Raw genomic sequence first — 286,719 nt, forward strand, 5'->3', positions numbered from 1 at the left:
ACTGAATTCTACCCTCGAAAACAATATCGCACTGTATGTTAACTAACTAGAATTTAAATAAAACTTTGAAAAAAAAAAAGGAATCCACTTAGTTCAACTCTGACCTTCAAGCAAATTGCTAGGCTGGAAATAAAAAGAAGCCAGCCCTAACACCCCCAGAGACTTTTCAGAACCCATCAGGTAGATAACCAATGATGACGGAGATCACCAGCTGAAGTTTTTTCCAGGGAGGCACGTATGTGCTGGTAAACCCATCGCTTCCAGTCTGAGATGCAGATATTTTTAGGGATGAATCTGGGCCTTCCTTCTCTCCCTCCCTCTGATGCTAATGTGGCCATCTGTATCTCCCAGACAACCTTCACCAGCACACATTCTCCGTCCTGACAGAGTGGGCTGAGGAAGAGATTATTATTAAATATAGCATACTGAGCCACGGCACAAGGAGTGTGAGCTTGCCTGCGTGCTAGGAGTGAGGCGGGGGCGTTAGAGACCTGGAACACACTCCCACACTCCGTGACACTCACGAGCACCTTCCCTTCCCTGCAGCTCCGTTTATTTTTCTATTTCTTTAATCTGTTAAGTGAGGGGCTTAGCTGATATTTCCTCTACGGTCAGCTCTAACATTGCATGACCTTCTCTTTGAAGAGCTCAGTTGTATAAACTCCCAGACACACAGTCCAGCAGGATATGCCATGGTTACTGCTCTGTCTAGAGGGGGTGGCATTGTCCTCCTGTCTCTTTTTCTATCCATCCTCTGGGGAGATGGCCAGGAAGGGGTGGCTTGTGTGTGGTGGTGAGGGGCCCTGGCCACTGGCTTGCGAAGTCCCGAGGCTTACCCTCATCCACGCAGTTAGCCCCATCAGCTCCCAGCTTGCCCTAAAAGCTCACCTAGCAAGGGTCTTTCTTACCCGAGCCCCAGAGTAAAGAGATTGGGTGGGAGTAGGGTGGGGGAGAAGAGAGGAAGAAGTCTAGAAAGGCACTGGTAAGTTCAGTTTTTGAGCTAATCAAACTTCTATACTGAACAGTGCTATCTTGCAAAACTTGGTTGGCCCAAAGTGCTCCTGAAGTAGTGTTAAATTTAACTTGGAGAACATTGGCTAGAGATAAGGGTGATTGGAATTAAAAAAAACATAAAGTAATAAAGAATACAGTTCCTATAACACCTTGTACTTATGCTTATGGAGCATGAGTTACATGAATGCAGGAAACACATTCAGCTTCAGCTGGCAATAGCATTTGTGAATTGAATGAATGACTATCTCCAGCTAGATCCCCAACATGGGTGTCTCAGACACAGGCCAGAAGGAAGAGGCCCTGTGTCCACTGAGGCTTTGTGGTGAGGGTGTCTCCTGAAGCTCCTCTCTGTCTAGGGTTTCCTATATAAGTGTGTGAATAAAGCAGGGCCAGGCTGCTCTCATCTCTTGCCCTGACAGTGCCCAGGCCTGAGCTCAATGGAATGTTTGGGCAGGTCAGGCCCCAGAGCAGTTCCTTTAGAGATAGACGTGGCCTGTCCAGTGCTCCAGAGGCACGGGCAGGACTGTAGCGGCCCCAGTGCACTGTGGTTAGGCATGCACATTCTGGAATCAGATAGCTCTGGGCTCAAATTCCAACTCTGTTACCTATTAACCATGTGACCTTGACAAGTTACTTTGCCTCCCTCAGTCTCAGTTTCCACATCTGTTAAAGGGAAGGATAATAAAGATACGTACCTTACAGAGCCCATACTCAGGATTCAATGAGAAAACGTGCCCAGAAAACACCTCCATCAACTGGCCTCACAGGGGGAGATCTTTCTGAGTGGAGAGCTGCCCTCTGGAGCCACTGCTGTTTTACACACAGAGCAGGGGCGACTTTTGCTGAGGCTTATTTGCAGGAAGTTGATGGAACTCGAAAGATGCCAAGAGAACTACCAGGTAGGACAATCCCGGAAAACTCAAAAGGCCTGGAGTAGGATCACCTGGTAAGGAGCAGAGAGAACAAAATAAACCCCGGGTTTGATGGGGGCCAACTGTTCTGTTGGTACTTGCCTGGCAAGGGAACGTGGTGTCTCTAGAGGGTGGTCCGGTGCTGTGGAAACTCCAGCAGCCTGGAGCCACAACACTGTTTTCTCACTGCCCAAGCTTGCCTGTTCTCTCCCGGGTCAGCTCAGTTCCAAGAACCTTTATTGATGCCTACCTGGGGCCAAGCCAGTGATAGGCCCTGGGTCTCAGAGGTGACCAAGACATGGCTCCTGCCCCTGGGATCCCTGTTTCGTGATCCTGCTATACTGAGAAGTCCCTGCACAAGCTATGTGTAGTATTTACCGCTTACGTCGTCGCTTTGCACCCCTCGCTAGGCCCCACGCTGCTTCACACTGTATTTTCTGTGGTGGTGCCCTCTGGAGCTGAGGGGGTCTGGGCAACCCAGGAGCGTGGGCAGAGCAGAGATTAAGGTAGTCATCCGACAGCCAAGAGAACAGGGTGCTTCGGTGATTTTGACGAAGGTAACACAGGTGGTCTGTACTACCCTCCCTCTTCCCACCAGCTGTATTCGAAGCAAGGCCAGTCCAGGTGAAGGGAAGAGCCTATTAGCTAGCAGGGCGTTTGCGGAAGCCCAGGGTAGTCAAGGAGCAAAGCAAGGAGGGAGGTCCACGACCGTTACAGGAAGTGCCATGCTGCTCCCGCACTTTCAAAAGGGGAAGCTGAGGCTTGCTTTCCAGCTGCCCAAGCCAAGGAGCCGAGGCCCCAGCCCCAGCACTCTTCCTTCACACTAAGGTGCTAGCGCCCAGGTTTTCATCTAGCAGCACCATCACGCCTTGCCTTCATTGGCCCTCCGCTGGTCTGGGTGGGAAGCGCCCGGGGCTCCCCGCGCTGGGGGCAGGCTACAGCCCACGTGCGCCCGCGGCATACGCGGTGACAGCTGGCCCATGGGGGCGGAGGGGCGTGGAGCGGGGTGGGCTTCCGCGCCGCACTGCCATTGGCCGCGGGCCTCGGTCGGGGGCGGGCCGCGCCCCCGGCTGCTCTGTCATTGGCCGCGCCGCCGATGGGGGCGGCTACCAGCCGGGTTGGCCGCGCCGAGCAGAACTGCAGGCGCTAGCCCGGCTAAGCCTGCGCGGGGCTGCCTCGGTGGCTCCCAGCTTCGCAGGCCGCCTGCGGGTCCTGTGCGCCGCGTCCGCGGCTCGAGGCGAACGCAGAAGCTAACCCGAGGCTCGGCGGCCGGCGCGGATCTCGGTAAGGGGGGTGGGTTGGGGAACCGGGCTCCAGGGAGGGTGGGCGGGTGGGGGACCGTGGGCAGCCGAGCCTGGACTCTGCGCCCTGGCCGCGCCGGGAGAGTCAGGTGCGGCCGCAGCATCTCTTGCCTCAAACCCACCCCGCGGGAGCCCGGCAAGCAGGTGGCCCTGCCCCAGGGAGGCCGGGGCTGCCCGATAGGTCTCGGAATCGATTAGAACGCAATTAAAACTTGCCACTCTAGCCCGAACTACCTCTTACTCCTCCCCAACAACCAAACCTTGTAATTCTAAGCCTAGAAAATCCCCAAACGTCAACACAGAGGGGCGCCACGCGCCAGTAGTACGCTGCCACCGGGGCAGATCATTCCCAAACTTTGCTTTCCCATAATTTGGGCTCCGCTCTGTTCACGCTCTTTCCCGGCTCTTCCCTGGGCACTCCCCTACCCCAGCCCCGGTTCTCCTCCCATCCTTAACAACAGGAAGTTAAGTTGGGCCAAATGTCAGTGGCCTGCCTGGCCTCCTGCGGGCTGGGTTTGGGACTGAGTCCCGGCGGGTGGTGGAGGTGGCCAGGGGGCCGTGCGCTGTCCTCTCTCTGCCGCATACCCTGCACCCCCCCCCCCCCCCCCCGCCCCTGCAGCCAGGCGCAGCCCAAGCGCACCCAGGTCCGGGAGCACCCACCGGGCATCTGCCGCGCCTGCCTTGCTGTTGCCAGACTGGCTCTGAGGGGAAGTGGGGCCTTGCCCGAAGTCCCTGCCACCATTTACCTGGCGTTCCAGACTGGAGCGGGTAGGTTAACTTTACCTAGCCGGCCTCCCTCCCGGCAGAGCAGGAATCGCCTTGGCTGGATGGGGAAGAGACAGTGTTGAAAACCAGAGTAAACGTGTGTCTCCTTCCACATTGTTAATTCTGTAACCTGGTTCTTAAGGCCAAGAGAGCTTTTCTTTGGAAGCCTCTCAGGCCTTAGGGGGCTTGGGGTGGCAGTGTGTGGACCCTTTTGCTGTCAGTCCCGCTTTCTCACGATAGTCTTCTGTGGTTTCAGTGAAGGGTGAAGTCACTAACCGGCCCCCTTCTGGGCAGGTCCCTCAGGAAGAAAGCCAGTAGACGGCTGGCCCTCTGATGTTTATGTGCCCGGGGGCTCTGGCACCTGGGCCAGCTCTGTTTTTGTCTTCTTGGCAGGGGAGGCAAACCCAGCAAGGGGGCCTCAAGTCTCCAGGGAAGCCCCCGATATTCTGAAGACTCTTTTTGCAGTAGGAAGTTGCCTTCAGGCAGAAGGCAGATTTACGAAGTGCCTACTGACAGGTCCTGTCCTGTGACACTTTTGCAGCAGATTGTGTGGTTGCTCTCCAAAAACTGTTTTTCTGTCCTCATTTTAGTCTCAGGTAGGGTAAGTGCCCAAGGTCCCACAGAAAGTGGCTGAGGTAGGATTTGAACCAGGCTCTGCCAGAACTAAACCCAGTGCTCTTCCTGCTGCCCTGTGGCTGTGGAAACTGAGGTGCTACAGAATCACGCCTCCACTGTGTGCCGATTGGAGCCTCGTGGCCTCTGAAAAGATTCTGTCCAAAGATTCGGGGGCTCCTGCTTTGGCAACGCACTTGAACTGACCCTGCTTAACCCAGGTTGTTCAGCCTGCAGACAGCTTGCTCAGTCTGTCCTCCAGTCAGGGATGAGTGGCTGGTGTTGGTCAGGCTGAGATGGGGAGGGATTAGCGGCTGGTGTTTGGGTGTTATCTGGGGGGTGAAGGGGGAGAGCCTGCCTCTGCCACTGACTTGGTCTCACCCCTGAGAGTTGGCTCCTGGGACTGTCTAGGAGGGCTATTACCTGGAATAACCTCTACCCCAGATCTGATTCTAGTTTTGTTTTATTTGCCGGGGCGGGGCTGGGGGGCAGTTGTTGAGGTTATGGTTGTAAGATGATTGAGATCCTCAGCTTGAGCATACCTTTCTTAAAAAAAATGACATCACTCTTGTCCCTGACTCCTTCCTTCCTTCAGTCCCAGACATCCCAGGCTTTCTGCTCATCTCTCTCCTTAAAAGCAAATCATGATTAGCCAGATACCAACCAGTTGTACTTTAGTAAAAAGCATCTTATGGACTAAGGTTGGTTTTAGCTGTGGTCATCGGAGGCCCATTCCCAGGAGCTGGAAGGAGCAGAGGAACAGCTGGGTAACCCTCCCTCTGCCTATAATTGGGGCATGTCTTCTCTCCATCCAGGTCCCTACCCTCATCTGGGTGTCTCCCAACCACTGACCTGCCCCTTTCACTGCCTGCTACTGAAGGGTAGAGGTCTTGCCTTGTTGGTGGAGAGCCTTGATTCTGGCCGGAAGGGTAGGGTAGGAATGCAAGAAGGTTTGCTAATCCTAGAAGCCCTGCCAGGGATAAAAGTATCTGTTGTTTAAAGAGCCAGGGAAGGGAATACTGGGATCGTCCCCATTTTACAGATGAGGAAACTGAGACTGGGGCAAGTTAGAGCTCCTCCTCCCCCCACGCCCCCCCCCCATCTTTGCTAGTGAGTAACCAAGCTAGGATTCTGGTCTCCGTCTATATGAATGAGTTTATGTGGTGAATTAAATACCGAAAAAAAGCGGAAGCCTGTGGCTGTGCTCTGTACTTGGAGGGCTGGTATGTGCATCTCCCTTTGCTGTACTTCCTATTCCCCGACTTCTGTTGTAATTATTTGTGAGCAAGTCTTCCCACCCCACTAGGACTGGCATTGAACACTCACAAAACTTAACCCACTATTGCCTGGATTCTCCTTTGTTCGTATTGCCTTAGCCTTTGTACCGTTTTTCATAACCTATCCACCATAATGTACTGCAGTCCTCTATTTTAAAATATCCATGAACATTTCCAGACACAAAAGGAGAGAAAATAGTATAATGAGCCCCATCTACTCATTATCTAGCTTCAATCGTCAGCAAGATTATGCCAGGCTGGCTTCATCGCTCTCTTTTCTCCCCTTCTATCCTGAATTAAATTTTTTAATTTATATTTTAAAGTTTATTTATTTATTTTGAGAGAGCAAGAGGGAGAGAGAAAGAGCTTGCACATGTGCAAGCAGGGAAGGGGTAGAGAGAGAGAGGGAGAGAGAGAGAATCCCAAGCAGGCTCCGCACTGTCAGCGAGGGACATCGTGACCTGAGCTGAAATCAGGAGTCGGACGCTTAACCAACTGAGCCACCCAGGTTCCCTTCTTCCTGAAGTATTTGAAAGCCAATCTCTGGTATCCTGTCATTTTGCCCCTATATAATCCAGTATAGATCTATTTTTAAAAGAATGTTTTCTTTCATAACCACACTGCTGCTACTGCATGTAATAAAATTAACAGTACTTTGGTCTTATCTGTCTGTATTTGGATTTCCTTGTCTCAGAAAGGACCTTCACAGTTGGTCTGTTCGAATCAGCATCCAAAGTCTGTATGCTGCATTTGGTTGCTGGTCCTTCTATGCCTATTTTAGTCTGGAGCAGTCTCCCCTCTGCCTTTTACCCAGCCGTTACCCTCCATTTTATGTGCCCACCTCCTCCCCCCGGCCACCAAACCCTCTGAGACTGGGATCCACATCTGTGCCGTGCTGGATGCCCTTGTGGCATCCGGGACGGGGCGGAGCCTTGCTGAGCATCCGTCCAGTGGTGTAGCCACTCAGGAAATGCATTTTGAGTGAATGAACCCCGTCCCGGGCTCGTGTGGCTGCCTGTGACTGTGTTTAGATAAGAGGTTTAAAAAAAATAAAAGGACTTGCTCGCGTGTGGAGGTTTCCCCAGCAATCGTCAGTCTGTAAACCTCGTGAAATAATAGGAGAACTATTTTCTGGGCTCACTGCGCCGCTCTGGTTTGTGGTGGGGAGCCCAGACGGCCGCCTTTGTGCCCTGGTCAGCAGTTGGGCTCCCCGGATCATGTGTGGTGCTGACAGGCTCTGAGGTCATTTCTGCCAGGGCTTGGAATCCCTACTTAGTCAGCCGCAGGCACCACTGCATTCTCACCCGGGCACTTGGTGTTCGGGCTGCACAGAGACCTCTGCCCACCTCTGTCTGCACAGCGCTTCCTCTCTGTGCCTTCGCCAGCTGCCTCACCTGCCCCACACCTGGCCAGCTGTGGAGCCTTCTCAAGTCACTCTTCATCTGCAGCTGGCCGGTTGGGACCACCAAAGACGGACGCTTGGGACCTTTCAGTGTCTTGTCTGAATTTGTACCACCTCTGGCACCTTTGTGGGAATCCTAATGAAGGACACTGGAGGCTCCGGAGGGAAGGAAAGGTGTGCGTCACTCGTGGATTCCTTGTCGAATCTCCAGATGGTCCGATGCACCCATCAGGGGCCCCGTCTGCAAACAGCCCTCAGAATGAGGAGGTTTTTCTTCTTCGTGTTTTGTTGTTTTGTTCATTTTTGTTTCTTTTTCCCCACATAGACAGTCTTTTCTGCTAGGTGGAAATATAACAAAATTAAAAATTTTTAAGTCCTTTTTTTTTTTTTTTTTGATAACCGTGCGAGAGTCGATTTGTTTCCCTTTATCTTTAGTAGTCTTTTTAGCATTTTCTTCAAATTTTTAACACTAAAAATATTTTATTTTTCTAATGGAAAATCCAAATATTTGGGGTTTTTTTTCTTCTTAAAAAAGAGAATTTTCGGGGCACCTGGGTGGTTCAGCTGGTTGAGAGTCTGACTTCAGCTCAGGTCATGATCTCCTGGCTCGTGGGTTCAAGCCCCATGTCAGGCTCTGTGCTGACAGGTCAGAGCCTGGAGCCTGTTTCAGATTCTGTGTCTCCCCTTCTCTGCCCCCACCCTGCATGCGCTCGCTCGCTCTCTCTCTCTCTCTCTCAAGAATAAATAAACATTAAAAAAAGTTAAAAAATTTTCTTCAACGTGGATGGGCGGACAAAGTTATACATGCATTTTGTACAGCTATGTGTGTGGAAAATGTCACAGAGCCATTGGCATTTTGGTATTTGCTTATTTTGTTTTACGACATTATCTTAACATACCTGGGCCGCCTCATTTGGGAATAAAGCTGGGGCTTAGGAGACAGGCAGCCATAGAACCCACGCAGCCTCACCCTCTCCCATTCTACCTCCCCCCCTTTCCTTCCTGAGAATTTCATTCTGGTTTCCCTAAAATGAAATCGTTCTAATGTTAGGCTCTGATTTCGACATTTTTATTCAGGGAGGTTGAGATATCAGAGGAACACAAAATAACATGGTTGTTAAGGTAGGCAGGGCAAAGCTTCTGGCCCCAGTGGCCTGTCTTGTCCTCTGGGGAAAGCGCCTGACAGTCAAACACCCTGCTCCCCTCACTTTGGGAGGGGTGGTGGGTGGGAGTGGGGGGGGGGAGCTGACCACTCCCTCCACCATTTCTGTTTTCCTCCCTGCATTTTCGCCGGAGGTAGAAAACATGGCTGGTGTGCCCTGATAAGTCTCCTCCTTCCTAAAGCGCTGATCATCTGGTCTCACAAACTCAGAGCTGGCAGGGATGATAGGGGACATGGGCCCTCTGATCACAAACAAACTTTCCCTGCAAGGCTGGATCACCATGGAGTCTGACGTTTGAGACCCTTCCCTTCTTTGTCAGCTGTTGAGGAAGTGTCCACCTCTGTGTCCCCTACGAAGAGCCTTTTTGATGGCCAGGTGTGATATCGTTTCTTAAATGCAATTGCTCTGTGCTCTTTACACACCTAGATATTACTGTAGCTCATTCTGGGAAAACCTGGCCTGGCTGTATCTGCATTCCTTCCAAGGCTTGGTCAGATTTCTCTTTGGGGAATACACACGTAAAGGCAGGTCTCAGAATCGGGACTTATTTCCTGCTGGTTTGGGGCTCAGGTTGTTTTCTCCTTTCCGGGCCGTGAGGGATGTGCAGTGCAGACGTCCTTCCTGCTGGCACAAGAGGAGGGTGGCAAAGAGTTGGACAGTGGCTCTTGCTCTCCAACCTGCCACAAGAGAAGGTTTACGGGACGTTTTCGGGCATGAGCTTCTGACACACCCAGTCCAGAAGCCTAGCCACGCCAGAGGCAGGAGTGGGAGTTTAGGAACATCTTGTTCTGGCCTTGCTGCCGAACTATCGATGTGTTAGATACGGAAACTACTTCTTTGCTCTCATGACTTTGAAAGGCTGGCCTTGGCTTCTTATCTGAGTGCAGACGGTGACTGGTAAAGATTTGCAGGATCTCGGGGTTTAACTTGTACCGGGGGCCAGGAGAATGAGGTGTCGGGGGGTGGGGCATGAAAAGGTTCTAGGAAAAAGCCACTTGGACCTTTTGGTCACCAGGAGAGCTGTTGCCTGGAGCAGAGTGGGCCCAGGGCCTGCGGGGGGCTGCCAGAGCTGCTGACCTACCCTGTTGGACAACTGTTCATCCTGGACGAGCAGAAGGGGGTATTGCCGTGTTGTGTGTGGAGTGCGTGGCCGCTGTAAAGTCAGAGCGCTGATGGCTCCATGTGTCAGGACAGCTGGGCTTTCGCACAGCTTGATACGAAGGTCAGGAGGCCCCTGCTTGAAGGAGGTAGGGGTCTGATAGCAGATGATACAGAAGAGAGGAATAGACAGGGGTATTGGGGAGGCCTCTTTCCAGACTTCAGAGAGAGGACTCGGTGTATCACTTCCTCAGGGAGTGTCCTGTGGGGCTTGTGCAACTGGTTGGAGCTGTGGGGGGGAGAGCTCCTCGGCCTTCTGCTGGAGCCGCAGGACATGACTGTTGTGAAGGAAGAGGAGACTCTGGATGAGATCTCCAGCTTCCTCTGGATTCCAGGTTTGTGGCAGTCGGAGGCCCAGGACTCCTGCTCACTCCGGGTTTCCATCTCCATCTTGGGTGTGTCTGTTATCTTGTACCTGACATCACAGACTCTCTTAAAAAAAATGACTCACCCGCCCACACACAGACACACACAGATGCTCAGCACTCGCCCCCACACACATGAGTACATGATGGTCCCATACTCACTCAGGACAAAGGTAATTCAATGAAAAGTCTCTCTCCCTCCTGCCCTCCAGCCCTCAGTCGTCTTCCTCGACGGCATCGGCTGTTGCTAGCCTCCTGTGGACCCCCACAGACAGAATCTAGGCATCTGTTTGTGCCTGTTTCTCCCCTTTGCTCCTCTTTGGACCTGCTGGGAAGCAACCAGGGTATGAAGAGGCAGGGGCCACGGGGCTGCTGAGCCCCAGCGGTTATTTGTATTAGCCGAAGCTTAACCGTTGTCCTTCCCCCTTCCTGTGTCCCCTCTCCCCTTGTGGAATCTCCTTGCGTGTGATTCGTGGGTGTAGAGAGCCTGGACATTGAGAATACACCCCGGGGGCCTGTTCTGGATACAGGTGATACAGGCACAAACAAACCGTCCTGCTAAGACAGATCTGGGTTCGAATCATAGCCATGTGGCCTTGGGCAAGTCCACGAACACTAGTGTATTTGAGTCTATGTAAAGGAGGTCATTATACCCATCTCAAGGGGTAGATGTAGAGATGAAATTGGAATATTTGTGAAGCACCCTGCATAGATAGGTAAGCACTCAAAGGGGTCTTTACTTCCACTTTGAAGGAGCGGCCCATTTTCAGAATGAATGACACCTGCATGGAATCCTCTGGATGGCTTCCTGGAAATCCTCTCTGTGGGCTTCCTGAGCTTTTCTTTCCCTGCAGAAGAGGACTGGCTCTCTATTTTCTATCCAGTTGAGCTCCTCCCCACCACCTCCTCAAGCCCTGGGGAGTCCAGCCTCTCTGCACCACCTCCTTCTGGGCCCCTCCCCACCCCCACCAGTGAGCAGGATGTTGCTGGCTGCCTGGAGAGGGCTCTGGGCTGTTTATGGTTGCTCTCCAGGGTGTTTATGTTGTGATCTCTTCAGAAGCTCCTAGCATATGTCTGGTTATTGCTGAAACTTCATCTTTATCTTCAGCGCAAGAGAAGAGAGAGGCTATTTTTAAAGATGTTTAATTGGCATGGCTGCACAAAGCGGCCTAGATTGCCTCCAAGCTCTTTCCCCATTTTGAAACCTTCCGATCCAGGCGCAGAGACCTTATATGTCCTGATTTTAGAGCAGCACTTAAATTTGGCAAGCAGTTGTAATCTCTTAAAAAGGTAGGTCAGGGAAGCAAAGGCGACCAGCTGTCTTTTTCCAGGCTGGGACGTGAATGAAAGTAGCATTTCTACGTCCATAGAAACCAACACCTGCCCCCAGCTCTGCCCCTTCCCTCCACCCGTGGTGGCGAAACCCCCTGTCCCCACATGCTGCCTGCCTGTTGGCAAGGAGATCTTATCGTTACATTTCCCTTTGGACTCAGGTGGGGCTCAAAGTGAGGAGGGAGTGGAACTAGGGTAGTTTCAAGTGATACCTTCCAGGAGGGAGGGAGAGAAGGAGGGAGGCCGTGAGTCACAGGACCTTGGGATGTCAGACTGGAAGGGCTCTCTGAGGTCATCCCGTTCTCACTCACTCCTGCCACCATGGTTTTTACTTATGGGGAAACTGAGGCTCAGAGGCTTGTTGGTACTGAGCAGAGGCCAGGGAGGGGCAGTTCTTTGCTCAAAGTCACCCAGCCAGGTGGGAGCCAAGTCCGTTCTCTCTCCACCATTTCTGCCAGGCTGTGATCCCTCCTGTGGTTTGTCTTGGGCTGATTTAATCGCAGTTGGCCTTCCCTTTTGAGGACGGGGCCCCACCCCCTTTCTCAGTTCTGGCATGCTTCGAATTCAGGATGCATACTCTTGCAGCGCTGGCTTGCTCAGCTGCTGGGTACAAGATCTTTCCTTATCAAAAATACCTCCCCCAGAGCCTTGGAGCCTAAAATTCCCACCTTTGTTTTCAGCCCTTGTCTCCAAGGACCTTTGTTAAAAAAAAAAAAAAAAAAAAAAAACATACATAATTTAACTGGGAAGGATAGTTGACAGATTAGTCGATCTCTGATTAGCTGTCAGCTGAAGGCTGAACCTAAGGAGATGAGTCAGCTGGGAAGAGGTGGGAGGGGGCAATCAGGACTGTAAATAGGACGCTGCTAGGGCAGGTGTGGAGCACCCCGGCCAGGGCTCTGGAGCACCGTGTGCGGCTGCCGTGCTGGGGATGCCGTGCTGAATGACAGGTGCGGAGCCCTCATCTAATGCACACAGGTGGCCTAGACAAGTGACTGATGCCCAACCGCCAAGGTAGAGTGTGGAATGTGCTTTGGAGAGCCTCACAGTGTGGGGGAACCAGGGAAGGTGGCACTTGGTGGTTGAGATGGGCCTTAGGAAAGAGGATTTCCACAGGCAGAGATAGCCAGCGGTATAACACACAGAAAGGTGGAAGAGTGAGGCCATGTTAGGGGTGCTGTGTGGTGGCAACACGGGAGCTGCCTTGGGGGGCCGTGGAAGGCTGGAGTCAGGCCAGGCCTCAGTGCTGGGGGTGGGGTAGGGGGGTTTGTGCAGGTGTCCAATGCTCGTGGAGCATTGTGGGCCAGCCTCTGAAGTGACCGAGTCTCCCTTGCTTGTAGCCTCACAAGCACCTGAGTATCCCCTTCAGGTGGGTGCCGCCCTGGGTTTCTGGCGCACACTTTGAGGTCACTTTCCCGGTGAAGGAGGAAGCTCGGGCATGCAGGTGTGGCTGGCTTGATGTTTCCAGGCAGCTGGAACAGTGGGAGCTTGGCTGACCCCCCAGCCTCTGGCCAGCTGGCCGTGGGGAAGGGGACAGAGGCTGAGCTTCTTCCAACTCTGGTGTTAACCTGGCAGGTGGGAGACACGGCAGTCTGGTGCACTTAAGGCTTTGGCATTCGAGCAGGGCTGCCGGCACCGTTCTCTGCCATAGACGTCTCAGAAACACCCTGGCTGTATGTGATGGGATGAATTGGTCCTGTGAGCAGCAAATGGCATGAGTTTAGTGCCCATGGGAGCTGTTGATGGGGGTGGCTGGGGGTGGGGGTAGGGAGCACTGAACCAGCTTTCATCTTTCTTTTCTCTAGTATCAGTGCTACCGATATGAGACCACATTGGTTCATTGGCGTGACTGATCAATTAATTGTTCCATTTATTCATTCTGTGACCAAGACTTCTGGAGTTTCCTTCACGTGAAGCATGTTGCCACACTGGTGGTGGTCTTCAGAGGTGTAAAACCTTTGGCAAGCCCCTTACTTTCTCTGAGCCTCAAGTTTCTCTTCTGTAAGAGGGGAGTGATAATATCCACCTGTCAGAGAGGCTGTGAGGATTATATGGGACGATGTGCATGGCACACTTCATGGTGCCCGGCACATGGTGGGCGCATTTGGTGGCTCTCCCTTCCTCGAGCCTATTTCTGAATTGGCCCACAGGAGTCTGAGAGCACAGATGTGGGCGGGGCTCCTCTTGGCTTCTGGCCTCCCATTTGGTACTGATCCCTAAGTGGCTTCTACCTTTAAGTAGTAACTTTTTAAGAGAACGGCTCAAAGCACCTGTGTGTGCAGCAAAGAAAGATGGGGGTGCCTTTCTTTCTCTTTCTGGTGACATCTTAGACCTTGGAACCGCAGGGCTGTTCCTTTGGTGCCTGATTTCTCCACCGTGGTGGTCCAGCCTGGGCCTGCACGTCAGAGCTGACCTTGGCCATCTTTGGATGGCTCCCCCGGTCATGTCCTTGATGGCTCCCTGCAGCTTCCAGCATTTGGTCTCAGGCTTCCTTCTTGAAGCCACAGAGAATGAGTCTCCTCTTTCTTTCCACATGTCAGCTCTGCAGATACGGTTTTTAATCCAATCTGTGATACCACCATTTGGAAGATGTACCACTATTCTGTGTACCTTCAGAAAGAAAAAGTGCTTCCAATTAAATTGTGGAACACTGCTTTGTGACCGTCGGAAACTTTATATTTACTGAAAGAATCCTTTTAGGCCTTAGACATAATTTTATATTCCATAACACTTGCATGTACATAAAAAGGAAACATGGGGCATGTGGGTGGCTCAGTCGGTTAAGTGCCCAGTTTTCCGGCTCAGGTCATGATTTTGCAGTTCATGAGTTCGAGCCCTGCGTCCGGACTCTGTGCTGACAGCTCAGAGCCTGGAGCCTGCTTCGGATTCTGTGTCTCCCTCTCTCTCTGCCCCTCCCCTGCTTGGACTCTCTCTCTCTCAAAAATAAATAAGCATTAAAATATTTTTAAAGGAAAACAAATTAGTTAAGGCATTTCTAAAATATTTTCAGTTTTGGACTCTGACTCTTTCATTTCACTTTTTGACTCCCCCATCTTTGTGGCTCTTTGATACATTGTTATATTTTGGTAAGTAATGATCCATTTCTTAATCTTAATTAGATGTTAAGGGGCTGTAAGATACATTCTGCTTTCAGACATTTATAATTGAAGAATGTGCATCTGAATGCACATCTTCTAATTAGTAAAACATATTTAAAGGCAGCCCTCTTACTTTCTCTGGAATCTTCTTCCATATTAACAATCTGTGGTGTGGTTCAGTTCTTTTACCTTCCCTGTGGTTCTCCTCTGAGCAAACTCCCATTTGGTTCATATTCTTCTAATACACTGAAGGTAGTGCCCACGCCGTATATGGTATTTATGGTGTGGTATGACCACAGCAGAGGAAGGGAACCATCACCTTCTTAGGTTCAGGCCATTCTATTTCTATTAATTGCAGCCCAAGATTGCATGAACTTTTCTAGAAGCTACATCACACCATTGATCACTGACATTACAGCAGACTAGATCTTTTTAACATGTGGTGTTGGTAAGCAGCATCACCTCTGTCCTAAACGTGTGTGGCTTTAGTATTTAAATACAGAGCCTCCTATTTTGTTCCCATCTGATTCAGAACAGCCATTTCTGTTAAATTTCAACTTGTTAATTTCAGGGCAACCATGTTTCTTTGGGCTTTTTCAGGATCCTATTTGAGTATACCTTCTATAGCACATTACCAAAAAAAAAAAAAAAAAAAAAAAAAAAATTAAAAGCCTGGGTGGCTCAGTTGGTTGAGCATCCGATTTCGGTTCAGGTCATGATCTCATGGTTCTTGTGTTCGAGCCCCGTGTCCGGCTCTGTGCTGACAGCTCGGAGCCTGGAGCCTGCTTCAGATTCTGTGTGTGTGTCTCTCTCTCTGCCCCTCCCTTGCTCACACTTTCTCTCTCTCAAAAATGAATAAACATTAAAAAAAATAATGATAAAAAGTGTGCCTTCTATAGCATCACCCACATCCTGATAAATTGCTTATCAGGAGAGAGCCCTCTGGCACACTACTAGAGACCTCTCCCCTCAGACATTAAATCTTTGATCAGCTTGCTTGGGGAACGGCAGTGCGGGCTGCCCCTTTCCTAAGTCTCTTTACTGCTTTTCTGACCTCTGGCCAGATGTCTTCTTGAATCTGGATATGCCACGTCCATTGGCAATTTTCCATCTCCCACCAAGTATCCTATCACAGAAGGAAGTGAACTCTGGTTGACATCACATAGTCTCAGTTCCCAGAGGGCCCCCAGACTGCTTTCCTGTGTCCCCAGGCTGCCCCACAGTGATGCAGTAGGAAGTGCATTCGTCTCATCTGCAAGAGTTTCCAGCAGTCACTGACAGTATCTAAATGTGTGTTTTTTAAAAACCAAGCTCATCCCTGATCTGAGCTCCCTTTCTCATCTCCGTGTTGATCTGTACTTGTCAGTCTAAAGACCCCTCTTTTTGAGAGGGGCCTCTATGCATTTGGAGTGGAAACCAAGGTCAGACTTCCCGGGGCCCCTTTATGTCCCTGGACCTCTTGGTTCAAGATGACCCACCTGCCTTCTTGCCCTCTGCCCTCGGCCGTGTGGCCACAGCTCATCCCAGTCTTGCCTCCTCCGGCTGACACGGGGCCAGGCCTCGCATCACTGTCTCTTAAGGTCTTCTTGGTTATGCATCCTTCATCCAGTGATGGGATGTGGGCCTTTTGACAAGCGGCCTTGTCTAGGCTTCCCTCTGCAACCACATGGCTTCTATTCTGCAACACTTGATATAGTGGTTACCTATGCGCCAAGCTCTGGTATAAGGGCTTTGTAAATATAAACTCATTTAATTCTTGTGCCAACCCCACGAGGTGAATATTGTCATCCTCCCCGCCCCCCACTTACCAGTGAGGAAATTAAGGCGCAGAAGGGTTAATTGACTTGCTCAAGATTTCACAAGGGAAAAGGGGGGAGTTAGAATCTAGCCAGTTTGTTCCCAGAGTCTAGCTCCCATTCTCTGTGGTGAGCTTCCTGCTTCCCCTTCCTAAAAGGCCCTCCTCCTCTCCTCCTCCTCCTGCTTCCTCCCCTTCCCTGCTCCAGACAGCACCCCTCTCCCTCTCCACTCCACTGCAGAACTAGAACTGTAATTCAGAGTCTGAATCATTGACTTCCTCGATCTCAGGTCCTAGAGCCCTTGCATTCTCCCAGCCACGTGAAGTCTGTTTTCTTACAGTCTCAGGCACCAACTTCCCCTTCTTGGTCTCTCTCCAATTTCAGAGGAAATGATTGCTTTTCCTCCACAGTTCCTGTGTCCTCCTGGTCACTAACCCATTCTGCTATTGTTGTGGGGATTAGATTAGTCCTGTTTCTATGGATACTTCCTTTCTCTTCTGGAAGGTGAGGCCAGTCAGAGACTTCAGCCAGTGGGCTTCCACACTTCCCTGTGGTGGTTCCCCTCTCCCCCCCACAAACCACCAGAGCTCATCTCTGGCTGACCTGAGATCCTATCAGCAACTGACTTTTAGGTGCCCATGGGGACCTTCCTGTTATGCCCCAGTTCTTCTCTGAGCACACCTGTATCCTGCAGAATATTTTCCTCTTTGTTTCATGCATCTTTTTTTGTTACATAGAGATTCTCTATCTCCCCATCCCAAATCTGTTCCTTTAAGAGATAAAAGCTGGGCACTGAGAAGTGTGTGTCCTTTGCCATCAGTTACGTAAAGAAAAGAATAAATATTTATATTTGTGTGTATACACGTAAACGTTGTCAGGGATGAGACACAGGCAACTAATAATGGTGGTTCCCTGGTTCAGAGTGGGGACGGGGTAGATGCAGTAGAAGGGACACATTTCCTGTATACTTTTCTGTGTTTAGATTTAAAAAAAATTTTTTTAATGTTTATTTTTGAAAGGGGGGGAGGGGCAGAGAGAGGGGGCAGGGACAGAGGATCCAAAGCAGGTTCCATGCTGTCAGCACAAAGCCCGATGTGGGGCTCAAACCCACAAACTATGACATCATGTCCTGAGCCGAAGTTGGATGCTCAACCGACTGAGCCACCCAGGCACCCCCATGTTTCGATTTTTTTCAATGTATTTACTATCCAAAATTAAAAACCAAAAAACAAAATAAAACAAAAAAAGCCCACAGATAATCTGGGACCCCTGCTCTGCAAACTGTGGAAAGCGTGTGACTCACCTGGTTGAGTCAGTGCTCTGCCTCCCGCTACCACACTGGCCTCCGTTCCTCAGGTGCGCACTGGGCTAGTGACAGCCTGTTCACCTTACGGGGGGGATGGAAGGGGACCCTCTTTTAGAGCCTGGCACATGGAGGGCCTGCAGTAAACAGCCTCCTCCCTGACTCTCTTCTTCAAAGCTCGGAAGTAACTTGAGACTTTGCTGCCTCTCATAATCACAGTTTACTAAGAGCTGGTGCTCAACAGGTGCACCTGGGCCTCAAGTGTTGGTTTTCTTTTTCTTTTTTGTTTAAAATTTTAATTTATTTTTAAGAGAGGGCAGAAGGGCAGAGAGAGAGGGGGACAGAGGATCTGAAGTGGGCTCCGTGATGATGGCAGAGAGCCTGACATAGGGCTTGAACTCAAAAACCGCGAGACCATGACCTGAGCCGAAATCAGACGCTCAACCCACTGAGCCACCCAGGCGCCCCTCAAGTGTTGGTTTTCTGCTGTGACTCACCTAAAAACTCGCACCATGGTGTTTTTTCCCCTCCTGTTGAATTCCAGTATTTGAGGAAATTGAAACACTCTGAATGTCTGGGTTTGTCTCCAAGAACTATGCACGTTCCTTTTCCAGACCTGCAGGACTTTACAGACCATTTCCTTTCCCATCATATTCCTCTGCCCAGCTCAGGGGTGGGGGGTATAATTAGAATGGGTCTAACACCCTGTGAAAACACAAGCCCACGACTGGATTTGCAGATAACCAAAGTCAGAGCAGACCCTGAAGATAAAATGTAAGGCACTGGGAGTAGCCAGTCCAGGCACCTGTAACTGAGGAAATGACCTGATTGGGAAGGTGATTTGTTTACCTTGGGCAGTTAATGGCAAAGCATGCTTTGAGCACCTACTGTGTACCCCAGACCCCGTGCTATGGGGATGGCAATGTGGGTAGGGCCCAGCCTCACCTCCCAAAGCATTCACCACACCCTTGGGAAAACAAGTCCTACATATTCAAAAAAATTAAGTAGGAGATTTTGGTAATGGTTCAGATCATAGAAGGCAAATCACAAGGTAGTTCGTGACTAATTCCATATGACTGGTAGAGATAGCAGTGGGTATGGGGAGTGTTCTCTAGGGGCTGGAGAAGGTCTAGAAAGCTTGGAAAGGAAGGAGGGAGGTTGGGGAGAGGAACAGGCTGCATTGGATCTGGATCTAGAGGGGTCCAGCACTGATGGGTACATGGGAGGAAGAAGAGAGCATTTCTAGTGAATGTAGCAGCTTGGGAAGATGAGAAATGGCTTGGTTTGAAGGTGAGCAGGAGGAGATGAGGCTGGGCAGAGGCATGTGGCCTTTAGGCCTTCAATATGCAGGGATAGAGGGAGTGTGTGTGTGTGTGTGGGTGTGTGTACGCATGTGCTCCAGTCCAAGCTCGGGGATAGGAGGATACGGGCCCAGGGTCTCTTAGGGAACTCTTGTAAATCCTAGGGGGAATGACAAAGAATTGGTTGATGGCTGTACATCTTAATCTTAAGCAGAGGTCTACAGCCTGTGCTCCAGAAATGTCCTCAGGAGCAGAAAAGGAAGTCAGAGGAATGCTAGCCATTCCCCCACCATTGTTCTATTTGAACATTTTTCTTCTTAGGCATGTTAAATGTCTGGCCATTCAGCAGGTATTTATGAGTTCTTATTCTGGGCCAGAAGCTGTTCTAGGTGCTATGGTTACAGAAGGGCAAGAGAAAGGTAAAATCCCTTGCCACATAGAACTTCTGTTCTGGGAGAGGGGGAGGGACCATAAACAATCAGGTTATGTATGGGGCCAGGTGATAAGGTGGAGGTAGAGCCCTAAGCAGGTAAAAAGATAGGATGTGCTGGGGGCAGGTGGAGGGAAGCAGTTGAGGGGAGGGCTGGAATTTTAAATGGGGTGGTCACTGACTTGCCCTGCCCCTGGGACTTAAAAGGCAGCAAAAGAGAGGTGTGGGGCCAAAGGGAAGGAGACCAAGCCAGATCCTGCAGGATCTTGAGTCCCAGTTGATCCTCTTCCACCCACTGGTGGCTTCAGCTCTAGGCAGCAGGGAGCCCTTGAGTGTGCTTGAGCAGAGGAGTGCCATGTATAGTAAGATATCCCTAATGACTTCGTAGAGGATGGGATATAGGGGGCTCCAGCAGAGAGGCTGGGCCGGAGGCTGAGATTCCAGATGACTAGGGCCTAAAAAAGCCCACTAGTTTCACACCTCTGACTTTAGTACAGTGGGGCAGGGCTAGGAAGTAAGAGCCGCGGGGCAGGGGTGAGGGGGATAGCAGGTACTGGCAGAAGGGGGGTGATGGCAGAGTTTAGGTTGGAGGGGGAATGATGAGAAATGCACTGAAGTGTTCTCAGAATTTAGGGCATGGGGTCAGTTCAACATTCTTGCTGTGACTTTTCTTTATTTTAGAATAATACAGCACTTAAGAGTGTGGGCTCTGGGTTTGACTCCTGCCTAAGTGACCTTGAAAAGTTACTTAACCTCTCTGTGCTTCAAGCCCCACACCTGTAAAATGAAGATAAAGAAGTATTTACCCTATAGGTGCATTTTTGACAGTATGAAATCGGCTACTGAATGTAGAATGCTTGGAACATTACCTGGGGTACAGGAAGTACCATGCAGAAGGTGATTTTCCGGTGGAAATCCTTTGTAAAGTCATTTATTCAACCACTGCTTCTGTGTCTACGGTGTGCCAGGTGCTGCACTAGCCATGCTATCTTATTTCATCTTTGCAACAACTGCCCGAGATAAGCATTGTCAACCACATCTTGTAGATGAGCAAGCTGAGGCTCAGAGACACTAAGATCTGCCCAAGGTCACACAGCCAATAAGTAGCAGAGCCAGGATTTGAGAGGTTTCCCTCCCCCCGCCCCCCACCGTCTGACATTAAAGTACCTTTTATAAGAACCGTTATCCCAGGAGTGATCTGTTATGTAAATGTATACTGACATATAGGCTACATCAGTCTCCCTTGGTATGTGGTGCTGACATGGAGCCTTGGGGAATATAGAGGCGTGGCCAACTCCCAGGTCCACCAGGGGCCGCGTCAGAGGTGAGACCCTGGGCCGGAAGTCAGAGTTGCACATGGGTGAGTAAAAGTTAGCACCTTCCCCCAGTGACTCATCCTCACAGGCCTTATCAGAGCTTTTCAGCCACCTGGAGAGTCTGTCTGAGACCTGTCTTGGTTGACTCAGCCCCTGGTGTGCTGGAGGAGCAGGGTCTGATGGGTTTAAATCCCAGCTCCACCACCCCTCAGTCATGTGAGACAGAGATAGGGAATTTCTCTGTGTCTTAGTTATGTTCTCTGCAAACCCTTGTAGGGATTTTGTGAGAGTTAAATTAGGTTGGCCATGCAAAGACTCAGAACTCCCTGGCCCCAGCAAGCCCTAAGAGTTAGCATTATGTGAATTATTATCTTATAATGTTATAAAAGTCTCCTGTGACCTCTGAGGCCAGAATAAAATGTCCCATCCCCTCTGGATGATCCCTCCAGTCACATTTTGTTTTGCCTTGTTATGTAAATGTGAGTGTAGGTCTTTGCCAGACCGTGAGTGCTTGAGACCAGGGAATAGGTCTTCGTGGTTTTTGTTGTTGTTTGTTTGTTTGTTTTTAAATCCCTGGAGACTGTCCCTTGTCCTAGATGATGTTGAAGGAAGTTTGCCAAATGGAAAGGGTTCCTAGTTTTCCACTTCCCTCGCAGCTGCTTACTCTGACCTGCAGACCCCACTTCCCAGGATTATGGACAATGTCTGATATTTCGAAGGGTGCTTTACGGTTGGCCAAGCACATTCACATTCATACTTTATCCAGTCTTCAGCGTTGTTCCCTGTGACCATTGACTCTTATCCCCATTTAATGGGTAAGGAGACCGAGCCTCTGCAGGGTTGGGTAATCTGTCCACAGACTCTCAGGCAGAAGGTAACAGAACAGGTGTCTCCCTGCCCATCCCAGGAAGCCTTGGTCTGGAGGCTCAGATTGACCAAGCCTCTCCATGAATTCCCCTGTGCCCTTCTCCTGAGGAGAGCCGGGAGGAGAACTTTACACAGTTTCCCCCTCCTCCTCCTCCTCCAGGTCCTGTTACTTCCAGAAAAGCACGTAACAGTGGGCCTGAGCTGAGCCAGCGATTGGAGTTGCTTAAATCCCCCCCCACTCCCATTTCCCTTCCCCGTGGGTCTGAGGCTCGGCTGGGGCTCTGGGCTTGCGGAGAGCAGAGACAGTGGGGAGGGCGTTGTAGCTTGAAGCGTTTGGAGCCGTGCCTGGAGCACAGACAGTCCTTGGAGGAACCTGCAGCTGGAGGCGGAGGAGGCTGGCACCTGTGCTTCTCCCAGGAGGAGGAGTGGGGCTAGCTGCAGGGCCCAGAACCGTGTTCAGGGTGCAGGGGAGCCTCCCGGGGGTGTCACAGGAGAGATGCTGGGGGCAGTGGCAGCGGCACTTCCTTTCTGGGAGACAGACAGGCAGATGATCCTTCCAGCAAGGTGGGACGAAGCCCAGGGCTCCGGGACAGACTGTAATCCAGACCTACGAAACTCCAGACCTACTGCTTAAGTGGAAGAATCTTCTGTTCAGTTCAGCCTAATAAGCAGTTATTGAGAAGTATCTATAATGTCCCAGCTGATGTGGGGAATATAGAGTCAGTGAACCAGGGACCCAGCCCTGTGAGGAGCTCAAGTCCTACAGCTCCCTTTTCACCTCTTCTCCCTCCTGGGAGCCTTGAATGTTGGGTAGCAGTGGGGATACTTCCGTGCATGAGGCTGCATTCAGATTCCTGGCGTCCCAGAGCTGAGGCTAGAGTTTGGGCCTGGCCGGTTGGCAGGGCAGCGCGGGCAGGGAGCTGGCAGATCACCTGCTCGTCGAATTGGGTGCCAGGCCTGCTGTGGGGACAGAGAGGTTATTGGGCCTTTACGGTTGGGATCCCTGGTTCCCTCCAGGATTGTCATATGACCAAAGGAGCAGACACAGGAATGTCTCTGGGGTGTAGGTGAGAAAGATTGTAGGTGGAATGACCTCTAAGACCATGGCTCCGGTGGCCCATCCCTCCCTCAGGCCAGTCCCCCTTCCTTTCTTCCTCCAGCCCGGTCAGTCTCTGCTGCTACGCGCGGCCCGCCTGCCTGGTCATCTCTGCCTCCAGCTCCTTGCTTCGGTTTTTCTGGTCTGCGTCTCCGTCTCCTAAGGCCTGGATCAGCCCTGCCTATTCCAGAAAGGCTTTCTAAACTCTCTCAGCCAAAACTCCCCTTCCTTTCTCCATGCGCCTCTCGGGTGGAGAGCCAGCAGCCCCGAGCTGAGCTCCGCATTTACATGTCATGTAATGTGTTCTGAGCACCTACTAGACAGCAGGCAGCACAGCGAGGCCAGGACTTCAGAGTCTGACCGGCCTGGGTGTATGTTCTAGTTGGGTGACTTGGGGCAGGTGCTCTGATTTCGGAGTCTCAGTTTCCTCTTCTGAGCTTGAGGATGTGGTCCCCACCTCACAGGGAAGTTGTAAGGTTATGCCGTGCAAAGTACTTAGCATGCAGCTCTTGGATCGCAGTAAATGGCTCTCACGTGGCAGCCTTTAACAGTCTTTGCCATGTATTGTTTTGTTTAATCCATACTCTGGCTTTAAAAGGTAGATCTCATCCCAGAAAGGGGGACAAATGAGCCTCCGTGATGAAATGAGTCGTCCGGCGTCTCAGGACACATGGGCACTGAGGCTGGCGATGGGGGGGGCCACAGTGTTCTTTCTACTGTCTCTGCTTCCCACGTCCAGCCCCGTTTCCCTCACTTTTGGGTATTCTTCACAGCCTCTGCTAGGGCACTCAGCAAATGTTGATTGAATGGTTGTTTTCCTGGCTGGTTTAAAGAGAACCAGGTTGGGGTGGGGGTGGGGGAGGGGGGAAACGGGACCCTCTCGAGCATTCCAGCCCCTTTCAGATTTCTAGCTGACCCAGCAGAACCCTCCAGTGTACTGCCTGCCCCTCTAACACCAAGCAGAGCTGTGTAGCCTGCACCTAGCCCAGTGCGTGAAACCAAATCATGCCCTGAGGGAAAATCAGCCGGTTCCTTCTGATTTATTTATTTTTAAATAGCAGAGCTATTTATACTGCAAAGCTTTGAAAAGAAAAAGAGAAGTAAGGGAAATACCTGCCTGGATAATCCCCTGTGACTTGGGGCTGCTAGAAAACAAAAAGAATGGCCATTAGCTGGCAGATGGGCTCCAGGCAGAGTGTGGCGTTGTGAAATGTGTGCCTGTGAGGGTCAGTGGGAGAGGCCTCTTGGGAATGGCTTAGCCAACCTCCCCCACGCCCACAGGTGTAGCCCTGCCCTCACCTGGCCAAGGCCACTCTGCTCCACCTTACTGTAGTCAGGGCGACATGTTGGAAGCTACCTTCTCCGGCTGAGTCTCCGTCTGTACCAGCTGGCGTTTGTGTCTCCATAGTCCTCACTCCGCTGGTTGTTTCCTTTTATTGCCTGTGCCGACTTTGGTGTCGGGCTCCGGGGACCTCGCATGCTGGTGTGCGTATTCACCCCACGGCTAACGGCTGCAGGAGACGGGGAGGCGATCAGTGTGTTTTTGTTCTTTGTTTTTGCTCCCAGGCCGGGGTTTTGGTTTTTGTTGTTGTTGTTGTTTTCTGTTTCTCTAAAACTCTTGAAAGCACATGTGGAGATAGAGCTTCCTTTCCTGGAGGGAGTCGAGAGGCTGCTGTTAGGAGGCCTGGGGTACGGGAGACTGTCTTTGGTGATGGCCCAGAAGGCGGTGAGACAACGGGACAGGGTTTAGCACAGGACTGCACCTGTAGCTGCACCTGGTAAGCCAGCATCTCTTGGGAACGGTGAATGAGAAAAAAACAAAAACAAAACCCCAGAGCCCACAGAACTCTCCCCAGGATCTAACAGGTGTGGCCTGGCTAAAACCCCCGGAGACATGCTGTCTCCATAGCATCACACTGCGGCTCTTGGAGATGAAAATAACTAATGTGCAGAGAAGGAAACGTGCCCAGGGACTCACTCCGGATATCCACGATGCTACCTGTCCTGTCAGTGCCTTATGGCAGCCCCTTTCTCTGGGAAGCTGTCTCTGGGCAGGGGTGGAGGGTGGGTGGTAGATGAGGGGGCAGCGGCCCAGGACCATCTTGCTTGGGTGGTCTTAACACAGGGGTGAGAGGCAGCAGAGGGGCCTGTGTGGGGAGGTCTCAGGCTCAGGACCAGAGCGGGCTGAGGTGGCGGCATGGCGGGCGGACCAGGCATCGGGCACGAACACTGTGACCTTGCTGAGTTAAACATCTAGCTTTCTGCGTCTCCGTTTCCCCAACTGGAAAGTGGGTCAGATGAGCATCCAGCTCCTAGGACTGTGCTGAAAGTTCAAGGCGATTGCACCAGGGAAAGAGCCACATGTTGAAGGACTCAGTATGGTTTCCCTTCTCTTACTCCCCTTCCTTCCTCCTCCGAAGAGTTGTTTCAAGCAACTGCCTGGAGTTGTATTTTCCCCTGAACCACAGTGAAGCCCATGAAAATGCTCATGGTGAGGAGGACCCACGTCTGAGCCTGGGTCCCCATCCAGGAATGCCAGGACTGGGCTGTTCACATGTTTGGTTCTGGCATCTTCCTCTGCCAGGAAAGGCATCGGTCCAGGGGCTTGCAGAGGCCTCCTTTGACCTCAGTTTGCAGAGACACCTTGCTGCACATGTTTGCTTTTCCTTGGCTGCCTGGGGCTCCCTGAGAGTGTGCAGCTGGCTTTCCTTCCTGGGTGGGATTTAGCGATGATAAAGCGGCCAGTTGCCGAGTGCTATTGTTAGTTGAGACTCTCAGTTTCAAGTGACAGGAACCCAACTTGAATGAGCTTAAGCAAAAATGGGATACCTTGGAAGGTTCTAGTGGAGATTTAAAGACCCAAAGGAAATGCTGCAGAATCCAGCCCTAGGGAGAGAGCAGGTGACCTCCAGCATCCCTGCTCAGCAGTCCATGGCTGCAGGCAGCTCCCAGCTGACCCTGCACACACTTCCACGCATTCTGAGGACCGGGCCTTTCCCAGGTTTTTCAGATTAGAACCTGGCCCAACTTGGAGCAGGTACACACCCTTTGTACTCAAGATTGTGGCCAAGGAGTAAAGGTTCTCTGATGAACCTGTCTTGAGTCCCATGACGATCTCTGTGGCTGGGGAGTGGGAGGTGGGGTGGAATCTGTATTGGAACAAAGGGAGAAGGATGCTTGTAATATTAGTAATTAAGAATAATGCTAACTTTTCTTGAGTGCTTACTTTGTGCCAGACATTCTTCTAAGGTCTTTACCTATGTAAACTCATTTAATCGTTGCAATCAATCCCGCTTTCTATGCTAGGGAGCTAAGGCACAAAGAGGTTAAGCAATCTGCCCAAGGTCCCATGATGAGCTAGTAGGGAGAGCTGGCATTGCACCCGAGCAGAGGACTCCAGATGTGCTCTTAACCATCCGCTCTAACCCAGATGATACAATGCATAGACGTCACCTCCAAGCACTTTGAACTACACACCTGGGCCGCATTGTTAACAGCAATACCTCACTTGCTCTTCACAACCACCCTGCGGAGTGGGTACCAACAGGAGTCCCATTTTTAGATAGGAAACTGAGGCTCACAGAAATTATGTGACTTGTCCGTGACCATCAGACTCCTTGAAAGTGGCAGAGCTGGGGTAGGAGCCCAGGCTTGCCTGGTTCCAGGATCTGAGCTCCTGGACCACTTCCCTGGGCAGCCTTGGCATTCAGGTGCTTCTCTTGCTCCGGTGACTGTAATGGAGAGCGGACCTGGGTCGGCATCTGAGCCTTCATTCTTTGTCCAGGGGGTGGGGCTGGGGTATGGAGACCTTGGCACACCGCTGAGGGGCCACCTTTGTGGTTCTGGGCCAGCCAGTCTTGGTGCATCTCACACTAACTTACCCCAAGGGGTTCTTGGACAAGCCTTACATGCCTCTGACCTCTGGATTTCTTCATTCCTTCATTCGACAAGTATTGATGGAGTGCCTGGTGGTCCCAAGTGCTTGGGGTCCCTCAGTGAAGACCCTGACGCAATGGAGCTAGAGCAGAGGGAAAGGTCCCCTGAGGTACGCTCATGTCCCTTGAGATCATGAGGCTACTCAAATATGGCAGGACATCTTTGCTGCACCACCCAAGTCAGGTCCGCAAGGGCCTGGAGACTTCGTGCCTCTGCTTGGGACTGGTGAGGTGGCAGGTGTCAGAGGAGACGTTGTTCCCTCGTTCTGTTACAAAGGGACGCTTGTGTCAGGGAGCGCACATGGGCATGGCATCAGGCCAGCTCCCCTGGGAGTCCCAGGCTGCTGTGGCCAGTGCTGATCGCGTCCCCAGGTAAGGCTCTTGCCTGTGCCATGCCTCAGTTTTGCCCTCTGTGATGTGACTGTACTTCCTGCCCCACACGGTGGCTGGGAGGATTGTCTGAGATAGCACGTGCTAACTACCCATCACAATGCCCGGGCGCGGATTAATCCTTTAGATTCGTCTTTTAACAACCGACTAGCTTTGTAGGTGGCTCTAAAAGTCAGGGCCCGTAGAGGGGGCCAGCTAAAGGGTCTTTGGTGAGGAATCACCAATTAGGTCTAGTTTCTCATTCTACAGATGAGGAAACTGAGGCCCCTCGAGGGGAAGGGAGGTGCTTGGCCCTAGTACCTTCTGGTTTAGTGGATTTAAGGGGAGTTCGAAGTGTGTTTAACTGTTGGTCAGACAGAGGGTTTGAGTTGGTCCTCGGGTTGGCTGGATCGCAATGTGCCCAGGCCTGTGTGGGAATCTGACCCTCACAGACTGGTCCAGAAATGCCCGCCTGCATCCCACTGTGTGGACAGTCCAGTGTGCTTCCCTTGAGAAGCAGGTGGCAGATAAGGGGAGCCCTCCGGCCTCTCTGAGCCTACAGCTCAGGCTGATAGAATGTGGGTGAGGCCTGTTTGCCAGCCGCCATGTTCCAGACGGCCCGAGAGGTGTGGCTTGATAACGATGATCACGATGGGCATGGTTGTAGCCTCTGCCCAAGTGGCTGCCCTGGGAGCTCACCACGGCCGTCCTAGGACCCCTCCCACCTCGGTGTGGTGGGAAAGACCACGAGCAGAGGGTCAGCCTGCCCTGGTCTTAAATGCAACTGTGCCACAGAGCCGTGGCAGGGTCCTTCTGCTCTCCAGACCTGTCTTCCTGTCTGTGAGGAGCTACGGAGACAGATCACGTCTAGTCGAACAGCGTGCGTTCAATGCATGGCCAGTGCTCAGTACATAGTAGCTACTTTCCGGTTCACAGTCTGAGAATTCCCGAAAGTGAGCTCAAGTCCCAGGTGCTTAACACAGTTCACTGTGCGTAGAGAGAACACATGTGTGATTATGGGGGCAAGGAGGTCCACAACCCTGTTGAGCGAAGTGTGCCTCTGTCTCTGGAGTATGTGTGTTGCCTCTGGCACATCTCAATCTTCTCATCTTAACTTTTGAGGCTACCTCTCAGGAATTTGGAGTTGTCAAAGTAAATCCTTAGAAATGTTTTCTAACTCTGGGCTCCATTTCCAAACAGGTGTAGAGGTATTTTCTGCAGAAGCAGTAGGATGTGACCAAACCATTTGGGTGGTCATCGGAAGCCAAGATAATTGTTTAGGAAACTCAGCCATGAGCAGATGGTCCACTTTTATAACTTCCTAGTTTATGTAGTGTTTTGGATCCTTTCCACCTTGGGAAATGTGACAGATTTCACGCTGGTGACTTATTACCAAGTTTTTACACCAGCTTGACTTACTTTCAGTGTGTCTTCAGCTTAGAAATTCTGGCACTTTCTGTTTCTACTAAAGTAATCTTTACCATCTTACTTTCTCTGCAAGTCTTCAGGTAGAGATGTGATAAACCCTTAGGGTGCGCAGACAGTGGACACAATGGAATTTGTTTAACCACCTTGCAATTCCTTTATTCATATGCAAAACTTGGAGCACGGAGAGAAATCCTCTGTGCATTTCCTCTAGTTGGGTAGTGTTACTACAGGGCAAAGTACACAACCTGGGGGACCTCTTAGCAGGGAGAAGATATGAGGCTGTAATGTAAGATAATGTAACTGACATTCATTGCCGGGCTCTTGTTTTTAAAGGAACATGGCAACCTGTGCGTGGCTCTTCCTGCAAGATGACTTTAGTCACTGCGATGCCTAAGGATCAAGTAAGTCTCTTTTCTACCATCGGGTTGACCTTGGGGAGCTGGCGTCAGGCTTCAGAAAGGTGTAAGGGCGCCTGCACTCTTTCTTTAAACCCAAGTGAATTGTGATCCGGTTTGGAGAAGCACTGGCTGGTGAAGGCCTCCGTTCCCACACCCCCCCCCCCCCCCCCGCCCTGTCTTTGCCTGACAACCACCCCACCGTTGCAGGGCCCTCCATGCTGTCAGAGGAGGGAGGGAGGCGGGGCTTGAGACTGAGATGTGGCTGGGACCTAAGTCAGTGGTCTTTGGGCAGGGGGACACTCTGCCCCTTCTCCCCTTAGAGCAGCAGCTCAGATGTCCCGACTCCAGTCCCAGTTCTGATGGTGTTTCCGTCTCCTGCTGGCCCAGATGTGTGCCAAGGCAAGAATCTGGCTGGGCAGCTCCTGCAGGGAGTGACTGCACAGCACTCCACCACTTGTCCAAGATTTGAAAATGTGATTGCGGCATCTTCCTCTGCTTGGCTTCCCTTCTTAGGAGAACAGACCTGTTTACCTCTTTCTGTAGATTTGGCAAGTCCACGGAGGCAGGCTTGGGGGCCTGGGAGGCTTGGTGTGGGCAGGAATCAAAATGACTGATTGGCATAGTCACCCTCAGGAACTGTCTTGGGAGCCCCCACTGCTCTCCCCAGCTCTGCTCTGTTCCCCTGCTCTGTCTCTACGCGCTGCCAGAACCTCCCAGAAGACAATCTGAACATCACTGCCCTGGTGGCCTTCAAGGCCCCCTCCTGTTAGACCTCAGCCTCATTTTCTGCCTCTCTCCTTTGCCCTGGCTTCAGTCCCACAACTCCTGGAATAGACGTCCACATCTGGGACATGCCATTCCTTCTAGAAGCTTCCCTCCCTTCTCCAGGCAAAGTTGGCGCCTCCTCCTCTCCACTCCCATAGTGCTTTGTTCAGACTGCAGGTGCATGACCGGCCGAGTTAAGGTTTGCTCACTTGTTTGTCTCACTCCCTAGCTGTGGGAGCCTTGAGAGCAACGACCCATCCTCCAACCTTCCTGTCCGAGCCAGGCAGTGCCATCCTGGAGGCCCAGTATTGGGCACGTGGCAGGGCGTCGGCAGCTGTTTGTTGACTCAAGGAATTCAAACCCCAAGATTTCTTCAGGGCTTTGTGGCTCATGAAGCTCTACCGCAGTGTCTGGTGGGAACCTCACTCCCTGGGAGGAGTGGTCCAATCAGCCTCACTTATTTTATAGACCTGGAGACAGAGGTCTGGGCAGTCAGCTAACTTGCCCCCGCCCCGGCTGCAGCACATAAGAACCAGGACGCTTGTCTCCTATGGCCAGGCTAGTCTGGTTTCTGTAATACTGAATTTTATAATTAGAGAGAACCCAAGAGCTTATTTAGCACAAACACCTCATTACCAGATAGGGACACTGAAGCCTGGCCTGAAGATACTTTCTCAAAGTTACCTACCTAACTGGTGCCAAGTGGAGAATTGGAACGTGGGCCCTGGACTTCCAGTCTGGCATCTTTCCTCTCCTCCCCTTTCCTCCTCAGCCTCCCTTCCTTACGTAGACACCAGAGAACATTTTGGGACCATCATTCTGCAGTTCCAGGATGGTGAAGGACTTCTAGAATGCCCTGAGTTAGAGGGAACATAGGGAAGAATAGAACTGGCCCTGCCTCTAGGGGCTTCCCTGGAGGTGTGAGACTGGGGTGGGTCCTGGTGGAGGGGAGGGGGAGGAGGGGATCAGAGAGCATCATTGCCCAACCCAAGGCTGGAGCAGGGTGGGGGAGGGGCAGTAGGCAGCCAGGTCTGGGCATTTAGAGGCTGGCCTGGGGGGCACTGAGGAGCTATGGGAGGTGACATCCTGAACAACAGACCAGGAAGGGGTTGGCTGGACCTGGGAAAAGCTACTGCAGGAGTTCTGATTCTTAGTGTCCTGGCAAAGAGGTCCTGATAAGACTGTCTGCTGTGGCCTGAGAATTCTGCCTCTTTCCTAGAGAAACAGAATATAGAGTGTGTCCCCAGAGAAGGGTCGGGCAATGGGCAGTGAGTTCCATCGTTGTCTGAAATGTATACGGGGAGGGATGTGTATGCCGACTCATTCCTGTTTTGCCCAGATGAAGTTTTGTTTCTGACTGACCACACTTCCAGGTGGCCTTTCCCCCGCTCTCAGTCATAGGGCTTTCCTGGGTCTTTCGTTTACCCAGGCCAGATACAGGACCAGGCAGGTCCTGGGTCCTCTGTTTATACTCTGCCCCTTCTTGCACCTTCTGGGGCATACCGACCGGAGACTGGGACTGACCACAGACTCCATCTCTGCTTGGTAGATTGAAACATAACCTTTGCCCAAATTACAGGAAATGTGAGGTTTGCCACAGAGGTACCTCGGGTTATTTTCCAAACATGGCCAGGTCAGAAGCTTCTCTAGGGCAGGAAAAGCATGCGGCTTCTCTCATTATTGTTTACACCTCAGGTTTACTTGCACTTTCCATTTTAAAAAGATCAATTTCACCTTCATAATAAGGCAGGAGGATTCATTCCCATTTTGCAGATGAGAAAGTTAACTTAAATTTCTACCCTGCCCAGGGTAGTATAGCCACCTAAGGTCTGAGCTGGGATACTGCCCGGGCCTCCTGTTTACAAATTCCATGATCTTTCGAAGCTGCTAAGCTCCAGCCATATGTAAATCCTTGGAGGGCATAGGACTTCAGAGGAGCCCAGTAACTATTTGTTGAACGAATGAACTTTGGCTCTTTTGGGGAGGCAGGCGGGAGGCACTCTCCACCATAAATGGATCCTCTTGGGCAGCAAAGGGAACACTACCCGGTGAAGTATTTGCATTTCTTGCCATGATAAGGAGCTGGTGAGTTCTCTTCTCACTCAGCCTCACCTCCAGGAACTGGGTCATGCACACTGAATAATTAATTCCTTGAATCTTTTACTCTGAGCTTCCTCCTCCTGACGTTGAGGTGAGCTGTCCAACATGGGTCTTTGAAAGGTCCTTGGCAGAGGCAGATCCTAGCGTTGTAATAAACATTCAGATGATCCATCTAATTGCTCACAATGACTGTTCTTGACCTAATCAGGCCAGGTTTCCAGTGGGTTAATTCCATCTGCCACTTTTCCCCACTGACCTCCTTTAGACCGAGGAAGAGGGAACCTTGTGATCGTCTTAGATATTCAGGTTTCTGTAAGACAGGAGGGCTCACCCCTCCCTTCTCACTGACCTCTAAGCTCCTCAAGATTTTGTGGCAAGGGCTGGAGAAAGAACAATTAAACCGTGTCAGCCTGGGAAGGAATGCACGGGGGGTCAGGGAGACAGTTATCAAAATATCTTCTGGGCCTGCTCTTCCCCTAAGTGGCACTTGGGTCATGTTTCTTAGAGTCTGTAGGGGATCCAACTGGCCTCATTAGAGTACCCTAACTAGGTCTTGAGGTCGACGGAGTAGAGTGGAAAAAAGAGTGGGCTGAGGCCAAGACCCACGTTCTAGTATTGATTGTCCACAGCTTAGCTGCATGGCGTTGGGCCACTCAGAACTTCACCTGTCCCCAGACTTATTAAGGAGATAAGGGAGGCATCGAGGGTTGGGTAGCATCTTAAGGAGCTTCCTGGAATTCTGTGATTTTTCAGTGCTCTCTCTGTCCTTGTGATTAGCTCTGTCACCTTCTCCAGGTCACCTCCTCCTAATGTGGCTGGAGATTGCTTCTGTAGACACTTTTCTCCTGGCCATCATAGCCTCTCCCCTACCCCACCCTGGGACATACCAGAGTACAGATAAGAACAGCCTATTGCTGCCCTAGTCTCTTGCCAAGCACCTTGGGGAAAGTCTAATGTTTTGATAGAGAGTTGGGAACCTAGGAGGTGCAGGTGGTATTAGAAGGGAGTGAGAAAAATCTTTGAGTGGAAAGAAGCCAGCCCAGATGACCAGGGGTTGTTGGGATAGCCAAGCTCTGAATGCCACAAGTTACCTGGAGTTGAGTTGTTTGACCAGAGAGAGCAGATGAGTCCTTAAGAATATGGCCTCAAGCCTCTCCTCTTCTCAGCCAGCCAGGCTCTGTGCTCAGGACTGACCAGACACTCTGGAGCAGTAAAGTTCTAGTGTTGGTAGAAGCCTGCTCAGTGGGAGCTAAGAGATGTCTCAGATGGATAACTAGCACAGAAAGGGGAAGGGCTGAGAAAGGTGGGGTTGCCTCTAAGATTTATGATCTTAGTGTGTTAAAGCTGGGAAGAACCTATAGAACATGGAATCGAATTCTTCTGTTGTATGGGTAAAGAAATTGAGGCCCAGAGAGAGAACTTACCAAGACCCAGAAAGCAAGCTAGTGGGAGAATGGAGATGAAGGCCAGGTCTCCCGATTCCCAACTTTGGGAATCAAAAACATCATATGAGGGGCACCTGGGTGGCTCAGTCGGTTAAGCGTCAGACTGGCTCAGGTCACGATCTCACGGTTGGTGGGTTCGAGCCCCGCGTCAGGCTCTGTGCTAACAGCTGAGAGCCTGGAGCCTGTTTTGGATTCTGTGTCTCCCTCTCTGCCTCTCCCCTGCTTGCTCCCTGTTTCTCTCTCTCCAAAATAAATAAATATTTAAAAAAACAACATCATATGAAGTGGCTTTCCCCCCAGCGCCCTGCTGCCTCCTCACATGGTTCCAGCCACCACACTTTCCACTTCTCTCTTTGACCCTGCGCTTGATTGTCTAAGGTGTGAGCGGGGCCCCACTGCTGCCACCTCATTGTTTATTGGGGGCCTAATAAAACCTGGGTGCAACCGCGCGGGGAGGTGGAGGCTCCTTCTCATGTGCGGGCTGTTTGGCTTATACTTAGTGACTTACCACTGTTGAGCCAGCATTATTCTGTTTTATGGCGTCTCTTGGGGTGAAAGGTTAATTTAAGACCGGAAACGAAGGCTCGAATCTGCCAGTCTCGGCAGGAGTGGCCTCTTGTGGGTTTGCCACTCAGACGCAAATCACCTTTGTTGCTAAGCAGGCCTCGTCCTGAGAATCTGAAGCTAAGGGTGTGGACTGAGTGTGCTGCCTGCCCTGTCTCTTACTCTGAGAGAGGCCACTTTGGGTGGCAGGCTGGCCACCTTATCACCGTGTTAATGGCCCATGAACTGGCGTGGAAGCCATTCACTTTTTTTTGGTTCCTTTTTTTTTTTTTTTTCAACGTTTTATTTATTTTTGGGACAGAGAGAGACAGAGCATGAACGGGGGAGGGGCAGAGAGAGAGGGAGACACAGAATCGGAAACAGGCTCCAGGCTCTGAGCCATCAGCCCAGAGCCTGACGTGGGGCTCGAACTCACGGACCGCGAGATCGTGACCTGGCTGAAGTCGGACGCTTAACTGACTGTGCCACCCAGGCGCCCCCAACCATTCACTTTTTTAAAGTAGGACCCCACTTGGTTTCACGTTTCCTACTGAGCTCCACAACACGAGTGGGCATAACGTTGTGTGTGTTACCTTGTCTGTTCCCCTTGGCAGCCCTCTGAGAGGTGGCCGTACTTACTGGTTGTACTGAGAAGGAAACTGAGGCAGACACAGGCTAATGAACTCACAGGGGCCAGGGCTCAGAGGCTGACCCCGCCACCTGTTCTCGTTCCACATCTCAAGTGGCCTCTCTGTTAGCACCGAGAGGGGAGGGCTGGGGCTAAATGGGCTGGGCGTTGATTGGGGCGACCAACATTTATTATGTGGCTTCTGAATGCCAGGTCCTGGGCTGGGTTGTGGGGACGCAGGGGTGAGTAAGCCCTAGTCCCTTTATTCCCAGGAGCTTGTGCCTTGGCCTGACAGCAGGACAGGTGCATACGAAGTTACAGTCGCCATTCTAACTGTTGTCATAGACACATCAAGTGTTCTTGAAGCACTGAGAAGAGAGCCTCACACAGAGTACCTGCACTGAGCACAAGCTGGGGGACTTGGGAATTGAAGGATGAATAGGAGATTACTAGGTAGATAAGAAAGCAGGCTTCCAAGAAAAAGGTGTGGTGGTATGGAAGGGCTTGATGCAGGACTCACAAGTAAGGAAGAGTTTTCTTCTTCGCTGAGGGTGGAAGGGGTGGGACATTTAACTGAGAGATAAGCTGGGGGAGGAGGGGGCGTGGTTGGCACCAGAAGGTTAAGGGCTTTTGTGAAACACGTGCTAACTCTGTAAGAGTCGTTGAAAGAAACCTCAGTAGGGACCAGCGAAGATTCTCCAGATATGAATTCTCCAGGCACCTGAAGTACCTTTCCCTGTAGACACGTGCATGAGGCTTGTTTTCAGACTGTCTGTGTCCATTTTTTACCTCTTGTGTGTCACGCACCAGTGGAGGTGTTTATTGATAGGGCGAAGGCATCAGAGTGGGACCGGCCACGCTGACAGTTCATGTGTAAAATGTCTCAGATTCCTCTTGCCAAATAAGCTGATAACAAACACCCTTGTGAGTTCATGCGCAGACTGTCTCTCCAGGGACTGCTTTGCATTCCAGACGGGGCCACACAATCTTTCTGCAGGAGCTGGGGCTGGGGTGAGAAGGCTACTTAAAAATAAAGACCAATGAAAATATATCGCTGTTTTTGAAGATGATATTTACAAGGCAAAAGGATCCAGGAAGCAGATGATTTGCCATGAGAGAGAGCAAGAATCTTTAAAAATATCAGCTCTTTAGAGTGGGAGGAGTCACGGAGAGAGAGAGAGAGAGAGAGAGAGAGTGTGAGTCAGTCAGTCCTGCGGGAGCCCTGGTCTCTCCCTTCATGGATGAATCCTTGTGGAGGTCTGTCCCAGGAAATCCGTTTTGGAAACAGAGCTTTGAGCCTCACTTGTCCTTCATGTGAAAAACTGGAGAGCAATGTGGAGTCGAAGGCTTCACGCCTGCATGGGTCTCTTCTGTAGCTCCTGGGTTTTGTGTTTTTTTTGTGTGAAGAAAGAGAAATTCCTTTCTGAGACAGCTGCTGCTTATTTTAGCGAATGTGTTTGTCAGAACATGAGCCCAGACACCAAGAGAGGAGTCCAATATCTTTGTTGAGCCAACCCAGCTTTCTTCTGTTGGGATGGTAGGACACTGTCTCCCTAACCTCCACAGAAAAATCAGCAGCATGGTCCCACCCGTGATGTTCTCCCTGCACTGATGTCTGTTGGGCTGTGGGGCAGTGAGGGACAGGGGTCAGGGTAGTCTCTGGTCCTGGAGCGCTAATCCCAGCATCTCTGAGCTCACAGACCATGGCCTTTGTGTGTTCACTGGGAGAGCTGGGCGTCCGTGTCCTCAGAGCCATGGTGCCCTTCCACACAGGTCCACATTGCTCTCTGTGCCAGCCTCGTGGTCATGTGCCAGTGGTGTGGAATAACCTGTCAAGCCAATAATCTCAGGTGCACCTGAGTGGCTCAGTCACTTAAGCATCTGACTCTTGATTTTGGCTCAGGTCATGATCTCATGGTTGGGGAGTTCAAACCCTGCATCACGCTCTGTGCTGACAGTGTGGAGCCTGCTTGGGATTCTCAGTCTCCTTCTCTCTCTGCCCGTCCCCAGCTGGCATGTGTGCATTCTCTCTCTCTCTCTCTCTCTCTCTCTCTCTCTCTCTCTCTCTCTCTTTCCCTCTCTCTCAAAATAAATAAATAAACATTAAAAAAAATCTCAGAGGTCAGTTCAGCAGTTTAGTGTCTTTTAGGGACTCATTCTGCCCTGTTTTATCAGAGAGACCTTTCTGTATTTACTATCTGGAAACTTCATTGGCTTTATAGAACTTTTGGGAAAATAGTTCCCAGGAGGCCTCAGTTCCTCTGCACAAATGAGGAAATGGACCAAACTCTCTCTCTCTCTCTCTCTCTCTTTTCTTCTCAGACATCTAAACTTCTCTCTGATAACAGTGTATTTGACTTGGACAGAGAACCCCCTTGGGTGGGTCATGCTGGAGTAGAGAGAAACTTTCTCAGAGCTTTCTTGCTCTGCCTCTGGCCCATTCACTCCTCCGAGGTCACATCTGAGAACTTTGCAGTTGTGTTCATTTTCCTGGCATATGGTCATCTGTGTCTGTGGGGAAGGTATGGATAAATAAGTAGGCAGCAAATAAATCCTCCTGCTTTCCAGCAGAAGCGAAAAGGAAGGGAACAGCTCTCAGACTGGGCTGCCAGAGTGCTTTCCATGAAGGAGCATGCCCTTCGGAGAAAACCCCTTTGGTCCTTGGTGCAAAGGGCATCACAGATCTTCCATCCCTAGACTGAACCTAGAGGGAGGGCCAGATGATCTTTAAGCCGCATCCAGAAGTGTCCCCACTCAAGACCAAGTCTTGTTTTTAGGGCGTAGAACAAATAAACAAACAAACCACAATGACAACAGCATTACCACTGGAAATGCTGGCCCCAAGGAAAGCAGTCTGTCCATTCTGCTGGTCACCCCAGCTTGCCCAGCCCACTCCCGCTTGGTGGAATGTCCCGTGCTGGGGCCTCCCAAGAACCTCCTGCTGAGTGTCCCTGTCTGGTCGTGTGGCTTGTCTACAGCACAGGGGATTTCACACTGAAATCACAGATCCTGGCTTCTCAAGTGCGTTGACATGTCCGTAGGCTTTGAACAGCCCATTGGGCTTTTCTGACTCAGGCAGGGCTTACCCAGCCCTGCAGGTGCACACACCTGCTTATAAAGGCTGAATGCAGTTTACAGGCCCCTGTGTGGAGACTGGGGTCAGGGGTGTGGCCGGCTGGTCTGCTAGCTGGGTGGAAGGCTTAATGGGAGGAGTGGGCAATCATGTCCTGTGCCCCTGCCCTGGGCATAGCCACATGGAGGCTGGCCGACTGCCAAGGTCCAGGGAGGTGTTATTTACATTGCTAATAACATTCATGACAGTATTAACAACAAAGCAGTATAATTACATATCAGGAAATTGATTCTGAAATTCAAGGTCTATAATTCAAATGAAAAAAATTTGGGAGCCTTTCAAAAGCTAACTCTAAAGGTGTTATAGCACAAGCTGTTCTGTCCCTCCTGAAACAGATCGTTGACTGCTAGAGGTTCATTTATTCAACAAATGTGTAGTGCCTACCTACCAGGAGTGGGCACCTCACCGGCACCGAAATGACAAAGGTAAAAATGAGTAGACGGCTCGTTAATGGCTGAATATGTCAAATAGGGGCATAATATAAAAAGTCGAATTGTTTGAATCTTTGACACCAATTGAATGCCAGTTGTGTACCCAGAACTGAGCTGGGTACTCTGGGAAATGCAGGGAACCAGACAAAGGACGGTGGCCTTTTCCTTAAGAAGTTTATACATGAGTCACCCAGACAAGATTAATGCACAAAAAATGTGTTGGGGTTCAAGGCTAAATGAAGTGCCAGATAGTCTGGTCTCTGCCCTGTGTACGATCCCTGTGTTATGACTGCTTGTCTCCCCCTGCCCCCACCCCTGCCTGGATGGCAGTTTCTCAGAAGCTGGGGGCGCAGAACTTGCCCACCTGCTCTTCACAGCGCCTGGCGATGCCCCAGCTAAAGCAGGTTCTCAGTGAATGGAACGAGTAGAACTCTATGTGGGTAGTGATTCCCAGACCTGGCTGGGCCACAGAACTCCCTGGGGAGTCAAAAGCATTCCCCTCCTCCCCCCACCTTGGCCATCAGGCTACATAGATTCTGTTTGGGAGTGGGGCCAGGAAGCTGTATTTTGAGACCCTTCCTGGTGAATCGATGGTAGAGCCAGGTTGGGTGGCCTCTGGCGTGGACTCCAGGAGGAAAAGAATGCATAGGAAAGAAAGGTCAGTAAGGGGCCGGGAAGCTTCCATGCCTCTGGTGCCACTTCTCTGAGCTTTTCTTCAGGCCACCCATCACTCCATCCTGTGTGTCCACACCGCTCGGTTATCATGGCAGCCATTACCCATAATTATTATTGAAATGTGATCCCCTGAGTGGACTGTGCAGTTCCTGTGGGAGACAGGACACAGTAAGTCTTCAGTTAGCATCGTGGGGCATGCCCCCACTCTAGAGGATGGGTAAGATTGGAGCAGGGCTGGGAGGAGGAGGGCGGAGGCTGGATGTGGAGCACTTCAGGGGCCCACCTGTCTGACGCAGCCACAGCAGAGCGCTAATACCTTTGGGAATCGAGCCTAACAAGGAAATAGGGGCTGCACCGGAGGCCTGGTGAGCCCATCAAGGGGGTTTACACAGAGGGGTGTAGGGAGCCCTGAGGGCTTTGGGAACAGGGTGGGGGCGGTTCTAGCTGAGAAGTAGAGACTGGGTGGGAGGCCCCTGCGGTAATCCTGGTGGCAGTAAGATAGAGCAGTCACACTTTGAGCCGCCACATAGCCTGGGTTTTGTAGCCACTCTTGCTTGGGTTTTACCCACAAGCAGTGGTCACTGGGCACCTACCATTGCTAGAGGCACAAATCCCAGGCTCGAGAGCTCACAGTCCAATGAGGCAGGCAGACCTGTAAGTGGATCCACGCAATAGGATGTGTGAAATGATCATCGGAACCTCCACAGGGTACGGTGTGGGGAAGGGGGTGAGTGGAGGCCCGAGCAAGACTTCAAAGGAGAACAGTGCAGCCTAGAACGCTGCCTAGCCAGGCATCATTGTGTTTGATCCTCACATAGCCCAGTGGGGTCAAGACTATTATTATCCCCATTTTATGGATGGGGAAACTGAGGTTCAAAGAGGTTTGGTAACTCATCCAGGCACACACAGCTAGTAAATGGTGTGTCGTGTTTCTAATAAGTCTGCCTGACTCCAGGGTCCAAACTGGGACCCCTGGTACTGTGCTAGCTTTGGTGTTTCAGCTCTAGAGCCCCCCAGGTTTTCACCAGATAAAAAAGAATGCGCATTGGCATGTTAGAGACACAGCACAAGCTAAGGCACAGGCAGGGAGTTGTGGAAGAGCCTGGCTTACTAGGGACTGCGGGTGGCTCAGTAAGCCAAGAGTACAGGGAAGGGGAAGCATTGGGGGGCCGGCCAAGGGCAGGCAAGAGGTGAGTCACAAAGGTGGTTTCTGTTTTGCTCTGCTAGGATGTTCAGATTTGGCCCTGAAGATTGTTGGGGGGTGGGGGGCTGCTGCTGAAGGATGAAAGAGGAACAGATCCTGAGCAAATGTGCATTTTGATGTAAAGGTGTCTTTGGTGGCAGCTTGAGAAATAGGCCGATGGGTTGGAGGGGGGTGATCAGGAAGCAGGAACAGCTCGAGGAGGTTTTGAGGGCTCAGGTGAGAGCAGAGAGGAAGGAGGGTGGTAGTGGATGGGGCTGCTGAGGCAGGACTGGGCGATGGGCCGCTCAGGAGGTGAGGGACTGGGGCAAGGAGGGGACTCTGACAGTGTGACTCGGGGGTCTGGATGCAGATGGTGCTGTTCACTGAGGTTGGGGGTGCAGGGGAGTGACAGGAGAGGTCAACTGACCACACGTGAGGTCTCTGTATGGGAGTCATTGAGGAAGTGGGTATTTGGCAGTTGGCTTACGGGCCTGGAGATCCCATGGAGGGATAGCTTGTTGGGTCGTAAGGACATAGATATTGGTTGAACTATAGGAGTGTCTAAGGTCCTTGAGGGCGAGAGGAGAGTGAAGATTAAAATCTTGGGACACAGCAAAATCTCAGGGGCATTGAGAGAGAGAGGAGCCTGCAAAGACTGAAAATGGGAGAGGCAGTGGACAAGTTGGGTCCCAGATGGGATGGTGGAGTTGGTGTGGCAACCTTGGGTGTGAGGCCAGGCCCGGACTGTGTGCATGGGTGGGAAGCAGACTGCAGTGGATGGAAGGGGAGGTGGAGGTGAGGGAGTGGACATGGCCGGGGAAGCCAGGCTGGGTGGGAAGGACGGAGAGTGCCATTTTGTTTTCTCAGGCGAAGGCAGTATAGACCTAACTATGATGGAGTTTGCGCACATTTTTGAGACTGACTTCATGTTGATAAATTCACATAAGAACAAAAAAACCCACAACTTTTGTCAGGCAATGAAGAACAAATTTTTTGCTGGGTGGGGGGGGGGGTGCGTTGACAAATGCATTAACTTGGCACAACTCTTTAAGATCTGGGGCCTTTGGAAGACAGGCTCCGTGAGACACTGCTGGGCTGTGAGCTTCTCAGGGCGGGGACTGCTCTGTGGTCGTCCCAGGCTCCTGGCTGGGGAGCTGTGTGTGGAGCGAACAGGCATTGTTGAGAAATCCTTTTCATGTTCGCTTTGCTATGCCTTCCGTCTCCTCCTCAGCATCCCCCTCTGTCCTCCGGACCAATTACTGGAGTCCAAGTCCCTGAGACCTAATTTCAGCAAGTCAGGAGATGTAATGTGATCCAGATACAAAGGTTCACCACGGGGAGTGACCTTAAGGGCGTGCTAGAAACCAGCTCAGTGGAAAATACACGTTTAGCTCTCCCATCCCAGCCTAAGTTAGATGAACGGGAATGAGCTACCCTTTCCATTTGTGTGAAAATGCACCAATTTCTACCTTAGTTTGGCTTGGGCTGCCTTGAGCTTTGAGGTGGTGGGAGTCGTTCCCCTGCAGGTGCTGGAAATGACACTTAGCACATCCGTGAGAGCTCACTATGAGGCACCTCGTTTACGTTTCACAGAGACTCTCTGTTTATGACTTGTTCGGTGGAGTGCTCAGTGAGCTAGAGTCCATTTGGTTTTCACCATAGCACATCGCTTCTGGGGACTCAGGGCCGGGGACACGGGGGCAGGCACTGAAACCAAGGAAATGACTAGCTTATCTGTCCTGTTCTCCTCTATTATTCTCACGTAGAGAAAGGATGTGGATTTTCAACCCAGAATATATATATGGGACGGGAGTGCTTAAATAGAGAGGTGGGCAGGCGTATTCTGAGGGTCAAGCAACCTTTTTAGGATATTGAGGACCTAGTGGAAGGTAAGATATAAAATGGTGGATCTGGTTGTTTTGGAAGTTGACCACAACGATGGTGGTAGTGAGAGAGATGCTCAGTCATGTGACCAACATTCTTTTTTTTTTTTTTTTAAATGTTTATTCAGTTTTGAAAGACAGAGACAGAGCATTAGCAGGGGTGGGGCGGACAGAGAGAGGGACACAGCATCTGAAGCAGGCTCCAGGCTCTGAGCTGTCAGCACAGGGCCCGACGCGGGGCTTGGACCCACGAACCATGAGATCGTGACCTGAGCCAAAGTCAGATGCTTAGCTGACCGAGCCACCCAGGCGCCCCATGTGACCAGCATTCTTACTGGGAGAGAAAGCTTTCTGACACAGGCCAAACCTGACGTACATACCACACTCTGGTTTACCTCCTATATTACTTAAGGGGACGTTTCCCACCTAACAGATAAACCCTCAGTTCTCAGTGACTTCATATACTTGCAGTTTATTTCTCATGTATGTGAAGGCCAAATGTTCCTCGTCACAGAGGGCTTTCCTCCTAGGGCACCCAGGGAATCTGGCTCTTTCCTTCTCCTGGCTTTGCCATCTCCCACCTGTGGTTTCCAAAGCTGCTGTGCTCTGGCAGAAGTGAAAAGAACGTGGACGGTCACCATGGGAGGTTCTTATGGCGCATGCCCGGAAGTTGTATCTATCACTTCTGCTCATAGTCCGATTACCTAGAGCTGGTTGCGTGGGTTCACAGCTACAAGGAAGGGCTCAGGAGGAAGGAGCAATGCGTGTGGCAATCAGCTAGCCTGTCTCGGCCATACCCACCAAAGCCTGAAAATTACCTCCCAGCTGAGTTTTTATTGGCAGATTAGCCTCTGTCCTCATCTGACAGTGCACCAAGATCTCATTACCCAGATCTTAGCATTTTGGAGTTTGATGGAAGAAAAGGAGTCCCCAGCCTAGACCAGAGACCCTGTCTGCTGTGGTGTGCAGGGCAGCACTTGTATACCTTTGGCTGCGTTCACTTTGTGTGGGAGCAGTATGGGTATAGTGGTTAAGGATATGGGCTCTGAGCTCTGACTATGCGGCTTCATGTTACACGTTCATGACTTGTGGCCATTTACCTCGGGCAACTTGCTAACTTTCCTAATTCTTTACAAAATGGAGATAATGGAGAGTCTAACAATGCCTGGGTTTGTTACAGTGATTAATACATAGGAAGCTTTTAACACCTTGCCCAAGACTTCATAGATGCTCATTTAATGTCAACAGTTCTTACGGTCCCAAGGATTGTATATTCATTCATTCATTTAGCACATACTATGTACAGAGGGTCTTGTGCTAGGAACTGGGCATAGGGAAGTAAAAAATTCACAGAACTTGCTGTAATTGAGGCAAGTAAGGATGCAGTGGGAGGGAGCCAACCCATTTGGGGCTAGGGAGCTAAAATGTCTGGAGGGAAGGGGCCTTGAAGAGTAGGAGTTGGTAGGGCGAGGATTTGCTTACATCCACATGCTTAAGAACACCAAGGATGCTATATGATATATTGGACCTAATGTTTTTTGAAATGGGGAAGCTTTTTTGTCTTACAACAGGATTCTTCAAAAGGCTTCTTACCCAGTGTCCTTGAAGTTGATGTTAGCCAATGAAAAATATGCCCAGCCCTGACTTTGAGGGACAGGAGTGTCATCTCATAATACAGCCGTTATTTCCACTCATTCGAGCCCAATGGCATGTCCACCTGATCTGAGCTGATCTGGACCTGTCACCAGGGAGCTTTTAGGGAATCTATACACTGCTGGGAAGAATGTTCCCTGCTTTCACAGAACTGCAGTCTGCTGGCCTCACTGCTTGGGGATGGTCAGAATGCAGGAGCATTCTCTCTGGGCAATGCATGGTGGGCTCAGGGAGCAAGGACCAGGGAGCCGGGTGTTGAAGGAGATGTTACTGGTGCTGAGCGTACGGGGTCAGGGGTATTGGTGGTGGTTGCCTGGGGGAAGCAGAACAAGAGATAAAATTACAACTTGTCAGGACTGAGCTTCCATAGGCTTTCTGGAGTCCAATAAGATTTGGAAAGAAGAATGAGAGTCTAGATGACCTACCAAAAAAAAAAAAAAAAAAAAAAAGAAGAAGGTGAAAATGATTTCACTGAGCCAAATAAAAACAGCAAGATTCTTTCATTAGCCCAATGATTTCTTTTACGCATTACATTTTAATTCAAAAGTATTTTAGAAAATTGACTTCAGCGTTTAATTAGGTCACAAATTCCATACTCTGGCCTTGGACAGCTCCTACTGTTAGGTGGTGATGGTGGTTTTGTTTTGTGCATTTTATTTTTACGTTTGTTCGGAAAATATATGTGACATAAAACTTACCATTTTAACCATTTTTAAATGTAGAGCTCAGTAGCACTGAATACATTAACACGGTTGTGCAGACATCCGTGCCATCCACCTCCAGAACTTTTTCATCTTGCCAAATTCAAAGTCTGCACCCCTTAAACACTAACTCCCCATTCCTCTCTTCCCCCTGCCCCCTCATCCACTGTTCTCCTTTCTGTCCCTGAATCTGCTTATTCTCAGTACCCCCACTATCAGTTCTGAAATAGGACAGCCTCCTGGAACTCAAAATTGAGAGTTGACAGTTTTCCTGGGCACCAGTATGTCACCAAGATGATTTGGGGCACACGTAGAATGGACTGTTCAGTTTTTGTTGGTAAGATGAGCCCAGTGTGTGTGTTGAGATCCACGTAATTTTGTCACCTCTTGGCCCATAAGCAGGTATGCAGGTTTCCTTCTTGTGGGTTCACAGGCAAGGCATCCTGCAGACCAGGCTGAGATGGGCTCAAAGGCATGGCTTCTTGGGAAGGGGCCTACCATGCTGGACCCAAGGACCTGAGATCCAGAGGGCAGAGCCATGGGGGGGAATACAGCCTTGGGGCCTTGTCCCACCCCTGTCCCTTGCCGGCTGGAATGTAAACCCATTCACCAAGTTAGCCTGGTGCTTCTTGCAGGATGGCCCTTTGTTTTCAGGAAGAAAAGTACACCGCTGGCGTGGTGGAGGCCTGCAGGTACTTGCTGGCCCAAGGAAGGTACGGTCCAGAAGCCCACCTCCTGTGGCTGAGACCAATGGTCTGATCAGGGAAAGAGGCTCCTGGACTTGGAATGTGTGTATAGGAGGGGCTTATACAAGTGGTACATGCTCTTGGTAGAAAATTTGGGAAATGCAGAAAAGTATGAAGCTAAAAATAAAAGTAATGTGAAAGACCGTCTCCCCCCACCCCATGCGTGCACCCCCCCCCACACACACACAACGATGTTCATGTTTAGCTTTTCTTCTTCTATAGATATTGCCTTATGGGGTCGGAATCCTATAGCGTACCTGAAACTGTATCTGGCTGTCCTCACTCTGCAGTAAGGCACAAGCATTTCCCCATGGATTAAATGTCTTCATGAATACTATTTTTAAAGAACTGCTGAATACTTTATTATTTGGTTGCACCGTAACTGATGAAACCACATCCCGTTGTTGACACCTGTGAGATCCTCAGAGGCTCTAGAACTGGATCATTTCCTGTATACGGTGGCTACGGCAAAAGCTGGTCATGTTAGCTCTGTCTATGTGGCCCCTATCGACTGGTGACTAAGAGTGTGGATTTTGAAGTGAGATGGAGTGGGGCTCCTTTCACGGCATCCCTAGTCACTGCCTGTGGGATACTGGGGAGGTTACTCTGTAGTCTGTCTTGTCTTCTGTCCAACAAGGATGGTCAAATGAGATCACAGATGGAGGCATCTGGGACAGGGTCTGGTGCACTGTCAGCAGCTGAGCCACGCTGCTGTTGGTGTCCTCATGAGGCTGGTGTGAGGGGCAGGCCCAGACTCCTCATGCCCAGGCCAGAGTTCTGTCCACTCAAAGGCTTTGCTTCTCCGGAAAGGTCCTTGAAGAGAGGCTTCGTGGTTCAAGCAGAGATGTGGAGCACTGGCTAGAAATCCTTATTGAAAAATGTTTAAAATAGGTATGTGTGTACACATGTAGATATACACACATGCGTATTATACATGAACATATACACACGGGCATATATGTGCATGCATGTATATGCATACACAATGCATACATATACACACACACACCTGCATATACATATATACATGTGTCTTATACACGCACATGTACACACGGGTATATACACACATGCATATATAAGCATACACGAATACACAATGCACATACATATATATATACACCTGCATATATATACACTCATGCGCACATGCATGTATATACACACATGTACACACACAATAGGAAGCACATATGGCAGACTTACACTTGCGTTATAGAAGATCAAGATGGGGGCACCTGGGTGGCTCAGTTGGTTGAGCGTCTGACTTCATTCAGCTCAGGTCATGATGTCACAGTTCGTGGTTTCAAGCCTCACATTGGGCTCTGTGCTGACCACACAGCCTGGAGCCTGTTTCGGATTCTGTGTCTCTGTCTGTCTGTATCTCTCTCTCTCTCTCTCTCTCTCTGCCCCTCCCCCACTTGCACTCTTGTCTCTCTGTCTCTCAAAAATAAATAAACACTAAAAAATAAAAAAATAAAAATTAAGATGGATGAGTTCTGGAATGGCCCCTGGCCCCCAGGGCTCTTGTTACGGAGCAGAAACAGGAAAGAAAGAAAAAGACCACCCCACCCACAGACTTGTTGTGAGGACTCCTTAGGATAATACTGGTGAAAAAGCCTGGCCTGCCATGGGCCTCTGGTCACATAGGTCTCTTCCTGGCATTCTGACTGGTCAGCACACAGCATACTGGTCTCTGGCTCACTGGAACAAGGAGGGAGGTCATCCTGGGATCTGCTTCTGGGATTGCAGGAGGAAGTGGATGGAGGTGAAGACATGGGAGTGTGTGAGGTCACTTGAAGCCAGACCAATGGAGAAAACTCACTGTTGGAAAAGAGTGAGGAGAGGGCTGGGGCTGGAAGGGCAAGAGCCACATGGCCTTGGGCTCTCAGTGAGGGGGCAGCATAGAAGGTAGAGTCTGAGCTCCCCTCCCAGGGCAGTGTAGACAGAGGGCACTATCTAGACCCTTGCGGCAGTCTGGGAACTTGTTTGGGCTTTCATGGTATGTCTCTTGGATGCATTGCCATTGGCCTTTCCTATTAGGGCTTCAGATGGCCTGTGTAAGAAAAGTTGCATGTGTGGGTTTAGCCTGCATGTAAGAAAGGGCTTTGACTTCCTGTGGGTGATCTCTGGGGTTAAAATAAGGAACAGAAAGAAACCTGTGGAGAGACAGGATCCATCTCCCTGGGGAATGACTGAGAAGACTTGATCCCACTGAGGCTCTCTTCTGGTCAGAGGAGGCAAGGGTGCAAGAGGCCGCCCCAGGAGGCAGTGTGATGTCCATCTGGGAAGGTGAGCATGGCAAGGCTGGGACCCCTGGTTGGAAGGACATGGCGAGGACAAGGGGGCCCTTTCAGTCTCTTCCCAACTCTGGGGGATGCCCCTTTTGGTTCTAGATGGTTGTTGTAAGTCCTTGTAAGATGGAAAGCCAGGCCTCCTTGGGCCAGGTGAGAAGATGTGATCACCTGTGAACCTGGGCTCTGCAGAGATGCAGTGTATGTGGGAGACATTCCCCTGGCTTCCTCTCACCTCAGCTCAGGTGTTGGATCCAGGTGGCTGTGACTGAGGGTCTTCTGTGTGTGACACTCGGAGCTGGGGCTCCTTGTCTTCTGACCACCTGTGAGTGCTTGGGGGTGAATGGCTTCCTTTCATTGCCTCTGGAATGGAAACTGGCCCTGCGTGGGGGTCTGTTGGCCAGGTACCTAGGAGATGATAAGTTTGAATGGGGAGCTTGGCAATGTCAATGGTAAGAGGGTTTGGTTTTTAGTTTTGATTTATTTTTTCTATTTATTTAATTGAAACATAAGTTGATATATAATGCATTAGTTTCAGGTGTACAGCATAGGGATTTGACAGCTCTATACATTATGCAAGGTGCATCACGGTAAGTGTAGTTACCATCTGTTGCTGTACAAACTTATTACGGTATTACTGACTATATTCCCTGTGCTGTCTTTTTTTTTTTTTTTATCCCTGTGACTTACTTCATAACTGGAAGTGTGTACCTCTTAATCCCCTTCACCTGTTTATCCACCCCCACCCCACCCCAAGGGTTGGTCTTTACCTTGAAGCATACCTTGTCTGTGAGCCTTGAGGGTGTGGTTCAGGGCTGAGCTTTTCTCCTGGGCCAAACAGCTGCTTTGTTAGAAGGTTCTGTCTGGTGTCTCTCCAGCCCTCAAGTTTTTATAGAACCCTGTCATTTATCCAACACCTGGTCATCCTTTGTGATGCCATTTGGCAGATGATGAGGCCCAGGGAAGACAGAAGGCTGGAGGTCTTAAATATGAGTGTACTAGAGAAACTCTTTGGCCAGAAGGTTTCTTTTTTCATTTGAGAGGTACTTAGGGACTCTGTGTAAACCTTGAACTTGTCCTTTAGATGCCCTGGACTGAGCCCATTACTCATGCTATCACCGGCAATCGGAAGCCCTGAGTTTTTTGGTTTTTGAAATTTTTTTTTTCAACGTTTATTTATTTTTGGGACAGAGAGAGACAGAGCACGAACGGGGGAGGGGCAGAGAGAGAGGGAGACACAGAATCGGAAACAGGCTCCAGGCTCTGAGCCATCAGCCCAGAGCCCGACGCGGGGCTCGAACTCACGGACCGCGAGATCGTGACCTGGCTGAAGTCGGACGCTTAACCGACTGCACCACCCAGGCGCCCCTGGTTTTTGTATTTATTTATTTGTTTGTTTGTTTGCTTGTTTGTTTAGAGAGCACATGCACATGTGCATGAGGGGCAGAGAGAGGGAGAGAAAGGTTCCTAAGCAGGCTTCCTGGTGTCAGTGCAGAGCCTACCTCAGGGCTCAAACTCATGAACCATGAGATCATGACCTGAGCTGAGATCACCAGTCAGACTCTTAACAGATCTGGAGCCCCTGAGTTTTAATTTGTAGCAGCCAGAGACAGGGAAAGGGGGTTGTTTTGTGACTTATGAAGTCACACAGGCAGAACCACAAATAAGGGACTCCAGTTGGCAAAAACCAAATTGCTTCAAGGCTATTCTTGGAAACTAAAGCATCACGTCCTGTTTCTTCCCAGAAAATGCAGAAACCTTTCATATTTCTGGGTAGTTGGTTTTATTTATATTTCGTATCAAACTCTAAAAAGCAACAGCTGGGGAGTGGTTGACAAGGAAAATTTTAACAAGCGCTTTTACCCAGGATCCTCTGATTTAACTAATCCTTGATTTTCTTTTGGGGAAGGAGAAAGGGTATCCACCAAAAGAATTACACACCAGTCTCTGGAAGAAAGGGCTTGGAACACGGACTCAAAGAGTTCTCCTAAGTCAGCCTTTCTAGTTCATTAACAGAACTACCTCGTACCAAGGATGCTTTCAGTTCATTACTGAAACTTCCTTGTTCCCCAATTTATATTTGGGGAAACTTAAATCTCAGAAGTTAAAGTGAGTTGTCCAAGCCTCCATAACTACAAAGTAGATTTGAACCATATATTCTGAATTGAAAGCCCATGGCTTCTAGTTTTATAACGTATATAATTCCTTGACCCAGGAAGCTAGTCCCTTCCTTCTGGTTTGATGACCTTTGCACCGTTTGAAGAATAGTAACGAATGCTGGTTATCATGTAGCTGCTGGGTGCTAAATACATCACATACATGACTGAATTTCTTCCTTGCAAGCCTATGGAGTGGGTGTGATGATCTCCTCTTATAGATGAGAAAACAGGCTGAGAGATATGCTAGATCAGGTGTGCCTAGCAGGTGCGCGAGACGAGGTGCACGCTGCCATCTGCCAGACTCTAACCCCTCTGAGGCTCTTCCTGAGGAAACCTACCCCACGTGGGTGTTAGAGTCATTTTTAAGGTCTTTGACTTCAGTGGGAAAGCTGATTTTACAGGCTGAGACCAGACCCTTCAGACCCAGGGATGCAGGTCTAAGCCTTGTGCGAGCTGCTAAGGTACAGTCCAAGGCAGCTCTGTCTGCCATCCTGCCAGCTCTCTCCACCCCTCTGAACCTCTTTCTAGATATCAGTGCATTCCTAGAGCCCCTACACCCACCCAGTGCCCTCTGTACCACCTTCAGCTCTCCACTGGAGCCCTGAAATGTTCATTTCTCTTTCGGGGGGTGGGGGGAAGGAAGGGAGGCAGCTGGTGTTGGAAGGAGACAGGTTCTTCCAGTTTGTAAATTATTCTCTGGGAGTCAGGTTCAGCATCATTCTAGGCAAGGAGGAGTTGGAAACTTGGAGAATCCATCTTGCAAAAGTATTTTTCAAACCGGTACGTTCCCCAGACACAAATCTGCCCGCCGTGAGGGATGTGGCACATGTCTCTACATCAGCTGAGAGCCGCCCGGGCCAGCTCTGCCTTCACACACATATCTCACCCTCCGCAGCAACCCTGCAAGGTGGAGACTGTCACGTCTCTTACAAAAGAAGAAACTGAGGCTCAGAGCTTACGTGGCTTGTGTGAGGCCACGAGGGCAGCCAGGGGCCAAGCTGAGCTTTGGACTTGGGCTCTGATGGCCTTAAAGACTGTAGTTTTCTCTGCACTGCCTGCCCAGCCCCAGAAAGGACTGCAAGATACTGGCTGAATTCAAGGGGTTTCGTATTTGTCCGTCCGCTGCCACATCCTTCGTTCGGCGCTGGGCAGAAAAGTGGATCCAAGGATAGAGAGAAAGTGTTCACTCGCTCTGAAAAGCAAAGGAGTCTTGCTGTCTGTTTAGCCGTCTTGGTGGCGAGTCTTGTACCTGGGGCAGAGCTGAAGCAGGAGGAGGCCGTGTTTATGTGAGCGGTGCCAAAATTGAGCACTGCAGATGTCACAGGAGCCGAGAGAACATCTGGGAGGGAATCCGTGACTTAGCAGCATCTGGCAAAGCACAGGGCCAGCTCTCCACGTCTGCGGACTTGGTTGGGCTGCGGAGAACAGAGCGGCCAGGTCAGTGCTCGCAGAGGAGAGGGGCCTGGCGAGAAATGGAACTTGGCTAGGCCTGGAGTGGGGAATGTGCCTTCAGCCGAGCACGGTGCCAAGCACGTTGGAGGCTCCTGGGGGCAGAGTGGGGCTGGGGGGTGGGGGTGGGGTCCCATGCTGTTGCCAGTGCCCTCTTGGCCGGCAGTGTCTGGGTGTCTGCCCCCGGCAGGCTGCCCCCTACAGGTGGTGCCCGCCAGGCTGCCTTCGTGCCTGTGCTTCTGTCTCCCGGGGCTCTCCCAGCTGCTTTGGTCCTCGCTGCCTCCCTCTCCTGTGCCTCCCCACCATCTCCTCTTCCCAGAGACTCCTCTCAGCCCGCTGCTCTGTCTTTGCACCTCACAGCCCATGGGAGGAGCAGGCCCCCTCCATGATCTGCCCTGGATGCCCCTACCCCTTGTCACGAGTTCTGAACTCCGGACACCTTGACCTTGCTGTCATTCTGCAGCTGTACTGGCTCTTTCCAAATTCAAGCCTGTATGGTATTTCCTTTGCCTGAGAGCATCTACTCCCTGGTCTTCTAATGAAATTCACCTTGTTCCTAAACTTGTAGCATTTTGGACATTTTGCCCCCATGGCTCCTCTGGCTACCTCTAGGCTCCGTTGGACACCTCCTGATCTGGCTTCCATGCACTGAGTTCGTATTCTAAGACCACTTGCCTTTTGTCTTATAACCAACTCTTTATGCACCTGTCTTCCTCACTAGGCCCCATCTCTGCATCCCCAGCACCTAGGGCAACCCATGGCTTCTGCTTAGGCACCAGTAATTGTTGCTGAATGAATGAGTAAAGGATTAAGGAAGAAGACAAACACCATTCTCTGCTTTTAATATTATAAGGCCAGCCACAATCCACATGCACCCACAATGGCATTTCTGTCTAGAGTGGGAAGCCGCCCAGCCCAAGGGCCTTGTCTGTGTGTTTGCCGACCTCCTCCTGCCAGGCCTCTGTCTGGGGGACCTTGGTATGCTGTATTCTCTTGTTTACAGACCCTCTGGAGCCCTCGTGACAGCTGGGCCGGCCCTAGTTCCTCGACGCTTGTCGTCTTGCACTAGCTTTGGATTCTGGAAAAACAGCTATTGCTTTGGAAAATCAGCCCTAACTTATTTTTGTTCCTTTGAAACTTAAATGACTTTCCAAAGAAATGCCTGAGGTTAGAGTGGTGCACAGGGAAAGGCTGATGGCCAAAACCCCGGCGAGCTATTTTCGTGATGTGAATGAATACCCATCGCGTTTTTCCTTCCATCAGCCTATGCACTTGTTCCAAACAGCTCACAGCTTGGGCTCACAAAGCACAGACTCCTTTTGTCCATCGGGAGGAGACCCACGTGCATCTGTGACTTTCTGTATGTCTGACCCAGGTAGATCCCGTGCTTCCAGCAGGTACTGGCAGTAGAGAGAAATTTTGAGAAGTTGCTGTCTGTCACCTATGTAGGGGAAAGACCTCTGGTGACTAAACGAAGGAAGACTTTAAAGTTTGGTGTCTAAGGACAGGTGGGAAGGTCATGAAATCTAGGGAGGCGTGTGCTTTGAATTTTTTGCTCTGTGCTCTAATGTCATGTGGCTAGATTACACTAATATTAGTCATCTAATTTGCAGCACCACGAATTAGATGTTTTTGGTGGTGCTAGCTAAATCTGTTGTGCTTTTCTGTCCCCCCCCCCCACCTTTTACTAGTTATTATTTCTAGAACTACAGTATCTGGCTCATAGCAAGATCGACCAGGTAATGCTGACATCAGCCAGGGTGTATCTTTGAACAGTTTGTATGTATTTCTTTTTAGCCAGTGAGGGGAGTGGGGTGTTGGTGGGGAGGCAGAGATTGCCAGCAAGACAGCATGGCCGGGTCAGAAGATATGATTGTACGTTTTCTATAGATGATTTATGTTTAGTACTCATTATTACGCTTAGGGTGTTTAACATCTTAAAGGAATTTTATTTTTCCCTCTTGGCACCCATCCCCCCTACCCTGTCCTCATTGCCACGGAGCTCACCTCTGCCTCCACCTACCTTTGCAGGTGTGACATTTCTCTAGGTACTTGATGGTGTTCTCCTGCATCCTCTCCTCACCACTGCTCTACACGGCTCCTAAAACATGGGGGAAAACGAGGACGAGAAGCAAACCCAGGCCGGGCAGATTTTCGAGAACTTTGTCCAGGCTTCCACGTGCAAAGGCACCCTCCAGGCCTTCAACATCCTCACGCGACACCTGGACCTAGACCCTCTGGACCACAGAAACTTTTATTCCAAGCTCAAGTCCAAGGTGACCACCTGGAAGGCCAAAGCCCTGTGGTACAAATTGGACAAGCGTGGATCCCACAAAGAGTATAAGCGAGGGAAGTCTTGTATGAATACCAAGGTAAGGAAACACCCTGGGCGGACATCTCTTACCCGAGTGGGGTGTGTGGGTTGGCTCGTTGGGAGGTCAGGAAGCTGTTGCCGTTTTGCCATCCTGAGGTTCCTGAGAGGCATGGGTGTGTATTCTCAGTTTGCTCGGTTCAAGGTTTCTTTTGTACCTGCACAGCTTATCCTGGGTGGGAGCTCGTGTCTTATCATGGTGGCCTCAGCTTCTCTTCTTGTGCCCTCTCCAAAGCAGACGGAATAAAGGCATGCCTGGCATTATCCTCCTTCTACTATTACCATTTCCACTACTACTTCTAGTAGTTACTATTTATTGAGCAACTTTTTTGTGCCGGGCACTTTATAAACGTGGTCCCAATGAACACTACATGGTCCTTTGGGTCATTTTAGAGCTATGGAAACCAAGAGTCCATTATCTTCCCCAAGATCACACAACAAGAAGGCGACCTTGGTCTGTCTGATTCTAGAGATTGTGTCCTAAATTCCACTCCCCTGGGAGCCAACATTGTAGAAAGATCCCTTGACTTTAATTGGCTAAGAAATAGGTCTTTGGTCCTTACTGCCTTTTCCTCCCTCTCTCTTTCTCTACTGCCTCCCTGCCCTCTTCCCCAGGATGCATTTCTGTGCTCAGGATCTCACGTGCAGTTAACCCTCCACAGCTGGTTACTTCCCCCATTGTTTGGCCATAGGCAACCTCGGTGCACATGGCCTAGGAAGCGCATCACCTCTCTTCTAGCACCGCAGTGCCCATTGCCGAATGGGCAGCCGGAAGTCATGACTTCCCGGCTGGCCCCTGGGGGCTGTCAGCCCCGGGCAGTGGTCCAGGCCGTATGTTTAGGTTAAAAGTGAGCATGCTGAATTTAGACCTCACAGGAGGTGGTTCAGCCAGAGCCCTTGGAATTTTAGTCGGTGCCAATCCCAGACAAGAGGATTGAACTCTCCATGGCGATCAGGACTGTTGTGTTTTTGTTTTGGTGATGAGGAGCTGTTGAGTGTACCGTGGGAGACGGCTGCTTTCTCCTGTCCCTGGGGACACGGCTGCCAGAGCTCCTCCAGGTCTGGGGCGCGCTGACTTTATGGGGCATAAGAAGAGCATTGCACCAGGCCAGCACTTCAGCCCAGAGCTCTCGCCATCCAGGCGGTGTCTGCCCGTAACCCGCCAAGCTTCAGCCCTGTGCAGAGGAGATGAAAGCTTTAAAGAAAAACGAGAGCAAGGGGTGTAACTGGTATCCAAGGCAGCACCCGGGCCTAGCTGCTGTAACTTCATGGCTCTGGGAGGCTCTTTAGACACAGAGAGGGGGGAACTGTTTGTTTTCAAAGCATCACCCTTTTCAGTAGGTACATTTGGCGGCGTTCTTTTAGAAAGGTCCCAGAGAGGCCAGGTGACCGAGCTGCAAGATGTTTGCTCAGGGAGATTTTTAGAGGCCTTATTTTATTAGGAAATGTGGTGGCCTCATGCACTCACGAGTTTCTAGCTGTTGAGGGTACTCTCTTGGAGATCTGAAGACAGACCTTCAGACGGAGTGAACCAGCAGGGGGATGGGATGGAGACTTGACTGCCAGGATGTTGGGCATTTTTCAGAAATCACTGGTTGGTTGCCTAGCCTGTCTGGCCAGCCCCTATTTTACAAGGTTTGATGGGTGGAACGAGAAGAGTCCTTGTGGACTCTTGTGGTTGGCAGGTCACCCCTGGGGCCTGAGGTACAAAGGGAAAGCACTAACATCTGTAGTCAGTGATGCTGGGTGAGAGTGTATCTTGCTCAGAATTTTATACCTTGTGGGGGGAGGAGCACAGACATTTCAGATGTGTGGTAGCCAGATGACCTAGATCCTGAAGTGTGGAAGACACTTTGAAAATGTGCTCTAGGGGCACCTGGGCAGCTCAGTGGGTTGACTGTCCGACGTTGGCTCAGGTCATGATCTCACGGTTTGTGGGTTCGAGCCCTGCATCGGGCTCTGTGCTGACAGCTCAGAGCCTGGAGCCGGCTTCGGATTCTGTGTCTCCCTGTCTCTCTGGCCCTCCGCCACTCGTGCTCTGTCTGTCTGTCTGTCTGTCTCTCAAAAATAAACATTAAAATTTTTTTTTGAATTATAAAAAAAAAAAGAAAATGTGCTCTAAGTATGGCTGTGACTGTGTGAGGTCACTTGAGCTGCACACTTCAGAAACCCAACTCAAACCTAAACAAAAAGGGAAATCATTAACTTGTATAAACAGGGAGGTCCAGACACTCAAAGTCTTTCCCATCCTCTGTCCTTCCATGTATCCCTTGGATGTTTTGCTCTATGTTGGCTCCATTCTTCCCTCCTGCAAACACATTTTCTCCATGTTGGTGGCCTGTAGTTCATATCTTTATAGGTGTGTGACCCAAAGACTAGATTCTCTGTCCTCCTGCCTAATGCTGATTACAATCTCAGGGAAGGATTCTGATTGGCCCATCTCTGGACCAATTATTGTGCCCAAACTGAGGGAAACGGCTACTGTCTTTGGTGGCCCTTTCAAGCATCACATGATTGATATGAGGGAGGCGCAGATTCCCAAGGTCATAGAGGTGTGAGACAGATAAATAACAGGTGTCTTCTGTGGTGACTATTTATTTGCATTCCGGTTATGGTATAGTCTCTCTCTGTACTGGATTCATGTGGATGGGTAATGCCCTGCTCTAAGAGCATAGAGTTTATATCCTCCTTGTTGTGAGTCGAACAAAACACAGAACGTGGCTCCTCCCTCTCCTGACATGAACAGACACTGTCTCGCTCACACACCCCACTTAGGTATCCTTGGGTGTAGTGGTTTATGCTGAGCATCAGCCGGACAAGAAATGCTGGGTGTTAGCATGCACATGGGTGATCATTAATGCTGAGCCATAGAACACAGCTGTGTCAGGTACCAGGCATACAGCCAAGCTCCTGGTCAGGCCACAATTAGAGTAGAAATTCATGAAATTTAGCCAGAAGCCCCACCTTTCCACGGATGTGGACACATCTGAGCACCATCTGGAGTGGATCTGGGCTTCAGCATTTCACAAGCGTGTATCAGCAGCCACCATGTGCTCAGCATTGTGCTGCTGTCTCTATTCCAGCAGTGAGTGGTGTGTGTGTGTGTGTGTGTGTGTGTGTGTGTGTGTGTGTGTGTGTTGGCAGTGGGGGTTGGGAGAGATGGACCAGGATCTGTTTGGAGAAGAAAGTCTCTGGTGGAGTTGCCAGGAGACCGGGAGAAAATCAGACAGAGTTGTTAGAGCAGTGGCTTTAATCTAACTTGCACAATCTCACTTGGGATCATTGTTTATTATTGATGATTAGTTATGAGGGTTTTGTCAGGCACTTAATCATTCTTTCTCTGGGTGTGACTTGTTTGGATAAGGATAGAGTGAACCAAGGATTGAGCCGAATTAACTCTTTTTGGACTATTATTGGCTCTGCATTATGGCAGGACCCAGATCAAATGTCACGTCCACCTATGGAATGTTCCTGGGGAAAATAGCCCAGGAGGGAAAAAAAATACAAAGTTTAGTATGGGAATTGCCATCATTGCAAAATTGTTGAGTCTGGTCTTTTATTTTATATGTACCCAATACCGGAAGGGACTTGAGAGAATGTTGTGTACAATCTCTACATTTGACAGGTGACATACACGGGGACCCAGGACCCTGAAGTTATTTATGTGAAGCTAGCAGGTGGCATTGACAGGATTTGGGTGCTGTTGATTGGTTTTGCTCAAATATTCTTTGGTTCATTCACTTGATCTTGGCCAAAAGGCCGAGAAGCGATTCTTCTTTTGTTCATTCATTCAGCAGGCATTTCGAGTGCCCTGTGTCTTACTAGGCACCTGTCAGGAGAGATGGCTTGAAAGGCAAATAAGAAGTGGCTCTGAGTGGTTCAGGAGATAGAAACATAATTATGTCTATGTTTCTTAACTTACTTAGTCATTCACAAGGTGAATGATGATTGAGTAGCTACTGTGTGCCAGGCACTCATCTAGGTACCAGTCAGCCACTAAATAGCTCTGTGGCCTTGGGAGGGTTACCTAAATCCCCGATCCTCAGCGGTATTCTCTGTAATATGAGGATAAGAGTGGTCCCTCTCTCATGGAGTTGCAGTGAGGATTAAATAAGACAGTCTTTGTGAAGTATTCAGAATGCTGCATAGTACATCATAAGTGATCGGCGAGTGTTGAGCCATTATTTTCAGTGCTTTCCTAAGTGTATGAGACAGGTGTGAACACTGTTCTGCAAGAGTACAAAAAAGCAATGAGTAAGTATGACTGGAGCAGTCTGGGAATGCTTCCTGGAAGAGAAGGTGTGATTTGGAGCTTGACATCGGAGTAGAAGTTTGCCTTGCTGAGCTGAGGGAACACAAGGCAGAGAGCCGTATTCCCGGAAGACTATGTTGCTGTGTAACAGGAACGAAGGGGTGGATGAGGAATGGGGAGAGGGGAGGGGGTGAGGGCCAGAGAAAGCAGAATTGATGGATGCAGGGGCAGGCCAGAAAGAACGGCCTCCTGGGGCCAGGACGTGAGGAGAGGGTCTCGCAGTCAGAGGACCTGGGGGACCATTGAGGATGGGCTCCAGATTCCCAATCCAGGGTTCCTCCTACCACCCTCCCTGGGGTTGCTCAGTAATCACAGATAACCAAGGCAGACCAGAAGGCATTTGTACATCACCGCCATAAAAACATGCTTGCAGGAAATGACTCATGGGCTCTTGTCACCAGCAGGAATGGGGCCAGCCTATAAAATGAAAACTGTTGGGTTATCTGGTGAGAAGGAAATGTCTGTATTTTGGGAACATCCAGCAGGGTCACCCCATACCTTTTGTCCCTCACTGTGACCCTTGTCCATCTCTGCCTCTGCGGTGGCTCCCCAGTGGTGGGTGGCCCGGGCCTGGGTGATGCAACTGGTTCCCAAGCTTCATAAGCAGAGCACGGCAGGAGGCAGGGAGGTAGGGCAGGAAGGGTGAAGCTAGGAGGGAAGGCTGCTATCTCCTGGCCGAGATAAGGCTATCTGACATTCCGGACCTCTGAAATCACCCACCACGGCCCTCGAAGCTGGGCTCTGCTGCACTGGCTGGGGCACGTCAGGTTCCCGTTTGCCTAATATGGACAGCTGCAGGCATAGCCAGCTGACAGAGCAGGGGATGGTCTCTGCGGGGTGAGACTCTGTCGGTGACCTCTGGATTTGTCCTCTTACCTGGAATGGCCTCCTGGCACTGGTTAGACACGTTTTTAAGCCTGGGTTACAATGGGCTTGGGTTAGTTCCTGCGCTTGTCACCTCTGCTCCACACGGAGGTTGCAGGCTCAGCATGAGAGCATGCGCTGGACATTCTATACGAGCTTCAGTGACTCCAATCCCCCAAATATTAAACTGAGATAAAAAGCTCCCTTTTTTGGCTGTCTTCGTGGGAAGTGGTTAATTTGGGTTCACTGTGGTTCATTTTTATAAGTACAGTTATAAAGACTTCTTTGTCTTTTTAAGGGAAAAAGAACGAATTAGTTTTCTTTAAAAAAAAAAAAGAAGTGTGTGCTTATGATTTTAAAAAAATTCAAGCAGGACAAGAACATGTACTAGGTGTATGAAATGTATCTTTTCCCCACGCCCCCAGGTCCCAACCATAGAGGCCACCACCATTTCCACGTGCTCTTGCTGACGGTCTACATGGGTATGCATGGCTGCGTGCATGCATTATGGATGTGTACATCCCCCCACTCCTGACTTTTTATGGAAAAACGTTTTGGTTTTTTGGGTTTTTTTTTGGGGGGGGGTTATTGTTGTTGTTTTTTGCATATTGTGCATCTTGCTTTTTTCACTCAAATCTATCTTGGAGATTGTTTTATATCAGTATGTGGGGCTCTCATCCTTTTATTATTTTCAGGGTTTTTTATGGCTTCCCGTCTCACAATTTATTTTACTGCTTCGCTCGTTCAGAGTCTATTGCCATCCTAAATGGTGGTGCAGTACATTTCCGCACAGACTTTGTATATACATGAGAGCATGTCTGGGATAGTTGTGAGGATTTCTGAGCCCAAGGGTGTGTGCATCGCATTGGAAATATTATAGGCATTGTTGTGTTCTCCCTGGACCTTCTTTTGGGGGACGCTCACCACCAATGGGGCCAAGAAGAGCCCATCTCTGAAAGGGGGCTGCCACAGTAGGATATTGCCTACTTGGATCTCTTAGGCCTTGCTGAGTGGGCATTGGGATGGACACCCCTTGAGTCCTGGAGTCTGGGCGGGGTGGCCTCGAACAGAGCAGTCCAGTAGCAATAAGGCAGGGATGGCTGCCACCTCTGAAGCCATCTCAGTCACAGCCAAAACAACTGAATTGCTATTGTTATCGCCCAACATCTGCATAGTGCTTTACAGTTGCAAATATAGTTGTGTATACATGGTTTCTTTAACAGGTTTGCTTTATCAGTGAAGGTGAGTGCTCTTTAAAAGGGGAACCACTACAAGTGTGTATTTTTCTCTTCGAATTTCATCACATAATGGGAGCTTGTAGAGCCATGGCCCACAGAAGATGTGCATGGCTTGTGCTGAACACGGGCCCCTTCCTGGCCTAGCTAACTTGTTCTCTGTGTGATCCAGTTTAAGCAAGCATCACCTTCTTCAGGGAGCCCTCCCTGAGTTCTTCTCTACTTCCCCTTCTCTTATTCCATCTTCAGTCTGGGTTTTGTGCCCACTGGGGACTCCCAGACTCTGGTCCTACCAGATCTTGCTGATTGGTGTCCCCCGTCCTTGGTTGTTTTTTGTGTCTCTTTCTCGCTGTGGGCTCCTTGGGGACAGAGACATGCCTGGCTCATCCCCAGATCTCAAGCACCCAGTTGGTTTTTAAACCAGGTGTCAGTAGAGTGATGGTGGCTATATTCTCTGATTCTCTAGGCAGGTGTTGTCTAATAGAAATATGATGCAAGCCACATGTAATTTAAAATTTTCTAGTAGCGACATTTAAAAAGCACCCAAAGTGGTGAAATTGATTGTAATAATATGTTTTATTTAATGTATCTACAATATTATTTCAACCTGTAGTCCATATAAAAAAATACTACTGAGATATTTTACATTTGTTTTTTTAATTAAGTCTCTGAAATCCCATATGTATTTTACAGCTCATCTCAGTTCAGACTAGCCACATTTCAAATGTTCAATAGCCACATGTGACTAGTGGCTGTTAGATTGTATATAGCACTCAATGTTCCATCATACTTGTCACCTTGTAGAAGCAACGTGGCTGCTGCAGTTCCAGCCACCACATCTGCTTCCAAGACAGGAGGAAGGTAGAAGGTGCTGCCCTAGCTACAAACATTGCCTTATCATGTGTTTCCAGAAACCTCATTAAATTATGAGATCCATGGGGGCAGGAGTTGTTGTCTACACTTTGCTGATTCTCCAGCACCTAGAATAATCCCTGGCAAATGGTAGGTATTTGTCACAGGTTAGATCTTCAAAACCAGATGCTTAGAAGATGTTTGGAGTATAAGGTGTTCATTAGCAATCAACAGTTGTGAAAGCAATGGGAGAGGAAGTACCATTGGACAGAAGAAGACTGTACAAAGAGAACCAAATGCCTGCAGGTTCAAGCAGTTGGGTCATTTCCTACTTGGCATTTCAGCAGGTGAATTCTTCAAAAGACAAGGTAGGAGGCCACACAGACCTCAGGGTTACAGAGTGGTCAGTTATGAGCTTCCAGTTCTCTCTATAGCATGTTGAACCTATATGAATACAAACAGTATACTATATAACATGTAGTTACAAGAGTGCAGAGTTAAAGACGGTAAGTTGTAAATATAATAACATATACGTGTATTCTTTTATGTATCACATATAAAATTATATTACATAAGAACTCTTCACCTTAAACTTCAATGCAGCTTTTTGGGAAGAAAACCCAGATATGTTCCAACTTCAGAGCCTGCTCAGAGCCTTCAGCTGTATGTAACATATTTTACTTGCCACCTGACGTGCTCCCCACCTCCTCTTATGCATCATAGTCTTAAGAGATATAAATACAGCTTTGCAAGCTGTCACCAAACATTTGTCCATGGGAGTTCAGCAGTGGGAAGATTTTTTATTCTTACATCCTTTCTCTAGGAGAGAGCTGTCTAAATCTGAGGAGCATACATGGGAAAATTCCTTTATGTCCAAATCCACAGAATAAGCCCGGGGAAGTTTCCTTTACCCCTTCACCCAAGGAGCTAGCGTGTCAATGTTCACAGCTGTTTATTGCTTTCTCTAGCTTTAAGAAAGTGATCTCTTCATTTACTTTTCCCCCACCCCATTCCTCATGGCTTTTTTTTAAATTGTGGATATACATGAAATTTGCTATTTTAACCATTTTAAGTGTATAATTCAGTGACATTAATTACTTTCACAGTATTATAGAACCATCACCATTTTCCATTTCCAAAATTTTTCTTCACCCCAAACAGAAACTCTGTACCCGTTAAGTGATAACTCTTTTGTCCCCTCTCCCCCTGGCCCTGGTAACCTCTGACCTACTTTCTGTCTCTATAAAATGTCCTAATCTAGGCATATCAGATAAGTGGAATCATATAATATTTGTTTTTATGTGTCTGGCCCTTATCTCACTTAGCATAATGTTTCAAGGTTCACCCAAGTGGTAGAATCCATTCCTCTTTTTCTCCGACCTTAATAATATATTTTATTTAACCCAATGTATCAAAAATGTTACCATTTCAACATGTAATTACTGTAAAAACCATGAGTAAAATATTTTACACTTTTTAAACTAAGTTTTCAAAATACATTTTACTCTTATACCACATCTCGATTTGGAGGCTTAATTTTAATCACAAATACCTAGTCTGTATTTAGATTCCATAAATTTTAAGTAGAGAAAGGAGACTCACATATCCAAGTTATCCCAGCCATACTTAAAAGATTTCCAGTGGTTGAATCCAGTATGAGAGTTTTTAAAATTTTTATTATGGTGAAATATACATAACACTTACCCTTGTAAGTATTTTTAAGTGAGCAGTTCAGTGGCATTCGTGCATTTACATTGTTATTCAACCATCACACCACCCGTCTCTCAACCCTTTTTTTTTTTTTATTCATCCAACCTGAAACATCCCAGACTGTACTCCGTAAACAGTAATTCCCCACTCTCTCCTCCCCCGTCCCCTAGCAATCACCATTCTGCTTTCTGCCTTTATGAATCTGACTACTCTAGGTGTCTTAATAAGTGGAATCATACAGTATTTGTCCTTCTGTGACTGGCTTATTTTGCTTTGCATAATGTCCTCAAGTTTTATCTACATTGTAACGTGTCAACTTCCTTCCTCCTGAAGGCTGAATAATTCCACATCGTAGGTATATATACCACGTTTTGTTTGTCCATTTGTCCATCCATGGACACTTACTTTGTTTCTACCTTTTGGCTCTTGTGAATGATGCTGTTGTGAACCCTGGTGTATGGGTATCCGTTCAGGTTCCTGTTTGTGGAACATCTGGGACATCTACTGAGGCGCAGAATTGTTGAGCCATGTAGTAATTCTGGGTTCAACTTCTGAGTAACAACCCAACTGTTTCCACCTGCTTGTGTTTATTTTAAATTGCCATCCCTGAGTTAAATTTCCCACAATTATTATTTCATTAAAGAAATCATTTCAAGTGTCTCCTACATACGTGCCAGATACCAGGGATACCTCAGGAAAGAGAACAGAAAAACTTCTCTGCCCTCTTGTACTTTGTGTTCTTCTCAGTAAGAGGCAGAGCATGCGTGCGTGTGCGCGTGGTCAGTGCTAGGATGAAAATAAAGAGAAGAGAAAGCAAGGTGAGGGGGATGTGGGTGTCCAAAGCAGAGGTGGGTTGCTGTTTTATATAAGGACGTGCTGGGAAGGCTTCTGTGTGACAGTAACATTTGAGCCAAGAACTAAAGAAAGCGAGAACATGAGCATATGGCTCCTAGAGGGAAGAGAGTTCTAGACAGCGGGAACAGCAGTAGGCACAGAGGTACCGACAAGTGAAGGTGCTGGGTATTTCTGGAAACAGTGAGAAGACTGATGAGGTTAGATGGCCCCAGGTGGCGTCCAGGAAGTGAGCCCAGACTGTGTGGGCCATGAGGCCTCTGGGAGGGCTTTGCCTTTTATTCTGACTGAGATACAAAGCCATGGAAGGCTTTGGAGTAGAGACCCACAAAACTCCACCATGAAAGGGACTGTGGGATCTGAGTGATGCTGGAAGTGAAGGTAGACCAGTCTTCCAATTGTGCGTAACAGCTGTCTCAGCCATAAGGAATTTATTGCGTCCTGTGCTTGTTTGTCTTAGAGGGAAAGACGCAACAGATTAGGAAAAGGCTAAAACCAGCCTTGCCAGGTTTGGGCAGACCTGGTCATTCTGATTTAAAGTCTTGGAAAGAAAGAATCCTCCGGACTGTCCACAGAATTGAACCCTACCCATGAAGAAGTATTCTCATTAATTTACTCCTTTACTCCCTCATCGAGTGGCTGCTAAGGGCTGACTCTCTATGTTGGGCCCCAGAGAGAAAGATGAAGACACAGAAGGCCCCTACACTTGCGGGGCTTTCTGTCCAGTTAGCAGGGAACAGAAGCACACAAAGATAACTTTATCCTGTCATCCCAAGAAGGACATTGTGCTGTGGGTGTTGTGATAGACCTGGAGAAGGGAGTTGATTCTAGATAGGGTGACAGGGAGGTGGCATTTAAGCTGAAGTCTCTAGGTGAGAAGGAGTCAGGCAAAGAGTTGGTTGTTCAGAGAGGACAGCAAGTCAAAGGCCCTGAGGTGGGAAAGCTCTTGGTCATTTGGAAGAAGCAGCCAGGCAGCCAAGACAGGGCTGGGGTGAGCCAAGGGGATAGTGATACAGGGGAGGTTGGGGTGGTGACTAGGAGGCAGATCATTGAAGGGCCTTCCATGTAGTCTGTTTTGCCAGTGTTTGCCTTTATTATGAGAACTCTCTTTGACTGCTTACTAAGTATTATGATGCTGCCTCTGTTTCTTCTTCTGTGAAGTGGGAATAATAATAGTTATTATCTTACAGGGCTGAGGTGAAGGTTATGTGGGAAATATACCTAAAGCACTTAAAGTACCTGGTAGCGGTTAATTACCTCCTTCTCCTTGAAAGGCTCCTGTTGCATTTGTGACACAACTTTCCTGATCCATCTTTGCAGGTGTCTTCGTGTTCTTTCTTCTTTTCCATAGTGCGTACCCCAAGGGCTTAGGCCTGACTCCTTTGCTTCTGCTGGGGGTGCTCTCTCAGGAGAAGCTTTTGCTACACTCAGCTGTCACTCCCCACAAAGATGACTGTCTATAGTCCCTACCTTCTTGAGCCCCATGGCCCCACATAGGCACTTCTGGATGTCTTTAGGATGCCCCTTGGGCACTTTTAAGCCACATTCACCAACTTCTTTCTGACACCTGCTTCTCTTCCCGTTTCTTCACTTGCTCTCATCGTTTCCTGAGTTGTGCTGTGCCTTCCTTTACAATTCCAATCACGCCTGTCCCTTCTCTCCGTTCCCACTTGGGAATGGCAGCAGTAACCTCCTACCCAGGTGATCCGGTCACCAGTCTCTGAACTCCCCTTTGCCTTTCTCCCTCTCCAGCCCTGCCACCCAGCGCTGTGGAGCCTTCCTTCAGAAATAAGGATCTGACTTCGGTTTGCTCAAATCTGTGGCTCCCCAGTGTCTGTCATACCCTCCCGCCCCCAGCTTGGCCTGGTGCCCTGGCTGATCATCCGGCTCCTGCCTCACCAGCCTGGTGTTCCAGAACAGCCTTCCCGCCTGTCCCATCCTAGCCACACCGCACCCCTTGCTCCCCGCCTTCTCCCCCTTCTGCTCTGGCCAGCGGCCCATGCCCCCCCCCCCCCCCCCCCCCCCCCGCCGAACCCTCTCCTTGGAGGCCCTTCGCCTGAGTGGTTCCAACAGCTGCCACCTGCCACCTCTGCCCCGGCCACCCCTTCCCAGCACCCAGCACTGCTCGGCCTAAACTCCTCTGAAATGTTCCTCTCCAGTCACGACTCAGAGCTGCCACTGCTGTGGCCAGGCTGCCCTCCCCGGACCTGGTGCCGGCCCAGGCCCCTGTCCTCTGCCAGCTCCTCCCTTGCCTCCCCTTGCCTTCATTTCCCTGCCTGTCCTGGAGCCCGTGCTCGTTCCCCGCGGTTGTGTTGGGCAGCTTCTCAGTGCCCTGACTGCAGGCTGACCCTGCCTTGGGAGGTCTGCCCTGAACTCACCCTGGTGGAGAAGGTAGCAGAGTGGACGGGTGGTCTCAGGACCACCCTGTGCTGAGCGTCCTGGTGCAGCCTTGTAAGAAAGCCCAGCCAGTTTTCTAACCCTCTCCCTTCCTCTGGCTCCCTATCCATCCCTCTGCCCCCTTCCTTTAAGCAGCTGTCGCTTCTCATGAGACTGATGGCATCAGATCTGTTTCTTCTCTTCTCAACCGAATTCTCAGGGAAGATGACCTCTGTACCCCTTCCTCCATGGCTTCACCTCCCTCTTGTTCTAGCTTCCTTCCTATCACACCAGTAGAGACGATTTTTTTCAGGGTCACTGGGGGCCCTGCAGACCATGACGACTGGTGTATCCTTGCCTACTCGGCACCTTGCGGACATTGGACGTGGCGGGGTCACCATCTCCTTGAAAGTCTTTTCCCCGGAGAGAGGTGCCTGGGTGAAGTCCGTGAGCCCTGGCCCTTGGGGGAGGGGAGAATGTAGGTGATGCTCCCTTGCAAGGAACTGTAAACCTGATTATCACCAGGTTTAAATTCTTCCAGTGTTTCCATGCTTTCTTGGCAGGAGGGGTTGCCATGAAAAGCACATCACTGGCCTTTGTGCTGCTGCTGCTGAACTCAGCGACAGGTGTGGGTGGTGTGCTGCCGGAGCCTTTTGTATTCTCCCCTCTCAGATTTACTCCAGGGCTCCAGACCGTACTGAATGACTTCTCCTTTATTAGAACTTACTGATGCATCACAATGGCATAAAGCTTTTCTGCTCGTGAAGCAATTTTGCCTCTAGCATCTCACTTGATTCTCGTACCAACTCGGTGAGGTAAAAAGGGCTGGGGTTACCATCCCTACTTTCTAGATGGGGAAACTGAGGCTCAGCCAGATTAAGGGACTTGCCTGGAATTTCATGGGGATAAATGGAAGAATGCAAGAATGTTCAAAACCAGGGGTCCCAGACTGCGGTGCCCAGTTAACTGACCTTTGGGTGAGGACCTCACTGTAGGCAGTGACTGTCAGAAATACGATGTCCATCATACCTCCAACCACACTGTTTCTTCAGCACTTAGTACTGAGTGTCAAAGATAGGGTGGGGAGGGGGGACTCAGACGTCATTCTTACTTTATTTTCAAAAGAAATCCTGTCTGAAATATTTAAGGTGGACAACAGCATTACTTTGTATTTATGAATTCATGATTTTAGAATTTCACATTTGACTGTTGGCTTATTAGATGTTCTCAGCTAATGTCCCGGTACATGAAGCCCTTTAGATGGATGTGGCAGTTTGAGATTTGGGGTTAAAGATGGCATTTTCAGCCTTATATCAGCTTCAGCAAATAATTTATTTCATTTTATTTACACAAATGTAAAAAGGAGGAGTTTCAAGTAAGAGTTTTTAACAGCTCGCGTTGCAATCTCTCTGATGCAATAATTCATTATTTCAAACAGTCGGTTAGGTAGATCTATCTAACTTGTTTTAGGATTCAACTTTGAAACCCAAAGTTTCTGATCTGCAAAATGAAGGTAATATTACCCCCTTTCAAGGAGCTGTTGTAAGTAGAAAATGCATCCACCTAGATGAGAGCCCACAATGTTGTAAGCATTCAGTAAATGGTAACTTCTTATTTTGCCCCACAGGTTTGGGGAAAAGGTTTACAAGTGCCCCCTGTGCTGGGGATTCATGGCAGTGCTGCTCTGGTCTGTGGTTTTTTGGGTTGGGGGGTTGTTTTTTCTTTATTTTTTTTTCAGAGCAGTTTTAGGTTCACGGCAAAATTGAGGGGAAGGTACAGAGATTTCCCATATACTCCCTACCCCTACGCATGCACAGCCTCTCCCATTATCAACATCCTGCCCCAGAGTGGTATATTTATTACAATTAATGAACCCACACTCACACACATCGTCACCCAAAGTCCACATTTACCTTAGGGTTCACTCTTGGTGGTGTTCATTCTAGGGGTTTGAACAAATGTATAGTGTCCTGTGTCTGTCATTATGGTATCAGACAGAGTGTTTTCATGTCCTAAAAATCCTCTGTGCTCTGCCTGTTTATCCCTCTTCCTGAACCTTCCCGGCCACTGGCGACCACGATCTTCTTACAGTCTCCACAGTTGTTTGACCTTCTTTTCCAAAACATCACATAGTTGCGATCACATAGTAGGTAGCATTTTCAGACTGGTTTCTTTCACTCAGCAATATGCATTTACATTTCCTCCATGTCTTTTCATGGCTTGGCAGCTTGTTTCTTTTTAGGGCTGAACAATAATCCATTGTCTGAAGGTAGCACAATTTTATCCATTCACCTAGCGAATGGACATTTTGGTTGCTTCCAAGTTTTGGCAATTATGAATGAGGTCACTATAAACATTGCTGGGCAGGTCTTTGTATGGACATAAGTTTTCAACTTCATTGGGCAAATACCAAGGGGCCGATTGCTGGGTCATATGGTAAGAGTAGGTTTAGTTTTGTAAGAATCTGACAAACTGTCCTCCAAAGTGGCTGTACCAGTTTGCATCCCCACCAGCAACGGATGAGACTTCCTGTTCCTCCACATCCTCACCAGCGCTCGGTGTTGGCGGTGATCAGTTTTGGCCACTCTGATAGCCATGTTGTGGTATCTCATTATTGTTTTTAATTTGCATTTCCTAATGACAAGTGGTGGGGAGCATCTTTTCATATGCTTATTTGCCACCTGTTCTGTTATGAGGTTTTGTTTTGTTTGTTTTCTTTTCAGGAGTCTCTGAACTGGGGTGTCATTTTCTAGGACAGACAGAACGGGACATTCAGAAGCTTAGCGTCCCTGGAGAGACTGTAGACTGGCCCTTTCTCCAGTGTTTATTTTCACCCACCTCTAAACTGAACTGTAGCATCGTCCCCAATCATGAATGTAGGCAGCACACCTGTATTAAGGGTGCCTGTGCCTTTAGCACCAAAATAAATCACAGATGTTTCCAATTGTCCTCATAACTGTCGCAGGTTCCTTAGTCTCTGGTTTACACTTAAGGCCGTTTGGAAATCATGTAAGGTGTTAGACTTGGGGCTAGATCTTATTATTTAATATATTATTAGATATGTTACATGTGTTAACATTTTGCTTTGTGCATTTAAAGATACTATTCTAAAAAGGGGTCTGTAGGTTTCACTGGGTTGCCACAGTGACCCCTGGCGCACACAAGGTTAAGGACCCCTGGTCTGATGACCCTTAGGAACTGGGGATCAGGAGCTGTGTGGGGCTTGCCTGTGCACGGCAGCAGGGCATGCTAGGAAGAGCCTGGGAGCGACTCAGGTCAAATATCAGCTCTTTCACTTACTAGTTCGTGATCCGGGGCCAATCACATCAGTGGCGTGAGTCGCAATTTCCTCTTCTGTAAAACAGCGATGTTAAAACATACCTTACTCGCTTCGGCACGCACATCAAGCACCCTTGCTAGCACAAAGGAAGTCCTCAAAAGTACAATTCCTCTTTCCCTTCCTCCCTGTTCTCTTCTGTGACACGCAAGGTTCTAGCAGATGGCCTCTTCAAGGCCTCTTCTAAATGTGGTATGATCCTGCGTCTTTCTTTTAATTAAGGCCAGACCAGGCGGTCCATTGTTGTTCAAGTCAGAGCTGGTGTCCTCATGCCCCATGGGATTGCCAGCCTCCTTTCCCAGAGCAGCAGTGAGAACCGCGGGCTCTCAGACCTTTTCTGGCCCTTCCTCTGTCCACCTTGGCGTTCTCTGGCTCCCCTCCAGGCTGCCTCATGGGTTGGGAATGCGTGGGACGATCTGCCCGGAGTGCCTGCGATAGGGCCTTTGGCGTAGCATGTTCTGAGATCAGTGCCGATACTTCGTGTCTGGAACAGCTGATAGCAGACCTGGGAAACCCATTAATCAGTGTCCTCGGTGGCTCCCCTCTCCCGGCTTCTCCATCTGCAGCCTCAAGCCAACTGTCCTGAGGTGGAAAAATGTAGCCTATTGTTATTTTGGTGAGAAGGTGCTAAAGTGACAGAATGCTTCATTATACAGGAAGTAGGAGTATGGGGGGGAAACGTGGCCAGATGCCATCATGACTCCACATCCTGCTCCTTTTTTGTTTGACTTCGTTAAGCACTGAATCAAAAAAGGCTTTGTGGTCACTGAGTTCAGATGGCATGTGTTATGGTTTTGTTTTCTGTTGTTTCACTATCCTGGGCCTTGGAACCATACTCTGTTTCAGCCCAGTCTTCAGAGTAGGTGAAAATGTCCGGTGTGCCGGCTTGAACGTGGCACTCTTTGTTAAAATGATTGCTGGAGCCTCGGCCTGATGGGCATCAGCAGGGGAGAATCACTGTCCATACCCTGCATATCCTCCTCCCTACTCCAGCTCAGAGCCCAGAATCTCACCACCTCTGCTCCGTCCAGGCCTACAAGAGAGCGGAGTGTGAGGAAGCAACTTTCTGAAACTGAGCTGAGCCGAAAGGGGTTGGTGTTGTGTCTTCCGTCTTCGGTATCGCCGGTGGGATGCAGGCTGGGACTGTCAGGGCTGTGTGACCTTCAGCATGGTGCTTAGCCTCTCTGTACCTCAGTTTTCTCAACTGTAAAATAGAGAAGGCAGTGGTTACCCAGAGAATCGGGTGAGTAGGAGACCTGAAGAAATTCATACAGTAAAGCACTTAGAGTAGTGTCTGCATAGAGTAAGGTTACTGCCTTGGTCATGATGACCAGTTGCCAGAGCAAAAGAAATCTGAACAGCGGGGCTCTTGAGACCTCGGCTGGCCCTGTGGCCTGTGAGCCACTTCCCTGTCCACCTTCCTCCTAGTGGTGTCCGTGTCCCAGGGGAGGGCCGTACCCACGCACCTGCCCGTGGAGGCTGTGCGTTGGAGCTCAGCTGCCGCTCTGCAGTCCCAGGCCAGGAGAGGTAAACTGGAGAAAGGGCCAGTCTACAGTCTCTCCGTGGGACGCTGAGCTCCTGAATGTCCCATTCTGTCTGTCCCAGAAAATGACACTCGGGTTTCGTGATGAAATCGTCTAGGCTCTCCGAGAGAGGTTCCGGACATTATAGGAAGCCAAGCCCACCCCTAGGCCTTTCCGCATTTTTACTGATGCAAGAGTGAGCTTCAGGGAATGGCTTTAGGGATCCCTCCCTTCAGGCTGTTAGGAGAAGCGGGTTGGGCAGAGCTTAATTTAGGGGGTTAATAGCAGCAGTGGTAACCAGTGCACAGTAGGTCCTATGGTTTTTAATTTCTGTCAAGCCCGGGGGGCTGGTAAAGCTACCTTAAGTGCTCAGCCTCTAGGTGCCCAGAATCTGTCCAGTCAGCTGGGCCTTTTGAATATCTCTGCCTTACATGTTTACAAAGCAAGAGGGGAGGAAGCAAGGTTTCATGTGGCCTGGAAAGTTATAAATAAGGTCATTGGCCAAAGGAGGGATTCCTCACCTGTCTCTCCCAAGATTCCTCCTGTTTCATGAGGTGTTTATAAAGGACCTAGAGCAATAACTAGCTTTTACTCAACACACACACACACACACACACACACGTATACTTAGGGTCATGATGTCAGTGTTCTAGATGCTGGAGAGAAAGCAGTGAGCTCTTAGTAAATGGTTGCTGCTAGAATAAAACCATTATTTGGTGCTGGAGGGAATATTCCAGAAATATTCCACATTTTATCAGTTCTAGAGCACTTTCCCATACAGAAGACCTTCCTTGTCTGCATCCTTTCTTGTTCTAAGCCTCTCATACTTCCAGTCCAAATGACAGAATCTGGCCATCTCTGAGCCGTCCCCTGCTGTGTTGGCTGGGGCTGGAATCTGAGCCTCTTGACAGTTCTGTGATGTGGGTAGATATTTCTGGTACCATTTCATGGATGAGCAGACTGAGGCTAGGGGAGCCCGGGATCCCAAAATGGAAGAGGACTTCAGTTCTTGGTTCAGGTCAGGTTAGTGTTCTTTGACTACACTGCACTGCTCGGCTGTCTCCGGGGAGGTAGGCTGCAAGGATGTCCAGATGTGGAAAAGGAGAAGTTCTGGGCCCTCTAGAGGCCTGGAGGATACCAGGGTGACACCCTGTACCCTGGCATGCTTCCCCTAAAGTGCTTCACAGCGAGCCCCAACCCCCACCTGCAATCATGTTTCCAAACTGTGGCCAGAGACCTTGAAATCCTACATCTTCTTCAGCATGGAGCATATGCCTCCCAGCACATAGTAGGTGCTTCGCAAAGGAGTCCCGGAACTGGAAGGTGGGCTGAGTTGCTTTGACGGGGGGAGGGGGGGGGGGCTTGGTTCCTGGCGCTGGCTGGGGTTTTCTTCCTTACTTGGGGGTTGGAAGCTCTGGAGCCAGCTGCAGGGGGAGGCGATCCCTTATGGGCTTAATTGGAGCCGGCACTTTTGCTGGAAACTGTGGGAAGCAACAGACAGCTCTCCAAGTGCTTAAAAAGTGGGTTTTGAAAAACAAACAAGACCTTGCCCACGCAGGGATGAAGCGGAGGTTAGATACAGCCCTTTTTTTTTTTTTTTTTTTTTGGCTTAGTTGAATAACATACTAGAAGGAACTCTGTAAGCCGGCCCCAGTCCCTTGGAAAGAGGGCCATATGTTTGTCGACAGGATGTTATACTCTCTGTATTAAGAGTCAACTTGATAACTGTTTATAAAACTTTATAACTTATAGAGCCCTTTTCACATGTATTCTGTGTGTGTGTGTGTGTGTAAATACCCTATGTAACCTTCCCCTTTAAGGCTATTATATTAATAATACACATACTCTATAGTGGAAACAACACAGGTTGGTTTTCAGTCTCTGGGCCTCAGCTTTCCCTACTACACATGGGATGACAGGTTCTATTAGGGGACATGGTGCGAGAGAATGTGCCTCTCCCTGGTTCAGGGGTCTGGTGGGAGCGTGGGGAGCAGGAGTGGAGTTAACTCTGAGAGTGGTGAGCAGTTCAGGGGTGCCCAGCACAGCTGGTGGAACCCAGACATCAGCTAAGGGGAGGTGCTCTTCTGGAACTACCTGCTCAGAGGGTGGGATGGGCCTCTTCTTGGAGGCAGGCAGGAGATTTGCAGGCCCCGAGGACCCACGGACAGCCAAACTGCAGGCTACCCTCCAAACCTAGTTCTCAGGGATATGTGACCGGGCCTCTGGCCACCACCATACTTCTTGTCAAGTGGGGCCTCTGAGTGGGAAGGTGTGTTTCTCCCCAGAGAGTACGAGAGAGCAGTGACCCAGTCTCGGCAGAGCTGAGGTAGACAGCATCATCCTGCTCCCCGCTGGAGGCCCGGTGCTGGTCCTCCCTTCTCTATGAGCTCTGGCCCCTCTCTGCTCTCTGCTCTCTTCCCCTGCAGGAATCTGCCTCTCCCCTTGTCCCTTTCTGTTTGTCTTCTCTGTCCTCCCTCTGCCCGCTGGCCTTTCCCGTGCCTTCTTCCTTCTTCAGTACACAGAGCTGTTTTCTTTTTTTTTTTCCCTTTAAAAAATATTTTTTTAATGTTTCTTATTTATTTTTGAGAGAGAGAGAGAGACAGAGTGCAAACAGGGGAGGGGCAGACAGAGAGGGAGACACAGAATCCGAAGCAGGCTCCAGGCTCTGAGCTGTCAGCACAGAGCCCGTCGTGGGGCTCACACTCACAAACCGTGAGATCATGACTGAGCCGAAGTCGGACGCTTAATCAACTGGGCCTCCCAGGTACTCCAGAGCTGCTTTCTTTTTAATTGCAAAAGGCTTTCTGTTTATTGTTCCTTCTATAAAACATCAATTAGTTAATGGATTTCATATGCAAGGGAGGATCACTGCTATGTTTTAACTTGAATTGTGTGCTTCAGTTAAGGTTTTTTTTCCTTAAATAATTAGTGAAGCGTCATGGCCCTTTCCAGCAGTGTGGTCCTCTGTCCCCATCTGCACAGTGGGGCGAGTGAGACTCCTGCCAGGGTAGCAGTGGCCAAATGGGTGAATAAATGAAGTCCAGACAGCGGCAAGCCCCCAGCCCTACCATCTGAGTCATTGCAAGCATGTGTTGATCGTTGCTCAGTGGTCCCAGGCAAGGGCCTCGATTTCTCTGGATCTGGCTCTAGATTGACTAAGACTGTGGTTTTAGGGGCTTTGTTTCAGCGGTTACTTGGACTGGGATCAGCCCTGAGTCAGTGCTGCTGGTGGAGGTGACTCTGGGCGTTTCCCGAGTGTGGATGAGCTGTCTGTATCTGTCTTACTCCTGGACTCTGCCTCGCCTGGTCTGCTTGCTGCCTCCCTGAAAGCCTTCAGTAACTCCCTGTTTTCTGCGTGGGTGGGCTTCCCAGGGCCCCCTCCCATGGATGCTCTCTCTCTCTTTCTTTCTCTCTCGCTCTCCCTTGGGTTTCCCTCCACCCCTCCTTACCAGATACCTTTTTTTCACTCCTCACTTGTCCCACTCCAGCCCACGGGGTAAGTAGGTTGCTGGTAGGGAGAGATACTTCTCAGAGGGGAAAGGAAAAACTTGAACTGTGAACATTCCCAGAAGTTGCCTGTTATACTCTCCGACCATTGATTTCAGCAGCGTCTTGGGCTCTTCTGCCTCCACCCATTCTTAAAAATGGGTAAGCTCCTCCTTTTCTCTTCTAGATCTGTGTTGTTCGTTATGGGAGCCACTAGCCACATGGTTAGGGCACTTGAAGTGTGGCGAGTCCAAATTGAGATGTGCTGTAAGTGTAAGATACATACCAGATTTCAAGGAGTTAGTATGAAAAAAAGATTGTATGATACCTCTTCAGTACTTCTTATATTGACTGCATGTTGAAACGATAGTTTTGATGTGTTAAATAAATGTATTAAAATTAATTTTCTCTCTTTTTTTCCAGTTTTTCCAAAAAAAAAATGTGGCTGCTAGAAAATTAAAAATTACACATGTGGCTCACATTATATTTCTGTTGCAGTGGCTGTTAACTGGTGGCGATTTTGCCCCCCAGGGACATTTGGCAATAGAGATATTTTCTATTGTCATGCTCAGGGCAGAAGGGGGTTGCTATTAGCATCTAGTTGGTAGAGGCCAGGGATGCTATTAAACATCCTGCAGTTCATAGGTTAGCCCCCCGACAACAACAAATGATCCAGCCCCCAATGTCCATAGTGCCAAAGCTGAGAAACCGTGTTCTATTGGACACTCTCACTTTGGGTCATGTGGTCTTATGGGCAATGACTTCAAGATCAGAGGTCCTAGGGCATCGTAGAAATCTCATAATGGCCATCACCGGATAACCTGCAACTATGGGCAGGCAGGTTACTTAACATTTCACAGCCTCCATTTCCTCATCTGCAAAATGGCATGTTTCTAATAGTAAATGAAATCAGCATGCATCATGCATAATACATAGCAGACTTCCACTGAATAGAAGTTACTGTTACTGTTAAAAATCAGAATCTTTTACTCTGTTGGCTCTGTGGATCAACTACAGGGATTTCTACATGCCTTCCAGATTTTTCTGAGTACCTGACACTCACACAACAACTTGGAAACTAAATCTCTTAATCTTTATGGGCTAAGGGTGTCTCTATAACCCTTTCTATTCCCAGCTTCAGGACCTCTTCACCCAGCCTGAGAGTGGCTTCCTTCCAGGTTTCTGCCTCTGCTCTTTCCCAATCCCTCTATGCATGTGCTTGGTGAAGTCCACCCAATTCCAGAAACTTTAGTGTCTTTTTTTTTCTTTCTGTGCTCAAGTGGGAGTAGCTGTGGGCAGAAAATGTGGCCTGTCCATCTGTTTCCCCAGCCCTCAACATGATGCCTAGAAAAAAACTGTGTTGAGTGTTATTTGAATGAATGCATGGGCAAATGAATGATAAATATCCTTTCTTCTTGGCTCCTGGGTAGGACAGCTTAAACCTTGTCCTTGCCTACCTCAGCACTCCCCCTTCCACCCGCACCTGTGTTTGCATTGGGGCCAGCAGTTTGTTTGTTCTATCTGGAGGGTTACAGTAATTCTTCCCGTGCAGGGTCACAGCTATGGTGCAATACGCCTGGATCCCGGAAGTCCTGCCTTGTGTATGTGGACTTCGTCAGCCAGCCTGAGAGGGGATGCCCCCAGCCATTCCAGTGGCCCAGGCATGGCCACTTCCAGAGAGCGGGAGCCCGAGATGCCCAGGCATGCCTCCTTCTTGGTGGCAGAGAGAATTCCCCAGCAGCCCCCAGCAGGCAGTGAGGAGAGGCTTTCCAGAGATGTGCCCTTCAAGATCCTCTGATAAAGAAAGCATAACATGTTCTTTGGCAGGTTGTAATCCTGGGTGGGCAGGATGGTGTAGGGTTGGAGTCTCCCAATGTCTAGACACTGTGATCTACTCCCAGTTTTGAAAACATGTTAATTACAAACCACTTTATAGTGTCAGGTTAACCCACCTGGAAGTTACGGGGAGCTTCTGGGCGAGCTTGCTCATTTCTTTTGTGTCAGCTGCATGTGGAGTCAGAACTGCATTGGGTGAGAATGGCCCAGAAGGCATGTGTCAGATGCTGTTATCTGCTGGTATCTGCAAGCTGTGAGGCCTCTTCACTGGGGAAGGAGTCTCTCTGGAAATAGACCGGGCCGTGTCTTGTGCACATCTGGATTTGGGATTTCCCCATTTAACCTTCAGTGGTTGGGTATGGGATATATAGCCCAATCCTGGGAGGTGGGTCAAGGTATGGGTACCATATGGATTTTCCCTTGGGATGTGTCAGGATTTGCTGTCATTCCTAACTGGCTTTGTGATACCTGAAGTTGTTTCCCCTACCTGACCCTAACCGTTTCTCTGGTGAAAGATGAAAAACCCCATACTTCTTGGCGACCTCGTTTCTTTCCTTCTCCCCCAAACCTGTGCTTTGAAACAAGTTGTTTAATAGGCCACACATTTTAGATAATGTCTTCCCTCCATTGTTTGAAAAGTCCCAAGGCACATCACTGCTTACCAGCATTTCTAATCAGCCACAGATAATCTGTGTTCCCATGAAATTGATAAAACAACAACAACAACACAAAAAAAACCCTGCAAAATTAAGCAAGAGGGTGGTTAGTCACTTGGGGCCAAGTTGGACGGACCTTGGTTTGAAACTTAGCTCTGCCTCTTCCCAGATAAATTTTTCGGCAGTGGGACCTTAATGTCAGTGTATCCCATGAGTTACTTTCCGTCTCATTTGATAAGATAGTATGTGCACAGCCCCCAAGATAGTGTCTCAGTGAATATCGACTATGACACGGGGCGCCTCGCCTCGGTGGCTCAGTCAGTTGAGCGTCCGACCTTGGCTCAGGTCATGATCTCACAGTTCACGGGTTTGAGCCCCGCATCGGGCTCCGTGCTGGCAGCTGAGAGCCTGGAGCCTGCTTCGGATTCTGTCTCTCTGTCTTGCTCTCACTCTTTGCCCCTCCCCCTACTCTATCTTTCACTCAAAAATGAATAAAAACGTTAAAAAAATTAAAAGAATATATTGACTATGATATTTTGGTTAGTGTCTGCAAACATCCTGGTTTGGGGGAAACGTACGATTGGACTTGATTCATTGATTTATTGGGCGATGCAGGTCTTCTGGGTCAGTGGCTCTTCTGGCCTCTGGGGATACAGTGTGACTAAGGGAGACACATTAGTTACCTGCTTTGTTGGAGGTTACACTGCACTGCAGGTGGAGGGAGGCACAGTGAACTAGTTAACAAATAAAAAAGATATTCTGGGTTGTGGTCAGCACCCTGGGAAAACAAGGAAACGTGAGAGTAAATGGGGTGGGGTGGGGAAGATACATCTGAGGAATGGGATGTTTGGGGCGAGACCTGAATGGCGAGAGAAGCCTCTATACGATGTGCAGCAGGGCTTCTGGGCAGCAGGAGCAGCAAGGGAAGTTCATCAGAATTCAGGAGATACTGACAATGGCATCCAGGCTTTCGTGAGTATCTCCTTGGACCCCCTAAGATAAAGGGGACGCCGAGGAAGGAAGCAGCAGACAGGATGATCCAACCCAGCAGTTGGCAAAAAGTCTAAAATATTTACTGCCTGGTCCTCTACAGAAAGAGTGTGCTGACCCCTGAAGACTGGACAGTACGCACACCTATGGCCTTGGGGGACACAGGGCAGCTCGCGGGTATGGGGGCCCGCGGCCTGGCAGCCTTCTGGGCGCCCAGACTCCAGGCAGGGCACATCTACCCTGCTAAAGCACCCTGATAAAGGCCAATACATCTGCCCCCAAGGAATGTGAAACACCCTCAGCCTTCAAACTGGCGGGATCAACGCATCCGTGTCCCTGGGTGAGCTGGCCCGAGAGGTCTTGGAGGCGGAGCCCTGCTGCTTTCACTGAAAGAACTTCTGCTCGGGAGGAGGGGAGCAGGGAGACGAGCTGTCGGTCATTGCTGCCGCGTAGCAAACGCTTACCGCGTGCTCGGCTGAGTTCTGCGGTCTATTGACTCCATCCCCGCAACAACCCTAATTCCTTGTTTATGGTGGAGGAAACGGAGGTCAACCCACTGGAGCCTAATGTGCTGCTGTGCTGGAAGTCACACAGCTGGGAAATGGCCTTCCTGCCTCCCAGCCCGGGCCGCTCCCTCCACGGCCATGTGCATTGTTTCCCTGTGGAGTTCCTTGGAGGGCTGTGGGGGGGAGGGGGCGGGGTTCACCTGTTTGCATGTGTGAATTACGTCCTGCTTAGACCCTAAGCCACATGCACCCAGCCACCTGCCTGTGTGGCCGTAGACCCTATAAAAGAGGAAGATGAAGGAAACCAGCATGTTCTTAACAGCGTGTTCTTGTAGCATATTCTGACCTGCTGTGTCCTCCTTGGGAAACACTCCAGGGCTCTTGGCCGAGTGTTTGCTGGTCCACATATGCCTGTGGAGAGGCAGGGGTGGCCTTGTTCTCCTTGGGCTCTCGGCCCAGCTCTGGGCTGGCTGCAGAAACAGCCGCTGGACTCAGGTAAGTAGTCTCTCCTTTGCTGACCTCAGAGCAATAAGAGTCTGTGAAGGCAGAAGGAACGCCTGGCCTGTTCTCAAGCAGATGCATTACCATGCCCATAGAGGCCTTTCTGTACAGGGCAGCCCAGGACAAGGCTGCTGCCCACTGATAGGGTCAGCCTTGCTTAGCACCGTGCGTGGTCACGGGATGAGGCGGCCCCAGTGAAGGAGTCAGAGTACCCATGATGGAGAAAAAAATGGGCCAGAAAGGGATAATGAACCCAAACATGTGGGAGAGAGGTGTCAGGGAGGGCGATATGAGAAGAAAGAGCCAAGGCACCCAGGTGGCTCCGTCGGCTAAGTGTCCACCTTTGGCTCAGGTCATGATCTTGCAGTTCGTGGGTTCGAGCCCCGCATGGGGCTCTGTGCTGACAGCTCAGAGCCTGGAGCCTGCTTCAGATTCTGTGTCTCCTTCTCTCTCTGCCCCTGTCCCGCTAGTGTGCCCCCCCCCCTCAAAAATAAACATTTTAAAAAATTAAAAAAAAGAAGAAGAGCTTGATGGTAGAGTCACGGGGACCTAGTAGAGACTCCTGGCCCTGTGCTTTGTTAGCTCCGTCATCTCAGGCAGGCGTGACACGATGGACGTGAGTTTGTGCTTTGGAACTGGAAGCCTGGGTCTGAATGTCAGTTCTTCCTTCCTAACGGTGTACAACCTTGGGCACTCCACTTAGCCATTCTGTGCCGTCATTTCCTAATTTGGGGTGGTTGTGAGGTTTGCATGAGTTAACGTGTGAGATGCCCTTGGACCAGTGCTTGACACAGAATTAGAGTTCAGTAAATGCCAGCTCCATTCATTCACGTCACCTGAGGTTCAGTTCCTCAGCTGTACACTGGGCAAAGCAATGCGGCTTTCACAATGGAAATGAGTGCCTGCACCTAACACCGGCTGTAGGTCGGCATGTGGGAGATACGAAGTACGTTCTTCTCCTGACCTCAGGTGGCCCCCAGTCATGGCACCTGTTGAGCGGAAGTGTGTGTCACCAGGAAGACTGATGACTGCTGGGCACGGCCCGGGCTGGGTTCTCTGGGCTGGGAAAGTATAGGTTGGTGGATGCTCAGACTGTGTCCTGCCTTTCTCGTTGGATTGAGTTACCATGATGTTGGCCCCTTCCAGAAGTCCCCAAGTCCTGGCTGGAAGGGGTGTCCTGCCATTGCTGTAGTTTTCCCGCTGGATCCTGCCAGTGCCTGCTGTTCTCCCAGCCACCTCACCAGTTAGGCCCCCAAAGGGTACTGGTCCACCCAGGGCCTGCTATGTATGCTCACCTCTCTTTTTTCTAATCCTCACCGAGCACTAGCCCTGTGCCAGGCTAGTGGCGTGGGACGCAGAGGCAAGCCAGATATGACCCTGCCTTTGAGGAGATCACAAATTAAAATTCACTGAGAACCGGAGCAAGGGAGGGCTGTTGTGGATTCCCAGTCCGCTTTCTCCATGCCCCTGTCACCTGCGGTGGTCTCTGTGGCCCAGTGACCAAAGGCATGGTCTCCGGAGCCGAGTGCCTGGCTTCAAGTCCCGGCTCTGCCTCTTACTAGCTACAGCTGTGACATTGGCAAGACAGGTACAGGTTCCCTGAATGAAGAACGCTGAGTGCTGACTATTGTTGTATAATGTGGGGACCCCTACCTGACTGGACTTACAGGTTCTAAGAGCCTTAGCAAAAAGAGAAAGTGGTAACAGTGACCTAGCGTGTCTATTTCTGGATCCCGGATGGTTTGTGTATCTTAGCCCTACTTTTCCCCCACATGTGGATTATAACCCGCCTGAGATTTCTTAGCTTTGAGTATATCTGGCCTCAGCCCATTGGAGAAGGCTCCTTCCCCTGTTCTTCCTCAAGGAATGTGAGATTCCTCCACACCCTTTTTTGGGGGGGGGGTCGTGGAAGGGCCTGGGACTTCTGTTCTTAGGGAGAAGAGGGAGCCAAGACAGCCGGCTGCTCGGCCCCAGACCCGCACCTTGACTAGAAACTCCTGGCTGCTCACTGCACACACCAAGATGCCGGCAGCAGAGCCGAGGGGACGAAAATGCACGGGGTCAACTAGAAGAAAGACCAGTGAGGGAGAGCAGACTGATAGGCTACAAGGAACAAAAATAGTGTAATTTGTCACATCAAGTTAATATATTTAAGATATGTGCATTTCTTTGTGAATTGTATCTTAAAAAACAAAAAGGGTTTGGGGGCACCTGGGTGGCTCAGTTGGATGAGCATCTGACTTCGGCTCAGGTCATGATCTCACAGTTCGTGGGTTTGAGCCCCACATCGGGCTCTGTGCTGATAGCTCAGAGCCTGGAGCCTGTTTCCGATTCTGTGTATCTCTCTCTCTCTCTCTCTCTCTCTCTCTCTCTCTCTCTCTCTCTCTCGCTGCCCCTCTCTCTCAAAAACAAACATTAAAAAAAAAAAGTGGGGGGGAGCATTGAACACATCTCAAACTCCAATCAGTGATATCCTCAAGTATTTGGAAGGAAATGTACTGATTCTGCAATTTAGTTGGAATGCACCAAAAAAATAAGTTGATGAATGGGTAGAGGGACGGACGGATGAATAAATGTGTGATAAAGAAAGGAGAGCAAAATGTAATTATAGAATCTAGGTGGTTGGTACTTGTTTGTTCACTAAAATTCCTTCAGCTTTTCTGTGTATTTGAAAACCTTTGGGAAAATGTTGTAAAGAAAATACTATAAAGCTATAAGATTACAAACAGGAAAAAAAAAAAGAGCCTACAATAGAACAATATACATGTACATCTGGAAATATTTACCAACATTTAAAATGCTGTTTGACTCAGTGCCTGGGTGGCTCAGTTGGTTAAGCGTCCGACTTCAGCTCAGGTCATGATCTCACAGTTTGTGCATTTGAGCTCTGCGTCAGGCTCTGTGCTGACAATTCAGAGCCCGGAGCCTATTTTGAATTCTCTGTCTCCTCTCTGTGCCCTTCCCTGTTCGCACTCTCTCTCAAAAATAAATGTTAAAAAAATTTTTAAATGCTGTTTGGAAAGTTGGATGTTAATATGAAGAAAAATAAAACTAGGCCTACATATTTTTTGCAATAGATGTCCTTTTTTATATTAGAAAAAAATATATTTTTTACTTTATATGTTTGTGTATCTTATATGTTTTATATATAATTTTTTTTTTAAGGGAAGAATGTTCCAGACAGGAGGCAAAGCAAATGAAAAAGGCCCTGTGTGTACATAGTGAGGCCATTATGGCTGGAGTGCAGAGAAGGAAGGAAGTGTGGTAGGAGCAGAAGACAGGAGAAATTAGAGGACAAGGTCTTACAGGGCCTCAAGGCCATGATAAGGTCTGATTTTGAGCTCTTTGTGCCACGGGAAGACCTCGAGGTTGTGAGCTGGGAGTGAATGATCTGACTTCAGAAGGCCCTTTCCACTCCTTCGGGGGAGGGACTGTAAGGGAACAAGGGTGGAAGCTGGGCTGCCACTCCCTCCAAACCCTCCCATTTTCTGGCCCAAACCTCGGTGTGGCATTTCTCCAGTGTCCACATCCTCGGCCTCGGGTGGCCACTCATGGACCCTCTTCTAGAGGGACTTCTTTTATGAAAGTCACCTGTCTGTCCCTCCAGCAAGTTTCTGCAGTCTTCACAGGTAATCCCCAAACAATGCAGCATTCATGATCTCCGTTTTATTTTTTCTCTGGTCTCAGCCAGCCGGTCTCTGAGGTTTCTCTCGTATCCTCTGCAATCCCACAGGGTGCTCAGCGATCCTTACATGTTTTAGTGGAGGAGGGGACATGTTAACAATAGACCACTGAGCACCTCCTGGAAACCTGGAAGAGGTAATATATAAGCTTATGACTTCAAGCATGGACTCTGGAGTCCCAGGTCAGCTCCTGCTCTAGTTCTGGGACCCTGGTCACGTCCTATAAGCTTCCCAAATTCCAGTTTCCCAGTGCCAGATAGTAATGAATATGCCTAACTCAGGGTTTCGGTAGGAATGAAACGAGACACATTTCTTACAAAGGGCTTAGCACTGTTCCTGCACATTGTAAGCAGGCAGCCAGTGTGGGCTCTGGTTTTGATTGTTCCTGTTGGGAACACTGTGATTACTGTTGATTTTCCCAACACGGGAGGTACAGGCACCAACAAAGGTGGGACAGAGTTGGCACTGTTGATTAGGCACTTGGACATCTGCAGAGGAAGGGTCCTGTGCTGTCCTGCCAGCGGGGGCTGGATGGGGCCCGGCACGCATGCCCTGACTTCAGGGCGCTTGTGCCCAAGCGGGGAAAGACCGTGACGTATGACCAGCACCCAGAGGCAGGCGGCACCGCCTTGAGACCAAAGCCCCAATACAAGTGGACTCACAAGGCCAAGGGGCAGAATGTTTGCAAATGAAACATTTGCAGACCCTGTGGTGGTTGGTCGCAGGTGCACCTCAGACCGCTGGCTCGAACTGGAAAGGAAGGACCGGGAGGAATGGAATGTTTCTCAGAGGCATTTGTATTATTATTATTATTATTATTTTTTTTATTTTTTTCAGAGCAGACAGGGAGAGCAGGATATCTTTTTCCTTTTCCTTTCTGTGAATTTCTGAGGTTAGTGAGTGGTGTTCATTGTTACTCAGGAATAACTGGGTGTGACCCAGATACAGGAGAGCCAGACAGGGGCGGGGCCTGTCAAGTCAGATGAGATTTAGCTCCCTGCCCAGAGTGCCCCTTGAAATCCCCGGCAAGAGCCCCTGTCTGACCACCCAACCCACGGAGACTCGTCCATGGCTAGAAACTGAAGTGGCTACGTCTCTCCACTTAGTGCTGCCCTGCAGAATGGGGGTGTGGGGCCAGGCCCCTGCCGCAAGCCCTCCATATTAGCGTGTGGGTGGCACTTGGGATGGCAAAGTCTCCGTCCTGTGATTCTGAGATGAGCTGTTTTCACCCATGGTGACCCAGTAACAGGGCCTTCCTGCCTGGGTTCAGATAAGCAGCTGGTCCTAAGGGCCAGTGAAGCTGGGAAGCCACGTGAGGAAGTGGGGCGGCATGTCCCTGGAACCAGAGCGCTGCCCCAGAGAACCGGCCCCAGAGAACCGGCCCGCGGGGCCAGGAAGATGGCACCATGCCTCACCTCCCATCGCTCGGCTCTCCACCAGGGTCGCCAGCCCCCCAGATGCACTGGAGAAGGCTTGCATTGTCCGTGGCCAAACCCCTCACTGCCAAGGCACCTGCTAAGGTGGCTTCCTGGACTTGCATGAGCTCAAGGTCCATCCGGCCCGTAAACTCCCACCCTAGGGAAGCATAGGAGGCTCAGCCCAGACCCAGGCCTGTAGGTCTTCTGGGCACCCAGCCTGAACCCCAGCTCCATTCAGCAGGCCGAGGTGTGCCCCACGCAGAGAAATGGTGAAAAGCCACCTTCCTTCATCCTGACTGCACCCCTGAGGTCTGCTTTACTGTCATGTCAGATACGTGGTTCCGAGCACAGGTCTTGGACCCCGTTGCCTCTGTTTGTATCCAAACTTGACCACTTACTCATCCCGTGACCGACCCGAGGGACTTTCTTCCTGTCTTTTGCTCCTGTTTCTTAGCTCAAAAATGGTGATACTAAGGGCACCTGGACCAAGTGACTTCACTTTTTCCATTCCCCAGTTTGCTCATTGACCAAGTGGAGGTGATGAGGACACTGACCTCACAGGGCCGTGGGAACGATGAAATACATAAAGTGATCAGGACAGTGCCTGGCAAGTAGAAAGTCCTGGGCCCATAGAGTTTAGATGCCGTACTCCTCCTTTTCAACAAGGCGCAGAGCGCTGGGGAAACGCAGGCCCCGGCCTTCCTGCCGCCTCCGGGCGCTGGCTTTCCGTGCCCCTCCTCACCGGAACGTCTGCACACAGAGCCCCCAGGGAAACTGGAGGCAGAGTTCAGAAGCGGAAATCAAATCTCCAGACTGCTAACCCCTGGCTTAGCCCCTGGTCCCCTCGGCACTTCCCTTGGGGGACTGAATACCTTTAGCATTCTTGGCATGGTCCCAATACACCCACCCGCTTGTGGATCGGAACATGCATCATGCCATCAAGAAGTGGGTACTGCCTGCTCGGCTCCTCTTGGATCGTGAGAGAGTCTTGTGTGGCTGAGGCTGCCCCAGCCCTGTGCCTGAAGCATGATCAGTGCCTCGACTGTGGGCTAGTCTGCTCGTCCCCCGCTCCCACCCCTTGATAAGTAAGAGCTGATTTTTCCATGTGGTGTTTGTCTCTCCACGAATGCACTGCCAAGCTTATCTATACAATGGATTTCCTGCTGGTGTTGGGTCTGCCCCACTCCCCACTGGGTAATAAATCGATGTCGCCTGAGCACGCAGATCTGCTGACGTCCGTAATGCTGGTGGCCTTGGCAGACCCCAGCTAACCCCCGCCTGGGTGGGAAAGGCAGACATAAACCCTGGCTGACATGAACCACAGATCCCAGTTACTGATAGAGAGCCAGAACTGGGTGGGCGGGGTGGGTGTGAGAAGTTCGTGCGCATCTACCAACTGTTTATCGAGGCCGCCTGTGTGCCAGGCCATGTACTGGGCTCTGAGCATAACAGAAATGCAGGGGACACAGGGAGAGAGTTTGAGGAGCACCCACGCTGGCCTGGGAAACATGCAGATCATTATAACGGCAGAGCCTAGCTCCGGGGTAACATTTAACATGGACCCTGTGGACAGAATGTACCGTGTCACTTGGGGCTCGAGGAAGGCCTCGGGGCTGAGTCCTAATGAAAAGTTTTCTTTCCTTGGCACCCGGTCCTCAGCAGCGAGAGCCCAGACGGGTCTGGGAAATGTGGAGAGTTTTTCACATTGAGTTATCATGAGCCTTTGCGTCTGGGGTCTGTTTGCACTACACCCAACATCCGGAGCTTCCTTCTCTCCTGTCCTCTGCCCAGGCCCGGGGCAGTTGCGCTTTGTGGCCTCTAGTCAGAACTCCCAAGTTCCTATGTTAATCATAACAAGTGTGTTCCGAGAGGAACCGGCCCGGCCCCTGCCGGCAAGCCTTCTCTCCTGTCTTGATAACATCTGCACCAAATTTGCTCCCTTTATATAATTAGGCCCATTGGTATTTGCTTTGACTTTAGATTACAGTATGCCTGGCGTCTCTGAAATTTCAGGCCCAAAGTATGTGCTGGGGCCCAGAGTGGTGGGAAAACTGACCTTTCACCGGTGGGATTTCAGGTTTAGCCAGTACCCTGGCTACTGTTTGCATGAAAAATGCACAGCAGCCCCTGCCCCACCCCCCACCCCACCCCACTGGTGGGAAAGGGATCTCCTGCCTTGCTCTGGGAGTGGTGTTGGGTCAGGCCTGGTGGATAGAAGGGTGCAGGCGGGCTCCCCTCTTCCTCCTCCTCCTGCCCATCTTCCCCCACATCCTCCCACCCCCACACCATCCCTGGCTTTGGAGTGACAGCACTTAGCAAACAGAAGAAGATGCACTAATGGCAAAGAAATGCAGTGAATCCAGGCTTAACCCCAAAGCCAACCTCAGAGTGTCAGGGTTCGGAATCTTACTTTGAAATGCCCGTCATGGTCTGGCCAAGGCAAGCCAGAGGAGCTGTTTGGGGTGTGAGATAAGGAGTGGGGGCGGTGGCTCTCCCCAGTGTGCTCTAACCAGAAAGGAAGCAAATGGATTTGCACGCCCGTTCCCCGACATCTCTGGAGTGAGTCGTATCTCAGTGGTGACTTCATTTCCCCTAATGGGGTTTCTGCAAACTCTCTGGAAGGTTCCAGCTGGTAAGCCACGCTGATTGTGGTGTGGGAGTTTGTGATATGCTTGTTTGCACTTGCCCTTTGAGACCCCAGAGGCCCCAGATGAGTGATAACTGGATGATGGAATATTTGCTAGGGGAAGGGACGTGCATTTTTCAAAGATAAGGTTTGATCCTGAGCAGAAGGGAAGCTTCCAGATGCCTCTGACATGTTGAGCAGTGAGGTGTGGGTGGGTACAGATCTCTTTCCCTGTTGCCTTGCTGGGGTATCCGCCCCAGGTGCACTCTTGCCTCTTGAAGTTGCTTCAGGGACCGCCCAGGGGCAGGGCGGGGTGCTGCCCAGGGGTCTCTGACTCTTTCAGCCAAAACACTGTCGTTTTCCTGTCTAGATGGTTCTGGCACTCCCTCGTGATTTTGTTTAAATGGAAGGGCTTTTGCCCAGTGTAACCAATGAGGTCATTACATGTTGTCCCTTCTCTTGTAACAGGCTGAAGCTTCCTTGGGGAAGGGCCCTTGTCCTGTTCAACACTGCAGTGTCCATTGAAACCTAGTGTGGGACTCGTATAGAATCCCGTCCTGTCACCTCCGCTCACCACAGCCTGCAGGACCAAGGCCATACTCCTTCACTTAGTGTTTCAGACCCTTAGCATCTGGCCCCAGACTGACTCTCATCTCTTCTCCCTCCTTCCTTTCCCTTCCCTCAAAGTACCCTTCTCTACCCACCTTAAAGAACTTCTTTCTCTTTGAAACGGATGGTCCCCTCTGCTGCAACGTTCTTTCTTTTTTTTATTCCTGGTAGAAGTCGTACAGCAGTAGGAGCTCAGCCTGATGGGCTCTGGAGTGAGACCACCTGGGTTTGCATCCTGATTCTGTCCCTTCGGATCTGGGAAGCCAGGAGCCAGTTCCCTCGCTGCGTTGTGCCTCAGTTTTCCCATCTGTGAAATGAGGATGACAATAGTTTCTTCCTCTCGTCTCTGTGGTGAGGAGGAATCACTAACCACAGAGGGCTCTGGTTGCTTACTCCAGAAGTCTGAGTTTGCCACTAGGCTCAGGCTCCCTTGAAGACAGGGACTGGGGCTCAGCGAATAACAGAGTCTACACTAGTGTGTACCAAATTCCATACCATACGCTTTTTCTTCTCATGCAAGCATTTTCTTAAGATATGACTCGCACACCATATCAGTCACCCTTTTAAAGTATGTAATTCAATGGTTTTAATGTAGTCACAAAGCTGTGCAAGCACCACAACTATCGAATTCTCGAATGTCTTACCACCATAAAAAGAAACCGCATGCCCATTATGGGTCATTCCCCACCCCACCCCCGTTCCCAGGCAACCCCTAATCTACTGTCTGCCTCCCTGGATTTGCCTACTCTGGACATTTTACATAAATGGAATCATACGATATGTATCCCTTTGGGTCTGATGTCATTTGTTTGGCATGACGTTTTCAAGGTTCATCCATATATCAGTACTTCGTTCCTTTTTTTTTTTTAATTTTTTTTTCAATTTTTTTTTTTTAATTTATTTTTGGGACAGAGAGAGACAGAGCATGAACGGGGGAGGGGTAGAGAGAGAGGGAGACACAGAATCGGAAACAGGCTCCAGGCTCTGAGCCATCAGCCCAGAGCCTGACGCGGGGCTCGAACTCCCGGACCGCGAGATCGTGACCTGGCTGAAGTCGGACGCTTAACCGACTGCGCCACCCAGGCGCCCCAGTACTTTGTTCCTTTTTATAGTTGAATAAGCCATTGTATCAATAGACCACATTTTGTTTATTCATCAACTGATAGACATTTCGGTTTCTATTTTTTGGCTCTAATGAGTCATGCTGCCGTGAACATTCATGGGCACGTTTTTGTGTGAACATATGTTTTTACTTCTCTTGGGTATAAACATGGGAATAGAATTGCTGGCTCATATGGCAGCTCTATGTTTAACTTTTTGAGGAGCTGCCAGACTGTTCCAAAGCATCTGTACCATCTTGCAAAGCATCTGCCTGCCAGTAACGTATGTGGGTTTCAGTTTCTCCACTTCTTCACCAACACTTGTTTTTGTCTGAACTTTTTGATTATAGTCATCCTAGCGGGTATGAGGTGGTATGTCGTGTGGCTTTGATTTGCATTTCCTTGGTGGATAATGATATTGAGCATCTTTTCACGTGCTTGTTGGCCATTTGTATATCTTCTTTGAGAAAGCGTCTATTCAGATTATCTCCTGTTCCTTAATTGGGTTGTTTGTCTTTTTTTTTTTTTTTATTGGCAAGTTGTAAAATTCTTTATATATTTTGGATACCAGTCCCTCACAAGATAGACGATCTGCAGATATTTTCTCCCATCTGGGGGTTGTCTTTTCACTTTTTTTTATCATGGCCTTTGAAACACAAAATCTTTTAGGAATAAAGTCCAATTTATCTCTTCATTTGTTGCTTGTGCTTTTGGTGTCACATCGAAGAAATCATTGCCTAATCCAAGGTCACAGAGATGCACCATAAGCTTTTTTAATGGAATCTTATTTTCAATAATTCCCCAAGGAAAGAGCAGTAGACCCATTCACAGATGAGGAAGCTAAGGTATCAAATGCCAGAGCTGGGATTTAAGCCCAGTTCGGTCTGACTCGGAACCTCAAGTGTATCTGTGCCCCCCCACGTCCTTTTACTTCTGTGTCCTTTGTAGGGTGTGGCACAGTGCCTGGTTAGGCCCACAGATAATGTACCTCGGGTGGATGAATGGCAGGTCCCAAAAAGGTGCTTGGTTTGTACTTGCTGGTTGATTTGCGTGGACCAGTTAGGTGTTGACTAGGAGTTTGTGTCCACAATGCTAGAGATCACTGAGTGTTTCTCTCTTACCTCTGCAGTGTCTCATTGTTGGGGGAGGACCATGTGGTTTGCGCACTGCCATTGAACTTGCCTACCTAGGGGCCAAAGTGGTTGTGGTGGAGAAGAGGGACACCTTCTCCAGGAACAATGTGCTGCACCTCTGGCCTTTCACCATCCATGACCTACGGGGACTGGGAGCCAAGAAATTCTACGGGAAGTTCTGCGCTGGCTCCATTGACCACATCAGTGAGTAGAGCCAATGGTGGCACCCCATTCAGGGAGGGCTCTGACCCTGGGTGGGACATATCTCTCCACACTAAGGAGTCTCCAGGATGTTCCAGCTTACAAGTCCCTGGGGGATCCATGCATTCAACTGGCAGACATTTCATGAAGGGCCTGCTTTGTGCCTCGTGCTGGCATCTATGCTGGGTATGCCCCACGGAGCAGTAAGCACGTCTTGTTCACCAGAGTATCTCCAGGGTGTAAAAGAGTTCTTGGCACATAGTAGATGTCTGGTAAACTTCTGTTGAATGAATGAAGTGTGGGAAACCGAAACAGAGACAAGTGACATGGTCTGCACTCTCAGAGAGCTCACCGATCTTGTCAACAATAAACTGCACTTTAATAGAGTAGTCAGACTTGCTGGAGGAGTTCAGAAGAGGGAGGCACACAAAACCATTGAGTGGGCCTCTTAGATGTTGTGTTGTGGTGCTGGGGGAAGCCACGGCAGGTTTTAGAAGAGAGGAATGACACAATCGGCAGATCCCGTACCAAGTTTCCTTGAGTTTTAAAAAGAGAGAGGGCATCATGATAGGTGTTCATCCGGACAAGGAGGGGAAGGAGAGAACATGGATTCCAGGCCCTGGGCCAGCCCTGTAAGCTTAGCATGCTCGGGTAGGGCAAGGTGAGCACTGAGGCCCTTTGGCTCTGCATTCCTCAGGCCTGGGTCTCTCCAGGCAAGATCTGTGCAGACCAGCTGTAGGACAGACTTCCCCTAATGCTTAACAGGGAGGAGGTCTTTAGCCACCTTGTATATAAGACTGTGACCCATAAAAGTCAGGGAGATTGATACTATGGGGAGAGTTCAAGGGTTTGAACAGATCTGGGCCCCAAATTGGTCTTGCCCATTTGCTGTGTAACTTGGGTCAAATTCCTTGACCTTCCTCAAGCCCCAAGTTTTGTCTCCCACACATGTGATTAATGCCTGCCTACCAGGACCAGGATTAAGTGAGGTGAAGTTTGTGATGTGCTTCTCACTGTGCCTGGCAAGTAGTAGGTACTTGGGAAGTGCTTTGCATCCGCTGGTGTACAGTGAGCAAGAAGTGGCCGGGGTCCCCAACTTCAGGGTTCAGTCTCTCAACCAGTGGGCGGGAGGAGAACCCTGAGAGCCATGTTCTCATGAGGACAGGAGCCGACGGGAAAGGGCGTGGGGCTCAGAGGAATGACTGGAGACAATGGTCAACCACATAGGGTGTAATTTAGTCACAAGTAAAGAGAACCTATCAGCAGTGGCCCCACACTTTATTCCCACTCTGGGATGAGAAAATTCCAGGAGTCCATTGGAAAGAAATTTGGATTCGCCCATAAGGCCGCAGTGTCAGCTTTCAGGGTATTCCCTACCACCCACAGAAGAATTTTTGTTGGTTACCAACCCAGGATGACAACATTGAGTGCCACTCTCTCATCAAGGCTTCCTGAGAGGCAGAGCTGGGTCCTTGTGAGGGCCCCAGTCTGTTGGGCTGCCTTCCCTGTGGGCCAGGAGCCCCTCTGTGCCCCATTGGTGGGGCTCCAATTTAACCCCTAGTTCTTAGAAAAGTCCCAGTATGCAGAAACACTGGCAGGACTCTGGATCCCAGCTTCTGGCATTCAGGGCGCTCATTGCCAAGAGCAATTCCAGTGCCTGTGAGAAGGGAGGCAGGGAGAATTTTTTGAACACCTAATGTGTGCTGGAACAGGATAGATTAGCAACCTTGAAATGATGAGGAGAGATCTGGCCTGTTTCCAGGCAGGAAGGGGGATTGGGTTCTTTGAGCCCCAGCTGATTGGCTTCTTTCCAGACCAACCGTGGCCTCCAGTCCCAGTGGCGCCCCAGCCCTCAGCACTGCTCAGCAATTCTCCATGGTCCTGTGTCAGCATCCTCCTCCAGTCCCCAGGCGGCTGCTCTGAACCTCCACCACAGCCGCCTCCTTCTGAGCAGATGGCCTTCCTCCTGTGCTCTGGGAGAGAGAAGCCACTGGCGGGTACTCCTCAGTCCCAGCCCCCTCCTTCCTCCTGCACTCGCTTCCACCCCAGTACCCATTCCTTCCTCTTGCCCCATGTAGGAGGCAGAGCTGGCCGCTCAGCTCCCCTCTCTCCCTCCTGGCTTCCTGCTCCCCCAAGCCCTCTGTTATTTCCTTTACCGTTTTCTATTTCAAAACATTTATTCTAGAAAGGGAGGATATAGACTTTGTCTGTGCCTCTCCTGTTCATGCCTCCTTCCTTTGTAATCTGACTTCTCCCCCACCACCCTGCCAAAGAGATTTCCACAGAGATTTCCACCCCCAGGAAGCCTCCTAACTCCCAAGCGCCTCTTTGTAATCCTTAATCTGTCTGTGGAGATCTGGTATTCTCCTGGCTTCTGGGACTGCAGCTCAGGTGCTGTTCTGCTGCTCCCCTGCCCCCAATCACCATGCTCTGACCCTGTCTGTTTACATGTGTTTCCTCCACTAGAGTGAGTTCCATATCTCTTGTGCCTCCCATGGCACCTGGCCCATTGCAGATGCTCAGTAAATGTTAAATGAACAAAGCCCAATAAATACAGAGGGACCCACAGAAAGTTTCTTGCTCTATAGAAAAATATTTGGAGACATCCCTACATGTGCTGAATGGCAGGGCCAAGGGAGAGATAGGAGGTGACACTTACTGGGAAAGTTTAGAAGAGTGGGTGGGAGGTGAATTATCACGAGCCCAGTTCCATAGGGAGAATTCCCCAGCCGCCCCTGACCGTGGGTGGCTAAGAGCTTAGGCTCAGTCTGCCATGAGATGAACCATTTTATCACTGACTTTACTTGTGACCATTTACTCTCTCTGTCTACTCCCCTTTCCATCTCTACCTTGTCAAACTTATAGCCTATCTCAGGAAGGAGGCAGGAAAGAGAGAGCTTCCATTATTATGGCATTATCTAAAAGCTAGAGCACAGTGTAGGAATCAGACAGATCTGGGTCCACATTGTAGTTTTGCTGCTGTGTCACCTTAAGCAAATCACTTCACCTCACTGAGCCTCAATTTCTTATCCATTAAATGGGAATAATTATCCCAAAGGGTCACAATAAGGGTTAAGTGAGAAAACACCGAGTGGCTGGCACATAATTAGTTCTCGGTAGTGATCATGGTTGGTACATGACTATGCGCAGAGATCATCGAGGAGTGATTATATAGTACCCTGTATGTAGGAGACACTCAAGCACTACTGCTGACACGTCTTCTCTTTCCCCTTTCCTTTCTAATAGGTATTCGTCAGTTGCAGCTCATCCTATTCAAGGTGGCCCTGATGCTGGGCGTTGAAATCCACGTGAATGTGGAGTTTGTGAAGGTTCTAGAGCCTCCTGAAGATCAAGAAAATCAAAGTACAGTATACTTTTCCTTTCATATCTAGAAATCAGATATCGCAAAATGGAAATCGCATTTGTAGTTCTCAGAGGATGTTTCTGTAAGAGTTATTCTTGTTGGGGACTGTTTCGTATAATTCTGTCAAGGATATTTTACCTTTTTGGACCAGGGCTACCTACCACTTTAGTTTTTCTCTTCTTCCCCACAGGGGGTTGGTTATGCCATTAAACCTGTAATTTTGTTACCCTGTCACTAGGGGGCAGTAATTTGACAAATGAAGTAATAAGTAATTAGGATAGAAGACCTACATTTGGTTGTTTGATAAAGTTCATTCCTATGCTCTTCCAGCTATGTGGGAAAACACACAGTTACTTGGATATTTTGTACCCATATGATATTTTAAAATCCAGTTAGAAATGTGAAGCTTCTAGAGAAAATATGAAATAAGTGCTCATGATATAATTTGGCATGTAATATTTTTAAGCCTTACTAAAGTATAATTTACAAACCACAAACTTCGCCCATTGTGGGTGTCTTATTATTTAGTAATGCTTCCCTTTCTCCTTTAATATGTTTATGTAAATGCTGATCTCTCACACACCACGGACGGAGACTTTGTTCCTGATGCCTCTGCATCTTATTATCAAAATCTTCTGCTGAGGCAGGACCTTCAGTTTGGGCAACTTCATGTCAGAGACCTCAGAGCTCCATGTGCTCATTCAGTTCTGACTTCTCCTGTCCTCAGCCCAGGATATTTGAAAATTTAGAAGAGGCTTTAGGTGGCTTTGGTAGCCTCTCTCAAACCTCTGGTGGATGTTAAATCCCAGTTATGGGTGACCAGCAAGATTTTACCTGAAAATGTTATCATAGAAGGCTGTGTACTGCCCGACAGAACATTCTGACCATAATGAAGTGGCAATTCAAACTGGTTTCTACACCCTGCACATCCTCCGGGTCTGGTCAGTAATGGGAGGGCAAGGAGGAATATAGGGGAAGATGAAGAGAGCAAGGTAGAAAACGCTGGGAAAAATAAGGTTCAAGTAAGACTAGTTTAAGAGTCACTGAGGATAGTCTCCCAACCTGCACAGAAACCAGTTACATCAAGCATAGGGTTGACGCTGCTGGTTTACCTTGTCCCAGATTGAATGGATATTAAAGCCAGAAGGAGTCCAGATGAGAGTGTGAGTTGGGATGACTCTGGGTCTTTCCTCTGGCAGCTCTGTCTGGGGTGCCTACACATAGGGGCATTATCCATTTTTCCTGGCTGACACCAAGATGCCTCCCACCTTTCTCTGCCAACTCAAATCATTTTTCTGTTCTGGCAGAAATCGGCTGGCGGGCAGAATTTCTCCCTGCGGACCACGCTCTGTCGGACTTTGAGTTTGACGTCATCATTGGCGCTGATGGCCGCAGGAACACGCTAGAAGGTGAAGACTGTTCCTGGAGCTGAGGAAGGGGGTATGGGAGTGAGGCAGGGGGCAGTGCCCAAAAGCGAGATGGCACGTGCTAAAGCTGGGTGGGGCCTTCACAGAAGGGCAGATTGTCCTGCTGTGCCTGAGGCTGAGCATTTCATTGTCTCTGAACCTCACTTTTCCCACCTGGAAGATGTAGATAACAGAATCTTCTCAGAGCATCATTTTGAGGGCTAGGAAAGGACTCACATGTAAAAGTGTTTTATAAAGATAAAGTGCCAGGGAAGTTCAAAGTCAGCATACAATTACTGAGCACGTGTCAATGTGCAATCCATGGCACTAAGAACTTTCATACCTCCTCTAAGACAGCCGTTCTTCTACTATGAGTGTGTTCTTTCACTGTCACGTGTAATGCTCCAGAAGGAGGAGCCCATCTCTTTTTGTAACTTTTCAGCACATTCACTGCTGGGCAGTAAGATCTGTTTTCCCCAGACTGTCAAAGCGCAAAACCATGCTTCCCTGAGTTCTGAAGTTGGAAGCATAACACGTTTTCTTGGAGTAAGGGCTAATCAGGTTGGGAGAGGAGCACCACTGCCAGGAAATGCCTTCAATCACCTCCCCCTCCACCCGCCCCCTGCCGAGATTAATCGGTGCGTAGGTTGTATGGATTTGCACTAACTGTATCCGCATGAGACCACAGATGGTGGACAAAATGGCCTCACATGGCATCTCTTAGACTGGGGACTACATTTGCTCTTCAAGCTTGCCCTGCTTAAAGGCTGCAGGCTGCAGAGGTCTGACCGGGAGGGCATCTCCTCTGAGGACAGAACTCACTCCCTGAAAGACGGTCGATGTTGGAGGCTTCCAGAGGTGTGGTCTGCCTAGCTGGGCCCTACCACTTGCTGGACCATGAGGACCCTTTCCCTGCTCCCGTGCCTCTCTCTTCTCCTCCATCCCTACACGTGCCCCATCCCTGCAATCAATAACCAATACCTGACAAAGACCTTTTAAGTTGCTAACCTGGATATTGTGCCGTTAGCATTTATGGGGATATTTTGGTGGTTTGGTAAAACTGTTAAGTCTGAATATTTGCAAATCCAAAATCCACACCCTGTCTGAGTATAGTTTGGCATTTTGTGGACAGGAAAAGAAAGGTAAGAAGGAGAAGAGCCACTTAGGCAGCCTAGCACCAAATAAGTAGACCTGCAGCCGGGTTTTTCCATATTGACGCCGTTGGCATTTGGAGCCACATCATTTTTTGTCCCGTGCACAGTAGGATGCTTAGCATCCCTGGCCTCTCCCTGCTAGACACCAGTAGCACCCCCAAGCTGCAGCCACCGGAAATGTCTCCACAATTTGCCTAACTAGGGGCCAAGGTCACTCCCGGTTAAGAAATACCAGACTAGACCATCATGGCCATTTCTGATCATTTCGATAAAAGTCTGATGAAAGATGACTTAAAAGAGGAGGTACTGAGATAAAAACCCAAGGTTTCCAGTCCAAGGGATTTTTGACCGAATTTGGGAATGCACATGAGGTTTGCATATACTGTGAGCAAATGTGGGGGCAGTTCTCAGGGGAGGTTGAAGACAGAGGCATGTCCGCCAAGCCTGCTCATGTGATGAGCGCCTTGAGTTAAGCAAAGTGCACGGCATCTGGGACAGAGGGAAAACTGGGGACTGTGGGCTAGCCAGCTGCTAGAAAGAAAGGGGGTTGGCAGAAGAATGAAGTCTAACCAGCTGCTTGGGGTCCTCTCTGTCACTGCCATTAAAAAGCTAAACCATTGACACAAGCACCCTAAGGAATCATTGTACGAATCAATTGCAAGTTAAAATTTTGTCTACTCATTCTATATTTATTGAGTGTGGACCGTGTGCCCGTCACTGGAGACTGGAAATAGAAAATTTGTTAAAATCCCCATCCCACAGGAGCGCCTGGGTGTCTCAGTTAAGCGTCCGACTTCGGCTCAGGTCATGATCTCACAGTGTGTGGGTTCGGGCCCCACATCGGGCTCTGTGCTGACAGCTCGGAGCCTGGAGCCTGCTTCAGATTCTGCGTCTTCCTCTCTTCCCCTCCCCCGCTCACTCGCGCTCTCTCAAAAATAAATAAACATTAAAAACAATTTGTTTTAAGTTTAAAATCCCCATCCCACAGGAATTGAGTCTCATAATCCTTTTCAAAGGGGGGAAAACATGAAGAATACTAACAATATAGTCTTAATCGTCAAGTTCAAAGTGCATGTGTCATGAATGTACCTAGCAACAGCGCCTAACAAATCTTTATCTTTTTCATTAAAAAAAATTTTTTTTAACATTTATTTTTCAGAGACAGAGAGAGAGAGAGAATGAGCAGGGGAGGGGCAGAGGGAGAGGGAGACACAGAATCCAAAGCAGGCTCCAGGCTCTGAGAGTCAGCACAGAGCCTGATGCAGGGCTCGAACCCACGAACCGTGAGATCATGACCTGATCCGAAGTCAGGCACTTAACCAACTGAGCCACCCAGGAGACCCCCTAACAAATCTTTAAAAGGATGAGCTCTCGGATTGCCTTTAGGAAGATCACTTTGGCCTTTTGTTTGTAGAAGCCTAACCAGAATAATTGGTCCTATAGATTTCAGGAAAGGAAAAAGTCCCACTGACTTAGGCCTCTGGTGATGCGTTTCTTCCTCAGGTACAAACCTTGACATTTCCACCTGCCCTTATTCTCTACAGATGCAGAATTCTGGTTTCAGGGGCCCGTGAGGCATCTGAGAATAGCTTCCTCAGTAATCTTTTTCACTTTTCCCACCAATTCCAGAAGAAAGACTCCCTTTTTCTCTTCGCCTCATGCAGGGTTCCGAAGAAAAGAATTCCGTGGGAAGCTGGCTATTGCGATCACCGCCAACTTCATAAACAGAAACAGCACAGCCGAAGCCAAGGTGGAAGAGATTAGCGGGGTGGCTTTCATCTTCAACCAGAAGTTTTTTCAGGACCTTAAAGAAGAAACAGGTGGGACCCTCACCTTTCTCCAAACCAGGCCATGTCCATGCTGGGCTGTCCCAGTTTTGGGGATTGGGAGCCTCACTCTGATAAAGCAGAAGCCCAGACTTCTCCTTAGGAGAGAAATGGGTAGGATTCCTTCAAGGACAAGGGCAATTCTTGAGAAAAAGTTCTGGCTGTTGTACATGAAAATGGCTAGAGATGGATTTACTCAGTCAACGTTTACTCAGTGCACATTACGTGCCAGTATCAGTATCATGGGATACAGAGTTGAGGTTGACATGGTCCCTTCCCCAAGTAGATCCTTGTCCAGTGAGGGACAACCATCCTAATGCAGGGAGGTTGGTCTATGCCCACGTCACCGTGAGCTTCAGAGAGCCCTCTGAGGAGGGAGCCAGTAACCTGAGGTTAGCCCCTGAAGAAGTGTAGGTACTTCTGTGCAGTGTGCCAGCCGCCCTTCCCCACCAGGGACATCCAGGGATGCCCAGGGAGCATGTACTCACCCCAGCGCATCAGTGTCCCCCAGCCGTGGGCCTTGAGGAAAGAAGATCCTCATTCCTTTACTCAACAAATATTTATTGACTGCCTACTGTGTGCCAGCTGTTGTTCAAGGGCCTGAGAAAGAGCGGTGGGCAAAACGAGACCCCTCTCTTGGAGCTTATATTCTGCTGGGGGAGACCGTTAATAAACAGACAACTAGTAAGTCAGGCAGTCAGAAAGATGGTGCAGAGAAATCCAGCCCAGGGAGGGGAAAGAGGGGGGAAACGCTCCTGCCAATTATGTAAATCCCAGATTTTTCTTTTCACCTGATTTTAAAATAGGTATTTCTCCTCGAAAGGCAGTGTAACAACAATGTTGGACAAAATTTTCATACCAGAAGTCAGTCATCCACACTGAGTATCACCTAGCACAGAAAGAGTTCTCATGTTCACATACTTCTTTTCAATAATCGTCTGCCTGTAGCCCCACTTTTCACAGGGCTCTGGCTCTTCTCGGGGTGTCAATACTCTTTGTGAATCTGATTTTCTCCTCCAGCATCACATTTGAAATATTGTCCACACTGCAGCCAGGTCCTCCTGATGGTCAGTTTTGCAGCCACAGAATAGCTCATTAAGTAGATGCACTGTCACCGCCTAAGCATTTAAATTGGAGGCCGGCAAACTATGGGCGGCCACATGTTTGTGTTGCCTTCGAGCTAAGAATGGTTTTAATGTTTTTGAATGGCTGAAGAAAAAGCAAAAGAAGACTATTTTTCAACAAATCGAAAGTTACATGAAATTCCAGTTTCAGTGCCCATAAATGAAAGTTTCTTGGGGCACAGTCACACCCACTTGTTGACATTGCTACCTGTGGCCATGAGTGGTTATGGACCCTGATGGCCCACAAAGCCCCAAATCCTTACTATCTGCCTGTTACAGAAAAATGTCTGCTGGCCTCTGGTATAGACCTTCCAGTTGTGCACTGTTACAGGTCAAACTGCTCCCCGGGAATATTTCAAGTTAGTTTCTAGGAATGGGATTCCTTATTGAGCCAGACTGTACCACTCACTGGCCATTATGATGTGTGCCCGTTGGGCGATCCTCTGAGTTTCACCACAGTGGCATGATTTTATTAGAGCGGGGTTTTTTGGTTTCTTTTCTTTCTTTTCTTTTCTTTTCTTTTCTTTTCTTTTCTTTTCTTTTCTTTTCTTTTCTTTTTCTTTTTTCATTTCTTTTTTCTTTTTTTCTTTTCATTTCTTTTTCTTTTCATTTCTTTTCTTTTTCTTTTTTTTTTTTTTAGGATTTTATGTTTTATTTCTTGTTTTTTTTTTTCCTAAATATAATTTATTGTCAAGTTAGCTAACATATAGTGTATATAGTATACTCCTGGCTTCGGAAATAGATTTCCATGATTCATCACTTACATACAACACCCAATGCTCATCCCAACAAGTGCCTTCCTCAATGCCCATCACCCATCTTCCCCTCCCTGCCCCGGCCCCCATCAGCCCACAGTTCTCTGTAGAATGTTTTCATTCAGCGTATTATGTTCTTCTGAATGATTTAAGAATTGTCCAACCCTCCCTTCCTCTCCAAAACCAAGAAGATAAATACTTCAATAAACCACCAAATATGAATTGTGACAGGACTTTGAGTGTGTTTTTCCAAATGTCTCAGTGAGTTTCCTTTACATTTCGCTGGGACGGTCACCTTTGGCCATTGTTTCACAGTGCCCCTTTCACAGTGACACGGATGAATTTCCTCTGATTCTCAGGGGAACCCTCTGCATTGATGGCTGTTTCCTATTTAACAGTAATAAAGGGGTTCCTCTGGTTACCCAGCACACCTCTATGTCGGCTGCTGTTAAAGTTGTTACGTGTCTGTTCCTTTCTCTCCAAAGAAGCTAAGCCAGTTCTCAAATTTGCACGTGCATCAGAATCCCCTCTCAGGCTTGTCAAAGTGCAGATTGCTGGCCCTACCATCAGAGTTTCTGATTTAGTAGGTCCTACGTGGGGTTCTGATCATGCACACTTCCAAGTTCTCAGGAGATGCTTCGGCCAGGCGCTACGGCTTTGTTTTAAAAGCAGAAACCTAGTCTCTCGAGTGTTTTTGCATTTGCTGGGAAGTACAAAAAGATACAACTCAACCCTCCAACCTGATTTGTTCCTGCCAGGACACCTGGGTTTTCCCACACACAGGAGAACGGGAGAAACATGGCTTAGCACAGCCTTGGGAGAATTGACACCACTCTCTGACTCTGTGGTCACATGGAGGGCACGGTGGCGATTGGGAATCAGACCGGCTGGGGTTCAAATCCCGGGACTACTGTTGCTTTGCTGCTATGCTGTGGACAACTCTTGGCCTTTCTGCAGCGCTTGGCTCTAACTTGGAAGTGCTGGTCCACAGCCCCTAAGGACTTTGAGGTGGTTTTTTTTTTTTTTTTTTAAAGCGCTTTAATCATATCGCAATATATAAATATACCAAATCAATATATCGTACACCTTAAACTTACAACATGTTACATGTCCATTATATCTCAATTGAAAAAGCACGTAGGGTCTTAGTGGGGCTATAAAAGCTAGCTGTGTGGAGTTAGGTAAATTCTAGCACTCCGTTTTCTCTTTCCCAGCCTTGTGTGTTTTAAAAACTTGCCCAACATGAGTATATGCAGGGAAACAACGGCACCTGTAATGCAGCAAAGTAGAGCTCTTGGCATACAGCGAGCGCTGAGGGAATCAAACTGAGTCCACGCATACTTCTCTCTGCAGGGATTGATCTGGAGAACATTGTTTACTACAAGGACTGCACCCACTATTTCGTCATGACTGCCAAGAAGCAGAGCCTGCTCGACAAAGGTGTCATCATTAACGTACGTATCTCTTGGCTGGGGTGTCCTGTCTTTCCCTTTGTGACCCAGCAAGTGTGGGAGCAAGATGCCATCCTGCCAGAAACTGAGCAAAGCGGGAGGCAAGAAAAGGACCAGCATTTTCCTTCTGCGTGGTGTCGTGTGAGTGTTGAGTGAAGGAGCCGATACAGGCAGAGGTGTTTCTGCAGAACGCTGGGGGGTGGCGGTGGAGGCTCAAACCCTCCCCTGCTTGTTGGTGTGAGCCTTTTTCACCAGGAGATGGGCTGAGTCTTCTCCTTCTCCATGTCTCATTCAACCCTGCTCCCTTTCCTGGGAGGTCTCATGTCATTTGGAGGCAGCTGTGGGCTCCTTGTCCGAGTGGAACACGGAGACAACGTTCACTGGTGAATTTCACATGTGGCCCTCTTGTCATAATGTCCGGTGGAACCCTCTCTTCTCACAGGCACAAAGGCTCAACTTGAATCTTGGCTCTGCCACGGATTAACTCAGGACTGTGACTAAACGCTGCTTAACTTTCCTGAACTTTGGTCTTCTTATTTGTAGAACAGGAATAATGGTTTCTGTCCGAAAGGGTTGTTTGCAGGAGTAAATTTTATTTTTTTTTTTATTTATTTTTTTTTTTCAACGTTTATTTATTTTTGGGACAGAGAGAGACAGAGCATGAACGGGGGAGGGGCAGAGAGAGAGGGAGACACAGAATCGGAAACAGGCTCCAGGCTCTGAGCCATCAGCCCAGAGCCTGACGCGGGGCTCAAACTCACGGACGGCGAGATCGTGACCTGGCTGAAGTCGGACGCTTAACCGACTGCGCCACCCAGGTGCCCCCAGGAGTAAATTTTAAAAGGTATACAGAGCAACGGGCCCCGTGCCTGGAGCATATAGGGGAGTTGTAGATTCCCTCTATCATTTCTGTCTGGTTTGGACACCTGCTTTTTGGTCCTGCTGGCTTCCTGGCCTCTGCTTCCTGCCTGTGCATCTTCATGTTTAAACCGAGTACGAGGCTAGAAGAAAGGAGCACACAGAGTGGTGGGCCCTGGGCTGGAAGCTGCTTTGGTCAGGTTTCCAACCTATCCAGAGCCTCTGTTCCTGCTGCCCCTGCTGTAGCCTCAAGATAACGATCATGCAGTCAGCCTGCTCTCCGGGTGGCGGCCTGCAGCTCAGGCGGCATGGTGACTATTCAGTGTCGCTTGTCGAAGAAGAATGTGCCTGTCCTCTGACCACTTTGTGCTGGCAGCTGGCCGGGTGGCATTAGTAACCCAGCCCTCCCCTGGGCCTCCTCTGCGTGGCTCAGGGCTTGCTGAGAGCCTGAGCTGCAGACAGGAGGCTGTGAATGGGGTGGATGGGAGTTGAAAGGAACCGACTGAACACAGCCAGCAGATGTGTGAGCAGTGGGTTTTGGCATCTGGTGCCCCACGGCTGACCCGGTCTAGGGGAGGTGGGGTGGTGTCCCCTTCTTTCCTTTATTCCACGGGCATCCCTCCCAAAGTTGCTTCCTCCATCGAGAGGCCAATGGCAGGTAGTGAAGGACTATTTGGGGTCTGGGGCTTCAGGAACAGTGGAAACCTTTGCAAAGGAGGGGCTGAGGAGGCTTTTGTCAGCACCCACCTCTCACCATGGGAAGTCGGGCAGAATTTGACAGGGGTTTCTTATTTCACTGGCTGAGTACTCCAGCCTGTGGGACACTAAGGTTCCCTCAGGGCATCCCAGGGCATTTGTCCAGGCCACGACATGTTGCTCATGGTGATTCAACTCTTTGGCAGTTGTTAAAGCCCCTCCATACCCCCACGTCCCTGTCATCACACAGGTGGGCAAGCGTGACTCACTCTAACCCCATAATGACGGTGGAAGATCTGGGAGCAGATCCCAGGCTCGTGGGTGTCCTCACTGGGGCTTTCTTTCCCCTCAGAGAGTCCAGGGGCATCTTCTGAGCTGGTGCTGAGGGGCTTTTAAGATAAGACAGGAACTCTCCTCTAGAAGTTCTAGCCCACAGGCTGGACGTGAGAGGGCTGGAAAGTTCTTTGGTTCAGGAGCTCTGGCCAGGAGTCTCCATGTGCCCGGCCAAGCTCTGTAGCATTTGCATAGCTGGGAGCTGGTCCATCTACCCCGAGCCACTCAAATTAACATTCTTGTCATGCTCCCAGAGGAATGGCAAGTCCTCTCTCGTTTCCTCTCCCTGCATGGGTCAGCATCTTTCTGGAGGCACACAGAGGTGCTGAGTGAATGTGTGTTGAATGACTGACTGACCTGCTTCCCCACCTATTCCTACTGACCTCTGGTCTTCCATGGCTACTGAAGGGAGAGTGAAGTTCCTCCTCAGGAAACGATGGCTTTGGGCTCCCAACTCTGCCCATCTTGCTCTCCCTCACAAGGAGGGTGGCCTGTCATCCTGGCGCCCTCTCCGGGCTGGCCCACATTCATATAGGCTAAGGCTCCTGGATATAGCAGGCTTGGTCTCGCCATGGGGGGAGGGAGCCTTGTTTCCAGGTGGGTGAGGCCAGCGTACATCATAGCTGGTCTCCCAGTGCTGAGCCCAACCTCATTCGAAACCATTGCCTGACCTCTTCTGATCTCCAGCCTTCCTTTCAGCTCAGCACGGGGGGTAGGGGTGACTGCTCTTCCCATCAGGTTCCCTGCCCTGTACTATTCTTGCCGCGTCTCTCACTGTCCCTCCTCTCTGCTGAGGACACAGCCTGTCTTCAGTACCTATGCGTGTGGCAAACGGGGCCCACCTTCATCCTCCTGCATCTGTCTTAATTTAAAACTACTTCTCCAGGCCTGCCCACTTCGCTTAGGGTCCCTTCCCACCTTTCTCTCCATTGTCCTTGTTTTCACCCCCTCCCTGCTGCTCCCTGTCCTGCTTCTGTACCGTCCCCTCTCCTGGGACCTCCTGCTATACGAGGTCCCGTGGCTCCTTCCAGCAGCCCTGGGCCGGGTGAGCTGTTACCCCAGCCCAGCCCTGCAGGTCCCCACACCCCTGTTTGGGACACCAGCACCAGGCGTGACCACATTCCCCCATCACCCAGCCCACCTCACGGGCACTTGTGGGCATGCTTTGAAGAGGGAGTATTTTCAAGACCTCTCCATTCACCCTTCCCCATCTCATCCCCACGCTTGTAAGGGAGGAAATTGGTCATGTGACTGGTGGAGCAGGTAGGAGAAAGGAAAGGCGAATGACAGGAGCTCCAGCCTGAACGCCGTGACCCGGCAAAGCACCCTTGGGCCACTGCTGGGTGCAAACTGGGTGATGCACTATGGTGTGAACGTATGAGAATTTCTGCGATGAGGTATTTGAAATCACGGCTATGAGGAAAATGGACACAGTAGGTCGCTCTGTTTGTAGATGTGGCTGTGCCTTCCAAGACCTTTATAAATACTCTTGTTGGTGCCTCGGGGTGGGGAGGGGAGGTCCAGGGACGCGCTTCCCCGCATGCCGTGTTTGTGCCATCGTGAATTATAGGGAATGGAAATTCCCATTCACTTTGCTCTTCTCACATGCCAGGCGTCAGGCTGGGGATTTTTATGTCTGCCATTTCCCTCGGTCCTCACTGTATGAGGTGGATTTTGTCATTCCTGTTTTACAAACAAGAAAACGGAAACTCAGAAGACTTTGATAACTTGCCCAAATTTACTCACTGCGTAGCAGGGGTGGACTGTGACCTGATGCTCTGGATGGCCCCACCAGTTCCCGCCCACACCCCACCCACCTGAGGATCTGCACTTCTCTGCCACCTTTCAAGAAAGATAGTCTTCTGGTTCCTTAACCACACGAGGAGCAGATTAGACTCTGGGGGACATGCTATGGGGCACTGCCGGAGTCCCTCCAGGATGGGTATCCTGGTGCTGGAGGCCAGCGCCCTCCAGGGCTGTAACAGTTAACACTGTGAGAGCAGAACAGGGCCCTGAACAACCCTCAGCCTGGCCAGAGAAGAGATAACTGATTCTGCAGAGAAAGTTCAAGAGTTATGCCAGTTACCCATTTCTTTTCTGGTCCTGTTTGCCCACTAAACACAGTATGTCCATATTATTAGCTCAGCTTAGTCGGCTATAAAATCACTATTACTTACTCGCTCTTTTGTCTTTTCATTTTTGCTGAAAGTTATCGCAAGAACCGGCCATATGAATTTTACTTCCGTGTTTACCACAAGACCATTACTGAGTAAACTGTTCATTGCAACACTGTGTTCTCTGTCAAAATTCCTACGTGAGACAGTTCTTTTAGAATTTAGTGCCAGGAAAAAATTGCCTCCCCTAGGAATTTCTATGCTTCCTTCTTTCTGATAAGGAAAGCCTTGCCATACATCACATTTCCCTTTTGCCTCGGATGCCAGGAAGCTCAAAGTCAAGTGCGATGCTTAATCACAGCTCTGTTGGCCCGTACAGAGGGCTGATTTGGTTCCTCTTGATTCCTTTGGCCCTGATTTTCTGTTTTGATCAGCCTCGCTGTCCAAACCCATTCCAAGTCTTTTTGCAAAGATATGGGTATGAACACTTGCCCTTTCCAGGGGCAGATTGCAACATTTTGCTCCTGTTCTCCCCCCAGGACTACATCGACACGGAGATGCTGCTGTGTGCGGAGAATGTGAACCAGGACAACCTGCTTTCCTACGCCCGTGAGGCTGCAGATTTCGCCACCAATTACCAGCTGCCATCATTAGACTATGCTATGAACCATTATGGGCAGCCCGACGTGGCCATGTTCGACTTCACCTCCATGTACGCCTCCGAGAACGCGGCCTTGGTGCGCGAGCGCCAGTCACACCAGCTACTCGTGGCCCTGGTGGGCGACAGTCTGCTTGAGGTAGCGCCCCCCATTCCCGGTAAAAGACCGATCCCTGCATTTATGGTGTGGCCAGCAGCCTGTGCTGTCGTTCAGCCAGGGGACAGACAGGTGCCCTGCCAGTGTGCCGGACTCTGCCAAGTCCGTGCTGGTCTCCAGTTTGCACCTGCCCTTTGACCAAATACAGAGAAGCTCATTCTATCTTCCTCTCCTACCTCTGGGCTCTTTGGGCCGACCTCTTTGTCAAAGTACAAAATCGGTCAGCCCCGCTCTGGACTTCCCAGGCTGGCCTCCTGAGAACATGCACGCGCTCAGCTGGACCATAACTTCTTCCTCGCGTGGGGAGCTCTCTCTGGGGCCTTGCAACATGAATATCCTAGAGGGTACAAGAAGGCATAAGGGGCCCCAAGTCCAGTTTCTGTCCATGGCCTCCCTGCTCAAAGTGCTTCCCAGAGAATCAGCAAATGCAAGGATGCTTAGATACAATGTTTTCAGAAGGATTACATTTTTATCTTTAAAGTCAGCACTAACCAAAAAAAAAAATGTGTGTTTATTCCAAGTAAGAGTCAAATTCCAGACTATGCTTTGGGTGCCCATGGGACAGTTCAGTTAGAACTTTGTTCGGTCAGGGGCGCCTGGGTGGCTCAGTCAGTTAAGTGTCTGACTTTGGCTCAGGTCATGATCTTAGGGTTCATGGGTTCGAGCCCAGCGTTAGGCTCTGTGCTGACAGCTCAGAGCCTGGAGCCTGCTTTGGATTCTGTGTCTCCCTCTCTCTCTGTCCTTCCCCCACTTGCGCCCTGTTTCTCTCTCTCTCTCTCTTAAAAATGTTTAAAAAATTAAAAAGAAAAAAACTTTATTTGGTGAACCAGCCCTTGCTCCCCGTGGTGTGTGGGCTGTGACCTGCCCCCTCCGCCCCCGTCTCCCTTATCAGCATTCTCTCTTGCTACCCTCCTCTGCTCCTCTACCGGGCACCATCATTTTCCAGCCACCATGCCTTTGCCCATGCTATTCCTGAACGGATCAAGATGAGAATCCTACCCATTCTTTAAAATCCTCACAAATGCAACTCTTTTGCGAAGTATTCCCTCATTTCCATCGCCTTCCCCAGGGTGGGGATTTGCCTGTGCCTTTTGTAAGCCCCAAAGCAGTTTTGCTGTTCCTGTGATACAGCACCCTTTACACGGGACTTTGTGCTATAGCTAATTGTGTTTGCAGTGAATCCCAGGGTCTGTCCTGTCACCCCTCACCCCTTCCAGTGCGTCGCAAGGGCCTGGCAAGCCCCAAGTGCTGGATAGAATGGGAAGGCAAAGTGGGGGCCTTTAGAATTAATGGGAATGTTCCACACTTTCTTCTCCAGCCATTTTGGCCCATGGGCACAGGCTGTGCCCGAGGCTTCCTGGCAGCCTTTGACACGGCATGGATGGTGAAAAGCTGGGACCAGGGCACCCCTCCCCTGGAGCTGCTGGCCGAAAGGTGAGTATCGGCGGCAGGGTTTCTGGCTGGGGGCAGGGCTGGTTCCAAAATCAGACAGGAAAGAGCAAGGCTGGCCCTTAGGCGACTCCCGGATGAACCTGGGATGAACCTTTCATTTGCCTTCCCACACGGGCCCTGATTTGATCATCAGCATCCCCAGGAAAACTTTCTCTGTCATGCTCTGCCCCCGTCAGTGACTTCTTTCTTGGGGCCAGGACCTTACGACCCGAATGCAACAGGGAAATCTTGACCTGGAGCGGCCCTGAAGTTGGGGTTCCCAGCACTGCCCGGTCACTGCAGAGCCAGAAGAGGTTTAGGGGGAAGCCTTCACTGCAGCGCTGAGTGTCCTCCCGTGGGGGCTGGATTTCTGACCTCCCAGGCCTCTTCTGCTGCTGAGATCCTCTGGGGCTCCCGCCCAGACTCCTGCTGCTGGCCACGTGGCTGTAACAGCTGGTGGACCGGGGGAAATCAGGGCTGGTGAATGGGACAGGCCTCTGCTGGTCTTGGGTGTGGAGGCCAGTGGTCATGGGGGGCAGGCCATAGGACGCAGCTTGGCTGAGTGGTGGTTATAGCAAAACCACAGGTCCCTCTGCTGCCAGCTGTGTGTCCCTGCCCTCTTCTTGGGGGAAGAAGGCCAGTGTCACTGCCTGTGGACCCCCTCCTACCTTTTCTCCAGTCCTTCGAATCTTCCCCACTTTGTGGATCCATGAGGAACCATGAGGGCCAGGCTTTGAGGGGAGGAGTATACAGACATATCCAAGGAGCCTTTAAGAGCAGAGCAGGGGGGGGGGCGGGGGGAGGCGCAGACAAGGGCCTGAGGCTGCGCTAGCAACCCCTGACTCCTGGGCTTTGCCTCATCCTAGAGAAAGTCTCTATCGGCTGTTACCTCAGACTACCCCAGAGAACATCAACAAGAACTTTGAGCAGTACACGTTGGACCCAGGGACACGGTACCCAAATCTCAACTCTAACTGTGTCAGGCCCCATCAGGTAAGTCCTTCCCTGGGCCCTATCGGGGCCACCCGTCACTGAGCAGTGGGTAGGGGTCATGTAAAACCTTGCCACATTCCAGATGAATCACTGGAATCTACTCTTGAGATCGTTGTGACACTGTATGCTAACTAACTTGGATATAAATTTAAAAATAAATACATTAATTAATTTAAAAAGAAAAAAAACAACAAGAAACTTTGCCACATCCCTGGGACTGAGGCCACCAATGCCTCTTGGCTTGGGTGTGGGACCACTTCCTGTCTCCAGGAGAGCTGTAGGAGAAAACTAGAGTCAGCGTGTGTCTAGCCCACAGAAAGAACTAGAACATGTGTGGTGTCCACATCTGCACATGTGCTTACGTGTTTATTGTCACCGCGCATATGTGTGGCTGAGCATGCCTCCCTCAAATAGTCTCCTCAGCCAGCCATCAAGTCCTTTCAGTTCGCAGTCCAACAGTCCCTTTTGCTCCCATTGACTCAGAAACACACAACTGCCAACTTCTTCAGGCAATGGTACGAAGAATGGTGTGATGTTCTTAAAGTTAGCCAATTACATTTTCTCACGCCTGAGTCCCCCCACATTTGGGTGGACAACTGGGTGGGACCCGTTGCTCTGTGTCTCAGGTTCCCTGGTTCTCTTGCTGAAGGCCATGCCCTCCAGGGAGAGAGGAAAAGATAGATCGTGGACACTGGGTAGAGGCTGGGTCAACCCTGAGACTGGCTTTGGGGGAAATACTGGTGGGCAGCTATGTGGTCTCTTTGAAGTCAGCACTAACCAAAGTGCTTGCTTGCAGGTGAAGCATTTATACATCACTAAGGAGCTGGACCAGTGGCCTCTCGAGAGGCTGGGCTCAGTGAGGAGATCCGTGGGCCTCTCCAGGAGGGGTAAGCAGCCGACCCGGGTCCTCGGCCAGGCTGCTGGCGTGGGGGTGGGGTGGCCGTGGGGGCACAGACCCTGCAGTCCACTAGGCTATTCTGCTATGAGCTGTGTGACCTTGGCCAGGGACTTCTCCTCTGTCCTGCAGCGTCCTCTTCTCTAAAACCAGGACAGCAACAACGCCAACTGTAGATGGGTTGGAGAGGAGTTAATATGCATGAAGAACTTAGGACATGAAAGTGAACTGGGGAACTACTTTATTGGGGCCTTGCTTTTCTTTCCCTGTTGTTTCTAGTGTGGGGATCTTGTCTCCCCAGCTAGATAACAAGCTCCACATGCTACCCTCTTTTCCCGGTGGAGGGAAGGGATAGTTACATGATCCATTGGCCTCGCTCAGGTCCCCGTCCTGCTGAAAGAGCTCTCTGGCTTCTGTTGCCTGCCTGGACCCCGCATCCTCCCAATCTCTGGGCGCACACAGCCTTACTGGCCACCCCTCCTTCCCTTCATGCCCCACGCCCCACTGCTGCCACCCTTGTAACAAGCTGTTGCACGTAGCCTGGCCGGCCTTTCTAGATCCTTGCCATGGCACAGCCCTCTTCTGTCTTCCCAGAATGCCTTCTTTTGTCTGATGAATCCCTAGACACTCCTCAAGCAGCAGGTACACCTGCTCCATGACTCTCGCTTTGGCGAGTTCCACTGCCCTGGCAGACGAGGAGCAGACCTGCTCGCGTGCCCCCTGTACCCACATCTCTGCCATCACAGCACGGTGTCATCGTCACCTGCTGCCATGTCTGCCTGCCCTACCAGATGAGATGTTGGCAGGGTCCACACAGTGCTCCCCACTGTGTTCGTATGTAGCCTCTGACTGGCGCCTGGCCACAGGGGGTCTCAGGGATTCTGCTGCAGGAGAACATGTGTCCTGTCCCAGTATCCTGCCCTCCCTCCCACCACGCTGTTGACAGGGTGCCTCGGGGCTGCACCCATGCTCTTGGCCCTTGCCTTGGTGCTGTTCTTCCTGGTCCCCAGGGAGGCTGCTGAGACTTCCCCAGAGCCCGTCACCACTGTGTGTCTCCCCTGGCTGCAGAGTCCGACATCCGGCCCAGCAAGCTCTTAACCTGGTGTCAGCAGCAAACCGAGGGCTACCAGCACGTCAATGTCACCGACCTGACCACATCCTGGCGCAGCGGCCTGGCCCTGTGTGCCATCATCCACCGCTTCCGGCCTGAGCTGATGTGAGTCGGGGGCTCCGGTTGAACCTGCCAAGCCCTTCATGGCCCAAGGGGACCTGGGGACAAGGGGGATGAGAGCTGTTCTGCGAGATGCAGAATCTTGGCTCAAAACGTATCTTCTATTGGAGGTTTTCTTAAGTTCTTTTCCATTCGCACTGATTACTTTGTAAGCAGCTTGCATGACCTGAGTTCCTAATCTGTGAGGAGGAAGAGCAGCTCAGGCCGCATGCGTGCGCCTGTCCCCGCATGTCCTCTCTGTCACTGGGGAAATCGAGCCTCTGCCCTTGGGCGTTCTTGTCCCCACGTCCCCTCTGTCACTGGGGAAATGGAGCCTCTGCCCCTGGGCACTCTACCCACAAGAGAAGAATTCCGGGCAAGACCTCATTCTGGGAACCAGTTTGAGTTTTACAGCTGAAAGAATTCGAACTGAGATGTAGACCAATCAGCTGTGTGGCACTAGGCAGGTCACTTGCCTTCTCTGAGTTTGTTTCTTCGTCCACCTATTGGCAATAATGGCAGCATCATTAGGAACGCTGGACACACTTTGTGATGTTGAAGGCCTAATAATACATCTATTGATGTTGGATTCAAATCAACTGCAGAGTAACTGCAGGCCCACGAGTACATTCATCCAAAAGGAGGAAAGGAAACCCACCAAAGGGTTAGCAGTCGATACCTTTAGGAAGTGAGGTTGCCTCAAAAAGGGGATGGGACGCTCACTTGTCACTTTATATGTCGTATACACCTTGATTCTTTTTCTTATGAGACATTCATATTACTTTTAGAATTAAAAGCACAAGAACATAAAGGAACTACTTAAAAATAAAGTAGCAAACAGGTGTAAATTATCTTCCCATTGTTCCAGCCCAGGAAGCAATTCCTAAATCTGATTTGGTCCCACCCTGAGTGAGAAGGAGCTTCCCTGGAGAAGCAGCGGGTGTGTGTGTGGGGGGGGGGGGCGGGGGGGCGTTGGTGCTGGTGAGGGCAACAGGAAGGGGATGATGAGGGCAGGGGCTGGGGCCACACCTCCCTCCCCACACCCCTGCCACTGAGACCCGGCAGAGTGTCACTCATAATGCTCCTTGTGGGTAAGTTTGTTCAGCCCATTGTTCACACCCATGTCTCCTGTCCTTGAACTTCACTTTGTTTTGATTCTCCAGCAACTTTGACTCTCTGAATGAAGACGATGCCGTGGAGAACAACCAGCTGGCATTTGACGTGGCTGAGCGTGAGTTTGGTATCCCCCCAGTGACCACAGGCAAGGAGATGGCGTCAGCCCAGGAGCCTGACAAGCTCAGCATGGTCATATACCTCTCCAAGTTCTACGAGCTCTTCCGGGGCACCCCGCTGAGGCCTGTGGGTAAGGCCCTGCTTTGGGGCAAGACTTTGCTGCACCCTTGGGCCATCTCTGCCCCATGCCCATGTCTGACTGCTCTGCTCTCTGGTGTCATCTGTTCTGGGGCTGGCCCCTGCCTTTCCTCTCACTTTGAGGCCAAATGGGAGTGGACCCCACCCACCCAGACCTGTGTGTGTAAGTGGGTGTGTGTGGCAGGTGCCGCGAAAGGTTGAAGGTCTGCCCCTGTGGCTGGGAGGTCACAGATGGAGCTACACAGCCCCTACCCAGCTCACTTGTATCTTTCGTTGCGGGTAAGGGAGTTATTTGGAGGGACCTTGTAGCAATGACCCCCTCCCCCACTGCCCCGAGTCCTGGAGTCGCGGTGGTGGGGTCTAACCTCCGTCATATTTTTATTTATGAATAGATTCTTGGGGCAAAAACTATGGAGAAAATGCTGACCTCAGCTTGGCCAAATCCTTCATTTCTCACAACTATCTCAACCTCACGTTTCCGAGGAAGAGGACCCCGCGAGTAAGTGTCGACCTGCTTCTGTTTGGTGTGTCTTTGCTCATGGATGGGGCAAGGGGAGGGCAATGTCCTGCTCTCCGTCTGTTAATGCTGATGAATTACACAGATAAGGTACTCACGGAAGACACGAGCAAAGCTCAGTTTAGTGACTGACCGCTTTTGGAAGTCGCCCCAGCACCGTGTAGCTGGCTTCAGTGACCTGAAAGTGGTTCTAGGAAGGGCGTGGCAGAGAGCTGAGAGTTCACGCGGCTGGAGCGTTTTTTAAAGTAAATCAATATTACGCTATATGTTAACTAACTAGAATGTAAATAAAAATTTGAAAAAAAATAATAAAGTAAATCAGATTAGCCCTGGCTGCTAAGGGGGGAAGGAGGAGACGATTTCTCCCTTGTGAAACAGTTTAGATCAGGATCACAATGGCCGTTAGTGGCCGAGGTGTGTGGGAATACTACACTGACATAGTCTGTTCCGTTAATTTCACTTCCTTCTTTCCTCCCTCCCTTCCGCAAATGTTTATTGCGCCCTACTGTTTGCCAACGTTAGGGCTGAATTCTTTTTGACAAGTAGCAAGTATACAGAGGTGAAGAAGTATGCCTTTGAGGAGCTCAGAGCCTAAAGAGCTTCCCAAACTTTCCTGACTTACAGCACCATCGGTCCCTCAGTAATTTTTATCACAGTGGCCCTGGCTCAAAAGAAACCCCTATAAGTTCTGTTTGCTAAGTAGGTGTATGTCCAAGTAACTTGGTAGGGGTATTTTGCCAGGTGTATAACAGACCTCACCGTGTTTCCCTAGAAAATTTAAAGTATCCTATGACTCCTCTACAAGTACACTATGGAGCCATGGGCTGCCCTGGTACACCGTTTGGGAATTAGGAGCCTAATGAGAAATTGTCATTTTATTTGAATGATGGCATCACCATGCCAGACAGGATATAAGTTATCTTGCTCAACGTGCTTATTTTACAGATCAAAAAAATTAGAGGCCCAGAGATATCAGGTGGCAAGTACTCACACAAATTTCGCCTCCCTCCACAGAGCGGCAGGACAGCCCAGAGTGCTGCGGGCCTTTGCGTGTGTCTCAGTCTCTGTAGGTTGCCGACAGTCTCCTACTCGTGGTCAGTCGTGCCCAGTCCTGCCAGCCCTCCACCCAGGGTGGGGCTGGGGCCACGTAGCCTCCTTTCTTTCCCTCAGTTGTGTGAGCAGTGGTCAGTTTTTCCACTGAGGTCTAGGCTCCCAGCAACGTCGTAGCCTTTGAGCTAACTCCAGGAGTGGGCACATAATGTTCTGCCACACCCTGTCTACGGGACAGAACGGGCCAGCAAGGCGAGGGCTGGAGCAGGAAGGTGTGTGGGTCGGCACACCACAGCTAAGGGGCCACGCCTCACCCATGCACAGGCTCTGTGCGAAGGCACCGTGGCCTACCGCACGTCCCACTGAGTGCAAGCCACCTGCTGGAGCCCAGTCATAGGCTTATTTCACCCCAGCCCAGCTAGCTTTCCTCCAAGGATCCCCACTTTGGGCTTCCCCATTCCAAGCAAGCCAATGCAGCCTTTCTGGAAACAGAGGCAAATATTTAACCCCTTTATCCATTCACCGACTTTCTCCCACCACTCAGCCCACAACTGGGAACAGCAGGGGGAACTGGAAAGAAGTGTTTACACCTATCACTCACCCCGCCTCTGTTTACAGAGTGACAGAATTGAACCAGCCTGGCCAGCTCTGGGTCACGTGGTAGGAATGGTCAGCAAGGCCAGCCAGGCCCTCCAAGGGCTGCTAGGTCCTCACCCTACTTCTCGCTGGCTTTGCTAGAAAATGCAGGGGGAGTGGGTGGGCTCTGCCTGGCCCCGCCCCGGCTAAGTTTGAACCATGTCCAGTCACCCCCAAAGTGTGCTAAATGGACTGCCCATCCTGAGAGGGGTCCGGTCCCTCCCCCTGCCCCATTTATGTCTAGGATTTGCCATGCTGTTTGGATAGGTAGAAAGAGTAGGTCATTGAAGTAAGTGCTTGGCATGGGCATTATCTGTCCTCTTGCACCTCAGATTGATCGAATGCTTCCTCTGGGTGGGCTGGTGAGTTAGGCCCCTAGATCACATTCTGCCTTAGTCATCACTGACTAAGAGACGGTCCACCGCTCGGTGCCAGTGCAGTAATCAGACCACACACAAGGTACCCCCTCCCCATCTGACCATGTGTCTTCTTGTACCCGCACACTATTTGGTTTGGGGAACCTACCTGCAATCCTCTTTGGCCTTGGCATTTCCCACAAGCAGGGTACTCAGTATGCTCCAGCTTTCCCGCAGAATGGGCACGGAGGACGTCTGCACAGGAGACTCTGAAAACGGCACACACCCAGAGGCTCCACCATGGTCACACCCAGAAGGTGTCGGTGCAGTTAGACACACAGTCCTCAGCGCCCCAGCTCAGGCGCCCCTGTGGACCAGCCGGGTAGGCTAGACCTTGCCCGCATGACTATGCCACACAGCCACACAGCACACAGCCAGGATCTGTACACATAGGGGCATCTGTATTCAACGTCACCCCCTTTCCCCATCCCTCCCTGGCCCTGCCGATGCCCTCACTAACTTCCCAGAGGAGCATCTTGATATGGGGATCGAGGAGCCCATATTTGTTCACAATCCAGCATCTTAATCTGGAGAGGGTCCGGTTTTCTCTGTGGAGCCAGTCTTAAAAATTTCTCTCCCTCTCTCCTGGTTTTCACTGCTGGCGTTAAATTGTTGTCTCATCCCTAACCCTGATAGCATCCAAATCCCAACCAAGCTGATCAACTCCAGGCAAAATAAAAGACTTTTCACCTCCAAGGACCTTGTTTGCTTTTAGAGAATGTAACTTTCCCCTCAGTCCGCCAGGAGGATCGTCCCTCTGGTGAGTGGTAAACGACTGAGGTTGACCGATCACCTCTGGAGACTGAATGGCCATGCCTGGGGAAAGAAGAAGAGCTTGGGGATTATATTTTCCTCTTTAAAAGCTCTCAGTCTGCTTCTGAAGATCTGCCTCTGGTCCTGTGGCATAGGAAAATTCCCGGGGACTCCAGAGCTCCTGTCACCATGTACCACAAGTGACGTCTGAACACACATACGTGGTCCCTGTCCTCCTGGGTATGTGCTCCTAGACCTACTGCTTGTGGGTAATGCCTGCATTTATGGCCACTCCAGTCACTGCATACAGTATGTTACGACACACTCGGGGCACCTGATCTTTCTTTCCCCATTCAGAGCCCACTCCTTGGAGGACAACACAACACAGAGGTGTCCCTTATTCATGACAAGCCCATCCCAGGAGCCACGTTGGCAGCCCCAGGGTATTCATCCTGCTCAGCTGGCTGACTGTGACCCAGGCAGCGGGCGTTCTCTGTCAGCACTGATCCCGGGAGAGTGGAGTTCACAGAGCATGGCTCGCGTGGGTGTCTGGTCTCAGCAGTGAGGGTGCCCGCCCAGCTCTCCTCTCCTCACTCCTCCCACACAAACACTTTCCAAAGAGCCAGGGGCATTAGGTAAGGAAGTCTTTCTTCCATCCATATTTACTGAGCGTCTATATTATGTGCGGTTCTCCTGTCGGCGCTGAGGGTAGAGCAGAGAACAAGACAGGCAAGGAGGCTGCCCGAGGATGCTGACCTTCCAGGGGCACCGTCTGAATTCCTCTCCCCTTCCCCAGCTGCTCTCACAGAACCTCCACCCAGCAGCCAGGGCTCCCCACCAGCTTTCTAGTACTTCTCAATTCAGAGATGTGAAGAAAGCCCAGGAGGGTCGAGAGCACCGGGTGCAGATGCTGCCCAGCCGAGCAAGCACCAGGCCTTCAAGCTGCCGCTGTGGCACCTGCGGTTTGAAGGCTGATCTCTCTCCTGTTCTCTGTGCAACACAGCCGGGGATTCTGAGCTAACCTACAGAATGGGAATACGTTTGAAGCCAGGCAAACAAAACCATATTTAGGCCTGCTGGGGATTTGGCACACGTTTGAACCTCCCTTTGCTTGTCTGCAAAATGATGGCACCAACCTCAACACGGCACTGCTCCAGTGCAAAGACAGTACGAACCAATGCAGGTGCGAGCCCCTGCTCTGCCTGCCGTGTGAGAAGGGCTCCACAAATGGTAGCTCCTGTCCCTGAGGAGTTGTGAGTAAACGGAGATGCCTGTTTTCTGAGATGAGGCAAACTAGTTGGATTGAACGCTTGGTTCTGCATCGCAGCCGTGATCGATGCCGCACCTTACAGCGTACGAAGCAGTTTCATGCGTATCTCGTTTGCTCCTTGTGTTACCTTTTGAGGAAGGTGGGGCATGTCTTCTCCTCCCAGCTTTAGAGAAGGACAGTCTTGCATGTGGGGGGATTAAACTGCGATGTCCCATAGTGGTAGTGAAAGTCAAGGTCAGAACTAGAATTCAGATTTTCTAAGTCTCTTAACTAGCACGATCCTAATTAACAGTGTGCCACACTTCCATAGCCAACCTGATAAGTGTTGTGTGTACATGACTTCATTAATCCTTACAACAACTTATGAGCTAGATAGTACATCTAGGTGAGGAAATAAGAGATGAAGAAGCTGATGTCAGAGACGTTAGGTGATTTTCCTAAGGTCACACAGCTGGGAAGTAAGTCATGACTCTGTTACTGAAGAAGAGAAGAGCTCCCTTGCCAGTGTCACTGGCCATCTTTCTAAATATCATGGCTGCCTCTACACATCCGGGCATTGCCTGCAATGGCTAGTCTCTCTTCTTGTGCCCCAGATCTAAATCTCTCCAGGGTTAGCCTACACTAGCTAGCTAAATATAAAGGCGGTTTCCTTTGAACTAACATCACGTGAAGTTGGGCTTTATGGGAACATGATTATCTTGCACTGATCAAATAATCAGTTTAGCAGGTATATGTCTGATTATTTGTTTAAATGGAGACACCAATTAGTTTAATAAATGCCCCATAGTATATGGACTTTTTCAAATCTTTGGGAAATCATCATAAGAAATGTGTTCTTGGGGCGCCTGGGTGGCTCAGTCGGTTAAGCGTCCGACTTCAGCTCAGGTCATGATCTCGTGGTCCGTGAGTTCGAGCCCCGCGTCAGGCTCTGGGCTGATGGCTCAGAGCCTGGAGCCTGCTTCCAATTCTGTGTCTCCCTCTCTCTCTGCCCCTCCCCTGTTCATGCTCTGTCTCTCTCTGTCCCAAAAATAAATAAACGTTAAAAAAATTTTTTTAAAAAGAAATGTGTTCTTGGGGGAAAGGCAAAAAAAAGCGAAAGAAAGTGAACTATTCGTGTATTCTCACGCTGTCTCTCACTGGGCACAATAAATACTTTTTTTCCCTTCTTGTACTCCATTCTTCGTAGAGCAAAATAGAGTCCAAGGAGATGGGGTAGTAATGCAACGCTGGCTTCCAGATAGAGATAAAGAGATAAGAAAAAATTAGGTAAATCCCTAAGTTTGAGTTTTTTTCTGCCTTTCTGTCTTAACCTAGCTCTTTAGTTGAGAATCAGTGCTTCCAAGATCAATTCATAAATAAGAGTAGAGACCGTTCGGGTATGTATGTAGGTAACCTTTCCATATAGACCGAATGTTATTGTCCCATAGCTCAGGCTGAATCAGAGGAGTGGAGGTTACCCCATCCACTTCCTTTATTTCCCCCAAAGGATTTGCGGTCGTCTTAGGTGGTGCTACTGGGCACATTCCGTCCTAGAAGTGCTTTTTGTGAGCCTGTGGCTAACATACTGGGTTTGGATCTCTACAGGCTCTGATGTTGGAACAGTCAAGCCCTAAGCTGTCAAACGAGAGTAAGATGTGTTGCTCTTTGAGAGAAAAGCCAAGTCTTTATTTAAGGTGGAAACAACACAAAACAAAACAAAAAAACGCAACAGAAAACCCTAAGATTATGCATGGAGAGTCCTTCTTGGATAGGACATCCTGTACTTTCTTGCGCTCCGGTCTCCCCCAGCAAACCATTCATAGGCACTAGAGCCGGGGGCCCAGACAGCCTGCGCCTCTAAGACCCAACATTGTTGCGAATAAGGTCATCTGTTTCTCTTGGTGTTTGCCCAAGCGTTTGGGTTGAAATCATTTCCATTCACAGAATAATGATTTATTAAAAGCTGAAGGAAATGTTGAAGGGAAGGCAGGGCCCTCAGATCTGCTCTTTTGTGCTGTCTGAACAAGGGAAGCGTCAGATTTCTGAACAAATATCAATGACTAAACAGTGGTTGATCTTATCTTTCAAAATATTAAAGGTGCTGGTGAATGTGGAAAGGGAGCAGAGGAGACAGGAGTATAAAAGCAGGGGAAGCAGGTGCTTCTGCTGGGAGCAAGTGGGTACACAGCAGTGTGTGTACTGGGGGCTCCAGGAGTTCCTGGTGCAGCACAAGCATGGGGTGAAGGGGCTGTATTCCTGGGTTTGAGGGAGAGAGTGGCCAGCAGCCCTCCCACTGCATCCCAAGTGGAAGAAAGCCTGGGATTTCAGCTGGCATGCTATTGAAAGCCTGTCTGAGGGTGGAGGCTTCCCAGGGAAGGGAACATCCATGGCCCTCGGGGGCCCGGCCATTTGGAGAAGGCCCCAGCTAGAGACTGATGGCAGGATTCCAGGTAGTCTCACCATAAGCGTCAAGAGGCAATTTTACTCTAAAAGAGAAAAGCACAATAAATAAAAGATGGGCATTCATTGAAAAGGACATAATGAAACATGAAAAACAAATAACCAAATTCAAAAGACTTTATTGTGAAATACAAAACGTTTGGATACGTTCAGAGTATGTAGCTAGCATGGCATGGATTCATCGCGACCTTGTGCAAATAACTGGTTTCATTTTGTGGACTGGACTTAAACACTGGTCTTCAGTCTTTGGTTCATCCTGTTACATATTTTTTGCTTACTGATTGGTCTCCTTGTTGGACATGGCATGTTTTCTTTTTTCGCTAAACGTTCTTCCTTTAGTGAGAGAGGTATCCATTTCCAAATCCTAGGAAACCTACTCGCTTTATGTTGCTTTGCAAGCACCCTGCTATTTACTCTTGGCATATTGTCACATGTCCATTGATAGACATCCCAAAGCTCTGTGGGAAATGTGGGTTCAAAACTGCACGGCTGCAGAGACCATTGCCAGGGCTAAGATTTGTAGAATGTGAAAATGGGAGCACTGTGCCCATGGAGAAATGAAACCAAGCTGTCGATCAGTTGGTGAAACCAAACTGTCCCCCGGTTATTTATGTAAATCTGTTACAGCAACATTGCTTTATATCCAATTAGTTGCATGGTAAAAATGCTCGTGGCAAAAGTGCTTGAAGCAAGGACGTCTGCTGCAAAGATGCTTATGGCTAACATGCTGGGCATGGGGAGGGAGAGCGGTGTAACCCCAGGGTCAGGATAGACTTAGCTGGCAGGGTGCAGTGAAGGCACCCAATCCAGCCCAACCCCCAGACTCAGCTCCATCGGTGCAGTCCCGCCCATTCCCTCGAGGTCAGGAGGCTGACCGTGAGTGTGGCCTTTGGTGGCCCTTGCAGGGTTACTGCAATGGGCGTGTATAGAGGGAGGTTCCCAGATTTAAATGTTCAGGTTCAGGCAGCAGAAAGGAGGCTGTCAGGGCTTATTGGTAGGGCAGCCATGTGATTTACTGTCTAACCAGGGTACTTTTGAGAGGGAAAGGGAACACTGCATAATTCGGCTGGGGAAAACGATACATTGAAACTGTCCTGGACAAATAGGGCTGTATGGTCACCACAGTTTTCAGACCATACCTGATGCTATTTTGAAGTTGATAGAATACCATTTATTGGTATTTGCAGTGGCAACTGAACGGCGGATTAATTTGCCATCAAATCCCTGGATGGCTGATCGGAGCCCTGGGAATCCCCACCTGTGAGGTGGGCAGTACCACTGCTTGTGGGAGGTGGTCTCCATGTTGGAACATGTGGACGGACATTTGCAGACCTGGCTGGGACTGCTCTGAGCCCAGGGTCACTCTGACAACAGAGACAGTCCCCGCCTTGCCTCCAGAACAGAGATTCTTTGTGTTTTGGGAGGTTTCAGGATGATCTTTTGCCATGTGATTCCCACCCCTGCCGACAGAGCCCCCTCTAGGTTCAGGAAGGCTCCCTCCCGTGTGTCTGAAGGGAACTCTGTGATAGTGTGTGTTACAGCGCAGGGTAATTTATGTCCATTTGTCTCCTGGGCTGGCGACTGTTCGTGGGCAACAGCTCAGGGCCAGCTCCGTGGCGTTGGGGCTGTTAGTGGAACAGCGCAGACTTCGATGGCCTTGAACTCACCATGCTTTCTTGGCCGCTGCAGGTGGACGTCCAAACTGAAGAGAGCGACATGAACAAACGGAGGCGGAGAGGCTTCAACAACCTGGATGAGGTTCGTGTGTCAGTTTAAGCAAAGGCTGGTTGCCTGACGGCCAGTGGCCATAGCGCTGGCCCTTCCTTCTTTCCTCTCTCGTGAACCACTTGGTTCCAAGCTTGGCTTGATGGAAAAACCATCGGGTTCTGGTCCTCCCTCCACTACTTACGAGGTGTGTAACCTGGAGAAACAGAGCCTCTCCGGCTGTGGTTCACGTCTGTGAAATGCAGGCGATAGATTTGAAATGTATGGAACTTTTGCAGGATTTTTAAAGATTAAATAAGAGGGTGTATATAATATGCCGAGCATGATATCTGGCACCTGTGTTAATCAATATATCATCGCTATTAACAGCAAGTAGGAACAGGGCACCAGCAGCCCCTCTGGTCTCCCAGTCATTGTTTCTACCTTTTGTTTTACACATTTCTAGTCCTTAAGGCAGATGTCCCAGGGCCCACAAGTGCCACCTTCTGGTCAAAGTGGAAAATTACAAGCTACTTTGTCCAAACCAAGCACCAGTCTGCCTCCTGCTGAAAAATCGATCTGGCCAAAAAGAGAGTATCCGTTCCTGCTTCCCCAGGAAGCTCTTTAAAGAGACCGGAGGTACTCATACCATCTGAAAAAGCTGTCCTAACCCCACAAAAACAAGCATAGATGTTGTCAGTGAACTGTAGGATGCCGGCTTTAGCTAGCGTACCGGCAGGTGTCATAATTAGGCCCCAAAGGCATGCGGGACAGTTTGTATAATACATTTATACCTGAGTTACAGGACTTAGAAAAGACTTTACCTTATGTGGATGAAGGTGAATTATTGCTGTATATTTTTAGGACACTGTTGTTCATGTCTGTGACTTGCTTCATGTGGAAGCCTCGACCGGGATCCAGACACTGGTTCTCAAAACAGTGACCTTTATAACAAATAGAGCTACAAGGCCCAACCTGGGGGGATGGGGGAATTGCCTATTGTTCATTGCATTTTCTGGAAGGGGCAAAGATGAGCTCTGTTCAAGGAAGCCTGGAGTTCAGCTCATGTCTTAAAATGTGTACAAATACATTTTATCCAAAGAGTTCACATCACCCTTTTCCAAACCGTTTCTAGAACTTCTTTGATCCCTTCAAGAGAGTTTGTTTCTCTGTCTCTTGGCTCTTGCGTGCGCAAGAAGCCAGTGAACAGGGAGGTGGTTGAGCAGAGGAAGCAGAGGCTGAAGAACAGGGTAGGAGAGACCGCCCACTTTCCCCAGTATGGGGTGTTGGCTCTCACTTACAGTGCCTGTGATCTGCCCCTCCCTCCTCCCTGGAGGCTTGCCTGGGAAGCCTGTCTCACGTGGAAGTCTGCTCCTGCCTTTCATCCGCGGCTCATTTGAGGGAGTGTTTGTGCTCTTTCTGTCGATGGCAACACAGGAGTCAGAGTGTGGGAAGAAATCTGGTTACTCCTGCCCCATCTGAGATGTTGCTGGACTGTGATCGGAGCCAGCCATTTTGCTAAAGTCAGATTTAACTAAGGAATAATTCTTTCCAAATACTCGCTGCTCAAAATGTAGGCCAGGAGCCAACAGCAGCAGGATCACCTAGCAGCTGGTTAGGAATGCAGTGTCCCTTCCCCCAGACACCCCCCCCCCATCTGAATCTGCATCTGAAAGAGAGCCGCCCGGTGATTCGTATGCGCATTAACCTCTGAGAAGCGCCAGTCTGTGACCCAGTGTCTTGGCCCACTTTGGCCTTGTGCAAACAGTGACCACTCCAGTAAACCTACCCTCTTCTTCTCAAGCCTGTATTGATATGCACAGTTACATTCCGTACTTTGAAGTCGGAGTGACTCTGTGTTTGTCTAACACTTCAGAGTGGTTATATGCATACAAGGTTTCCCCTGGGGCTTTTAGGGACTCTTCAGAAGAAAAAAAAAATCATTAGACCTTAGCTTGCTTCTTCCCATGACTTTCTGCTAAATGAACATTTCTTAGTCGTCTTGAGAACATCTGTTCCTTTGAAGGAGGTTCATTGCCCCCTTGGGAAAGCAGACTGCCCACCAGATATGATGGTATTTACTTCTGAGGCCTATGGGAGCAGATCTTGTGGTAAGGAGACAAGACTTTCCATGAACACCAGTTATTTTCCAGGTTCTAGTGTTTAGCGGATGAGCCGAAGAAGTCTTACATGGAATACCTTTTGATAAAACAGCATAACCAAGTAATGGTCACACTGATAGCACCTACCCTGATATAAAGCAAGGAGAAGGACACTTCTGAACTTTGTGGCATCTTCTCCAAAACCCACAACCTTACTCTGATCATGAGGAGACATGCAGACCAACCCAGCTTGAGGGACCCTGTACAAAATAGCTGATCGGTCTCCTTCAAGACTGTCAAGGTCATGAAAGACAAAGAAAGATGGAGAAACTCTTACAGATGAGGGTGATTGAGGATACGTGATAAACCACATGCCATATGGGACCTTGACTGGTACCCTAGAACCTCACGGACATTGGTGGCAAACTAGAGTAGTCTGAATCAAGTCTCTAGCTTACCTAATAGAATTGTGCCGGGTTAATTTCTAAGTTTTGGGATTGGTAGTATGCTTATTCCAGATGCTAACATTAGAAGCATCTGGGTGAGGGTATATAGGAACTACCTGTGCTATCTTTGTAGCTTTTCTGTAAATCTAAAATTATTCTAGGGGCGCCTAGGTGGCTCAGTCAGTTATGTGTCTGACCCTTGGTTTCGGCTCTCAGGCCATGATCTCAGCATTCATGGGATCGAGGCCCACATTGGGTTCCGTGAGGTCAGTGCAGAGCCTGCTTGGGATTTTCTTTCTCCTCTCCACCACTCCCCTGCTCTCTCTCTCTCTCAAAATAAGTAAATAAACTTAAAAAAATAAAATTACTTCCAGATTAAAAGGTATTTTTTTAAAGATAGCAACAACAGAGAAGGGCTGGTTGAAGTTGGGATTGGGGTGCAGAGGAGAGAGGAGAAAGAAGCCCAAGGCCCGTGCCTTGCCTGACTGATACTGCCTCTTGCTTCCTCACCCCCACTCCCCCGACCCTTCGCCTCTGATGCCACATGGTGTGTTTGGAAAACTGTTCTGCTTGTCACTTCATTATTGTATTGGAGTTTTCCAACAACCAGAGGAAGTGGGTTATGCTCCCATTTTACAGATGAGGACACTTCAGAGAAGTTAAGTAAATTGCCAAGGTCATGGGGCTAGGAAGTGAGTCCATTTTCAAACCCTGTCTGGCTCCCAGGTGGGTGTGCCTGTCCTTTGGGAAGATATGAGCATTGTCTCAATGGGCATCACCTCCTGCTTCTGCTTCATTTCCTCGGACCATGGTGTCCTTCTTCAGGAAACTAGTCCCCCGTCTTGAGTCCCCAGGCCCCTTCCTGATATCTGGGTGCCAGGATCCAACAACCAATGTACTCAATTTGGCCTTTGCAGCCTTCAACCTTTTCCAGCCGGAGCCTGCGCTCCAGTCAAGAGTGCGGCAGCAATAAAGAAGGTGGAAATCAGAACAAAGTCAAGTCCATGGCAAGTCAGCTGCTGGCCAAGTTTGAGGAGAACTCTCGGAACCCCTCGCTCGTGAAGCAGGTGAGTCCTGTCAGATGCTCGCTGGACCTACCTTCCTGGTGACCAGAACCTGCTGAGAAGCCAGCAGAAACCAGAAGCAGAAGCCAGTTGAGGCTAGTGGTGGATTTTCAGGTAGGCCAGCCAGGCCTGGCTCGGGTGAGACTGGCACTCCTTCTAGATCAGAAGTTGGCACACTTTTCCAAGAAGAACCAGATAGCAAGTTTAGGCTCTAGCAAATATTTTAGGCTTCGGGAACCATGCTATCTCTCTCACAACGGTTCATTTCTGTCCTTGTAGCATGACAGCAGCCAGGGGCAATACCTAATCAAATGTGCGTGGCTGTGTGCAAACAAACCTGAATTTACAAAAACGGGCGGCAGGCCAGATTTGGCCCGGGGCCCATAGTTTGCTGATGCCTCTTCTGCACTGGAGGAGAAATCCAGAATTTGGTTCCACCTTGTAACCATGACTTGGTCTGCAGCCATCTTTGAGATGCCAGCTGCCGAGGAGCCTAAGGCCAGAGTGAGAAGACATGTGCAAACCAGGGGAAACTGAGTCACGGGTCTAAGCTCCAGGGGACCAGCCCTCCCCAAGGGTTCTCTGGCATCCCCTCTCCCGTGTTCACTGAGGTCAGGCTAGCAGGGCCATTGTGTCTGAGCAGGGGTGGCTGTGAGGCCGAAAGAGGCAGAATGCCGTGGGCCAGGCTGCACACTGCGCTGACTGCTCTCCAGACTCTGACTCCAGGGTCTGAGCTTCATGAGGTTCATTTTGCTCCCCTGAACTCCTTTGGGATGGAGCCGTCAAATTACAAGAGCTTGGGATGAGGGGGTTGGTTCTCTTTTAGAGAACACCTGGTTGATTGGGTTTACAGGCAATCATAAATATCTGTCTGGCCTTGATGGTGGACCACGCCCCCTCCGGGACAAACTGACCTTCCCCAGGGAGGGAGCCAAGTTTTATTGCTATAAGGGGGCCGTTTTCCCGAGACTTACAATTCTCTGAATTTTTTTTTTTTCTCTCAATTGCCCCTTCTGGAGGCTTTGCCCCTAGAAGTCCCCAAGTGTCATTGAGGGTTCTCTTCCATCAGAAGGAATATAGCATCTAGTGTTCCGGGAGCTTTGCCAGTTCCAGGAGGACTCGAGGGCTGGCCACCCTGGCTTGGCATGGCCTGGCGGCACAGGCCCAGTGCCCCAGGTCTAAGCCAAGAGCAAGGCCTCCCTGGGATTTACACGTTGTCCAAGAGAAGGGGACTCCAGGACTTGTTGTTCACATGGACAGAGAGCCAGGGTTCAGGTTTCCCAGCAAGGCCCAGCTTGCAGGGGTGCTGTCTCTGCCCACCTTTCTTCTCCTCCCTCCAAGTTCTCAGTCTGACTCATCTTCTCCTTCATGTTTCCCGTGGCTGCTTTTTTGGACTTCCCTTCCTTCTCCCAGGAATGCCGCATCTCAGGGATAGGTAAGCCTGTCCTGCGCTCTTCCTCTGACCCACCTGTTAACTCTCGCTGCCCCCGGCCGGAGGAGCCCACACCCGGCCCATCACCTCCTCTGAAAAGGCAGGTAGGGCTCCTTCCAGTGGACGCTGTCGTGCTGAAGTCAGAGGGGACTTTCACCCCGAGGGGCGGGGTCAGTGGCTGGCTGTGCAGCCCATGTAGGGCTGACTGTAGAATCTCTGGGAAGGCAGACACAACTTGGGGTGACCGCCCTTATAGGTAAGACTAACCAGGCGTGCAGCATCTGGAAATACCTGCCAGTCAGGAGTAACATCTGCCCAACGACTACGCCCTCGATGCTGCATCTGCTCGGGCGAGAACAGGCTGTACCGCGTGGGGGATTTTGTGCGAAGCTCCGGGATACGTAGCTTTATTTGCAGACCACTTGAATAGGCAGATTTCGAAATGGATGGATAAGCGGCAGTGGTGTTGGGCCGAGCTCAGGTGACCAGTTGGCTGCGCACCATTGGAGGGGTGAGGCTGGGATGTGGCGAAGGCCTCCCCCAGTGCCCGAGCAGACCAGGACCGGCTGGGGCCGGGGAGGCGACTGGCAGCCGCGGGCTGAGGCTTTTTCCAGCTAGCATCTCTGGGTTTGGAATTGGAACAGAAACACTGTTGTGACCACAGTACTCAGAAGCGGCTCGTCAGCACCAGGAGTTTTGTGTCGCTCCAGGTGGTGGAGGCCGAGCGAGGCCCGTGTGGGTGTATTCCAGCGGCTTTCTGTCTGTGAGCATCACAATCACCTAGAGAGCTTTCTTTTTGGTAATTTAGTGTTTACCAATTTTTGAGAGAGAGCGAGCAGGGGAGGATCAGACAGAGAGGGAGACACAGAATCCAAAGCAGGCTCCAGGCTCCGAGCTGTTGGCACAGAGCCCGACGCGGGGCTCGAACTTAAGGACCGTGACATCATGACCTGAGCCGAAGTCGGACGCTCAACCGACTGAGCCACCCAGGCGCCCCTAGAGAGTTTTTCAGAAATATCTGGAACCCACCCCAGACCAATTAAACCAGACCCCCGGGGGGTGGGGCCAAACTTGGGTTACTTTTTCTAAGTGCCCGAGGTGACCTCAGGGTGCAGCTGGGACTGAGACCAGCCTCGTACAGGTCTTGATCCGGTGAGTTTGGGGGGAGGCCCGAGACTGTGTATCGTTACTGAGGATGTCGTACGGTGGAGAGTCGGGACCCCGGGTTAGCGGGGAATCTGACTGACGGCGGCACCTGCCGTGCCCTCTGCCCCTGGTCAGCTTGGGGATGGCTTATGGTGGGGTGGGTGTGAATGGGCCACAGTCGGGAAGGAAGCTTGATTTTCCTTCTCTCCCAGTTCCCCTCGGTGGTTGTGACGGGGCACGTGCTCCGAGAGCTAAAGCAAGTGTCTGCTGATTGCGAGTGCCCGAGCAGACCCTGGAGAGCCAGAGCCAAGTCTGACCTGCAGCTGGGTGGGCCAGGAAGCTCTCCTGCTCTGCCCCCTGCCTGCCAGGGAGCGCTGGCCCTTTCCGGGGTGCTGCGGCGGCTGCAGCAAGTGGAGGACAGGATTCTCCAGGTGAAAGCCTTGCTCCGTGCCCCTCCTCTGCCTGTGTTTGGGGGTGCCTTCCTTCCCTCCCCTCCTCCCTCTGCCCACAGTGGGTTCCTCCTCTTCCTCTTCACTCCCTGTCCCCTCCGTCCCGCCGAGACAAGCCTGCCCCTTCCCCCCAAACCCCCAACCTCTCTCCTGACCCTCACGGTCTCTGTCACTGTCTCTTTTTCCTTCCTCTTTCTCACCTGGCCTGCAGAAGAGGGCTCAGAACTTGGCCAACAGAGAATTTCACAAAAAGAACATTAAGGAGAAGGCGGCTCACCTCGCCTCCATGTTTGGACATGGGGATTTCCCACAGGTAAACAAGGGGCTTTCAGAGCCCCCTCCCCCGCCCAGGGATCCACATGTTGGGCATCTAGCAAAGTGACCACGACTCAGTCTGTGCAGCTTCAGACCCTCCCCCTCCTCCTTCCACGGCATGAGGAGCTATTGACTTTGCAAGAACTTGGACCGGCGTCTAAAAAAGACCCACATGAGAAGATGCAAAAATATGTAGATAACTCATGACAAAGGGAAAAGTGAGGTAGTAAAGTGGGCTCAGGTCAAAGGAAGCAGAACCGAATGCTTTTAGATCCTAGAGGGGTCCGAGTAGGCTCTGAGCGTCCTGAGAGTCAACACGGAGAAGGAGAGCTGGACTGTCAGGAATCACATCACAGTGACTTGACCGTGAAGGACAAGTTGCTCGTGACGTTGAGAGGCATGATGGGGGAATCTCCCCGTGGCCCCGACCGGGGAGATCCTGAGTGATGGGGCCAAGCACAGGCTGTAACCTGTGCTCTGCTTTCCCAAAAGGCGGCATCAGCCAAGAAGAATGGCTTTGCCTGAGAATGGGAAGCGCAGCCCCCTTGCAGGCCAGGTACTCCTTTCGAAACTCAACTGAAGAGAAGAGCAAGGGCTGGCAAGGAGCTGGAAGAGCTGATAGTGAGGTCCTCACAGTGGATGTGTGCGAAAGGCACCCCCCCCCGCCCCCCGCTCGCAGGCAGCCTGGTCCCTAGGACATAACCCCTCTGCTGCTTTCGCTCCATCTCCTCCAGACCTGTGTCCTCTGCTTCTTGGCAGAGTCACTGACAGCGGAGGGATGCTTTGCATCTAGTTCACTTCTGGGGCCCAGGGGCCATCCTCCACAGTAGCCCAGGGTTCTCCTTTCCTAAGTTTGCAGCTGCTACGTGACCCCAAACTCCAGAGTGAGAGCGTCAGGTGTTAGCGCTGGTATCTGCGGCAGACGGACGCAGGACTAGGATGGAGCAGCTGCAGCTCTTTTGGTGTGACGAGGGAGCTGGAATAGTTGTAGCAGAATGCCGTGTACCCGGGAGCCAAGCAGTCCTGCTGGGCTCCGAAGACCGAGGCTTCTTTTTTGTCCTGAGACCCAGGCCTGGATTTCTTTTCCCATCCTTGAATGCGTAGGCATGGGGCTGCACTGTGGAGGCAAGCATCATGGTGCACGCCCCAGGGATAATCACAGCTTCCTCTGTTTCTGTTCTGTGCAGAATAAACTACTTTCTAAAGATCTGTCTCCCGAGCACACTCCAGCTTCTCCCTCCTGCCTTCCATCTCCTGATCCTGCTGCTACTTCCTCTCCATCGACTGTTGACTCTGTTTCTCCTGCCAGAAAGGTAGTCATCCCGTACCATTAGCTTCCCCCACCCTCTGCATGTTCTGAGATCTTCTCCTCTGCCCACCCTGTGCAGACAAATGCCAGGAGCTTGCTTTGGAAGCGATGAGGGTTTGTAAGATGCTTTACAGCAGTCCCAGATTCATTTGTTTTTGTGTTGAAGCAAGCCCCAAAGCAGAACAGGCAGCACACAAAAACTGGCCGAACAGTGCTGTGCATCTTGGCACCCACCATATGCCACTGCGTGCCGGATGCCGAAACAGGGGGAGGGCGGCACGGTCCTTTTACTCCAGTTTTGATGATGAACAGCACAGCAGCATAGAAATGAGTAACATTTTACATAGGAGGTGGCCAGTATTTGGTTGTTTTTGACCTAGCAAAATGGCAGCTTCACATGGCGAACCTACTACTTGTCAACACTATCCATGAATTCCGAGGCACAGAAAGGGCAAGTTTATAGGAACCCAGGGAGGGGGAGAAGTCTGGAAAGGATTCACAGAGTAGGCAATATGGGAAACAAGTGTCGAAGGTTACACAGAAAGGGAAGGGCATTTCAGAAAGGTCTAGCATGTGCAGAGGAAGGCAGGCAGGGCTTGCGTGAATGGAAAGAGAATTCTGGTGTAACTTGCTTTGGGAATAAAAGTATTTATGGGAGTGTGGAGGATGAGGGTGAGAGTCAGTCTACTCTTGGTATTAAGGGGTTTCATTCTGTCCTCTCATAGCCACAGAAGCCACTGCTCTGTGTTCTAGAAGGCTGACTCAGGTAGTGGTGCAGAGGTCGGCTTGGAGCGGGGGTAGGGAGCGAACTTTAGGTAGATAATGAAATGCGCCCTTGAACAATTTTTAGATTGTGGTTGTGGAGGAATTTCTGGTTTCCCTCTTGTCCTCCTGTCACTGAGTATGCTGAGAACACTGCCAGGTGGGGGTGGGAGAGGGCTGGTCTCTGGGAAGCTTGGCCCCTAGAGTGGATGAGCCTGAAAATGGATGTGAAGCCCACTTTGTCTAGCTGTTGCTCATGAGGAGGCTTGGTCCCTTCCTTGCAAACTGTGCTCCTCTGAACACATCTGGTCCATCTAGCTCCCCAGGCTTGTCTGGGCGTGCAAGGCTGAATGTCCCCCATCACAGTTACTGCTCTTTTGCTCCCATGCTTTAGGCTAAAGCTCAAACACCTGATGTTACCTGAGTGTACAAGAGGAGCTGTCTCTTGGTTTGTAGTTGGGAGTCCCACCCCCAGTGACTTCCCACTGCTGTGGGGAGAAGAGTACAGGGAACGTCACTAAGAAAGGAGCAAGGAATATTGTCAGCCCCCCACTCCTCCACAGTCCCAGTCGTGGGTGTGAATGACCCCCTGGAAGGGCAGCAAGAGGTGACATGGAGAAACACAAACACCTCCAGCTCCATGGAAGATAGCCATAGCCAAGATGCCTAGCGTCTTGCTCCAGGTCAGCCATTGGTCGGCTGTTTGACCTTAAGTCTCCTGACCTATCTGGGCTTCCGTATTTTCTCATCAACAAGAGAGTGGTTCCTGGCTCATGTGATAGTGAGCTCTCTGGGTGGAGACTGGCAGTTTTGTCATCACCATCACCAAGGCTGCGGAGCAGCCATTTTGCCCAGCTCGGGAGAGGAGCCTCCCCCGGTGGGGATGGTACTTGCTGCTGTGACAGCCATGACAGGACGAGAAGGGGCGAGGTTGCCTGGGCACAAGCAGGCAGTGGCTGGTGCTCCTGGCTGGGCAGCCAGGCCCACACCGTGCTTCTCTCCTGCTCAGCCCCTCTTCAGTTAGCCCTGGTCAAGGTCCCTTCTTGTCTCTGCTTTTCTTTCATGCTCATGGTGGCCTGGCCTGAGGGCAGAGCTGGGACAAGAAAAGCTACCACCCTTCCCAAGTTCCCTGACTTGATTTCTAGTAGGTGTTTGATCTCTAAGTGCTGGTGAGGCCACCAGGGTCTGACACAGGCACTTCTGTCACGTCTGTCAACATCAATAGGCACGTTCCCCGTCACATCTTCATCATGCTCCACTGGAGCCCTCGGCTGCTTCTCCATTGCTCTTCAAGGAGCTTTAAACCAATGTCACCCATGAAGCAAGGCAGTTAGTGAACATTCAGCCATTCAACAAACATCTATTAAACAACAGACAGCTCAGTGTTAGGCACTTCAGGCTCTTGGGATAGGTATCAATGCAGTTACATTCCTTCCCCGGTGAGACTTATATCCTTATAGGTGGAAATAAATGGTCAATGATAATATAATATGTGAATAAACTGTACAGTACATCAGAAGACAAGACAGTACATCCTATGGAAAAATTATAGCAGGTAGCAGGGACCTGGCAGGCTGGGGTTGGGTAGGAATTTAAAATGGAGTGGTAGGAGGGCTCTTCCTGGGAAAGAGAACTGAGCGAGAGTAGAGCCACAGATAGGAAAACAAAGGTGCAGAGAGGCGACTGGTACCCAGCCCTCCTGACCCCAGCCCAGTGTGAATGGAGTCCTTGTCAGAGGCACCAGCCCGGAGGCTGTGACCGCATAGAGCTCAACATGGAGCATGGAGAACTGCAAGTAGAGTGGGCTTTGGGATGGCCAATCTCAGGCCCTCTGCTCCCCCTACAGCTCTGTTCCTTGTTTCTACCAGGTTGTGGTAGAAGAGTCACCCCTATTTCTTATTCTTATTCCATTTCTCTAGCCAGCCTTGGCCATCAGGCGATAGTATAATTGAGCTTATTAATTACAGGCTGATGTGCCTGTCATAGGGTGGCTGGCAGTGAGTGGAGAGCTCTTAGAAAGGCCACCCTGGGACATTAGGCAAGCCACTCACCTTCTTTGTGCCTTGGTTTCTCCATTTGTAAAAAGGACCCAATTTGGACTCAACATTCACAATACCCTTCAGATCTCACTCTGAAGCCCTTGTAGGCAGTTAGGAATGAGTGGTGAATTCCAAGTTTCAAGTATTCTTGGAGAGGATACGGCCAGTGGCCCTGCACTCCCCCCTCCACACACCACCAATATCCCTCCCTCTCCTGGGCCCACCCTACCACTGATTCAACACTGGACTTTGTGCATGTACAGAATCTGGCAGGGTGATGGCCTCCTCTGAAGAGAGGGTTGGCTGCCCCTTAAAGTAAGTGGCAGCCTGGTGACAAACCACTTCATTCAGTCCTGAAGGAGCTCCGGGAGCCTCTCCCCTGGAGAGAGCCTGAGACCTCAGTGCTTCTTTCCAGCAGATTATGGGCTGTTCTCACTGCCCAGGGCCACAAGCTGGCCTCCATTCAGGGAAGCCAGAGGAAGGAAAATGCACTTAGAGACTGATGTTTGGTCCCTGGCAAACTTCAGGCAGGCACCGTGTCTCTATTCCTGCCCTAGAGCCCTACACTCCAATTCTGAGGATCCAGGGATAGCCACCTCCACCTGGGAGCAAACCTAGCCAAACTCGTATGAGGACCACGTGTTCCTCACAGGGATACAAACTTGGATCACCAGTCCCGACAGATGTGGCCAGGGCTCTGCCTTCAGATTCCACTTGCCTGCCTTCTCAGGTGGATATTTTGCTCTAAGATTCAGTGATGCCACTGGGAGTTTGGCCTGAATGGTGTCACATGGCTTCCTTAGGTCCTCTCATTTAGGATCTAGATCTTTACCAGAGTCTTGTCTTCCAAGGACTGGACTAGGGATCATGTCCACTCGTATGTTCCCAGCACCATTCGACTCATCCATCCCATCAGACCGGCCCTCCTGTGGTGGTACTGGCCCCCAATCAACCATTAGTTAACCTCTCTTTTCAAGCAGGGGGGCATGACTGCCAGTCCTTTGCCAAGGCTGGTGAGCTCTTGTGAGAACAAGATGGCGGCTGAGTGTTTGTGCAGCGGGGCAAGAGGGGACTGTGGGTCAGTCTTCCTGGGTCAGAAGAGCAATGCGCATCACAAAAGGAGCTTTCTCTACATGGGGCTATTTGTTCCAAAACTCGATTTGCAGGGTTTGCTGCAGAGATTTGTACATTGGAGCAAAGCTAGGTGAGTCTTTGCTGGTTGCTATGTCTTTGTTTCATTTGAGACAAGCCTAGATCTCAAGGCCTCCCTCAACCTCATCATTTTTCTCTTTTTTCCTGGGATAAGAGTGCCTTTGGAAGTATACTATGTGTATCCCAACATGGGGAATTTTAGTTAGCAGAGTGCTGGTGTGTCTCAGGGAGGCAGGGCGCTGCAGGGAGAAGAATATGAGCTTAGGGTCGCACTTGGGTTCAGAACACCAAGTACTCACTGTGTGACCTTGGATGAGTTGGTGGGCCTCTCAGCGCCTCAGTTTCCCAACCTATAGAATGGAGATGACGACAGCTAGCCCTGAGGGTGACAGGAATAATGCCATAAATTGACCAATGTAACATGCCTGAAGGATCCAGTAAACATACTCTTTCCCCAGTGGAGGAGAATTCCGGAAGAAAGCTCATTTACCTGAAATGCATGTTGATTCCTCTCTTTCTAAAGGCAAAGAAGTCACCTTCAGGTTTCCATTTCCATCCCAGCCACTTAAGAACAGTGCGGCCTCAGGTGAGTTAGAGCCTCCCTGAACCTCAGCTCTCCCATCTGCGAAGGGGGATTATGAGACCCACCTCGCAAGGCCGTGAGCATTGCACACGGATGGGCACAGCACGGTGCCTGGCACCAGTGGACACAGGTGCAGATGTGGGTGCCCACTGGGAGGTCACGGCCACAAAGGCCTGCCTGAGTCTCAACTCCGAGGGTGTAATTTCTGGACCTCCTCAAAACAAGGTGTTTTCGAACCTTGCCCTCTCTCCCCCATGCCCTGAGCATATCCCTGGGCATGTAGGCCCACCGCCTGTCCTGTGACGTTCCTCACGCAGGGACTCCTCAGAGAGGAGTGTCAGCCCAAATATGCCCAGGAGACCTTCTCTGGCCCTGCCTGTCAAAACTTCCTCTTCCAGTGAGCCCTCAGCTTGGAGGCCCTGGAAACACCTCCTCACCCTGCCTGAGCCGTGTGGGCCTCATGATGTTCACAGCAGGCCAGGTGGTCATGGGGGCCCAGCTCTGTGGAGAAGCCCAGCCCAGACACCTGGTATTCTTGGCTGAGTTCCAGGCCTGAGGTGGTGGGGGGGCGGAGGGGGACATTAGCATTGTTTGGCCACAGATGGGCCCAGGAACCTGTTTCCTCCTTCCTTCAGAGCACATGCCCTGTGCCCGGAGTGTAGACATGAGTAAAACACAGTGATGACATTAGCGAGTGCAAACCAGAAGGGAGTGGAGAGCAGGGTGAGAAAGGCTTGTCCTGTTCTGAGCTCAGGCTGCCAGGGTTGCCTCCTTTGTGGGGGGGGGGGGGGTGTCCAGCCATCTGCTGCAGCCTCTGGGATCAGTGCTGGTGACAACAGTCCTGTCACCATGTTTGACTCATCAAAGAGAAGCTGGTGCGCTCACCCTGGCTGGGCTGTATTGGTCTTACTCATACAGAGGAGGGAACCCAAGCAACCTAGAGATTTTCAGAGTGAAGGCCATCTAAGAAAGGAGAGAAGAAGTTCCAGAACATGGAAGTGAAAAGCCACCCCAACGGCAGTGCTTTGAACTATCTGCCAAGTGCTTCTTGGGAGCCCAGTGCCATGTGAGGTGTGGCCCAGGTTCTATGGGGACCCTTTTTTGCAGTCCTGTAAGGATGGAGGTGGTCTCTCCATTTTATAGATGGGGCAGCTGAGGCTCAGGGAAATGGTGTATGTGAGATTATTCTAATGGAATGTGAGATGTTGGCCTGCTAGAAGTGTCCAGCCATTCCAGCTTATTCTAGTCAATTAACCAAAAAATAATTAGAATTCAAAAGAGGAAAGAGGGTAGTAAGAAATACTCCGATTCTTCAAAATTACAAGAATATTGAAAGATACATAAAGGTTTGCAAAAGCAGCCCCACAGCCCTCCGAAATGACCAGTTCTTTAAAAACTAGTGACTGGGATGGGATCATTTTTGGCTAAATCTTTTTATTTGGCCAAACTCTCCTGAGTTGTCAGCTGTCCTCATGACTAGTCCTCCGGAGGTCTTTCAGTGGGTGAATCTCCTTGTTGAGAACCCCTGGATCTCGCTCTGAGGTCAATACCAGGATGAGTTTTCTGGAAGTTTCTCTACAAATTGATCTCTCTATTTCTCAGCATCCCAAGAGCCTAGTAATTCCTTGGTTGGCTGGGGCAGTGCTACTCCAAGTGTGGTCCCTGGGCAGGCACTGGTCTGTGACCCAGTGAGCATGGCAAGTGAAAGTGAGCATTAGACACCTGTAGAGCAGTGTGGCATTGCCATACAACCAAGTGCACAATCATATCTCTAGCAATTCCCTTGTGTTGTGTCCAGAAATACCAGGTCACAATAGATTAGAGATTTTTTTTTTTTTTAAAGTAAAACCTGGTCATTTACCACTGATTGTTTGAGGAACAGTGAGCTAGCACATGTCTGTCTGGTCATGTCCTCAATCTTCTAGAGCCGATGAGGTATCCTGTTAACAAGAAACATAGAGAAGAGAACCCATAATCCCCAAGGAAATGTTTGCCTCCACACTGGTCATCAAGGGTAGGCTTCTGGGCCCCCCCCCCCACCTCTTGAGATTAGCTCCCCATCTCCTAGTCTCCTTGTGACCTCTCCAGAAAGTCCAGTCCACTTCTTGGTATTGGCCAGTGGTGACCCTGGGATGGTTTCTATCAGGTTGGGAGGGGCAAATGGAGACCCAATGCTGCTTTCTTAAGGGTGCTTTCCTTATTCTTGGCAAAGCCTCTGAAATGGGGTGGGGTCTGTGATTGCAACTGGGAGAAAGGAGCCTTTATGGCCCATACTGAAAGACCAGTTTTGTCTTTATCCTGGATTCCCTGGCCAGGTGACACTGGATGGTGCCCTGTCCTGGTAGAAGAACCACGCAGGCCCATGACGACACAGATGTGTTTGGCGACACCCACCAGCAACCTTACAGCCCTCGGCAGGCTTCTGTAATTGCTCCTTAAGTCAGGATTGCACAAAAGCTCAGCAGCACAAAGTGCCTATTAGCTAAGTGGTTAATAAGGTCCCATTAGGGGCTTGTATTTAAAGCCTTGGAAAGTACAGTCTCAGTCTCTGCTAACTCAAGGGAGGCAATAATTGCGCGTGGGTATCATGGCATCGCCGTGGAGTCTTTCTGGGAGAGTGCCTCACAGCTAGTTCACACGCTGGGCTATTGGAGAGAGCCCCACAAGGGCAGTGTGGGCAGCCGGGTAAATCTCACCTCCGCTGTCTTCCCTCCCCTCTTTGTCTTGATATAACCCCAAGAAGTAGTTGGTATTCTACAGCCTTTGTCTGAGGGACCCGTGTTGGGGGTTCCCGGTGGGGGGGTGCAACAACAGACGAACAAAGGCTTGTTGTCCTGCGCCCGCGCACCTGAACCCTTCTCGGAAACTGGAGCCAAGTTCCTTGGCATTGGCAAAATCCTGCAAATGGCAGAAAGTGTGCCTGGAAGCAGAATCCTAACCTCTCCCAGGCTGGGCCAGCTTGGAGGGTGAAATGGGTATGGGGTAAGTGGCCTGGCAGCTGCTGCTACTGGGAAGGAGCAGGCTTTGTAAAGCCTGGAGGGGCCCCGTCTGTCTGAGGCGTGAGGTCAGACACCCTACGTCACAGGCCCACGGCCGTATTCCCTACAACCCCAAGACCCACACGTGGTCGGCGCAACTGTTCCAGAGCGGCTGTCAGTGTTAGGGCTTCCTTGATGAGAAAGGGAGCAGGAGCCTCGGGGAGAGAGCCTCACTCTCCCCCACCTGCTTGGCATCCTTCCCTCTTCTTCCTCATATAGTGGCTGTGCTCTTGCAGGAATCCCATGAGTTGGCCAAGGCTCTGAGTATGGGCCCTGCTATCAGGAGGTGGAGAATTGCTGCCATTTGCCCATTGGCTTTGCCGTTCCCGGAACTTCCTGCCTTATATCTGAGCCTCTTGTAGCAGATTAGATGTGGCCTCCCAGGAGCAGTCCTGGGTTTAGATTGAGGGCATTCCTTCAACCTCACACATCACAGTTGCTCGTTGTTGCAACGGCCGTCTGCCTGTGCCACTCCCAGAAGCTGGATACAGAGGCCGCAGAGGGTCTGGAGCCTGCTTCCTTCTGGAATCCTGGGATGCGAAACAGTGTTTCCAGAATCCCTTACTGTGGTGTGTGCCTCTCTGAAGAGGAGACTACAGTGTTCCCAGGGTGGCCTTTCGTAGCTGGTGGGAAAGGGGGAGCAGGTTGGGATTTACCGGAGGGTGTCTTATGATTATGCCCTATCTGCTTGGGCTCCAGCAGCTGCCCCAGCTCCAAGGCACATTGATGGGGACCCAGACAGGTGGGCATGGCCATCATGCCTTCCAAAGCACAGGTACCCGAGACCAGGCCGTGATGCCCAGGGCCCACATGGAGCTATCTTGCCAATACCAGCCTGGGGCCTCTGGGCACCGCCGTCTGGAGCCCACAGTCGAGTACGCTCTTGTTGCCTCCTCACTCCTGTTTCAGTCACCACTCTGTAGGCCCAGGGCGACTCAGGTCAGACACCACCCTTGCTCCCTAGGGGTGTGGAGGCTGCAAGGCAGGCTGGGACCTGCTGAACTCAGGAAGCAGGGAGGGAGGAGTCTAGCTCATCTAGCTCATCCTGGCTCCGCCCTCAAAGCACCAGGCACTTGGATATACATTCTCTCCCTCAGTTCTTACCCCACATCTGTGAGACAGACACGATTTTCCCCGTTTTACTGAACAAAAGAAACTGAGCTCAGAAGTTGAGAGTTTTGTGCTCAGTCTCAGAACTGGTTCATGGTGGAGTTGGGGACTTAACCCTTCCCCCCCAGTGTGGTCTGGAGCAGGGAAAGCCCACTGCTCGTGAAGCAGCAGCTCACAGCCCTCCAAAGAGGGGCGGTCTCTGGGGAAGGGCGGCTGCCATCCAGCTGTCTGTCCGTGAGGTCGTGGTTCCTTAGTGCGTGAGGGCACCGGGCTGGCGGTCAGAAGACCTGGGAAGTATTCCGAATCTTGCATGTATGTGCTCCGTGGCCTCGGATAGATCCCTCCCTGTCTCCGGGATTCATTTACCCCATCTGTGAACCAAGGAACTTAATGAATCCTGGAGGCCTTGCACCTCCCCATGGTGGTAGTTTTCCAGGTCACCTGGCTCACCCGGGCCACGGGGTTCCATTTCTGTGCTTCTCTCCACCTCCAGAGTGCCCGCTGCCCGCTCCAGGCTGGTTTTGCCTCTCCCGGGATGTTGGGTGCTATTTGCATGTGGGTGTGGAGCCCTCTCCCACATCCAGCCTGTTCGTGCTTTCCTGCTTGGTGCTAACTGGCCTCTACCTTTGTCTCTGTCTCCTCTGCCTCTGCTCTTGGGTAGCTGACGGTAGGGAAAGTGTCCAGCGGAATAGGGGCCGCGGCTGAAGTCCTGATCAATCTGTACATGAATGATCACAGACCTAAGACCCAGGCCACCTCTCCAGACCTGGTAAGGATGCGCACCCCTCAGCCTTCACCCGCAGACACCAGCTCTGACCTCCCAGAGAGGATGGCCAGGCCCACCCAAGGCCCTCTTTTCGTGGACGGGAGGCCTGAGAAGGGGCTGGACCAGAGCCGGGGTTTGAGGAGGCTGCATTTTCTGACAGACGAACCTTACTCGGCTCCCCAAGGGGTCATTTCACAAGGCAGGGTCTCTCTCCTGCTGTCCAGATTTCTGGAGAGCTCCGTGAAAAGGCCGGGCAGGCCAGCCGTGTAGCCAGGCACCCCTTACCATCAGTGTTGGGCATCCAGTCTGAGTAGCCCTTTTGCACTGGACTGAGAATCCAGTAATGGAGAAACCCTTCTCCCTTCTCCAAACAAGGCTGCCTGCTGCCAATGGCAGCCATCGGACCATACAGTTCTGGTTTCCTTTGAGCGCGTCCCCCCTGGAATCCAGAACCCCCCAGGTGCACCGCTGCCTGGCCCTCCTCCTCCTCCTGCCCCCTTGCATTTAGGGATTTGACTGGCAGTCTGGGGGCTAGAGGACACAGCCTCTCCCTTCCCTGCAGTTCTCTGGAACAGTTCTGATGCCACAGGCTTTCCTCACCTGACCTGAGTCACTGCAGGAGGACAAATGTGGAAAACATTCTTTCAGGGACCTCTCTCTAGACCCGGGCAGCCCTTAACCCCCAGGACAGATTCCTGGAGACCGCATCGCCTGGCAGGCATGTTTGTGAGGGCTGCCCGCTCCTGCCCCCAAACCAGAGCAGCCGGCCTTGGGAAGAGACCCTCCCGGGCCTCCCTTGCTGCCGGCTGGCCAGCATGGGAGCAAAATGGACCGCAGTCCCTGGAGGGTTGGGGTCTATGTTGGGAGCATTTCCTCCCCCACCTCACCCTTTGCTGCAGAGACATGAGCAGCAGACGGGAGCCCGCGAGGTCCCCGCGATTGAGGTCGGCATTTCCAAGAGCGTCAGCCTCACATTGCAAGACACGGTGTCCGTCCTAACGCACAGTGCTTCTCTCCCGCTGCCCTGTGCTCCTAGGAGTCTATGCGGAAGGTGTTTCCCCTGAACCTGGGCGGCAGCGACACCTGCCACTTCTGTAAGAAGCGCGTGTATGTAATGGAGAGGCTGAGCGCAGAGGGCCACTTCTTCCACCGCGAGTGTTTCCGCTGCAGTGTCTGTGCCTCCACCTTGCGCCTGGCCGCCTACGCCTTCGACAGCGACGAAGGTAACCCCCGGGGGCCCGGGACGGCACTGCTCTGCGGCCTGGGCTTCTGTGCTCTGGAGGCTCCGGGACGCCCAACACTTGCCAAGGAATGCGGCGTCCTCAGGAGAGCTGGTCAGAGAGCCGGGGGATCCTGCTAGAGAGACAGGTCCCCTGTGGGCGGCCTGGGGACACTCGGGAGCCGTCCTGCACCATGCGGCACCTGCTGGGTGCCGAGTGCTTTACATATGCGTTCTCAGCCAGTCTCACCACCTTCCATCCCCCCCTCCCCGCCCCATCCCGTGTGGTTGGGGAATCAAACCTGGAAACCTAGTCACTTGCTCGGCACTGCACCTGGCTTGTGGCAAGGGTCCAACAAATGATGGCATATCAATGCTGTGATTTATAAAGTGTGTATTATGGAAGTAATCATAATAGCAACCTCCCCGCTGAGAAGCAGCCTGCCAGAATGTACCATTTACTAGCCGTATAAGCCTGGATTTAGGAATCTGGTTACCTCTGGGCCCCTCAGTCACTTCATCTGTAAAATGAGGGTAATAATAGTTCTTAGGTCAAAAGTTTGTTGCAAGGTGGTTCACACGAGTTCATTCATGGGAAGCATTCAGAATAGTGTCTGGTGTATTGTGAGTCCTGGAGAAGTTTTCCTTGTTGTTACCATCATTAACTGTCCCTATTATTACTCTTGTAATGAATGGTGAACGAAGCAGGCTTTTCTGGCAAGTGCCCAATGGTCCTGGGCTGTGGCCAGGGACCCAGTGTGTGTCTCACCTGGGTCTTTTCCTCCCCATCACTGCTGCCATCTGCTCCGAGCCTTTCCCACTCCCAGGGGGCCCCAGGAAGGACCAGGAACTGGAAACAGTACTGATACTCAAAGCTGTCCGTTTTGCAGTCTTGCAACCAGCCTTGGGAAGGGACTTGGCCTCAGTTTGGTTTGGGGAGTGTTTGAGGGTTTCAGCCCCATCCCCAGCATCCCTGCACCCCTCCCCCCACCTTGCTACAGCCTGCCTCTGAGGCAGCAAAGGGTTCTCATCTCAGTGCTGCTGCTTTAAGACAAGTGATAGAAACTGCTTCCCAAGTTTAAGGTTTCCTAGGCTTGCTCCCATTATTGGTATTTTCTGACCTTGGCTTGTGTCTGCTGCAGCTCTCATTTACAGGAGAAAACCTGTGTGTGCCTGTGTGTGTTTCTTTTACAGGCAAGTTTTTCTGCAAGTCTCATTTCATTCACTGTAAAGTCAACAGTCAGCAGAGGAAGAGACGGGCAGAGTTGAAGCAACAAAGAGAGGTATGTTTTGTCTTGAAAGCGCTGGTGAAACAGGGCAGGCCCCTGGACAGGAGCTCATTTGCGAGGGTTCTTCCAAGTTAGGCCAACGTTTCTGGCTTTGGAGGAACTGAGACCCACAGGTAAACACGAGAGTCTGCTGTGCAGTGTGGAGGGTCCCTCTTCCTTAGCCTGCTCAGCAGGCCTCTGGGCTTACCCCATTCTAGAGGCCAGCTCCCAGGTGAGCGGCGGTGCCAGCTTCTCCCGAGGAGCTTGGAAGAGCCTTCCCAGGTACTGGGCTGAGGCTATATACCCAGCCATGTGAAGACTACAGGGTCCCCCTCCCCCCACCCCTGGCCTGGGTCCCTCGGGACCTCAGAGTGTTCTATGCAGGGATGCCTTCTGTGGAGACTACCTTTCCCTAAGTTTTCCCCCCAGGCTCTCGGATGTCCACGAAGTGACAGCCTGCTACATATTTGGACAGTTTGTGATAGCGCCCCCTTTGGCAGCTCTTAGCAAATACCTTCTCTACCGCCTGATTGGCCACCCACCTCCAGCAAGGACCCACAACTTACAGCCCTGTTCTGATTACACAAGTACTGTAGGCTCAGTTTAGAAAAATGGGGAAATAAATGAACGTATGCAGACAAGGAAAATTAAATCATTCATCACCACCCTGTCCTGAGAAACCCATAACTAACATTTTGTGACATTTCCTTCCAGACTTTTCCCTCTGTGAATGTATTTTAACCTAGCTGGAATCGTATCACTATGCTTTTATATCCTTCTTTTTATATATTCGCAGTATATCAAGAGCCATTCCCCAAACATTAAAAATTCTTCTGAAGCCTCATTCTGGATGCCTGTGAAAGATGGTTGATAATTTATTTAATGAGGTTTATCCTGTGTTATGTTTTTACCTTATAATTATTTTTACAACAGGCATCTTTGTATGCATGTCTTTGTCCCTATTTCAAATTATTTACTTAGAATAGATCATGACAAATAGGATTTCTGAGTCAAAGGACATGTGTACATTGTTTTTTTTTTTAATGTTTATTTTTGAGAGAGAGACAGAGTACGAGTGGAGAGGGGGACAGAGAGAGAGGCAGACACAGAATCCAAAGCAGGCTCCAGGCTCCGAGCTGTCAGCACGGAGCCCAATGCGGGACTTGAACTCACGAACTGTGAAATCATGACCTGAGCGGACGTCAGACGCTTAACTGACTGGAGCCACCCAGGCACCCAACAGTTGTTTTTTGTTTTTTGTTTTTGTTTTTTCAAAGGACACGTGTGTTTTAAGGCACCCAGGTGGCTCAGTCAGTTAAGCGACTGACTCTTGATTTCAGCTCAGGTCAGGTCATGATTTCATGGTTCGTGAGATCAAGCCCCAAGTCGGGGTCTGTGCTGACAGTGCGGAGCCTGCTTGGGATTTTCTCTCTCCTTCTCTTTCTGCCCCTCCTCTGCTCGCTCCCTCGCTCTCTCTCAAATAAATAAACTTTTTTTTAAAAAGTAAAGGACATGTGTGTTTTGAAGGACTGTGAACCCCTTGGTCACCTCGGCCCCAGGAAAGTGATGCCCATATTTAGCCCCCCTTCAGCCATGCCTGGGGGCTGAGGTTATTGGCGGGGGAGAGTGGGCTGGTTGCAAAATGCAGGGTCTGCCATCGTCAGTTTGTGTTGGCTCTCTTCATCTGCTTCATGGGAGGGGTCCTTGGTGAGAATCATGGCCTAAATGCCCTCCCTTTGCTCCCTCTCAGGAGGAGGGAACGTGGAGAGAGCAAGAGGCCCCTCGGCGGGACACTCCTGTGGAAAGTTCTTGCGCGGCCGCCGCCATTGGCACGCCTGAAGGCAGCCCTCCAGGTATCACCAATTCCTTCTTTAGGAAGGCGCTAAGCTGGCCTCTCAGGCTGCCATGGGGCCTGCTTCACATTCCCCAGAGCCTGCTTAACTGGATTCGGGGACTCCTGCGTGCAGCCGGCCTTCATTTCAGGGACAATGCTTACAACTACTGCTACACTTACGAGCTCCTGAGCGTCGGGCTCCCGCTCCTCTGGGTGTTCTCCGAGGTCCTGGCTTCCATGTACCGGGAGTCTGAGGAGTCCCTCGAGACCATCCGCAACTGGGTGCTCAGATGCTTCCCGGTCAAGCTCCACTGAAATGCCAGCCACCCCCGAAGTGCCCTAACATTTCCACCTTAGACGGCAGTGTGTTTGCAGTTAGCAAGGCCCTGGCCAGGAAGCCTAGCATTCTTTAATAACCAGTTCGCTCAAAGCCAAAGAGTTTCCCGCTGGCCACCTGCGCCTGACTTTGTCAGGGCGAGCATCTGCTCCTGGTGCTGGGGCCAGCACGACATGAAGGATGTTTTTTATAGCTTTGTCCTCCTTTTATACCAAAGCGAGCCACATTTCTAGGTTTACATTTCAATTTTTAACTTTTAATAAGCCAAGAGAAAGCTTTTTTTTTTTTTTTTTTTTGCTATGAGTGTCAATTTTTCTAAACACGGTTTGAAGTTTTTAACTGATATTACAAACCCTTTCTACCTTGCAGTCAGCTGCCGTAGTCACTGCCTGCAACATTAACGATTTGGGCTTTTATAGAAGCAGAAGTGAGTATGCTGCCTCCTGACCAGTGCTTTTAGATGTACGTCCCCTAATGCCACTTGTCAACAGGGGACAGTGTTTTGCAACACGAAAGCATGATCAGTTTAGAAGCAAGGAGTAGATCAGAGTGGAATTGAGCCTACGGCCTGCAAAAGCACGTGGCAGTGTGTCGTTGGCTGTTATCTGTCCTCCCGGAGGGACGGAAAGTGTTTTTGCTGCCTTATTTTGATGTACGATAGGAGCTGAAGGGTTTTTCCCCTCCTACCAAATCACAGCCAAATGCCTTAGAGCCATGGGGTTTCAAGCAGATTGCGACAAACCTCCATCATCCCTTCCCACTAACGAGCACTGCGCGGGAAGCCCCTTGGCCCCTGACCATGCAGAGCTCCATCAAGCTGATGCAATGTCGAAGAGGAGCTATGTCAGTTGGTGGCATTGATGCCTGGGGTCATGACCCCTGGGACTCCCTATCAGGTCCTCAGCCCAGGCTGCAGACTGAGCCAAGGCCACTCAGGGTCTATAATGGTCAGGCTGAGGAAGGAATCTGCCCTCTCCTATCACGTCCTTTGGGACTGAGGGCGTTTGTTAGCACCTCAGGGTATTATTTCTGGGACGCGAGATCTGCCCCATGAGCACTACTTACAGACATCCTGGCTGCTTAGCCGCTCGGCTGCCGTGCATATTTGGTCAAAACAGCCCGAAACCATTTGTTTCCACACTGTCCTAGCAAAGGAATGTGTCTGACCTCCTGTGTCTTGACTAGCAGGGGAGGCTGGGGGTGAAAGCTGTTTGTTGACTGATACAAAGGAAATATGCCCTATTAAGGGCAAACACAGGCATGGGGCCTACCTGTGGTCTTCACTCTGGGCTTCCGGAGGAGGCCTCTGCCCCCCCCCCCCCCCCCCCAACTCTGCTTGGACATGACCACTGCTGGGTCTAGTGGAACAATGGAGAGGCTGCTGGGAGAGGCCCACCAGCGTGCTCAGGATGTGTACATTTGCCAGGCCAGAGCTGGCTCTGTGCCTTGTTACACTAGAGGTCTCCTCTCGATGAAGTAAGGACGGAACCTATCGTGGGTTAGGAGCCAGGGCTCGTGAGTGCTTTGCGATGATAGGTTTCTATACAGCAGGAGGAAGGGGAGAGGCATTTCTACAAACACTTCCCTGAAGTTCTTGGATAACACAGGGGCACGGCTGTGACCAAGTCCACAGGCACTGGCACCTCTGTCCTTGTTGGAACTGTTCTCAGTCTGATGACTCGTGTTGTGTTTTTCCAAATTTTTGCTGGGGTTTTACTGTTCCGCGTGGTGGGAGGAACTTTTGCTTCATTCTTTGTTTGATTCCGAAAGGAAATTCTTGAGGTCGTGATGTGAACACATGCGCAGCCGTGTCATTGCTATTGTCTTCGGCTCAGGGTGGGCCGAGACGCTTTGCGGAATGCTCCACGAAGCCCGAGTGAGCATCTCTCAGAGTGTCCTTTACGGCCGTGAAGAGACTGGTTTGAATTACTCTGGTGATACAGGGTGTGCCTGTCAGAAACCTGAGATGTTTGTACGTTCTGAGGCTTTGAACCTTCCTGGTGGGCAGCACCGAGACCCATGGTGGATCCCAGGAGGCACATGCCTCTCGGCCTCCCCAGCATATTTGAGAATGAGACACTGGAGTAAAATTGGGGCCAAGAGATGGGGGGGGGGGGGTGGTTCCTGAGGATGCGCATAGCCCTGAGTGGAGAGCAGAGGGGCACGGATCCTCTCTTGCACAGAAAGAGGCGGTGACTACCAGAAAGGTTCACCTGACCAAAGCAAGCAACGATTTGTTCGGGGACGTCCCCCTTTTATTAATGGTTGCCTCATCTTCAATTCCTGTGCCTTTCGTGTTATCAGCCTTTTTCCTTTGTCCCCCAGACTAAATTCTCCTTTCTGTCTCTCTCTTTCCAACCTTACACTGTGGCCATCAGTTCGTTTCAGCCTTCCAGTGCTACACCCACTTCTTGGCTGACACACTTCTGCTCTGAGGTGACTGGTTTTCTTGCCGATTTTCAGAGAGTGGTACTAATGCCTAACCCGCTTTCCGCGCCCCGTCCTCCCCGCCGTGGTACTTACTGGTTGTGCTGTGAACGTCTCGCATACTAATGGACTCCTTCCATGGCATGGTGGGTTAACAGCGTGGGGTGGTGCTCCGCTCGGAAGCCATTCTTCATTCTTTTCACCTCTGAGCCGGCTGCCCGGTCTACACCTGGGACATACCCCGCCTCCCTCCGGCTCCCTGTACGGCCTGCATGCGTGCCTTTCCCATTGCGAAGCCACTTACCTCCCTGGGACAGTGACCCCAACTGTGACATCACACAGCAGAGAGGGCTCTTCACCTTTGAAAAGAACTCTTTTATCTAGCAGCCTCTGAAAAAGTACATGCGTACAAGTGTCCTAAATTGATTCTAGTATAAAGATTATTGATCAAAACCATGGGTGACCCTTTCTGGAAGGATGTAAAAAAAAAAAAAGAAAAGAAAAAGAAGGAGAGAAAAAAAAAAAAAAAAAAAAGCTCCCAGGCTTCATCGCAAGCCTGACCCATGCTCTGTGTTTCGAACACACAATCACAATTTTCCTAGCAAACCCCTTCCCTGCAGCCTGAGCTTCAGACACCAGGGCTTTGCTGTGGCTCCTCTTATTGTCCTTGGCTCAGAAAGCCCCAGATGATGCAGAAGCTTCACTTAGAGCAATCATTGTCACAGGCCAGGGGTGGCTTTGAGAAATGACTCCATTCAGCCCAAGCCTGAAGCAGCCCGTGTCCACGCCCCCGGGGCTCTGCTCAAAACACATTTCCCACCCCTCCCCCACCCCTGCCGCCTCATTGCCTGCAGCAGCAGGACATTCGAAGTGCTTTTAAAGAGAAACACCGTGCCAAGTACGGTGGAGCTGTTGTGGGCCAGGCCTCAGGGGCTCAGGCTGCAGGTGGTGTCTGTCCTGCATGCAGCCCCGAGCCATGCTGACCTCTCGGCCCGTCTGCACAGCCCCGCATGCTGCGCTGCTCACCGCATCGGTGCAGATTCCAGCCAGTACGAAGTCATTGCTCTTGTCTTGTCTTCTCTTGCAGAGTCTCCCTCCCTTTATAAAATGTCAACCAGAGGGGGCCCTTCTTCCCTCTCGGCCTTCTCTTTAGCTAGCCACCCCACCCCCACCCCCACCCCCCCATCTCATCGCAGCGCATGTTTGTGACCTTTGGTAGTCATTTACAGTGCCACACGGAACCCTGTATTTTGCACACGGCAAACATTGTTTAGCTTTATTTATGGTATTTGATGCTGTAAATGAAAAATAAATATGGTTCTTTATAAAGCTCATTGTTTCCTCTCTTCTTTGCCGTGGAAGCTGCTCCAACCCCAAACACGGGGCTGGTTTAGGGGGATCCGTCTTCCCTAAACCGCTGGCGGGACCTGCATCTGTGGTGACACGGGACTCTCTGGGGCTGCGCTGGGCACTCTCAAAGGAAATATTACCCAGGGGTAATATTTGGAAAATGTCACCAATGCTCCTGGCCAGGCTTTGGGGTCTCTTTCTTGAAAGCTCATGGTACTTTTCTGTGCAGATGCTGGGCACAGCTGGGTGAGGGTCGGTGTCACGTCAGCCGTTGGAAACAGACTGTCTTAACAGCTCTTCGCGCCCCTGTCCCCCCATCCAAACCATGGACCAGTAGGAGAGCTTTCCTTAGGAAACTTTCTCTAAGTGAGGCTCCTATGTGACAAAGGTCACTCTTGCAAGTCTTATGCTGGCCCAGCTGAGTGAGAGGTGAGAGGTAAGGAGGAAGAAGCAGACACTGGTTTCAGAACAGCAGCGAACATGGCAAGTGTGCTTATCCAGATGGAGAGCCGTTTTGTGATCCCAAGAGACCTCCCCTGTCCCCAGAGGCTCAGGTCCCTCAGTGTCTTAGGCCGCAAAGCTCTGCCTGCAGATCCATTCCGAGGACAGAACCCGTGGCAGGCTCTGACCCAATTCCAGGCTGGCCTCCCTGTACGGGAAGGATTCAGAGTCTCACTTGGCTAGTCTGGACCACGCCAGGGAAGTCTGGTCCTCAACCTCCCGAGGTTAGGATGCCAGCCGTCACCAGGCTGGATGTAGGTGGGCTTCTGACGCTGGTATGAGCCTCCGCCGAAGGGGCATTTCTGGGGCTCTGGGCCTCTGAGCTCAGCTGCTGGCTCCCGGAACTGCCTTCTGAGCTGCCCAGGGTCATGTACTCTTACCCAGGTGAGATATTCTTTCTCTTCCATGGAAGAAAGGGTGTCAGGGACTCAGGTCAGGAGCTAGGGTGGGCAAGTGACTCATTCCTTTATGTATTCATCCATTCAAGTATTTGTTGAACGCGCATCATACCCTAGACATATTCTAGGTCCTAGGGAGGCGACAGTGAGCCACACAAAGTCCCTGCCCCTCCCTGTATCGTGGATTATATGTATCTCGGTCTCGTGCACTAGATTTGATTTGTTTTATTTGTACATACACTCACTTGTTTACTTAACTAACATTTACTGAGTATCTACGGTGTGCTGGAAATATCACAAGGGGTGAGGTAGACAAAAGTCCTCATTCTCATGGAACTTTACAGTTTTGACTTTTTTTTTTTTTTTAACTTAAAGTGGGGTTAAAGCAACATTTTCCAAAGTGTGTCAAGGGAACACTAGTTCCAAGAGGGGCTTTGTGAATCAGGAGCTCCACAGTCACACAGTTTGAGAAATGGTTTATAGCAGTCATGCTGGTCCTCCCAAACCTTGGAGATCCATGAGACTTACTAACACGGTAAAGTGTCTGAGGGGTCCTCCAGTAAAGAAGCTTAATTAACTTTGTTGAAGTGGGCTTTCCCATACCTATTTGAAATGAGTTTCTGTTGGTCTGGGATGGGTTTTTTGTTTTGCATGATACATTCTACACACATGTCGGGTAGAATATTCTTAATCCAGAAACACTGGATTAAAGACTTAAAATTTAAAAAAGGTAAAATAATAGAATTAAATGTTAGAATCAAGAATTGATTAGATCGTGGAGTGATAACTTTCTAAGCCTTATTTTGTTTTTTTTTTAATTTTTAATATTTATTTATGAGAGAGGGAGAGAGAGACAGATTGTGAGCGGGGGAGGAACAGAGAGAGGGAGACACAGAACCCGAAGCAGGCTCCAGGCTCTGAGCTGTCAGCACAGAGCCTGACATGGGGCTCGAACTCAACACCGCGAGATCATGACCTGAGCCAAAGTCAGACGCCCAACTGACTGAGCCACCCAGGTACCCCTTAAATTTTAGTTTGGTTTTTTTCTTTTTAATTTTTTTAATGGTGACTTTCTAAGCTTTAGAACCTTGAGAAACACGACACAAATTTGACCGTAAACATTTTAAAAACTTAACAGTAAAAATGAAAATATTCAATAGGCAGTCAGACTGAGGAAAAATGTGAATTAGGTGTATAATGAAGGAGTTCATTGCTGTGGCATTTAAAAAGGTGATGCAAAGGAGGTGTTCCCAAGTACCTTGCACAGTGTAGGTGATCAGTTAGTATTTGTTGATAAAAGACCAATGATAAATGTGCAAAGGCCATGAATAGATAATTCTCACTCCAGGAAACTTAAAAGGTAAATGCTAAAAAAGAAAGAGCAAGCATTTATAAAAATTACAAAGGAATGTAAATTATCTCGTTCCCACTGAATTACTAAAGAAGAAAGTGGTGTAGATTGTAAGCAAAAAAAAATAGTCTTGGGTAAAAAGTAAACGAGGACCGTCTTTTCTAGAAAGCAATATGGCAACAATTATTAAGATCCATAAAAGAACTCTGACCTTTTGGCGCAGTAATCCTACCCCAGGGAATTTATCCTAAAGAAATGATCCAGCCAAAGAAACCAATCTTCCCGTAACCTGAATATTAAGTAGAGCAAGTGGGTCAGGCAGAGTGGGTGGGCTGTTCTCCTTTATTTCTGTGAACTCATTCACTTTTATAGCTTTTTCTTTAATCCCTTAAATAAGTAAAAGAAGTGACTGCTGCTTTTACTGCTCCAGGGCCAGCTGTTATTGATTGAGCATTTCCTCCCTGCTGGGCTTGGGGCCAAGCAGCTCATGGGCAGTCCCTCATTAGCTCTTCACCTCCTTGTGGCCACCTTGAAGGTAACCTTGACGTTAAAGGAGCTCTCTGATGCTAGGCAGGTGAGCTAGAGCAACATCTTCAACTGTGAAGGAACAGAAAGTCACCAGGCCCCGGCCAGGAATTAGATGCTGCTCTCAGGGGAGCCTTGGCCCTTGGGGAGGTCCTGGAGCTGGCCAAAGACCCAGCCTTGACTCCAGCGCTTTGTATGGACTAGTGGTATCGGGCAAGCCCCTCCTGTGAACCGATGCCCCTGGCTTAGGGTTTTGTGGCGGTAGAATCGGTGAACATGCCCAACAGGGCTCTCAGGGCAGCAAGAACTCTCTGGCTGAGTTCTAGATAAACACCTTCCTGATTTTGCGCAGCAGGGAAGGCCCGAGAGAGACTTTCTTGAGCATTCTGTATCAGCTGGAGCTCAGAGTGTGCCGGACGGGGCATCTTTAGGTTGGAGATTCAACAGAGGTCTCCATTCACCCTGGGCAGCACCCTCTATTTTTCTCCAGTGTTCTGATCTCCCAGCCTTCTTGAAGGCAACTGGTCACCTCCCTTCAGACAACCCAGCCTCTGCTCTGGAGCCCCCTTCTTTCCCCTGCCACCTGCCAGCAAGACTGTGGTTTGGCTTAGTGAATTCCTGAGTCTCCGCAAAAAGGGAGCTGGGCTCTAGCCTGGCTCTGGCTGCCTACTTGACATCTCTACTTAGATTCTACCAAGAGTCTCCAACCTAAATATCTACCTCCCGCTCATAATCTTCCCCTGAACAGACTTTACCCTTGGCCTTCAGTCTCTGGGCACAGCAATTCCATCTTTCCCTTTCCTTAGCTCAAAGGCTTGGAATCATTCTTGATGGCTCTTTCACTTGGCCTCACATCCAGCCAGAATCTGTCCCCTTGTCGACATCCCCATGCTACCTCCCCAGCCTCAGCCACTGTTCTCTCTTCTGGAGTTACTGCAGTGGCCTCCAACACGGCCTCCTGGGTTCTGCTCAACCTATTTTCAACACAATCCTAGAGTAATCCTTCCAGAGCTTAGATCTGTCCTCTGCTCAGAACTTTCCAGCGGCTTCCCAGCTCACTCAGAGCAAAAACCAGTACATGTAATGGACTCAGATGGCTCTGGATGGTCTGGCCCCTGTTTTCTGACCTACTCTCCTCCTGCTCTCTCTCGTATACTGTGTCCCAGCCACACTGGCCTCCTTGAACACCAGGCACGTTCTGTTCTTAGAGCATTTGCACTGGCTGTTCCCTCTGCCCAGCACACCCTTCTTTAGTATCTGTACAGCTGACCCCACCCTTCATTTAGTTCTTTGTTCCCTTGTCTCCCTCCCAGGGAGGTCTCCCGTTAATACTGCAATCCATACCCCCAGCTGTTCTGATCCCCCCCCCACCCCACTTACTGGTCAGGTGTTCATAGAAATGATCACCCCTGACCATATCATGTAATTCACTTACTGATTATGGTTATTGCTTATATATCCTTCCTTGCCAGAACATAAGCTCCTGGAGGGCAGAGATCTCTGTCTCTTTCGGATACTCCTATAATTCCCACTGGTAGAATAGTGCTTGACGCATACTGGACCCTTGATAAGTTTTTGCAGAACAGATAAAAGCCCTACCTTCTGGGCTGGACCTCAGACCGCAGAGTCTGCTGCTGTCTTGGGCTTGAGAAGGTCTTGCTGGCATCGATTCATGGCTCAGAATGACATGTGACATTGTGTGTCCTGCTGTGTCCACAGAGCCCTTTGATTGGGAGAGGGGAGGTTCGACTTGCATTCTTGCCTTTCGGCGGGGCCGGGGGGGCGGTGATCTTCACACAGCATCTCTCGCAGAACTGGGTGACCGGTGGGAGCCAGTGTGAGTTTGGCAGCAGAAAGCGGCTCCAGCGAGATCCCCTTGGGTGTCAAGGCCCAGGCCACGGAGCCACACACATCGTCTCCCTCTCCTGGCATTCTGATACAGGAATCCAGGCGGCAGGTCTGAGACAAGAGGTGGGGTGGGGAAGGCTCGGCCCCCGCGCCTGGCATATGGTTTGCTCAACGTGCCTTTGACCTCCTGAGTCGAGTCATCCTGCAAGTGTCTGTCATTGAGACCACAAGAGGGCAGGCAGCAGGGGGACCAAGGAAGAGGGGTAACCCCCCCTCACACACACCTCACCCAGACAAAGAAGCCAACTTCTCAACCTTGGGGGACCTAGCAGTGCCAGAAGATCAGTTCTCTCTTCCCATTGCCACCCGCATGAGGCCCAGCCAGGCCTGGCACGTCCCTGGGGCTGTGAGGACTTCATCCGGGCCTGGCAGCCATGCCTGCCATTCCCATCTGCCCTGAGGTGAGCTGTGGCGCACTGGGATGGCCTGCCACCCGGCCATGGGGTGTGTGCAGGATGGAAGGCCTGTGGGCCCCAAGGCTGTTTCCCTTCCTGCTTCGCTGGGTTGCTGTTAGGGTTCCTACCCAGAAACTTAGAGTTCTCCACCCCCAACGTCATTCAGAGAAACTTGCATATAGGGTACTGGCTGTGCCCAAAGTTGGAGGCGCAGAGCTGGCCTGACACGGCACCCATTGTGGCGTGAGGAGGAGGAAGAAGAGGATGGAAGTCTGAGGACTAAGGCCCTAAATCTGCTGCTATTAGCAAAAGAAAAGGAGAAAAAGCTGGCTGTGGGGGGGCCCGCTGATCTGCTGGGAAGTTACCACGGGCCCCCTCCCCTCCTGGTCCTGATGGAGGAGACCCCGCTGCTCACACCAGGTTCCGGGTCTGTCCGTAGGCGGCACTCCCCTGCTGTCTGACCTCGTGTGCAGGCAAGAGGGCCCCACCGCAGGAGCAGGTCGGCTCTGTTGAGCCGTGAGGATGGAACCCACAGCTGGGGAGTCCTGAGCCCTCCCCCTAGCTGGCTTTTAGTTTACTCGGGCTGGTCTCTGCACAGAGGCTGCTCCCAAGGCCAGGCGGGGCCCTTTGAGTAGTGCTCCCCACCCTGGTTGAGGGCAGCAGAGCGTGGGCCTGTGAGTACACACGTCTGCGCACAAACAGGCTTAGACACTTGGCCTGGGGATGCCTGGCCAGAGTACGGGAGGGCGGGACAGCCACGCCCGAGGCCTAGGGCTCACCATCGGTTTTGCCATTCCCTAAAGACCCTTGGGAACTGGCATTCCTGGGAGTCTACCCTGAGGTGTCACTCTCAGAAGCCTGGATGGCAGCTGTACCATCTTTAGGCACCTGTGCCTTTATCCTTTAAGGGTACATGCACTGTGAGGGACCCTGGTACTGTCATAGACAACTGTGCCATCCCCTGGCAGTGAGTGGAGGGAAAGCCTGACACAAGCCCCTTCCCAAGCCCCTCCCCCCATCCTGCTGGGGGCTTGTCAGTATCCCCTCAGTCGTCGCTGTCCACCTTACGAGATGGTGGGGAGACCGCTCTATGGTTAGTGTCCTGGACATTTGCTGTTTGCTCTGAGACTTCCTCCCCGCCCTTCCCCTGCTCTGCTCTGTAGTGAACAGGTGTAATCCCTGCAAACTACATTTCCCAGGCTCCCTGGCAACTGGCTTCCTGTTAGGCCTGACCATTGGGTGCACTAGTGGGAAGGTGGAGGGCGGGATGAAGGGAGAGGCCAGGGTATTTCTCCAATTCTCTGCATCCCGGGCAGTGACTGTGTCTTCCCCGTGGTGCTTACTCCTGCCTGGCAGCCCTGGCCTTTGGACTCACCGTCTCCTCCCACCGCCCCGTCAGCAGGTGGCTTCCTGCTATTGCTCGTCTCTGGGTTGTCTCCCGATCTGCACTTGGTTTTCCGGCTCATCCGACACCATCGTCATTAGTTTCCTGTAGTAACTTTCCTCTGTTGAACTTTCTGGCTTGAGTTCTATTTTCCTGACTGGATCCTGATAAACTTAGTTTCGTTGCTCTTTTTAAACTTGGTTCTTCAGAGAGAACAGTGCGCAAGACAGCAGAGGGAGTCTTGCCAAGCCCCGAGCCAGAAGTAGCTCTGGCAGTTAGGAGCTGTGTGACTTTGGACAAAGAAGATAATGCCTGTGAGCCTCAGTTTCCTAATCTGTAAAATGGACTTAATAACAATACACAGGAGAACATGTTGCTTTGCTGTCTCTCTGGGTTCTGGGGGAGCGTGGAAGTGTCTCCAGTCTTGGGGAGAAAACAGGAACAATTTCAGCAGCAGAACCAAGGGTCCTCACCCTGACACTGTAGCTGGGGTCTGGCCAGATAAAGGCCTTGGGACTTGGCTGCTGGGGGTGGTGTGTGAGGACAGACACAGCTTGGCTCTGCTGCTGGAGTGTCCTCTATCACCAGGCAGCAGGTGTCTGGCTGGAGCGCTGGGAGGAGACTGAAATGCTCGGCTCTGAGCAGAGCTGCTTTCCTCCCAGAGGCCAGGGGCAGTTGCTCTGGGAGCTGCTGGATCATTCTCACCCCCCACCCTGTGCACCTCCTTCCTTGGCAGCCCCCAGCCCCACCGGAGTCCTGGATTCTCCCTATGGAAATACATAACTTCAGGCAAAACGTATGACAAGTTGCAGACAGGCCTGGGGGAGGCAGCAGGTGGGCACAGCTGGACCCTCACCTGGGGCTGGCCACTGACACAGCCGTTGCGTGTCCCTGTGGCGACTGATCCAGCTGACTCACTGGGGGGCCCTGGCTGAGTTCTTTTCTGGGTGCCACGTTCTTGCACTCATGCAGTGAAGGTGACAGCACCATCCTTGCAAGTCGTCAGGATGTTAGAGATGATGGATGTTGATAATGGCACTCAATATAAGTTGGTGTTACTTTCGTTGTTGCCTTCCATTGCTGATGACTTCCATTGCTGGTACCAGGACGGCTCGAGCTAGGACTACTGGTATGTGCATGCAGATGGGTGTTGTCAGGGAATGAGAGAGGGGTCTAGAAGTAGAAGCTTGAGTGAAGCAGTCTCCTCCTGGGCATAGCACTGAACCCCAGAGACCCAGCTGGAGCCTTTGGCCCAGGCCTTGGAGGGCAGAAGGAGGGGAAGAGTATGTCCACCTTTGGGGCTTTTTACCTGGATAAGGTGGTAATCAGAGGAAGCTCCAGCTTCCTTTTTTCAAAATCCTCACCTCCCAGTGCTCCCAGCCCCTCCACTGTTATCTGGACTCTGTGGTGAAAGATGCTAGCCCTGCTGTCCTGAGGGCTCATCAGTCAGCCATGTCCCCAGCCCTCTAGAAGCTCAGGGAGCTAGCCTAAGGCCTTACGCCGTTCCACCCCTCAGCCCTGCTGGCTAGGCCAAAACTCTCTAGAAGGAGGAAGGAGAAAAGCAGACCCCCAGAACGTTCCTTGTAGGTCTGGGCTGGTCCCCAAGGTGATGCTGCCACAGGCTGGCACAGCTTGCCTCCACTGCCTGCAGCTACCTGATCCCCCCCCCAGGCTGCTCTCAGCAACCTCACTCCCCTCTTTTCTGGCTGCGCATGCTCAGCCTTTCGTTCTCCCCCAGGTTATCATAGCCCCTTTCCTAGTCTCCCTCTCCCCTCCTGTTGGGTCCTCCAGTCCACCTTCCACTCAGTAATTAGAGCGATCTTTCTCTGAGGCCAGTCTGGTGATACCAGTCAGCTTCCGACCCTTCAATGGTTGCTCTTGGAGTGAAATCTACTCTTCACTTTGCCATTCAGGGCCCTTTCTGGTTCAGTGTCCATGCAGTCATTCCCACTGGCTTCTTTTATATACTCTCCTGCCCTCTAGCCAAACAGAGTTATTTCCTGTTCCCACACAAATGGCAATGCTTTCCCACATCGCTTTTGTTCACAGACGTCCATCCCATGGAGCACCACCTCTCTCTTCTCTGATCAGAACCCACTTGTCCTTAACTCAGCAACATGGTGCCTTAAACCCAGTGTTTATTGTATGGAAGTCCGATCTCCCTCCCCTTCCACCTCGTCCCGCCTTGCTCTCAGACCGTCTACCTGGTAATGCAACTATGTATGAATATGCCTTATCTCCCCTGTGGAACAGGAAAAGAACCTTGAAGGCAGAGAGAGCATGGCTGATTGGTTTCCAAACCCCAAGCACAGGTCTGGATCAGAGGTGGCCAAGTAGCACCCGTTGACTATGTATAGTCAACCACAATATTTGTGGTTCTGGCTCTGGCACACGCACCTATACTCAGGTAGAAACCAGGTAGACAGGTCTCTGCTACGGTAATTCTGCGTAACAAGACTTCCAAATCCCAAGGGCTTGTAGCATCTATTTTTCCTGCTCACAGGTCTGTGGGTTGGCTGAGTGGCTCTGCTTCAGGCTGCAGGTTTAAGGGTGGCCTGAGCTCCCATGGGATTGGTCGGGCCAGGCTCCAGGCTCGTTCCATGTGCCCACAGCCAGGGACCTAAGCCGAAGGGGCAGCGGCCATCTGGGACAAACTCTTCTCATGGCAAACTAGCAAGAATGTGAGTGGGCTAGCCAAACAGCAAGGCCATTTGAAGCCACTGCTCACGTCACATCTGCTCATTTGCACTGGCCAAAGCAAGTGTCCCAGCCAAGCCTCATGTCAGTTGGGCAGGGAAGCACACCTACCTGCCCTAGTAGGAAGGGCTGCAAAATCACAGGACAAAGCATGGCTCTGTTGTGGGGAAGGGGAAAAAAACTGGGAACATACTCCAGCCCAAACTCCCAGAATAAAGGTCACGCGCATTGGCGTCCATGGTTCTGTTCTGCTCACAGCCATGCAGACTAGTCCCTGTCCTCTGATGAAATACATGACCATGTGCCGGTGTCTTAACCTCTCTGTGCACCTGCTTTTTTTTTCAGCAGCAAAATGGGGATAATAATACTTGTCTTAGAGGGCTCTGTGAAGTTTAATAGACTTGATACATGTTAAACACTTAAATAGTTCTCCATAAAAGTGCTCAGTAAAAGTAAGCCGCCTCTATTATTACTGCTGCTACTACGATACAGCCAAGCCTCCAATTTCACCCCTACTCCCCCCCGTGCCTCCCATCCACGGCCACACCTGTGCAGAGGTGTGCCCATGTGTGTGCACAGGCAAGCGTGTCCATATGCAAGGAGTGGCCAACTGACAACCCACTGACCGCATCTGCCTGCACACGTGTTTTTGATTGGCCTATATAATATTTCAAAACATAAAAATAAAAAATGTGTTGAGTTAGCTTCACAGATGGTAAACACAGTTATGGAGTAGCTAACCTCTCCCAGGTGGAGGCATGAAGAACCTAGCACTTAGGGGTTGGATGCAGCCAGGGAGGCAGTGAGAGAACGTGTCCCCAGAGCAGGGAGGGGTGAGGGCGGCAGCGGCTGCAGGAGGACCCCAAAGCCTTGTGAATTGGACTTAGCACTAAGGAGGGCATGGGGGGACTTTGAAGCAGTTTGGGAAGTGGCAGAGGCATGGGCAGGATTACAGGGATTGAGAAGCTGGGTGATAGTAGGTGAACGAGTGGAGAAGCGAGTGTAGCCAATTCTCCCAAGATTGGCTGGAAAGGGAGAAGAGGAAGAAGAGTTGGCAAGGGGGGGCGGGCATGGGAATTGGGTTAAAAATAGTTTTCTTAAAATGGGAGAGGCTCCAGCACATGCAAATACTGATGGAAAAGGTCCAATCGAGACAGAAGTCTGGGACACAGGGAAGAGAAGGTAATGACCGCTGGAGGGGGTGGGCGGGGAGGAAGCCAAGTGCAAGTGCGGTGTCGGCCTTAGAAAGGAGAAAGCACATCTGCCCCACTGAGACCAGAGAAGGGGTTGCCCAGCTAGTTCATGGCCAAGATGGAGCTGGGCCTCAGGCTGCCTGTTTTGGTCATTGGTTCACTGATCATTCAACAGGTATTCATCGAGCATCTACTCCTTACCAGCTACAACTCTAGCAAGAAACCAAACAGACAAAGATCACTGCCTATATTCTAGTCATGAGAGAGAGATAATAAAGCAAAATGAATGAGAAAGTTGTAGAGATCATTAGAAGGTGAGACGTGTTGCGAATAAAAATAAAGAGGAATGGAGAACGCTCAGGGCATGTTTGCAGTCAAAATAGGATGACAGGGTAGGCCTCATGGAGAAGGTGCCATCTGACCAAAGACTTGAAGCAGTGAGTGAGCGAGCCTTGCAGGAAGCTGTCCAGGGACAGCATCTCCTGGGAAGAGGCAAGATCGGTGCAAGGGGCCAAGATGGGGGGACGTGGTCAGAGCAGAGACAGTGGGGCAGTAGTGGGAGGTGAGGTCACAGGGTCCACTGGAGGGTATTGAACAGGGGAGCATGATCTTATATTTAACAGTGAGTTGGGTGGCTGTTTTAAGAAAACTGAAGGGGGTGCATGGTGAGAGGGAAAGTGGGGAGACCTGCAGAGGCTCTTTCTATAATCCAGGCAAAAGATAATGGTGGCTAGGGCCAGGGTGGTAGCAGAGGAGGTGGTGATGGATGACTGGATTCCTGACATATTTTGAAGGTAGAGCCAACCGGATTCACTGATAGTTTGAGTGAAGAATGAAAGAACAAGAGACGTCAAGGATGCCACGAAAACATTTGACTTGAGCAGCTGGAAGGCCAAGGTTGCCATCTACCGAGATGGGGAGGGCTGTGGGGGAAAGCAGGACTGGGGAGCAGTGGGGATGAAGAGCTCCACTTGGACATGAGCTTGATGTGTCTGCTAGACATCTACGTGGAGGTGCCAAGTAAGCAGTGGGATATTTAAGTCTAGATTCAGGGGAAATGACTAGGCTGGAAATATAAATGGAGGTATGAGTCATTGTTATCTGGGGTTATTTGAACCCAGGAGGCCAGATGAGATTATCACTGGCATGAGTGTAGGTAAAAGAAGAGATTCAAAAACAGCCCTGGAGCCTTCCAGGATCCCCCAGGTCAGGGGGAAAAGGTGGAACGAGCACAGAAACAAGGAGAGAAGGAGACAGCCAGTGAGGGGAAGGGAACGAGGCTGTGCTATCCTGGAAGCTGAAAGGAGAGCTGCTTCTAGAAGGAGGGAAAGATTTGCTGGGTCAAATGCTGCTGATATGTCAAGACAAGAATTAAGAAGTTGCCACTGGGATCAGCAGCATGTTGGACACTGTGATTTTGACAAAAGCGGTCCAGAGGCTGGTGGGCCTGAGGTGGGCCCTTCAAACATTTCAGGACCCTCCTGTGGGATTAAGCGAGATAGATATGTGCATTCATGCCCTATACACAAAGGTGTGCTCTAAATGCCGGGGCACCTCCTGGGCTAAGTGGTGGGAATCCCACGATGGTACAGAGGACAAGAAGGTCAGTCTTGGAGTGTCCAAGCAGACGTAAGTCCGGCTGCCCTGCCTACCCCCTGCCCCCAGCAGGGTTCCCAAGCTTCTGGATGGGGGAGCAGGTACCCTGCAGGGCCTGTTTATTCACGCCATCTCTCTAGACCCTCTTCTCCTCCCAGCAGATGAGCCAACCTCCCCCAAGAAGCCCAAGAGTGTTCTGGAGCCAGAGCCCAGTGATGTGGAAGGTGGAGCCATCTCTCTCCTGCCTTCTGAGTGGACCTCAGTGAGGATCAGCCCTGGGGAGGACGTAGTTGGACAAGACATGATGGCCGTGTGTGTGCTGGTCAACAGTGATGACAGCAGGTATGCTCAGGCTGCTGCAGGCTGGGGACAGAAGAGGGACTGGACAAGGAGGACAGCATTTAGAGGCTGGCCTTCTCTCCATTCACTGGCAGTGTGGCCTCTCTATACCTCTATGTGCTCATCCCTAAAATGGGGACAATTATAACACCTGTCTCATGGACAGTTGTAAGAATCTAACAATTAATATATGGAAAGTGTATGGAACAATGCCTGGCACATCATAAACACTGTTAAGTGTTAGCAGTTGCTATTTTCTCAGAGAAGGGACAGGCTCTGGCCCCACTGTCTTCTCTCCAAAAGGCAATTGTCATGATGGCTGCATCACGGGGTGCCAAGTGGGTGTCACTGTCACAGTAAAATGTAAGATGGCAATGCATGGTGATGGGGAGGCTAGGCTGGGGACTGGAAGAGGCATGAGAAGTGAATCTCTGCTGCCCTGGAGGCGTATTTCTCAGAATGCCATCCTTCCCACCAATACCAGAACCACGCAGAGTGGTCGTTAGGAGTGCAGACTCCAGGCCTCCCCGGGATGCTGAATTCATTCAGGAGGTCAACCAGCAATATGTACTGATTGTTCATTATGTTCTAGACTCTGAGGGCATAGCAGTCACCAACATAAGACAAAGGCCTTCCTCTCACAGGGCTTTCTTTCAAATTGGGTAGACAGCCAGCAAACAAGCAAATAGTTAACAGGAAAAATATCTCCTATGTTCCTGCTAGAAGGATAAAATAAGAGTGTATGATAGAAAGTGACTTGTCAGCTACTTTAGAATAGGTGGCCAGAAAAGGTCTCTTCTATCAGTTATCTATTCTCACAATCATGCTGAGTAACGAAACACTCCAAAGGTTGGGGCGTCAAACAACCACTGTTTATTACACTTAAGATTTTGTGGGCTAGCAGGCTCAGCCCTGCAGTTCTTCTGGTCTCAGTGAGCTCCCTTGTGAATTTGGGCCAGCAGGGTCCCACTTGCTTCTGGAGCCTGGCTAACTGTCAGCTGGGGCTCCAGGGGGCTGTTGGCCATGGGTCTTTCCTCCTCCAACAGGCAGCCCAAGCTTATTCACATTGTCCCATGAGAAAGCAGAATGTGCAGAGTCTCTTGAGGTCTTGGCTACCCCTATCACATTAGAATGGCCACAGCAAGTCACAAGGCCAGCCAGGATTCAAGGGGTAGGGAAATTGGCTCCACCATTATGGGAGGAGCTACAAAGGTCCATTGAAAAAAGGTGTGGATCCAGGAGGGGGATGATTGCAACTGTTTTTTGCCAACAATCTACCACAGCCTCCATGAGGAGGTGACATTCAAGCTGAGAATTGTTGACAAGAAGGGACCACCATGTGAAGATTGAGAGAAGTGGCATCCAAGCAGTGGGACGCTAGCACATAGGCCTCTGGGTGAGTGTGGCCCAGTGTCTTCTGATGTGGCTGGCATACAATGAGGGGAAGGAGAGTACGATACCCGAAAGTAAGGCAGGAGTAAGGTTTAGTAAGACAGGGCACGGAGTTCAAATTTTATTCTAGGTCTAATTGAAAGCCATTAGGTAACTCTTAAGTCAGAAAGAGACATCTTATTTCCAATATCCAAAGATCAGCAGGCCTTGGTATGGAAAACGCATGGAGCAGAGATAGGTAGGAGCAGATGTAGGGAGGCCAGGTGGGAGCCTGTGGCTCCAGTAAGAGATGAGAAACTTGGGCCACAGTCAGGAGCAGAGGAGAAGATATGCTGATGGACTGAATGTGAAGGTAAGAGAGAGTTGAAGGGTGGCTCCCAGACTTTGATCTGAGGGACTGGATGAAAGGTGCCATTGTTTCTAGAGTAGCCTTGAGGAGGAGAAGATATCAGGGAAGATGCAGGTTTGTGGAGAAAAGAGTTCTGTTTTGGACCTGGTCAGGGAGTGGGGGGGTTGAGATGTCTATCAGAAGTCTTCATGCAGATGTCAAGCAAGCAGGAGAACAGAGAAGTGTCTGGGAGGCAGGGCTGAAGACCGTGATTTCGGGGCCAGTGGCATATGGAGCCTATGAAACCAAGGATGCCGATGAGTTACCTGTGGAGTAAGAATATCTTCTCACAGATAAAGAAGAGCTGAGCCTGGAGGAGAGCCCCAGGACATTTGAACAATCACTGGGCAAGCAGAGAAGGGGCTGGCAAAACCCACAGGAAGGAGAGAAACTAACGGAGGCTGCGTTGTGGAAGCTGAGAGGAGAAAGGAGAAGTTTCGAGAAGGAGGGTGTGGCTCACTGTTTTGGATGAGAATGGAGAATTGACCTCTGGATTTTCCAACAAGAGGATCAGAAACCTGATTGGAGTAGATGTGGGAGGGATGTGAGGAGAGAAAATGGATACTGCAGTGTAGATAACTATTCATGAGGTCTGGTGTCTTCTGACTCTTGAAAGGGGGCCTAGGAAGATACATTTTTAGTAAGTCCCACAGGTGATTGTGACACATGTCTGCATGAGAGCCACTGCCTTGGAGTGCCCTTGGTGATCACTGAGGTGAGAAGGAAGGTCCTGCCCCAGTTCTCACAGCCTTCTGGGCCTCAATTAGACTGGACCATGTCCATCATAAGAGGCAGAAACCCAACTCAACCCAGCCTAATTAACAAAGCAAATACTTCGGTTCCTTTAACTGGGAAGTCCAAAGGTAGTTCTCTCTCCAGGCAAGGTTGGAACCAGAAACTCAAACAACCACTCTCCACTGCTGCCCCTCTTACAGCGGATTTACAACCATCCCCAGAGAGGCTGTATCCGCATGTGGAACTCTCAGCTGCTGAGGGCCTCAGCCCACATCCATCAGTCCATGCCCATGTACCAAGATCTCAAGGTAGACCTCCAATGGGTACGGTTCACTTTGCATTGCACCTCTGGGACTAATCAGTGAAGAGCACTGAGCTGCCATGACCGGCATGCTTGGGCACCAGGATGGATGGAGAGTCCACCAGGGCACACAGATAGGGAAGGAGCAGTGCCCCAAGGGACACACACAGGCTGGACTTATATACATAAATACAAGTGGTCATTAAATTCACAGCCCTACAGGTTTGCGCTTCCCCCAAGCCCCGGGCGGGGGCGGGGATGGGGGGGGAGGGACTGTGTTTTTGCTATCCCTGCTGCCTAAGGATACACTGCTTCTACTTTTCTGCCTCTTGAATTCCTGCCAGTCATTCAAGACCCAGAAAAATACTCTCCCTCCAACCCACTAGTCCTCTCTTTCCCCCATCAATTCCCACAGGACACAAGCAGCATTGAAATGCCTGAAGGTTTAGGCCCAGGTCCTAAATGATGAGCTCATCTTACCCGGAGAGCCAAGGAATCCTGCTCAAGGATCCTGAACGTAGGAGGACCCACCTTCGTGCAAGCACATCGGCATATATTTGCTGGGCTTCGTCCCGCTTGGGTCCATGCTTATATTTGTTAGCTAGGGCCCCAGAAAGTACCACAGCCAGGGCGGCTTAAACAACAGAGATGTACTCTCTCGTAGTTCTGGACGCCGGAGGTCCAAGATCAACGCGTTGGCAGGCTTGTTGGTTCCTTCTGAGAGCCGTGAGGGGGAATGGTCTGTTCCAGGGCCCTCTCCTCAGTTTGAGGACGGCTGGCTTCATGTGCACATGGTGTTTCCCATCTATGCCTGTCTGTGTCCAAATCTCTTCTTGAAGGACATCAGTCATAGTGGATGAGGGTCCACCCTAATGACCTCATTTGAACTCAATTGCCTCTTTATAGACCCTATATCTACATGCAGTCACATTCTGAGGCATGAGGGGTTAGGACTTCATATGAAGGTGGGAGGAGGGGGCGATAACCACGCCTGAGGTAACTACACCACTGTCTTCCCCCAGAGCCCCGTGGTCTGTTGGCCACACTGATGGGCAGGACACGCTGTGGGCCTGGGGGGTGAACTATTAGGCCCTCCGCTTACCCACTGTCTCCCCTTGTTCCTCCAGCTCTGAGGCAGAGCCAGACTGCAGCGGCAGCGAGGCCTCCAGTGCAGAGCCCCGTGAGGAAAGGCCCCGGCGGCCAGAGCCCCCACCCCTACCGCAGTCCCTCACCAGGCACAGCTCCCTGAGGGAGGCCCCGACCAGAGAAGCCTCTCCACACTGCCCTGAGGAGCCCCAAGCTGTGCAAGGTGAGCAGACCGCCCGCCTGGGTGGGAGCCAGGCTTGCTTGATCCTGGGGCACAGGGAAGGAGCGGAGACCCCCCCTGGCCACTGTTTCCTCACGGAGAATGAGGGGCCAGTAGGCCCAGCCCTCAGGCTCAGAGGCAGTGAGGCCAGGGTATTTGTGGGGGTGAGGGGACTGGACCCAGGCCCAGCCTCTTGCTCCATAAGAAGCTTTGGAATCTCAAGTGGGGTGTATGGCAGAGGGGCCTGACTGACTGGCTGCGGTGTGTCCCGGGCTGGCAGAGATAAGGGGGGCCCCGGCACCCTCTCGCCTGGAGCAGTCTCCTCTTTGATATCTCTTTAGGGCATTCCATAGCCCCACTAGAGAAAGATGTGGCTCCGTGCATGGACCACAGCCATCTGGGTGGCACAGCTTCCCTGGGGCCCCCTGGGGACAGCACAGGGCCATCAGCCGTGCTTGGGACACGTGGCATGCACTAAAACTTGACCTGCACAGGAATAAATATACTCTAAGTACCTGTTTGGTTTTCCCAAACATGGCCCCATGGCATCCTCAGGACGACCCCGCTGGGGTCAGTAAGCTCACCATTTTACCTGTGAGCAAACACACTGTGTTTTCCCTAGGTCTCACGGCTGGTAATCGGTGTGGCTCCGTGCTGGGGCCCTCCGCACCCTAAAAAGTCATTGCCTTTAGCAGCCCAGCTTGTGTTAATAAAGGTGGACTTGAATTGAATGTTTTGATTCAGTCAACAGTAACTTGTGACCTCGGGGCTGGGAAGAAGCAGGCTCACAGAAACTTCCCACCTGAGGCACCAACAGCTTCACTGCCCTGGGGGAGCGGGTACTCAGCTTGTCCTGCACACCCCTCTGGTGGCCGAGAGCAGAACTTCCGCTTGAACCGAGAAACAATCTCCCAAGGCTTGGTTTCATAGGAAAACCCGAGCTGCGGCCGGCCTCCTGGAAGTTCTGGATTTACCCTCCCCTGTGAGCCTTTTTAAAAAAGGGCACATTGGGGCGCCTGGGTGGCTCAGTGGGTTAAGTGTCCAACTTCAGCTCAGGTCGTGATCTCGCAGTTTGTGAGTTCAAGCCCTGCGTCCGACTCCGGGCTGACAGCTCAGAACCTGGAGCCTGCTTCAGATTCTGTGTCTCCTTCTCTCTCTCTGCCCCTGCCCCACTTATGCTCGGTCTCTCTCTCTCTCTCTCTCTCTCTCTCTCTCTCTCCCCCACCCCCAAAATAAACATTTAAAAAAAACTTAAAAGTTTTTTTTTAAATAAAATAAGACAAATTGTCATCAGGACATATTTGTTAAAAACCACTGTGGTGCCATCCAAAAGGCTAAGCATATGCAGGGGACAGAGTGCTAGCTGTGCTGTGCCCAGCTGAGTGCAGACTGCCTCTGTCTGGTTATGTGTGGCCTCTGTCTCCTCTCCCTGGGCTCTGGCCTCCTCCTTTATAGACATGAAGCCTGCCTGCCTTTCATCCCCTCCCTCCATTTTCTCCTCTCTCCTCAGTTGCCAGGGGATTTTAGGCAAGTTATAAAAAAGACATAATACAAAATTACATGTCACTCTCTATAAAAGATAAATCCCCAAGGTCAAGGTTAACAAAACCAGTTTAGGAGTTAGAGACTCCAGCGAGGCAGGCTGTAGTCCTAAACGGTTGCTCTAGTGGGTTCATGAATTTGATTCTGAGTTTTCTGGCAGCCAGAGTTTGAAAGGAAACACAATTATTATTCATAATAATATTCATAATTCAAAACAATGTATTGGCTTGTAGCACGTTTCAGATCTGGTACCACTTTTCCTAGTGCTTCACTCTGTAGAAATTGTCCAGCTCATGTTATTTTTTTATTTTTTTTTCAACGTTTATTTATTTTTGGGACAGAGAGAGACAGAGCATGAACGGGGGAGGGGCAGACAGAGAGGGAGACACAGAATCGGAAACAGGCTCCAGGCTCCGAGCCATCAGCCCAGAGCCCGACGCGGGGCTCGAACTCACGGACCGCGAGATCGTGACCTGGCTGAAGTTGGACGCTTAACCGACTGTGCCACCCAGGCACCCCCAGCTCATGTTAAATAGATGGCACCGAGGGATTCAGGAGTCCCTGTCTTGAGCGAGGCTGTCTCGTGCAACAGCCTGGGTGACAGGTGAGGGCATGGTGGCAAAACATGGCTCAGCAGGAACACTTCTTCCAAGGGGACAGGGCTGCATCAAGTCAACAAGGCAGTGTGGCCAACACATTTTGTTCCTGACAGTCTAGTTTGATTCCAGAATGAAATACAGAGTAGACAGAGAAGTGGATAGACGGCATGACGTCCAGGCAATCTTTTATTGATTTCGCCTCCATGCATCATGTTTTTGATCGTTGCTAGGCAGACCACATTGTAAGGTTAAGATCTCTGGTACCATCGAAGTGTGGTGTTTTGTGTTGCTAGTTATGGTGAGTCTGTTATTTTGCGAGATAATGTAGGGTTGTTATGTTGTGCATGTTAATGGAGCTTCATGAATCACAATGTTCCCTTGGATAAATGGCTCAGAGCTGAGCTGAGGGAATGCCAAACAAAGCCGAGATACTGCTTTAAGAAGACTCCTGGTTTGCACACCTATGCCCATCCGGCATTATTTACAATTGCCAAAGGGGGAAATGCCCCCAATTCAACAACAGGTGACCAGATAAACAAAGTGTGTGATATTCATATAATGGAATGTTATTCAGTGTTAAAAAGGAATGAAATTCTGACACGCTGCCACATGGATGAACCTAAGCCAGACTCAAAAGGACAAACATTGTATGATTCCACTTCTACGAGGTCCCTAGAATAGCCGGATTCATAGAGAGAGAAAGCAGAATGGTGATGACTGAAGGGGGTGGGGCGGATAGGAGTGTGGGGAGTGACAGCTTAATGAGTGTCAGTTTGGGATGTAGAAAAAGTTCTGGAGATGGATGATGACGATGGTTACACACTGTGAATGTCCCTAAGGCCCCTGAGCTGTATACTTTAAAATGGTTAAAATGGTAACTTTTATGTTACATATATTTTACCACAATTTAGAGAAAGACTTCTGGGACTACCTTGGCTCATCAAGGAACCTATTGTATCTTCAAAGTTCTTCAGCATAGAGCCTGACCAAGATGATGGCCTGATATAGAATTTAAGCCTGGGTGGCTCAGTCGGTTAAGCATCTGACTTCAGCTCAGGTCATGATCTTGCGGTTCGTGAGTTCGAGCGCCGCGTCGGGCTCTGTGCTGATAGCTCAGAGCCTGGAGCCTGCTTCAGATTCTGTGTGTGTGTGTGTCTCTCTCTGCCCCTCCCTGTTCATGCTCTGCCTCTCTCTCTCAAAAATAAATAATAAAACATTAAAAAAAATTTAAGCCCTGTGTTATCGAGGTTCAGTGGAAAATGTGCAGTAACGCTCCCCTAAGACACCTAGTTCAGTGGTTCTTAAAAATCTTGTTTGAAAGGCAGATACCTAGGTCACCACCTTCAAGAGACTCAGATTCAGTGGATCTCAGTGAATCAACAGATTCAGATTCAGTGGAGTAGAGCCAAGTGTCTGCATTTTATGTAAGTGCCCCAGCTGCTTCCATGCAGGAGGGCCACGACCTACACGTTGGGGAATCACAGAGGAGCAGCTCGAGAGAGCCTGTCTGCATAAGTGTGTTGTAAAATGCACACCTAGACAATTAAATGAATCAATCAAGTGTATTAGGTTTTGGGCATGAGCTAATTGGAACTGGGGCGGGGGGGGGGGGGCAGACTGCCCCAAATTATTCTGGCTTAGAAAAGTTGTATTTATCCACTTTTTTTCTGACAATAATTTGACGATAGGATGGCCCAGTGACCTATGGAAGATACTACTCATTTGTAACAATAAAATGATATCATTCACACCATATGACAAAATACTTACCCTAATTCCTTTTGTAGCAACTCAGGCACTAAGATCTCCAAAAGTGCTCCCTTAAAATAAATATAAATAAAATATAAACTGGGGGCGCCTGGGTGGCTCAGTTGGTTAAGCATCTGACTCTGCCTCTGGTCATGATCTCAACGTTTGTGAGTTCGAGCCCCGAATCAGCCTCTGCTGTCAGCGAAGAGCCTGCTTCCGATCCTGTCTCCCTCTCTCTCTGCTTCTCTCTCTCCCTCTCTCCCTCCCTCTCAAAAATAAAATAAAACATTAAAAAAATAATAAAAAATAAAATATAAGCTGAAAAGAAGGAAACCAGGCTTGCTTTGTGCTGCTCAAAACGACTGGATCAAATCATTGCCACCCGCCCTGCTGTTCCTGCTGTGGCAAAATAGGTGTGCATGTGGTAGAGAAACCAGAGCTGCTCTCACCGAAGCCTGGAAGCTGCAGAAAGTTCTACCTCTTCTCCCCCTTCCCTCCCAGAGCCTCCCAAACCCTTTGGGAGTGTGTGCACGCGTGTCCTGTAAACACCAGGGATGGAAAAATCGCTTGTGAATTGTAGCTACTTCTAGTACGTTCCATTCCACAAAGAGAAAAGCCGAGGAGAAGCAACAAGAGCTTTAAGCAGTCTTCTGCATTTCTTGAGAAATTTCGCCACTCGGTGATTGAAAGAACAGCGCAGGTCAGCGGGACGCGGCTGCCCTGGAGTCCTGCTCGCCCCTGACGCGCACTGTCCGGCCTGGCCAACCCCGACCTGCGCCTGCGGGAGGAGCGGGCCAGATCCGTAGGATGTGAGATACGGAGGCCGCACACTGCACCTGTCCACACGGCAGGGCTTGATATGACAGCAGGCCTGTGGGACAGGGAAGCCACCGGAGAGAACGGGCTCAAATTGTCTCCAGGTGGAGTCAGGGAAGGAGGGGAGCCAGGGGTCTAAGGAGCTGGAGGATCTCGTCCCCAGGAAAAGAAGCCCCGGAAGTGGCTGCCGCCCGCACCTCGCAGCCCGGCTGACGAGCACCGACGCCCAGCTCTGAGCCCTGGCAGGACGTGGGACTTGGGCCTTCCTCCCGAGATGGGGGCAGGGCAGAGGGAGAGAGAGAGCTGGGCGTTGGCTCCAAACCTTCCCTACACCATTCTCCCACACCTACATCACTCTCGGAGCGTCCTCTCCTTCCGTGCCACCCAGTCCCACCAGGGTGTGCATTCGGGTGTACGTGTGGCACCCCATTCTACATCTCCAGTATGAAGGTCCCACCACAGGGACCCGGAGCCTGAGGCCAAATCTGAGGGCCCAGTGTAGGAAGGGGGTACATCTGCATTTCTCACACCCTAAATGGCCAAGACCATGGGATGTCTTGGGATGTTCGTATTGCTCAGCTAATTCTCAAGACCCAGCTGGGTGGAGGGTCTTGAGTACACAGTCCACAGAATCCTGGTTCCCAAAGGGTCTGGAAGGCTCTGGAAGGGAAGGGGGAGAGGAGGTAGAACACTCCACAGCTTCCAGGCAGGCTTCAATGAGCGCAACTCCGGTTTCTCTACTACATAAATGGGACATTGATGTGAGACTCCAGCTTTGAAGAACTGCTCTGTTAACAAGCAAGCGTGTGCGCAAATGCATGTATGTACACGGGCATGCATGTGTGCACACAAACAGGTACACACGTATGTTAATTATGGGTGACTTAGAATGATGGCTCATAATCTGAGGCATTTTCTGAATGATGGCAGTACCTGTCGCATAGCAGGGTCTCAATACATATTCGATGAATGACTGAATGAAAAGCTGGAGGTGTGCGTCGTAGGGACAGGGAGATGTGGTCTGAGAAAGGTAGGTTATAATTATTGGTCTACAAAATGTGCCACAAGAGAAAAACCCTGTGGTTATTCTGCGAGTTTAACAGACTCTCCCTCCCTCCCCATCTCCCCTGCCCCTTTCTTTTTTCCACCACAGCTCTGCTCCGGGCCAATAGCTTCCAGTCTGTAACTCCCAACAAATACCAGAGCTGCAGAAGAAAATTCCAGTCCAGTGAGTCATGAGCTCTCTGGGAGTGGGTGGGGAGGGACAGGGGCAGTGTCCTCTGGTTCATTCTCAGGGGCAGCTGTTCTCATTCCATGCGTGTCCTCTCTGACCTGGGCTCCTGGATGCGAGCAGCAAGGAAAGAAATAGTAGTTTGGCTTTGTTTCCACTGCTGACTCGGGGAAGCATTTTCCAAGGATTTGGGACCTTCCCTGCCTCTTCAGCTCCTCAGTCTGGAATCATGGAGCCTTACAGCTTTACGGTTGCACCTGGAAGGGGTCTTAGCAATCACTGGCTCCAAGATATTTGAAACACAGGTGGGGAAACTGAGGCCCAGAGCCTCTATGTGTTTTCATTCCAGGCACTGGAGTTCGACTGGGGGCATCAGCCGAATGATCTCATGCAGTCATGGGCAAAGCAGTGAAGGAAGCCACACCCACACCCACTCACATACCCGCCCGCCCAGGCACACACACCTGCTGCTTCATCTGAGCAGGCTTTGACCCCAGCGTCCCAGAGAAGAGCAGGGCTGGGTGAGGGCCAAGGGCTGCCGCGGATGCATTAGACTCCCACTAGGGGGCGCACTAACCACACGCACGGTTGCACAGCATCCTGGGGCTGGCCACTCTCTGTGCTGCTCTGCAGCCCTTAAGGAGCAGGCATGCATTCCCTCCCCGGTCCTGAGAGAGGGACAGGGACTCTCAGTCCATTTCCAAGTCCACCTTTGGCCTCCCCCTGCTCCCACACTCCCTCCTGGGCCTTGCTCTGGAAGAGGTGGACCCAGGAAAACCTTGGGTTAGACAGGGGTTTCTAAAAAGAACCATTGTTGAAGTTGGAACAGAGCACTAGTTAGTTGGCTCCTTCCTTGTGAGTCAGTCCTGACTCCTGGCCCATGAGTCATTCTCCCAGCAGCCCTCAGACTCGAAGCCCCCCCCCCCACCTTCCTTGGGTCAGGCTGGGATAATGGGTGCCTCTGGAGCTGGACCACAGCTGCACACCTGCAAGCCATTTCACCTGGGGGCACCCTGAAATGGCTCTTGAATCATCTTGCAGTCCCAGGCAGTGAGGGCCATGAGAATAGGGAATGTTTACTGAAGGCCTGGGTCACTTCATTTCCTCAGCCTCCTAGCCCCTCCCCAAATCACAAGAATTCTGCTTCCACCGGTGGGTCCATTTGGGTAGGTGCCATCCAGTGCTTCCAGCTGACTTTAAGGAGTGCCACGAGCACAAGGGGCTCTGCCCTGCTTTTAAGAAGTTCTCGGTCTGGGCTGTGAGCAGCGAGTCTGGGGGCCCCTCCCCCAGCAGGTTAGAGGGTGCTGGAGAAGGCGCGGGAGAGAGAGGACTGCTAACCAGAAGCATGGTTTCTGGGATGGACCTGACAACCTCCATGTGTCTTTAGTTTTCCTAGGTGTTACTTCTCGGGCCTCTGAGGGCTGGCCTTGAGTTGGGATCGTATCTGTGGGCCTGGCCCAGAGGAGGCACTCAGTCCTAGCTTGCTGAAAGAGAAAATGAGTGAACAAACATATGAACCAAGGAACAAGCCTCCTGCCCCTAGAGGGCGCTCTGAGACCTCAGGAGATTTGAGCATTGCCTAAACACCAAATTCTGGGAAGCTGCACCCTGGAATCCCAGTCTTTGTAAAAATCCTCACGGCCATCTTTTTCGTCCTCTTCATTTTGCCCAAGAGGAAACCCCAGTGGGCAACACTGGTCCTGTAGTAGTGAGCAGAACCTGGGGCACCATCTCCTCGGTCCACTCACTGCCCTGTCGAGGCTGGTTCTGGCCCCAGCCCCAGGTGGGAGGACAGAGGGAGCTGTCACCCTCCCCCAGCTGACCATAGTCACCAGAATGGCCTCTAGAATCGAAGGGAAAGGTCACTGCCGGAGGGCCCAGAGAAGAGACAGCTGAGCCAGAGGAGGCTTGGGGGGCTGTAATCTGGGCCCTGGTCTGCTTATCAACCCCTTTGCATGATGGGACCAGAAGGGCCAGCACCACCCAGGACTGAGGCCCTGGCAGAGGGCACAGCAGCCTGGCTGGACCATGCCAAGCCTTCAAGGAAAACAAGAAAGAACCCGCAGAGAAGGATCTGAGGTGGTGAGTGAGGAATCCCTGGGCTTACAAGTTAGAGAACTCTTGGCCATAGTTGGGGTCCATAGCCCCCTCTGGAACAGGTCAGCAGTTCAGCAGTGTCTTTATTGGGCACAACTCATGTACGTGGGCAGAAGAGAAGGATTAGAGTTAATATTTAGCTCGCGTGCAGCATTTACTTGGCATCCTACACCGGGCACCACTTTTTACCCCATTTTATCCCCTCAGCCTCCCCATGAAGCAACGCTAGACTTCCCGTCTTTCACATGAGGAAAGTGAGAGTCTAAGTAACTTGCTCAGTGTCAGGCAGCTGGTGTGGGTGTGAAGGAGGCGGGCTTCCAGGCTCCCCCTTTGCCATCCTCTGAGGGAACCCCAAAACCTCAGCCACCTCAGGCAGGTGAGATTTCCTGTCACCTCTCAGCTTACCTCTGGTCTTCCCCTCCCAGGTGGCAGCTTGACGGGCAGGCATCCCTTCAAGCCCTGCCCAAGTTGTCCTGAAGTGGGTACGTGAGGAACATGAGTGCAAAGAGGCCTCACTGGCAGGGGTGGGGGCAGGGGTTAAAGAAAGGAGAGAGGGAGCAGCCTCTGGGTCACGACCTTGCGAACCCCAAGGCTTTCCTGTCAAGTTTGGTTCCCTAGGTGTCCCTGGCACTGTGTCAGAAGGTTCCAGAGAACTCCTCAGGGGAACAAAGAGTCAGTCTGTTGAGCTGAGGGGACTTTGAGACAAGCTCAGGAGTTTGATTTGGGAGGTAGCTGAGGGAAGAGAATGAGGGGGCAAGGGAGAGGAGGAGAAGGAATTTGGCAGGAATTTGGCAAGCCGAGGACAGGAAGCAAGGCAACAACTGACTCACAGCGTTTGCCTTTTTAGGCTCGAAACATCTCATTGTGGGCCGCAACGGGGGCTGAGGGTTTGGGTGACAAGCTGGCCAGCCGCCTCCCCCGCATCGGCTCCTGGCAGCCCGGGCCTTCTCCCAGCAGCTCCTTCCTTCCGCCCTCGGATCTGTTCCCCTGAGTTCTCCTCTCCCTCAGAAGCATTCTGGAGGGCTTCGCTTTGGAAGCCTGCTGAAGTTGTGTGTGTAGTGACTGTCGTGTCAGAGCCCAGGACTGGGATACGCACTCTGACACACGTTTGTGTACAAGGAAAGCAGGACAGAATCCTGAAGAACCCACCCCCCCCGCCCCGTGTGGTTCCCCCATGCAGATGGGTCTGGAAAGAACTCTTCTGGGGGTGGGGCTTGGGTTTGGTCTGGCCTGTGTGGGCTCCAGAGCAGGAGTGTCTCACCCAATGCTATGGGGAAACTGAGGCCAGGGGGTTGTATTGAGTTAGGAAGTGAGCTAACATCTGAAGGCTGGACACCTCGGAGGGAAATAGGAAGGGGTCAGCTGAGCAGCCAGAAGCAGGGAATCTGACAGGAGTGGTTGAGAGACGTTGGTCCTGGGAGGTCTCTGGGGGATAGACTCTATGTGCTGGAAGGGTTCACAGGAGAGCTGGCTGGGCTGAAGGGTCAGACACAGAGTGGACAAATATGAAAAGGAGCATGGCATTTTCTGAATCCCTCTCAGGACATATTATTGGAATGGTCCCATGTGGAAGCAAAGCCCTCGAGATTTTAGATTTAAGGTTACCAGAGGGCATATTTGTGCACACGTACACACGTGTGTGCACTCGGGAGAGGGAGAGATGGATCTTATAGGCTACAACTGTCACAATTCTGCCGTTACCAGACTCATTGACTCATTGATCCCCAGGGTCCTGGCCACACTCCTTTCTCATGTTGGTCTGAGCACATACACTGCATCTCGTTTGTTCCCTGACCAACAGGAACTTGGCATGAACCCCACTCCATATGCTTCAAATTATTTGATACTCATTATAACCTCCCTCCCTAGTGTTCTCTCAAAATCTCAAGCTAACCATCCTGAGAGCCCCTTGGTGCCCATGTGAGAAGGAAGAGCCCGATTCATTAGCAGTGACTACCTACCCTGTCCGTGCCCACAGCTAATGGCCAGGCATCTTGTGGGAAGAGGCCTCAGATGGTTTATTGACCAAGTGAGTTAACACAGTCCAGATGCCAACCACAATGGCTTTGGGGGAAACTTCAGAGGTAGCCGTCCATTTCCAAGAAACGCCCTGGAGATATCTCAGGAACGTTCTCATGGGAGTGAGAAGTGCAATGGTTCTTAGACTTTTCGTCCTAGGACCTCCTCTCCCCCACAGGCTGTCATTCCTGCACCCATTCCTCCAAGGTCAAATTCTGGGCACTGGAGTCTCGGAATCAGTCTCCAGCACCTTCCACCCTCTGGCTGTGTTTATCGAGTTGGAGCTTCTCTTCAAACCTCCACCTTTTCATGATAAAATAACGTAAAAAACAGCTCTGTAATGGAGAGTGTGTTCTTTCCTTGGCAGGTTCGACACCAGTGAACAACAGAAGAACCATGTCACCTTCAGAGGAAGCTGCCCCTCTTTCTTCTTCCTCATTGTTTTCTTCTTCATCTTCTCCTCCATCTTTGTCTTCAGGCGGTGTCCCAGGGAATGTCCTGGATGGCTTCTCCCCACCTCAGGTAAATGCCCCTTGGGGCCCTGCCCCGGTGTTAGGAAGGTGAGCTGCCTGTGCCCCTCCTACCCCCGCCCTTAACTCTGGATTCTTAGCAGTCTGAGGTCCCCCAAGTGCAAAGCCAGGGCCAAGAAATGCCCACCCAGGCCTTTTTCACTTGTGCCCTTCATGAAAGCTCATCCATCCTGCTCCTTCTCAACCAGCCCCAGGGCACAGCCACTCACTCAGCAGACTCTGTGGGGCATGGACTCTGGGCAGGACTGTGGCATGCAGAGATGCTAGGACATCTGCTCTGCCCTTGAGGGCCTGGCAGAGAACGTTGAGGAGCTCACAGCTGACGGATGGCAGACACAGAACTGAGGCTGCCTTTGAGAGCAGCTGAGCCTCTTGGAGGTCCATCCCTCTTGAACAGAAAAGGACATCACTGAGATACTCAAGTTTGAACTGTATCCTTCAGTATGAGTTTATCAAGCCTCTGTTACCTGCCAGACCCTGGTCTGGGCTCTGGGAAGTAGAGTGCACAAGACAAATCAAGGTACGTGCTCTTGTCAAGCCCCTGTCGCATGACCTGCCCTTAGGCACCAGAGCTTTTAGCAGGGCACAGCCACTTCTAGAATGTCCCTATGTTCTTCCTTTGCCAAGGGGCCAAGTCCCTGCTCGCTACAAATGGCTACTTTCTCAGTGGTGCAAGGCATGAGTCAGTTCTAGAAGGGTCAGTGGAAAGTCCCAACGGCCATCTTTCTGCCACCACAGCTCCAGCCCAGAAGGGTAACTGTCTCTCCTTCACTTAATAGTCTCCAAGGAAGAAGCCTTGGCCTCTCGGTTGTTGGAGGAACACACCTATCTACGGGTGGAATGTTCCCTTAGTAGGAACCGTGGCTAAGTTCACCTTGGGGCATCTGGTCTGGCCACACATAGAGGCCAGGCCAGCTCTACCTGGCTGGCTGGCTGGCCCAGGAGCTGGTCAGTGCAGTCACCTTCCATTCTGGCTTCCGGCCCACCTAATCCAGCACCCAGCAAAGCCTTTGATCACTGCTGATACAGGGCTCCGGGCAGATCCCAGCAGGTCCCAAGGCAGCCACTTAGATAGAATAAAGAGTGGCCCTTTGAAATCATCCTAGGCAGAATTCTTTTTTACTTTGGGGTTTGGAGATCTGAAGCGAGGCAGGGAGGGGGACATGGGCGGAGAAATGCCTCCCCATATAAATAAATGCTGGGAATCCCTAAATACCCATTGATTTTGCCCATCTCCTCTAGGTGATAGATTACAACCTACCCTCGCAGGTCTCAAGAGGTCACTTCAGCCCTTCTACCCCAATCTTTCTGAGGCGCGCCAGAGCCCAGGCAGCACCCAAGGACATGCACCTGTATCTGCCTCATGACCAAGTGCTGGAGCGGGCGGAGTACTGCATGGTGAGGCCCCAGACACCCAGCCCTGCAGAGACGGCTTCTGATGGGTGTCAGGAAACAGAGTCCCTTCTTGGGGATGCCAGAAGCATCCACGGAGGCCCACACCCCACTGGAGGGAAGGACAGGTGCTTGCCAGACCAAGAGCTATCCCCCGGGGCTGGAGAGGACCCAGGAGAAAGGAAAACAGAATCTGGAAGGAGAGAGGAGGGTGGGTCACAGCTGACAGAGGGGAAGAGACTGGGCTTGAAGAAGTTAGTCCTCACCCCGGAGCAGAAGACAAAGCTGCTGGACTGGAATGACTCCCTCCCTGAGAGTGTGAGCCTGGAAGCTGGGGCACAACCTGCCCAGAAAAGTGCTGACAGTGGTCGACGAGGCCATGTGCTGAAACCAGTCAGCCCCTTGCTGCTCCCCTGGACAGCACGAGAGACCCCACCAGCCCAGGGAAAGGCTCAGGAGAAGACGGGGACCCCAGCTGAACGGGCTCCAGGGGAGCCAAGCGTCCCTCCACCCAAGTCCCCACTTCGGCTCATAGCAAATGCCATCCGAAGGTCCCTGGAGCCCCTCCTCCCCAGCTCCACCAAGCCAGAATCAAAGCCCTTGCCCACCACCCAGCCACACTCCTGCACTCGCTCGTTCAGCCTTCGAAAAACCAGCTCCGGTAAAGACTGCAGCCAGCAGTCCCCAGGGAGAGACATGGCACGCAGGACCTCAGCCTTCTTCTCCTGGGGCTCCCCACCCGCCAGGGCTGCCCAGCCTCCGCACCCTCGCCTTCCTGACCCTGCCCTCCGTACCCACAGTTTGCCCAACCGGCCATCCAAGGTGTTTCCTGCATTAGTGTCCCCATCCTGCCACAAGATGGAAGATGTCCCCACACTCCTTGAGAAAGTGAGTTTGCAGGAGACCTTCCCAGATGCTTCCAGGGTTCCAAAGAGGAAGATCTCACTCTTCTCCTCACTCAGACTCAAAGACAAATCTTTTGAGAGTTCCTTCCAAGAATCCAAACAAAGAAAGGACCTCCAGGACCTCTTTAGCATCGGCAGGGGCAAAGGGGAGCCCGTGGACAGTGCCCAGCCCCTGGAGAAGCTGGCACAGCCTTTCACTAGCACCTGCCTGGAGCAGAGAGTCCATCCTTCTCCAGACAAAGATGCAAGTAAGTGGCTCTTTCCTAACAAAAGTCTGCAGTTCGTGCTGGGCACTTAACCATTCTTACTGGACTAACAACGGGCATCTTTCCCTTTCTTTTGCTTCCCAAATTAAATTCTGACAAAAGTAGGAAAACTTGAATTTGAAAAACATGAAAAATTGGGGGAAAAATTGAATTTGAAATTACATTACAGAAAGTTTTGAAAGAGACAAAGAATCAACCATAATCTCACCACTTTCTCACTCATTATCCATGTATGGCAACGTTTACTAAGTTTTACCCCCAAAATTGTATTTTTCATTTTTTTAAGTTTATTTATTCATTTTGAGAGAGAGAGAGAGAGAGAGAGAGAGATTGAGAGAGAGAGAATGTACGCATGAGCAGGGGAGAGGGGCAGAGGGAGAGAATCTTAAACAGGCTCCATGCTCAGCACAGCCCAATGCGGGGCCCAATCCCATGAACTGTGAGATCATGACCCGAGCCTAAATCAAGAGTCAGATGCCCAGGTGCCACCCAGGTGCCCCCAAATTGTATTTTTTTAATCAACAATATAGCATAACTATTATGACAGTCACACATAGGCTACATAAATGCGATTTAATGGCAGTAGAATGTTATTAACATTAGTGGATATGTTACTTCATTAAATTATTTTTATCTAGAAAATAATAAAACTATTTTTTAAATTTTTTAAATTTTTAGATGTTTATTTATTTTTGAGAGGGAGAGAGAGACAGAGTGTGAGCAGGGGAAGGGCAGAGAGAGGGAAACACAGAATCTGAAGCAGGCTCTGGGCTCTGAGCTGTCAGCACAGAGCCCGACGCGGGGCTCGAACTCCTGAACCATGCGATCGTGACCTGAGCTGAAGTCAGACCCTTAACCAACTGAGCCCTATAGGTGTCCCCAAACTGTTTATTGTTTAAATTATGCCTATGAATATATTTATATTTTATATATGTGGTGTTGAACGAACATTTTTTATGCATATAGGTTTTCTTTCCTTTGAATTATTTTTTTAGGATAGGTTCCAAGAAATGAGATTACTGGATTAAAGATGCAAATTTTTTTTTCTTAACTTACACTAACATTGTTTCTTAACGTATGGATAAAGGATGCATGGGGCCTCTCTGTGTTATTTCTTACAACTGCATGTTGTCAGTTTCAATTAAACCGAGAGAAAGGTAGCAGTTTATATTCCACCACTAATGTATGAAGTACCTTTTCTGCCATACCGTCATCTGTATTGAGTCTCATATTTTAAAAATATTGCTGTTTTACTAGTCAAAATATGGTGCCTCTTTTAAACTTAGGTTTTTTATTACTATTTAAAAACAGTTATATATGTGGTTAACAATGGAAACCTAGGCTTTTTATATTTAAATCTGATTATAATTTTTAAATGATTGAATTAATTAATAAATTGGAAGAATCTGACAATGTGAAAATATATTTTTTAGAAAGTAACATATATTCTCTGTCCCGCTCCTCCTTGCCAAAGTTTTGGTATGTATCTTTAGAGACCGTTTAAACACATGATTTATTTTTTTTTAATTGTTGATATTTGGTTGATGGCTTTAAATAAACTGTGATTCTCCTGTCCCTATTCTTGAGCAACTTTGTTTTTATTTATTTATTTTTAACTTTTTTCTTTTTTTAACTTTTATTTTGGAACTTTAGTTTTCAAGCAAAAAATTAATTTCCTTCTTTGGTGCCTTAATCAGAAAGCTGTACAGATTAACAAGAGACTTTATTTTCAGCCAAGCTCAGGATAGGCACAAACAGGCTGGAGTTTAATTACACCCTGTATATCACATCGTAAACTTTAATGTGTTGTGCATTTTTTGATAGATAGTACATTCGTGTAGTTTAAAATAAAAGGGTATAAAATGCACAAAATAAATAGTCCTATCTCCCTTCCCTGTCCCTGAGCCATCCAGGTCCTATCCTTGATGACAGATGTTATCATCAACCTCTTAGGCATTCTTGCAGACAGAATTCATGCATATAAGAGTAATTTTATAAATAACAATATTTGTTTCTTTTTTTACGTTAAGGTAGTATGCTAGCGTATCGTACACACTTTGTATTATGCTTTTAATTTTATTTTAGAGATCATTGCATGTGGGCACATAAAGACCTTTCTCCTTTGTTTTATAGCTGCACAGGATCTCTGCACAGGTGTAGATGTGGATTTAGGTAGCCAGGCCCCCAGGATGGAAAGTCAATTGCAGATCTTTTGCTACTGCAAACAGTGCTGTTGTAATTAACAGAGAACTTAGGCCATTTGGCATATGTGGAGTAGTAGAGGTAGAAATACTGGAACGAAGGATATGTGAATCAGGGATTTTAATCGAGATTGCCAAATCCGCCATCAAAATGGTGCCAGTTCAGCAAAATATGAACGTGGTGTTTCGACACTTGCACTAACCAATGGGCTATCCGATTTTTTTTTAATCTTTACCAATGTGATAGGTGACTGAGTACCTTTTCAATTTAAAAAGTCATTTGTATTTCCTTTTCTATGACCTATTATCTCTTCTATCCAGTTTTCTGTTGTACTGTTGGTATTTTTCTTAATGATGTGAAGGGACTCTATTAAAAGAGAAATTTAGCCCTTTTGTTGTGACAGGAATTACAAATATTTTTTCCAGCCTCTTGCTTGTTTATGGTGGATTTTGTCACATAAAAGTTTTATTTTTATATCGTTGTTATAAGCAGTTTTTCATTTTATGGCTCCTAGCCTTTATATAATAGTTCAGAAAGCACTTCTTCCAAGTTTTAGAAAAGAATTTTCTTACAGTATCTTTTAGGTTTTCTTGTTTGTTTTTAATTTTTTACATTTAAATATTTATATCAAGAAACAGTCCTAATATAAAATGTGAGGTGTGGATCCAGCCCTGTTTTGGTTTTGTTTTGTCTTAAGCTGTCTCCCTGGTTATTCTAAAATAATTTAGTGACTAATCCATCTTTTCTCTTATGTGAAATGATGTATTTGTCATGTATCAAATTCCTGTACTTGGATGGATTTCCCTATGTGTCAGTACCACACTGTTTTAATTATTTTACTTTATATATTTATACCCTTTTAAATTTATGTATGTACTGTCAGATAGGAACAGTATTCCATGATTGATCCTCTCTTTCAAAATTTCCTGGCTCTTCTTCCTTGTTTGATATTCTATCTGAACTTAGCCTCAGCTTGTGTATGTACAAAAAAAGATCCTATGAGTATTTTCATGGCATTAAGTTTACAAACTAAGTTGTCAAGAATTCACAACCTTATGATATAAATTGCCTTTCCATTTGCTCTCTGTTTTATGACACCGCCCCCAGAATATTTTAAACCTTACATCATACAGGTCTTGCATATTTATTAAGTTTATTATAATGTATTCGTTTTTATTATTGCTAGTGTAAATAAGATCTTTTGATATATCTTTCTACTATTGTTTGTATATCTGAAATGTATTGACTTCCTTATAAATACTTTTTGCCCATCCATTGTGCTGCCTTCTACTTGCTTGTGAAAGCTTTCCAGTGGCTTCTCCTGGGTCCTCCCTGAATATGCAATCCCAACATCTGTAAATAATGATAATTTTACCTCTTGTTTACAAGACGTATACCTCTAATTTATTTTGTTTCCTTAGTTTCTTTGGTTTCTAGAATCTCCAGAACAGTATTAACTAAAAGTGGTGATAATGGTTTCCTTATGACATTCCTAACCTTAATGAGAATGCACCTCATTAAGGAGAATGTTTTCCCATCTAAGCATGATGCTTGCTTCTGGGTTGACTGGGATATATTTAAACACTTCAAGGAAATTGCCATCTAACCCTACTTTACTGAAAGTATCTTAAATCGTGAATGGTTGTTGAATTTTATCAAATGATGCTCAGCACCCTTCAAGATAATTGTATGATTTTATTTTCTCCATAGTTTGATTAATACTATGAATTATGTAATAGATTCACTGATATTGAACCATCCTTATATTGCTAAAATGAATACCACTTGGTCATGACATCTTATTATTTTAATATAACTGTTCTGTTTGTTAGTATTTTATTTAAGATTTTTGTGTTAAATTCATTCAGAAGATTGGTCTTTACTTCATTTATTTCACATTTAGATGACTTTTGTATATGCTGATTACAATAAGTGGGGGCCAGTGTGTTTTCCTGATTTATTTATCACGGAGAGCTCTTTCATTTACATTCACTGAGAAATGGTATGACTTCCTTGGCTTGGAACAGAATGAGAAGGTAGAGAATGGAATTAGGTTAAGGCTGACCAGCCTTAGAAATAGTGCCTGGGCCCGTCTTATGGAAGAGTTTGTCTTTCTCTCAGGTGTTCTCAGGTCAATATCCTAAGAATGCAAAGATTTTCCCTACCCTATGAGATTAGGCTCAGATTAGTTTCCTTTTACTACTTTTTAAATTTATTTATTTCTTAATAAAGGAATTTATTATTCCTTTCATTTCCCTGTCCAACCCACCAATCACACACATACACACTGACATTGCTCTCTCCACAGTTAACCTGTGGGTACGCTCCCATGCAATGGAGAAAAAGAACCGTATCATAACTGAAAATGAGAAACTTTCAAAACGTATTCAAATGGACATACCTCAAACTTACGATCACTTGAATAAATCGGCTGAAATTTAATTTTTCTCTTTTCCACAAAACTTTCTGGGTTCATTGATAATATACATAAACTTCTCAGGGTCCTTGAATTACTTAGGGGCATAAACTGATTTCAAGCACTTCCCGGTGCCAATTTTATACAAACAATTTTGAATGCGAGTTATCATTCTCGTATATAATTAAAGCACCCCGAGAACCTCCTTTTTCTTTTTGCATTAAATCTTTATTGTAGGATAAAATATACACATTAAAGTACACAACTAACGAATTTTTGCAAAGTGCACATTTGCTTAAATACGCCTGAGATTAAGATCTAGAAAATCACCAGCACTCAGAAGCCTCAGTCATGCTTCTTCCCACATACATGTGACACCCAACAAAAGTGCTTACCATCTGACTTCGATCATCTCGGATTGCTTCTGCAGTTTTTTGACTTTATAAACGTTGAATCATTCAGTATTGTGGTAGGCAGGACTCTCAGAGGGCCCATGCTTTCTGCCCTGCAGATCTCATCTTCCTGAGTATGGTGGGAACGTGAACATGATGGATCTCACTCCTGTGATTAGGTTACCAGAGTTTGTGAATGTAATTAAGTTCTAAACCAATTGACTTTGGGTTAATCAAAAGGGAGATTATCCTGGGTAGCCCTAACCTAATTGGAGGAGCCCTTAATAAGGAGGGGGCCCTTCCTGAAACTCACTGGGTGAGAAAGATAGGATCCTGCTGGCCTGGAAAAAGTCAACTGTCATACTATGGGAGGCCCTACGGACAGCGGGCCTCTGAGAGTGAAGATGGGCCTCCAGCAGACAGCCAGCGAGAAAACGGGCCCCATCTCCTATGACCACCAGGAACTGGATGCTTCCAACAACCTGAATGAGCTGGGAGAGAACTCTGAGCTGCAGATGAGACCCCCGCGTGGCAGACACATCAATCGCGACTTTGTGAGACACCCAACAAGAGCATCCAGTTGAGCCGTGCCTGCCTCCACTTTTGGACTATACGACTGTGACATAATAAATGGGTATCATCATAGGTGCCGAATCTGAGTTCATTGCTTCCACAACAACAGAAAATACAAGTATGTATTGTGCCTGGCTTCTTCCGTTAAACATTATTGGCGGGGGCGGGGCGGGGGGGGGGATGTGGGCAGGGTTCAATATTGTTGTAGGCAGCAGTGGTTCATTCTTTACATTGTTACCTTTTATTCCCTTGTGTGAATATGCCAGGATCGTGCATTCTGAAGCTGGGCATTTAGGTGTTCTCAGTTGCTTTTATTGTGAATAATGCTGCTTTGAGCATTCTTATACCTATCACTTGTGTTGGCTATTGTCAAAGATGAACAAAGCCAGATGCCATGAAAGGTGTTAAGGACAGATTTTAACTGATAATACACTATTGCAGCAGAAGAGAGAGTCCAACATGAAGTGAACTCACCTTTGAACTTTACATAGGTGGCTGGGTGTTCTACAGGGTGATTGAGGGAATAGGGAGGGGCTGAGCAAAGGCTCAGTAGAGTCAAGGAAGTGAAGAATTATAAAGGTTTGGTCGGCATAAATGCTGAATAGGCTAGTTGTGTGTGTTAGCTGGCAATTATTGAAGTTAGGATTCTATCTTCCCATAGAGACTGGGAGACAGAGGTCCTATCCTTCCTGATGATTACCTTTCAAAGGACTGGCTTTCAGGTTCTTGAGAAAGACATTCTTGAGTGGTAGGAGATTCATATACATCTCAAGGGGACCAAGGACTGTAAGGAAGGGCAGTCAGAGCCCTATCAGCAGGTGCTGACTAGAACAAACACTAAATTGCTTTGTCAGTCAGCCTTGAGTTTTCTCAGGTAGGTACTTTAAGGAGGGCTAGGGTTATCTTAGGGATGTGACCTTGAGTTGTTAGAAACTGTTAGTGTTCAAGTCTTTTCGCATAGGAAGAAGTGGGTGGGCTAAATAATTTATGTTGAGAGTCTATATTTTTTATAGACTATAAAAAGTTGAGGCCTAGCCAAGAAGAAGCTTGCCCAGAGTTTGTTCAAAGAGAGAAGCTTTATCAGGGAACGCCTGGGAGTGGATTTGATGCGTGGTAGGGTAGGCATGTAGGTGGTTTGCGTTAGAAGATACCGTCAGACAGTTTTCCAAAGTGGTTGTACGAGTGTTTATACATTCCAGTAGGAAATGAGAGCTACCCTTGACCTACATCCTTGCCAACACTTGACAGTCTCAGTTTTGTTTTATGTTTTGCTCTCACCATGTTTATGAAAGGTATCTCATTGTTTTAATTTGCATTTACCTGATAATGTTGCACTACTTTTGACATTTTCTCTCTCTCTTTTTTAAAGTTCACTTATTTACTTTGAGAGAGAGCAAGAAAGAGCACATGAGCAGGGGAGGAGCAGAGAGAGAGAGGGAGAGAGAGAATCCCAAGCAGGCTCTGTGCTGAAACTGACATGGGGCTCGATCTCACAAACTGTGGGATCATGACCTGAGCAGAAATCAAGAGTCAGGCGCTTAACCAACTGAGCTACCCAGGCATCCCTTATTCAGATATTCTCTTGTATGAAATCTCTATTCAGACCTTTTTGCCCAGACCTCTTGCATAGATGGTCCTTTCCTTATTAAGTTGTAATCTGTGTAGATTCTGGATACAAGTCCTCTGTCAGATACATGTGTTATGAGTATCTTCTCTCCCTCTTAGGCTCACTTTTTCACTCTTTAAAAAAAAAAAAAAAAACGGAGGAGGGTCAGAGAGAGAGAGGGAGACACAGAATCTGAAACAGGCTCCAGGCTCTGAGCTGTCAGCACAGAGCCGGACGCGGGGCTCGAACTCACGGACCGTGAGATCATGACCTGAGCCGAAATCGGACGCTCAACCGACTGAGCCACTCAGGCACCCCTCACTTTTTCACTCTTAAAGGTATCTATTAATAAACAGAAGTATTTATTCTAATGAAGCCAAATTTATCAATAGTTTCCTTTATTGTTGGTTTCTGCATCTTGTTGATGAAATCTTTCCCTATTCTGAAGTCATAAAGATGCTCTATTTTACTTTCTAGAACTGTGCCGTCCAATATGGCAGCCACTACTGCACACTTCAGATATGGTTATTATGAGTGAGGACTGCATTTTTTATTTTATTTCATGTTAATAAATTTAAATTTAAAAACTGAAACAATGCAAAATATTCTTCTAGTAAACACAACGTTTTGCTTTTTGAATTACATTTTACTTTAACCATTAAAATTTTATCACCTAAACAGGAATGTTCTTTTTTTACAGAAAAATTTTTTTAATGTTTGTTTATTTTTGAGAGAGAGAGACAGAGTGCAAGCAGGGGAGGCACAGAGAGAGAGGGAGACAGAGAATCTAAAGCAGGCTCCAGGCTCTGAGCTGTCAGCACAGAGCCCAATGTGGGGCTTGAACTCACGAACCATGAGATCATGACCTGAGCCAAAGTCAGGCCCTTAACCAACTGAGCCACACAGGCACCCCTAGCCAGGAATGTTCTGTAAGTATAAAACATGTGCCAGATTCTGAAGACTTAGTATGAATGCAATAATGTAAAATATCTCAGTAATTTCTATATTGACCACATGTTGAAATGATAATATTTTTGATATTTGGGGCTACATAAAATACATGATTAAGACTAATTGCATCTGTTTCTTTTCATTTTTTAATGTGGCTAATGGAAAATTTTAAGCTACATGTACAGCTCATATATTTCTTTTGGACAACAGTTATAAAAGTTTTATTCTTCTACCTTTTGCAATTTAGTCTAGTACCAAAGCAGGATAGATATTTGTGTATTCTGTGAGGTAGAGTGAAGGTTTGTTGGTTGTTTTTTTTCTTCTTGTTTTTCTTGATTCAGCAGCATTTATTTTAATTTTTTTTTTTCAACGTTTATTTATTTTTGGGACAGAGAGACAGAGCATGAACGGGGGAGGGGCAGAGAGAGAGGGAGACACAGAATCGGAAACAGGCTCCAGGCTCCGAGCCATCAGCCCAGAGCCTGACGCGGGGCTCGAACTCCCGGACCGCGAGATCGTGACCTGGCTGAAGTCAGACGCTTAACCCACTGCGCCACCCAGGCGCCCCTAGCAGCATTTATTTTAAAAGGCCATCCTTCTCCTCCATTTCATTGCTGTGACTTCTGTCATAAATTAGGCAGGTCTGTTTTGGGCCTTCTATCCTGTTCCACTGGTTGATTTGTCCTTGCACCTCAGTCAGGAAGTGGTTTTATAATAAGTCTTCATAGCCTGGAATAGACCCTCCACTTTGTTCTTCTTCAAGACTGTCTTGGCTATTCTTGGCGTTTTGTATTTCCATGTGACTTACTGAATCAATCAATCATTTTCCACAAAAATATTTTCTGAACATTCGACTGGGATCACATTGAATCTATAGATCAATTTGGAGACAATTAACATCTTTGCATGTTGAGTCTTCAAAGCCACGGACATGACATATCCTTGAGGTGTTCTTCAATTTCTTCCCGTGTTTTGTGATTGTAGAGATCTTGCACAATTTTCATTAGATATATTCCCTAGTATTAGATTTTTTGGTGCAGTTATAAATGATACAGTCTTGGGGCGCCTGGGTGGCGCAGTCGGTTAAGCGTCCGACTTCAGCCAGGTCACGATCTCGCGGTCCGGGAGTTCGAGCCCCGCGTCGGGCTCTGGGCTGACGGCTCAGAGCCTGGAGCCTGTTTCCGATTCTGTGTCTCCCTCTCTCTCTGCCCCTCCCCCGTTCATGCTCTGTCTCTCTCTGTCCCAAAAATAAATAAACGTTGAAAAAAAAAATTCTTTAAAAAAAAATAATAAAATAAATGATACAGTCTTTAATTGATTAATTTACAGATATTTGGTAACTTTAGAATATTGAGTCTTCTGATCTAAGAATATACAATAGTCCTCTATTTAGCCAGAGTTCCTAAAATTCTAGATATAAATCCTTCATCAGATATGTGTTTGCAAATATTTTCTCCTAGTTGATGGATTATCTTTTTATTATCATCACAGCATCTTCCAAAGAATGGAAGTTTTTAGTTTGATGAAGTCACCTTTATTAATTCTTTTATAATTTGAGTATTATTTAAGAAATCTCTGCTACATCTAAAGTCACTGAGAATTTCTCCTGGGTTTTCTCCCAGAAGCTTTACAGTTTTTAGCTTTCAGGCTTGGATCTACAATCCAATTCTAATTAATTTTTTATAGTGAATTGAAGTCAAGTTTTTTGGCCTGTAGATATCCAATTGTCAGCACCCCTTGTTAAAAAGACTATTCTTTCTCTCATCGAGTTATTCTGGCACCTCTACAGATAACCTGTTGACTATATATGTGTAGGTATCACTCTGTCCTCTTTAATCTGTCCGTTGATCTACATGTTTAGCCTTACACTAATAACATGTGCTCTTGGTAACTGTGGCTTCACCTGAAAACAGGTAGTGGGAGTCCTGCAGTTTTGTTCTTAAATATTATTTTGGCCCCTCTAGGTCTTTTGTGTTTCCATATAAACTTTAGAATGAGCTTGTCAGTTTCTACCAAATAAGCCCATTAGAATTTGGATTGATATTGTTTTTCGTTTATAAATCAGTTTGGGAAGAATTGACAACTGAGTTTCTGTCTGTGACAATGGGATCTCTCTCAATTTATCTAGGTTTTCCTTAATTTCTCCTAGAAAAGGCCATTAGTGTGCAGTGTGTAGTTCTGCATATTTTTTATTGAATGTGTCCCTTCAGTGTTTCATTTTTTTGTTGTTGCTATTATAAATGGAATGGCTTTCTTAATTTTTATTTTCTGTTGGTCATTGTTGATATATAGAAACACAATGGACTTTTTATATTGTCCTTGCTAAACTCACTTATTATTCGAGGAGCTTTTTAATGGGATTTTCTATATAGATAATCATGTTGTCTATAAATACAGTTTGACATCTTCCTTTCCAGTTTTTATACCTTTTATTTAAATTTCTTGCCTTGTTTTTCTGCCTGGGACTGCCTATGCAATTGTTAAGAATGTACATCATTGTCTCTCCCCACCCCCCCCCCCATAACGGAAGGATTATATTTCACTGCTGAATATATTGTTTGCTGTAGATTTTTAAGGCAGGTACTTTATATTAAAGAAAATTCCATCTTTCCTTAGCTTACTATGACTTTTTATCATGAATAATGGATAAATGTAATCAAATGCTTTTTTACATCAATGGAGATAATTTTTTTTTTTACTTTAATGAATAATGTGCTGAATTACATTGACTGATTTTTTTTAATGTTTCTTTATTTTGAGGGGGGGGCATGGAGAGAGAGAGAGAATCCCAGAAAGGTTCTGCACTGTCAGCACAGAGCCTGGCTCCGTGCTAGATCTCATGAACCTGTGAGATCATGACCTGAACCAAAATCAAAAGTCAAACACTTAACTGACTAAACCACCCAGGTGTCCCGTTGATTGACTTTGTTATAGAGATTTGAAAATGTCACACCATTATTGTGTTCTTGGAGTAAACTCAACTTGGTCATAATGTATTGTGTATTTTTATGTATCACTGTATTGGATTTGCTAACTATTTTTAGTAGTTTTGCAGCCATGCTCATGAGAGTTATTGGTCTGAAGTTTCCCTTTCTTGCAATATCCTTGTCAGGTTTTGGATTTTATCCTAGCCTTGTAACACAAGTTGGGAAGTGTTCCATCTTTTTCTGTTCTCTGGAAGAGGGTTTGTATTTTTTTTTCAACACTGGTGTTATTTTCTCTTTAAATATTTGAGCACAAATGAAGTCATCTAGCCTAGCACTTTCTCTGTAGGGTGGTTTTTAACTGTGGAGTTAGTTTCTTTAATAGATATGTAAGTATTCAGATTTTCTATTTCTTCTTATGTCAGTTCTGGTAAGTCATGTTTTTCTTTTTTTTATTTTTATTTTTATTTATTTATTTTTTTTCAATATATGAAATTTATTGTCAAATTGGTTTCCATACAACACCCAGTGCTCATCCCAAAAGGTGCCCTCCTCAATACCCATCACCCACCTCCCCTCCCTCCCACCCCCCATCAACCCTCAGTTTGTTCTCAGTTTTTAAGAGTCTCTTATGCTTTTGCTCTCTCCCACTCTAACCTCTTTTTTTTTTCCTTCCTCTTCCCCATGGGTTTCTGTTAAGTTTCTCAGGATCCACATAAGAGTGAAAACATATGGTATCTGTCTTTCTGTGTATGGCTTATTTCACTTGGCATCACACTCTCCAGTTCCATCCACATTGCTACAAAGGGCCATATTTCATTCTTTCTCATTGCCATGTAGTACTCCATTGTGTATATAAACCACAATTTCTTTATCCATTCATCAGTTGATGGACATTTAGGCTCTTTCCATAATTTGGCTATTGTTGAGAGTGCTGCTATAAACATTGGGGTACAAGTGCCCCTATGCATCAGCACTCCTGTATCCCTTGGGTAAATTCCTAGCAGTGCTATTGCTGGGTAAGTCATGTTTTTCAATGATTTTTCCATTTTATCTAAATTTTCAAACTTATTGTCATATGATCATTTGTATAATGGCTTCCTTGAATACTCTGTAGGGCTTTTCATCCTCAATATTGGCTATTTGTGTTTTCTGTCTCTTTTTTGTTAATCATTCTTCTTAGAAATCATCAATGTTATGTCTTTTAAAACAACCAAATTTTTGCTTCATTTATTTTCTATTTTATTTCTGCTTCATTTTTATTGTCTCTCGTAATCTATTCTTATCTTGATTATTTTCTTCCTTTTAGTTTCTTTAGGTTCAGTCAGTGGTTCTTTTTCTAACTTCTTGAAATAGATCATAGGGCATTAACTCTCAACTTTTCTTTTGCACAGTGTGTGCATTTAAAGCTCTAAATTTCCCTCAAATCACTACTTTAGCTACATCCTAGTTTATGTTGTTATGCCATATTCTTATCCCATCAGCTTAAATTTATGTTTATTTCTTCTTTGGTCTGAATGTTCTCAGAAAAGTTCTAATCATGTTGAGATTTTATAGTTATATTTTATATTATTGATTTTTAGCTTAATCTCACTATGTCAGAAGACATACTTTGATGACCTTAGTCCTTTGAAATTTGTTGATACTTTCTATGTTCACCAACCCAGGAGCCCCTGGATCCTGTACTTTAGAGATTTTTATGGAGGCTTTTTCACATAGGCATGATTGATTATTAATTTATTTTCCAGTCCCTTCCCTGTCTCTGGAGGATCAGGGGTAGAACTGTAAGTTCCAAGCTCTGGTCACAGCTTGGTCTCTCTAATGACCAGCCATCCTCCAGGAGCTCACCAAGAGTCACCTCATTAGAACAAAAGGTGCTCCTATCACCAGAAGTTTCAAGGGACTTAGAAACTACTCAGGAATGACAACAGTTTCGGGATCTCTGTGTCAGGAACGGGAGTCAAAGACCAGATATGGGTGGGAATGGGGGACAGAGACCAAATTATGTATTTCTTCTTAGCTCACAGTATCCTATATTAAATAGCCAATTATCTTTTAAAGAAATTAAATTTACCATTCCAGAAATGGCTCTTCATAGAGACATTCTAAGCCATTCATGGGTCTTCATTCCATGTGCTATATTCCTTCTGCTACAGAACTTCTTTTAACATTTTTTAATTGTATATCTTCTAACAACAAATTATCCTAGCTTTTCTTTTTCTGGAAAAAAAAAAAAGCCTTTATTTTTTTCTTCATTTTGAATGGATCATTTCACTGGATATAAAATTACAAATTGACAGACTTTTCTTTCAACATTTTAGTGATCTTTCATTGTCTCTTGTCTATTTAGATTCCAATGAGATGCCCATGGACATTCTTAACTTAGTTTCTCTGTGGGTAATATATCAGTTTTCTTTGTCTGCTTTTAAGATTTTATCTGCATCTCTGGTTTTCAGCAATTTTATTAGCATGAGCCTTGCTATGATTTTCTTTATGTTGACCTTGCTTATGGTTTACTGAGCTTCTTGGAACTGTGGATTTACAACTTGCATTAAATTTGTGTGGTTTTCAACAATATTACATCAATGACTTTTTCCATTTCTATCTCCCGCTATCTCCTTCTGGCACTCCATCCATATGTATTTTAGACCCCTTAATATTATCTCACAGATCACTGAGGTTCAGTTTTTCAGTCTGTTTTTTTCTCTGTGTTTCATGTTGGATGGTTTCTACTGCTGTAATTTAATTTCACCATTTTCCTCTGCAATATTTAACCTACTATTAAGCTAATCCAGTGAAAGTTTCATTTTAGATTTTATATTTTTCATCTTTTTAAAAACAGTTTATTTTGAGAGAGAACACAAGTGGGGGAGGGGCAGAAAGAGAGGGGGACAGAGGATCTGAACCAGGCTCTGTGCTGACAGCAGAGAGCCCAACGTGGGGCTCAAACTCACAAACCATGAGATCGTGACCTCAGCCAAGGTCAGACACTTAACCAACTGAGCCACCCGGGCACCCCTGTATTTTTCATCGTTGTAGGTTCCATTTGGTTCGTTTTTCTATATTTTTTACTTCCTCATTCTACTCATGCTGTCTTTTTAAATTCTTGAGCGCATTTATAATAGCTGTTTTTAAATCCTTGTCTGCTAATTCCATTTATTTCTGAGTCTGCTTTTGTTAACTAATTTTTCTCTTGATGATCAGCTTATTGTCCTGCTCTTTTACATATACTTCCTGGCTGCTAGATATTGTGACTATTACATTGTAGAGTGTCTAGACTTTGTTTCTTCACTTAAAGAATGTTAAATAGGCAGTAAAAATATTTGGTAGGCGGTAGTGTAACTTGAAGATCAAGTTGTTTCTTTCAAGGTTGTTTTTTGTAAGCTTGTTTGGGTGAGTTTATAATAACCTTTACTCTAGGGCTAATTTATCCCTGTTACTAAAGTATGACTCTTCTGTGGCCTCTACTCTAATGCCACTAAAGTTTTTTCTACCCTCACTGGGTGGAACTTGAGTATTTCCCAATCCTGTAAAAAGCTTTAGAGATTATTTAGCCTATAATTCCCAGCAGTTATTGGCCCAGCCTCATGCAGCTTCTCTCTATGGATCTAAAGTTTATTATTAAGCAATAGACTCAAGGAGACTTCTGTGCTTGTTCCTGAAGTGCCTTTTCTGCATAGCTCTCTATGGTTGTCTCCCCCACACATTCCAGCTGCCTCGACTCACTCAAACTCTGGTCTCTGTCTTTTCAACTCAGTGAACCTGCTGTGCGCTGTTTAGGCTCTTCCTACCTGCACTGTGGTCTGGAAAGTGCCTCTAGGCAGGGAGGTACTGTGATTGTACGGCTTCATTTGCTTCTGTTCTTACCTTTATCACAGTCCTGCGCTGTCTGTTGTCCAATGTCTGGAAATAGCTGCTTCATGTATCTTGACCCGACTTTCAGTGCTTTGCAGTTGGAGATCAATCCCAGAATCAGCCCCTCCATTATAGAGTGAGCAATGCTGCCAGGTTTTGTTAACTTTGCCCTGGAAAAGTTAACTCCTGGAGTCAATGGTTCTGTGGTAGAAGCGGGGAAAGGGGAAGAGATTTAGAGGCAACTATATAACTTTTTTTTAAATGTTTGTTTATTTTGAGAGAGAGAGAGAGAGGGAGAGAGTGAGACCCACATTCTTGACAGTCATTATGAGCATGTAAATCCCTGGAGAGGAAGGAGCCCATGTCTTTAGTCTTGGTATTTCCAGCAGTGTAGCTTAGCGCTGTTCCTGCATAGTACCATGTTTATAGGTTTTGTCAAGCTCAGCTATTGAGTTGAATGTCATGGATAACGTGTGGCTTACTCCTCCTCACGTAATAAACATATATTGGGCACCTATTATGACCCAGATCCTATGGTAGGAATAGAGTCGTCCAGAGGATTGAGTCCCAGTTCCTGGCTTTGGGAGCTCAGCCGAGTGGAGTCAGTGAAGCAGACAGGCATTTGCAGTACTGGATGATGAATGCTTTGATAGGCATATGTCCAGAGGACTCTGACGGCACACAAGGAGGAACCTAGCCCTGTGTGGAGGGTTGTGCAAAGTTTGGAGGTAGCAGAGGTGACCATAGAACTTTACATAACATTTGCCAGAAGTTTAAGAAATGCGTTACATTGAGAAATATTTTCCTCTCAATTTCAAAAGAAAATCCAATGGCCCTATAACATTTAGTTTTGAAAGTTTCTACTTCAGGCTACAGTAGTTCTATAAAATGAAGGCTAATCAGGCAGTTTTGTTAATATTGCAGTATTGTTGATTTGGATCGACGATCATGATGAGGCAGAGTTGCTGCCACTGCTGACGATGACGACAAGATTTATTTAGGCACCGCTAATGAACCAGGCACTGGGTCAGGCTCTTTTCATTGATTACCTTTACTCATCCACTACAGTGCTGCAGGTTAGAAGTTGTGAGTTCCAGAAGCTCAGGGAGGTGAAGTTAGGTCCTCAGGCTCCCACACTCAGAAGTGAATACTCCGTGACTACTTTACTCAGTGGTAATTGAGTGGCTGGAACTCGAGGACAATCTGAGCTCACCGCTAAGGGTGCCTCCTTCTGTTACTGTGACGTCCTCTGAAGCTCTCTTTACCTGAGCTCTCGCATCTGGCAAACTGAAATGGAAAACAGTGAACTCCTTCCCCAGAGAGTCTGTGCTGTTATATAGATGGTTTGCATTATTTTGCTTTGAATAACAGCATATGTAAATGTGCTCCTGGTGGTTAAAATTACCCTTGTTTTTTTGTTTGTTTGTTTGTTTGTTTGTTTTTTTGTTTTTTTAAATGTGGCCTCTTCCACTGGGGTAAATAGTTGAAAATTATGGGGAGGAAAGGACAGGCTGGAGAGAATGCTAGTCACATGGAATTGCTCCTCCTTCCCCCCTCCCCACCCAACACATACTTCTATTCAGATAGAAGCTGCCACGGCAGAGTAAAGATTCCTACATTTCCCTGCACGGAGTCCTCGCTGGTTCTGAGAGTCAGTGTCCAGAGTGGGTGCATGCAGACAGACATGACTATCAACTCTGCATCAGGATGTGCAAGGGCAGATGTTCTCGCTGAGAAGAATAAAAGCCTCCTGTGGCACCTGGAAGACTTCACCACACACGGTCCCCAGCCAGATCACAAAGAGATTAGTGAACACGGGGCCCTTTGCCGCCTCTCACCATCCACCTCTTGTTCGGAGATTCGCATATCTCCTCGCCTTCAGCTCTCCCGTGGGCCCTGCATTGTTGCGCCCTCCCTATCTTACAGTGCCTTTCCTGGCATTTGAATCATCACTTCGATGATGTGATAATATCTGCAAGTTGGGAAAATAAAAGTGGCATTTGTTTAGCCATAATTAATGAAATATTTATGTTGCATGAGACTATGTGATAAAACCTTAGGCTTAGAGTCCTTTTGCTTCTGATTACATTTGGGATTTTTTTTTTCTATGACCAGACATTCTGACGCCAGCTCTTTTACACTGAGCAGATGTCATGTAGTAAAAATGGGTGCCAGATGCTGTGAGCCACAGAAGGGCGATTTGTTTAAGAGCTGGCTCCGACTTTTTTGCATTCAATTACTCTGCAGAACGAACCTTACACGAGCATTTAGGTAACTCAGCTAACTTCAGACAAGGATTTTAATAATAGATTTCATCTCTGAATGCATTCTAAGCAACACACCATATAAATGGTGTTTAAGGAATTAATTGATTTCTGCATAATACCTTCTTTTTTTTTTTTAATATGAAAGAGCTGCAAAGCTCTTGGCAGGGACCCAGAAATGTAATTAACGTGGAGGGCCAAATTTCCAGTTGCCCTTAGGTACTGCCTCCTCCTGCTCATGGCAGGTGCAGTGAGGGAAGGGCAGGGAGGAAGGGGGTGAGGGGAAGAAGGGAGGAGGGAGAAGCAGCTTTGGGTTGGGAAGCAGCAAAGAAGCTGAGAGTTCAGTGAGTTCTTCTGTTCCCATTTCAGGTCCCAAACACACCCCTATCCGAGTGCAGGTGACAGGGGCCGCCTCTTCTACCTCTCCCACCGGCTCCTCCTCTGGAGACGAAGAGTTTCATCCCCAGCCTTCGTTGCAGTCAAAGGTAACAAAACTTGGCAAACTAAGAAGGGCCTTTGGCTTATGGGGGCCACTCACCATCTCGATTCCAGACCCAATGTGGTCTCCAGCTGCAGTGGTTTCGTTAGAGGATCGCGTTTCCTTGCATCTGACAGCAACCGCTTTTTACCTGGAACACCCCAAGAATTATCTTTTCTTTTTTTAATTTTAACTTTTAGGAGCTTGCCTTTCTTAGAGACTCCAGCTGGCAGAAAAAAAAAAAAACAGACATATTTACTTAAAATCATTTGGTGACTGCAGCTCTTAAAGTGGGTTTAATATGTGGTCCAACAAGCAAACCATCGAAAAAATTACAACAAGCAGATGCATATTTCCCTGGGGGAAACACAGCTTCATTTAAGAAGCACTAGAGGCAGATTGCATGGAAAATGTTATGTTGATTCTAATCAGAAATATGAAATGGACCATGCAGTTGCATGTAGACATGGATCTCCAAGGGTCCCTGCTGTGGAAGGGGCTAGCTGCGTGCTGGCTGGGGACATGGCCGTCCTTCTCTTTGCTTAATGAACAGATTTCTGTTTAACAATTCCCATACTCATAGATTTAGAAGTACAAACATGGCTATAGGTCCTTAAATGTGTCTGTATGTCACATACGTGAAGACACATCCCACGACCAAATCTCACTGTTCTTTGCTTTATCCACTGGGGCTGGCGCCTTCTCCCTGGGGCTGGCGCATGAATGGTTGGACTTAAGATGCTTTCCAGGAGAACAGAGAAGCAGTTCACTGTACTAACAGTGTTTATTTTTTGGAGCAGTGGGGATCTGAGGAGAAAGGGAGAGAACCACATTTATTTACTTAGACTCAACTTTTCCATATCTGGCATTAGGAGCTTTGGCATCATCTGAAGTCACTCAGGGGTTCCAGCCCCTCCATGGCCCAGCTTAGAGCAAGTCAGGAGGGGAGCCAGGACAGGGCATGAGTGGGGTGAGGGGAAGAGAGGGAGAGACAGAGGGGAAGAAGGTGAGAGGGAGTGGGGAGGGAATGCAAAGGAGAGAGAATATGTAGGGCTTTCTCCTTTCTAACTCGGGGCATCTCTGATTAGTTCAGTACTCAACACAAATGAATTTGGTGTTATGTTGATTCCTGCGGTTTCTTTACTGTCCCTCTCTCATCCCTTTAAGCGGCCCTGAGTTAAGTCTGTATTCAAGTGAATACAGACATTCATCAGCCGTTCTAACAGACATTGCAGCACTCACGGAGAACAGAAGAATGGAATGGTCCAAACACATCGAATAGCAAGACCATGAGATCCCGGGCAAGCCTTGCAAGTAGCTCCTTGTCCTCCTGCTGGCCCAGAACAGAGCCTGTCAGCACTTAAGCCTGCACTGTGGAAAAGCTTGCCTGCTTCACCTGGCTTCTGACCACTCTTACAGGGAGGGAAGGCGGCCAAAAGGTTCTTTACTACTTCCCAAGGGCTCACTCTGAAGGAACAAGGGTTTCCCCCTCCGTTCTGGTTTCTTTATCTCTTCTCTCCCACACAGGTGTGTCCCTGGCCACTTGGCACAGAGCCCACGTCAGCTCAAATGAAACTTTGCACAGGAAACTGGACACGGGATGTGCACACTCCACCCCTTCTCTTTCCTTCGGCCCTCCCCTCCCCCTGTCCTCCCAGACCCATGCCTGGACCTGGGAGAGTGGGGCAGGCAGCCGGTCCTTGGTCCTGCCAGACCTCTCCCTTTCTCTGTCCTTTGTCTTTTCCTTCCTCGCCTTTTTAGAAAATATTTTTAAAGTTTATTTATTTTGAGAGAGAGAACAGGGGAGGAGCGAAAGAGAGAATCCCAACCAGACCCCACACCGTCAGCACAGAGCCCAGTGCGGGGCTCGATCCCACAAACCCGCAAGACCATGACCTGAGCTGAAATCAAGAGTCAGACACTCAACCGACCGAGTCACCCAAGCACCCTGCCCCAAGCTTCTTTTTCCTTTTCTCTCTGTGCTGTCATTGCCACTATTGAGGATATAAGGACTGTGCCTGGCACATCAGATGGCTATATGAGCATTTGTTAATAAATCATCCTTCTTTTCTATGTCAACACCTTTTAATAAAAGGTGGTAATGACTTTCTTTCCTTCTCCAGGTTCTGTTTTGCTAACTCTTGATAAAGCAGTAAGGGTTTGGCTCCGCTGCTTGGAAAAATGTTAAGAAGCTGTCAAGGCATCCCCCCCCCCACCCTGAAATTATATTAAATGATCTTAATTTGGGGGGGGGGAGTTTTGACATTTCTCTAAGGCAGGGGTCTTCGATGTCCCTACACATTATTGGGCACAGGAAAAGCAGTATAGACCAGATGAAAATGTGGATATTGGATTCAGGCTCCCTGGGCTTAACTCCTGGCTCTACCAATTACTAATTGTGCCATCTTGGGCAAGTTACTTAACTCCAAGATTTGATTGCCTTATCCATAATGTAAGTGTAATTTGAGGAATAAGAGATATGTGAAGTAATTAGTATAATACCTGCCACATAGCGCTTAGGACGTGCTGGGATTTATTATGTAAATTAATATAATGGAAGCTCCAGAGATACTTGTGAGTGTTTGTATAGGTCGAGTTAGACAATCTCTGGATAACACCTACCAGTGATCTCTACCTTGCCCCTCCACCCTACCCTTTCCAGAAAGGTCCTGGCTGCTTAATGGTGAGGTTCCCCCATCCCAGTGGCCCAGACCCTCTGTGCAGACTGATGGACAGTAAATCTGGAAGCTCTCTCGTAGAAATAGAGATGATCTGATATGGAATAAGTTTGAGTTCTGAGAGCTAAAATTTCCTTCCAAGGATGAAGAGGAAGATCCTAAGGAGATTCTAGAAAAGGATTCTAGATCCTAAGGAGAATTCTAGAAAAAGGAAATTTCATCATAAATGTTTTCACTGATGATCTGTAGGCACTCTGAAGCCTCAAAGCTGGCTGTCCTGAGGAGTGTGATGTTCCATGTCCATAGAATGGGTGACTGAATAACCAGGATCCACGTGGCCCTGGAAGCACACACGCTTTTTAGGCATAATCCCTGACCTCTGTCGTGGAACTGGATTCCCCTGGCAGTTTCTGGGGCCTGTTAGGTCTATTCTTCCCTTGAGGATTTATAATCCCTTTCAGGGGCAAACATTCAGTTCAACCTGAATGCCCAGGCACCAGGCTAGCTGTAATAAATTTTTAATTCCATATTTGTTTCTGCCAGCATTAAAAAGAAATCGTTAGCATGCTCTAACCTTTATCCTAATATGTAGAAAGTAGATGAGTATGCTCAGAGAAGACGAACTCATAGTGAAACTAGCCCAGTTTAAACATTTACTTTGTGTGTATAGGATATGTATGTATATCCATATACATATATATGTGTGTGTTATGTATACAGGCACACATGTATGAAAAATGCATTGATTTTAGCAAATTATAATCATGCTAATTTATAAGATGATAATCTAATAGCCATGCCACTTAATAATAAAAATCATGGTTGGGATGAGCACTGGGTGTTGTATGGAAACCAATTTGACAATAAATTACGTACAAAATAAATTAATAAAATAAAATAAAACAAAATAAAAATCATGGTATTTACTGAGTACTTATCCCATATCTTTTTAAAGACATCCTCTCAATTAATTCTTTTTTGTTTGTTCATTTATTTTTGAAGAGGGCGTGAGTCGGGGAGGGGCAGAGAGAGAGAGAGGGAGAGAGCAGGCTCCATTCCATCATCACAGAGCCTAACGCAGGGCTCGAGCCCATGAACTGTGAGATCATGACCTGAACCGAAGTCAAGAGTCAGATACTCAACCGACTGAGCCAGCCAGGCACCTCCCTCCATTAATTCTTATAACGTCCCCGCCAGGTGGGCACTAAATCATTTCCTTCGCTCTGAAGAGGGCACTGAAGTTCAGAAAGTTGTGTGCCATGCTGAAACTTACACAGCTCAGCTGGGATTTGATGCCAGCTTTGTAGGGTGCCTGGGCCCAGCGCTCAGCCAGCATTCGCTGTTTCCCAACCGAAAGTGTCTCCTCTGCTTTCCAGTACGTGGAGCTGGCCACACCATTACTTCTCCTTCTGCTGGTGTTTAAAACCTAAGAGTGACACCATCAAAATCCAGACATCTATTTTCCGTACATGGATTTTGAGTGCTCTTGATTTTACAAGCCTAGGCACACACAAAACCCAGTGACGTTAATGACATATTTGCACAAGCAAAGTGAAGTGGGGAAGGGAAGCAATCTTATGCCTGCCTCAATCCAAGAAACACTCGCATTTGGATTATTTAGATACCTTCCTCTATTCCTAGGCTCAATTGGGCAATGTAGACCCAACCTAAGGACTGTTTAAAATTATTAAATGCTTTTCATGGTGTGTGTGTGTGTGTGTGTGTGTGTGTGTGTGTGTGTGTGTTTCCCTCTCAGGCTCATCCTTCTTGGGCCTGTGGTAGCACCTGTATAGAGTATAATTTTTCTGTTATTCTTTTCCTCAAGGGAGCCAAGTCAATTCTCTATAAAGCCACTCGCACCTACATATGTACATATACACCCCCTCCAACACACACACACACACACACACACACACACACACACACACCAGTTTCCCAATGTGGCACCTCCTAGCCTTTAATAATTTTAAAATTATTAAAATGAAGTGAAATTTAAAATTCAGCTTCTTATTCATGCTAGCCTCATTTCAGATATCCAATAGTCACATGTGGCTAGTGGCTTCCATATTTTAGACAGCACAGACAGATAGTCCATCATTGCTGGAAATTCTATCAGAACATCGTTGTTCTAGAAGCTAAGCAGGGGTCTGTTGGAAAAAGTAGAAGCCTGTGTCATTATTTTGAAAATTTCAACCCCATTTTTCTTGAATATATTTTTTCTTCTCTATTTTGTTTTTTCAGGAGAGGGAGACACTTAGAAGAAGGAAGCTGGAGAACGCAATAAAACAAATGGTGAAGCAAGAAGAATTGAAAAGACTTCATAAAGCTCAGGTCAGAATACAAACTTAACATGAGTGATTGAGCCTGGGGACTGGGACCTGGTAATTGGATTGGGAAGCCCTTTGGGAGTCTGTATTGTATTGGGGGAGATGGGCTGGGGAAAAGGTCAGTCTCTCTTCTCTGAATGACCAGATTTGTGGCCGTTCTAAAAATCCTAACTCAATGCTTGGTTGGACTCTGAGGCCTGGAGAGCCCAGGAGTTGAGCTGGCCCCTCCCAGCTGCCTTTCTATCTGCAAACATGTGTCCTGCAAAGTGAGCCTGGAATGACAGGCGACCCATGGCCTTGGGAACCATCCCAAGCCCTGACTACCACATTGCAGGGACTTAGTTTTGTCCCCTGGGAGGATACAACCTTCCCCTGACTTCCTGACTGTGTCCCTGCTGAACTGACCACTATTAGGAGCTGTCTTTACTCCAAGGTTCGTCAAAAACATGAGCATCCAACATTCCAATATAGATTCCTCATTTGATTGTTAGTTCTAAACATTCCTGCCCAAATTGGTCTGCCCACTTCTGTCACAGACAGCCAAAGGAAGCAGGAAGTCAAGCATTCTCCATCTCCCTGAGGACCCCAGACTTAGCCTTGAAGAACAGTGGGGTTTTAGGACAGAAGGACTTAGAATGACCACTCGTATTCATGCAGTGTACCCTTATATTCCTTTCTGCAGTTATTCCCTCTGGCCATATAGTTCTGTCGAGGAAGGAAGTCACATTCCTTCACCCTTCAGAGTGACTGACAAGGGAGCCACTCCTGTCACCTAGTGGACAGGGAAGTCCCTACAAAGTCTCTGTCCACTCCCAACTTCTGAAACAGGTTTCCTTGAAACATTGTAACTTTCCCTTGTGAAAACAAGGTAAGTCTCTATGATATGGATTGGCCGACCCAGCAACCCCCTCCTTGTGTTCTCCCTCCAGACGGTAGGTGGTGATAAGAACCATGACGCCTCTGGAGTCCCCATCTGTTAGCGCTCACAGCAGCCCTTGTTAGTCTCCAAGATTTTCACCCTTGGTTTCCAAACAACAACCGCTGCTGTAGTCCGTTCAGGCGGCCATAACATCACACAAAATACGTGGCCTAAAAAACAGGAATTTATTACTCCTAGTTCTGAAGGCCAGAAGCCCAAGATGGTGGGCCTTCAGGATTGGTTTTTTGTTTGTTTGTTTTGTTTTGTTTTGTTTTGTTTTGTTTTATCGTAGCCTCTCTTCCTGGCCCGGAGACAGCTGCCTTCCTTCTGTGCCCAGGCAGAGAGGGAGATGTCTCTGGTGTCACTGCCTGTTCGCAGAAGGTCACCAGTGCCAACGGCATTAGGGGTCTTATGATCTCATTTAACCTTAATTCCTTCTTTAAAGGAATACAGTCGCATTGGGGTTAGGGCTTCAGGACATGAATGTGGGAGGACACAATTCAGACTGTAACAACCACAAAGCCAGAAGTGCACTAGAGTCAGTCATAAAGTCATTGAAATGCTTCCCTTCCATTAGCGATTCTACGCCATGCCATTGAGAGACGGATTTATAAAAATATAATTGTCTTTAAAAGAGTGGCAGAGGGCACAAAATCACAGGAGTATTACAGAGAGTTCCCGTCTATTTTAGATTTTAGGTTACACCCCGGGACTTAAACACTCTTAGTCCCCGGCAAGAGGAACCAGGTGGGTACTCAGGCCTGACCCCTGCTCACACCTCTTCACAGGCTCGGAGGCCCTTCAGCGATTGTAGTCTGAATGCAGGGGAGACTGAGAAAATGTGGAGCTCAGGAGGAGTGGGGGTGAGACAGAGCTGCAGTGGTGTGGAGGAAGAGGGACACACACTTTCTGCCTGCCCAGACAGCTGCCAGTTCCTTTCATTTACCTGTTCTGCCAGATGCGAAGTCAGTTCTGCCAAGGACTGTGCCGTCTCGACAGCATGCTGCTGGAAAGCAGAGAAAATTGATGGGGGGAAAAATGTATGTGGGAAGAGGCTTTCCCTTGATTTTCCTTCCTAATACAGACAGGAGAGAAATAGCTGGTGGGGAAAATAAATGGGTAAAAGCAAACCCAGCCGTGACTCCAGACATTAACTAGGGAGGATGTGAGGTTGTCCCCTAGTGGGATAAACATCTTGGGTCTTGTCTTAATCAGCTGCTAGTAACAGCCTCCCTACGCTCCCACGGTAAGAGACCCCCGGGTGTCAGCCCTGTGGTGCGGTGAAAGAAGGAGTACAATCGATAGCCGAGGACAGGAGTTGGACAAACCGAGCTCGGTGTCTCCTGCTCCAGACAGGCTTCTTGGGAGGTTTCTGCTGGTTCTTGAGAGCATGGAAAGCGACCGTGCCCTCCATTTGCTCCCAGAGCCTCGTCCTACTCTGAGTAGTAGCTGCCGCTCTGTGTATGCCACGACCATAGTCAGAGTTCAAGGCTCGGAGAGTCTGGGATGCGTGAGAACCGCCCACCTACCCCAGTGTCCTCTGCCTGAGAGCACATCTGTGTGGTTGGCCTGAAGAGGACTGTTCTAATGTCTACTCGGGGGCAGATTGAGCTTACGTCCGGCCTCCTTGCTTTATGTGTTCACTCTAAACGAGGGAAACATCAAGATCTAGCGATTTGGGAATTCAGAGGTCATTACCCAAAGAGGGACATTGCAAGGGATAGGGCCTCTTCTGCTTGAAAACTAAGCGGTAGAGTCAGCCCCCTCATGCGACTCTGCACCTCAAGAGTCCCCATGTGACGTGCAATCCTGACATTGCAGGCCATCCAGAGGCAGCTGGAGGAGCTGGAGGAGCGGCAGAGGGCTTCTGAGATCCAAGGCGTGAGGCTGGAGAAGGCGCTGAGGGGGGAAGCAGGTAGGTGGCCCCGCAGATCGGAGAGGTGGGCCTGGGCCGAGAATGGTGCCGGTCTAACCGAGCCGGCCTAACACTGAGACCTCGTTGCTGTTAACGGCACTGTTAACGTGGGCAGGCGGCGCTGAGGTCACAGCTGCTCCACACTTCCAAAAACAAACTCGTGGTCCGATTTGAAATTCCTAGGGCACTGGTCAGCTCATGGGCCTTGTCCCTGGGTTTCTGGCCCGTCTGGCCTCCCTTATGCAAGTGTGAATGTTCTTTGCAACCCGGGGGTTATGAGAAACTATTCTGAGATAGTCATGAGAGCTATTTGGGTGTTCAAGCAAAGCGGGGAGCGATTCAAAGCCCGGGCTTGGACTCAAAGTCCTCATCCCTCCCTTTTCTAGCTGTGTACCTTGGGCTGGTCACGTTCTAAACTTTTATGAACTTTCGTTTTCTCCTCTAGAATAGGGATATTTGCGGTTTCCTTTAGAACTGATATAAGGATTAAAGAAGAAATTATATACAAAAAAAATATACGTGAAGAGGGGCACCTGGGTGGCTCAGTCAGTTAAGCGTTGTACTTTAATTTTGGTTCAGGTCATGATCTCACGGTTTGTGAGATGGAGCCCCACATCAGGCTCCAGGCTGACCGTATAGAGCCTGCTTGGGATTCTCTCTCTCCCCCTTCTCTCTCTGTCCATCCCCTGCTTGCATTTTCTCTCTCTCTCTCTCAAAAAAAAAAGAGTTTAAAAAATTATATATATGAAGATGATAAACTAACATGTTGCCTGGTACAAGAAATGGTAACTCTCCCACCAAAAGCTTCAGGCCCTTAGATTCAAACAGAATTCATCTGGTGAAGACCTACCCTGGGGGAGACATGAAGACAGTGGGTCTATAACGATGAGTATAGCACAGTTTCTGCCTTTGAGAAGTTCATGGTCCATTGAAGGATGCAGACATGTAAATAAATAAACAGCAATACAGGAGGAGAAGTCCTGTGATAGGAACAAGCGTTCGGGGAGGGGGGCATGGGGACACGATCACAGGCTTCCTAACTGATCTTGGGGAGAAGGGCATTCAGGCTAATCACCTGGATGGGGCATTCCATTACGATGAGACCCAGAGGAGGAATAAGAGTTAACCAATGAGGTGAGGAGATTGTTCTAGAAGAGGGACATTGCTCCAGGAGACGTGAAGTGCCTCAATGAATAAGGAGACAGCGAAGGAGTCCAAGGTGAGGGATGACTTAAAGACCCCTACATTTTTTGGAAGCCACCCCAGCACCAGTTTTCAGCTAGTGAATTGGAGAGGCCCTTAGAGTTAGTGGGTGGGGGGTGATATTGTCTCCTTCGTTTGGGGGTATGATGTCTTTAGCCTTCTGCATTTCGGGTATAGCCAGACACTGAAAACATATCTCTGCGTGCTGTCGTGTAAACAACATCTTACTTGTTAAACAACATGGCGGAAGTTTAGGCTTTCAGTTCTCTTAAAATTTCAGCTGTTTGAGAGCGATGATATCAGCAGGGGCAGACACAGATTTTGTGAGGCCTGAAGTTTGTGCACAGTCACGCAGGCAAAATTATGAGGGCTGCTCCCACAGCTTTGCAAGGGCTCAGCCAAGTGAGGGTCCCTGCAGTGCAAGCGTTAGCACTTGCGTGCGTGGTTAGCTTGTTTCTGAGTCACAGGGAAACGCTGGAGTCTGACTTTATCCCTCTGAGCCCGGTTTATGAAGTGGGAGTGATCATCAGACCTGTTTCTTGGATTTGTGGCAAGGATGGGCTAAAACAGTTTATGAGGAAATCCTAGCACAGGACAGATGATCAGTAAGTATTTGTTCCTTTTCTTTCTAAAACACACTGTGCACTTCCTTGCAATGCACACATCCACCCATCAGGAATAGACTTCATGGCACAAATAATAACTGTTTCTTGCTTGCAGTGAGAGACACTGCCTGTCTCTACGGCTGTTTTGGGGACTTGGAGTAAAATGAATTGCCCTTGTTTGACATACCGCCACATTCCCCGTCAAGAAGGCTCTGCGCCGCTCTTTGGGAATCCACAGATTTCAGCAAGAGCCTTAGAAATGAAAAGGATAAACCAAGAAAGCTAGAGCATGTTTCAGTTTGCTAGGGAGGCAGGGTGGCATGGTGGGGAAAAGAGAATTATAGGCATCAAAAAGCCCGTGTTCAAATTCTGCTCTGTTGCATTTATGCTGTGTGGCCTTGGGAGAATCACTTAACCTTTCATGCTGCAGATTCCTTATGCCAAAAATGGAGCTAATAATCCTCACACTCCCAGGTCATTCAGGGCATTGGTGGGCAAATTGCCTCTGAGAGTTTCTACTATACTGCAGGCATTCAACGGATGCAACCCGATGTCATTTTTACAAAGTATTCTTAAGTATCCATCTACACACATATACTGTTACAGAATTGACTTGCTCGGGGCACCTGAGTGGCTCAATCTGGTTAAGCATCCGACTTCAGCTCAGGTCATAATCTCATGGTGGTCTGTGAGTTCAAGCCCCACGTCAAGCTCTGTGCTGACAGCTCAGAGCCTGGAGCCTGCTTCAGATTCTGTGTCTCCCTCTGTCCCTGCCCCTCCCCCACTCACACTCTGTCTCTCTGTCTCTGAAAAATGAATAAACATTAAAAAATTTTTTTTAATTATTAAAACAACAACAAAAAAGAATTGACTCATCTTTACTGCTTGAGATTTAAATTCTAGAAACCAAATTTTCATGGCTTCTGAAAATCTCCCTCTCCCTCAAGCTTAAAGAGAGGCTATTTTGAACTATCAGCTGAAGAAAGTCAACTTGTGGTGTTTTCAAAGGTGTGTCAGCCCAGCCAGAAGATAGATTCCCTTCATTCCCTTTACATCCTTAGTAATTGAATTCCCTTGTTCAGTTTATGGGCCTTTTCCCCCTTGATTGTCCTTGTGTGGGTGACAGATAGAGATCAACTCGGGGCTGGAGGCTGGAAGAGTTAAGTCGAGGAGAGTGGCCCCGAAGGAAACCAAACGGAAGATGTGCAAACCAGGCATCGAAATTAATACACTCTAACTTGTAATAACATTTGTGTAGTAATAATATTCCTTTGCAGTTTAATATTCTATTCAGCCCCTTTAAGAGATTGCCCTGGTGCTTAATGAATGACCAATGCTTATTAGGTTAAGTTGTATTTGAGCTGGCCTGTGCTGCTCTGGTTCAAGTGATTTAATGGGAATTATTTAATAGGTATTATTAGGATAATTAGAAAATGATCACAGTTAGGCAATAATATTGAGCTATGAAGGTTGTGAATAACCAAATTTAGAGACAGGCCTGAAAACATGAGTAGTCTGTGACAGTAATGCAAGGCTCCTCTAATAATTACGTGCGCCAGCCTGAAAGGCTCTTTTGTTCCTAGGAGTTATTCATTAGGCGGGCATTGAATTAGAGGAACATGCGGGGGTGCAGGATGGAGGGCAATGATGGCTGATGAGCAAAATGAAGCTTTGATGAGCTCCTAATTGTCGTGACAACAATTCCTTCTTTCTTTCTTCCCAACAGTCAGAAATAAGCTCCCCCACCCGCGGGAAGGGTTGTTCCCCATTTTGTTTTTAAGGAAGGGGAACCAAAGAAAAACGAAAATCCAACAATCCACCCTAGATGACAAGTCATGATGTCCTGTAGGGTGTGTGTTGGGAGGTGGGGAGAAGTGTTATGGATGGATGTCCTTGAGGCATGGATTCCTCTGGTGGTCCTAGGTGCCCAGAGTAAAGGACCAGGATATGCAGGGGCCTGATTGCCCTGGGCTCCACCCCCATGAGGAAAACAAGCCAAGCATTGCCAGCCCCTTAGATTCTTCTTGGTCAAGGCACCGTTAACCTACTGATTTGTTATCAATGAGGTGGTCCATGTTAAGTGCTAAGGCTATGGAATTTCCCAATTATGCAGGAGACCACCATTCAGATTTAGATGGTGTGGATAACAGAATCTGTGCTTTCTTTCAACGCCTGGAGGCAGGTGAAATCTGATGAAAACTTGAGAGCAGCTTGGAGGGAGAAAAGATTTGTCCCTAGGGGAGGTATATGGGAATTAACTTTGCCCTCACAGTGTTACCAACTTTTGGGGAAGGTTTACCAGCTGGTTGTCTTCATGGAGCTTCTTGCTTTTTTTTTTTTTTTTTTTTTTTTTTTTTTTTTTATGGCTTCCCTTCACAAAGATGGAGTTTACAAAGAAATAGCCGGATGTGTGAGGCTGCCAGTAGGTGGCAGCAGGAGCACATGTTATGACAAGAGAAATTGCAATGAAAACCTAGCCAGGAAGAGGGAAGTAGTTTGGCTTGCACTCTGTGGTTTTTATCTTGGCTGCTGCTGAGGAACAGAAGGAATAATACTTTCCTTGAAAATATAACAATGAGGTGTCCTTAAAAGAACACAGACACTGGAATCAGACACTTGTGAGTTTGAAGCCCGATGCCATTCATAGAAAATGGCCAAGAGTTAACAAGAGTCCAAAGCCGACGGCTAAGCAAGCAAGGAATTTGGATGGGTTTGCCACAAGTCTATGTGCCGCAAGTGAACAGTGAAATCCAGTCCATCAGAGCACGGGAGTGTTTTGCTCGCAGCCCAGCAAACAGCAGGAAGGCAGCATGGTACAAGTTGCCCCGGACCCAAGTGTCACAGAGTGACCTGCTAGGCCTAGATGGTAGCTGTGTACCCAGTGGACTGTGCCACGGCTCAGGAGCTCAGGGCAAGGTACATGGCAGCCTTTACAGAATGCACTGAGCACACCAGCCCCTTTCCCTGGAAGCAAGAAGTTGTGTAGCAGTCATGCTGTGGTATCCTGACCTACTTCTCAGAATCGCCTACTTGGCTGGTTCCAGGAATGTCTCAGGGCTGGAGGATGGTTAGGCCCTGTAGTATGGCACTCCCAGCAAAGACATGCCGGGATGCTCGGGGTCGATTGCATATTGCCTTACTCAGCAAATAAAAATCATCCGCTTATTATGGTGTTCATCTCTGCTTCTGGCCTCCGTGGCCACCCTGTAGAAAGTGAGTGGCCTTACAACAAAGATGGGCCCACTGAGGGTGAGACTGAGATTCTCTTCCTGAAGAAGCCTTGGGTCCACTGCATGGATTCCAGGGGCATGGAGGTCTCAGAGTTATGTGCCCTAGAGCATTGCCTTACACACAAAAATTACCATGAGAGCAGCAAGAAATGCATTTTATATCACAAATTAGTACATGTAAATATATAACTGAAAAATTCATCAGGAAATAATACTGAATTTTGCTATATATAAAAGACTAGTACTTTCCATTCTATCTTACTTTTAGTGCTTATTCTGACCCATAAAGTTAATTTTGCAACCCTCAGATTTAAAAAAAATCACGGTCATAATGATTTTACCTGGAAAAACATTTGAAACTAGATTACCAAATGGCCGACTCGGCCAGATGCAGAATGCAGTTCCCAAGAAGCACGGAGCAGCAGAACTGTGGACTAGATACTACAAAAGCCCCTTCACTACAACAAGTATACTTTCAAAAACATTGCTAGGCTCTCTCAAGTAAGTGAGGTAAACCTCTCCGGGCCAAGAAGGACAAGGATGAGAAGAAGAAAAGTATGCTGAAACTTCCATGTGCCAGGAAGGGAGGAAGCATCAAAAAGAAATCCAGGGTTGCCTTGAGGATAAATATCAGTGGTTTTAATGGCTAAGCCTTGGGACTAAAGAAAAGTAGGGAAGCTAACCTCAAAGTATCCTGCATTGTGCCAGTTCTTTTAACTCCCTGGAAAACAAGGATAGATGCTCTGTGAAAGAAACCATGCTTCAGTTTATGCTCTCAGGCTTCAGACAAATTAAGTTCAACAAATCATTAAATGATAATAATAAGTAATCGTCCCAAACACAAGGAAGTAAGCCACTAAGAATGGCAAAAACAAGTTTCAATGGCCGAGAACTTCCACTATAGTAATTATTATATACAGAATATACTATGTCTATATGTCAAACATTTACAGAAATAGATTGCACATAAAAATGAGCAAGCAAAAACAAAAAACACTACCAAAGTGAACAGACAACACCACCTCCAGCTTGACCAACCGTAAGCGCAGTCACTTAACATCATAAGCTTCCTGCTGTGATGTACCGAGAAAGACGCATCATCACTTATGCAGCAGAAATGCTCAACCTGAATTTAATAATAAGAATAAAATCTGACAATTGCAGAGTAAGAGACAATCTGCAAAATAACTGGCAAATGTCAATGCCATAAAAAAGGGGAGGGGTGGAATCTAGGAACTGTTCTAGATAAAAGGAGACTAAAGGAGCATAACAACTAAATATAATGCTTAATCCTTTAGGTTTAATTTTTGTCAAATAAAAAGTTGAGGGGAAAATGGCTAGGCTTTTTTTTTTAAATAATGAAATGAAGAGCCTGGAAATGAAAAATGCATTCATTGAAATTAAAAACTCGATGAATGTACTAAATAGCAGTTTGGACACAGCAGTAGAGAGAATTAGTGAATTGGACAATATATCTGAGGAAATGAACCAGAATGCAGCACAGAGAGAGAAAGAGATGGAAAATATAAAGGCGTAGTTTGTAGCCATAGAAAATAAAATGAGAAGATCTGGTATATGTTCAATTGGAGTCCTGGAAGGAGAGAACAGAGAAAATTGAAGTTGTGTATCATTTGGAGAGGTAATGGATGAGACATGATAGCAAAGCATTTAGAAAGGGTCTGGGGCCCAATGAGTGGTTTATAAGTGTTAGCTTTCTTTTTTCCCAAATGAGTGAAAGACGTGAATCTACAGAGATTCCAGGATACAGAAATCAGGATAAATTTGAAATATGTCCACCCTTACTTGGCACAATGAGTGAAAATGTAGAACATTGAGGACAGAGATGATCTTAAAGTGGACAAAGAGTAAAGATAAGTCACCTTAAAAGGGAACAAAATTTTTACTAACAGCCCTGTTCTCAAAAGCAGTAATGGATGTTACAAAACAGGGAAGTAATAGTGTCAAACAGCTGAAAAAAATAACTCTCAAGCTAGAATAGTGTACAGAGAAAAAAAGGTATTTCAAGAATAAGTGCACAATAAAGACGTATTAATTTTTTCTCGAATAGAGTTAACTATGTATAAACAAATTCCTATAGGGGGGAAAAGATACACAGAAGGACAATCTATAATATGAAAGAAGAAATGGTGAATAAAAAAATAATAAACATGCAAGTAAATCATTGTCAATATAAAATAATATGGATTTTTATTTTCATGTATTTATTTTTAAAGTTTATTTATTTTGAGAGAGAGAGCACAAGTAGGGGAGGGAAAGAGAGACAAATAGAATCCCAAGCAGGCCCTGTATTGTCAGCATGGAGCCTGAAGCAAAGGCTCGAATTCACGAACCGCAAGATCATGACCTGAGTGGAAACTGAGTGGGATGTGTAACCGACTGAGCCACGCAGGCACCCCCATATGGATTTTTAATATGGATTTTTAAAACATAGAACTGAAGCACTGTACTAAAATAGAGGTTAAGTTTGGAGTTGAATGATTGGAAGTCAAGAGTTCCAGGGCCCTTATGTTGCTTAAAAGAAGGCTAAGATACTAAGTTTAGGCTGTTAAGGTATTAAAAATACCTATTTATGTTTTAAATGTAGTCACCCAAAACAATAGAAGTAAAATGTATAACATCCAAATCTGTGGAGGAAACAAATAATATTAATATTAATATTATTTATATTAATTACATATAGTATAATTATATATATGTATATTAATATTATTTATAATAAATAATAATCAGCCAAACAAAAATCCCAACTCAATTCTAAATAAAAATAAAAGAGTATTCTAAAAAGATAAAAAGCACAAAGTAAGACATAGACACAAGTCAAATATGTCAGTAATCATCATGAAAGTTAATGAACAAGACAGTGACATGCTGTTTAGCAAATCTGCATAAAACATTAATACACAAAAAGTTTTAAAGTAAAAGGATGGCAAAATATATGCTAATTAAATGAAGCTGGAGGTAATGCATTGTGTTTAAAATCCTCCATAAAAAAAAAACTTAAGAAATGAGAAAAAAACTGGAGGTAATTATATTAAAAGCAGGTAAAATAGCCTTTAATACCACAATGATGATTAGGAATAAACAGGGTTGCAGCATAATTTTTAAATGATCAACTTACTAAGAAGATATCACAGTTTTAAATGTGTATGTGTTGACTCTAGCAGGCTCAAAATATATAAAACAAAAAATTATAAACTACAGGGAGTAATTTCTGCTACCGTGGCAGGAGATTTTAGTATATCTTTTAATGATTGTCAAGCAGACAAAATATTAGTACAAATGTGAACAATGTAACTAATAACCTTAATTTAAAAGACATTTATAAAACCCTGTACCTCCATATTAGAGAATAGTATATTCTTCTCAAGCTCACATGTGATTTATAAAAATTAACTCTATTAGTTGGTAAATCTCAGAGAACCTAAATTATACAGACCTCTTTCTTTTTTAAAAAATTTTTTTTTAATGTTTATTTTTGAGAGAGAGATTGCAAGTGGGGAAGAGATAAATGGAAAGGAGACACAGAATCCCAGGCAGGCTTCAGGCTCTGAGCTGTCAGTACAGAGCCCGACGCAGGGCTCTAACTCATGAACCCCGAGATCATGACCTGAGCTGAAGTCGAACTCCCAACCAACTAAGCCACCCAGATGCCCCTATACAGACCACATTCTAAAGTACAATGTACTTAATTTATAAGTCAATAGCCAACAAATATTTTTTTTAAACCATGCATCTAGGAAGGTAAAAGATAAATTTCTCATGGATCAAAGAAAAAAATCAAATGGACACTTCTGAAAATACATGGAAATTTAAAATGTACTAAATATGAAAAAGAAAACCAGTAGATCAAAATTCAGAGGTGCAGTGAAAGTGGTGTTGAGAGATATTGCCCTAAATACTCCTTTTAGAAAAGAAGAAAGGCTGAAAATTAATGAGTTAAGTGTCCAACTTAATTTAAAAAAAGAAAAGGAAGCCTAATAAAGAAGATAATAAGCAGAAGTAAATGAAATAGAGAGTCATAACAACATGGAGAGGATCAAGCAAGCCAAATGTTGGTTCTTTGAAAAGACTAATGGAAAACTAGAAGCAATGATATTAAATTGATTTTTAAAAATAAAATAGGGGTGCCTGGCAGGCTCAGTCCGTTGAGCATCCAACTCTTGATTTCAGCTCAGGTCATGATCCCAGGGTGGTGACATCAAGCCCCACACTGGGCTCCGTGCTGACAACGCAGAGCCTGCTTGGGCTTCTCCTTCTCCCTCTGCCCCTCCCCCCCCCCCTGCTTGCTCTTGAAAACATAAAATAAAACAGAAGATAGAAATAAATAAATTAGGAATGAGAAGGGCAAACAGAACCACAGATATAGCAGATTCCCAAAAAAATAAAAGAATATAATGAATATTTAATGCAATGCAATTAATTTTAAAATTTGGCAATCTAAGGGTGATTTAACAATCACCACATTAAGAAATGAAAGAGGGAAACCATATGGTCTTTTCAGTATAAGAAGAAAATATCATTTGACAAAATTCAACACTCGGGACAAAAACTTTCAACAAAAAAGGATTAGAACAGGATAGAATGTTCTTAGTTTGAAGAATATCTTCCAAGATGCTGCTGCAAATACCACTGTTGGATGATAAAATATTAGTAGCATTTCTTTAAAAATCAGAAATAACAGAAGAAGGCCTACCATTAACTCTTCTATTCAACATTGTACAGGGAACCCTAGCCAGTGCAGTAAGACAAGGAAAAAATGGCGTAAGGTTTGGAAAGGAAGAAACAAATTTGTGTTGTTTCTCGATGATAGAATCATCCATGTGAAAAGCACCCCAAATTGCACAAATAAATTATTAAAAATAAGAAGAGCCTATATGACAGTGATTGGGTATAAGCTTAAAATAGAAAAAACAATTGCATTCCTAGATCTCAGCATAAAGTAATTAAAAAATGAAAGAAAAAAGATGCCCTTACATTAGCATAAAAACATATGGCACCTAGGAGTAAATCAAACAAAAAATGTATACAACCTTTATGAAGCCAATTTTAATCCTTCACTGAAAACCACCAAGAGACTCAAACATAATTTCACATATACAAAAACCTGATTTAAGCCTACAGTAGCATGCAGATATATAGGAAATAAGTGATTCTCAGACAAGTGATTTTCAACAGAGGAAAAAAATTAAATTGAGCCTTACATCATCCAAACAAACCAATTTCATAAAGATTAAAGTTTTTAAAATTAATTTTAGTTAATTTTTTAATGTTTATTTTAGAGAGAGAGAGAGAGAGAGAGAGCACGCGCGCGCGCGTGCGCGCGAGCAAGTGGGGGAGGGGCAGAGAGAGAGGGAGACATAGAATCTGAAGCAGGCTCCAGGCTCTGAGCTGTCAGCACAGAGCCTGACACAGGGCTCGAACCCACAAACTGTGAGATAGTGACCTGAGCCGACTGAGCCACCCAGGTGCCCCCAAAGATTTTAATATGAAAAATGAAACTTCAAAAGTTAAGAAGAATCTTTTTGACCTCAAGCTGGTAGTCTGTAGATACTATAAGGGAAAAGATAAGCCACTAATTCAGAAAATACATTTGCAACAAATATAACCAAAAAAGAATCAGTATTCCAGAATATGTGAAGAACCCTTAAAAATCAATAAGAAATAGGCGAGCAAATGTTTGCCTTTATAAAAATAGGCAAATAATAAAAACATATCATGCTCATTAGTAATCAGGAAAATGCAAATACAATGAGAAACTCTTTCAAACTATTAAATTACCAAAATTTATAAAACTTGATAATACTAAGTATGTGGCAAGGTTAAGAAACAAGGGGTACTTTTTATTCAATGTTAGTGGGAGTATAAACAGTCATAGCTCTTTGGAAAATGCTTTGGCTTTCTGTTTTCTGTGAAACTGACCATTTGCATACCATACTAAGGAATTTTATTCGTCAGTGTGTATTCCAGAGCAAAACATGGAGAGGGACTTAGACAGCAATCATCAGGAAAATGGGTCAATTATGGTATGTTCAAAGATCCCCCAAAGTGATTTTGACTCTTGAGGAAAGGCAGATTCTAAAAAAAATTGTTGTAAATTGTTCCATTGAAAGAAAGGAAATTGAATGGAATGATTCCATTCAACTCATGTTTATTGAGTGTTGTGCCAATAGAAGTCAGTGTGGCTGCACAGGTTACTCATGGACCACATTTCAGAAGGACACATAAGAGAGATTAGAAAGGGGGCATGTAATATAGGATTAAAGTGGGTATCATGCAGCAAAGAGGCTCACTCTGAAAAAAAAAAAAAAAGAATACTCTAAAGACAGCAAAATAGTGCCTTTAAAGCTGTTTCTTTTGGATTGAGAACAAGGAAAGGAGAGACCCAGGCAGATGGTGTAATGTTACAGGATGAAAAAAGACAACTCATTTCCAACTCTCAGCATTTATGTTTTCTTTATCAAGGAAAATAGTCCTCCATCTAGAAATGTTAAACACATCTAGAAGAGGGAGTTGAATCTGAAAGAGAAATCTAGGTGAGAAAAATGAGAGAGTAATGAATTTAGGTTTCTTTCATGGAGAACGATGGCACGTATACTGGTCTTGTTGGGTGTGGCGTTCCTCAACCAGAATTTGTTGAATGAACCAAATTAACCAGTTATTTCAACATGGCTAGATACAACCTCGGTCTTTGAAAACTCATGGTGAATTCCAGAACCAAAGACTAAAGGCCAGTCTATTTTCTGTGTTTCACTTCACATAGGAAAGAAAGAGGAATTCTGATCCTTGTCAAGATTCTAGGAAGGATTATTAAAGAAACTGTGAATATTTAGAAAGAAACTTAGCGATTATGAGAAGCCACTGGTGTTTACTGAGAAGCTGTGAACAACAAATGTCATTTCCTTTTCTGGGTGGAGCTGTGAGGTTTGTAGTGCCAGTGGACACGGCAGACGTTGTGAAGCTTGATTTCAGGAAATTATTTTACCGAGGCTTCCTGTAACAGCCTCATGGACAAAATATAGAAATGTGTGCTGGGTGATAGAGCGCATTTAGAGTCTGTAGAACAGCCTCACCCAAAGCCTGAGCAGGGTCCCTAATGATGGGCCAGATGGCTCTGTTCTTGGTCCAGTCCCATCTGACATTTTGGTTTTCAATATTGCATAAAGGTCCAGGATGCCCATTTATCAATACTGCAGAAACCCCAAAGCTAGAACTGTGTCAGCTGGAGGAAATATTCGAAAGATTTCCCCATGATGGAACAAAATAAACAAGATGATAGTTAACAAGATACATATACAGTCTTGCATTAGGTTAAGGAAAAGCAGAGTTGCACAAACGGAGCATGAAGTCGTCAGACTTCACCAGCACTCGTGTGGAAAGGCCACACTCGTTTGCAAGGTAGGAAGAGCCCAGTGCAGACACAGCTGCCAACAGACCTCAGCAACCCCAGGGCTCAGACAAAGGTGCAAGAAGATCTCTCCCCTCTGAACTGTTGGTATTTTGTTTGATTCTGGACTGTCTTCAGGTTGCATCCTGGAACACCAGAGGGCAAGTGGAGGTGGGCAGCCCTCTTGTGACACAATGACAAATGACCTAGGGGTGTTGACTCTGACAAAAGAGCACTCTGAATGCCTTCTGAGTGTTAAGTGTTCTCTGTTTTCCCATGGAGGCAAAACTGGGCTTGGCAGCTGGCGGCCAGCCCATCAAAGGCCAGTGGAAAGAAGTTTTCTATACTTGGAGTACAGAGCCCCGCAGGGATTTCCACCATCACATGGAGAGTTATCACAGAGGCTGGAGAGGGAAGGAGGTAGAGGGAATCCCCGGAACAGATTACCCATGAAGGTTCTTTCATCGCTTATGTCATATGATTTGAATGATGACCATTACCATTTATTGAGCTTAAACTGCGTGCCAGGGCTGGGTTAAGGTCTTTGTGTACACAGTCAATCCCACTGTATCTTCATAACAGATGAGGAGACTGAGGCTCAGGGAGGCTACAGTATGTGTTCTTAGCCCACATGGTAGGAGGTGCAAGAGTGGAAGTTTGATCCCAAGTGTAAAGTAACTTTTACGCTATAGATGATCTCTGGTCTATATACCTTATTCTTTCATTTCTGTCTGTGTGGCCATAGCAAGGGGCACATTATCTTCTATTTGGCTGTGCGGCGTTGGTGTTCCCCACTGAACTGCAAGTTCCCAGTTGCCTGTCATCCAAGACACCTAAGGAAGAATAACATTTGGCTATTTCTCTCCCCACCCCTCTTTTAATCCTTCCTGATTAAAACTTCACTTAGATCATGCTTCTCAACCACCTTTAGTGTCCTTTTGTGTTCTACAGCATAAAGTACAAGAGTCTCAGCATGACGTTCAGGGACCTCTAGGATGAGATGCTCATACACTCCCAGACCTCGCCCTCTGCCCCGCCATGCCCCCTTAGTCCTGCCTGATCTCTGTCTCTACCACTTTCTGTTCCATCCCCTTGTCTTTGCTGACATTGCGTCTTCTTGGAAATGTCCTCTCCCATCCTCATTAGTTCCTCTCCAAGTGTTATCCATTCTTCAACACCCCGGTTCAAGCACCACACTTCTTGGAAAGCCAACCTCACATCCTGACTGGGAAAACCCTCCCCTCTCTATACTCCCAGAGTGCTTTTATGCTGCTTAGTTGTGGTTAAGAGTTTTCTAATGTTCTATTTTATTCTAGCTCTTTAAATCCATCTGCTCCAGAAGATTCTCTAGAAAAAATAATAAAGAGAGATGGCCAGCCTTATGCTTTACTATCTCCAAATTTCTCATCACATGTAGCATTATCTGTCACCGTATCCCCATTACCCAAAGCGGTACCCAATACCTATTCAATAAGTAGGTGTTATTGGATGAGCGAATGAATTTATGCATGAAGGGACAAATAGATGCATTCATCAGAAGTCCAGATCTGCCTTGTGGTACCAATTTCCCCTAAATTGTATAATTTGGTGCATTACACATGAATCTCTCCGGACCCAAATGTCCATATCAACAAAAAGGTGGTTAAGAAGACAGGGAGGAAAGGGAACTCATTTTTATGAATGACTTGTTACGAGCAGGGCAACATGTCAGGCGTGTTACTTGCCCTACAAGCCTATGAGAAGGAGGGAAGGAGTGAGGGGGAGTGGGGAGTGATACAAAGAAGTGAAAAGCTCAGGATAAAGCTCACTAGGGTTCAAGCCCTGGTTCTGCCACTTAATAACTGTGAGCTTGGGAAAATTGAGCTTTTAGACCTCTGTTTTCTCCAGCTATCAAGTGGTGATTATAAAAGAATCTACTGGTGAGTTTCATATGAGGTTTAAATGAGATGTCCCATATATTGAGGTTCCTGGGTGGCTCAGTCGGTTGGGTACCTGGCTTCAGCTCAGGTCGTGATCTCGCGGTTTGTGGGTTTGAGCCCCACATTGGGCGCCATGTTGACAGCTCAGAGCCTGGAGCCTGCTTTGGATTCTGTGTCTCCTCTCTCTCTCTCTCTCTCTCTCTCTCTGCCCCTCCTCTGCTACCTTTCTGTCTCTCTCTCAAAAATAAATTAAAAAACATTAAAAAAATAAAAAAATAAATGAGATGTCCCATATAATGCACAGAGCCCACTGACTGGCATGTAATCACCAGTCATAATATGGCATAATAAATAGTAGCTTCTCACTACTCTATTATTTGTGTGTCTTTTTAAAATATTTTTTTAAATGTTTATTCTTGAGAGAGAGAGGGAGAGAGAGAGAGAGAGACAGTGGAAGAGGGGCAGAGAGAGAGAGAGACACAGAATCCGAAGCAGGCTCCAGGCTCTGAGCAGTCAGCACAGAGCCTGACACAGGGCTCGAGCCCACAAATCGGGAGATCATGACTTGAGCCAAAGTTGGACGCTGAACCGATTGAGCCACCCAGGCGCCCCTCCTTGTGTGTCTTATTGTTCATTTTAACCAATTAAGAAGCAAAGGCTCAAAGTCACATGTATGTTTTGTCTGCACTATTTTCCCCTCTGCCTATGGGATACTCCAGTATAAATCCTTCTAGAATGGCCATGAGCCACAATACAGCCTGTGTTCTCATTTCAGGGTGAAATACTAAAAAGCCATCTCCATGTTCCTGCTTCTCAAATATGCTTAGATTTTTAACATTTTATTATGTAAACATTTGACATCTAACATTGTGCATCCAAAAGCAGCATCAGTTTTTCTCATGGTTATTCTTATGTTTAATAAAGGTCATAATCTAGGGGTGCCTGGGTGGCTCAGTTGGTTAAGCAACCGACTTTGGCTCAGGTCATGATCTCGCGGTTCGTGGGTTCGAGTGCTGCCTTGGGCTCTGTGCTGACAGCTCAGAGCCTGGATCCTGCTTCAGATTTCTGTTTCTCCTTCCTCTCTGCCCCTCCCCTACTCATTCTCTCTCCCTCCCTCCCTCTCTCTCTCTCTCCCTCTCTCTCTAAAATCGACATTAAAAAAAATAAAATAAAGGTCATAACCTAAGTTATAAGAAGATATGAATAGAACTTTCCCAGTGAGACTCAAAACTAGTAACTTTTTTCCCCATCATTTGGCTTTTCTTTGTGTAAAAAATTAAGATGCCAGTCACCACTCCTCTATAATTAAATGTGGTATGAGCTTCTCTGCCCCATGAAGGGAGCCACACCTCACCTGAGCACCCAGTAATCATTGGATTTGGGGAAGGAGAAGGAGGAGGAGATAGTAACCAGCAGAGTTACTAGGGTTTTCTTTGGTGGAGATTTTGATGCATCAACATACAGAAGTTTGGGGCACCTGGGTGGCTTAGTCGGTTAAGCGTCCAACTTCAGCTCAGGTCATGATCTTGCAGTCTGTGAGTTTGAGCCCTGCGTCAGGCCCTGTGCTGACAGCTCAGAGCCTGGAGCCTGCTTCAGATTCTGGGTCCTCTCTCTCTTTGCCCCTCCCCTGCTCAAAAAGAAATAAATATTAAAACAATTTTTGTTAAAACATACAGAAGTTTTACCAGTAGACAGGAGAAGTTTCATTTATGGCAGGACATTATCGAGATTATATGAACCTTGGAGCTGAAGTATTCATGCCCTAAATGTCCAGGAGGACGGCCCCCAGAGCATGCACAGGTGGGTTTTATTTTTCACGCCTGCAACCTGAGGCATCAACAGGCCATCAGGGGGGCTGCCGCCTGTTGAGACTTTTTCTGCTACAAACATGGCCCACCAAAGTAGCTCCTAAGCAGGTTGATCATGGGGAGAAAAATGCCAATCTAACCCATTTGCCGCTGATTTCTTAAGCAGATTCAGGCACACAAGATGAAGCACAGCTTTTGCAGGAATGGTTTAAGCTGGTTCTGGAGAAGAATAAATTAATGCGATATGAGTCGGAGCTACTGATCATGTAAGTAAGGCAACACAGATAACAGCGAGTCCTAAAAGCAAAGAGGGTGGGAGTGGGGTGGCTCACCCTCCCGGGTTGAAGTCCCAGGAATTTTTCTCCTTGTGCATACAGAATTGTGATTGAGGCAAATTGATATTTGGTGCCTTGCATATCATGCTGGCATTAGTGCAGAGAATCTTCAGTTGTCTGTTCCCTCTGTGGAGTCCTATGGCTAAAACAGACCTCAAGTGATGGGTCTGGAGCTAGAGGGCATTTGGATAAGGTATTTTCAATCCATCCTTGTCCCTGAGACCAGTGGGGGAGGGGGGGCCACCTGCAGTCACACACCTGCAATAGGGAAGCTTATGTCTGGGAAGAGGCTGGAGAGATCTGCCTGGCCACTTCCTTGTGGCTTTAACATACAAGGACTGAGACCTCTCTGGCTGTCCTCTCTGAATAAGAGAGCAGCCTGGTGGGAGAACCAGAAAGTAGAGGTGGATGTCATCATACTCTGAAAGAGTTGAAGGTCACTCAGCATGTGGACATATCTTTTAGGGGTAACCATTCAACCCACTGCACTAACCAGACCCCAGAATTAGACATACTCATCTATGTAGTTACAGAAAGTAATGGACCCACTTGCTTCTTGGGGGCAAGACTTTTACCCTAGACCAATGTATCTCAACTGAGGGCAATTTTGCCCCCCCCCACCACCACCGGAGGATATTCAACAATGTCTGGAGGCATTTTTGGTTGTCATACCTAGGAGGTGCTACCTGTGTCTAGTGAGTAGAGGCCAAGAGTGGTACTTAACATCCCACAATGCACAGGATGCCCTGTCTCCCCCCACCAACTATTGAAGTAAAATGCCCATAGCATCAAGATTGAGAAATCTTGCCATAGACCTATGGCAAGGCTCAGAGTAATCAAGAACACAGGTCTGCTGTAGGCAGGCTAGTCCCAGGAGAAAAAGGGTGTGAGCTAAGTTCACCTAGTCTCTTCCCAGATTTACCTCTCCCAGGTTGAGAGTGAGTAGGAGTGGAGACTGGGGAAGGAGACTAAGAGTTCTACTCATTGAGCTTCAGGGACATGGAAGGAAAGTCCGGGAAGAAAGCATCCTCCTTAGTAACTATTTTTTCTGTCACTATTTTTTAAGTTGATACACATGCTGAGACTCAGAGCAACACTTACCCATGCCCGCCTGACTGCAAAGCCTTTTTTCCCCAACCATACCATCTGCCTGTGGACCAGATCTGAAGTACAAAGTTCATTCAACAAAAATGTATCCAACACATTCTGTGTGCCAGGAACTGCTGGGTAGTATGGAAATAAAAATGAGTGAGGCCACAGTCCCTATTTTCGAGGATCTCATAATTTTAGGGGAGAAAGACATGCTAACACATAGCATGCTAGCAATAAGAAAACATGCCAAAATCTCCATGGAAGTTTGTAGAAGGAGCATTCGGTGCATGGGCTCTACCTGTGAGAGTCTGAAAGTCAATGACTGCTGCTGTTACTGCTTAGTGACCAGCTTCCCTAGTTAGTCTGCTGCCAGGGGGAACCTTCAGCTCCAAAAGAGGCCAGAGGGAAGCTCAGGCAGGTGAGCTAGACAAAAGCAGGAATGGTTTAAGCTGTTAAAGGATAGGTTTTAGTTTAGAGAAAAGACCTGGTTGAACAGAACCATCTTGGATAACCGACTTGGGTGCTTTGGGAAAGCAGATACCAAGACAAGATTGGAAGTCCAAGAAATGTACTGGGATAAAGGGAAATAGGAGGGGGAGTAAGAGGCAAGTCTACAGACCCTCTTTGGTCCTGACACCTGTGAAAGGAGAAGGGGAGGAAAGGGAATTGAACAGAGGAGCCTGAGATGGCCCTGTAGCCCTGAGAACATCTTAGCCAGGCCAGAGGGAGAACCAGAAGAGAGATGCCATCAGAGGAGTCCAACTCCAGTACTACCGCTGTGCTCTGACATTGGCTGGGAGCTGCCTGGGGACAGTGTGGCCACAACACGACACTGAGTGGATTCTGCCTCAGCAGTCAGCTTGCTGTACTCTGCCCAGAAAGTTCTCTCTTAAAGGAAGGCTTGAGTGGTACACTTCCATTGGCTATCAGAGCGGGCCAAGAGAAGTTCAGGGTCAATAACAAAAGGCAGAATATTGAACACGGCAGGGACCTTGACCCAAGTAGTAGTAAAAATAAGGGCAGCAACGACAGGGCATAGCAAAGTGTAGCAGATACCCATGCACGCCGTGGGTAGGGTGCAAGTGAAGGCCCCATGATGTCAAACCCAGGGACCTATTCTCAGCCCTCACCCTCTTCAATGTCTCTGTAGCAATGAATCCCCTCGACCTCTCTCTTCTCTCTCAAAACTTTCTCCTCCTGGTTTCTGTGATGCTGAATTTCTTGTTTTAATTGCTTCTCAAAGTTTTGATTGCTTCCTTCCTGGTGACATCTGTTTTGTTTGACTTCCAAATGTGGGCATTTCCAACCTCGTTGTCTTCAAATTTTTCTTTCTCTGTAGTCTTCCTCTGAGGGATCACATGACTTCACCCACCCTCTCTGATCCCTGTGACCTCTGTTTGTGGTCCTCATTCTCCTGAGAACTCCAGAGTTGGGTTCCCAAAGCTCTGGGGAACCTCCACATTACAGATGGCCTAGCATGTGGGCGCCTTGCACACACGAGGGATACACATGGAATAGTCCCAGGCATTGAAAGGTTGAGAAGTTCCAAACTGACCTTTACCAAGAACTAACTTCTCTTCTTGACTTTGCTGCTCCTATTGGTGGAAACACAGAGACCCCAAGCGTCCCTGATCCCTCTTTCCACATCTCCTACAACCAGATGGACAGCGTCTGAATTTTATTGCCTCCACATGGACACAATGGCTCTCTCCTGCCTCCTCTTCCTTGTTTTGCTCTTTATCACAATCAGGGATTTGGGAGTTGTTAGAGGTGATACTTGAAGTCCCTTTGCCCCTAAAAGAGAAAAGATTTTCAGATTGTCATTGCTTCTCTCCTGGATTATACTAGTCGTTTCTTGATGATGCATCCCCAAAGGGCGGCCTGAGTGGCCTTCCAAACACCCACTGAGATCGCATCACAACCTTCAGCGGCTCCATGGTCTTTCCAGTTCGGCATATCCCAACAGTCCTTCTGGGCTCCTTCAGCGACCTCAGCAGTAGCAGAACTTTCCGTTTAGAGATATTCCAAGACCTCGGTTTTAATGAGAAAAAAAAAAAAAAAGAAGGCAGTAGCTGTAGTCAGTGAGCTTCTATTTCTAGGCAGATCGTCAGTTTTTACAAGGTCTGAACATTTTCTCATCTCCAGGGCCCAAGAATTAGAACTGGAAGATCATCAAAGCAGACTGGAACAGACATTAAGAGAAAAAATGCTCAAGGAGGGTGAGTACGATGACATGTTTGGGGCCCCTTGTTAAAGACATTTTTCCCCCGAGAGGCACTTGCACAGAGCACCCTGCAAATCCCAGAGTGGGACGCTCTTCCTGTCTTGTGCAAGCAGCCTGGAGGCAGAACGGGAGGCTGGATGGGTGGAAACTCACCACCTGCCCAGCAAGTCGCTTCTGGCTTTGTTCACCTGGGCTATGAGGGCAGCAGTTTACTCCATCCCATGAGCTAACAGAGCAAAATCATTCATTCGCTTTCCCATTTATTCAGTTAAGGAGTATTTGCTGAGAGTCTAAGGGGGCCCTGGCAATAGGAGAAGAGCACCCCTGCCTCGTGGTCTCACCGGGGAGGCCAACATGCAAACTGGTGTTTGTAGTACAATGAGACGAAGGCCAGGACACAGATGCTTTGGGAACACCAAGGAAGGCGGGCCTAGTTCTGCCAGGCACCATAGATGACACAGGAAACACCCTTCCCAGCACAGGCCGGACCAGGTCAACACAAATGAGAAAATAATTTCCACCACAAAGGAGGGAAAGCTGACATAAATTCAATTCACATGCTATACTGATTTATGCATTCATTGGTTCCAGCCCAGTAAGACACCGTTTTGTGGCTGTGTGTTCATGGGACCAGATCCACGCATGGCTTTCCTACACTTAGGCCTAGGTCTAAAAGGACAAGTTCAACAATTTCTTTACACCTCATGGACCAAACATACTTACCTATGGGGTTGCCTGGTACAGGGCAAGCACCTGACAAATATTAGACGTCATCTTTGATTGTTTTTTACTTAGGCATTTTATCCCCATTTTACAGTTTAGAAAACTGAGTCTCGGAACTTAAAAAGTATGTTCAAGGTAAGTAGTGAGAGGACTAAGATTCAGGCACAGACTACCAAAGAGGGTCTCCTATTCCTTCCCACGTAGTAATGATTTGTGGACTTTCTTTATAGCAACAAAAAATTCTATTTCTAGCAAAATCTTTATAGGGCTGCACTGTATAGAACAGATAAAAGTGTTATACATCATTTTTATTTGTCAGAGGGCTTGCATGAGTCCATTGATGACAAGCTAACATTGAGGGAGGAATGTTTTATTTTTCTGTGTTGATTATCAAATAAGGAGCAACGACACTGGAATATACCCAGATTAACAAGATCATAGAAGGAGTAGGAGTAAGATGGGTGAGAAGTCAGGGTACTCTGGGTTTTCTTCCTCCCTCAAACACAGCTATGTTGAGGTCAGATGATTTGGAACAACCAGGAAATTGATCTATGGAGTGTCAGAAGGATCTCCATGATTGGAGGGAGACAGTGTGCCAGGTACAAGGTGCATGGACATGAACTTGGGGAGAGAGAAACAGCAGTGCCACAGAAGAGAGGGAACCCTTTCCATGGAGAGACAAAGGGAAAGAAAGAGAGAGGGGTTGAGAGAGTGTGGCATCAGGTTTGCACAAGAGGAAAACCGCTCTGGACCAGGGACTGGGGAACAAGAAGTACTAAGTATAGCAGGGTTGTTTTTTTTTTAATTTTATTTAAATACAAGTTAGTTAACATATAGTGTAAAAGTAGTTCAGGAGTAGAATGTAGTGATTCGTCACTTACATATAATACCCAGTGCTCATCCCAGCAAGTGCCCTCCTTAATGCCCATCACCCATCTAGCCCAACAACGTGGATGGAACTGGAGTGTATTATTTATGCTAAGCAAAATAGGTCAGTCAGAGAAAGACAGAAATCATACGATTTCACTAATATGTGGAATTTAAGAAACACAACAGATGAACATAGGGGAAGGGAAGGCAAAATAAGATAAAAACAGATAAAAACCATAAGAGACTCTTAAATACAGAGAACAAACTGAGAGTTGCTGGAGGGGAGGTCGGGGGGATGGGCTAAATGGGTGATGGGCATTAAGGAGAGCATCTGTTGAGATGAGCACTGGGTATTATATGTAAGTGACGAATCACTACATTCTACTTCTGAAACCAATACTACACTAACCTGGATTTAAATAAGTTCATTAAAAAATAAATTAACTAAAAAGAAAAAACCATAGAGCATAATATCTGATTTATACATCAAATAAAAATTTCAGTTTGCTCTGTTTCTGGATGGTAAAATAAAAACCACCAACAGTCCCCATTAGCCATCTTTGAACCTTTTTTTTTTTTTTTTTAACTTTTACTAAGGAATGAGGATCATACATTTCTTCATTCCCCTTAGCCGATCTTCCATAAAAGCTCTAGCCCACTAGTTAGCAAGAGAGGAAAAAAAAAGAAAAAAGAACTTTATTTATCCCTCTCTAGTAGACTCGGTCTGATGCAATAAGTTTAACAATCCCTGTAGCAATGCTTAGTCTCTTTGGGATGAAAATGTTCAGCCTTGGAGATGGCCAGCTTTTCCTTCTGCTTTCCTCCCTAAGGACGGGTAGTAGGGAGAGGCAGGTTTTGTGACTTCGCAGCAGTAGGTATCTGGGTTGGTTGCTCTGATTCACTGAGTCCCCACCCAGCTGTGTCCCATCATCCGGCTGCCACTCTCTCTGCTGGCATTTGCAAGCTGAGGTGTATGGCTGGCATCATCCATAGCCTGGCCACTCCTCAGCATGCCTGGAGCCTGGTGGCAGTCCCTGGCTTACTCAGGCTCACCTCAGCACATCGTCCATTCAGCTTGTCCAGACAGTCTCCACCGTGGGACCACGTCACTCCTCATCGCGGGGGAGCCCTCTGGGAGGCTCACTGGCCAGCTACCTTTGGTAGCTCTAGGACTGGTGGGCACTCTTAAGCCCCATGGCTGCCACACACAGCAGATTGGGATCCGGGGAGCCACACTCAGACCCTTCTCTGCCCAACCACCACATACTGCCCTATGTTTATGCAGAAGGCACCCTTCCAGCTGGCTTCTTCCCAGAATTCCAAACAAGGGGCTGGGTAAGAATCCTTGAGCCCCCAGTGTTCCCATCAAATGGTATGACGTTTCCTGGCCCAGAACAGAGAGGCTAGAGCTAACCCTCTGCTTCTAATCGTCTCTTGCCCATAAAACACGAAGTACCGAGGGAATGGTGTTTCTCTATTTCCCTTTTGTCATATATGCCTTCTTCCTGACCCCATCCTCTGAACTAAGACTCATGTGAGAAACAGTGGCCCTTCTTTGCTCCAGGATCAGGCTCACCACCTAGTCCCTGGCATGTTAAAGGGAACGGGCTCAGGTATTTATAAAGTCGTCTCCCAAGGCAACAATCTGGTTGACAAGACTTAAATCTGCCTTAAAATCTATTTTGATTGTCAGAAAATCATTACTACCTGTTTCTTATCCCTTCCCTTCCTTTTGTAGCAATCTTATGTCCCCCGGGGCAATGGGATGTGTCAGGCCAATTAGGAAGAAGTTCTTGTACTCTTAAGACAAAAGAGAAAACATGTTCACAGTCTGGAGACACCGTCCCATTGGCCAACCAGAGCCTTATTTTGCTTCTGCCTGGTCTCTCCTCAAAGGGCTGCAATTTGTCATTAACTACAAAAAAAAAAAAAAAAAAAAAAAAAAAAGAAAAGAAAAAAAGGATCGTCAACTTTGAAGTCCTAGCCCCTGATGCAGATGGTTTGTTTAGAAACTTTTCTCATAGATTCCTTTGTTGTAGTTCAGACATGTTTAGGGAAAACAGCCTTCTTGTTGTTCCGTTGGTTTCTTTTTTTTCTTGCAGGGGAGGGGAGGCTGGAGAACTCTGTGGGGCCTGGCTGATATTCTTTTCCTTACAAAGGGATTTCCCCCTGTTTGCTTTGTATATACTCTCAGATGAAAACTGAGCTGACTGCAGCACAAAGCACCCTCCTTGCTAATCTGTGGCTGCGAGAGAGTTCCCTGGTGTTAAATTCATTTCCTTGTTTTCTCCATGGAAATTAGAAGACAGAACAAGTCCGAAACAATCAAGAATGCCCGTGCCAAGATCTCTCCCTCGGCCTGAATGTTACCTGAGGCCCAATGCTTGCCGTTTTTTTGTTTTTTAGAGAGCCAGAAAGATGAGAGCGATCTGAACGAGGAGCAAGAAATACTCAGCGAGATGATGCAAGTAATTGAACAAAGGGACAGACTCGTGGACTCCTTAGAGGAACAGCGCATAAAAGAAAAGGCTGAAGACCAGCACTTTGAAAGCTTCATATTCTCCAGGGGCTGTCAGCTGAGTAGGACGTGAGCAGCCCAAGGCGCTGGCCCTGGATGCTGGCTGAGGATCAGGCCGGGCACACCTCACTCACTCACGGTTCCTTGGCAGGATTTGCCATACGTGGAACTTAAGTGACGCCCTATTGCAATTTCTTCTTAAAATTCTCCCATATGGAGTACAGCTGCCCAAGACCCTTCCAGAGATTATAATGACGAATAGACAAAGATGGTTAGGGAATTGGCAGTCACTTTGGCACGTCTCACATTGGAAGTGACCTTGGCAGATGACCAGCATTGTTTTCCCTGGAAAGTGACACAGGGATCGACTTTCCTGCTGTTTTTATCATTTATCTCCCCAATTCATTGAGTTACACATCTTAAGATTTTTACAAAGCTGCCTTTTCATTAATATATCCATATTTGCCCTTTTTTTTTTTTTTGCATGGATGACCGGTTTCCAAATGTCAGAAAGAAGCAGCCACAGTTTAAAGATTAGGTTAATATTTAAAAATTGTGTTTCCAGAGAAAGAGGAGAAACCTTGAGATTACTGATTACATAAAGCAAATAACTCATATAGCAGGTGTTAATTCAATCCAGGGTGAATTTAATTTACCAGTTGTATTTATAAGCCTTAATATAATATACATAAGAAATGAGAGTTTAATACAACATTTGAGCCTTAATTTCATTTTAAAAAAAAAGAGAGAAGGAAATCAAACTTTAACTTCATACTGGCAAGACTATCAGTGTTCACCAAATACTGCAGGCTTAGAAAAGCTTTTGTTCTCAGAGTCCTCTCCTTACTGGCCCTGGAACACAGTGAAAAGTGTTTCTCGAAAATGAATCATTTTCCAGTGCATTTTTATAACTGCTGGTAATGGCACTGAAAACACACACACTCGTGATCCAAGGCGAAGAAGGCTTCCCGGTGACAGCCTTCTCAGGTCCAAAGAGAAGTGTCTCCAGCGCTCTCTCCAGGGACTCCCTGGGAACTCCACAGGACAAGGACAAAACCACTTCTGACTTCACCCTAGAGCTGAGTGCAGCGACCCCATTTACCAAAGGCAGTGATCAAATCCCAAACTGGGTCATGGATTTTTTTTTTTTTTAAGTGACATTTTCAATGTGAAAAGAAAGCCAGGAGATGGAATTTGTGCACTGACAGGAGATTCCTGGGTCATTTTGATGGTTCATATGGGAACCAAAGAAAAGATTTTAAATAGTGATCTGTTGTCATAAAGTATTGGATTGTTTACAGTCAATGGGATTCTTTGAAGAGTCAGCCTGTTGCTGACAAGAGACAGACTGAGGAACTCTTTGTTATATGTTTGGCCTCTCTCATTTCTGCAAGTGTGTAAATGTGTCATTGAACAAAAGGTGCTTTGCAACAGTTGGCTCTTGAGACCTAACTCTCCTCAGTTCATGTTGACCATGAACCACTGCTGTGTGAGGTGCTGTCTATGTGCACCAGTCTGGCCAGCTGATAAGCCAGAAATCAGAAATGTAACTGGATTTCTCAAGTGCACCAATGTTTTGGGTGGTATTAAAATGCAACCTTTCCATGGCAGACCAAATTCCGAAGGTTGTAATTCTTTTTTCCTTCCTTCTTCTTCCTTTCCCCTTTTTTAAAAAAGAGTCAAATCTTCTAGTGCCTGAATTCTATTGGGGAATATGTGCAGGCATCTATCTAGCTGTCAAAACTATGCCATTTATGGCTATTTACCTCTTCTTATTTATTTATATATTTGGTGGAAATTGCTAATACAGTTTCCTCACAATTCTGATTTTCCTGTATTATAACTTGGAGAAGATCTATTGGCACTAGGGGGTATCGGTATATAAGCTATTTAACATACAAGTAACCCAGATGTTTGGGGCAGTGAGCTAGTTGTATAGTATTAAAGATTTATGGAGATAGTTAAAATAATATTTTTGGCCTTCAGGCATTTAAAATAAGACTCTGGATACTCAGGAATTTTAATTCATTTAAAGAAAAAGATCTAGAACTTCTGTTTTTATTCTAGAATATTTAGAAGTATTCAAACCCAGTGTTTTCTGTCAGTTCTATGAAAGCATGCTGCTTGCGACTTGCATATGTTTAATGTGATGCTTACCTGTGTGGTGTCTGGATTGTTTTGATACAAAAGAATTTACTGCTACTTATTTTTGATTTGTTCTATTTTCATCTAAAAGAAAGATCCTCCTGAGGGGGGCCAAGAAACACCTTCTTTCTGTTAATAGATGAGAAAGGCAATTTGTTCATTTTCTCTTTCAAAGACCGTGTTCTGGAGTTGAAGGCTGAGTCTTACGTGGCCAGGTTGAAACACACGCTCATACCTAAGAGCCTTTTACTTACGCCGGCTTTTTACCAGCACGTAAAACCATTTCAATGGACATTTCCAAAATGACACAAATATTGTAGCTGTTGAATTATTTTGAACAATTCCATTCCTATTCACAATAAAGAATGTTCTAAGACCGTCAAAGTGTAAAATACTGTACATTTGAAAGACAGTTTCTTTATGCAGTATGGGTAGGATTATGGCGAAAACAGCTTCTTCTGTCCCATAAAAGTATACTTGTGATCAAAGCTGGACAAGTTAGGACTCTGAACGAGACATAAAGCCCCAGCTCCGGGTCGTATTTTATAGCCAGTCTCACACAGCTTCTGAGTTAAACTAAAGGGCTCATGTTAGTTGCTAGTTTAGGATTTTACATAAGTTGAATCAAGAGGACATGTCTGAAGCTTGCTCTCGCAAAGCATTCATTTGTTGATCTATTTGTGTAACAAACATTCTCTGAATGCCTGTGGGGTTGTGCAGCTTCCATTAGGGGAGAATATCAGTCCTCCACTCTGCCCCCAAATAACTGCAAAAATAAACAAGTACCACTCGCAAATAAATACAAAGGTAAAGAACTATTTCATTATAAGCATCAGTCTATTCTACTCACATTTATCTCAAGTCTAAAGACATTTATCCCCAACTCTTGTAGTGCTTCTTTGGCAATGAAAATAAGTTCGTTTCTAAAACTGTGAAAAATACTATCAGGTTGTACTGTTTCATTTAGACCTTGACTTTGGCAGTGTGAGGCTGCTTGGACTCAATCAATGCTGAGATGCAGCATGTTAATTGCGACTGAGAAAGGAAGTGGCAGGTGTTTCCAACTCTGATGAGCTGCAATGAAATTGATGTTTTCTGCATTCTGGAGGCAAATGGCAATTCAGCAGTGTCTGTCTTCCCAGGAAGCAGACTTACAGGCTTTTCCTTCCAAACTGAAAATGGCAGCATGTCCCAGCCAGGTGGCTGATCAGAGAACTACCTCAGCAGGGCAGAGGTGGCAGGGGGCAGCTGGGGCTGCCACACGAACAGAGAGAGTCGCAGTCATTGGATGTGGTGAGCTCAAATGTAATTTATTGTAATAGGAAGGTTCACGTACAGGGAAGCGTGTACTGTTTCGCCTACTGTTTATCTTCTAACCTCACTGCTGAGTAGCTTGTAAAAGATTAATTTGCTCTGACAATTGGGAACTATTCATGTGGGCTGAAATGCGTTACATGGGCACTGCTATAAATACTGAAATGAACCAAAAATAAATGGTTTCCTGTTGAAGGAATCAAAACATTTTCATGTGGGCTTGGTCTGGCACCTCCAAGGGCAGTGTCCATTTCATGTCTTCCTTTCCAGTGAAAGGAGCGGGGCAAAGCTTTGATTTCGTGTGGGAGTCTGTGAATTAACAGTTGGATGCTTTATTCCCACCGGGGCACCTGGAAGGACTTACCTGACTAGCACATTGGACTTGATTGGGAAGAGGAGTGAAGAAGTTTTGCCTAGGGTGTATTCTTTCAACAAAGAAAGTTACCCTGAGGGATGGGGAGGCAGAAAGGTGGAGCCAGTCCTGGTTTACCTCCTCATTCCTCTCACCTTCTTACCTGGCATGGCCTGGTTTTATATTTCAGTTCCTCTGCAGAAATGCTCCCATCTGCCCTGAACTGGCCTCTTTCGTCAATGCACACTTTGAGGACCGGGCTTATTTGTTTCTGTTCTTAATCCCAGTGCATGCAAGCGTTCCTGATACGTGAGAGCATAATGCCTCAGAATTGCCACATCAGGTTAACCAAGTGGTCAGTCCCCAGCATTTCACACGGAGTTCCCCCTTTGTTTGAAAGCTTTTGTCTGCTGTTGGAATATTTGCAACGATCCATTTGTTCCCATCTAAAATCAACAAAAAGTAAACATAACTGCAAATAAGAGCCCCTGTTTTGCAAGCGCTAACATTGTGGCAGCAGGGAAAGCCCCAAGGAAGGCCAGCCACTTTTGATGGCACTTTGCAAGTTTTCTTTGTGCCCATGCTGGGGCTCATCTGCCCTCCTCTGGCTCTCAGAGTCACGGACTCTCAGCCATTAGCTGGCCTATTAGCTGCAACTCACCATCCCTTAGCCTTTGGGGCATGTGTGGTAGTTTCACACTCACTCCCTCTCGCAGCTTGTTTCTGCAAAAACAACAAGCACAACCAATGTTGTCAGGGATTCCCCTGAGGAGCCCCTCCGACTCTGATCAGGGTACTGGATACTGTGAATTCAGCTCGTGTCACCTGCCAGGTGCCGTAATAAGCTCTATAAATGTATTGTTTCATTTGATCTTGAAAGCAAAATCCTTATACCCCATTTTTAAGATAAGACTGAGACACAGAGGCTCAGCTTACCTGCTATTCCAGGTACAAAGTAGTGGAACTGGGGCTAGATCCAGATGTCAGCCTCCGGAACCTGGGCCCTCGACCGCCAGGCTATACAGCCTTACCCTGTGTCCCCACCCAGACCTGTGTCTTCTGTTTACCTGTTCCTTCCCTTGCTTTCCTAAATCAGTTCCCGTTGCCATAGTCCCCCAGCACCTCACTGCCCTGCCCTGATCAGGGGAAATAAGGGAACGGAAGCCAAAGCTGTCCCTTTAAAGTGCCTTGTGTTTCCTTCTGTACTGCATCTATATATACTCTAACATGAAAACAATGATCTAGAGTGGTTATCTAACCTCCACCACCCCTCACAAAAATCTTTGAGTAAACATGACACTCTAGGAAGATGCATCTTGTTTACACTGGGAGGTCAAGTACCTGGGACACACTGCCATGGACCTGCAGGGCACTTTTGTGCCCCAAATTGAGAAGCATGGCACTACCTAATCAAATCTCAGCTCCCAAGGGTAGGGAAGCAAGAGCACAGGGATGGAGGGATGGGAGAAGGCGTGCATGGAGGGAGTGTCTTGGAGACCAACTGGGAGTAAGCTGGTTTTTGCAGACCCTTGGAGAGACCATGCAGAGGTGGTGGGGAGCAAGAAAAGTCTCAAATACACAGCCACACTTTCTACCTAAAAGAGATAGAAAAGGAACGGCAACTAAAGCCTGGAGCCAGAAGAAGGGAAGTAATAAAGATGAGAGCAGGAATAAATTACATAGAAGGAAATAGAACAGTAGGACAGATCAATGAAACCAGAAGCTGGTTCTCTGAATTAACAGAATTGATAACCCCCTAGCCAGACTTATCAAAAAGGAAAGAGAAAGGACCCAAATAAATAGAATCACAAATGTAGGAGGAGAGATCACAACCAATACCGCGGAAGTACAATTAGAATATTATGAAAAATTATATGCCAAGAAACTGGGCAATCTGGAGGAAATGGACGCATTCCTAGAAACGTACAACTACCAAAACTGAAACAGGAAGAAATAGAAAAAAAAATTTTTTTTAACGCAGGGATTTTTAAGTTTATTTATTTTGAGAGAGACAGAAAAAGAGTGCAAGTGGGGGGGTGGGCAGAGTCAGAGGGGGGCAGAGGATCCAAAGCAGGCTCTGTGCTGATAGGAGACAGCCTGACATAGGGCTCAAGCTCAGGAACTGTGAGATCATGACCTAAGCCGAAGTCAGACGCTTAACTGATTGAACCACCCAGGGGCCTCAAGAAATAGAAAATTTGAACAGGCCCATAACCAGCAAAGAAATTGAATCAGTAATCAAAAATCTCCCAGCAAAGTCCAGGGCCACATGGCTTCCCAGGGCAATTCTACCAGACATTTAAAGAAGAGTTGATACCCATTCTTCCCAAACTATTCCAAAAAATAGAAATGGAAGGAAAGTTTCCAAACTTGTTCTACGAGGCCAACATTACCTTGATTCCAAAACCAGAAAAAGACTCCACTGAAAAGGAGAATTACAGTCCAATATCCCTGAACATGGATGCAAAAATCCTCAACAAGATACTAGCAAATTGAATCCAACAGTACATTAGAATTATTCACCGCCATCAAGTGAGATTTACTCTTGGGCTTGAGGGGTTCGATATTCACAAATCAATGTGATACACCACATTAATAGAAGACAGGATAAGAACCATATGATCCTCTTGATAGATGCAGAAAAAGCAATTGACAAAATACAGCATCCATTCTTAATAAAAACCCTCAAGAGAGGATAGATGGAGCATACCTCAACATCATAAAGGCCATCTATGAAAAACCCACAGCCAATATCATCCTTAATGGGGAAAAACTGAGAGCTTTTCCTCTATGATCAGAATAAGACAAGGATGTCCACTTTCACCATTGTTATTTCACCTAGCAGTGGAAGTCCTAGCTTCAGTGATCAAATAAAGAGAAACAAAAGCATCCAAATCAGCAGGAAAGAGGTCAATCTTTCGCTGTTTGCAGATGGCATGATACTCTATGTAGAAAACCCAAAAAGACTCCACCAGAAAATTACTAGGACTGATACATGAATTGAGAAAAGTTTCAGGGTACAAAATCAATGTACAGAAAAATCTGTCTCATGTCTATGTACCAATAATGAAGCAGCAGGAAGAGAAATTGAGGAATCGATCCCATTTACAATTGCACCAAAAACCATAAGATACCCATGAATAAAACTAACCAAAGAGGTAAAATATCTGTACTTTGAAAACTATAGAACACTTATGAAAGAAATTGAAGAAGACACACACACAAATGCAAAAACATTTCGTGCTCATGGATTAGAAGAGCAAATATTGTTAAATGTCTATACTACCCAAAGCAATGTACACATTCAGTGCAATCCCTATCAAAACACTACCAGCAGTTTTTCACAGAGCTAGAACAAACAATTCTAAAAGTGTTAGGGAACCGCAAAAGCCCCAAATAGCCAAAACAATCTTGAAAAAGCAAAGCAAAGCTGGAGGCATCACAATTCTGGACTTCAAGGTATAACAAACCTGTGGTCATCAAGACAGTATGGTACTGGCACAAAAACAGACACATAGATCAATAGAACAGAATAGAGAACCCAGAAATGGACCCACAAACGTATGGCCAAATAATCTTCGACAAAGCAGGAAAGAATATCCAATGGAAAAAAGACAGTCTCTTCAACAGATAGTGCTGGGAACACTGGACAGCAACATGCAGAAGAATGAAACTAGATCACTTTCTTACACCACACACAAAAATAAATTTATAAATTTAAAAGATCTAAATGTGAGACAGGAAGCCATCAAAATCCTAGAGGCAAATACTGGCAGCAATCTCTTTGACCTTGGCCACAGCAACTTCTCACTAGACACATCTCTGGAGGAAAGGGCAACAAAAGCAAGAATGAACTATTGAGACCTCATTGAGATTAAAACAAAACAAAACAAAACAACTGCTACACAGCAAAAGAAACAATCAACAAAACTAAAAGGCGTCATGTGGAATGGGAGAAGATATTTGCAAATGATACGTTTGCTAAAGGGTTAATATCCAAAATCTGTAAAGAACTTCTCAAACTCAACACCTGACAACTAATCCAGTAAAAAAAAAAAAAAAAATGACCAGAAGACACAAATAGACATTTTTCCAAAGAAGACATCCAGAGGGCTAATAGACACATGAAAAGATGCTGAACGTCACTCATCATCAAGGAAACGCAAACCAGAACCACACTGAGATACCACCTCACGCCAGGTGGAGTGGCCAAAATGAACAAATCAGGAGACTAGAGGATGTGGAGAAACGGGAACCCTCTTGCACTGTTGGTGGAATGCAAACTGGTGCAGCCGCTCTGGAAAACGGTATGGAGGTTTCTCAAAAAGTTAAAAATAGAACTACCCTGTGACCCAGCAGTTGCACTACTAGGTACTTATCCAAAGGATACAAAAATGCTGACTCAAAGGGGTGCATGCACCCCAATGTTTATAGCAGCGCTATCAACAGTAGCCAAATTATGGAAAGAGCCTAAACGTCCATCAACTGATGAATGGATAAAGATGTTATATACATACATACAATGAAATATTACTCAGCCATCAAAAACTATGAAATCTTCCCATTTGCAACAATGTGAATGGAGCTAGAGTATATATTATGCTAAGTGAAATAAGTCAGAGAAAGACAAATAGCATATGAATTCGCTTCTCTGTGGAATTTGAGAAACAAAACAGATGAACATAGGAGAAGGGGGAAAAAAGAGAGAGAGAGGGAAGCAAACCATAAGAGACCCTTAGTGATAGAGAACAAACTGAGGGGTGATGGAGGGAGGTGGGTGAGGGATGGGCTAAATAGTTGATGGGTATTAATTAAGGAGGGCACTTGTCATGAGCATTGGGTGTTGCATATGTGATGAGCCACTAAATTCTACACCTGAAACCAATGTTGCCATATATGTTAACTAACTGGAACTTAAATATCAACTTGGAACAAAACAGGGTATGCCAAAAAAAAAAAAAAAAACCCACCAAAAACAAAAGAATGTGGGGGAAATGCCTGTGTGTTTGTGTGTAGCAGCCTCAACACCGTAAGTGTGGGATTTGAAAACAGATCAATAGCTCAGGAAAAACCCCAACAAGTATGATCATTCTAAACACAGTAATCTGAGTTAAAAGTCACTAATTCAGGGCCCAATTTCTAGTTCCACCACTGCTCACTGGACAGTTTGATTGTGCCTCGGTGTCTTCATCTGTGAAATGGAGCTGACCCTCCTTCCCTTCCTCCCTTCCTCCCTCCCTCCCAGGTTCCTTGCAAGAGTCAGTCTGCTCTGCCTAGGTACCAATTTTAAAACGGGAATGGCCAGACTATGACTTTGTAATTGGAATGGCCATGGTGAATCTTGAACCGTTCTAATCCCAACAGCAGAGACAGAAAATGATACCTCAAATCTCAGCAGAACAGGTAAGAATGGGCAGTTCCCAGGAGAGGAGATAGAAGCTCTGGACCAGGCCAGGGACGGCACTTCTCAGAGCATTGCCACCTCCCTTTTGGGACTCTGTCTCTGAGCTGGCCTCTGCTGATGAATTTGGCCAAGGTTCTCAAAGTACGCCCTGAAGACACCATCTGGCCATGGTGACTGGGTTCCAGCTCATGGTTAGATGTAATATTGCTTACCTTCCTCCCTAAAAGGAAACATTAACATATAAGTAGCCTTAATAGCTTCCCTAGTAAAGATGGACGTGCAGACTCTCGTTCCTCCAGGCCACAGAATCAGGAGGCAGGTGTGGGAGGCAGGTGGATTATAACCGTGACAAAGAAGACCTCGCTCCTCCAATGACACTGGCCTGGGAAAGGGTAGGGGAGACCATGGGAGTAATATCGTGGCCTGTGACACAGGCACAGATTCTATTACACAAATAGAATCACTGGGATGCCAGGTATTCTTGCCTGACTGGGTCTGAAGTGTCTGATGACTGCTTCTCGCTATCCTTAAAAGCTTTGCCCCTGCTCTTCTTCTTCCGGAGTGTTCTCCGTTCCTTTGTTAGACCACTCAGATAAGAGCCACGAATTTTAGAGTTCCCTCTGTACATGTAGTTGGCACTGAGCTGTCATGCTGAGGCGAGGGATCCCCCTTAAATGTCTACAGTTCGTTATTAGACTCTTAAAGGGTAGGTAAGCGGGCTGCCCGCCTCAAAGATCTTGGGACACGTTCCACCACGGCTGGGTCAGAGGCCATCTGAACGGCATCGTCCTGTGTGATCCTCGACAACACCCCACCCTCAGTCCCCCATGTCGCAAACCAAGGCTGAGGTCTTCCAGCTTTCCCTGCCCTGACGCTTTTTCCTCATGCCCCACCCCCACCCTATCATCTGCTGCCTTACTCCAGGCAGGCAGGACTCTTGAAGGACTTGCTCGCTCTCGGCAGCCTGGCCTTCAAAGGCCACTGCTAATACCCCAGGGTTCCCAAGAGGGACTCTCACTTAAGAGGTCTCACTTAACAGTCCCACTCCAGAGCCATTTTATCTCACACATTCTTTTCATCCCAAGAGCACACTTTGCTTTCAGTGATCAAAGAAGTCCCCAGGAAGCTCTGGCTGGCTTCTCTTTACCCAGAGCAACCCCCACCCTCGCCCCACCCAGCCCACAATGCTTTGATGTGGTCAAACAACCTCTGATGATTGATTAAGATCCAGACCCTTTGTAGAACCCTCTTCATGATCTGCAGGGCCTCCCATTTTGTCCCTCGGATGGTATATTAATTTTGTAGGCCATCCACAACGGACCACGAGCTGGATGGCTGAAAACAACAGAAATGTGTTCTCTCACAGTTGTGGAGGGTACAAGTCCCAAATGAAGGCGTGCCCCTGCAATGCTTCCTCCTAAGCCTCCCCAAGCACCCCGTGGCTTACGGCAGCATAATTCCAGTGCTGTCTCTCTCCTGTGTGTCTTCAAGCCATCTTTCCTCTGTGCACGTCGGTGCTCAAACCTTCCTCTTTTAAGGACACTGGTTTTACTCGATTGGGAGCCTATCCTAGTCCAATTTGCCTGACATCCTATTTTAACGTAACTAAGTCCATCTGCGATGACTCTATTGCCAAGTAAGGTCACATTTTGAGGTTCTGGGGATAGGATTTCAATATATATTTAGGGGACACTGTTCAACCCATAACAGATGGTATTCACATTTGGGAAATGTAAAAGTTTCCCCAGTGAAAACTTCCTCCAGTTTGACTTTTACCTTAATTTGAGACGCTTGGTTTTCCCCTACGTCCTGGGGTTTTTAACCTATACAACAAAAAAAGTAACACAACAAAATAAAAAGAAAACAGAATGCAAAAGACAAGTTGCTTTGGGGCGCCTGGGTGGCTCAGTCAGTTGAGCATCCGACTTCAGCTCAGGTCATGATCTCACGGTTTGTGGGTTTGAGCCCTGTGTAGGGCTCTGTGCTGACAGCTCAGAGCCTGGAGCCTGCTTTGGATTCTGTGTCTCCCTGTCTCTGTCCCTCCCCTGCTCACACTCTCCCTCCCTCCCTCTCTCTCTCTCAAAAAAAAAAAAAAAGACAAGTTGCTTAAATATGACATATAAATTATAAACACAATTTATGAGATCTTTCTGAATGGCACACACAGACTGCAATTTTCTCTCCATTATCTTACTAGTTATAGTTACTGTTTTACTATTCTTTAATGGTTACCCTAGAGGCTACAACATGATTCCTTGATTTATCAAAGTCCAATGTAAATGGTTACCTTTACTTCTTCCCAGAGGGTGCCTGGACCTTAGAACAATAACTCCATTTACTCACTACCCAATTGAAATCCTTTGGCTTTTGTGTATTTTAATTTGATTTCTATATTCTTAAACCCTATAAGACAACATGATTGTTATTTTATTTAGTTAATATCCTTTTGAATTTACCCATGTGTTTACCATTTTATTTGTTCTTTCTGCCTCCCTGTGTCACCAAGTTTCCAACTAGAATGATTGTCTTTCTGTCATGCACGTTAGTTCTGTTTGGATCTGCTGTTAACCATTTTTCCCAGTTGTGCTTTTTAGTTTAAATGTCTTTGTTTTCTCTTTGTTTACTAGAAGGCAGTCTTTTAGCAAGGTGGGATGGGAAGGTTCCTGGGGGCCCCTGGCTTGGGGGCCCCTGAACATCTGTCTGCTTATCCTCGTGAGGTTTGGCACCTGCCCTGCTCAACCTCCTAGCTTCTCAGCTGCTTCTTCTGAAATTGGCAGGTGCCCTGGGGGAAAGCAGTCCCAGGTGATGGGCTCACCTCTTGGGGTTCCTTTTTTTCTGAGATTGTGGCCCTGTGAGTTTTGTTAGCTTTCCAACACTCTCAAGATTTATTTCTCACTTCGTTTAACTTTTCCAGTTGTTCTCAGCGGGAGGCGTGGCCTGTTATGTAGTCTGATGATATGAGAAACTGAATACTCTTGTCCCATCTCTTTGTTAGGAGGATTCCTGGAAGGTGTTACACAACATGTTTGGTTACATCCCATTGGGTAAAGTTTAGTCATGTGAATGCACCTAGCTAAATATATAATCTTTATTCCGAGGGAACATATCTTAGCTGAAAATTGTGTGTAGATATTTGGGAGAACAGATTCTAAGGGCTATAGTATCTGTCTCTCAGTTGTTGGCTATATGATCTGAAGGAAGTTATTTAAACTCTCCGAGTTTCAAGTTATTCACCCGTAAAATAGAGATAATGATACCATTTATGAATTTACAATGAGATAATAAACCTGAGACACAGAGAAGTTAAATTACTTGCACAAGATGGCACAGATACTTGCCTGCGGAATGGCGATCGGAACCCCAAGCCTTCCCCACTACCTGCTCCTGCCTTGTAAATTACAAGGCCCTGCCTGTTGGAATTGCTGAGGGAAGATGTAGGGGCCAGGACAAGAACAATCCTGGGGGGCTGAGGGTAGAACATGCTTAGCTACAAAAATGATCTCCTAAGGAAAGGTCTGGAGACAGAAGTGACCTAGTTTGAGTCCTATGGATTTGTGAGCGATGTGGGTTACCCAGGGAATTGGAGAAGGAGACCATGGAGATAAAAGGGACCCTAAAGGGGATGCAGTCCTATGGCTTCATTTTATGTTGAAGTACCATATACATACAGAAAATTGTTGAAATTATTAAGTGTACACACCGTGAGTTTTCGAAGTGAGCACACTCATGTAACCAGTACCTAGATCATGAAAAAGAACATTACCAGTCCAGTAGCCTCCGTCACGCCTTCCCACCCACCCTGCCCGGTTCTAGTCACAACCCCTCTTAAGGCTCATCATTATCCTGACTTCTAACATCAGAGATTAGTTTTGCCTATTTTTGAACTTTCTATGAATAGACTGGTAGAGTATATTCTCTACTTGCGTCTAATTTTTTCCCCTCAATATTGTGAGCTACGTTTCTGTTGTTCCTTGTAAATTGTTCATTCTCCTTGTTGTGTAATATTCCACTGTGTGACTCTCACAATTCAGTTATGGATTCAACTCTTAATGGGCATTTGAAGGGTACTGCCATGAACTTTCTAGAAGATGTATCAGAGTGCACCAATGTACTCATTCCTCTTGGGTATAATCTAGATTAGAATTAGAATATAGAATATAGAATAGATTAGAATTGCTGATCATCATCAGGTATGTGGGATGTTCAGCTTTAGTAGGTACTGCCTTCACTTTCCTGACGCTGGAAATGGAAGGACAGAAAGGGTGGCAATTGGTCCAGGGTCACCCAAATACTGAGCCAGGGCGGGAATACGGGTCTGTTCTCTCCTAGGGCGGTATGTCTAGGTCCAGATTTCAAGGAGAGACTGACCTAGAGAATCAGCAGAGTCTCACAGCAACACACATTTCATTTATGAGCTGTCCTTATCATCAACCCTTGGGTAAGATGAGACCAGTGACGAAGCATGAGAGGGGCAGCTCCTCAGTGGGGCCATGATTATAGATACCGATTTGCTTCGGAGGGAGCTGGTACAGGTTCTTCTATGTGTCCTATCAAAGAACAGCATGAGATGCGTGTCCTTGATTAAGCAGGATTTAAATTCAGTCTACTTCAGTGCCAGACCTTGTGTGCGATGCTTTTCCGTGCATTAACTCATTTAATCTTCCGAGCGAAAACTAGATCAATTCATATCCATAAGGACCACAGAGGCAAAATATTAAAAGAGAGCATATGAACTCTAAAAATGGAGCGTTTAGAACAGTGCTTTCCAAAGGATCTGTGGTGAAGGACCAATCCACCCTAGACCAGTTTGTTTGGCAAATGCAATAAAAAAGAAATACCAGAAAAGTACAATGAAAAGGTAGTTCAAATACAAGCTTCCAGTTTTTATTATTATATTAAACTGATATAAAATTGCATTGCTAAAATTCTATAAAAATGTCTAAACGCTTTCAATTTCTGTATTTATGTCATTGGGACTCAATAGCAGTTTGTGGATTAGTACTGGTTTTCAGAATACACTTTGAAGAGCACTGATTTATTTATTTGTTTATTTATTTAGCTAGTTAGTTATTTTTTAAAGTCTGGACTTTTTTATTTTTTATGATTATTTTTTAATATAATTTATTGGCAAATTGGCTAACATGCAGTGTGTACAGTATTACCTTGGTTTGGGGAGTGGATTCCCATGGTTCATACAACACCCAGCGCTCATCCCAACAAGGAGGGGCACTGATATGATTCACTCTTAATTTCCCAATGGGAATCGCTCTTAAAAGAGAGATTGATAATTTTCTTAGAGGCAGATACGTTTGAAAACAACATCGGCAAAATATTGAGACCCTGGAAACCATTCACACCCATACAGGTTACTGTTTATATTAATGGGACTTCACCATTTCACTGTCTTTATCAACATAACTATTCCAAAAATATATTTCATAGAAAGATACTAGTTACAAATAACTTTATTGTGCTTTTTAAGAACTTTTCCCAAAACCTTACTGAACTGAATGTAAAACCCTTAAGCTTTTCAATAGCATTGAAAAGACTATTAACTCTCCAAGACTCTTTTTTTTAAAAGTGTATTTATTATTTGAGAGAGACAGAGAGAGAAAAGGAGGGGCAGAGAGAGAGGGAGAGAGAGAATCCCAAGCAGGCTATGCACTGTCAGCTTGGAGCCCAACGTGGGGGGCTTGATGAAGGGCTGGACTTCACAAACTGCGAGATATTGACCTGAGCCAAAATCAAGAGTAGGTCGCTTAACTGACTGAGCCACCCAGGTGCCCCACTCCAAGACTCTTTAGAAGACTTGCCTTTTATCCACCACTCTGAAACTAGTATAATCCCTAGCCAAAATTAAACAAGCACCATCTCATTGAAAGACTTGTCTTAAACCAGATTCCCAAACCTTATAAATATCCCCCACTTTGTCCTCCCCAGTCCAAGATGCTACAAGACTCTGCCACGGCAGGCCTCTCCTTACCGTGGTGTACAATAAATTCAATCTTTGTCTTCTATACAGCTTGTTTTGCTGGTATTTTCTGGGAGCCAGCTTTCAACAATCAAGACTTTGTTCTTCTTTTTAGTCTTGCTCAAGCTGCTTTCAAAGTTGGTATGCAAAAAAAGGCCAGAAAGACTCGTGTATTCAAAAGCATGCATGAGCAAAATTTAAGAGGTTTCTGTGTATAATTTTGATCATGCCATAGGACCTGAGCCCAGTGCTTGGTGAGGAAAAGAGAACCGCAGGATGTGAGGGCTGGAAGGGGTTCTAGGTACCCAAATATCAGTGCACAGATCAGTCCCATCAAGTCACCTGATGTAATCCCTACTTAAAATACCTATTCCTTAGGGTGCCTGGGTGGCTCTGTTGGTCAAGCATCCGACTCTTGGTTTCTGTTCAGGTCATGATCCCACAGTTTATGGATGTGCTGCAGCATGGAGCCTACGGGGGATTCTCTCTCTCCCTCTCTCTCTGCCCCTCCCCTGCTCATGCTTCTGCTCTCTCTCTTTCTCTCAAAATAAATAAATAAACTCTAAAAAAAGATCTATTCCTTGGTTTCCCCTCAGATGTACTGAATCAGAAATTCTAGAGATGGGGCTAGTCAGTGTTTATTACAAACTCCCCAAAGGATTATGTTGCACAATCAGCTTTGGGAACCACAATTCTGTTCTACCATTTCTTTTTGTAGATGAAGAAATGGAGACTCAGATAAGGGAGTAAAGTTGCCCACAATCACATAGCTATTGAGCTGTGTGTCTCATGATTCCCTAACAAGAGTTCCCAGGGCTGGAGATCAGATTGGAGATGTTTTTATCCACCCAATATCCTGAACAAGAATTAGTAATGATGTGAAACTGAATCTACTTTTGTCTTCTCCACATCTTAAGATTGATCAGGGTGGTGGTTGGCATTGGGAGGGTGTTGTAATCTTTCCTTGTTCCCGGGTGAAAATTTTAGCAGTCATCATGACTTCTCTGCATTTTGTTAGGTAAGAGGCATCAGCAAAAGTATAGTTTTCCAAGAGGTAACATTTTGGCTCTTACACAGAGATAAAATGAACACATAACTCTGCTGAGAATCTATTGGCCATCTTGTTTGTTAAATTTCTGTTCCCAGGAATGATTGCTTATCAGTTTGCTGATTAGCTCATGTGAAGGCGGATATGTTATTTAAAGCTTTAGGAACATGTCCTAGGGAGGAAGCATGGGCTGGCCCTCTGGGGAACTACAGGGGGCACTGGGAAGAGATTCAAGGTCCAGGTAACTGCTCCCCATGGGTTTTCATTAGGCCACATTAGACTTCTTGAAACCACTTCTTTGCTGTCTTGGCTTTTTCTCTACTGATCCACCAGCATGTGGCTAAAAATGGACACGTTTTTAGTATGGTGTCTTCATGATCATCTCTAAGTGCTCAACTTCTGACAACAGTCTCTAGCTTAGTTCAGATCCTTAACTGAGACTATCTGATTGGCTGCTCTCCAAACATTTGCGCTCTTTGGGTCAGGTGATCAGCCAGGGTCAACCAGCTGCAGCTACTTGGAGAAACACAGTTACCAACGGACTGTGTGAGGGGGGCCGTGAGAGACAGCCAGGAGAGTCCCACTGAAAACCTCAGGTGGGTGAGCACAATAAAATGTGTCTTTTCATCATTTCCAGCAAGAGTCCTTGAAACACTGAGGCTTGTGCCACTCCCATGTTATCCCAAAGGAGTCTGGTTGCCATCCTGTTGCATTCATTTAAGGCAGGAAAAGTTTGGGGGAGGGGGCTGTTTCACAGGAGCCCATGGTCGGACCTTCCCATTCGTGTTTCCACCAACGTTTGGGATCCTCCTTTGTACAAGCCTTTGAGCTGCTTAGATGCGGGTGTCTGGTAAAAAATAAGAAGCCTCAGCCCTGCTGCGCTCATGAACTTGGAACTTTTCCGTCTCGAGAGGAGGTTGACAGCCATAGATCAGGGCAGGAACATAGATATACCTAAACACATTTTGGTTCACTCTCTCTTCCCGGAGCTGACTCACTCTTTCGTGGACACAAGACATGGGCCTAATAACCGTACAGGTAGAAATTCAGGGGGAGTGGAAGCTCCTCACCCAACAGCCCAGCGAAGACACTGGGGGGACAGAGTAACCGGTAGCCTTGCGTTACAAATCACTGAGCCCCCGATTCGTACCAGGATCTGTAAGGGGTGCAAAGGCCAGGGGCAATGTGTCCTCTAGGTTCGAGCGCTCCCAGGCTGGAAGGACACACACACACACACACACACACACACACACACAGAGACAAGGCCAGCCGTCCCGCAAGGGGCAGATTTGGGGCGCCCTCCCTTCTCTGGGCAGCCAAGGGGCGCGGACACAGGCCCAAACGGCAAGGGCCCGAGCGCGCAGCTCCTTCCAGGGCGGAGGGCGGCGCGAGGGAGGGAGAGAGGGAAGGGAAAGGCGAGCGTGAGCTGCCTCAAATGCTTGGAATAATTCCGCTTCCGTTTGGAAAGCCGCAGCCTCAGTCCCGCCGCGCCCGCCCAGCGCCAGCTCCGCGTCCCGGCCGGCCCGCGCGCGGCTGCCCGCTCCGCCGCCATGGCTACGTCCCCGCAGAAGTCGCCCTCCGTCCCCAAGTCCCCCACTCCCAAGTCGCCCCCGTCCCGGAAGAAAGATGACTCCTTCTTGGGGAAACTCGGAGGGACGCTGGCCCGGAGGAAGAAAGCCAAGGAGGGTGAGTGCGGCCGGGCCTGGCGCGCTGCAGGGCCCGGGCCGAGGGGCCGGGACTCCGGGGCCTGGCGGGAGCGCGCCGCGGGTGCCCGGCGCGGTGGGGGCGCGCGGCGGCGCGGGAGCGCGCTGCCCGAAATGCGGGCCGGGGCCGAGCGCGCCCCGCGGGTCGTCGCCGCTGTCCCGCTCCGGGTGTCTAGGGCCCGGTGGTGCCCGGGTAGGGCGTCCCCGGGACCCGGCGACGCCCGCGCTGGGCCGGGGGCGGGCGCCGCGTGGCCCGAGGGGGCGGCCGGGCCCCCAGCCGGAGGCGGCGTCCTCCCGCAGGCCCGCGCCCGTCGTTCCCCAAGTTCCTGCGGAAACTTTCCTGGGCGCCGCGCTCGCGCTCGTTGCCCTCGTTGGCCTTTCAAAGCAGCTGGGTTCCTGGACCCACGGAACTCTAGAAGCAGCATCGACCCCCGGAGCCTGTGTCCGCCCCCAGGGACCGGCAGGGCGCTCTTAGTGATCGGCATCCTATGTTTGTGGAATGAATGAGTGGAAAAGCTGGCTTTCCTAGCGGTCGGGCCCTGTAATAAATGAGGAACTCGCAGTCAAGGAGAAAACTCGGATTAGACACACTTAGCATCACGCGCTGTGACCCTTCTGTGAACTCAGGAGTTGAGGACTCTTGTAAAAAAACATTTTCTTTTTCCCCACCAGCATGGATTGAGGTGATCTTCCCCCACCCAGGACAATTTGCATGTAAAATATTTTGTGTCATTGGCAGATTTCACCTCTCGGATTTTGGTCTGAAAGATGAGGTGACAGTTCTGAAGAAGTTCTGGTGATAGATGTGTCGATAGAAGTTGCTTGTTGAAAGTTTTTATTGGACTGCTTAGCGGTTTGGGAAATAATCCTTTTGAGGGCTGTGATGCTGAGATGTAAAATAAGGTCTGTGTTTCTGAGGTGTCTGAAAGGGTAAAAAAAAAAGAACGTCAGTGCTGAGAATTATCACACTTAACTAAGCTGCTGTTTTCTACATTGGAGTGAGCAAACATGGTTTTCCCCCAATTTGGTTATTTTGGTAAACGACGGTCTGAGTAGTATATAGCCGGTAGCAAATCATGACATCTTGGCTTGGAAAGCCCTAAACTACCCTTCTAGGCTTTTCCTACTGTATTCCTGGTATGGGCTGCTTTGCCAAGACTAAACAACTCGGAATTTCTGAAGCCTGTGGCCTACTGAGAGTGCTCACCCCACCTTTGCCCACTCTTCAGAAAAGTTTATGGTAAAAATACAGAGTTGGTCTCTCTGTATCTAGTACTGTTCATGGAGCCAGGAGAATGAGTCTGATAGTAGCCCTTCACTTCTTTCAAGTGGATTAGCCTGTTTTCTGGATGTGCTGACAAACATCCTCTGTTCCTCTAGTTGGTCCTCCTAGGCACGATTTTTTTTTTTTTTTTTTTTTGGCCTGCTCGCCTCCTACCCCTTCAGTTTCATTTGGGAGCCCTGCTGGAAACAGAAGGTCAACTCAATCGGGATTTTGAAAATACTGTAGTGAAGGGACTACTTTCGCAGGTGAGGGCAGGGGTAAGGGAACCCAGAAAGGACGATAAGGAATTTGGGAGCTAGCAACCGACAGGTGGAAGCTGTTACCACCTCTAGACCTGAAGGGACAGGGGGAGCAAGCCGGAACCCACAGAGAGCTGGAACTGCAGAAGGGGGTGCCGTCTGACACTGGACAGAATCACAGCTACTGTCAGGAATGTGGAGACGGAGCAGGGAGACGTTGGCACAAGAGATACTCTGTGCGTTCTCTCTTCTTGCCCCTGACTCCCTTGCTGGTGCTCCTGATTGGCTGCACCCGGTGGGACGTCACCAGGCAAGGAATCTGGACAATGCAACATGTAGGGGTCAGCTTCCTCAGGGCACAGAGCAGTGCAGAGATCATAGTGGGGAGTAGGGAAAATGAAAATCACTAGCAGACCCTCTCAAAGTGAGCTGCCCAGAAGTCCATGTAGTAGTGTGGTAGTCTGGTCCAGGTTAGAACAGGGCTGTCCCCTCCTTTGTTATGGTACAGACGCCAGGTTCCAGCAGTGCAGCCAAGGCTGTTCTTCCTTATTCTCTCAGCTACATCACACTGTTCTCTCTCACTGAGTTTCCTATCGGCTTACTCAAAGACTTTTTTTTTTAATGTGTCTTATTATTTATTTTCGAGAGCGAGAGAGTAAGCGGGGGAGGGGCAGAGAGAGAGAGGGAGACACAGAATCCGAAGCAGGCTCCAGGCTCCGAGCTGTCAGCGCAGAGCCCGATGCGGGGCTCAAACTCATGAGCCTTGAGATCATAACCTGGGGCTCAGACTCATGAACCTTGAGATCATAACCTGAGCGGAAGTTGGACGCTCAACCGACTGAACCACTTAGGCGCACCCTTACTCAAAGACATTGTTACGTTTCTTGCTCCTGAACCACCCCCTTTCTTATCTCAGATAGCCTCAATTGGGTTTTTGAAACCAGGTGCAAGATCTTATTTGTGTCTTTGGCTATACTTAACTGTTAAGTCCTGGTTTTGTGATTCAGCCTATTAACTAATCCAGGGGATGTAAATGGTGAGTTGAAGAGCACACACTTCTTGTTAAGGGGCCCACCACCCAGCCCCAGCTGCTTGCCACCACAGGTGGTAGTTCTGTGAGCTCAAAGAAGGCAGTGGGGTTGGTCTGAAATGACCTGCTCTTGGTGTGTGCGTGCTGGGTCTCAGTGATCATTGCTGTACCTGTTAAGGGCCCGCTAACCCTCACTTCGATACTGCTAAGGTTAGATCTTGCTCTGGATCTTGCATAAACCTTCAGCTCTGTGCTTTGCAGAAACCGCTTTCTTCTATTTCCACCCTCCCAATTTTCTACAATATGATTCCTCAAGTTCACTGATATCAGTCTATCTACATATTATCTCGGTGCTTGAGCACTGAATTCTCCTGGGCCCAAGGACTGCCATTCATTCACTTGACACCTGTTGTCCCACTGTAGGACACAAAGATTGGAAAGACATAATACATGTTAGATTGCTGAGTCAATAAGTTCATATGAAAATATGCTTTCCTAAGAACCCCTACTGCATACATCAAAGAATGACTGTAAATCTCAGAAGAATACATTAAAACTAGTCATCACTCCTGTGTCTTCAGTAAGAAAAAAATAACATCAGAAAGAGAAAATAGAGGTTAAAACCATGATTTTTGGGACCAGACACCTTTGGGTTTGATTTCTGGCCCAGCCTCTTATTTATTGCTATGACTTAGGACAACTTCCTTATCTCTCCAAGTGTCTGTTTTTCTTTACAAAATGGAGATATAGTATGTAACATGCATAGCATGGTATGAATAATGAATGACAGCTATTAAAATCAATAATTCAATTTGACATAGTCTTTAATTTGAGATAGTCTTTTCGTTATGGACTGCAGAACATTCTATGGGTTTTGCAGATGGCCAAGGAGCTCATGACACTATGAAGCCCTTATAATCCTGCTTTGGTCCCTTTGGAAATTAGGGATCTTTCCTTGCACGTCCACTATTCTCGATTCCAAAATGTCACATTTCAGCATTTTAGAATATCTGGGCCCATTTTCATGAGTTGTAGTTAACTGGCTTTGTTTTTCACTGTGGATCTTCTCTTTTGAGGTTCTGGTCCTCATTTATGCTATACACAGACCTCTGGTGTAGGTCCTTAGACTAGCCTTTCAGAGTCCTTTGCCAAAGGGCCCCTTTTTTCCTCCAGATCTGTCCTCAAGACTTGCTCTTTCCAGGGACACCATCTTAAATCGTATTGGCCAGCTGAAGGTGCCCTGAACTGGGTCAGCAGCAATGATTATTCCTATCATTTACCCATTTTTTTTATTATCCCTTAGAGCTTAGCATTTTGTCCAGTGCCCAAAGTGTCCAATAAGGGCTTTAATCTGATAACTTTATAATAATTCTAGGGCTTACACCTTTGGTTATCATTGGCCTTCCAGTGTAACTGGGGAAAATCCCAAAAGTCTGCAACAGCTTTATGGAATGGGGGGGGGGGGGGACCCCCAGCCCTGCTGAGCAGTCCTCTTCTTCTCCCCTAAGCAGCATGCATTCTTATTTTCTAAAGTGCCTCCTCAAACCCTCACCACTCAAGCTTGAACTCAGACCTTGAGATAGAAAACTGTGTACCAGGTATGAACTTGTTCAATTTCCCTTCTTTGCCCCAGATCTACACCTCCTTTCATGCTCCTTTCCTGCCCCAGTCCCTTCAGAGAGATCCCTTGTCCCCTTGTTTGTGAGGACCATCCATTTCTGCTTCCCCCAGACTTGGCATAGCTAAATACCCTTGCCCTTGTATCTTCAATCTCTTCCATAGCTACTCTACCCCTTAACGTGCTGTAAATATGCTTGAGCCTTTCCCATTTAAAGAAAGTCTCCTGATGATGATTTCCTCTTAAGCTACTCAACCAGAGGTCTTGAAAGACTTGCCTGTACTGACTTTCTCTTTCTTACTTCCTAGTCACTTCCTGACCCACTATCCTCACTCTTTCAGTAATCATTTACTGAGTGCATACCGTGTGCTAGGCACTATGCTAGGCGCTGGGGTGTCGTGGGGGGAGAAAGACAAAAATCCCTGCCTTCATGGAGCTTACATTCTAGCATTGGAGACTGATAATAAACAAGATAAATTGGTAAATTATGTATATTGTATTAGAGTAGTTATAGGGGCTTTAGAGCAAAATAAAGCAGGAAACAGAACATAGGGCATTGAGGGATGAGAGATGATGGTTGACGGTGTTAAATAGGATGGCTAAAACCTCCCTGAGAAGGGTTTTGCTTTTTTTTTTTTAATTTCAGAAGTGGGAGAGAGAGTACAAACTGGGGAGAAGGGCAAAGGGAGGGAGGGAGGGAGAGAGAGAGAGAGAGAGAGAGAGAGAGAATATATCCTAAGCAGGCTCCACACTCAGCACAAAGCCCGATGGGGATCTCAGTCCCATGACCCTAGGATCATGACCTGAGCCGAAATAGAGTTGGACGTTCAACCGACTGAGCCACCCAGTCGCCCCGAACAGAGTATTCTGATAAAGATTTGCGGGAAGTGAGGGAGAGAGTCATATGTGTATCTCGGAAAAGAGCGGTGCAGGCAGAGGGAATGGCGAATTCAAAGGCTCTGAGGCAGGAGTGGACGTGATGTGTTGAGAACCCGCACGGAGGTCACTGTGACTGGAGGAGAGAGCAAGCACTGTTGTGGAAGGTAGTGAGGTCTCAGGGATTAGATTGAGGGTGGGGGCAGGTTGTGCAGGACCCTGGAGGCGATTGTATGACTGGGCCTTTACTCAGAATGAGATAGGAAGGTATGGGGGGGGGGGTGGTGTTGCATAGAGAATAACACGACTGCACTTCTGTTTCAGCGGGATCATTGGTGCTAAGTGACTGAGGGGGTCAAAGCAGGGACACGAGCTAGGAGGCTGCTCTGATGACCCGGGAGGGTGGTGGTGGCGCCCGGAGTGGAGGGGTGGACACCGAACCCTGGATGTAGTTTGAAGATGTGGTGGGTAGGGTTTCCTGCAAGGTTGGAGGGAAAACGAGCAGATAATTGAGAGCACTCCAGGGACTTGGGTTTGAACAACTGGAGAGACAAGACTGATTTTAACTGAGCTGGAGAAGTCCACCAGAAGAGCTGGTTTGGGGAGAAAGCACGTGGTGCCTGGTCAGTAGAGGTGCCCGCTGGACGTCGCAGCGGCCATGTTGGTTCTGAGAGCCCAGTTCAGGGGCGAGGTGTCTGGGCTAGGGAGTAGAAGAGGTCCAGGGCCTGAGCCCCAAGGCTTTTGAACACTGAGGACCTGTGGAGAGAGACTGAGTGGGAGTGGCTAGTGGGACGGAGGAAGGCAGTTATGCGTGGAGTCCTGGAAGCCGTCGGGTCTTCACCTGTCCCCACTGTTCAGCTTCCCTGGCTGACGGCTCCAGGACCCACGGTCTCCTCTTCTGTCCTGATTGCACTTGGGCTCTTGACATTTCTTTTTTAGCTCTCTTTTCCTTAAAACATCTTCTCCCTTGCCCTCCTTCACACTGAAATTGCTCGCTGTGTCTCTGCCTTGTCTTTCTCAGATTCCTTCTCGGACTTTTCTTGTCTGTGTATCCCCTCAGTAGCATTTCCTGGGTTTCTGACTTCGCCGGCTTTGCTCTCTGTTTTGGGGTGTGTTTATGTTTTTCTCTCCCATGGATTATCTCACTTCCATGGCTTCAATGACCATCTGCCCATTGATGATGCCCGAATCCACATTTAAGTCCAGATCTTTCACCTGTAGTCCAGGCACATCTTTCCACTGTCTCTTGGGTATGCCACAGGTTCCTCCAATTCAGCATTGCCCTCAAGGGAATTACTACACTGCCCACTTGCCTCAATCTGCTTTTCTTCTCCCACCATCCCACCAGTTGCTTAAGGCCATGGTCATCCTATATTTCAGAAGTCAGCAACCTTTTCTTAAAGGGCAATTAGTGGGGCGCCTGGGTGGCTCAGTCAGTTGAGCGACCGACTTTGGCTCAGGTCATGATCTCACGGTCTGTGAGTTCGAGCCCCGCGTCGGGCTCTGCGCTGACAGCTCAGAGCCTGCAGCCTGCTTCAGCTTCTGTGTCTCTTGCTCTCTCTGCCCCTCCCCTGCTCATGATCTCTCTAAGAAAGAAATAGACATTTAAAAATTTTTTTAAAAAAAGGGCAAACAGCTATTCAAGACTTTGCTGGCCCCCCACCTGTCCTCAGCTCTGCCCTTGTTACTGTAGATAATAGGTGAGTGAACACATGTGGCCATGTTCCAATAAAACTGAGTTATGGACCCTGAAATTTGAATTTCATGTAATTTTCATGTGTCGCAAAATATTCTTGTTTGTTTTCAGTCATTTAAAAATGTGAAAGTAGGGGCGCCTGGGTGGCGCAGTCGGTTAAGCGTCCGACTTCAGCCAGGTCACGATCTCACGGTCCGTGAGTTCGAGCCCCGCGTCGGGCTCTGGGCTGATGGCTCAGAGCCTGGAGCCAGTTTCCGATTCTGTGTCTCCCTCTCTCTCTGCCCCTCCCCCGTTCATGCTCTGTCTCTCTCTGTCCCAAAAAAAAAAAAAATAAATAAACGTTGAAAAAAAAAATAAAATAAAAATGTGAAAGCCGTTCTTAGCAGTTGGGCTGAACAGAAATAGATGCAGGCTAGCTACAGCCCATGGGCAGAGGTGGGCCCAGCCCTGCTCCATTTGTCTCCACACACAGCCGTCTCTGAGGGAGACCTGCCAATTCGACCTTCCCTCCCCGCCTCGGGTCAGGCCTCACAAGTGCTCTTTGTCTCCTTTGAGATTGTTTCATTTTATAAAATTTTACTGTTTTTATTTTCCAGCTGACATGTTGTACATCCACCCTGCTAGTCCTCTGGTACTTTTTTATTCAACCCCCCCTTCATCCTTTTGCCAATATACCGTTTTATTTAAGCGCAAGGATAATATCCCCTCCGGGCAAACTTCTTAGCCTGGCGTTCAGGACCTTCTCAATTGCTCCTTGGTCTCCCCTTCTGGTCTTGCCTTCAATTCCCTTTCAGGAAGCCTCCATTTTAGCCACACCAAACCACCCTTTATTCCCCAGACACATCACGTTCTTGCGCGTTTTAACCTCTCTACATGCTGTTCCAAATTTCTGGAATGACCTTTTTCCTTTCTCTATACAACAAACTTCTATTTAGTCATTAAAACCCAATTCAGAGCTCCCCTTCAGCTTGATGCCTTCCTTATCTCCCCCAGGGAGCGAGGTGCTTCCTTCTCTGTGGTCCCACCCCACCTTGTCCGTGGCTCTGTTGTAGCACTGGCCGCATTGCACTGCGACCATCTGTGGGTGAGCCTGTCGCCCCACGTGGCAAGAGCCCCCTTCCTGTAGCCCTCCTGCCTCGCATAATATTTAACGCCTAACGATATTGGAGTTTCCGTGCAGTGAATTTCCCCGTATTTACCTTGGTGAAAATAGTCCCCTGCTAACTGGTTGTGTAATCTCAGGCTTCTTCCTCTTGGCCCATTTCTAACATCGGCAGGTTAGACTACATAACCTCCGAGAGCCCTTGCAGTTCTGGCATTCTGTGATTTCTGAGCTCTCATTTCACCAGGCTTCTCTCAAATTCAGTTTTATTGTCTGTGTAGGGTGGTCTGGGAATGACATCATCACAAAGACCTCTTTCTTTCCTCCACTAATGAAGGCACCTCTGTGTCGGGAGGAGGAGATGGGAACCAGGATAAGTGGGCCCCAGCCCAAGGACACCTCCATATTAGGAATCGTGTCTCATGGAATATCTCTGTCTGGTTAACAAGCACAGTTCATAATTATGTTTTAGCCATTAGCGCAGAAGAGATGAAATCCTCATGTAAATGTTTGTAAGCATCTAAAATCCTACTCTCATGGAAAAAAGAACACATTTGGGGAAAGCTCTACAACAATTCCGATTATAACAAAGCTGAAAAGAAATAAAATACTTGAAAAAAGGAATAAGCATTCTGTTAAGTTTTCAGTATGTTCTGCGGCCTGAAATCAGTTAAGAAAATCCGTATGATGGTTTTGTCTGAGGACTAGAGCCCTCAGGACAAGAAGGCCTCATCATCTAGCTTAGGCCCTGACCTCATCCCTTCTCTTCTTTTCCCTGTGAGCTCTGGGAGGGCAGGAGTCATGTCTGGTCTGCTCACATTTGCACCCCACATGCCTTGCCCGGCACCAGGTACTAAACAGGTTCTCTGCAAAATGGCTAACTAACCGCCTAAATCATCAGTGGGCATCTGATTCCTACTGAGGGTGTCCCCAGGTTACTTCAAACTTGCCGAACCTTGGATGGCAATTCTGGTCCTCTGATTTCATCCAGGCCTCGACTGCTGGGTGGGTGTGTGGGTGTGTGTGTGTGCGTGCGTGTGTGCACGCATGTTATAAAACTACCTCCTCCTACCAGGAATCTCTTTACCCTTTGTGGAAGGACTTTATCACTTATCCCTGTTCTTTGACAAACACACAAGGCCCCCCGGACCAGAGGTTTGGGTCCTAGGATCTGGGGGTAGTGACGATGCAGTGGAGGCTGGGAGCCTGCAAGGAGGTCCGCTGGCCAAGGGCGGTGACCAGTCCGAGTGTAGAGGCCAGAGTTCTTCGTTTTCATCCAGAAAAGCTTGCCCTGTGGAAATGGTGTTGTGGGTATGCAGGACAGTGCGTGAATGATGGAGGACTGAGTGAAATAGCCTCTTGGCAAGGTTTGGGGGAGACCAAAGGCCCAAACTCTGCAAGAGAGATTCTGAATTCCTGTAATTCCCCAAAGTCCGAAGTCTCCCTGTTCGTTCCCCTGCCCTGCTCATCCCTTCCTGAGCTTCTCAGCTTCCTTTACTCACCAGGTGCCCAGGCAGGGAAATCTGCAAAACAGCCAGAGCAGGGCCACTGTCCTTGCTGCTTAATGAGAGAGCTCAATCACTACAAGACTCCCTACTCCCACCCGCCAACAGATAGAACCTACTAAAAGGGCAGACTGGCTCGCTGCACAATCTGTGAATTGTAGATGCTGTGTCCTTGCTGTGGCCCGGGACGCACATTTGCATGGAGTGAGGATCTCTGTAGGACTCACCGAAAATCTGGTTCTACTAGTACGTGCTAAGTGATCATTCTGTTGCCGTGAACACGCCAGCCTCCTAAAGCCTGAGAAAAACCATCTTTGTGGCTAGCGTCCTGGTGTTTCTTTCACACGGGCCTTAGGGAGAAGGTGGGCCATGGATGGAAGAAGCCCTCAACTTAGTTGAAACAGAAATATTCTTTTCTTTTTAATTTTTTTTGACATTTATTCATTTTTGAGAGAGAGAGAGAGAAACAACATGAGTGGGGGAGGGGCAGAGAGAGAGGGAGACAGAATCTGAAGCAGGCTCCAGGCTCTGCACTGTCAGCACAGAGCCTGATGCAGGGCTCAAGTTCACGAAGCGTGACTTCATCACCTGAGCTGAATTCGGAGGCTTAATCGACTGAGCCACCCAGGTGCCCCAAAACAGAAATATTCTTTACTATTGCACACTTTCTCAGGGGAACAAAGAATGAACCAAATTGCTTAGCATCTAATTTTTTAACAAAAGTGTTTCTTTTTCCCATTATAAAGTTAACCCATGATTTTGGGATTTATGGGAAGATAGAAAACAGCTGTGCAAATTCCACCTCTCAAAGGCAATCACTATTATAATTTTGGTTTACTTCTGTCTGTTCTTTTTCTTCATGATAACTTTTTATAATCATAAGTATGCCATGTATATTATACAGATAAAAATCCTATAACTGTATTTTTGGTTTATTATTATATAAATATAATTTGTGTTACAAATATTACTAAACATATTTTTATAGGCGCATAATATTCATTGAGTGAATGTTCTCTTGCTCACCCATTTCTTTCGGTCCTCTCCCGCTCTTTTTTGTTTTGTTTTGTTTTTTCCCCTAGAAATAATGCTGCCTAAAGCTTTTTTAAAAATTAAGAACAATTTTCCTCGGATAGAGCCCCGGAAGTACAGTTATAGGGTCAAAGGGTGCCAGTTGGCTTGTGTAACACTGATAGTTTATCATTGATGACCAAAGAGAAATTTCTGCTTTGGGGTCTGGGTGGTCTTCCCAGGAGGCTGTTGGAAAGTAAAACCAACATTGTCAGGCCAGAAGTTTCTGTTTGCTTCCAGCTAGCAGGACCAGGGCACCTAAGTTGTGGGGTGTGGGGTAGGGTTATGGGTCAGGGGAGTGCAATTTCCCTCCTGGCCAGTAACATGTTCACAGTAAGCTGTAGTACAGGCAGGTCTTTATTTCAGAACATTCTCTTGGGCCCATCCTTCCATCCGTACGTGGCCTGGTATATCAACCCAAGTTGCCTGCTCTTCTAACAGGGCCCACGGTGCCTTTGGAATGGTTTTCCTTAAAGTTCCCCTGGGAGTCACAGCCACCCCCTGCCCTGCTGAGTTCTCCCCCGTTCATGTGAGAGCCAGTGAAGGTTTGATCAACAAGTCCCTCCTTGTCTCGGTCTCTTCCTCCGCACCTCCCGACTTCGGAATTCTTGGACTTGCCCCACACTCAATCACCACAAACAGGAGGTCATGACAAGACGGTGGGGAGTGCTATGGTGGACAAATTTGGGTTGCCAGCGTTGAGGACCCCTTAGGAGACATGGTGTTTGCGAGCAGGGTCTTGAAGCCGGAGGAAGAAACCCCTCCCCACCCCAGGCTGACAGAAGAGAAGGGATAGGATTCAGGAGCCTTCTGAGTTTCCGAGGGATCTTGACTGAGTGGGCTGGGCTGATGCCTCCAGGGCTCAGTTTCCTCAACCTGCATCAGGAGTCGGCAGTCAGGTGTCTCATCTCCTCTGCTAAGAGTGGATCTGAGCCAGATGGAGCATGGAATTATCACACCCAGCACCCCAGGGAGTGTTTCTGGGGAGTCGTTTATGGAGGCCGACTCCCTCACAGGGAGTGGTGTGTCAGGGCATTTATTTCATCCTTGAATCATGCTGCGTTCCCTTCACGCATTTCCTTATCTCTTTTAAAATCCAGAAGCCCCTCCCCTCTTCCGTGCTGGGCAATGAGGAGCCATGAATGACGCTCTTCATGAAAACGCAGCACGTCTCCTGGGGATCATGATGGTGATGATGTGGGACGGCCCGGAGGTGAGGCCACTAGACTGTTTCTGCTCCCTCAGTGACATCAACCCAGGTCACGGGGCTCCCCGAAACACCAAGGTGCTCCATGGAGCAGGATCCGCGCTTACTCCTTTCTGGGATGTATTCATCAGTACAACCAGTAATCTGCCAACTGCAGTATTTACATTGACTCTTCAATGCAAAACAATTCCTAGCCAACGTGGCTTTGGCCGTAGCCCCTGTGGAGAGGCAAAATTAGGGAGGGGTTCAGGAACAGGGTCTGCAAACTTAGGGGACAGGGCATTCCAGCTTCGTTGGGGCAGGCATTGAAGTGGCAGGGTGCAGAGGTTCGTGGCATCTGTTGGGTGCCTGCGTTCTGAATCAGAGAGGCTTATCCGAGTCCAGGATGGGGTCTCAGATTCAGGGGCTTGGGGCAGACACTGGTGGAACTTAGCAGGCAAGTCAGGACCCCGGCTGAGCAGGTGAGGGGCAGGAGCAGTTTATAGTCTCAGTGTGGACTTGGGAGTCACTGGCCCCACAAGCAGAGGTAAGTGAGGAGGCTCCTAATGTTTACACAGGAACCCTGGGTCTTGCCTCACTCATCCACCCCCCCCCCCCCCCCCCCCCGCTCCACGCCAGGCGTGGAAACAAACTTTCAGTGGAGAGGGGTTTTCCTTTTTGCCAGGGCTGAGCTATCGCTGGCTTCCAGCCCTGGTGAGGTGACCTGTGGATGACAGGTAGTTCATAGTGACAGCCGGGAGAAGCAGGGGCAGCAGGAGCCAACAGTTTTTGATGCTGTTTGCAAAAACGCAAAAGGAGGGTGACACAATTCCATTGTAAAGCAACCCAGGACACGGGGAAGTGCCGAGACAACCCTTTGCAAGGAGTAGCAATTGCTTCTTGGCTGACAGTTGCAAGGCCTCTCTTGGTGGGCTCAGTAGCCCCTCCAGCACATGTCCCAAGTGCCTGGAGCACAGAACGATCCCTTTGCCTGCTTTTCCTCTGTGCCTGTCATTATGGTAAATTACAAGGCTCCCATGATAACTATGGAGAGGCAGATTGATTCGTTCCTTGTGATTGTCGCCGTGCCGGGGTGATGGGCACCCAGATTTCACACCTTGTAATGGCCCTGCCAGGGGTGGATGTTAGCACAAGTGGGACCTGACACTTCAATAAATCTGAGACATTCTGTAGTGGAGATCAAAGTTCAGAATTGCTTAAATTGGTGTTGGAGCAGGTGGGAAACAGGAGCCCAGGGCCAGGAATTGGATAGATGGCAATTGTCGTTCCATTTGTAGGGCCCGAATGTCAGCTTTTCAAACGATATGACATTAATTTAAGTGATTTGGGCTCCCAGCTACCTCGCCTATTTAGTATTACTGGTTCTGGGAAGTGTGATTCGTGGTCTAGCGGATGCTCTAAAAAGGGGGACCTTGGGGAACCAACCCTGCTTGTATATCTGGGGTCAGAGACTTGCGTTTGTGGAGGGTTGGTAACATGGGGTTATTACTATTCATGGGAGCGTGGATGAGCGTTTCGTCTCCTACCTGGATGTGTTGGTAACCTCCCAACTTACACTTCCAGCCATGACCTCTCTCCTGAGCTTTAGACTCATTAGGACGTATATGTCATGGCATTGTCATTTGCACACAGAGGTGATCCTGGATTTTAACACAGGGCATGTAGTTCTCAAAGGCTTCGGATGAGGTGAGAATGTGCTCTGGCTTCTTCTTCTTCTTCTTCTTCTTTTTTTTAATATAATTTATTGTCAAGTTGGCTGACATACAGTGTATACAGTGAGCCCTTGATTTTGGGGGTAGATTCCTGTGATTCATCGCTTCCATACAACACCTAGTGCTCATCCCAACAAGTGCCCTCTTCAGTGCCCGTCACCCGTTTTCCCCCTCTCCCCCACCCCATCCCATCCCATCAACCCTTAGTACGTTCTCTGTATTTAAGAGTCTCTTATGGTTTACCTCCCTCCCTCCCTCTTTGATAATAACCATTTTGTCCCCCTTTCCTTCCCCCGTGGTCTTCTGTTAAGTTTCTCAGGTTCCACAGGAGCGAAAATGTATAATATCTGTCCTTCTCTGACTGACTGACTCGCTTACCATAATACCCTCCAGTTCCATCCATGTTGCAGCAAATGGCAGGATTTCATTCTTTCTCATTGCCAAGTAGTATTCCAGTGTATCTCACTGTGGTTCTCATTTGCGTTGCCCTGAAAGGTCATCTTTTCTTGTGCCGTTTGGACATTCGTAGATCTTCTTGGGTGCACAGGCTTTTAAGGTCCAAGGAGGTCAGTGCACCTCCCCTCAGTCCTGAGCATGAAGAGAGCTCTGGCCGCTAACCCAGAAAGGTACACGCCGGGAAAATCTCATCCTCCCATTTTTTTTTTTTTTTTTTAAGTTGGCTGGGAGTGCCAGAGACTTGCTGCATCCTGTACGAGGTGCAACTCATCTCAACAGAATGACTGTATTCCTGAAATATTTCCTGCTGAGCAAATTGTCTTAATCCTGTTATACCACCGGCTTTCATTATTGAACTGGAAATTGACTGGAATAAAATTTTGGCCCCAAATTGTAAATGTGGAAATTCTTGATGGTATACCATTACTTTTCAAATAATGATACTAAAGACAATGATAATAACACAAATGCATCAGGGGCAAGTACTTTTGCAGAACTAAATGGGCCAGGCAATGTAGTAGATGCTTTAGATATATTAACTTATTTGATCTTCCTAACTGCCCCGTGAAATAGGTATTATTAGCAGCTTTGCCCCTTTACAAATGAGGAAAGTGAAGGGCAGGGAGGCCAGGTAACTTGCCCAAAGTCAAGGTTAATGTACTAGTTAAGGTAGCACTAGCTGCTATAATAGATAAGCCCCAGGTTCTCAGAAGGTTAACATAATAAAAGTTTATTTCTCATAGCAAAACCCCATGGCGTCATTCTTTTTTTTTTTTTTTTTTTTTAAGTGATCTTTACAACCTACATGAGGCTTGAACTCACAACCCCAAGATCAGGAGTCCCATGCTTCACCCACTGAGTCAGCCAGACCTCCCTCACCCCCCTTGATTGGATTGCCTCCCACGTGGTCATTCAGGGATCCAAGTACCTTGCATCTTACTGCTCTTCATTTTTCTAGGTTCTTTGAGTCCTCACCGATCAACCAAGGGGGGCTGGTGAGAAAGAGAGCAAGACTTCAGTGGGAGGCTTTTACCTGCCAGGCGTAGACTTGATGCATATTGCTTCTGCCCGCTTGCCACTGGCCAGAAGTCAGTCAGTTATGTGGCCACACCTAAGTGCAAGAGAGGCAAAGAAACACAGTTGTCTGCCCAGAGGGAAAGGAAATGAATTTTGACAAATAATACGCGTCGTTTTGCCATTGCTGGCGAGTGGAAGCCATAGGATTTGAACCTGGGTAGTCTGGCTCCAGAGACTCAACTCTTGACTCGAACATTCTACCATCTCTCTGGGAACAATGGCTCAAAGTCTGAGAAAAATGTGGCAGGTTGCACCACTTTTTACTCCATTTCCCTCCCATCTGTAACTGTGTTTGGTTGCCTAGATGCTGTGCTTGGGAATTGTCTTTGTCTTTCCGTGAGAGGCTCTGTTCTATGCATTTAATCGCCACAATCACCCCCATGAGATAGACAGTCATTATCGTTCCCGTTTTCCAGGTGAGGAGGCTAAAGCAGGGAGCTTGGTTATGTGTCCAAGGCATAAGTAAGTGGTGTCTCTGGGCTTCCGGAACCCTCACACCAAGCCACGGAGCAGGGTGGGGGCTGAAGGGAAGATGAGAGAAGGTGAGAAGGCCAAAGCCACCAAACCCCACCCAGCCAGAACCTCGTTTGGATTCTCCTTCTGTAAGTTTTTTATGGGACAGGCAGGGAAGTGTAAGCTCTCACTGGATATTTGATGACCCTAAGGAATCGCTGTTAACTTGTAGGGCGTGAGAAGGGTATCGTGGTCATGTTACAAAAGAAAGTCCTTATCTTTTCCAGGTACTTACTGAAACGTGTAGCGGGTGGCATGATGAAATGTCTAGGACTTGGCGGGGCACCAGGGTGTCTCAGTTGGTGACGCCTCCGACTCTTGGTCCTCAGCTCGGGTCATGACCTCGTGGTCTTGTGAGTTCAAGCCCCGAGTCGGGCTCTGCGCAGACAGCGCGGAACTTGGGATTCTCTCTCTCCTTGTCTCTCTTCCCCTCCCCTGCATGCTCGAGCACGCTCTCTCTCTCAAAATAAATAAACATTTTCTTTCCACGTCTAGGAGTTGCCTCAGATAATGCAGTGGAGGGATTGAGGTATAGATGGACAGAAGGGGGCCACAAACAGCTCCTTCGTGCAGAATGGTGATGGGTACATGGTGGATTGTCATTCTAGTCTCTCACTTTGGGGCGTATTTCAAATTTTCTGTAATAATGATAATAAAAAAGAAGACTGTAACGAGTGGACTCTCTGTAGCCCCCTAGACTGTAAATGAAGTGATGGGGACAGAACATGTTTGTTGAGGAACAGCTGAGCGGCCTGGAATGTTTTCTAAAGCAGGTCCTCAGGGAGGACCTGTTTGGGAGCTATTGGCCCGTGTGTGAATTCTGATTCTGAGATTCTCCCAGAGGCGGCCTTTAGTGCCTGGAGAACTGAGCTCGGGAAGATGAGCCTGGGGCCTCCGAAAGGCAGAAAGCACAGACTCCCGGGGTGAGAGGGATCCAGGCAAAGTCTGGGCTTTGCCCCGGCCCAGTGGCCTCAGCCCTGGCTAGCTGTGCAGCCCTCGACAAATATCTCGCTGAAAGGTACAGCACGGCCCCAGGCCTCAGCTGCACTTTAATTAAACACTGAAAATCCATCAAAGACTCGGCCTTCTCAGCCGGCCAGTTTCCGGAGTCCCAGGTGAAGCCAGCTCTGGGCTGGCTGCGGGCCAGGAGGAAGGTGCGCCGCGGGCCCTCCCAAGTCCCTGGCTAAAATCAACAGCCAGGGCTCCGCAGCCCAGCTTCTGACCTGATGCAAATTAAGCTTGGCATTTGGAGATGGTATTAAATTGTCCTAAATCAATATTCTAGTGGCAGGATCAGAACAATTAAAAACCCTGATTTCCTCCTCAGATTGTTGGAGTACATGTGACTATGAATTGTCAGTTCACTTTTAAAACTCAGCAGGTTGAGAAAGGCGGAGGTCTGCTTGGTGATGCGCCGGGCATAGTTTATTCCAACCTCAGCATCTCTTCCTGTTTTTACATGTGTGCGACATATGTCAAGCGCACAGGGCCGTTCATATATGATGTAACATCTAATCCCTGCAGCAACCCCAGGAGGCTCTGTCATCCCCCCTTTACAGAGGAGGAAACTGAGGCTCAGAGAGGTGAGGTCACTCGCCCAAGGTCTCAGCTACTAAGTGGTAGGGTGAGAATTTGAATTAATTTCTCCAAGCTCAAGGCCAATGCTTTGCCCTCTGTAACACAGCTGGCTTTTCCCAATATAGTGTTTATTTTTCATTCATCATGATAATTAATAGCGAGGAATGAATGGCAACAATAGTGACTGTTTAATAATTTTGTTTCTCTGGTCTTAAAAGTTGGTGGCAATTTTTCTAGTTTGTCCACTTGTTCAACAAACGTTTATTGAGAAGCAGCCTGGTAGGGAGGTTTCTGGGCTCGGGAGTCCGCCAGACTGGTCCCACCCACCACGTCTGGGCTGTGTGACCTGGTACAAGTTTATCATCGTCTCTGAGCCCCAGCTTCCTCATCTGTAAAATGGGATGTTACTAGTACTCACGCCCCAGGGTTGTCATTAAAATAAAAGGAGTTGGTACTCGCAAAGTGTTTAAAGTAAGGCCTGGCTCTCAGTGGGCATTCTATCAACCTGAGCCCCTGGCGGACGCTGTCAGGGCCCTGGAGGAAGAGCTGTGTCTATGTGCTCTCAGAACTCCCCTCTTCTGTTTAGTCAGTTAATATTATTGCTTCTATTTTTATTAAACCAGCTAAACATGTTTAGGTTTATGGTAAAGAATTCAAAGAGTTGGGGCGCCTGGGTGGCTCAGTCAGTTGAGCATCTGACTTCGGCTCAGGTCACGATCTCACGGCTTGTGAGTTTGAGCCCCTCATCAGGCTCTGTGCTGACAGCTCAGAGCCTGGAGCCCGCTTTGGATTCTGTGTCTCCCTCTCTCTGTGTCCCTCCCCTGCTTGCACTCTGTCTCTCTGTCTCTTTCTCTCTCTCTCAAAAATAAATAAAGATTAAAAAAAAAACTTTTTTAAAAATTCAAAGAAGCCAGAAAGAAAAACTGAAAAGTAAGGGCTCCTTTCTACTTTCCTATAGTTAGGACTTAGATAGAGTAGTGTAACCTGTGATAATAATAATGATGATGATGATGATGATGATAGTATATGATAATGTAATAATAGTGTGTCAGAAATGCTCTGTTGTACAAGCATACACACTTGTCTTGTTTTTATACAACTGGAATACCACGGTAAAGGGTGTTCAGCAGTCCATACTTTTCCACTTACCCACTTACCTGTCTTAGGTACAGACATACCTCATTTTACTACACTTTGCTTTATTGCGTGTCGTGAATATTGCTTTCTTTTTTTTTTTTTATAAATTGAAGGTTTGTGACAACCCTGTGTCAGACAGGCCTGCCGGTGCCATTTCTCCAAGAACATTTGCTCACTTCATGTCTCTCGCAATATTTCAGTATTTCAAACTTCATCATTGTTTGTTACATCCATCTGCGGTCAGTGATTATGCCTTGCTGAAACTTGAGATGATGGCTAGCATTTTCTAGCGAAAAATATTTTAAATGTTTTTTAAAAGAGGTCTAAACATTTTTAAGACATAATGTTACTGCACACTTCGTGGATTATACTACGGTGTAAACATAATTTTTATATACACCAGGAAACCAAAAAGTTCATTTGATTCACTTTATTGTGGTATCTGCTTTATTGCGGTAGTCTGGAACCGAACCTACAATATCTCCAAGATATACCTGTGTCTTTCACATATGGATGTACCTAATTTTTAAGCAACTTTATGCATTGTCTGGATGTGCCATAGTTAAATTTAACCATCTCCCTATTGTTTTTACTAGGGTTTTGCTACTCCAAACAGTGCTGCATTAAACATGCTTGCAAACAAATAAAAGCATTCTGTGTCTGTTTATCTGTATAATATAATAAACTCTTAGAGATGGAATTGCAGAGTCAAAAATGTGTTAGGTCTGAATTCTGTTGGATATTACCAAATTGCTTTCGAGAAGGAAATACTAGGGGGGAAAATGCTACCCACACTTTAAAATTCATATTTCTTAGTGTTACAGCTCTTTTAGAATTTGTCTAGCAGGTTTTCCGGTTTTTACCGGAAGACCCCCTCCACAAAAAAATAAAAAAAAATAAAAAAAAAAATAAAATAAAATTCATATTTCTTGTTAATCAGTTTTGAAAGAGAGGGTGGAAATGAGCAGTTAGCCTGATCTCTCATTTTATTGGAAATGCTTCTCCTTGGCCACAAATTTTTAGACATTACATTCTCTGGCTCCCCTCCTCAGTTCTTGATACAGAGAGAATGTTCTGGATTTCGAGGCAAAATCCCATGTGTGCTTCATTCTCTCTGCACTCCCAGGCCCCCTGCCCCCCATTCTCTGAGGGAAGGACTTCTGTTCTCTAAGTTTCAGGATAAATGGGGCTCACAGAGGCCCAGATTTCTCATGGGAGGAGAGAGTCACACAGGAACATCTTCAAGTGGGTATCTGAAGCCAGTGTCTGGCTAAGCGTCGGCCAGCCTGGCCCAGGCCTTTCTGCCTCCTCGAATTCCTCCAGGCCCACAAACAGCTGGGTGCCGCCAGTGTCCTTCCTTCTGCGTCCGACAGGCTGATTTCCTTTTAGGGATGACTGCCTCCACCCACCCCCAGCCAACCAGGAGCAGAAAACCCCATGACGAAGATAATAAATTGCATCCAGGGCCACGGAGGAGGGGAGAGAAATGACTCACAAGCCCCTACATCCTCCTGCCACATTCCAAGAGCTGCCTTCCTTGGGGCTTAAATCACTCCCTGGGAGCAACACCCTGAGCGGATGGTGGAGGAAGGCCAGCTGTTGTTGCTGGCTGGATGAGGCGGGTGGGGTGAGGGCCCTGGCTGGAAACAAGTCCTGGAATTTTTCTTTAGAATGGGCTGGTGATCCTGGCTCCCCCTGGGAACAAGGCACGGGGCATTTCTGCCCTCAAGGGGCTTGTGCTGTAGCCTCTAGAGCCCCCTGTCCTCTTGCCCAGTGCCCTGGAGGGAGACAGACCTAACAGTCTGGTGACCCTGGGCAAGTCACTTCATTTCCCTGAGCCTCAGTTCCCCCCCCCCCCAACCCCTACAAAATGGGAAAGAAGAATTCAGTACCAGTCTCCAGGGTTATTAATAATTAATGAGCTAATTCATGTCAAGTGCTTAGCATGGAGGCTGGCTCACCTTAAACACTTAGTATTACTTGCTATTATTGCTACTGCTACTGCTCCTCTCGACAATTCTGCAAATAAAAAAATTAGGAAATGTGGTCTGGCCGTGGCTCTCACCCCTGCCCGTGATTTATAATAATGATTGTGAACATTTATGTAGAGCTTACTGTGTTTTAGAGCTTTATGTATGTTGACTCATTTAATCCTGCGAACCCCATGAGTAGCTATGCTGTAGGTTCTGTTACTATCCCCATGTGTGAATATACCAAGGCACAGAGAGTTGAACCTCTAGCCCAGTTAGGAAATAGTGGAGCCAGGATTCAGACCCAGGTTGTCAGCTCTAGAAGTTACTTTCTTTAAATTTGATTCTTTTTAATGTTTGTTTATTTTTGAGAGAGAGCAGGGGAAGGGCAGAGAGAGAGGGAGACACAGAATCAGAAGCAGGCTCCAGGCTCTAAGCTGTGAGCATAGAGCCCTACGCGGGGCTCAAACTCACGGACCACGAGATCATGACCTGAGCCGAAGTCGGACACTTAACTGGCTGAGCCACCCAGTTGTACGTAAAAGGTACTTTCTTAACCACTATGTCATCCTGCCTCTCAATATGTGTTTGTATATTTCTATAGGACAGTTTTCTAAAGATACAGCAGTCAAGTGATGTTTATTTTTTTTTTTTCTTTTTGCTTGCATTAAAAGAAAATGTTGGTTTTAGAGGCTCCTGGGTGGCTTAGTAGGTTGAGTCTCCCGACTTCGGCTCAGGTCATGGTCTCGTGGTTCATGAGTTCGAGTCCTGCATCAGGCTCTGTGCTGACAGCTCAGAGCCTGGAGCCTGCTTCAGTTTCTGTGTCTCCCTCTCTCTGCCCCTCCCTGGCTTGTACTCTGTCTCTGTGTCTCTCTCAAAAATAAATAAACATTAAAATATTTTAAAAAATAATAAAAAAATAAAAGTAATGTGCCAATATATGCTTCCCACAGTAGTCTATGAGAGTGCCTGCTTACATCCTTTTCTGCATTCACTATTATAATTTGATTAAGGGAACAATCTTAATTGTTTTGAGTTGCTTTGATTGTTGATGAGGTTGAATGTTTTCTGCGTGCGTAGCCATTTATATTTATCTTTTGCTTTGTACTCAGTTGGGCGCTAGAATCAAATGTTACTATCTTGCACAGATTTCACCCTACTTTAGATCAGAAGCCGAGTAAATCCATACATAAAGTCTGTACATATTGATGTATGGTATCTCCATTATTTAGATCCTTCCCTTTTTTCTGCTGCCAGAACTGGGGGACGCTTTTATGTGATCTTGATGGTGGTTTTTGTCTTTGCACCAATAATGTAGTAAGTATATGGTCTGAATATTTGTGAATATGTTGTGAACATGTTATTTCATACGTTGAAATCCTAAACCCCCAAGTGATGGTGTTAGTCTCTGGAGCCTTTGAGGGATAATTTGCTGGGGTGGGGGGTGGGGATTAGTGCCTTTATAAAAGAGACTCTAGAGAGAGCCCTTCCCCCATCCGCCATGGGAGGACACAGCAATGGGGGTGCCAGCTATGAATCAGGAAGCAGGTTCTCGCCAAATGCCAAATACAACCATTCTGGTGCCTCGATCTTGAACTTCCCAGCCTCCAGAACTGTGAGAAACAAACATATTTCTGTTGTTTTTAAGCTACCCAGACTGTTGTACTTTGTTAGAGCAGTACATGTGGACTAACACAGGGATTTTTCTTGAGTATTTCTGATATTTCCTCAACTATGTTTTCTCTATTTTTTTTTCTTTTCCTTTCTCTCTCTCTCTCTCTTTTTTTTTTCCTCCTTTTCTTTTTGGTATGATTTGGACCTATTTAGTAAGTATTGCATGCCAGCTTGAATTAATCAATTTTGAAACTACTGATCTGTTTGAATTCCAGACATACTTTTGTTAATTATGGGAAAAGTAGGAAAAAACTTCTGAAATCTGGATGATTTTAGGAAATACTAGATGCCCGAACTTAAACATTTCACCATATTCCTGTGTATAATAGCTGTATGGGCAGAGTGAAATACTGAGGAGTGACAAGGGCAGTTTGGGCCTGTATTTCTCTCAAAGGGACTTGTTGAGGGCTTGTTTGCTTTTTAATAACATAGGAGATATTTGTCAATAAGACAGGGATGTCTCCCTGTGCCCCAAAGTGCTCCCTTTCAAAGTGTATGGTTAGAGCCACATGTAGTGGTAATGGTGGGGGCAAAGTATTCCACTGCACTCGAGTCCCCCCTTAACAAGCCTCAGGTCCCCTCCCTGTGTCGGTAGATAGTTTTAAGCAATGCAAAAGACCATAATTGGAATCTATAGTGACCTTATAGGCAAATAATTACAAGTAGCTAAAGTATGGGTATTAACAATTTAGAATGAAAGTTTAGCTAAGTTTCTATTTAGGAAAGCTATTAGTAAGTGTCCACAAAAAAAGTACACCGTGTTCAAATTAGTTCAGAAAAGCTAGGTTAAAAGAGCTTCTTTTCCTCCTATTAAAGCTTGGTACATTCTCTGAATTTCCAAAGCAGCGACAAAGTAAGATATAGTTTTTGCAAAACTTCTTTTGCCTACGGGGTCCTATTTTTCAAGAGCTCCGTCCTCCTAACCCCTTGGCAAATAGTGTCTTGCAGCACACAACAGATCATGGAAAATTCTGGAAGCAGGCCAGCTTCTGTGGCACTGATGTTCACACTGGCTATGAATCTTGGGGATTGTTGTACTGACGTGCAGAATCATTTGCGAACGGGGAGTGATGGCTCATACCTTCTAAGGGTTGGTTTTTGAATTGTCGTTCTTTGCCACCTTTATGTCCAATGGTAGATCAATAACCTTTGGGGAGCAATAGGATTGGGAAACCATGATCACAGGTCAAGTCTTGAATGGCACTGAAAATGTTTCTTTTTGTTACTAAAATAGACCACAGTCAAGACAGCCCGGTACGTGGAGACACTTAATGCATTTTGAGTTAGAGGACAATATTGCACGGTCATTAAAGAGAATCCAGGCACGGGAGTACAACTCTCTGTGCCTAATCCAAAACCTTCCCATTGAATGAGCTGTGTGGTTCTGGGCACTTAGTGAACCCGTCATAATCCTCAGGTTCCCCAGCTCTAGAAGGATAATTTCACCCACCAGGATTGATGTAGGGAATCAAAATGCACATTACAGTGCTCACGACCTCAGGTATCCATTGAGGTCCTGGTGGGAACAGTTGGTGCTCTTACAAAGTTGTAGGTTGAAGGGAAGCAGCGAGGGTCACACACCCCAGGGCTGACAATAGTGGAGAACACTTACTACCCCTAGGCCTTCAGGAACAAGGGAATGGGGTGCTGGCCAGCTGCTGGGGACAAATCTGTGGCAGTAGGAGAAGAGTTGAACGGTCACTGCCAGCTCATGGCCCAGCAGGGAGGGGCCGGGGAATCAACATTCTGCCTCATCCACTGGCCGAACCCAACTGTGGCAGAGATGGCGTGTGGAGTAGCTAACAGATAGCTCCGATAGGAAGAGCTCAGTACATGTTAACTAATTTTGATGGGTACTGCACAATTAATTTCCATTTTTTGCCTTGGTTACTTGCTTACTACCTGTGTAACTCTTGGAAAATTGAAAATTACTTGACCTCATCGTGCTTCCCACTCTGTCTGCAATGGACATACTGCCTTTCCCGTGACGTAAGATCGTGAATAAACTCTCCATTAATGTGAAGTGTAGAGCTCTTTCCCTTCCTCACAATTTCAAAGAGATTGCGTGCGCATGTCCGTTCCGCTTTGTTGCAGCTAATGCGCACATATGCGTAAGAAGGAACTTATCTTCCTCCTGGTGTGGCCTTCTATCTGAAAGTTTAAGACCTTCCTGATCTTGTGATTCAGTTGCTGAGTCCCCATTCTGGACCTCACAGCTCAGTCCCAGGAACCCAAACACATTTTTCTGATGCTCAGGGTAACTTTTCTGTAATGTACTTGGCACAGCTGAAGAGATATTTCTCAATCTCTCTCTATAACGCGTGGTTAGCTCTGCCCATTCAGTCTTTGTGCTAAAGTGCATGACATCAACCCCAATAGCACATTTCTCAGCTCCCCACCTCCCTCCCTGCACCCCCCCCTCCAGAGGCCAATATGGGACATCTCTAAGGTCCAGTCTTCTTTTCTCTATTTTCCTTCTTTCTTTCCAAGGCTTCGTTATTAAACCCAGACTCCATCCTGCCTTCTCCTTTCCCCCCGCTTCCCCCTTCCTCTGCTATTTCTATTAATCATAATGATGCAAGGAGGGGAAGGAGGAAAACTCTTGCTTTCCCAGCTTTGCCATGAGCAGCCTGAGGCTTTGGTGTTGAGGGCACCAGAGCATGGAGCAGGTGTCCTGATCAGTGTCCTGGTGGGTGTTGGGATGCCACCTAACCCTCAGGAAGGCCGATTCCCAGGGTTTCCCCATGCTGATGATTGGAGCATCATCACCTTCCCAGTGCCCAGCCTGTGCTCCAAGCATTTCAGCTGTGCCTGAGGGATCCTGATGCGGGGGGACCCAGAGAGTATCAGCCACATACTTGAAGTATGATATTGTCAAGTGTTTACGCAGTGGGGATGGGGAGAGCCTGATATTTATATAAATAAAGCTAATAAGCCTGTTTATTTATATTCCAACTAAGGGATGACATGTTTTTATTTCATGTGAGTTTCCGAACTAAGCAAGGTCTTGGAAAATATACTAAAGGAGTTAAAATTTAGTTACTCAAATACGTTAGTTATTCCCACGAAGTGGCTCCAGTGTCTAGGGTGATTGTCATTTCAAAATGTCAGCTAACCTGGGCCTGCTGACTTTAGCTTGCTTGTCAGCTGGCTGGTCTCGGGGTTGATGGCCCTGTGTGGCCTCTAGTTACACCTTGCACATCTGGCAGCCCAAACATGTCCATCCAACATAGCTTCTTCAGTGGACTCTGCCTTTTTGCCCCCTCTCACCAAGCGCACTATCTTCTTTGTCAGAAGTGAGACCTGTGGAAGAAGCAGAATGTGGACACCTGAGTTAACTGGTGCCATGTTTCCAATTTATTCCAGGGGTGTTGTAGCATTTCTTCTAAACTGGCATCCCAGGCAGCAACCCAGCTAGCTCACCATTTAATATGCCCCACCCCCGCCCATTGGGAGATGCTTAGGTGTTTTGCCATGATCTCAGTTATGGCCTATGAATGGTGTGTTTATTCATTCATTCAGCAAACACTAGATGTTATTCCAGCCTGGATTACCACTGGGTCTTGGGATTGCAGGTTACAACAGGATGCCATGGGCACTGGTGCTTGAGGGTGAAGGGCTCATAATTTGGAGAGATCAGCCTATTTGTTGCAGAGATGCTAGTATAGTAAGGCCCAGTTGCCTGGACATGCCAAGGAGGGCATCAGGGTCCTAGGAAGAGGGTTCAGTCCTAAAGGGGTTCGAGAGTATGCTCCATCTGGGCAGACCCAGGAGGAGGAAAGAGGGAAAGGCCTTGGTGCTAAAAGTCAGTCCAAGAACTTGGAAGTTGCCGGCAATGAGAATTGCTCCTAAGTCTTCTGCAGGGGGAACATCCTTTCATGGGCACAGAGACAGCAGCTGGCCAGGCCTTGAGCCTGTAATTAGGTGGAGACTGGAGAGGCTGCTGAGAGTGGAAAGAGAGCGCCGAACATGGCCCTATTTGGGGCCGTGTGGGTGGCCCTGTGCGCTTCCAGCTGTGGACAAGTGGCAGAACCCAGGGCCTCTTCAGTCCCGGCATCTGACCCTGCCATCCTCATCTTCTCTGGGGCTTAATGATGCCATTGTCTGAGGCCCCTGAGGAAGGCTGTAGAAGGCCAGGGAGAAGACACGGAGAAGGCCCCATACTGTAACTGACATGGTGCTCACACGGTCTGTGTGGGAGAGTAATGAAAATCACTCACATGGGCCTAGTTGTACTGTTTACAAAGGACAAACTTTGGGCTATGTCAGCTACCACCTGGGCATCTGTGTACCAACCACTCAAACCCTCTTAGCCTCAGTTTCCTCATTTATAAAACAGGGATAACGAAAGTCACTGTCTTGCCCATCTAACCAGTTTTTCGTTCCTAAGAAGAAAGAAGGGGCGGGAGGCAGAATTAGTCGTACAGAAAAGTGGGGCTGGGGCAGGCCTGGAGGAAAGGCCAGAATGAAATATTTGACTATGGTAGCAGGTGAGATGGTCTCTTGAAATGACTCTGTACCTTGTAATGATGTTTTCCCTAATTACATAAAGAACACATGCTTTTAGTAAAAAATTTAGGAAAAAATATTAAGCATAGTGACCCACATTGAAATAAACCATGGTCTTTTCACACTTAATATTTGGATTTCTTTTCTTTTTTTTCATTGTTCATATACCTAATATTTTAATAAAATTAGAACCGTGCTGTGTGTTCAGTTATGGGACCCAAGCTTTTTCAGTGTACTTTATACATATATATGTTTTTAGCTTTGTTTTTACAAAATTGGAATTGTGCTGTGTATCAGTCAAGGTTCTCTGCAGAAACAAAATCAATAGGGGATATTTATATGTATAGGTATTTACACATATACACTTTTATACTCATATGTATACATATTAAGAGATAGATAAAAGTACTTGCACGTATACATACATAGATTTATTTTAAGGGGTTGGTTCACATGAATTGAAAGTCTGGCATATCTGAAATCTGTAGGGCAGGCCAGCAACCTGGAAAGTCAGGTGGGAGTTAAGGCTGCCATCTTGAGGCAGAATTCCACTGTCTTTGGGAAATCTCAGTTTTTGCTTACCAGGCCTGCAGCTGATTAGATGAGGCCCACCTACATTACAACTTGTACCCTCCTTTACTGAAAATCAGCTGATTGTTGACCACATCTACAAAATCCCTACACAGCAGCATTTGGCGTTTGATTAAATAACTGGGTACTATAACTTAACCACGTTGACACATAAAAATGACCGTCACGTACAATATACCCCAATTAGTATTTTGATTTTTTCATTTTGCATGTGATGAATATTTTTCCATAGCATGAAACATTTTATAAGAACTTGATCTTTGTTTTTTGGTTTTTTTTTTCTCCAAATGGCTTTACCATGATTTATTTGGAAATTTCCCTGTTGTCAGATATTTAGGTGTTAACAAGTTTTTACTTTAGCTTTAACATCATGATAAACATTTTTGGGTGCATTTTCTTTTTATATATTCCTAGAATATATCATTAATGGGGAATTGCTGAGTCAAAATGTTTGGAGATTTTAAGGCTTTTGATATACATTGCCAGGGCGCCTGGGTGGCTCAGTCAGTTGGGCGGCCGACCACAGCTCAGGTCATGATCTCACGGTCTGTGGGTTCGTGCCCCGCGTTGGGCTCTGTCCTGAGAGCTCAGAGCCTGGAGCCTGCTTCCGATTCTGTTTCTCCCTCTCTCTCTGCCCCTTCCCTGCTTGCTGTCTCTCTCTCTCAAAAATAATAAACAATAAAAATTAAAAAAAAAAGATATACATTGCTAAATTTCCTTTAGGACAATACTTCTCAAGCTATTATCCTTGCACCAATACCATCAGTATAATTGGGTAGCTCGTGCAAAAAAAAGATTCTTGGGCCTCTCCCTAGACTACTGAATCAGAATCTGGATTTTCTTTAGACTCCCGTGTGATGTGTATGCACGCTAACGTTTGAGAGGCACCACCCAAGAAAATCTGTACTGAATGTTTGTGTCCTCTCAAAATACATCTGTTGAACTCCTAATGCCTGATGTGATGGTGTTAGCAGGTGGAAACTTAGGGAGAGACTTAAGTGGATGGAATTAGTGCCTTATGAGAGGCTCCAGAGAAATCCTGGGCCCCTTCTGTCACGTGAAGACACAGGGAGAGGTGGCCAGCTATGAACCAGGAAGAAGGCGGTCATCAGAAAACTTGACCTTACCAGTGCCTTGATCTTGTACTTCCGGCTTCCAGAACTGTGACATATGAATTTCTGTTGCTTATAAAACATCCAGTCTTTGGTATTTTGTTATAGCAGCCTGAACGGACTAAAACATACCAGAAGTATATAGAGACTTGTTTTACTTCACTCTCATCAAAATGGGGCATTATGTTTTCCTCTTTGTTAATTTGCCATAAAACGATATTCTATGGGTATTTTGATTTTTATTTTATAACAGATTGATCGAAGAGGCTGGCTACCGTAGGCATTCAATCAGGAAAAAGCCTTTCGTTTTCCAAGCACAGCCTTAAAATATGCTCTGTGATATCTTAGGTGCATTGCCTGACTTTCCGGTTGCTTCCATCTGTAAGAGCAGTCTCATTTAGATAATTATGTAGGTTTGGCATTCTTGTCCAATCTGAAATCAAAACTTCAGTTTCCCGTACAATTCCATGCTCTGCCCCTCCTCCTTGCTCGGCTTCCCCCACGACTCGGGCACCTGGGTGGGGCTAGAGGGATTTGGGGGCAAGGGGGCGGCTAGGAGGGAGGAGTGGGCAGGGGGCCTGGTTGGGCCTTTCACACTTTCTCTACTGCCTCTTCCTGTTTCTCCTCGCCATGGGCGGGGTACCAAGGAATCTGTTGAGAAGAGACAAAAGCCTTCCAATATTGGTGCCATTGTTATCATTCTCTCCCGATTACTGCTGGCTGGACTAGCTCATTGCTGATGCCCCATATTTGGCTCTTCAGAGGCCCGCATAAGGAATTTTCTTAAAAGAGTTCTTCAATGTGGTGAGCCGGGTTGGGATTTCAGTCTCCAGAGCCCATGATGCAATGGCCTTCCCGGTCATGCATTAAAATAATGGCACTCAGAGCGGCTGTTGCGATCACCCAGAGAAAAACATGATGACAGCCATTTAAACTCCCCCAAATGACAGCAAAGTGAACCGAAAATTCTGGTGTTTAAGCTGTGCGTAGCTGATGATTAGACTAGGGGAGGATCCACTCCTTTGCAGGTCGGAACCATCTTTTATTCCTGAAGCCTCAGTTCTGCGTTGGGTATCTTCAGGAAAAGTGGTGTGTCCGTCATTGTCCCTTGCGACTGCAGGTGTTGCGGGTCTAACTGACCCTAGGGAAAGGGAGGAATACAGGTTGTTATTCTCGGGCATGGCGGAGTTTATCCCCTCTAGGCGATATAAAGGGATAGTTTTCAATATTGCACTTAGAACATGCGTGGTGAATCAAAAATTCTTTCCGGCCAGCTTTTCAAGCTGGTTTCTAAAATCAGGAAACTGTAAATATCCACTTTGGGGCTGGGAGAAAAGAAGGTTGCTTCAGCTCCAGGTACAGGTCACGATTCCTAGGCTTTCCCGCCCCCCACTCCTTGGTTGTTTTCATACCCTCCCAGGTGTTCCCAGCTGCCCAAATGATCCCCAGCGTGATGTGCTCGTGGCCTGGAAAGGTCGGGTTCTGCCTGCATCATCCTCACTCAGGGTGTCATCTCTCAGCCCCCCCTTGAAGACCCTTAGCACAAGGGCAGTGCTTAATCCAAGGGAGAGGAGCCCCAACAGATGGCTTTGTGGTGTGGGGGTGTTAGTGGTTGGAAACTTCCTAGCACTCATGCCACCTAGTAGAGAGCAGGTCTTTGTGCTGTCCAATCCATGCTACCTTCCACTGCTAAAAGAAGTCTTCCTAAAACGCAGACTTCTCTCCTGCTCAAGAACCTGCCAGGGCTCCCCATCCTTCTAAAGATACTGTATAAATTCCTCAGTCCAGCTTTGAAGACCTGCGGAGTCTGACTTTAACTTGACTTTCCTTTCCCCCACTTCCTAATGGGCACCTTCTGCTGATTGCCTTCCACGTGTGGCCAGCCAGTGCTGGGCCTGTGCCTTTGCTTGCATATTCCCATCTACCCCACCCACCTGGCCCTGCTAACTAAACCCAGCCACCGTGGCCTCCACTGTGCTGTCCCGTGTCTGGCCCTGCAGCCCTTCCTGTCAGAGCAGTGAACCCTGGATCATATGCCTCCTGGTGCATCTGATTGTTTCATGTTTTGGATTGGGTTCCTTGACTTGATTAGGCATTTCTGGTTTGCAGTGACCGTGTCTCTCCCTGTCTCATTGCCTTCCTGGCCAAACACACAGACCGTGCTCAGGCTCACTGATTGATTGGGGCATGGCAGCCTGGTCAGCAGGCCTGTGTCCCTGTTTCACTGAGCGGGGAACTGCTTGAGAGCTGGACCCTGTATTTCCACCCCTGCACCTCCCTGCTAAACCATGGGTTTCTGACGAGAAGCTTGGTGGGGGGGGGGGGTGGTTCCTTGAGAGGCTGGGGTGTGGAATATGTCCTGTGCTGGAATCCTAACTGATTACCTCTGTGCATTTGGGCATTATCACTTCATTTCCTCCTTTATGTAGTTCAGATTTATTCATTTAACGAGTATGTATTGAGTGTTTAATACATGGCAGGCCCTATTTTGGGAGGTGAGAGTATGCCCTGAATAGGGTAGAGATCTGAACAATGAGAGAGGGCCAGTTCTGTGAAGATCTTGGAAACAAATGTTCCAGAAGGAGGGGTCAGTAGGTGCAGCCGCAGAAATTCAAGGAACTAGAAGGAGGCCCACAATGGCTGAAGCAAGGAGGTTGGGGGAGGCTGGTGAGAGATGGGGCTGGGATTTGGGCCCAGGCTGGATCCCCCAGGGCTTCACATGGCCATCAGAAGGCTGTGAGTGTTTCCAAAGACATATCAGAAGCCATTAGAGGATTTTAGCAGGTGAGCAACATGATGTGGCTGATTAACAGAGCCTGCCTCATTGAACGTAAACTATAATTAAATGAGATAACGTATGTAAGGTGCCTAGTTGTATGCCTGGTACATAGCAGGGGCTTGATAAGTAGTAATTATTATTTTCAGGTTTTGGAGAAAAATGATTATCTCTTACAGTTAGTCTGACCTTAAAAGATGAAGTTTGTGATAGGCTAAATAATGGTATCCCCAGAATGCCCATATCCTAATCTCTGGAACCTGTAAATATCTTAGCTTACATGGCGAGGGAGAATGGAGGTTGCCGATAGAATGAAGACTGCTAATCTGCTGACCTTAAAATAGGGAGAGCCTCCTGGATTATCCATGTGGGTCCATTGTAATCCCATGGTCCTTACAAGCGAAAGAGGGAGGCAGAAGAGAGTCAGAGGAAGGTCAGCGAGATGCAACATCGTTGGCTTCGAAGATAGCTTAGGGGCCCAGAATCAAGAAATGCTGGAGCCCACTAGAAGCTGGAAATGGCGAGGAAATGGATTCTCCTCAAAAGCCTCCAGAAGGGAATGCACCCCTGCCACCATCTTGATTTTAGACCAGTGGAACCCAAGTTGACTTCTTTCTGACTGCCAGACTTGTGAGATAAGAAGTCTGTGTTTTTAGCCACTAAATATGTGGTAATTTGTTACAGCAGCAATAGGAAATGGATACAAGGATTTTGCGTCAAATACTCTCAATTCCTGGTTAGCGCACTCCCATATGACCTATGACCCATGAGTTTTTAAATCTCTCTTGTGTTTAGTGCCCATTGATTGACATCTGTGCTTGTGGGGAGTTGACCAGCTAGGAGGAGGCTTGCTGGTGTTTTCTGTAACCTTTAGGGGTACCAAATTCCACATGTGCCTCTAGGTGGCACGTTGTAACCTTCAAGCACGGTGGTGAAATGAGTCCTGCTTTTCATTGGTCTGGGAGGCCAAGAAACTCTATAGAGCTCAAGGTAAGAGACTGGGCTCTCAACCCCAGTACCCTCTGGCTGGGGTATCCAGGAACACGCACTGCGAGGAGGGGTGGGATTGCCTTGTGCTGGCCCTGAGCCTCTGCTTAAAGTCCATCTGCCTTTTCCCAGCCATTAGAGCCCAGCCCGCAGGCCGCCTGCCTCCTCCGTGAAGCACCCCAGGCTACCAGCCCATAGGAAGTATTTACTCTGAGACCTGGCCTCTCCGCTGGCATGGACTCTGGGCTAGACTGCTGCACTGTTCAGGTTGTGCTTATTTTCCCTTTGCTAACCATCAGGTCCTGTCTTTGGAGGTGGCAGACAGGGAGCCCCAGGCCAGACACACATTTACGGGCTTAGCAACACCCGTGGTTTGATTGGCTGGGGCTGGATACAAAGGGTTCCTATGGAAGGGCTTTTTGCTTTATCCTTTTAAGGAAGTTCATTCTCTCCGGTTGGTTCTCCTCCTCCTTTTGGAGACAGTGTTAGAAAAATCTCAGCAACAGAGGCCCAGTCGCCTGCACCGGTCCAGCCTTCACGCTGCGGCTGCCAGAACGTTAGCTCCAAAACCTAACTCTGACCTAGTCCCTCCTCCTACTCACCCCATATATAGCTGTGGTTTTCAATGTTTAAATAAGAACAGTAATAATAACAGTAAAATCACTACAGAATCTTCTTCTTCAATGAAATATCACTGTATAAAAATAAAAGTCGGCAGTATACAGTCATCATTAAGTGTCTGGACCCTGTTATCAGACAGACTAGGTTCAAATTCAGGCCCTATCACTTATTTTGATAGCAGGCAAGTTGATTGACCATCCGGTGCCTCATTTCCTCATCTGTAAAATGGGGATGCTGATAGCACCTAGCTCATGGGGTTGTTGCAGAAATGATATATCACAAGGTATATAAAGTACTTAGCAGAGTGCTTGGCCAGGCATAAGTACTGTTGTTCCTAGCATATACGTTGATTTTCTAAGTTCTCATTTATAGCACTTAATTATCATAAAGCCCATCAGGGACAATAGTTTGGCTGTTTGGCTGAACACAGAAATAAAAAAACATTTTTTTTTTAATGTTTATTTCTTTTTGAGAGAGACCGAGAGCATGAGCAGGGGAGGGGCAGATAGAGAGGGAGACACAGAGAATCCATAGCAGCTCCAGGCTCTGAGCTGTCAGCACAGAACCCAATGCAGGGCTCGAACCCATGAACCATGAGATCATGACCTGAGCCGAAGTCGGTCGCTTAACCAATGAGCCATCCAGGTGTCCCAGAAATTTTTTAAAATAAATTTCACTTCTTTGAATAGTTTTAGATTTACAGAAAAATTGTGAAGATAGTACAGAGTTCCCATATGCCCTGCGCCTACTTTCCTCTATTGTTAATGTCTTAACGTTAGGGCGCACGTGTGTTATAAATAGTGAACCGATGTCCATACATAACCATTAACCAAGATCTGTACTTTTTCAGATTTTTTTAAAGTTGTTATATAACAATGCTCATCTTCTGTTCCAGGATTCTATCCAGGATAGCATATTACACTTAATGGTCCCATCTCTTTACGCTCCTCTCCCCGAGTTCTTGGACCTCTCTTGTTTTTGACGACCTCGTCAGTTTCTAGGGAGTCCTGGTGTTTTGTAGGTATTCTGCAGGATGCCCCTCTATTGGAATTTGTCTGATGTTTTTCTCCTGGTCAGACAAGTTGAATGCAGACATTTGAAGTCATTGGGTCACGGATGGCTACTAGAGCTTTCTGTTAGCCTCAGCATCCATGAAATTAGAATCAAATGTCTGTGGGAAGCCTCAGGCACATTTTGGAAAATCACAATGGGGAAGATGAAGTCCACTATCCTAGGTGTGGCCTCCCAGGTCCTCTGTCCTCTCCGCCCACTTCCTCAGTCTCTTGGGCCTGCAGTGAGCACTCCAGCTTCTCCACATCCTCTGGAGAGGTCTGGGCTTTGGGGCATGTTCATTCTTCTACCTGGAATGCCTTCCCTCCTTTCTCTGCCTGGCTAATTCCTGGTCTCTAAGAAAAGACTCTAAGATCCAGTTAAACTCGTACCCCCTCCCTGATGCCTGTCCCACTTTCCCTAAGAAGACAGGCACTGTCCCCAGGGTTTCCACAAGACTTGGCACATCTCTTTTCAAAGTTTGTTTGTTTGTTTACTTATTTATTAATTTAGAAAAAGAGAGAGTGGGGGAGGAGCAGAGAGAGAATCTCAGGTAGGTTCTATGCTGTCAGTGTAGACCCTGACGTGGGGCTTGACCTCCAATAGGATGGGGATGACCTGAGCTGAAACCAAGAGCCAGACGCTTAACTGAGCCACCCAGGTACCCCAGCACATCTCTTTTTACATTGTCCTTCTTGGGTCACATCTCTACCTCTTCCTCCAGATTGGAAGCTTCTTGAGAGCAGTGACTGAACCCTAATCCTTTTTCCTCATGCCCATTGTGGAGCCTGGCATACAATAGGTGCTCAAGAGATGCTCAACCAATGACTGACATGGGAGAGAGGTGCTGTATCGGTACTAGCCTTAACGTAGATCATGTTGCATTTGTCCTAAAAATGTGGGGTCCCCCAGTGAATGACGGATGCCTGCGATAAGCCCTTGGGTGGAAAGCTGCTTTGTCCCGGCCCCAAAGAGGTGTGAGAATGCGGTGTGAATACAGAAAGGACCACCAGGGGGCTCCAGGAAGCAGTTCAAAAGCCCTGCCCGAGAGGGAGGCTCAGGGGTGGTGGCTTCTGCTGCAAGCCTTGGGTCCGACAGAATCCACAAAGAAAGTGTGTCAAAAGAGAGGTCTGTTTTGCTACTGATGTGCCAGGCTCTGTACCAAGGACAGGATGTACCAGCCTGTTCTGAAAACATGTGTGGGCCCTGGTCGAGCTCTTTCTCCCAGAGGTCTCTGCCTGAAGAAATTGGGACAAAAGATACTGATAGCTAAGAAATAATGTTTGCAGAAGCAAATGATCTTGTTACAGCCACGAGCAGACCTGCACTTCATTCAGATTTCCCAATTTCTGCTTCCCTTCAGTGTTGATAGTTCTCCTTGGATCGGAAACTCTTAATCCTAAAAGCCAAGATTATCACTGAGAAGTTGGAACCAAAATTTCCAGGCTTTTTTTTTTTTTTTTTTTTAATTCTATGAGGAGGGAAAAGAAATAGCTGAGTTAATTTGAGATAATGAAGGTTGAATTAGAAATTGCTCTCTGGGGTCAATAACATCTATTATTTTGTTCTTGTGGCTGATTATTATTAACAGTAGTAATAATGACAATAGGTCTCGCGTACTAAGTGCCTACCCCATGCCAACATTGGTGTGGAGAGGTCTGCTCACACCAGGCATTTGCCTTGAGGCATCTAAGGGGAATCAGACCAGCATAGTCCCTGCCCATTCTGCTACAGAGATATTAGCTCCATTTCATAGATGAGGCAACTGAGGATCAGGCACATTAAGTGATTTGTCAAGCCCTAAGATCTGATCCCTTATCAATCCCCTAAACACACCCCAAAAGGATCTAAAATATTGGCTAATCATAAAATGACGAGGGGCGCCTGGGTGGTTCAGTCGGTTGAGCATCCGACTTCGGCTCAGGTCATGATCTCATGGTCGGTGAGTTCGAGCCCCGTGTAGGGCTCTGTGCTGACAGCTCAGAGCCTGGAGCCTGTTTCAGATTCTGTGTCTCCCTCTTTCTCTCTCCTCCCCCGCTCATGCTGTCTCTTCCTTCTCAAAAATAAATAAATGTTAAAAAAATTTTTTTTAATAAAATAAAATGACGAGAGGAAGGGAAGGGATAATAACACAAGACCGAAATATATAGACATTACATTACAAGTAAACCCATCGTTAATAATAATGATAAAAAGAATGATGTCTGACTGTTCTGGGACCATGAACTTCCTAGCATTCATGATAGACAAATGAGAAGATAGAGGGATACTGTAAGAATTTCATACTGTTTGTATTCAAAAGACTTTTATCCTTTAACAAAACGGTTTACTTTAAAAAGCAAAGTTAGGATGGAACCTCTAAAATCACACTTTTTAATTTAAGTTTTTATTTTAACCACCCGGTGCTCATCACAGCAAATGCCCTCCATAATCTCCATCAGTATTTCACTCCTAGTCCCCCCACCTCCCCTCTGGTGACTGTCTGTTCTCCATATTTAAGAGTCTATTTCTTGGTTTTCCTCTCTTTTTTTTCCCCCCTGTGCTTGTTTGTTTTGTTTCTTGAAATGCACATTCATCTTTCTCTGACGGACTTATTTCGCTTAGTATAATACTCTCTAGCTCCACGTTGTTGCATATGGCATGATCTCACTCTTGTTTATGGCTGAATGATATTCCGTTGTATAGAAATACCACATCTTTATCCATTCATCAGTCAGTAGATACTTGGGTTGCTTCCATATCCTGGCTGTTATAAATAATGCTGCTCCAAACATTGGGGCACAAAAAAATAATAAATAAACATCAGGGTGCATGTATCCCTTTCAATTAGTGTTTTTGTATTCTTTGGGTAAATTCCCAATAGTGCAATTGCTGCATCATAAGGTAGTTCTATTTTTAATTTTTTGAGGAACTTCCATACTGTTTTCCAGAGTGGATGTACCAGTTTGCATTCCCACCAACAGGGCACAAAGGTTCCTATTTCTCTACATCCTCGCCAACACCTGTTGTTTCCTGCATTGTTGGTTTTAGCCTTTCTGACAGGTGTGAGGTGATATCTCATTGTAGTTTTGATTTGCATTTCCCTGAAAATAAGTGATTATTGGCAGGTTTCATGTGTCTGTTGGCCATCTGTATGTCCTCTTTGGGGAAATGTCTCTTCATGACTTCTCCCCATTTTTTAATTGGACTATTTGTTTCATGAGTGTTGAGTTGTACCATTTCTATGTTATATATTTTGGATACTAACCCTTTATCAGATATGGCATTTGCAAATATCTTCTCCCATTCAGTAGGTTGCCTTTCAGTTTTGTCAATTGTTTTCTTCATTATGCAGAAGCTTTTTATTTTGATGTAATGCCAATAGTTTATTATTGCTTTTGGTTCCCTTGCTGCCAGAGATAGATCTAGAAAAAAGTTGCTACAGCTGATGTCAGAGAAATTACTGCCTGTGCTCTCATCTAGGATTTTTATGGTTTCAGGTCTGTTTAAGTCTTTAATCCATTTTGAATTTACTTTTGTGTATGAAGTACGAAAGCGGTCCAGTTTCATTCATTTGCATGTTGCTGTCCAGTTTTCCCAACACCATTGGTTGAAGAGACTTTTTCCCATTGCATATTCTTACTGCTTTGTTGGGGATTAATCGACCATATATTTGTGGGTTTATTTCTGGATTTTGTATTCTGTTCTGCTGATCTGTGTGTCTATTTTTCTGCTGGTACCATACTGTTTTGATCACCAGGGCTTCATAATATAACTTGAAGTCCGGAACTATGATGGCTCCAGCTTTGTTTTGCATTTCCAAGATTGCTTTGGCTATTCAAGGTCTTTTTGATTCTGTACACATTTTAGGATTGTTTGTTCTAGTTCTGTGAAAATGCTGTTGATATTTTGATGGGGACTACATTAAATGGGTACATTGCTTTGGGTAGAACTGACCTCTTAACGGTATTTGTTCTTCCAATCCAGTAAACTCACATGTTTGAAAAGGCAGACTCCTCCTTCTAAGGGTCTTGATCCAGCTACATGTGATCCTCCCACACCCCTCCTCTGCCCCCCCCCCCCCCCCCCAATGACGATTGTGCTCCTGTGAGGCACCCATCAGGAGGCTCCCAGAAGCTGGCACCCGTGGCTTGCTGTCCCGTCATTTCTGAGGATGAGATTGCTAAGTGGTAAAGCCCAGAACCAAACTTGGAGAACGCTTGAGCCCCCAGCTGAAAGACATTAATCGTCCATGGACAGCTTTCTTAAACAAAGGAGAATTTGTAACCGGAGAGCAAAGCAGTTTCTGCACAAAGCCATGTCAAAAGGTGGATGCGCAGGAACCATTTGGACCTCTGTCCCACACGATAACCTCCGTCCCTCTAGAAGCTGCCGTGGCTCCCAGGCCCGGGTGTGCATGGTGCCCTTGGCCGGGCTCTGGGGGTGTGCGGGCCCACACGGTGGCCCTGCCTGGGCGAGTCTGCTTCCCCTCGCTCGAGACTCATCCGTGCCAGCACGGGGCCGGTCATTATTTTCCTTTGTCAAACCTTTGTCAGCAACTTCGTCCCAAACGTAGTGGTTTATTTTCCCTTTGGCAGTGTTTGCGCCTCTAGTAAATAAGAGATAATTATACTCCGGTTTTAAAATTAAAACAGAAAAGCCAGAGATGCCAGTGAAGAATTATTTACATTTTACAGCAGCCTGCATCCCTGGCCAGAGAGTCCCCAGACTTAGTTTGCTGTGTTTCATGCAGACTCTGAGGGGTCTAAGGGATTTACATTGTGAAGTTTTTATTTTTTGCTTCGAGTTAGTCTTCGGTCGTGTTTTAAATTCTTTTGTGTCTTAGGGTCTCTGGAGGAATTTAAGGTTCTAAAACTGCGATTAAAATGTAGACCTTGAGGAATTGCTAGATGCGATGAGAGCATGTATCAGCATTTGGAGATGGTTTTGTTGCACCGTGACCTTTCTGTGTGCATAATGCCCTGATGATTTGGCAGCGGGGGGAGAAAGCCGATCTTGTCTTGTGGCTGCAGAGAATTTCCTTCCTTTTCTTTCTTCTTTTTTTTTTTTTTTTTTTTTTTGGTTGCCTAGTTTGTGCTTGGAAAAGTGAAAATATATTCAAACGGGTCCTTCCAAACATTTGATCTTGTCCTAGGAAGTGAAAGGAATTTTTAAAAATGGAATTGGATTCCTCATGTTGTTTGGCCGGTGACCCCCTGTGGGGGGTGGAGAGGTGTGGGGGGTGGGGGGGGGAAGGGGGAGTGGTGGAGGGGGGGATAGGGCCGCCAAGGGATGGTGAGGGGGCTCTCTTCACTGGGCCTCCAGCTTTGCTACGTGGAGGCTTTGAGAGGAGAAGACACCTTCCCTGTGGGTCAGAGGAACAAATACTACAGATCCAAGGGCCGTGTTCTTTTCAGAGCCTAAGGAACCTGCCTAGACCCCGGCAGACTGGCCTCACTCCTTGCTTTTCACCTACACCCCCCACCCCAGTGCCACCCCCTTGATGGAGTAGACTGCTGAGGGCAGTAGGACCTCCCCACCTGGGGGAGAGTTGACTGGTGACAAGTGAGCTACTGGCCGAATGTATGCTGGAGGGCATTTGAGCCCTGGAAATCTCTGAATACTCTCAACGGAACAGCCACTGTAGGGCCCATGGGAGTGAAGATGGAACGAGAAACTGGAAAGCAGGTTTCCAATATGGCAGAGTGGGAAGAGTAAAGTTTTGTGGGCTAGGGCCTCAGCTTTCTCGGAAGCCTTTATTTCCACAAGTCATGGGAGAAAGCCGTATTTGGACAATCCTGCATTTAAAACATACCAACCCCTTTGACTGTTAAGTGGCATTTTCCTCCCCACCCCCCGGTTGTGCAGTGCTAACCTGGTAACACTCCCTGATGTCATCACTACTTAAATTTATTTGGAGGGATGAGGAGAGTTTTGGCCGATGAGAAACAACTCCCAGTGTTTACTCCCAAGGGGAGTCAGCCTTTACATCATCTGAACCTAAGACATTTTCTGGACCGCAGTATATATTATCACAGATCTTAATTTGAGGCATAGATGTTAGAATAATTTCATTTTGAAATATGGCGGTAGTAAAATTCAGCATTAACATGAGCAGTCAATAATTCAAACCTTTATTTGCTCTGATATCAAAGGGATATCTTTCTGCTGCCCTCAGCCAGAGGGCAAAAAAAGAGCGACATCTAGCATTTTGCCGATAATAGTAGTTTTTCACCCCAATTTAATTTTTTTCTTTCCTTAAAGAAGAGGCTTCATAATTGATTTGTTTGTTCTCTAAAATCCACGAGAGTCCTGTATAGCTTCCTGGGTCTTTGTGAAAAGGCTCTTGGCCTCTCCCACTCAGCTGTTGGCGCTAATCTATGCATGCCTTATTAGGGGCAGAAAGTTTGCGAACTTCGAACTGCTTATAATTTCTCTGTGTTTCTCCTTTCAGCATCTTAATGCCATGGTGAACTGGCTGCTTTGGCAAAGAGGTCTAAAGTGGAACGATTGAGGGGGGATTTTTCCCCTTGGTGAAACCGATCGAGCAGCCTGTGTAACCAGCTTTAGAAAACTTTTCATCTGTAGAATAAATTTGGCCATTATGAACCTAAATGGCTCTGTCACCCTTCAGCAGGCAGATGGAACATGTGTTTCATATTATTAATTCAAGGGAGCATTAGGGCTGGTGGAAGCAACTTTTAAGAAAGCGGAGTCTACACATCCCCATCTCGCTTCCAGTTCCCCCTGCAAAAGGCACTCTTAAAATTGTCCGGGGTTGCAGAACAGCCCCTTCTGATGGGAATGCTGTGTGACATGAACCTTGCCAAAAACTAATGGATCATTTACAGGAAGTAAGAAGTTAAAGGGGAGGATGAGTCAGTAGACTTCAAAGCTAACCCAGTTCCACAGAACTTAAATAATGAATACCAAAAACTGAAGATTTCACAGACAGCTTACACAGCTCTCGGCACAGCTGGGACCCTCACCCAACTCCGGCACTGTCTGCTTGGAGGAAGGATCCCCACTGCCTCTGGAACGGAAAAGGAGATAGGGAAAAAGGAGGGACAGAAAGGGGGAGAGAGAAGGGATGGGATGGAAAAGAAAGAAGGGAAGTGATCTGGAAGGGAGACCGTGGGTAGTTAAGTCTGATTTTTGCACAAATATATTTTGTGTGGCAAGTATCCTGGTGCATCTGTCATGTGGATCTCTGTGTAGCTGATTACTAAAGTCAAATAAAATTGTGTATTTTTTAAATGCCACTGAGTCATTTCTGAGCTCATAGACAAGGAGTTTAAGGAGTTCTATTTTGGAACTACTTATAACAGAGAACTGCGTTTGAGAAAACCAAGGGCTGGTTCAGATTATAAGCACAGCGCCAAAGTCTGTCACTTGAAGGAAACTTGTATATCAACGGAATAGAACCGATTAGGGAGATTTATGCATATTACAAAAACATTTTGATTCAGCAATTCCACTTTTATGAGTTTATTCTTAAGAAATCATTGGACATCATGTATGATTGGATACCAATCGTATGGTGTAGCCTATAGTAATATACTATGTCATTAAAAATACAATGCAGTTCTTGGGGCGCCTGGGTGGCTCAGTGAGTTAAGCGTCCGACTTCAGCTCAGGTCATGATCTCCTGGTTCATGGGTTTGAGCCCCGTGTAGGGCTCCGTACTGACAGCTCAGAGCCTGGAGTCTGCTTTAGTTTCTGTGTGTGTGTCTCTCTCACTGCCCCTCCCCCGCTCTCACTGTGTCTCTCTCAAAACTAAACATTTTTAGAAAAATTAAAAAAATAAAATGCAGTTCTATATTACTGACATGGAATGATTTTCACAGTATATTAACTAAAACTTTTTCAGATTGTTTATACATATTTATATAGACATATAGATATAGATATAGATATAGATATAGATCTTTTTTTTTTTTGCATTGAGAAGTCTGGGAATGTATACCTAAAATAGTAACAGTGATTAAATCTGGAAGGTAGGGTTTGAAGTGATTTTGATTTTTCTGCCTGCGTTGTCTAATTTATTTTCTACAGCGAACATGTATTGCTTGCCTAATATAAAAAACAATTGGTAAGAGAGGAGGATTTTTCACTCTGAGATAGGATTTGTTTAATAAGCTTTTTCTCCACAGAGAAAGGCCCAAGTTGAATTTGTTTACAGAGCCCCTCCCAATGTTGGGAGGGGAAGAAAACTTTCCCAAATGTCAAAATCCTGTTTCTGGACCTTTTTTGCTTTAAGGGCCTCCTGGTGCCAAGCCTTCCTTCCTACTTATAGCTTGACCTAAGTCTCCTCCAAGGGCTGGACCCAGCAGATACCCTTCCAGCTTGCGGGGTCAGGAGCGCACCCCGGGCCAGGCGGCACTCCTTTCTGTGGATTCAGGACCCCATCGCTACCAGGTTCTGATGGGAAGGGACTATAGGCCACTCAAGACCAGCTGGGGTGTTTTCAAAGGCTTAGGGTCGAAGTGGGGAGGAGAAAACATTTGTTTGCAAGAAAAAAACAAAACAAAACAAAACACCCACCAAAGTGCAAGTCACTGAAACCTTCCTGCTGGCACACCCCTCTGGGCCCTGAGGAAAATCAGGAGCTGAATTCCTGCCCCATTGTCAGAAATTCCCCAAGGAAATCGGCCTGGGCCCAATAAGAGTCCAAAGTGGGAGCGGGCCGCCTACCTGGGCCTTTGTTCTCCGCGACAGCTGCTCCCAGTCTCTGACTGGGTGGCATGGACTCTGTTCCCTCAGTGTGGGCTTGGCGAGGCCATCCCGGCAAACCCCAACCACAGCAGGCCTCAGAGGTCTCCCCCCTGGATCTCATTCATCCGTGTGTTTGGGGGCTGTGGTGACCTCCGGGACCGGCTTCCCACTTTTGTCTTGTGTTCTGTTTGTTAGGTCCAGCTGGTCTTATCCCTGGGGCAGGATGGGTGTGGGCGGAGGGCGAAGACAGTTGGGATTCTTTCGCTGGTGGGTTGTTGGCCTGGAGTGGAACCGAGCTTCTCGGCCATCCCTACCACAGCGTCCGCCACCCCTACTTCATGGTCGGGACAGAAGCTCCACTTCTGACTTGATCTGGAGCCAATGTGATGATTGCTTATTCTCCGTAAGCCAACCGCACCTCATTGGAACCTAGTTTAATCTTTATCCTGCCACCCGCTGGCTTTGTGACCCGGGCTGATCGCTTAACCTCTCTGAGCCTCTATTTCCTCATCTGTAAAATTTCAGCTTTATTGGGGGGTGGAGGTGGGGTTGTTGGACGCTAAATGCCGTGACAGGAAAATGCTTCCAGTGCTGCATCACACTCTGTAATCATAATAATTATTACTGCTGTGATAACTGACATTTATTGAAGAATGCTTTGTGCCAGGAACTCTTATAAACACTTCAGGTGTAGTAATTTACTTAATCCTCACAATGGCCTCTGAGGTAGGTACTAACAAATCCCATTTACAGATAAGGAAATTAAACCATGGAGAGACTGACTTGCCCAAGTTAGTAAATGAAGTAGTGAAGTAACCAGGCTGTGACGAAGGCGTTCTCTTTTTTATGTGTGTGTGTTAATTGTGGTGAAACACACGGAGCATAAAACTTCATCTTCACCGTGTTTAATTGTACAGTTCGTTCGTGTCAAATACATTCACGCTGTTGTGCAATTCCTCCCCGCAGCTCTTTTCATCTTGCAAAACTGAAACTCGATACCCATTAAGCAACAAGTTCGCATTAACCCTGCCACCCCCAGACCCTGGAAACCACCATTCTCTTTTCTGTCCCTATGAATTTGACGACTCTAGGTACCTCATACAAGTAGAATCTTGCAGTCTTTGTCTTTTTTGGTGACCGGCTTATTTCACTTAGCATAATATCCTCCAGGTTTCTCCATGCTGCAGCAGGTGCCAGAACTTCTTTTTTTAAGGCTGAATAATATTCCGTCGTGTGTATATACCACATCTTTTCTCCATTTATCTGCCAGTGAACACATGTCTCGCTTCCACCTTTTGGCAATTGTGACTAATGCTGTTATGAACAAAGGTGTATCTGTTTGAGTTCCTGCTTTCAATTCTTTTGGGTATAAACCCAGAAGTAAAATTCCTGGATCATAGGATAATTCTTTTTTTTTTTTTTTTTTTTTTTTGAGGAACTACCACACCGTGTTCCTCAGCTGCTACCACATTTTACGTTCCCACCAGCAGTGCACAAGTCTTCCAGTTTCTCCGCATTCTTTTTTTTTTTCAACGTTTATTTATTTTTGGGACAGAGAGAGACAGAGCATGAACGGGGGAGGGGCAGAGAGAGAGGGAGACACAGAATCGGAAACAGGCTCCAGGCTCCGAGCCATCAGCCCAGAGCCTGACGCGGGGCTCGAACTCACGGACCGCGAGATCGTGACCTGGCTGAAGTCGGACGCTTAACCGACTGCGCCACCCAGGCGCCCCTGGTTTCTCCGCATTCTTATCAACACTTGCTTTCTGGTTTTTCGATAGTAGCCATCCCGACGGGTGTGAGGTGGTATCTCCCTGTGGTTTTGATTTACATTTCCCTAAGGATTAGTAATTTCAGTGTCTTTTCCCGTGCTTATTGGCCGTTTGTGTATTTTCTCTGGAGAAATGTCTATTCAAGTCCTTTGCCCATTTTTTAATCAGGCTGGGTTTTTTGTTATTGTTATTGAATTACCCTAGTTCTTTATATAGTCTGGATCCCAACTCCTTATCCGATGAACAGTTTGCAAATATTTTCTCCAGTTCTGTGGGTTGCCTTTTCACTCTGTTGATTGTGTCCTTGGATGCACAGAAGTTTTAAATTTTGACATGGTCTAATCCATCTGTTTTTACTGCTGTTACCGATGCTTTTGGGGTTCTGTCCAACCAAGGGGTTCTTTTGGAGCGATCTATAGTTGAAGAAAGCTGGAAGAAGCAAATTCTATCCAGTTTTTATGGAAAGTAAGACATGAAGACCGAGGCCACTACTCTGCATGGTGTTGAGCAGTGCAGAGAGACTTAATAAAAAGATAAAGTATAACTAAGGGAAGGCAATTTGAGATTGGATCTGAGCCCAAAATCAAGAGAAAGAGCCTCAGAATA

General features: G+C 47.9%; 2 protein-coding genes and 1 non-coding gene across 8 annotated transcripts in view; all 3 read left to right on the forward strand.

Moving 5' to 3' along the window:
* The first annotated feature begins 3,075 nt into the window (after positions 1-3,075).
* Positions 3,076-226,847, forward strand: LOC115524485 (F-actin-monooxygenase MICAL2). Of its 6 annotated transcripts, XM_030330799.1 has the most exons (37): positions 3,076-3,209; positions 28,573-28,640; positions 52,457-52,797; positions 88,398-88,605; positions 91,849-91,965; positions 93,274-93,375; positions 96,191-96,346; positions 99,585-99,685; positions 104,223-104,480; positions 105,817-105,932; positions 106,796-106,922; positions 107,719-107,809; positions 108,886-109,033; positions 110,191-110,390; positions 110,791-110,897; positions 119,169-119,237; positions 122,649-122,798; positions 124,209-124,331; positions 125,586-125,804; positions 126,034-126,135; positions 127,325-127,450; positions 131,923-131,985; positions 136,792-136,899; positions 137,933-138,119; positions 139,310-139,398; positions 141,134-141,236; positions 157,438-157,621; positions 161,562-161,743; positions 167,600-167,674; positions 172,161-172,315; positions 173,566-174,868; positions 192,439-192,554; positions 197,467-197,556; positions 200,293-200,386; positions 216,723-216,822; positions 220,129-220,202; positions 224,207-226,847. In XM_030330799.1, the coding sequence occupies exons 3-37, from the start codon at positions 52,534-52,536 to the stop codon at positions 224,389-224,391; spliced, it is 5,892 nt and encodes a 1,963-aa protein (XP_030186659.1). In that variant the 5' UTR covers positions 3,076-3,209; positions 28,573-28,640; positions 52,457-52,533; the 3' UTR covers positions 224,392-226,847. The 6 variants fall into 6 exon arrangements, with proteins under 6 accessions (XP_030186659.1, XP_030186660.1, XP_030186662.1 ...); XM_030330800.1 differs by lacking the exons at positions 124,209-124,331; positions 125,586-125,804; positions 126,034-126,135; ... (1 more) ...; positions 131,923-131,985; positions 136,792-136,899 and having other exon boundaries at positions 3,077-3,209; positions 216,720-216,822; XM_030330802.1 differs by lacking the exons at positions 157,438-157,621; positions 161,562-161,743; positions 167,600-167,674; ... (6 more) ...; positions 220,129-220,202; positions 224,207-226,847 and adding exons at positions 143,933-143,990; positions 145,069-145,462 and having other exon boundaries at positions 3,083-3,209.
* A 15,222-nt stretch (positions 226,848-242,069) lies between these two features.
* PARVA (parvin alpha) overlaps positions 242,070-286,719 on the forward strand; it is a 173,129-nt gene continuing 128,479 nt past the window's right edge. The window contains exon 1 of the mRNA XM_030332653.2: positions 242,070-242,238. Coding sequence (XP_030188513.1) covers positions 242,103-242,238 — 136 coding nt within the window. The 5' untranslated portion in view covers positions 242,070-242,102. The remainder of the gene's footprint in view (positions 242,239-286,719) is intronic.
* LOC115526613 lies at positions 261,171-261,232 on the forward strand. Its single transcript, XR_003972666.1, has one exon. It is a non-coding gene; the product is annotated as a U7 small nuclear RNA (small nuclear RNA).

This window comes from Lynx canadensis, chromosome D1, assembly GCF_007474595.2.
Source record: "Lynx canadensis isolate LIC74 chromosome D1, mLynCan4.pri.v2, whole genome shotgun sequence".
Lineage (NCBI taxonomy): Eukaryota > Metazoa > Chordata > Mammalia > Carnivora > Felidae > Lynx > Lynx canadensis.

Coding starts and splice junctions, on each gene's coding strand:
- LOC115524485 (XM_030330799.1), top strand. CDS start 52,534: ATGGGGGAAAACGAGGACGAGAAGCAAACCCAGGCCGGGCAGATTTTC. Junction 138,120..139,309: donor CGCCTTCGACAGCGACGAAG/GTAACCCCCGGG, acceptor TTTCTTTTACAG/GCAAGTTTTTCTGCAAGTCT. Junction 192,555..197,466: donor AGCCTTCGTTGCAGTCAAAG/GTAACAAAACTT, acceptor TTGTTTTTTCAG/GAGAGGGAGACACTTAGAAG.